This window comes from Athene noctua, chromosome 7, assembly GCF_965140245.1.
Source record: "Athene noctua chromosome 7, bAthNoc1.hap1.1, whole genome shotgun sequence".
NCBI classification, from domain to species: domain Eukaryota; kingdom Metazoa; phylum Chordata; class Aves; order Strigiformes; family Strigidae; genus Athene; species Athene noctua.
Window position 1 is genome coordinate 7,976,360 of NC_134043.1, and position 288,358 is coordinate 8,264,717.

General features: G+C 38.1%; 4 protein-coding genes across 18 annotated transcripts in view; 1 reads left to right on the forward strand and 3 right to left on the reverse strand.

The window, feature by feature from the left end:
* Window positions 1-15,311, reverse strand: part of CCNT2 (cyclin T2) — a 28,581-nt gene extending 13,270 nt beyond the window's left edge. For 3 of the 7 annotated variants that reach the window (XR_012633993.1, XM_074911514.1, XM_074911512.1), the window contains exons 1-5: window positions 15,037-15,246; window positions 14,146-14,227; window positions 6,118-6,246; window positions 4,972-5,032; window positions 3,818-3,880 (exon numbers count right to left, since the gene is read on the reverse strand). Coding sequence is in view for 4 of the 7 variants with exons in the window: in XM_074911514.1 (XP_074767615.1) it covers window positions 3,818-3,880; window positions 4,972-5,032; window positions 6,118-6,246; window positions 14,146-14,227; window positions 15,037-15,233 (532 nt within the window). In the remaining 3 variants the exon portion in view is untranslated. Of the gene's footprint in view, window positions 1-394; window positions 744-3,817; window positions 3,881-4,971; window positions 5,033-6,117; window positions 6,247-10,750; window positions 10,942-14,145; window positions 14,228-15,036 lie in introns of those variants that run through there. The other 4 variants (XM_074911518.1, XM_074911516.1, XM_074911511.1 and 1 more) reach the window with 3 other exon arrangements.
* A 4,148-nt stretch (window positions 15,312-19,459) lies between these two features.
* ACMSD (aminocarboxymuconate semialdehyde decarboxylase) lies at window positions 19,460-68,164 on the reverse strand. Of its 4 annotated transcripts, XM_074910353.1 has the most exons (13): window positions 68,079-68,164; window positions 66,858-66,929; window positions 65,967-66,127; window positions 62,766-62,822; window positions 41,277-41,321; window positions 36,014-36,110; window positions 33,339-33,388; window positions 31,814-32,050; window positions 30,172-30,265; window positions 28,464-28,559; window positions 27,835-28,007; window positions 24,221-24,432; window positions 20,397-20,495 (listed from the first exon to the last, which is right to left on the reverse strand). In XM_074910353.1, the coding sequence occupies exons 6-12, from the start codon at window positions 36,096-36,098 to the stop codon at window positions 24,259-24,261; spliced, it is 909 nt and encodes a 302-aa protein (XP_074766454.1). In that variant the 5' UTR covers window positions 36,099-36,110; window positions 41,277-41,321; window positions 62,766-62,822; window positions 65,967-66,127; window positions 66,858-66,929; window positions 68,079-68,164; the 3' UTR covers window positions 20,397-20,495; window positions 24,221-24,258. The 4 variants fall into 4 exon arrangements, with proteins under 4 accessions (XP_074766457.1, XP_074766453.1, XP_074766454.1 ...); XM_074910356.1 differs by lacking the exons at window positions 24,221-24,432; window positions 33,339-33,388 and adding an exon at window positions 19,460-20,174; XM_074910354.1 differs by lacking the exon at window positions 33,339-33,388.
* Window positions 68,165-68,170: 6 nt separating this feature from the next.
* Window positions 68,171-172,343, forward strand: TMEM163 (transmembrane protein 163). 2 transcript variants are annotated; one of them, XM_074910357.1, is made up of 8 exons: window positions 68,178-68,593; window positions 73,735-73,854; window positions 131,587-131,630; window positions 132,725-132,816; window positions 150,555-150,651; window positions 165,025-165,136; window positions 169,590-169,731; window positions 171,202-172,343. In XM_074910357.1, the coding sequence occupies exons 1-8, from the start codon at window positions 68,440-68,442 to the stop codon at window positions 171,260-171,262; spliced, it is 822 nt and encodes a 273-aa protein (XP_074766458.1). In that variant the 5' UTR covers window positions 68,178-68,439; the 3' UTR covers window positions 171,263-172,343. The 2 variants fall into 2 exon arrangements, with proteins under 2 accessions (XP_074766459.1, XP_074766458.1); XM_074910358.1 differs by lacking the exon at window positions 73,735-73,854 and having other exon boundaries at window positions 68,171-68,593.
* A 5,692-nt stretch (window positions 172,344-178,035) lies between these two features.
* Window positions 178,036-288,358, reverse strand: part of MGAT5 (alpha-1,6-mannosylglycoprotein 6-beta-N-acetylglucosaminyltransferase) — a 136,253-nt gene continuing 25,930 nt past the window's right edge. The window contains exons 2-18 of one of the 5 annotated variants that reach the window (XM_074910215.1): window positions 264,125-264,513; window positions 260,004-260,171; window positions 243,807-243,883; window positions 242,268-242,357; window positions 232,272-232,343; window positions 231,020-231,181; window positions 229,203-229,372; window positions 228,170-228,304; window positions 221,803-221,936; window positions 217,775-217,908; window positions 206,317-206,466; window positions 198,116-198,262; window positions 194,133-194,249; window positions 193,232-193,306; window positions 187,067-187,224; window positions 185,220-185,453; window positions 178,036-178,826 (exon numbers count right to left, since the gene is read on the reverse strand). In XM_074910215.1, the coding sequence (XP_074766316.1) occupies window positions 185,255-185,453; window positions 187,067-187,224; window positions 193,232-193,306; window positions 194,133-194,249; window positions 198,116-198,262; window positions 206,317-206,466; window positions 217,775-217,908; window positions 221,803-221,936; window positions 228,170-228,304; window positions 229,203-229,372; window positions 231,020-231,181; window positions 232,272-232,343; window positions 242,268-242,357; window positions 243,807-243,883; window positions 260,004-260,171; window positions 264,125-264,362 (2,226 nt within the window). In that variant the 5' untranslated portion in view covers window positions 264,363-264,513 and the 3' untranslated portion in view covers window positions 178,036-178,826; window positions 185,220-185,254. Of the gene's footprint in view, window positions 185,454-187,066; window positions 187,225-193,231; window positions 193,307-194,132; window positions 194,250-198,115; window positions 198,263-206,316; window positions 206,467-217,774; window positions 217,909-221,802; window positions 221,937-228,169; window positions 228,305-229,202; window positions 229,373-231,019; window positions 231,182-232,271; window positions 232,344-242,267; window positions 242,358-243,806; window positions 243,884-260,003; window positions 260,172-264,124; window positions 264,514-281,862; window positions 281,953-288,358 lie in introns of those variants that run through there. The other 4 variants (XM_074910213.1, XM_074910211.1, XM_074910212.1 and 1 more) reach the window with 4 other exon arrangements.

Genomic DNA, 288,358 nt, shown 5'->3' on the forward strand with positions numbered 1-288,358 from the left:
GAAGGGCTGGAGGAGGCCATGGTGTAGGCATTCAGGTCTGAGCAGTCCTGGTGGCTTTACTTTCTTGAAAGTACTTAAACACTGGGAACAGGCCTGTAACAGCCTGAGGTGAAAGTTCAGAACGTGAAGGCCGCCTGCAGCGGTGCTGGAGTGCAGCTGGTGTTTAAGATCTTTCCACACCACTTAGCACACTAAGATTTAAATTTTCCTCATGAGCATATAATCTGAAAAAGCCGATTCATTTTCATCTCCTCTTATGCTGACTTATGCTCAGGTCCTTACTAGCCTGATTTAACCAGTGGCACCTGTGCACACAGATACTATGGTATGTTTGAAGAATTCAACAGTGCAATTTCCACAAAAGATTAGTATAGATCATGGGTGTTCAAGATACCTGATAACCTGCAGAGTAGTGAGAACAGTCCTAGAAATCCTTGGAATCCAATCTTCAGTTCCAAAAGAAGGCTGTGTACCAACACAGAAAAAGGAATGACTGAAGACTTCCCAAGATGGAGATGAGGGTACAGATTTGGCCCCTTCAAGTTCCACCAGAAGCAGGCTGGGAACAGACTGATTTTGCACCAGAGTTTAAGAGGATCATGTCATGGTCTCGGCACTAGAGCAGTTTCACTGCTGAACTACTGTTCAAGCCAGTAAGGTAGTTTGACACCAGAACAGTTTTTGGTGTTGTTTTTTTGGATATATTTTTTTCTTTTTTCTTTTCTTCCCTCTTCAGTATCGGAGCATCCTTGGAATGGGCACTGAGGCTTGCTGACAGACTTTCAGAGATCCACTGCCTTCAGATTCCTTAGAGGACCTGTGGAATCCTAAGGAATGATCGTCCTCTCTCCTCTTCTCAGTCTCTTGACACTGAGGAAGAACGGTGCAGAAAAAAGACTGAGCCCACACCATTTTCCTTGTCTACTATACTGACCAAGCTGTAAAGATGGAACAATTTCATCAACCCATGAGTCTCTGAAAACCAGAAGGAATAATTAGATACTTTATGCCTGAACATCATGAGTTATTACGTATCCATCCAGTCACCCCTTATCTACAGTGATCTGTGTTGTCTAATACTACCTTCAGAAAGGCTTTCAATCTTAGAGAAGAAGAATTCAACTTTTTCTTTAGTTGTATGTTGAAGCAATTATGTTTATTTGTACCAATTCCTACTTACTAGTTCATCTTCTGTTTCCAGCAACTGATTCTGGTATGCCACTACAAGACTAGACAGTCTTCTGACAAAGGACTTGGCTGAATCTTTTGAGCATCACAACAGAACCTGGTTTGGTGGTTTTTTTTTGTTTGGTTGGTTTTTTTTTTTTCTTTTTTCCATTTTGTTTTTAAAGGGGACAGCTTACAGATTAATACAGGTAACAGTGACAGCATAAAGCACGTCACCCTTGATGCAAGACAACAAAAAGTGATATAGAGAATCAGCCATCCTCTTATCCACCTAAGTTTAGCCCGCAAAAGGGTATCTTCTTATCACAGGGTAATTCAGTGTACACGTACTAAGCCAAAACCTTAAGTACACCTGCAAACCTCAGCTACCTTTGTTGCCTGTCTTTTAATATTTAGTCAGCCACATTATATTCCTCCCTTCTGTTCCCAACCATACAGTTGGAGGTTTTAATCATAGCAGTCTTGAATAAGTTAATCACATTTAATAAAAACGTATCTCTGTCTTCTGAAATAGTGCTTTTTGTCCAAGACAACATGTTACCAGAACTGGATGAAGCAACCTTGCATTTCTTTAACTTCTCAGTCAATCCCTTTAGCACTAAAGGCTTAGCACTGACAAGTCATATATTTTGAAAGCTGCAGGACTTGATATCTAAGTGTTACACCTAGTCACATTAAAACAACACACTGTCCAATAAATAAACGTTAAGGGATGGAGAACTAAAATCATACCACCGCATCTTTGAAGATATATTGCTGTGCCCACAAGCCCATCTCTTTATTCACTCAATACAAGAGTAGTGTCCCACAGCACTTATTCTCTACTTGTTTGACACACATGCATGACTACAGATTTCATGCTCAATGTTTTTAATTTATGGATTAATTTGTCAGGATTTTTTTCTTAATATGAGGTACTTGAGTTTTGCGTTCACAGCCTATACCACCCCTAGGAGGGGCACAGGCCGACAAGAAATCCATTTGAATACACACATGCTAAGGAGCACATCTACTCCAGTGAGTAGGTTTTCAAGCATCAGATGTATTACATTCACTTTGCACCAGTCCCCGAGGAACATGGATCTTTAGCCCTCCCTGGAGTCTTCAGATTTCAAGACTTGGTATGATTTTAGAATGTGCTGACATTAAACATTACCTTTAAAATGTAATTTAAAAATTTGCATGTACCTTCAGTGTATGAATTCTGTCAGTACACAAAAGTAGCACACATCACACAAAGGAAAAAGCTGAACTGTCTTAGAGTGGTATCTACCCTGGACTAAAGGAAATTAAGTCTGTGTTAAGTATGCCCCTCTTGTGGGCTCAAGTCAAATACGCTCGCTAGTGTGGAAATCCTGATGTAGCTACAATGCTGCCTGCCACCCTCCCCACAGCCCCAGATACCGGGTGGAAGTGCAGGGGCTCACACAAAAGGGAAATACATGCTTGCATGTACATTGAGCAACAGCTACGAAAATCCAAAGCAAAACCCCACAGAGCTGCTGATGCAGACTATTGAGACTTTAGGTGCAATTAGACTTATGCACTGAGTCACAACCAGGCCTGGACAGAAAGCAAAGAATCATTATCTTATAGCAATAAAGCTACTTTATATGAAAATAAGTTACAGCACCAGTCCTACTCAGGATCCACCTCTGAAGACACTACACCAGTAAGCTACTTAAAAATGAGAGATAATTTTCCTTCAAAGAAAACAGATCTAGTTAATGTGGTTAAGTTGTATCAAACTTTATGTTTCATAGAGAAAAAAAAACCCTTTGAAGCACCTAACTTTGCATTTTTCACTGTAAAAACAGCTAATAACTAAAGACTGACAACCATGGTCTAAAAATTTCCAAATACTTTTTAATGAAGGAACACAATTACAGTGAAAAGCTTATTATAGGTGCTTTTACAGATTCCTAGTTTTTTCATCCTCCATAGATGAGAGGATTTTTTTTTTTGTCTCAAAGCTCCAAAAGGAAAACAATTTAAGAATTAAAGAAGGTGTGCCAAAATTCAACAAAAATATTAAAGAACAAAGCACGTTTCTATCCACAGTCATATTAATGAGCTGCATACAAGTTAGAGGATATGATTGTTTAACAAAATGTTTGGAGTTTTGTGCTACCATCCAAAACAAGTACACCCTGCTCCAGAAAAACAATTAGTCACATCTTGAAATATTTGCTTGTGATAGCAGACCTACTATGCACCCTCTTTATTCCTCAGTTCATTACCTAAAAAGATTTGCTAAGACAGAAAGCTAGCATTAGCCAACCAACACACAGACTAAACTTCACTTGGTAAAACTACTTCAGAGTGAAAACAATCAACCTAAAACAATACTGAGTAGTTGGGCTATTCATTTTTCACTACTAATTGCTTCTGTCATTTGAGAAAACATGGAACAGGCATTATTAAAATGAGAGCTAATAAGAAAACAAAAATTTACGAAGGACAGAGAATTGGGCTCTATCAAACTCTAAAGGTTGAGATCAAGCTTTTAGCAATTCGCTTTAAACAAACTGGATAACACGGTGAAGATCATATTAGACCAATAACATCATCTTCAAATTTTAGTAGAAAGGTAAAAAAGGACTTACAGAAGCAGTTAAAAGTCACTGACCTCTCACTAATTGCGTACATTTCACAACATCTGTGTGTGGATGTTCAATGGTAATCTCAAAACCTGAAGAGTTACGAATACATTTTAGAATTATACATTTGCATCTGTAAAATAAAAAAAAAACAAAACAAACCCCTTTTGTTTCCCCACAGACCTAAAATGCTTGTTAACCCTTGCACCGCAGATCAAGTAACACTATTTAACTGCCTTGTATTCTGTACCTTTTCATACTTTTGAGTGGTAGGTGGTATAGCCACTTCAAGATCAGTTAGTAAACCATTCCTTCAGTAATCTCAAGTCCTGCATATATGTATAACCTGGGAGGTTATTATATTTTTAAAGTTGAACATATCTGAACAGTTTTTAGTACATTAATAAGCCAGGAAAAGCTGTATTACAGACACACTGAAATACATGTGTGCGTGCACACTTTACTAATTTATTTCTGGAACTTAAACACATTGCATCTATGAAATAACAAATTAAGTCAATTTGTAGGTCAGTGACTTAAGAAACCTTTGTTTATGATGCTATTTTAAGAATTAGGTCACTTTTTTTTAAACAATATACTCAAAGTGGTATTTAAGAATATCTAAGTCAGTGTTCTCAGGCCTGCTCACTGTAACTGTCTGTATTATATTACTTTAAAGTCAGAAGAGTTTCTTACCAGAACATTCCATTTCAAATTTGGGGATTACTTGAATCCATTAAATGGTTACACTACAACTTGTGATGTTCAGAGGTAGTAACCCTGCTCAATTACATGTTCTTCTACTGAATGGCAAAATGGGGATGAGCACTTGGTATAAAGCTCTTTCCAGTTGCTTCAGAACACGTAGACAGCTAACCTAGTATAACATGTTACCTCATATGAAGAAATAGCAATGCTGTTACTATCTATTTGGAAGCATACACATTTTTCACCACCAAACTGTCTGAAACATCTATTTCACAAGTATAGATACGCCTTTTTTTCCTCTAAACTGACCACAACAGAACTGCCAAGATGAAATAAATTCAGAGGTCAAAAGTTGTACACAAAAAAAATCAGTAAAATTCTAGTGTACCAATAGCACATCAAAAATCCAGTTACTTGGGTCCCATTACTTCTTCACGGTAAGTTGACTTCACAGGAGATATTTAGAAAGACATACCTAAAGTTTGAAGCATTATTGTTTCAAGTATAACCAGCTCTTGGGCTTGCTGAAGGTATGCCTGAAACAAATAAGCAAACAGGTCAAGACAGAGCTATCTATTATCTCAAAATTTTAATTGTATGCTTCCTATTTGAATACTGATACTAGCAATGCAAGCAAAGACCACTACCCAAGCCAGTCAGAACTGATAATTCAGAACACTTTGCTGTAGTGGAAATACTTTCTTCTACCAGTATAAGTGCTACTGCAAATTCAGTTATGCCAATCTAACCATCTTTCACTAAGATTTACTTAGTCTGGTTCTCATTTAATCTATTCCAGCGAAGCATTTTTGTGAGAAGCTGCGGGATTGCCTTAAGAATTACAAAGGCTTGACAGTGCAAGTCAACTCACACATCTTTAGGCAGGTTATCCATTTTATAAGTACTTTAAAATACAGCTGGAGATACTCAGTTGGCCTGCATTAAGCTAGTTTAAGCTTGTGGGCTCTCTCTCTATATATCCCTCCATGCGTCATTCCCAGAACTGGGAGCATAGCAAAGGTGCTCAAGTAGTTTCATACGTCAGCTGAGGTCCAGCAGGGTATAACTAGCTCAGCCTGACCTTCAGGCTGAACAGCTCTGGTGCATTTCCACCATACCTCCTTCAATGTTTGGTTTCAGGAAGACTCATCTTAGGATATATTTACTATCAAGTGGAAACTGTACAAAGTTTGGCAAAAGCGGTGTATAGCAGAGGCAGCAGCTGACAACTGGATCGCATCCTTTAAAACAAAATTAGACAACTGTGCACAGGGAGCCTCTGGTTGAGAAAGATGAACACGGTGTCCTGAACAACTCTGTGCAAGCTGTGTAACTTAGGGAACCAGGCACAAAACTGCTTATTTAACATCTAGTCTAGTCTTCTACAATACATGTAGCACTCTTAAAAATAATGCAAGTTCAAGATGAAACAATCTCTTCAAGTTTCATAACACAATTGAGTCTTTAGTAAGTTATATTAAGCAGTACAAAAAACTTAAATGGTATAAAAACGAAAATTTTTTTTCTAGTTTGCAGACGGCAATAATCCAGTCAAGACAATGTAACAGATCATTAGATGAAGTGTCATCTGATTATCTTTAAAACCATGACTTCCACCTACATCACTCTTTGTATCCAGTTGTGGCTCTTGAGGATGAAGACAGGCATGTGCTACTTTAATAACATGTTCAAGTTTCCGTGGCTGTTCTTCCACTTTTGCAGCCAAAAACAATGCCGTAGGAGATATTATCTGAAGAAGAAAAACATATATGTATTTTTTAACTTTTTACAAGTAGGACTTGAATTTTCATGGAGTCTAAACTGGTAGTTCGAAAAGAAGTTGGATTTATTTGTGGGGTTTTGTGTTGGATTTTTTTTTTTTGAGCAGTTCTGAAATCATGCAAAGCAACAAAAATAACTAATCGTGTTTTATTTTATAACTGATGTAATACTCTCAGCAGCACAGGAAAGGCGTAGCATAAATGTTAAATTACATTTGTGAGTAAGATGTCCGAGGTCAAACTAATCCTAGTTTAACATAAAAAGAATAGATTTGATCCAGAAGCTTTAGTCACACAAGAACAGGCTGTTTCAAGTTAAATATACTTTGTGAGAAAGTTCATCCAATTTATTGCACAGTAGTGAGCCATTACACCATCTTTTCAGTAAAAGTCAAAACAGCTGATCCTAAGTTCTGCTAGCATTTGCTTCTCCTAAAAAGCAAGAAACTTTGCAGATAACTGTAAGGAAAACAGCTTGTTATATAAACATAGGTTGTATAAATAAAAGCTTACTTGTAGAAACTTTACTGTATACCCAGCAGTATCTGGTGAACAAAGCACAAGGATTCACAAAACAGCAGTTACATCAAGTGTTAGTAAAGATGACATATTATGTTTAAAGACGAAATTTTTAATTAAACTCTAGGTCTCACAAGCTGGCAGCAAAGCACCCATTGACAGTTCAGTATCACCCAGGAGCTGTCATGAAGCAAAGTTCTGGCGGCTAGTTGTCAGCTAGAATGACTGACGTATCCTGTGCAAGAACATGGCTAACCAGAATCAGGGTCCTCTTTGCATGCAAAAGTTGCCCATGTTAAACAGGAATTAGACAGTAGAAATCTTCATGTATGCACAAGCAGATTAAATTGTTTAAAATTAAACCAATATAAAGCATTTATTCAGAGATTGAAATAGCTGCTTGTTGAGTATTTAATTAATGCATGGTGCAAGCAGTGCAGGTATTGGATTTCTCATTCAATGCCCAAGCAGGACTAGACTGAGGACCAGCCACACTCCTCCCCTAAAGTCAGATCTGCCTTTTTTTTTTTTTTTGTCAGCAAGCAGCCCTTTGTTATGCCCAAATCATAGAATCACAGAATCATTCAGGTTGGAAAGGACCCATTGGATCATCAAGTGCAACCATCAGCCCAAGTCTACAAAGTTCTCCCCTACACCACTTCCCCCAACATCTCATCCAAACGACCCTTAAACACACCCAGGGATGGTGACTCCACCACCTCCCTAGGCAGCCTGTTCCACTGTCTGACCACTCTTTCCATGAAAAATTTTCTCCTAATATCCAGTCTAAACCTCGCTTGTTGGAGTTTAAAGCCGTTCCCCCTTGTTCTGTCACTAATCACCTGGGAGAAGAGACCAGCACCAACCTCTCTACAGTGTCCTTTCAGGTAGCTGTAGAGAGTGATGAGGTGAAATGAAACATTTGGTATAAAAAAAATAAAAATCATAATATATGAAAAACTGCAACTAACTAATTAGAATCAAACATTTAAGTGATTACCCATTACATTTCAGGAGCACTCAAATGTATGGAGGGAGTACTTTTTACCTCCTTAAATCGCTCTGAAATATCCACTTGGATCTTAAGTAAAATTTGCAAGTTGGCAGACTTGAGGAAAACTGACACCTCAGGAAGGGGATACCCTTTGATGCACAGAAATGTGCCATGAAGAAATCCAGTATTATAAAAAACCCAAACCATCCAAAACAAGTCACAGGGAGAAGATTCTTCCACAACAGAGACAAAAAAATTGCTTTATTTTTAAGAAGCTTGTAACTTAAGCTATACAAATGAATGAAATAAACGCCCTAAGTCAGGTGTTGCTGAACCAGGCCTTATTAACACTGTCATTTAAGACCTCTGATGATTTTTCGAGAAGTTCTTAATGCTTAAAGCAATGATTTGAAATTCTGGAAGAAATCCCCTTTGCTAAGGACATACTACCTGAAATATGTGTCTCAAGCGGGGAGATAAACTTTTAAACACTAGATGTAAAGAAAACACTTTCTAGAGTTCAGAAAGCTAGAGTATCAACAGCTTCAAAGTGCCAGATGTACAGTAGCACTCACACATATAGCCCAACATGTGTGCCAGGTAAAGATATTGTAGAGCAGACAAACTGTGCTCCTGCCCAGTCATGCGTGAACCCAGGCAAACCTCTCTTGTCTAACAGCTGTTTCATCCATAAAAGCTCTGTGGTAACCTCTCCCCAGTATGCTTAAAGATTTAAGGCAGGCATAACTGAGGAAGGTGTCTGAGGCTAGCACCTTCCACCCCACGCCCAGCCTAAGAAGAAGGATTACATTCTCAGACATAATCCCAAACTCCTGGGAAAAGTCAGATTGGCTGGCAGGGCTGAAAAGCCAGAGAAACATGAACTACAGAGAAGAAATTAAACTGGGAATTTTGAAGAATCAGAGTTATGACCAAACGAGTTTGACAAGACGACACTGGACAGAAACAAGGAAGTGTTAATGAGGACACCAGAGAGACTAGACTGGTTCGATTTTTTTTTTTTAACCTAGGAAAAAGGATAAAATGAGATAGACCATGGCAGACTGAAAACTAAGACTCGACATAGGGAAGTCACTAAGGAAGGAAAGTTAAGTCACGAACTATATGAAATAAAAAATTAGAATGGGTGATGGGAAGAAGCTTTAATAAAGTACAAGATCCTTTCCATCTCCTCAGGCTCACACAATTCCCCCCTCACTTTTAAAAAAAATTTAAACCAAACATATTCAGTCAGTAGCCTGCAGCAGTGCCTTACTGCTGGGCTGAAGTCTCACCATGCCCACCACACACTTACCCCCAAGTACCTGCATTCAGGCCTTAATTTTTCTAGCTTCGTGTACAAGTTTAATTCAGATATACCCTAACACAAGGTCTCTTTCTACACAGTTTATGGGTATGGTTATGCATAGATAGAATTTTTACAATTTACCTTTCTGAAAAATAAACTTCTAACAATTACCATGACTGAAAATATTTAGATTTCACATTCTTTGAACCAAGTCACCAATAACTGCACAATTAAACTCTCAGAAAATTCTCACTCACTATTATTCTGTGTTGGATTGCACATGAAGTTTTACTTCATTCCAAAAAACCACCTTCATAATCAGGCTGACATCAGAATATTTTCTGATTTACTGAAACAGATCAGTTCTGGCCAACAAATAGCTACACAATTCCTGATCTTCAAGACCTTACACAAAACACAATTATGGAGGCTGATTTAAGTCAAACTGATTAACTGACATTTAACTCCGGTTCATCAGAAATCTATGTACACCCCAATACCTGTTTCCTTAAAAAAAAGGAAGTCTTGGCTTCCAGCCAAAGAATTTCAGGTCTTTGTCTTGGTTCTCATTCCCAGTTTAAATTAGGTTGGTATTTTTGTCTCCCTTGGTATTTATTCAGGAAAATACAAACCAAAAAACCCCGAAATTTCAGACTTGGCATGCACAGAGTCTTCAGCAAAGATGACACACCCTGCTAAGTTACTCAAACGCTTTCATTCATTTCCAATTCTCAAAAATGACAGAAAAAGCAAAGTAGGACAAAAAAGCAAAATTAAAGACAGACTTGACAAAGCTGTAAGCTTCCTATATATAAATATCTTCATCTGACATAAAACAAAAAAATGAAGTTATCTACCATGCACCCAAAATATTAAGACTTTGAGAAATATCTTCAGAAGAACACACAAGTTATGAAATAGAAAACCCAAAACATAAGAGCCTTATTACGACAGTCTAAGAGCATTATACAGCGTTTTATTGGTAAACAGGGTACACGTCCTTCTCCACTTAAAAAGTACAAGACACATTGTAAAAACTGTTTCTACAATGCAGGCATTTGGTATAATCTCTGAATGCACCTGCAGCAAGCATGTAGTTTTCTGAGAACTCCCTCTCCCTTCTAAGGCCAACATTAGTATGTTTTTAGACTCAATACAAGTAGTTTAAGACATTACGTGGCCCCAGTCTATTACAGAGGCTTTTCAAGTGCCAAGAGACTTACAAGGGGTTTTTTATTATAAACAGGATCTCACATTGCGCAAAACCAGCAAATATGTTAAATTGCAAGACTAAGAAGCGAAGTGGTCCAAAACAGCCTTGCTAAATTTAGCTTGGTGTATATTATGCAAGTTTCAAGAACTGTGCACAATGGCAGAGCCAACTGTTTAATACTGCAATCTGGATGAGGCACAAGAGACAAAGGGAATCAGAAGGATGGGAAACAAAAAACCCCTCCATACAACTCACCTACCTTGCACTTCAGAGAAAAAATTCCTCCTGCAGCCTTCTTAGGCACTTTACCATAGTCCACTGCACATCACACAAAAAATCCCTTGACATCCAAGTATATTTTCAACTCGTGGTTTGGTATTCCACATGGCATTTCTAAGGATTATATTGTAAAGTCTAGCTACCATTTGGAACCCTTACCTCTCATTTCCAGCATACCAAGGATTTTTCGCCCCCATCTCTGTTCTTCAAATCACTGTGTGCTGAAGAATAAGCTTCTAGGAGAGGTATTTGCTATATAACAATATCAAACACGCTAAGTACTACAGAAACAGTATTTCCAGAAGAATTTTAACTTTCAAGATACTTGAAAGTATAACAGTCAGGTTAATATTTCCTATAAAAAAGCCAGTAAGCTCCCTCCCCACCCTCATATTAGCACTGACTAACTTTATAATCAGCAAACCAAAGTTAATGCCCTGATCAGCAGTAATGTAGAAAGAATAACTTGTACTACTGCTGAGGAGATTCATAGTAGTTCCTGAAGTGTCATTTGCATGGCTAGGGAAAATTAGTAGCCAGGGCATCCAATTCTGCTTACCAGACTTGGTAAAGCCAAGTTTCTACTCTATTACTGGGGCTCAACAAGCTTGCAAGGTCTTAACCTGCTTTGATTGCAACATCAAAACCCCAACACATTCTTCATTGCAACTACATGTATGTACTTTGTAGATAATTCATAGAAATTCAAAAGTGCCTTGCTAACCCACAGCAATTTCACAAAAATAGGGATATCTGTTCATTAGAGCAGTAAATGTTATACATTCAAAATGAACCAAGACTACATTAACTGGCACATGCCACCCCTGGGGCTCTACAGATTGAAGACACTGTTGTGAATTCTGTTCCCTATTCGCAGCTGATTCTCAAAATCTTGAAAGCCTGTAAAACTTTAGCAGAAACTTATATTGAGGAAAAAAAAACAGAATTAAGACAACAGCTATTCAGCAAATAAGCTTCCACTAGAAGTGTTTATTAACAATTTAGTGCATGTGACTTATATGTAAGACATACACATATACTTGTATAACCCAGCAATTATACATGACAATAAACATGCAAGTGTTTATTACTCGACCGAAAACATTAACCTACTAATCAAGCAACAAAACAAAGGCTACATTTTTCCAGCTGGAGATCATAAGGCATTCTGACTAATGGCCATCTAATTTTCTAGCCCCAGCCTTCAGATTCCTTCTTGCCATGGATAAACATCACTACATGCACACAACAAAGAAACATGTACCATATACTGTAGAAAATTTTACCTAGGTCTCAGCTTCAAGACTGCCAGTACCTTACTAAATTTCTAAAGGTTAGTTTCTTCTTGCAGTGGATGAATATTGTTACATTTCTCAGCTTGCCAAGTACTCTGGAGATTCGATATTAAGTATTTATTACAATCCTCAGCTTTTGCTTTCTCTACAGAGAACCTGCCAGATGGTTTGGGAGTATTTATAAGTGACTCACATTCTCTTTGAGACCACCCCCTTTACCCTACAGGAAAATAAGAGAATGCATTTGTCCTTCAGTACACGCACAGAGCTGCTGTCTGGTTTTACCCTCATTAACAACTACAGAAAGTAATTCAGCAGAAATCAGTATCACCGAGTGATAACTTTTATTTTAATACTATTACCCGAGAATTAATTTAACAATACACTTTCCCTCTCCTGTAATTGTTGCAGTTTCCATGACATTCTGCAGCTTACTTGTGAATTTTAAGGGGTAGTTTTCGTAACAAGGGCACTATATATCCAAATACTACTGTGCTTCCAGTTCCGAGTGACTGGCATTTTTTCGTGTCTGGTGAAAATGCAAACACAGCAGCTAAACCTTCTTGCTACCTAAATCTATCCGAGATTACCAGATGACAGTACAAACAGTAATCTAGCAGGTGACAGTGTATGACACAAGCCCGGCCACAGCAGCGCTACACAGAGTGACTTCTCTCCATCCCAAGCAGCTCTCCCTACTTATCAAGTCCACAAACCATCCACAGTCACAGAAGACTGCCGATTCCTCACCAGCTCCAGGTTACTGCTACACGGGCACTTATGCAGAGGGGAGAAAGGCAGAACAACTGTTTTACTGCCTTCACTTGACCTATTACAGAAACACTTTCAAAGGACATATTCCACCACAAAGCTTGCTAGAACTCAATTCTCATGTGTGCTATTCTTGCTCTAAGAATAGAAAACTGTTTTAGGAAGGTACACTTTGATTTATATGTATATCCATTCAATACACAGCTCTCTATCACTACATAAACAAAGCCTACATTATAGATTTCTTCTGGTTAAAGTGTTCCAGGCTTATGCACACTTAGTTCAGGTTGTACCTAAATCCTTAGATTTTATTACATGAAGACCTGTAACACCGCAGTTTTGCAACAAGCTTGCTGGAAGCTTGAATTTACCACAGATGTTGCACAAAAAAATAATTCAATACACTTCTGAAGTTTACCTATACCCCAAGATGTATTTCCTGCCAAATAAACACCAAATAAGACGTCCATTTGTTCAGTCAACAATTCAAGCCTTACAAAAGAGTTCACTAACACTGTAACCTACTTGTGTACATGTCCAAGTTTCAGACAGTGCAAAGCTTGCAAGATTCTACCCCTTGGTAGACCAAGGTCTGCTCTGGTCTAGATCATAACATCTGTCACAATCTCCATCTGTTTATTTTATCACGAAAAGCCAAGATCTGAGAAAACTCATCCTCTCCACTTAGTTATATATTATCATTATTAACTGTTCTTACAAAGTTAGTAAAAAATATTGATAAGTACTTCTTTTAAAGAAAACAAGAATACCTAGAATATTATGTTGTTATTTTTCTAACTATTGCATCCAGTACTGAACATAAAAAAAACCTAGAAATTTTCAAGTTGGTATCTCAAGTTCCATACTTGTTACACATTCCCTCAATTACAGGTGGTATTTTTTCTGAACTCAGTTCTTCATAACACATTCTGTATTCAAATTCAGCATATTCAGTTCATTAGTTAGAACAGGAGAGCTGGCATTTTCTCATCAGATTGCAGTATTTTTCTTGTCTAATATGACTTATTATGCTGCTTAAGACTAGACCAGTTAAATGAATTTACACAGTTTTTTGAGAACAGATACATAATCCATATGGATACACCCATAACCATATTATAATTGCCAGACACACCATGCTAGCACTATCACTGACTTAAAAAAAAGTGTTCCTACACATCAGCCTTTCAAACTACAGCACACAAGCACTAGCCAGATCTGAAACACCTAAACGCATTCTTCACACAGCTGAAATGTGTTTGCTAACGGTGCTTTTTATTTCTATGGCAGATGAGAAAATCGAATTGCCACCAGTTAAAACAACTCAAAGTTGAAAAGAAGTATCATTATTGCTTCTAAACCACCGACAAGAAACTAGAATTCCTACAAACAGACCAAACTTGACAATCCAGCAAAGGAATATAACACTTGCCAGTCAGACTGCCAAAATAATGGGCATGTTATTACCGCATATAAAATCATACTCACATTCCGATTAAATTTTGTGAAGGAATGATGCATATAAAACCTGTGCATGTAAACAATTGCGGTATTTATCGTAAGCTGAGATCTGGAAGATTAAATTAAGGAAACGCTGCATATTAAGAAAATTGTTTACAGGAACAGAAAGCGATGCACTTTTTACATCAATCACTGCTTTCAACATACTGTCTTCAGCTGAAAATTAATTAAGGACGTGACAGTTGGGCACTTAACAGATATTAACACGTATTTTCCCATCTGCTTCTCAGACAATGCGGGGATTCCTACACCAGACTAGCCACATCTCACCCATTGAATGAAAACTCCTCAGTGGGTGACATACACTGAAATACGGTCTCGAGTGCTTTTGTTTTCATCTAACTCAACTATTTCAGTCGGGTATTTGAGGGTTTAGTCTTACTCTGATCTCTCTTAAAAAAAAAGAAAATCGAATTAAAGAACAGCTGGCGAGGAGATGCCCGTTTCAAGCAAAACGATTCCGCAAGCAGCTGGGATCTACTTTAGAAGTGCCCGAGCCCGCAGCTACCGACACCACCGCGGCCGAAGGGCCAGGCCGGAGACCCGCGGCCCGGCCCTCTCCCACACGCCGCCAGATCACGACGCGAAGCGGGGGCTCGGCGAGGCCCCTCCTCCCATTCTGTGCCTCAGGGCCGCGGCTCCATCTCCCGAGAGCGCCGTGCCCCGGCTGCCGAGGCAGCGGGAAGAGTCCCGGGGAGGGCTCCCGCACGGCGGGGACGGAGGCGGAGTGGGGCGAGGGGGGGAAGCGGCGCTCCCGCCGCCCCACCACCGCCGGCCCAGGCGGCGGGTCCGGGCGCGGCCCGGCCCCTCGGCCCCCTCCCGCCGGGCCCCGCCACCCCCCAGGCCCCGCTCGGATACACGTTGAGGCGCTGGCCCATGTCTTGGATGAGGTTGGCCGCCTGCTGCCGGTACGAGAGCTCCTTGTCGGCCTCCACGCCGCAGCGCCGCGAGGGCGTGTTCTCCAGCTGCTCGCGGCTGAAGAACCAGCGCGACGCCGTCGAGGAGCCGCCGCCGCCCCGCGCCGAGGAGCCCGCGCCTGAGCCCGCTGCCGCCATGACACTTCCTCCCCCTCCCTCCGCGGCCCCGCCCGCCGGCGGCAGCGCCGCGCCCGGCCCCTCCCCCCCGCCCTCCATCGCGGCTCTCGCGAGAACCGGCGGCGCGGGCCCGCGGCCGCCCGCCCTCCTATAGGCCCTCAACCATAGAGTCTGGCGGCAGCGCAGCCAGAGCGGCCGCGGGGAAGGGGAGGGTCACGTGGCCTGCAGGGCACGTGACGTAGGACGTAACGACGGCGCCGCCTTCCGGAATACGGAAGTGACGGGCAGCGGCCGCTCGTCATTGGCTGGCCGCCGGCGCCGATTGGCTGATTGGTCAGCCCGCCCGTCGCGCCCCTCAGGGGGGCGGGATCCCGCCGGGACCGCGTTCGGGAAGGCGGGGAGGAGCGCTCGGAAGCGCCGGAGTGTGAAAAATAACGGCCGAACCGAGGGGATTTTTTTCAAATTTTTTTTTTTTTTTTTAGCTGCGAGGGGAGTTTCCCTCCGATCTGGGCGGCGGCTGTCCTGTGACCGGCGGAGCGCAGCGGTGCGGCAGAGGGGTGCAGCCTCTCGCTTCTCCCGAAGTTCTCCCCTTGGCAGGCGCCTCCCGCCGCTTCCCCCGGTCGGGGCTGCCTGTTGCAGTCGGGTAGTTTAGCAGTAATAAATGAGCAGTTTGGTGTAGCGCCGTTCAGTGTTTGCGCGTTTCTTCGAAAGACCAAGAGCCCGGATCTCTTCGGAAGAAGCGGCGCCCGGCAAGCCGCGGCGGCGTGTCAGACCCAGCGCCCAGGAGCGGTTCCTTCCGGAACTGGGGCGGGTGTGGGGAGCGTCCCCCACCGTAGAGTCTCCGGTTGCAGTCGGGTCCTCCCGGGCTGTTAGCGTTGAGGAGATGGACAGGCCGAGGCAAATACCCTCTTTCCCTTCTTAAAACTTATTTGCTTCGGTGGAGGCTCGCAGGGTGTTTCAACCTCAGTTATTTCAAGTGATCCCATTTATTGCCTCCGGCATAGCGCACAGCAGCACGAAGAGGGGGGCAGAAGCTGTCCTATGCAGGTGGGAGTATGCAGCCAGGGCGGAAGAAGATAATTTAAGGAGCTTTGAAAGATTCAAGAGTTAATCCTCCTGAAGATGCAGGCTATGCTGTGTGGTTTAGTTCTGAAATTGCCTAATGGTTCTTACGATTTAGCACCCCCTTCCTCCTTAAAATGGAGCGAATCTCAATCTCCCAGCATGAATGCCAGTGGTTATGTGACATCCGTTAACCTGAAGTATTTCAGAGAAAATTGAAGTTCTGCTCCCAAAAGAGTGACCCTTAAGTATCATCTGTAGGGGACAGCCATGGAGTTAGGATGACAAACTAGAGCCTGGCCTGTGGCGCCTGGCTGCGAGGGGGCCTCACATTGCCTGCGTGCCATGTACTACACAGAGAGCACGATCCACCCACGCTCAGCTGCCTTTCTGGTCCTTGTGGGTTTGGAAGGAGTTGTACAAGGGCGCTGGAATAAAAGAACATCTGTTTTAAGGGCTAAAATACTTGGAAATGCTAACTGTGTTGGAAAGAGTAAAGAACTGGGAATAGAGGGTGCAGAGAAAAGGTCCTTAGTCTATCTGAAGTCACTCGTTCTGCAAGAAAAATGTCCAGATTGTGCGGGGCATGCTGCACCTGTAATTCCCTGGTACTGGTAGTGGCAAACATCTAGGCAAAGCATTCTTAAGTGGCAGGAATACTTACGAAACACACAGTTACTGCATGAGTATTGCAGAGTGCAGGGTATATATGATAATCACACTGACGTAAGCAATAATAAACTTCCAGAGGTACTCTTTCTCAGGAATTTGGTGCTAGAAAGGCGGAATCAAAGCTGTCTGATGATACTTTGTGTCCTCCCAGGTTAACAGCCCCAGCAAGTTAATTACTCTCCAACACTGGGAGAAGATGTGTATGCTCACAGTGTATCGACAGGGGCCTGTCCGAACCTCTCCCATGTTATGCTTCAGCTACTTTTAAGAATTAAGATCACTTTCTGAACTTCTGGCCCATTCCTATTTCACTCTTAAATGATAATATACTACCAAACGTTACTTTTACATGGCTGTTGTTAAGCCTCCACTCATCCCCAGGTGAACTCAGGTGCCCAAGTAGTGACAGCCTACGCAGTAACGTGCTGGAATGAAACAGCTGAACCTCTGTCTCTTACTGCTTTGGGGTAAAGAAACACAGCATTCTACCTTCCCTTCAGGAAAATACATAGCCCTCCTAAATTTCCTTGCGTCTCAAGCACAGTCTACTCAGCAACTCCATTTAAATCTATTTTAACACCCGCTATAATGCAGCTTGCAGACAGTTCTCACTGGGCATTCACGTGCACAGGAGAGAAAGCTCAACTGCTTTACATATTCAGTTACAGATTTTCAGCAGTATCTTGAGATTACTGGATTCAGGGTTCAAATGGTATGAAGGTACTTGTCTTTACTAAAGTTCCAGTCATCATGGATCAAAATGAGAGCTCCAAGTGTTCTTCTTGTGTTTAGCATATGTCACTAGCACTCTACAGCAGTTTGGTTCACCTAAAATTACTAGTTACAACTAGTTCTTTTACAACTTCAGCGCAAATTTTCTACAAGCACTTAGAATTTTCTAACTGGACCCAAAAATACTAATGAGATGCACAGACATATAATGAAGCGTGGACAGGCAGACATGCATTGCTTGCCTTATCTTCCCAATTGTAAATCATCACTCAAATTTTGCATCTGCAGAGGAAATTTAACTATAAAGACTTCTGTTGTAATTAGGAGCTGATATTTGCCTTCATATTTTTGTCTTTAACAATCTCAAAGTGTAATGTTTTACCTCATTGTTTAAATCACTGTGTAAAACTCATGGAGTTTGGGTGTTCAACTTAGATTTTTTTATTCCTTCAATAACTGGCGGAAGAGTATTAAGAATGTTCTCGTCTGATTGTGTGATTAGGATTTTATATTGCTTTGTTAATGAAAAAAAGGATTATGTACAAAAATTTATATGTATCCCTGTCTTAAAGATCTTAACACATCAAGAATAAGTATCATTAAATAATGACGGTATATAATGAGTATGATTCTTGCAGGGTATGCACATTAATTAATTGCCATGCAGAGTGCTGCAATCACCCATTCAGTCACAGGTTAAGGTAATTAAATACTGTTCTTGCTATTGGAGAAGTTCCAGGCCTTGGTACCCAAAGATGCAACACTGCATTCTCACTAACTTGTGTCATTTGTAAAAAAACCTGAAGAATTAATCCAATTAAAATATATTGAAGGAATTACAATGTATTTTCCTCTTAAATCCATTTAAACATCTGTGAAGATCAAATATGCTGAAGGAAAAGAATATTATATCAGAATGCAGTTGCCTGCCTTCTGCTCTGAAATTTAATTAAAACAATCTGGTTGAAAAATTGTGCATTTAAGTAGCTCAATGCTTGCATGTAGATATTTAAATAAAAAAGGTCAACAGAAGTCTTGCGAACCTGAGGATGATAAATATTGTTAAAGCTATTTTATCTAGGTCCTCTTTTCCTCTTACATGAAAACCTGGTATTCCTGAGGCCTAAACCTGTGAGCTAATGTCTACTTCAGCTTCCAATGTCCAGCAGACTTCTATGGAATGTATTTGGAGAGCAACAGAGCACAGATCCAAATGCAATAGCTAGGAAAACATATAATTAACCTGCACAGACCACGGGTTTTTTTGTTTTGTTTTTTTGACACTGTAAAGGACAAAGCCTTGTTTGTGGTCGAACAGAGGCTGGTATCAGCAGGAACTGCTGCTGTTCAACATCCTTCAGGTTCAGCCTATGACAAAAGGACAGTTATGGACACAGCTACAGAAACAAATTCTGTCTAATACTATTTTTCCTGGAGTGTTCTAAGACTGAAGAGAAGCATGGTGAAACCACACGTAGCAAACGATCCCATGGGAATGGAGACGAGACTGTAAGGGCTCATCAGTATTTTTCAGACTAGTATAAAATCCTTCCAGGAGGAGGATGCCTGTGCATTGGACACCAGACAATCAGGATAAACCTATTTCAATCAATAGTCTATAAAGTAAACCATCTTTCCATTCCTATAGAGGGACAAAGCAGATAGAACATTCATATTTCAACACTTAGTATCCAACCTGACTTTAAGGAAGTATTTTTAAGGAACAGAACATTAAACCATACTGTTGCTAAACACTAGCATTTATTTTGACAGTGACAATGACGCACAAAGTATTACCCACACAAATACATTATTTCTCCACCTACAACCATATTGTCCAAATTGTTTCTGATTAATAAGTTTCCAGTGGTGTAGGCGGCAGCTAAAACGTACAAGTCCCCACACAGACCCTTTTCATCCTATCACAACATTTACAAAGCATCAGTGCATGTGCTTGCCGTGCTGAGCTGAAGTGTGGTAAAGGGAAATGTTGCCTTTTATTGGGCATCAACAAAATTCTGTTTAAATTCTGGTTTAAGATTCTTTTAAATTCTGTTTATTGGACATAATGAAGACTGAAATGTAATGCATAGAGGTCATAATTTTCTCAGTTCTTTCTTCCCGGGAATCAAGTTCTGATAACATGACATTGATTATTCTTCATCGATTCTTATCAGAACTGCAAAAGATTAAATCCTTCCTTTTTTTATGAAAGCAGGGATTTCAGAGTTTTTAAAAGACAATTTAAATCCTCAAACGCACAGAAATACCTGTGCATACTCATTTCCAGCACCCTTGCTTTTCTCTTGGAAATAACAGTAGACTGTAATATACCTGTCAAATTTTTCATCTGTGTCATTGCACATGGAAATAGAAATATCCCTAAGGATTCAGCGTTGCTTCTGAAGTTTTGTCTCTTTAATATCTTCATAATTATTCAAATTGTTTTCTTTTAAGACCCAGAAATTCCAGAGCATTTCCAGCCTTGAGTTTATCCTGTAAAAACAACACATATATGTATCTTTGTGTGTGCTTAACTCATATTTCACTTAAATGTTTTTAATGGTCCTTTCAAATGAACTGCTGCAAAGAGACTGAAGGGCCTCTTCCAGTCTTTGCAGAAATCAATGTACTACACTGATTTTTCAGTGCTTTATCTCAGGTCTAAAACCAGAGGATTAAAAAGGAGGGAAAAAACCCCAAATATAAAGATAATACCTTCAGTTTATTGTCAAAATCTTCCATTGAATCAATCAATTTTCCAGGTTCCAGTTCCCCCAGTGGAAAAGGGTAATCTGTTCCCAAAATAACTTTGTCCTGGTAATAAAAAAAAAAAAGTTATACATTTTGTAGTAATATTAAACAATATAGTTGCACGTGCTTTCAGGAATTTATAATAAACCACAGGAAATCACATGTATATATTGGAATGATTAATTACAAAAGTGAATATGAAGATCATCTTTGGGTTCCAACTTTCACTAGGAAAAAAACAAAGCTTGAAAACAACGACTCAGGAGTTTATAGTGTGAATTTAAGTTTGAAAAAAGTACAGGGTTCTTGTTAATCGTTTTTGTGGTGTCTAACCAAAGTTTGGTGTATTTTTATTCTGACACAGAAAGTTCAAAATGCAAATCCCACGCCCCTGGGAGTAAGTGTATATTGCTCAGAGAATACAACACAAATGGTAATTTCTTACTCAGACTGATTTTCTGTACTGTGGTGCTGGTTTGAACTGTAACAAAAAGGCATCTATTGTTCTCCTACACTACTCATACTGCTTCTGCAAGTAGGTTGCCTAAAATGCAGTGATTAATCTTGGTTAAGTGTTGCCGTAATTCAATGGCCAATAAAGGATACACAGAATTCTTCTGGTTTTGACTTACTTTTTGGTTTTTTTTTTTTTCATGCTCATTGCATGCTCTGCATTGTCGTGTGTAGTCCAAAATTAGTATGAGAATTTTTGACACATTTCATTAAGAATCTCAGGAAATCCCCACCAAACTCAGAGAAGATGCTTGGATTTGCATCCTTGAATTTGAAATTTTTGACTACACAGACACACACAGACACACAAACTTAAAATTATATATATGTGAAAAGAACATGTAATAAAAAATAAAAACCAATCAAAATTATCTTTTGTGTGATACTTTAAAAGCTGTAATAATAGCAATGTGATACTACTTAAAGCATGGTACAATGTAGAATTACCACAAACACTTAAATAAAGTAGTTAATTTAATTTAACTAGTATTCAGCTTCAGATAACAAAACCAAAATCTCATTTACAAAATTTCATATATTTTTGGAAATCTGTAATTTTTTAAAAATGTCATTGCCTTTAACTGGATTGGATATTAGCTGTGCATTTGAAACACATATCTGAGAATATGAGTGACATGATATGATTTGTTTCTGAAAGCAAGTCAGTGAAAAAAAATTCAATAAAAATCAGTATGCATCCTTCCTGTTGTCAGAGATGAAAAGAAATAGGCGGATCCTCAATAGGTCCGCATTGTTATAGGTTCATTTTCCACACTGGAATGATATTTCCCCATTTTATCTACCTTGGAGAGTGAATACCACCAACTCTCTGGATTTTATCAAAACTCTATTTTCCTTTAAGCTTCATATCCTGACATGAATATTTGAAAACCACACTTTTCATTAAAAATACATGTTTTGAAATGTCTCATGAATTTGGAGTCAAGCTCATGGTTTTGGGGCACTTGTTATAATATTTGAACTCAGTTACCAATACTGAAATAGGATGAAGAGAACACAATTCAGTTATTTTATGAAATGATTCGTTCTTATTTGCCAAATGCTGCTTTATTATTATTTTTTTACCTCCAGTAGATGTCACCCGAGAGTCTCTGAAAGAATCTATACAAAACATAGGAAATCCAAACAGAAGATAACACATTCTATTGTTCTGTCCTATATTGTTGTATTATTATTTATTATAGAAGTCTTGCCATAATATTACAATAGGGAAATTTACACCCTCCGTATGCTAAATCAAGTTCTGAGTGTAGATTAAACAAAATATATTTGGATGTGTGTGCTTTTAGGCAGCTAAATACATTCTTTTATTTATAATATTCAATCTGATACCAAGCCACTTTCTTCAGATACGAGAAAAAAATATATGCCATGTACAAAAACCACCCAAACCAATCAACATACTAGGTTTATATGAGAAAATGCATTTCTAAGCAAAGGAGAAGGAAACCCAGTAGTTGCCCAGCTGTTTAGTAGTCAAGGTTAAGTAAGCCAGGAAGGTTCATATAATACATTCTTGTTTACATCTCCTATATACCAAAGCAGAAAGAAATCCTACACCCCCACTGGAATAATATATATTATTTCAAATATATATTTCTTTTCCTCTAATTTAAAGTGTTTCACAGCTAATTATGTGATATATTCATTAGTAGTAAAACGAAGAGTTGTAAATTAGGAAGCAAAATTTAGAAGCAGCATTATTGCTCTGCTACTAGTGATATTAAGCTATTCATTTAAACTCCTTGAGCTTCAGTTTTGTATCCATCTATAAAAAGGGGATTGCAATACCTGTCTTTAGCAACCAGCCTCAGAGAAATCCTGTGAAGTCTCTGCAAATAAATAATACTCCTAGCGTAATATATGTATTATTATATTATTCCAAAGTATATCAACAAAGTCAGTTTTCCCTAGAGGACTTACAGTTCATTACCTTAATTAGTGCATCTCTCCTTTTAGAAAGGTAAATATGGCTAATGATTAACCTCAGTGGACCCTTCTACTCAACAGAACTTTTTTCACCATAATAGGGACCTGGATCTTAAAATGAATCTCAAAGAGCATCAAGCATGAGTTTATCCTCTTTTATTAGTAAAAGTTGTATTTGCCTTGAATCTCACCTTCTTTCCTACTGTCAGGATGCATCTCAAAACAAGGCCAGATTGCTACAGCCAGTTCAGCTCCAACTTCTGGCCAGAGGGTGTTTTACCCCTGGGAGATGGCTCCTGGGGAATCACCACGGGGAAGTTTTTGCAGAGATATACTGAATCATTTAATCCCCTGACAGCCCAGTTCTTCACTTTTTATAGCCAGCATCATTAGGGGTTTTGTGTTTATTTATATTCACTTCATGCTATCTCATCATGAGGGGAACGAAGGACTCAGAATTTTATAAGACTGCAAATTTGCTGTTCTCAGAAATGTGTATTTCTGCTTCTTTTAACTAGAATAGGCTCCAATTAACCTGCACCCAAAACTAAGGGATGAAGTTAAATGTACATGACTCATCACAGCTGTCACTGGATTTTAATATTCATAAGCTCAAAGCCAACACATTCCATTCTGATGCCAGGTCATGGCTGTTCCCTCAGGACCTGAAGCCATGCCTAAGCACATCTTTACACACGCTGATGCCCTTCCTGCACGGCTTTTAGCAATACTCTAGAGAGCTGTCCTATTTCAAACCTTCAGCTTATAAAGTTACAGTGTCATCCTCAAGACCCAATCACATTGTTTTTAGCACACCATTTATTCATCTTATATGTATTATTCTGCCAACACATGACTGCACTGAAAACACTGAGGTATTTGGTGGTTTTTTAAGCATTTGACTCATGGAATGGTATTATGTGAGAATATCAAATTTCAATAGAAAAAAAGGAGACTTTTTAATCTTCCTGGTTATAAAGTTGGAAAATGTGATGTGAATGTTTTTTTTCAAGGATAAGACGCATTTGCTGGGAAAAAGAGGAAGAAAATTTACTTTTTTTTTTTTCAAGTTCTGTTAAAAGTATTTAAGTTTTTGGGATCTGACTCATGACATTTCAGCACTGGGGTTCCACCTGATATCACATTGCTTGAGCTCACAATATTCAGAGGAGAATTAAACAAAATACCAACATCCTGTGTAGTAACTGGTCAAATTTACTGAGTTAAGAAACTATTTTCAGAAGTCTGTTGACAAAATAAACAAGACATCAGAATGGCTATTGCTGAGTGACTTTGAGATTATCGAGCTAGAATCCATAACCTACCTCTCCTCAAACAACTAAATTTCAGTTGCAAAGAATAATCATGATTCAGGGCCAGAGTCTGTGTCTTGCTTCTTTGGAAGAAAAGTAGAGAAGTTACAGTTCAAGTATGGTGCAAAGACAGCAGCATTCCCACAACAGCCACAGCTTAGAGCAGCCTTGAGATGTAAAGCTAACTTCTTACTCTGAGGCAGAACTGCTCCAAGACTTGCATTCTATACAAGTTAAAACAGAAAAAAAAATTGTCAGTAATAAACATCCTGTTGTACTTTCTGTCCTGCCTTGCTCTTGACATCTATAGCTCAGCTTAAAACCAGAACCAGTCCAGAAAAAAGAATCTGTGGGTCTCAGTCATGCCGAGTCACACAGCTTCTAATTCACCGAGGTCTTTCTAACAATGGCAAAACACGTCTCCCAACATTTTGAAATGGAAAAAAAAAAGAGAAACAAGCAAGTGATCTTGTCTCCTTGGCAATAAAAAAGGAGTCTGATCACCTAAACATGGCAATTTAAAATTCAAGAGTCAGACTTATCCCTGTTATATTATAACTGCATGTAGAACAAGAATATACTTAGGATGAACATGGTCTAGATTTGGGGAGGCTCTCAGAAAAGGTGACAATTGGAGGCAAGTGCTGAACTGTTACTCTGTCTTTGGGTATCTTGTAAAATGGAAGTGCACATCGCATCTGGTAAAATTTTTACATCTATTGTAAAAACTACTTAAAGCCACTTTATTACTGTAAGCTACAGTTAGATTCAAAAGGTAACACACAGTAAAACGTCCTGGACTGCTGACCACGATGTATTTAGAGGTTGGTAACAGCAATTAACAGAAATCAGTACTGGGTGGAGCCCTAGTATTTTGTTAGTAAGCTATCTGGTGCCTAAAACTTCATCCCTTATACAGAGACCTCTCCGTCAGTGTTCATTAGGCCTAGCACTGCCAAAAAAACCCCCCCTAGAACATGTCTGTATGTACAGAAAAAACTTGGCAAATGCCACCCAAATTAATACCCACTGATAAGAACTTTCCAATACTAACAGCTTATTAGCAGATCTTTTGACAAGTAAACTGACCTGTGTTTTATCTTACTTGTTTCTAATGGAACTAGGCTGCATGGTAGTTTCTTTACACATTTTACAGGGCTCCTGCCATAAATCTACTTTTCGTTCATGGTGGATTTAAGAAAGAAGTATTCTCTCTCCTCTCCTTAGAGCCATAGTGTTATTGTATGTGTACATATCTTTATATTTAAAAAAAACTTTCTATAGGTTTTTTTCAAGGTGTAGTTGTGCTGTCACATTGTTGAATTTTTCATGAATCTCAAATGCAGTTTTCCTAAAAGACATGAGTACTGTAAGGCTGCAGGCAGAAGTACTGTCTCAAAGCTAGAGATTTTCTGTGCACCACAGACTGAAAACCCATGGATTTCAAAGGTTTGAGACCAGGGCTCAGAGTACCATGATAAAGAAAGCAAAAGTTCTGCATTATTTTTGGCTGGCCTTGGCAAGTCACTTCTGTATCAGTTCTAGTACAGATTTATTGCAGTAACCTGTTCAGACTGTTAGAGATGAAAATGGGAAATCAGCAGTATCTTTTCTGTAGAGAGAAAGAAAACATTCAGCTTTGCTGTTTTTGTGAACCTGGTCATAGAAGAGGTCCTGATAACAGCAACAGCCTCACATGTGAAATGAGAAAAATACTATGTGAGCCTAGAAATTAATGCACAGGAAACAGGAATACAGTTGTTGAGACAAGAAAATCAATGTCAGAACTTGCACTTCTATTTTTGACATCTGGTAGGTATCTGCCTGCCAGCTGCACAAACTCCATGAGGTCCAGAGATCACAGAATTGTCTAGGTTGGAAAAGACCTTGAAGATCATCCAGTCCAACTATTGACCTAACACTGACAGTTCCCAACTACACCAGATCCTTCAGTGCTGTGTTGACCCTACTCTTAAACACCTCCAGGGATGGGGACTCCACCACCTCCCTGGCAGCCCATTCCAACATGTAACTACCCATTCTGGAAAGAAATGCTTCCTAATATCCAGTCTAAACCTTCCCTGGCACAAATGGAGACCATTCCTTCTTGTCCTGTCGCTTAGTACTAGTTTAAAGAGACTCATCCCCAGCTCTCTGCACCCTCCTTTCAGGGAGCTGTAGAAGGCGATGAGGTCTCCCCTCAGCCTCCTCTTCTCCAGACTAAATCCCCCCAGTTCCCTCAGCTGCCCCCCATACGACCTGTGCTCCAGATCCTGCACCAGCTCCGTTGCCCTTCTCTGGACACGCTCGAGTCATTCAATGGCCTTTTTGGAGTGAGGGGCCCAAAACTGAACACAGGAATCGAGGTGCTGGCTCACCAGTGCCGAGTACAGGGGTCAGATCCCTTCCCTGTCCCTGCTGGCCACGCTATTGCTGACACAAGCCAGGATGCCATTGGCCTTCTTGGCCACCTGGGCACACTGCTGGCTCCTGTTCAGCCGGCTGTCAATCCACATCCCAGGTCCTTGTCTGACTGGCAGCTCTCCAGCCACTCCTCCCCCAGCCTGTAGCGCTGCTGGGGGTTGTTGTGGCCCAAGGGCAGCCCCTGGCATTTGCCCTTATGGAAACTCCTCCAGCTGGCCTCAGCCCATGGCTCCAGCCTGTCCAGGTCTCTCTGCAGAGCCTCCCTACCCTCCAGCAGATCAACACTCCCGCCCAACTTGGTGTCATCTGCAAACTGACTGAGGGTGCACTCGATCACCTCATCTAGATGGTGTGGCCAAACAGGAGTGGCCCCAACACTCCAAACAGGAGTGGCCCCAACACCGAGCCTTGGGGGACACCACTTGTGACCGGCCACCAACTGGATTTAACTACATTCACCACCACTCTTTGGGCCCGGCCGTCCAGCCAGTTTTTTACCCAGCAAAGTGTGTGCCCATCCAAGCCATGACCAGCCAATTTTGCCACAAGAATGATGTGGGACAGAAACACAGATCTCTCGTTGATTTGTGGTGATCTATTGGAAGTTGGCATGAGTGATGCCATCTTCAACCCCTTCCCGAGCATATACTAGTGAGAAGGAGTTGTTTGAATGTTTTTGGATTTTTCTGTCCCATGCTGTACCCTATTTAAGCAGGTTGCTAAACTACAGAGATTCCTTCACTCTAACAATTTTAATATTTCTGCAAACCATTATGTTTAATGTACTCTCCAGGATCCTCACAAAAACTTTATTACTGACTTTTTTTTTGCCTATAACTTCCCAAGTGGAAATACAATTTGATTTTTTCAACTATACTGTTGAATTTGAAAATTAAGCCATTTGAAAACAAGGCTTCAAATGAAGCAGTCTTTGCTTGCAGTCCCATCCTGAACAACCTTACACAAGGAACGAGCCTCACTCAACTAAGGTTCACAGTGCCTGAGTTCCTGGATTAAAACCACCATTTCAATAACTCCATATAGTAAAAACATTATCAACGTGGCAGAAGCCCATCAGGTTCTGATTTTACTGGATGAATATGCTGTCTTCTTCCTACTTTTTTCTTCTCTTCCCCTTTTGCTATTTCATAAAGAATTAAATAAAGAATGACTTGCCTGCTTCTGGAAGCATTAACACTCACCTCTCCTATTACACTTGTTAGCAGCCTTAGTGCACCACGATCATGGACAAGAGAGTCTGTGTAAAATGAACCAAGGTATTTTCTTGGATCCACCTTATTATCCACTGCACACAAATCAGGGCGCATGTTGAATCCATGGGAGATTCGCCCCACTGTGTATGGAAAAGCTCCACCTGCAAGAAAATTTTAGTAACAGAAGCTGAAAATATGAAGGAGGAAAAAAAGCCACATTATCAACAGATATCTGCAAGTTTTACTGTCAGCTATTTGACAGAAACTGCTCTGCACCAGCAATTTTTTATTCCTTCCCCTTCATTAGCTTCTTTCCCCACCATTTTCCCCAGTTCTTACTACTGCGATGCCCAGATTCCTCCTGCTGCTTCCTTAACCCTTTCCCCAAACCATCTCCTGTCTCCCCTTCCTCCTCATTTCCCTTAAAGGCTATTGTAACAGTTCAAACGCTGGCTGAAACAGGCTAGAGAGTGTTCATACAAGCAGCCAATCTGATAGATTAGGGTAACAGTACTCAGCTGGTGGCAGGCTTAAAGTGGTGACCCTATTAGCTGGCATAGCAGAAAATACAGTTGTACCACGCTGAACTAAAGAGTTTCACGTGGTGTATTACTCACCTCCATGTGCAAAGCAAACTTTCAGCTTAGGAAATTTTTCAAAAATTCCTCCCATAATCATGGAGCAAATGGCTATGGTTGTTTCTGCAGGCATGCCTAAGAACAAAAAAGAAATCCTATTGTATGACAGCTTTATTTTTTATTTTCCAATTTGAATTTTAAATGTTATCTTCATTTTCTTCAATTAGCCTTGAGCCTACTGAAACAATAATAGTTACAGAGCAGCTGCCAAAGGTTCCACATTATTTCAATTAGAGGAACATGGAACTGAACATTAATTAACTGAAATGAGGACACAGAACTAGAAGCTGAGATCTGAATTCTAAGCCTGGTTTTTATCCTACACCACTAGGACAGCTGACAGGCAGGTTGGGTATGTCCTGAGCTGCACAGTACAGGCCTGATTCCAGAGTTATCCTAGCTCAAAGACAAGTCTGGGATGTGCCAGGTTCTCTTCTCACCTATGCTTCTGGGTTTGTTTTGTGTGGAAAGTGGGGCAGATATGTTGGTGGATATTCCAACACAGATTTGGGGCTTAGTTATGACATCGTGCCAGTTCCTACAGTTTAGAAATAACCTGTCTCTCTCTTTGCCACTGGGTAACTTGGATGCCCAGTGTTAGGAACATAACAGCAATTTAGGTTCCTATACCAGGCCTCAGTTTCTGAGCACACCTAACAAACATAGTTAGAATATCAGGCCATTCAGGTGCCTAAATTCAGACATCCAGCTTGAAATTACGAACTGAGTTCCTTTCATCTATGGAGGAAACAATATCTTCCCAGCTCAAAAGGTCGTCCTTCATTAATGTTTTACCATACACTCAGATGCAAAGCCTTATTAGGCTTAGTAGGAAAATCTTTTAATTATACTTTGTTAAGTAAATGCAATAATTTTAGTCCCTTTTTAAAAATGTGTTGTTGAGCTGGCTCTGATTAAGCTTAATTGATATTGCTTTAAGATAATGCACTGGTGATTGGGACACTAAGATTTTCCAGTATATATTGCAGAATGTCTATTTTATGTATATTGTGTATGTTTTTCAGATCATCTCTATTGGAGGCAGTGCAAAACCATGCAAAACAAAACAATGTAAAACAGAATAAGTGAGGGTGGAATGAGGTCTGAACATCTCTAGGAAGCAGTATAGCCTACCTCCTGTTATTCAATGTTGTTCTGATTTACCTAGCAGGTAGGGAAATAAACAAAAACTAGATAATTCACTATGTCTACAGGGAGCTTTCAAAGCACATGTTGTTTCAACTACAGTTGATGTGAACTTAGATTTATTTCCTCTCTGATCAACCTATTTCTAGGAAATAATCCAAGAAATTCTAGGAAGTAATGTTTGGTTTTGCCGACTCCTTCATTTACTTGCATTATTTTTGAGAAGCTCTATTTCAGAGACAATTCACTTTTCCCTAGACATCTGCTCTTTGTATTTAGGACAAAAGAGAATACTAGATTCTGTTGCTAGTCTGAATAATTTTAGGTATTTAAAAGTTAGACAAATGAAACAAGCTTAAAAACAAATGACTGCTGAATTTATACAACAGATTTAATTGTAGTACTTGATTTAAAAAAAAAAAAAAGATTGATAGAAAAATCATGTAGTTTTTCTCTGTACTAGTACCTTTGCAACAATCTTCTTGGCAAAGTCCAGTGACAGTTCATAAATCTGGATTATGCAAAGTAAATACACGCTCACCTATTAGCCAGGGAAACCAGTATTTGGACATCCTTCCATCTATCTGCATGTCCCAGGGATGCACAAAGAGACAGCAATTCAATTGTTCAGCAGCCTGCAGCAAAAATAAAAAAATCTAAATCTTGACTAATCATACCAAAATGCATCTCGGTTCTTAGCCATGCTTTAAAGATTACCTGCAAAACTGTACTAATAATGAAAAAAGGTCCAGAAGTAAGAACAACAAGCAACAGTTGGTTATATTTATGCCTTTGGACCATATCCTGAAGTCCTCATTCAGTTTCAAAGTTCTTTTTGAGACTACAGGATTGGAAACACTGACGATAACATCTTTTTAGTAAGCCAAGTGTTCCTCAGATTCATGTGGTATAAACCTGCTTTTTTAGCTGTGTTTGTCAGCCATCCTGCAGAATAAAACTTGGTTCAAACTAGAATTCTTTTGGTTTCATTATACATATGAGGATGAATTCTTGTAATGTTTTATAGAACCATTTTAGGATGGTTTTGCAGAATTGTTCCAGCTGCATTAAGGAATTTTCATTGCTGTTGCACTACATTTGTCCCCTTTGGCCTTCTGCTGGTCTTAAAATATAAGTTAAAACTATTCCTAATCCCCCCTAAGAGTTTGAAATCTAGCTGTATTCTGATCAATAATCCACCTCCACTCAAGTATATTAATTTTTCTAAAACTACTGATATCTTTGGAAAGGGAAACAAGAACAATATAGGATGCTCATTCTGACTGTGTAATTTAATTATGTGCTTAAATTTAAATATATAGTCAAGTCATTCATATGCTTAACCAGAATTTAACAGCCTCATTTTGTCAGATGTATTTCTGGACCTCATCTTGTTGCTAAGGAGATTATCACACATTTGAAAAATTTGGGTTTATTTACCCATACATGCATAAATAAAGCTGCAACTTTTGGATTGTAGGGAGTAATTGCCATCTACATTTGTAACTAAAAATAGCAATTCAATAACTGGCTTGCTAGATTGATAAAGTTCATTATGAAATATGGCTTAATTTCACAATCTTTATTATCCAGGGATGTTTCTAGAAGTGATAGACGTTACTTCCTACACATAAACTGAAGAATGTACAGTATAAGAGAGAGAGACCAGTACAACAGAGGGATCTCAGTATGAGAGAGATGTCGAGTTACTGGAGAGAGTCCAAAGATGATGAAGGGACTGGAGCATCTCTCCAATAAGGCAACACTGAGAGAGCTGGGACTGTTTTGCCCCAAGAAATGAAGGTTCAGCAGGGATCTCATCAATGTATATAAAGACCTGAAGGGAGGGTGTAAAGAAGATGGAGCCAGGCTCCTTTTTGTGGTGCCCTGTGAGACGACCAGAGACAATGGGCACAAACTGAAACACAGGAAGTTCCCTCTGAACACCAGGAAACACTTAAAGTATGTTTCAGAATGTTTTATATTGTATTATTGTCATTATATCTTATAATGAATTATTGTGTATAATTAAAGCTGAATCTCTCTGATCAGTAAGCGGATTAAAAGGCTCAATTGTTTTAATGTATCTATAAATTTAGTTGATGACTATGTCTCAAGATATTTTTTAGACAGAACTCCATATCAGAGAATTCCCCAAAATAAGGAAAGAAACATTTACTCACGGCATAAATATCATACAATTCTGGTGCATTCAGGTCCCACTCATTGACATGAGATCCTATTTGTACTCCTGGAAATCCAAGTTCATTCACACAGCGATGCATTTCCTTCACAGCCAGGTCTGGAGCTTGCAAAGGTAATGTACCCAAGCCGATAAACCTCTTGGGGTACTTTTTTACTGTAGCAGCTAAGTCATTATTTAATATCTGGGCTAGATCTAAAGTATCCTGAGGTTTGGCCTGGTAAGATATTAAGCAGAATAGTATATTAAAATATAGTTCTCAAATGTTATCACCTTTGGAGGATATTGGATAAATGTCACTGCAAACAATTCAGAGAGACGGTTTGAATCTAAAATTTATTTTACAGTTCTGAATAACTGGAAACCAGTAGGGCTAAATTCTGCCTCGCTTTAAAACCTCTGGGTGAAGTTCTGCTTCTTATCTTGAATATTTTATGCACTGCAGTTGCCTTTACTGCTCAGGATGAGTGTAATAAAGCCTAGGTTGTTGATGCACTGAAGTATCTGGTCTTTTGTGTAAACCAGTCCCCTGGTTTTGTTTACCCCAATGCAAAAACCTAGGCATGTAATTTTTAAACATAGCAATGAATATTTAGTCTCTTATTACTGGAGTTGAAAATAAGTAATGTGAAATGATTGACCATAAGAATTCTATGGAGAAAACTTTAGCAAACCTCTCTAACATTTAGAAGGAGGTAACAGTCATAATTCTAATAACGGAACTGCAATATCCATACAATCAGTTTTTCCCCTAACACACAGTTAATGAAAAATATTTCCATAAATGCCAGAATAAAATGTTAAAGATATGTCACCCATCAAGAAATTCTGGAGATCAGTGGTACTTATATGTGGGCTTAACACCATGATTTTTAATGTAGCATATCTGTTTCCATGTAACAACTCAACTTGTACACACAGTTAAATAGTCAAATTGAGAGTGTATTTAGAACAGCTTTTTGCTATTATTTATCCTCTTAGACTTTTTATTTCTTTGATGCATTCAAGATCACCAGGCAGGGAACATGTCAATTTAAATTTGATACTGAATTTTAAGATTCAAAGCATTTGAGTCCCATGCCACATTTAAAAGAAAGTGGGACAAGACCACAAAGATATCTTTTACTTCTTTTAATGAGAAAATATTGATTGATGTCTAGCTTTCATGGAATGTGTACATATATGCCTACCTACTAACCATGGATACATGCTGTGTAAATTCTCTCTGTTCCCAGCTACCCCTGTAAGGTCCCCAGAAGAAATTCTGTTGTGTCTCATTCTTTCTTACTGAGTGTACTCCAGAGTAGAGCTTTGCCAGGACACCCTCCTGGCTCTTCTCATACCTGGACTATTTTTTTGTCTTTTGTTTTTTTTGCAGTGTAACAATTCCCCATTTACTTCAATGCTCTAGTGACTACTTCAATCACCTAATTTATAGGAGGACACATTTATTTTTTTAAAATTTTGTAACATATGAGCTATAAAATATGCCAGTAGGAACCTACCCAGTAGCTGAACATTACAGGGACTGTGGAAAGAACTTGGACTGTGACTCCTAAGTAAGAAAAAGCAGTTATTAATGTTTCCCTTTTTTGTGTAAAATGTTAAAAATAAAAAAGCACTTTTGTTTGAAAGGTAGAAGGTAAAAGCGTTAATGGTAAGAAAGACTGATTTAACAGTAACAGGCATAGAATTTTTTTTTGCTAATTAAGGATCATGGTAACATATCTTGTAGCATATGAGTTTATTAGGATTGGAATATTTTTGCTAAGTAGAAAGAAAACTAACACTTTTCATACTCAGATTATTTGTGAACCTAAGTATTTTGATTTTAAAAGTATTTGGTATGCACATGTACAATTAATTAAAATACCCATTTAATGTTACTCTCATATAAATTAATGTCATGCTAAACCAATGGAATACAGTATCTTAAGTTTACTTTTGGGTCATGTTTATCATATATATTTCATAAAGAAAGATGTAAATTAGCTCAAAGGTAAACAACGTTATGTTAACAATGGTTGTTAAACAATGTTTTCCTCAGTGTTCCCCAAAGCTATATTGTGTTAGGTTTCACTCATCCCATGGCTGAACTACTGAGGTTGTAAGTATAAGAAAATCTGTCTGTTTTAAAAAATAACTTTGACATTAGCAATAAAGAGAATTAAGTCCATGCTGTTCGGTTTCTGTTCAAACACAGATCTCTACCATAACTTTGTATGTGACAGGTTACAGGAATGAACACAACAAACACAGGAGATTAACAACAGAAGAAACAATAAACATTAATTAGGACTTCACTAAATAGTTACGCGCAAAACTATTTAAAAAAAAAATTTTAGATCTGGTTGTAATATTTACGCACATAATTTGTCATGCTTTAAAAAAATGTAACTCGATTGTTAGTAATGAAACTATTAATGCAAAAGATAGCAGAAAAAACCCTAGGAGAATTTCTTCTAAAATGAAGACCTTGCCAAAGCACTTGAATGTTTAACAAAATTATTTATCCTCCTTCTCAGTATTTTAAATAGGAAACAGGAGGGGAACCTAACTCAGGCATCTCTCTTACAAGATCTGATTAATATTATGTACATCAGCAATGGTTTGAGGTTAAGGATTACATCTACAAAACTATGTATATACCAAAGTAGAGCCTAAGCTGTATTATCCACCAATATGCTACTGGTCTCCTGATTAGTAGGTTTGAGAACATTTACCATGTTTTCCACAATAAGCATTGTATCTGGTTTCTATCCATTTTTACACTTCTGAGCAAATTTAACATAAACCTTAAAGGTAGCTGAACATTCTTAGACACTAGCTTTAGGAAGAAGGAGAATCAGCACAGAAAAACCTCTATACCCTCTTCAGAGGGTTTTACAGAGCAGAAAATAATAAGAAAGGTAGTTAGAATTAACTGAAAGATTTTCTTCAACAAAACAGTGAAGATTTGTATCACAGAACTGTGATGTTAATTATCTTTACAGCTTCTTTTATTGAATTAGCTTGATAGATTGTTTTACTGAGTGGATCAAAACACAGGTTTGTATATCAAATAGACCTAGGACATATGAGAACTAATTTAGTCTCACATTGGCTACCATTTCTTATTACTAGCAAGATCTCTTGGGCATTGCACAAACAAAGCCTTTCAACCACCAAACTGTAAGTTATCTCTCTGAGTTAATAATGCCTTACAGTGACTGGTAGTTTTGTTCAGCTGGGAGACTCCTTGCATCTTTGTTTCAAAACTATGCCATATTTAGAGGTTAAATTTTTGGGTATAATCTATTGCAGCCTGTGTTACAGAAAACAGTCTTTGAACTAAGTAGCTACAGCTTTGTAAACTGAGAAAGAGTAAATGTAGCCCATAGTCTTTATCATTAGGTGAACAGTAGGAATGAAAAACACTAAAACCCTTTTTTTTACACTTAATTGGGTGATGCCTGTATCTCTGGACTGTTGTAATAAAAGGGGACATTTTTATGGCACAAGTCACCAGATGGTGCTGTAACACACAATTTTAGATTTTTTTTTTTAACCAAGTGAGCAATGTTTAGTTTGTGGAGAAATACTGTGGTGTTGAATTTATGATACATTTTCTGGAGAGCTGTTGCAAAAATTTGAAAAAAAATTGCTCCTGTGTTTTTTCTTTGTCTATAGCAAACAGATGGGGCAGAACTGTTTTGTAAAAATTTCCCATTGGTGTTGAGGGAAATATCTGAAAGGGGAAGATGCCCAAAGGCTATTTATGATCCACACTGTGGTTGAACGATGTGGTAATCCCCAAAATCCCTGAGCTAACTCTGGGACCGATTCCAGCCTAGTCAAGGCATCAGAGAGGTTGCAAAGACGTTCAAGTATTCCCATTAAATGTCTGATGGTTGGAGTCTGAAATACTGCTTCTCCAGAGTCAAAATGATGTAGCTAAAAATGATCTAAATTGTGTTTACATAAATTGCATGCCAGCCCTTGAGTTCCCAAATTGGCCTACGTTATGTGTTGCATAAGGAGAATGACCCAAAGTATCTCCTAACATGCCATCCCGTGAGAGAAGAAAACAAAAACCATAAAGATGCTACTTGATGATTTAGAGGACTTTCAGATACACTAACAGATAGGTTGCTGTTATTCTAAATGAGCCACGATGATTTTAATTCCTTTATGGAGGTACCTGATAGGTCCATCTCTCTAATCCGTACTTCTGGATCCCAGCAGTTCTCTTGAATAACTCTAAAAACCTTTCCATCCTTCATCATCTTTGCCTGTCCCTGTGAAATGACATTTTTATATATTATAAATGTGACAAAGTAGTACATGCTAATTTATAGTCACTTGAGTATATTGTGCTCCCCACAGAAATTCAGTGACAGAATTTTTTTTTTTTTTAGGTATTTTTAATCAAAGACAATTTTAAAATAGTCATGAATAAAATAGTCATTTATAGTTCAGATTTATTTCTTCATAATTAAAAAATGCTTTCTTTTGCAATGTATATCATTCTGTATTTGTTTGGGAAAGATATCAGGTATCTTAATCCAAGTTTATCCTCAAACCAAATTTTGACCTCAAAACAATGCTCTAATTAAATATGTGCTAAATTTTCCCCTTGGGTATGTGTGTGTTCTTTTAAAGTCAATAGCATCCCAATGATTCCAGTAACTACAGAAATAATTGTGCAACTCTGTTAATTTCAGTCCAGTTGTTTCTTATCACCAGTGATACAGAGACAAAAGGAGACCTATTATGTTGTCTTCAGATTACATTTTCTTCATTGGGGAAAAAAAAATTATTGAAGAATTTGTATTGGGGGAAAAAAAACCCAAACAAAACTTAAACACAGTATAAAACCATTATCTGAATTAGTGTAATACCTTCCCCCTATGCCACCAATTGCCAGACTTACAAAGTTCAAAATATTATCAAGGTAATGATATTTAATACTGTTCCTTTAACTATGAACATGGAAACTTCCTTTTTAAACTTAATTTTTGTTTCATTTGAGAATTATCCAAAGAGGTTGACTAGGCTCAGTGTCATCACATTAAGCAAAGTAAATTATCTGTTACAGTTGTAGGTATGCACATGCTTCTGTGGACTTGTAAAGACAGACAAAACAGTCTTTCTGTTGGCTTACGCTTGCACAGATTGATGAGATACAATTCACCAATACTTGCAAGGCCTGAGTATTTCTTGGTTGCTTGAAGCTACTATAGGGATAAATGGAAATGGATGAAAGTCAGAAGACCCACACGAGCCTGTGTATTTGGGATGGGTAAGCGCAGTCATGCAGCAGATGTACTGGTCAGAGAACACACTGCATCTGCAGTTGAAAATTGAAAACCACATGAGGAAACACAGCAGCTATTCCTTCACCTTCACAGTAAACAGAAGCTAAGCGCAGGGCAGTCTTCTGTCCCCTCTGGAAAGGGAATTCTCTGTTTTCAAATGCCACTTTATTTTTCCTTGCAAAACTGGTCTATTTAGGATCCTGTCTATTTTTCTAAATAAAAATTCCTGTTAAATTAGAATAGGCACTGTTAGTATGCTAAAACAGAAACAACTAATAAAATTTCACTACTTCTCACAGGCTGGGTTTCTGTCTCCTTCTTCTGAGAAGTCAGACTGTTCTTAACCTTGAATTTGTTATTAACTTCATACATCATTCACAAATATATTGCCCTAATGAATATTTTAAAGCTCTTTTCAACAAATCTAACTCTGCTGCCTTGGCAAACTGTCAAGTTACTTGTTAGCTGTATCACAGGTTGTGAAAATTACTTGAAATATTACAGTCAGTAATGACAACTACATAGTCCTGATCCTCCAGTAAAATTGATTTTCCAACCTGACAGAAAGGTTTACTCTAGCCATACACTCTAATACATTAAAAAAAGATCAGCACATTGCTGCAGATTGCCTAATAAACAGAAAAATATTTGGGGTGTGAGTAGAGAAGAAGACAAGAGTAGAACTGAGCATTGCATCACAGATTAAATAGATCATGTGAAGTTTACTGGATTACCACTGGGAGTATTTCTGTGAACACAGGTGACTTAATTCTCTCCTCAAACCCAGCTCAGGCATAGCAGCTGACCTGCTCATATATATTTTCTTCTGCTAACACTGAAAACAATATTGGAGAGATTGTACTTTTATTAGCAATTTGACAGTGCTCATACTTAAATGCTGAGACAAACCTGCATCAGGGTTTGCAATGTAAGAAAGGTTTCTAATAAGCCACGTACTGTTCGCATTGAAGAATTAGTTGAACAGTTTGCTATTTTCATTTGCATTTACTGATTCTTTTTGAATACGCTACAGGTCAAGGCTGAGCTCACAGCATTGTATGGAGGCAACAACAAACTTGATTATGCAGGAAAGCAAAATATGATCATCTGAATAGATTTGTGCTTGTCCGTGTAAGGATAGAAAGATCTGGTCCAGCAACACTGTGACTGGCAAGTGAGTCATATTGCTATAGTCTCTAGACACTGCCACTAATCTGCACCTGGTATTTTTAAAATGAGAAATTACTTAGACACCTCAACTGGGAAACAATTCTCAGAGTTTTTTGCAGTATAAGAATGAAACGTAGATCAGGAAAAAAATTTCAGGCTCTAAAGCTGGATGCAGTGCTGAAAATACCATAAAAGATGAGATTTTTATTTCAAGGTGAACACAATTTCCTAAGGGCACAGCTGAAGAATTCTATTCTATTCTATTCTATTCTATTCTATTCTATTCTATTCTATTCCTATTTCTATTCATTATCTGATATTTAAGGCTTTAATTCATTTATGTGGAAATAAAGAGAGATTTAAGAATTAAGTCCAGCAGGCTGATTTGGTTCAGCAAGCTGTATTTAAAATTATTCCATAACTACTCAGTCACATACCAAATTATATTTCTTTAAAAATGCATGCAATTATTTTCTTCCAGTTTGACCCTGATGTTTTTTCATGGAGTGATATGAAATGCTTTTGCTTTTTTAAATTTTAAGAGTTACCTTCCCCAGCTATATTTTAGCTATATTTTATTTTGCCATGCACTTTTTTCATGCAACATTTTCAGACAGAAGCAGGCTAGACAGAATTCTCTGCAGAGCGCATAAGGCTATTATTGTCTTGCCACAAAGTTCCTTTGCAAACTATTTTTAGAAAGGAATTGTAGCATCAGACCTGTAACAAACAGCTAAGCTGCTAAAAATATCTCCAACAATTCTCTCCTTCCTGCACCTACCGCATATCTCAGAAGCTGTGCCATCCACACTTTGGTCGTGCAGGTGGCTTGTTCTCCCCTCCTATGCCTGCTCAGACTCAGATCTGAAATTTCAGCATATTTGTTTGCTCCTCATGCTCAGTCCCAACCTTCATATTCTCGTCCTTTTTCATAAACGGTTGTTAGGCATTTGACAGCATAGCCTTGCATGTTATAGAATGACAATAGTATGTATGTCATTAGGTTGCAATGGACAGTGTTGTACCCATTTATCAGCTTTTTTCAGTTAATAGAAGTATATATACAATCACAAAGAAGTATGATTTTGCAAAGTGACAAGGGGATGAGGGAATGTCTACTTCCACTGAAATTAACAGGCATTATATATTTAAATACTTCGGTTACCTGGAAGATGCAAGTCTTACTTCTCTAAAGACAATAAAAGTTGAATCTCTACAGAGAATGAATGAATTAGCCATCATAAAAAGAACCAATGAAGAAGATTGGGTACTATTTTCTTTATAAAGTTACCACCCTGAAAATGTTAAGTACTAAATCTTTCTATCATTTACCTGTCTAGTTTTCAGCATAGAATTCCTATGTTGAGATGGTGTCTGAATTTCAGAAGATGGAGACAGATTAACTCTTGGAAAACACTGTGCATACGCCTGCCATTACAGAACATAGCTGGGTTTAGCCAGTTATTTGCACTGTTCACATGCTTTAGGTGGGTCATGTGCTGACACTCTTTGTTCAGCTATTCATGCTTTTAATTTTGCATCTTTTGTCTTGCAGCTTACTATATTCACAATGTTCTTTCTGCTCTTATCTACCCAACCTCTGTTGTCTTTACATTTTTTCCTTAATTATCGGGCTAACACCTTGCACTGCTTTTACCCTTTCCGTATCTATACAACTCACAACATTCCTCTGGTAGGCAATTACAGATGAAGTTTTTCAAGTTAGGACAGGTACGTATGAAGTGAGGTGGAAAGTGAACTGAGGTCTCCTGAAACCTTTTTTTAAAGCCATCTTTCTACTCTTCCTCCTTCCAGAGACCAATGCCATTTGCAGCGACAGGATCTCCAAATGATTCCTAGGAGTGGGGAGCTGAGAGGTCACAGGAGGAAGCTGGCTTCCTGAGACAGCATATGAAATGGCCAGGGATATCTGACTGCAGTTATTATATGGTAACATCTTTAAAACTAGCTGGAACAAGTAACCTACATAGTAACATATAAAGAGAATTATTTTGCCATATCAGCCTTCCCTCTCTTAGGTCTTGTGCCTTCCTGTAAAAAAAGCACTAATACTGGTAATTTTTAATGCCCTTATCAAAAGGTAAACTGCAACATTTTGATCTTGCTTTCAGAAGTTTTACACCACTGTGAATGTCACTAAAATTACTGCTGATTTGCTCTACTCTGAGTGAGATCAGAACTAAACCTTTGAAGAAACCAGTTCTGTCCCTATCAGGGTAAATACATGTATTCTGCTCACTTCAGTACCAGCAAAATGGATTCTGAATGTCAGCATGAACTCATGGCACATGGAGGCATGTTGTTGCAGTTGTACTAATATAGCTCAGAAGTGTCAAAAAAAAGTGTTTTTGCAATATTTGAGTGGACGGTGATAAAAAGGTGAAGTAAAATCTGACCCAGTCTGCCTTTTACTTGCCAATAAACCTCACACTCCTACTTTTCAACATAATGGTCTCCAAATCTATGGATTGTCCTTATGGTTCTGCTACTTGTTCTCAGAAATTATTCTTTTCCTTTCATTCAGATGTGAAGACATTTTCACATCTGAGTTCTCTAACTTTTATTAAAATAACAGTTTCTTTTGGTTTTGCTTCTCATACAGATGACTGCATTTAACTAAAAAAAAATCTACATGTAATCTGCTTTAGGTTGGCCTATCTTATTGAAATGAATTCCTTAGAGCTATCCATTCAAAGTCTTAAAATGAGATGATGATGAAAAACAAATACTGCTTCATATTTGTCATGAATCTGAGTTTCATCTCTCAAGCAAAAAGTTCTACTGAGGTATATTAGGACTTGGAGTGATATTACTTCATAGAAGATAGACCTCTAGAGAAATCTGTATCAAAGACATAGCCAATCTTATTGCCACTTTGCTTTTTAATAGATTTACTGTGGGTTTGTATTCCAGATAACGACACAAGATCAGCTTAGGACACCAAACAGCCCAAACCTTGCAGTGATGATCCAGCTGTACCCATCCACCATATCCGTATCTCTGTGAAAGAAACAAGAAAAAGCCAGCGATAGTTACTCCTCTGCAAAATAATAAAAATCTCCATTCTTACAATCCAGCAGTACCTCATTCAGGAGAAACACTTACACATATGCTCAGCTTTGAGCATATGAGTTGCCCCATGAACTTCAGCAGAAGTGCAGAAGTTTACTGGACTGGGCTAATAGTGTTTGTAGATCTGAACTTTTAGCTCCCAGTTCAGCAACATTTTTAAGTCCTACAACTGATTTCAAAGTACTTGCAGTTGCTTACTATATTGAGGTTCTAACTGATTTTGACACAGATTTTAACATAGAAAAAAATATATCAAGCACTTGGCAGTATGAAATTTGGGCTGACAATTTTCCAAACTGTGATCAGTTAATCATTAGCACAAAGATGTATTGATTCCACTTTTCAGCTTTCATGATTCAGCAGCAGGGCTGAAGGTCAGTCTCTTGTTTATTAATATTTAAACAGCCAAGGGAAGCTAAAAAGGAGAAGCTTAGAAGCTCATTGATTCTTCCAGAGAGATTCAAAATTGTTTATGCAAAAACCCCAAAACCCACAAAAGATGCTGATTTCCTTTTACTTTCATAAATTATCAGATTAGAAATAAATGAAATCTTAAAATATCATAATAGACTGAAAACAGTGCTCAGAATTCCCATTTTGCTGTAAACAAACATTTCAAAGGAAACTGAGCAAAAGCAGGCATTTCTTTCACTGAAGTATAAACAATCTGAATACACTCCTGAATTTCCTGTGGTAAGAAATCATTACTTAATGACACTGTGAACTTTCCTAATGTAGGCATGCAGAGCCAAGCCTCCTGACTTCAGCCAATCAGAGATGCTAATGACGGAGGTAGCTATGTATATTCTATTTACATTTATAAATTTATAGGTTTATATATATGAATATTTAAATTTAGGAAAAATTTACGAATGACACCTAATGAGAATTTTAAGTTTTCACTAGTTCCATGCTAACTGCAGTTGTAAGCTGTGCAGAAAATGAGTACCTTAAGGGTACTTCAATAGAGAAGCTCACTGTTTCTGAACTTAGTTTCTTCTTTCTTCCCCTCAGTTACTATTTGGAGGTATTGACAGTGCTTTCTATGAATGTCTACGACATTCATTTCTATGAATTTTTATACTTTTTATGGGTTCCTAAGCTCTTAAGTATCTTGACAATAGAATTTTCTAGGTTCAAGGTTTAGTATTTATAAGACCAGAAAAAAGAAAACAAAGTTTAGCACTATGTGTGCGTGTTGGGATTCTCATTGGTTTTCCATGCAGGAGATGTAGAGAACTATGTTAATGGCTTGAATTTTCAGAGGACTCTAGGGAATTCTGAGAGTTGTTTTTTATTCTGGGTCCATTAACAAACCATTGAATCACTCAATCTTTAGAACAGAGGAAACAAAAACTAGCAGGTGGAAATTAACTTTTAAAAAATTGGTATTTACCTCTTTATCACTGTTTAAATAAATGCAACACTGGCCTACAGAGTCTAACAGTAGTAAATTCAGACTTGATGTATGGCTGTGAACATCAGAAGATTTTTAGGGTGATTTTTATCTCAGTGAATTTATTGCCCTTTTAAAGTATATACAGACAAAAAAAAAAAATCTTTGGAAATCATGTAAAATCAGAATGAAGGGATTTTATAGATGTTTTTATAGGGATGTTGCACAAACAAGGACAAAACAATCTGAAACAAGCAAGAGTAATCTGTCTTTGTAGCCTGGACATTTAAACTATCCATTTAAAACAGACATAATTGTTCTAAAAAATATGTCATCTCATCTATATTATTGAGTGTATAAGTATTTCTCATTGTGGAGCTCTTATTACAAACAGGAAGTTCAAACAGATATTTAAAAAGACCTTCCTAGGTAAATGAGGAAACAAACATTCTTCTCCAGGAGGTTTTGTGTGTAATGGTGCTATTTTTCAGTACTAATGAAGAAATAATCCTATGTATGTTCTTAATGCCAGGTTTTCTCATTACTTTTTCCTAATATGCTGTTTACATTTTCCGGCTGCTCTCTGGCTAATATTGAACTGATACTTGACTCTCTTGTTTAAAAACACAGAAACACAGAGCTAATACATATGAAACACTTACCTGAGAACTTGCTATCATCAATCTCAAAATAATTAAGTGAAAGAAATGTACAGTGTAAACCAGAGTTTCAGTTAGTGTGTCAGATGCCCAAGAGCATGGCTGAAATAATGGTATTCTTTTGTTGTCAAGCACAGGCACAATGAAATCAAATGGTTCCATACTACTGTCAGACACAGGGATTGTTCATTCAAACTACAACCAACACAGAATTACAATAAGGAAAGAAGAAACAATACAGGTCTTCTCTTTTCTACTCTGATTTTGTATCATGAATGGAAACATTAAAGAGTTATAAAAAATAGCTATCCTGGAAATCCAAACACAATTTTTAATTGCAAATAATTTAATATATATGTGTGTATAAACTATATATAAATATAGTTTCATGTGATCATTTTCAGTACTCTTTGTGGCATTGGAGATGTGATCCCTTATAAGTCAAAAAGTGATCAGACATCTCTATATTGAATTGTGATTTTAATTATTTAGGAAATAAATCTAAAACCTAATTCAGAATGAGGTGACTACCTGGATTTTGATAATCTGAAATAAGAAAAGGATTAGATTTATTACATGAAAACCTAAATGACACTTTCCATTCTCAAATACTTTTTAAAAGACCATGAAAATTATTACAAGAATAAATTCGTCATTGAAAAATAATAATAATACCATGCAAAGATTCAGAGTTGACTTATAGTTTCAGTGTTCTGACAGCTGAGATTCTGGGTTTTTATTACAATATACTACCTTCTTTCCAGTAACTGAAAAAATAACAGATATTAGTAAAATCATCATCATCATCAATTAACTGTACTTCGAGTGACCACACTCGAAGTTAATGATTTTCATGCCTGTGGGTATATAATGTGAATTACTTTTCTCTTAAGTAACATTAATCTTGTCTAATATTTGCTTATTTCTCTTATTTAAAACAACAGTGAATACCATTTGGGAACCTGACAGCTCTGGTTTTATCAAGACAGTGGAATTTACACCTCATCATCTGACAATTTTAGGTCTCACAAAAAAACAAGCAAAAATATAACTGCTTCAGACTAAATAAAGAGTGGGGAACAGAGCCCAGTTTTCCATCCCTTTCTTATTGGGACTCTTGATCTGAAAAATAATGCAATACAAGTATCATATACCTGAAAAAAAAACCCAAATTAGACAAAAATCTAGAAATATTTATAACAGAACCCTTCATTCATTGTTCTTTCAAACATTACATTGGTAGAAATGGTTGCTGATAACAAGGCACTGAATAGCTAAACTCTTATTACCTTTTTTAGGTCAGGCCATTCCTTAGGTAGAATGTGGCTATGAATATCAATTTTCATTTCTGAAGTATCACAGGAGAGATACTCCTTCAATGAAAGTGTTTTCTGTGTAATTGCTACTGTCCTGCCTGTCCCTGGTTCAGCAGGTTATTAACTTTGGCTGCTGTTCAGATCCACCTGCTGCCTTATCAGGAGAGCTTGGTACAGTGGCCAACCAGGCAGCCCAAATCCCAGAGGAGTGTCTCTCTAAAAAAACAAAGGCTTGTAGCAGAAAGTCCCTGTTAATGCATAAACTACAGCTGACTGAGGGCAAAGGGAAAATGTATGCTTATATTGGCACTATGAAGGGATTTATTTTACACAGAATCTAAAATGAAAGCTTATTTACAGTAGAAAATAATTCAGTAAAATTGAATTAAAATAAATGTATTAAACATGATGACTTGAATGTCCTCCTTTCTCCGTCTTAGACTCTGAAATAATTTGTAGAGAGCATATAATATACTCTTGGTAGACAGGCATACCTTCTCATCTACTCTCTTCTCTTTCCCTTGTATTTTCTTTAAAGTTACACACACACACAAAAAAAAAATCACAGAAATACCAAATTGTTGCCAAATCTATGCTCTGCACTTTATTTGCCCCTTTTGATTATTGGTTCACTTAGGATATTTACACATGCTACTGCATACTGGTGCTTACAGCCTCTTAAGTTGACTCAAGATCTGGCAGGAGAATGGTTCCGATTACCATAGTAATTAATGCTAGTGGAGTTCATCAGCTAATACAGCAAAGAGTGCCTGCATCCTAAGTTAAGCTTAACTGGAGCTAGCTCAGATTTTCTGTGAAAATACTCAATTTAGTATTACACTTCTTTCCTCAAGATACCCTTGTCTTTAATTTGTGTTGTATTTTTCTCTGTAATTTCTTTCCTCTATAGTTTTATTTCAATGTCTGCTACTCACATGGTGTCTTCTTGCAAAAACTGGTTAACTATTTCATAATTAATTTGTTTCTAGTGAAAAACACTGATTTTTTCAAAACTAAATGCCATTATGAATCTTGCAACTTGAAATCAAGCAACTTGAAAAACAAGTGGCCCATTGTGTTTCATCCTTCTTTTGACTTGGTAATTTTGTTTGGACTTAATAAAAAAAAAAAAAAAAAGGAGGACTCTTGTATTTCCCTGCTTGTTCACTCATTAAGCAAGTCTGCTTCTGAATTGGTGAGTTAACCTTCTTAGAGATATTCTTCAAGTCAGCTCCTTGTGACTGGGTTGGTTGTTGCTTGATGCTGTGGTTCTCTGCAATGTGAGATCACTGAAGACTGAATGTTCAAAAGAAATAGGAAGCAGCAGCTTTGGAAAGTATTCCCTAAATAAAGCAGGACAACCATTAATTCACTTTAACAGATAAAAATATGGGATTGAAAATATAAATTATTTCTATCTCAAAATCAAAACCAATCTCTTCATCACCAATCTGCTAGGTTAAGCAGCAAATTTGCTGTCTTGCTCCCAAATGTGACAGCTACGTTATATGGATCTAGCACTACAGTGTTAGCCTGTTGGCAAGCAATGTTCCTGCATATACAACCACAGAGATAAGAAAGAAGTATTGATTCAGCTGTGGATACTGCATCACGAATCCTATGAATCCACAGACACAAGGCAGAGTTAAAGTGAGTCTTCCAACAAACACGTCTGGAAGACAATTCCCTATTTAAGCATAGAAAGCAGACATCCTAGTGAAGGAGAGGGGCAGGAAGATATTTGTGTATCTGAATAGTGTGACACCTAGTTTCTTCTCTTAAGTCCCCATTGCTGCAGGCTACCATGCAGAGATCACAGCATTTCTTCAACACTGTGTTTTACTTTTCTCAGCTCTAAAAAAAGATTAGTTAGTTGCTGCTCCCAAGACACAGCTTAGCTTGCAAATAGTGCAGTACTCCCACATCGCATTTAACAAAATACCTCATTTGGAAACCATACCAGTCAAAGGCAAAATTTGTATCCATTTCACTTGATCAAAGCGACAGTAAGACATCTGTCTATATCTGATATGATCCATTGGACCACCAGCAGAAAGACTGTCAGCGGCTACAAACAAAAGCATCTTCAGCTACTCAGGCACTCAACCTACTGCATGGGTCTGAAAAACACGACACCTCCACCGATGTCCTGGACAATCTGCCTGATCATAACAGTGAGTGACTTATGCCTCTCAGTCTCTATGCTGAGTTTGTTTTCCCATGGCAACACGATGGCTTTTAGCATGGCCCTTGCTATCTGTCTCCATATGGCTGTGAATTTCTGGAGTGTGACACAGAGGTGCAGGAATTGCTGACAGGAGACAGGAAACCTGCAGCTGTGTCAGATGGCCCTACATGGACAAAACTGAGCTTAAATTCACTGTGCTCTGTCAGGCAGGAAGTCATGACCAGATGGAAATTTTCACATGCATGATGTCTGGGGCAACAGAAACTTATCTTTTACCATTTGTGGGCCCATATAAGACCTGAACTGTAGCCATTCTTGGGCTACCCACAAATAATTTACATCCTAGACCACTTGGATGAGGCCACAAAGCTGGTCAGAAAAAAAAGGAAGAGAGCAGTCAATGAATGTACTTGGAACATCTGCTAAAATGCATACAGACTTCTTCCCAGCCAAAAGTAGCTTCCTGCATCCTTTAAGATGGGACATGCATTAAGATGGCATGCCCCACCTGCCTCAGTACACTTATGCATGGCATACATGTCTTTAAGATCACAGGCAGAAAAACATGCTTTTATTATGGCCATTAAAAACCAAACTGCATTCTTGATTTTGACCAACTTCCCTTATTATTTTGTGCATGATCTGATTTCTGTCTGTGTGGTTTTAGACTGGGAAACATGATGAACAACTCCTTCAGGACAATTTAGGTACACGCTATTCAGGCCAAGGCTGATTTCAGATATGCAGACACAAGTCCAGCAGAACTACAGGGTTTTATTTCACTATAGGGACAAGCACTAAAGTGAAAGCAGTGTTAGATGTAGAGCATTAAATGCTCTTTTCCAAAGCTCTTTAGCTGCTTTTCTGAAGCAATTACAGAATCTGAGATTTGGAGTCTTCAGGCTGGAACGTCAGGGTCCAATTCTGGCCTTTGTTTATCAGGGAGAAAGTATTGCCTTTTATCAGTGGGAAAACCATAAAGAGCATTCTTCAAAAGAGCATGCATCAACAAACATTGGAAAACTGCAGACAGCTCTGCCACATCCATGCTATCAAGGCAGCCCATTTTCAAGTAGGATGAACAACAGAAACAGAGAGGCAAATTCAGGATGCTGATGTTAGAAAGGGCTAAAATACTTGTGCCAATTTTTAAACCTTCAGTTTTGCATGTTATTCTCTGGCACCTGCTCTTTAAATTGCACATTTGTTTGTGCAAATTGGCTATTTTTACACATGTGCACAGCTTTGGAAAAACAAGTGGAAAAGTCTTTGTGCTCTGTAGCTAAGATGAAGTACTTAAAGAATATGTGCCTTTCCAAATGAAATAAATGTTGAGCAGCGCACTTATATTGGTTGCTTAGCAACAGGTTGTCCTTTGGCTGTGCTGGCGACTGCACTGGTCCTTTGAGACTGCCATTACAGACCTTCTTGGAAATGTCACATTTGGAAAGGATGCAAAGTCAGTAATTCTTTTTTTTTGGTGTGGTATCAAATAATTAAACCGCTCCTATTAAATTAGCCTAATCACAGAACTTAATCCTCTTCTGGGACTCCAGAGAACACAGACTTTAGTGGAAGTGATATGGTTTCCCATCTACAGGGAATAACAATGGCTATGATTTCCCTTCCAATGAGGAATAATGTTATGCAGTTCCTATGTAGCACTTTCTGTACGTAGATCTCAACTGCTTAACAGTGGATGCTATTTTTGACAGAAGACATTAGTATACCTAGCGTAGCTACACGAGAAGGACATGTCCTGCTACAGTTACACCAGTAAAGTCCTTAATGAAGATGTATCCTTAAGAGTGGGTGGAAGTATGATTCCCTGTTCTTAAATGCCATGTACCAAACAGTCCAGTGTGACTGTCTAAAGTTCTGATGACTTGCATAGCTAGCTGGATTGCAATGTCTGCATTTCATTTAGACACATTTACAGAACGCAGTAGAAAAGGTACATACATCTCCAATCTAGAGCCGACTAAATCAGCTCAAGATGGCAGCAGTGCCAGTGTATTCATCATTAAATACTGAAGACAACTAGATTTTTCATTTTGTTATTCAAATGCCTTTGCAGAAGCAAACAACTGAAAGAGCCTCTGTTTAGACAAACATCAGAGCTGATGCTGGTCTGTATCTGAGGCAGCTTAGCCTTGTGGAGAAGTTGGGATTTTTAGCTCAGATGTGATGCTGTACTGATGCATGTCTGATGCTTCCAAGACTTAAGCTATTAAATTTGTGTAGTGAAGCTTCATGGTTGTACAAGCGCAGGATGTAGGCCACACCAGGTGGTCTCTCTATTAGACCTACCGCAGCCACCACAGTTGTGTCACTAAAATTGATAGTGTAAAGGTGGCCAAGATTGCTGACGCCTTTGGCAGCACACTGCACTGCTTTGTGACTACTACCTAGCAAGAGTTCTGATGAATCACACAGCGGTGAAAGCAAACAACATGTCCTATGCCAAATTCCTGACCATTGCTGTGTTCTCTGCTGTGTAAGTGAAGCCGTAATAAATTCTCATTTATTTTCAGGTTTCTAGAAATTATTACATTGTTGAAACTCAACTCTAAATCAAAACAAAAATATATGGCTATCTTTCAAATAATATAATTATTTTCTTAATACACTAAAACTTCAATTCTGCAATTTACAATGCATTTATCTTGCACAGAAATGTTCTATCAAAAAAGATAATTAAATAGATATTTTCCAAAATACGACTGCAAGTAAAATAGATTTTTTTTTTCCATGTGTAGACACAAACAAATAAAAAAGACTCTATTTAAGCATGTATCAGGCCAAGTGTCACTCTCATGCAGTGGGAGCAACCAGACAGATACCAGTAGCATAAACGTGGGCCAGAAAGAACAGATGGAATGAAGCTTACAGATACTGATATTAAAAAGTCATCATTTTCAAGTTAATGCCCCATGGTAACATCTGAGATTGTTGTAATTATTTAGAAGGTTGGTGTCTAAATAAATAAATAGTAACTGTTGCCAAATGCTGTCTTAACTTTTTTTCCTGTGTGCTAGATACTCAAATCCCCACCTTTCTCTCCTTGCAGAGGCCTATCTGTGCCACTGTTTGGGTTATCTGATTATTTTGGGGATAAGAATGGTCTTCACAGAGCTTTTATTGCTTCAGAAAGGAAGCCAAGGAACCAACAGAAAAAATTAGTATCTGAATTTGTTCAGCTGCTTCAACAAATTCCTACACCTTCCTCTAGAACTCTGCAGAAGTGTGTTTATACCTCCTCCACATTACTAGGACTGGGCTAATGAAACAGGCTTATTCCTGGTCCTCAAGGCCTACTTGAGCATGAAGTTTTATGTTCTATCATTTCAGAGTAGCTGTCAATCCGTCACCAAAGAGATCTGCAAGGGACTAAGATGAAACCCTGGCTCCGAGTAGGTGTTGTGCAGATTGTTAGCCATAGCTTTAGACAGATGATGCATTTACTGAGTTTCTGAGAGGCAGGAATATTGAATATTGATACCTGTAGATTACAGCAGTGAGTGCCAAAGCAAAGACCTTTCCAACTATGCAGATGTTTATGATGCAAATGTTTAGGGTTTAGCACTGCAGCTGCATTTATTCATTCATCTGGAGGCGGGAGTTTGGCAGAGGAATGTTTCCACAGAGGATTACTAGAGGCTGCTTTCACTTGCTGAGTTCAGATATAAATATTTTTCTGTCTTTAAGTTTCAGGATTTGTTTTTCCACATACATTAATTCTAACATAGGATTTATGCTTCAAAGCTGTTTCTTTTGAAATCCACAAGATATGAGAATTATGGACCAGAGTGAGAATACAGTTCAGATTATCACAGGAATTAAGAAAGATACAAATATTGAAGCTTTCACTCATTCCCCTTCTTCCACAGACACCATACCAGCAATCAAAGCAAACTGATTAATAATGATTAGCACCTTAATGCAAACTTTTCACAGAAAATGCTGTCAGTTAGAAGAAACACCAGCTGTTGCTGGGGGATGATAAGGAGATAGTCACAATACTCATACTCTCCCACTGGTGTCCCCGAGTGAAGACTAGCACTATGGAGGATCACATGATGGTTGGCATTACTTCAAGCAAATCTAATATGAATACTGCTGGAAGTATTGCTGTGTTATCTGGTCTCAAGTAAATTTAGAGTTGAATCAGAAGGTGATGCTAAGGTCAGACTACATTTCTGTAACACAGAAGAGGCCATACTGCTGCTCCACAGGCTCAGAAATGTTACTCAGTAAAGGTTTGCAGAATATCCTATTAGCAGTTCATTGTATTAAGGTAACTTAATGAGTAACTACTCAACACAAAAAAAAAGGGTATTACTAGGTAAAACCAGCTCTCCTAGCAATTTGATTGAAAAGTGATATCCAAACTGAAAAATTCTGACTAGTAAGTGTTAACCAGAAAGCAAAGTTGGTGCCTATTTTCTTTGCAAATTATCTGATAATTTCTTTACTCTTCAGCTAAGGTGATGAGTGCTTAGATTTTGATATGTGAATATATACAACGGGATTACAGAATCACAGAATCATTTAGGTTGGGAAGGACCTTTAAGATCATCAAGTCCAACCGTTAACCTAACACTGCTAAGTCTACCACTAAACCATGACCTTGAGTGCCACATCTATACATCTTTTAAAAACTTCCAGGGATGGTGATTCAACCACTTCCCTGGACAGCCTGTTCCAGTGCTTGAAAACAATTTCAGTGAAGAAATTTTTCCTAATATCCAATCTATCACTAATCTTCTATCTGAAAGTTGTGCCCCATCTTTACTAGATGTAGCTCTCAACTCATCAGATGAATCTCAACAGATGAATTTTTTTTTTTTTTACACTTCAAAGTCTTAAAAATAAAAGCATGGTACAAATAATAACTCGGTCCAAATGAAAGCTCCGTTCCAAAATACAAAATCAAATTAGTAATCTTTCAAAATTCTGTATGAATTTCAATCTGCTCTTACTAACAAATAATTTAGAAATATGCAGTAAGACATTTACGTAACAGGTAAATAAGCATAGTTACATGGTTGACGTGCCCACTTATTTCAAGTTCTAGTACGACAGTGGCTAGGACTTGGATGACTTTAGTAAACCAACCATGCCAAGCAACATAAGACTCTGTATTAATAACACAAAACACTTCTAGAAATAATGCTTCAGCTAAAAGACAAGTTTTGCAAATCCTGGTTACTCTTACAAATAACTATTATCCCAAAGCCAAATCCATCATTGACTAGAAAACTCCATTAATTTGGTGGGCTTACACCATGATTGAATTCAGTCACCCAGGTCTGACCATTTTATTTTAGCCTGTGAGTTCCACAAGTGAAATAGAAAAGAATATTATTTGTTGTATTGGCTTTTCTCCTTTAGAGGGGTACTCATTAACAATTTTACCACAGCTTTTAAGAAAGATTTTTTGTTTCCCCAATAAGACACCTTCAGTTTGCCTTTCCTAGGGAGAGTTCCGTTCTAAATGGAAACATGTGCTTTGATTCATGTTCACTAATAAATATTTAAATCCACGCTTAACTTTAAAACACAGTATTGGAATTGGTAGCATTACTAATGGTAATCACTGCATTCATACCTGAGCGTTCACCTCAGTCCTGCTTATATTTACATGCAACAAACTCTAGTAACAATTATATGCACACAAAGAGAGCACAGAAAGAATGGCTTCAAGATTTTACCAAAAACATTGTGGAGTGAGTCCAGACCACTAACTCAGGGACTCCACTGAAGAGTCATTCTGGCTCCATATGCTCCAGCAAGCATAAAAGCTCCACCAAGTTACAGTCTTAAAGCGTGTGTCTTCAAAAATGATTCAGTAAATTTATACTATGGTCACAGCTAAACAATCATGTTACCATTTAAAAAAACAAACTTATTTTCCTGCAGACACCTGTGCACTTCGATTTACAATTTGTGCCATACACAATCCAGAAAAAAGACTTAATCCAATGCAACTATTGATGTATGAAGAACCAACATCTCAACTTGAATTCTTTTCTCAGCTATCATACTTCGCTTCCTCTTGGGAAAAGGCAGCTACTGTCTTTCTCTTTTTTAAGTCCAACATTTGGAACTTAACAATGTCCTCTCAGGATGGACAACCTTCTTCACAATTACTAAAAAATGATCCATGGCTTCCTGGTTGTGTTTAAGCATGCTTTACTAATTTGCTTGCTTTTTTTCCCTTTATTTTCTGAAAAAGATTAAGAAATTTGCACTTTTTTGGTCACAGCTACAGCCAGGACTGTACAGCAGATACATCAAAACATATGTTCACTTCTGAGTTTGATGGTCATAAACAAAGCCACTTCCTAAGTAAGATGTATTTTCCCCTTCAGGACATTGTCACTCATCTCAACTCAGTATTTCACATTAACTTTTTAATGATCTAAAATATTGCAGATGTTTTAGAAGTACTCTGTTATAATTAATGATTTTGAAGCCAATAGATGGCCCACTGAAGTCACCAGGAAATTCAGTAATTTCAGAAGGGATCTCTCAAGCAATAGTTCAAAAAGTAGTTTTGAGCCACTGGAAAGACAGAGTAATTTAAATGAGAAATTACAGGTAAACTTTGTCCAGAGTTCAGTAATTAAATGCAAGGGCATTTAGAGTGCTGGTTTTGGATTATGTCTGATTGCCTATGTCAGTACGGTGCCTCAAAAAACAGCTGCGTTATAAATCATAAATTTGTTAATAATGTTTATGCAGCTCACTGTGAATACTACAGGTTGTGATTTGTAGTGCATTAAGTGGAGCACCACACAGTGATTGCAATATATACACAGAGCACTTATTGATTGAAACAGATTTTGCCTGCGGTAAGTGACGCAAGCTTGTGCTGTCTGATTTTGTGGCCGATGCTGCAATGTCAAAGTACAACTGGACTGAACTGCTGCTAAGTACGGTGGATTCATAATGAATGTTTGACACATTCATATAATTCATTGGATGGTGAATGGGTCTCTTAAAATTCCTTTGTCTCTATTAATACAGCATTTTTAGGAACAGAAAAAAATACACTCTTCCAAATATCCATTTTTCTAATATGCTTGCTCATCTCCACTGTATATTCTTAAACAACTGGATATATTAAAATCTCCTGGTGACTTGGAGCATTACCATTTGAATCGCAGTGTAGTATATATACTTCAAATACTAGGGTTTGTACGTTGATTTTCAGGAAATGCTCACCACTTACCAAATAATAAAGGAAGTCCTTGTCACTAACCTTTTTCATATGAAAATCTGCTAATTAATAATAAGATTTGATACCATTTGTGAAGCTCTCAAGTGTTGGATCCTAATAATGGAATACATGTGCTTACAAAAATTAACCCGTAATACAATTAACAATACTTAATTTCTAATGTTACTAATCAACTAAAACCTACATTCAGTCTCTTAATCTCAAGTGACAAAAACAAACCAGTTACTCCAATTCAGTGAAACTATATCCTAGTCTATACTTGCAGTTTGTAGGTTATGCACAGTTATTGACTTTTAAAATTAGTCTGTTCTATGTGATTCTCTGTAGTTCACTCAAAATCTCAGAATTTGTTTCATTCTCACCTGCATTACTTGATGCATACTGCCTCTTTCAGACACTCACCACCTTGCTAGCGAGCTGGCCAGGAAATAGCAAAGGAGGGCTACCACAGCAAGATGGACCCTCTGCTATGTTCCCATGGAGACGTTGTATTTAATTCTTTTATTGGTTTGGGGGAGTGTGTGTGTGTGTTTGGTTTTGGTTGTTTTTTTTTTTTTTTCTTACCCCATAACATAAAAACCATGTATATTGCAAGTATATTTTGCCCTTTGGGAACCAGAAATAATAATGTTCAGACATCAATGTCTGGATGCCTACAGCTGGGTCCAGTGGAATCACAAGTATATCAAGACCTGTGCTGCCTGGAATGAGACAGGATCTCCTACTGAGCCAGGTGCCAAGTATTTGTTCCTGCCTTCTCCTTCCTTCACAGCCTGGCTGTTAGTCACTGACTAGAAGTACAGATACCACAGGATGCTACTGTAACTCCAAACGTATGCATCCCCCCCCCCCCCCCCCCCAGCTGGTGGTGTCTCCCTCTGTTCATAGCAAAAAACTGGAGAAGAGGAAGAGCAAAGGCCCCAGGTAAATGCAAGATCTTGCAAGAGTAGAGTATGAGCCTGAATTGGTTGGAATAAGTAAATGGTCCCATACCTCAGCATGACAAGAGGTGGCAGACATTGCCACCAGCACTAATTTGTGTTACAATTTCCATCATACAGCAACCTAATGCTGAGCACATTCTGGCCTCTGCAACATGAGCTGGGGGATTAAGAAAGGAGAGATTAGTGTTGGGAAAAAGATAGATGCCTGTCCAAAATTTTCTGATGCCCACTATACTGATCTAGGCTTCCAAAAAGCTTAATAGCATTATGGTAGAAGGCAAATATCGTGACATTTTTTTATATCAGTGTTACAGAAGGGTTGAATTCTATTGACCATCATAGGCAAATACAAAGCATCAACACTTCTATGTCAAAAAAATCATATATTGCATTATCTACAACCATGCGCCGAATAGGACAATTAAAATTATAGTTTTTTAAAGCTCAGGGGTAAGTAAAATAAAGTTTTAAATAGAAAACAGGAACAGTTTAATAGCCTGAGTTTATGGCAATGTTTTTGATAAGCTTTTACAAGTGGCATTGGTATGTCCTCTTCACAAAAGTCTGATTCAGAAACAACCTTAAGCAAAAGTTTAACTATTTTTCTAGTATGTGTTTGACCACCATGAGAATTTAAAAGACCTGTTCAATACTCAGCTAATATTTACATGTTTTCTTGGCCTTGGATGCTTTTCCATCATTTGCCCATGTTAATGGAACTGGTTCATCCAGCTTGTATTCTACACCTCTTCTCACAGTTATTATATTAGATTACCCCTTTCCAGCCTGGAGCCTCTTACATTCTACATAAAGAATCAAGAAAAAAGGCAGCTCACAATATGGAATGCTGGGAAGTATATCCTAGATAACATGTATCTGATGAGCAATTTGATGAGCCCTCTTTTGTGAATACTATCTCTAGTTCTGGAAGACAAGTTTTAAACGAAGGACCATCTCTTGTCTTTTCCCCCAGAATACAGATTTAAAATTAATATCTATCTACCTACACACAACAGCACTCATATAAAAAATACCAAGCTTGGCATGAAAAATCTGTGCCTTCCTGTCACTACATTACTCTCCCTCCATGGTTCCTCTTTTGCTCCACCTCTGGTTTTGATATCTGCACCTGTTTCATTTCCTTCCTCTTCACTCCCCAGATCAATAGTGTTGCTTCTTTCCTCCTCACATGCCAAATCCTTGCCATTGCTTTCTTGCTGCTGGGACTGCTGATTTCTTTAGTCACCACAAATCTTGGGATTAAAGCAAAAATCCCACTGATCAGTTCTTTTGAAGGTATTAGACCTTTGCTCCAGATCAGATGGTGCTTCACTGGTCAGGAATTCAAATTCTAGAAACTTCACTCTTGAGTACCATATAATTTTGTAAGGGATTGCTAATAGTTCATTTCATCTGGGTGGAAGAAATAACAGCATATCTATATTTAAACTTGGAGTGATAAATTATTCTGATAATCTATCCTGAATTAGCCACCAAATAAAAAAATACTCATATGGTGCTCTGCATTTTAAAGCAATCTTCAGCACTGCAGCTTTACTTAGGACATTTTCTATCACTTCAGTTGAAACCATATAGCCAGAAAGGAAGCAATTTGCAGCACTGAAGTCATTCTTTAAATGTTAAATGTAGAAAAGGTTGGAAGAGTTTTATTCTAAAAGACACATTGCAGACAATATCAGATATTGTTGCCATGGTTGACTTCCTTTATTGCTTTGAGTAAATCCATATTTGATGCATTAAGGATGGATTGGGTTACTGTTAGGTAGAAGTAGGTCAAGTGATTTTACGATAAAGCCACAGTTCTTTCACTCTTGCATAGAGTAAGAGCAAGCACAGTAGATGATTTCTTATTTTTTAAATGTTTAGCATGTGCAATTATAGTTATGCTCATAAATTAACTTGCAGTTAATGCATAATGCCATCTAGTGGAAAAATCAACAAGTATAGATGCAACAAGTCTGTCTAGGTATCTCATGCCATATGAATCTAATTAGTGTTGCAACCACTTGACAGTTTTAATACTGAATTAAATTTAAATCAAAAGAACTATAACTTAATTTTTAAAGATCTTCACAAAATTTGAGTATCTTCCAAACATATTTTATCCTCAAAGATATGCAAAACAATCTCAGTGAACTTGTATTTATGATTGTAGGATATGAAACAGATCTTGGAATGCTCTTAATTTTCTTTCCTAATTAGATTTTATTTAGAATTGAATTTTTTGGTCAAGAGAATTACACACACTTCAAGCAGATAAAGGAGACAACACAAACAAGTTTACTGCTACATCAGCCAGAACAACTTGAAGAGTTTCAGAATTAATGATCTTCATCTTTATAACTGTGAGGTCACTCTTTTATGCCCATGGATAAAAAAAGGAAACAGTGAAAAAAGAGCCTAAAAATCAGTTATATAAGGTAAAGGAAACAAGCTTGTAACAAAATTTAGAATAGAATAAAGGGGCTAAAGAGTCCACCTCTATCAGGTAAGTAATATACTTCATTAACAGCTGTGAAATCAACAGGAAAATAATAATCCAAGAGGACTAAGTCATCAGAATTTTATCCTTCATAAGAGCATAGCACTTGCCATTTATTGGTGAATTAACCCGCTCTTAGGCCTGAATTAGCACTGTCTCTAAGCCTCTGCACGTTTTGTGTCAGCCTATTTTGATATTACTTAATTTATCGTTTACTAGGTAAAACCTTACAGTTACATACCCCCTAATGTTTATATTGGTCGAATCATACAGGTGTGCACCTGAAGGACCCTACGGAGATCATTTAGTTCAACTCTCTTCTCTGAGAAGGACTATAAGCACCACTATACCTGGTCAGCTTTTTTACTGTGGCTTTTTTGCTAGCTGAATTTAGAAATCCTTCAAGGGGGCAGATTCCACCACCTCTCTCAGTAACCTCTTCTGGTGCTGCACTAACATCACAGTGAAGAATATTTTCCTAATGTCCTGTCTGAACCTCTAAAGACACAAGTTTGTGACCACTGGCTCCAGCTATCCATTCTTATGATGCTGCTTATTTTTCCTCTTCAGTTTTTAAAAGGGAAAAAGAACAAGCAATTCTATTGAAGAAGTAAACCAGATTTTCTACAGAAGAATAATGGAAAAAAAAGTATCTCATGGTCATGAACTGACTGTTTGTGTCACAATTCTCATTCACCATGCAAAGCTCAAATAAATGAGCCAAGATAGTGCTGATGCAAAGCAAAGTTGGGGAAGTGTAAGTTAAGAGCCAAGAAGCAAAAGGCCAGATCTATTTCATAAGTAAACAACTATACTCAAGCACTAATACCCTCTGACAAGTATTGCCTGATGGAAAAAGTGCTTCTGACTGCTCTAAGAGCAGAAAACTGGGCTCCTCTTGTGCATGAAATGTGTGGTGGGCCTGTAAGAATATTTTGGCTGGAACAGACACAGCGAGGCCTTTATCTCCCTCACATGTTTGTGCTATAAATATTAGCCTACTTATCAAAAGTCCAGTTAATTAAAAACAACATCACCTTACCCCCTTGCATCTTTATCTCACCTTCATCTGAACACCTGCTGACATGGATGGCATGGGGTATGGATGTGGACAAGGCACAGATGCTCTACTACAATTCTAGACTTGAACTACCAAAACCCATAACCAAGCTCTGACAACAGCTGCTTCAGTTCTAGCAGTTCAGATCATTGACTGATAACAACCACCATGAGCAACACAGAAGAACATATATCTGCCTGAAATGCCAGGCAGAACTGTTGAGCCTCATACGCTGAGCAGGGACGCCAGGTAAATGCACTCCTGAGCAGGACTGCCCTACAGCCTTTTCCTGAATTTCCTGTACTTACAGCATACTGCCACCCTTAAGTGTCTGTTCAGGAGCCCCACCTACTAAATTCAGCTTGCCAGCCCAATCTATGATTCACCAACCAGCAGGGCAAGGTACAGTGCTGGTACACAGCATTATCAAGACAGCAATTAAATATTTCTTTGTAAGCAATGAGTTGAGTCTCAAAGAAAGAATTACTTGTGTAGAACTTACTGAAGTGAAACTGAGGTGATTCTGGGAACTGAAATAAAAATCCAAGTTGAGTGCTCTTGCTTTTTTTCTGACCGCTGCAGAATTTCAAACTTTACAGAAAGAAATTATTTTCCTTGTGACACAAAAAAAAATCCTATCTGACCCAAATACAACTCATAGTTGAAGCAACCTGAAAATTTTATGATGCATCTCCTGCTAACAAATTATACATGGAGATCCTAAATATGACAAAACCCAGACATATGAAATGAAGGCACTTTGGCACAAAGAGAAGACAAAGTCTATAGATAGTTTTTTTAACTAAACCAACAGGTAAAAAAAGCAGGCACTTTTGGACACATTAATCCTTCCTCAAGTCATGAAGACTGTACACCTAGCTACACTTTCTGAGCTTGTTAATTGGAAATGAACTGCATCAGTTGGTTTAATAAAAAATACTACTTCTTTTTACAGATCTTGCCTCAGTTTGCTTAAATTTCTAAGTACAACTACACCTGATTTGTATAGTCCAGTGACAACTGTGATAGTCAACGGATAACATAAAACAAATCCCAGTATATAAACTTTATCAGTAAAATAAAACCTCTTAAAATACACATTTTTTAATAAAACAATGTTAAAATTAAGTAAAACTTCTGTGGCTATTGAAGCATCCCTGCACCCCAATATTGCAAATATGTGTAGTCTTGATGGTACAGAGAAAGCTGTCTGCACTACTATGTGATTTTCTGTCCCTTGATTACTTTTAGGCACTATCAACAGCTTTAGAGAAAATCTGAAAGAGGCAGAAATTGAATTTTATCATAATCTGATTAAATTACATGACTGACATCTCCCTCTTCCTTTTTGGTTACAGGACAATTTTATTGCAGCAGAGGTTCAAAATTTCACTGACATAAACATCAATTGCCTTTAATTTTCCATTTTACTGGTTGCTTCAAAAGACATTCTTAGGTGAAGTGTGTTTAACACTCTTCATTCTACAGAGAAAAGTGCTTCTTCAGTTTCCTAAAGATGCTCTTTTTCATTGTAAAATTAGTAAATGCTAATAGCCACGCACAACTCTCTATCACTGCTAAATGTAATATAAATGTTTTAGTAGGCTTATTAACCAACTACCCTCTGCATCTTATACAAATCCAGATCAGACAGTATTCACTATGGATAGATAAATGTCAATGTTCACAGCGTATTTCATCGTGCTACATCAAATAGAGATGTGTTGCTTTTGCTACTGCTGCACACAGAGAAAGCTTTAGCTGTAATACAGTAGAAACTTCTGGGTTTGAATTCCACAAAAAAAATGGCTCCCATTTCTTCTTACAAGAAGACTACAATGAAATACAAGATTTACTCTCTTAAATTTACAAAAGGGATTGTCCCTGTCTCCTATTTTTTCCCATTGCCCACTGAAATTTTTACCTAAGAGGATAAGAAGCAATGAATATATCATGAGAATAAAGGATGCAGAAACCTATGAAAACTGCTCTATATGTTGTTGACATTATTTTTGCCTAACCCATTATTTTTGCCTCTTCCAAAAACTAGTATCTGGAGAATTTAATGATTTTACCTACAGCATCTCCCATTAAAATGAAGTATTCAAAGCCAAATTGCATGCCAGGAAAATAATTCTATTTCCTCCAGCAAAAAAAGCAGAAGCAAACCCAAACAATCTAAAAACATTAAGTGGGTAACAGATTCCACTATGTCCACCAGAACCTATAAGAGTTAAATTATATAAAGGGTCAAATATCTTCTTGAGCAGATGTAAAAAAAACCCCACCAAACTGGCACACTATGGAATGAGTATAGTTTCCTGGTTATGAAGAATATGTTTTGTAAAATATTCATTTTGGCTGCGGCTATCATTCTTTTTTCAAACACTTTCTATAATCATCCTAGCTAAATACTCAAGTGGGAATGTGCAGAACCCTAGTTACAATTCACTTGGCATAAGGGTAAAATACTCTTTTCCAACTCACTAAACAATGTGGATTAGCTATTCCAAACAACACATAAATATTAACATATCATACAGTTTACCAAACAACTCGCAGCAAAAGTGAGCTGTGGAGTACTTACTTACCAGTAGTGTAGAAGCAATATAAACATTATTGCTATAGATTAGTGAAAAGGTTATTCTCTCTAATACTTATTCATGGTCTTTTGATAAAAGATAAACATACAGCAAGATTAAAAAAAAAGAAATTACTCTTTTGCTGATGACACTAATTGCCAAGGAATAAGATATTAACCAAATCACAAATTAGAGTTTAAAATACCGGAAGAGAAAATAGATGTGAGTTGGATGCTATAAAACCTATTAAATTTATTTTCTGACTAGTCCCTTTTTTCATTAAAGCCTTACCTTCAAGGCAGTGATTATGACTTTTAAATTTTTTTTTAATGTGTAAGGTTAAATTTATAAACTATAAATATTTCATAAATGCAAAAGTCTAACCTGAGTAGGAAACAAATGTCTATCTACCTTTGTATACAGCCTTCTTCACAAAACTTAGGTCTGACATGGTGGGAAAAGGCTTTGGTAGACAGCTGCATCAGGAGAAATGGGCACTGGCTCAGCAATAGGAAAAGTGATCCAATCTGTATATAATATAAAGAATGTTTTGTGATTTTTGTAGTTCATTCATCTCATGGTTAATCATATAAACTTAATGGAAAACTGGTTATAATTTTTGCAAAGATATGGGAGAAAACATGAAGTTATGCAAATACATTGGAAGCATCTAGTCATTAAGATGCTTTTTGATAGGAATTATCATCAAGTCATTGGATAAGTTTATCATAAAATTATATTGACTTTTGCTTCCTAGGAATTTCCTAGCTTTCTTTTTTTGTTTTCTTTGATGCATGTATTAAACCTCAGCTGCTTAACTAATGCCATCTATTAGGCTATGGTTAGAGTCTCACTGGAAGAAACAAGACCTTTGCACAGAGCTTGGGAAGGCAGCAGGGGAAGCAGAAAAAAAAAAAAGAAAAAAAAGAGGAAGATTAATATTTAAATAGCAGGTTGCTACCTTTTTAAAATTCAATTAATTTTCCCTTCTATTCATCTTTAATATTTGTGAGTATAATTAATGAAATAAAGCCACTGTCAAATAAGTCAGTTTTACAGTTACATAAAAACTGGAAACAAAATGTCTTCTGTGATATAAAGAAATAACATTGGAATAGAAGCCTGTAGTCTTGCACGGCTGCATAATGTTTCTCTGAACAAAATAGTAAGTTGAGTTTTTGTGGGTAAATCTTTACTTCCCCATATTTACTTAGCAATTTAACCGAAATTAAAAACAGGTTTTTAAATAGTTTCAAGATGGAAAATGCTCACTGTGAAGAATCTTTTTCAAGATCTTCTCCTCACTTCAGGATGACAAATTTTGCATTCTGTGTTTTTATTCTTCCTTTGTTATCACAATGGAATTTATTAATGCTTGTGGCTCTTGCTAGCTTTGGCATTTTTTGCAAATATGATGCTCCAACAACATCATATAAAGGAAGAGTAGGTGCTTACGTGAGGTGTCATCAATTACTTACCAAGGTCACCACATGCCGTATTCTCTGGGAATCATATTATAGACACTCTTTCATGGCCTGAAGGAAAAGATACTGAATTATCATATGCTTTTTTCAAAATAACATTCTGATTATTTTTGACCCAAGTTAATATTCAGTCTAAAAATGCCAAGAAGAGAGATGATTTCAATTTAAACTCTATTGAATCCAGTGCAAGAGAAAAACAGTATATGACCTACATACATTGGATAATAATTTAAGCATGCTCTGCAGTTTAAAAATTAATGTAGCATTGTTGTATTAACATCATCATTATTGTTTTATTTTAAATTAATAGGATGACTAATACTAGGCCAAGAGATATCTAGACCAAGTTAAAAGAACCTGGTGTATAATTTCTCATCCTGTTGACCACTGAACACACTGTGGGACTACAGGTTATCTACAAAACAACAGCAAAATACCTATCTGCCTCCACCTACGTGTCATCAAGTAAACCAGTAAACAAGAAGAAAAGAAAGTTAAAAAACATCCTACAAAATGTAGCCTAATTTGTATTTGTTTGTAAAAGAAAACTATGGGAGCCAATATTGCACAAGATGGTCAAGGGACTATTTAAAGAAAAGATTAGGTTCATGAAAAAAGGCTGTGAAATACAGAATCTAGAGGTTTCCATCACTAAAGACACTTGTTTAATCAATTAATTTCAGCAGAGGACATGTGTCTAAATGTCAAGGAACAATCTGAAGTATCTTACCATCTCATCCACACCACAGGCACAAAATGGTAGCTGTAGTGCAAACCATCAGAGCATTTAAACAGCATAAACACTTATTCGAAGGTGTTGCCTTTAGGAATATCAGGATAAATCAGTCTCAGACTTCAGTCCTAGAGGAGTAACACTGAAGATTATCTATAGAGATGGCCTTTACAGAACTGATGTCTGCCTGTCCATTTAGAATTGGACTGGTACTTGGTTTTGTTTCAGCTGTCTCCTGTAAAACTGCATGGGGATGCCATTACCTCCTGCTGTAACTCCATAAAAGGCATACTGATGAAAGTAAGAAGTGAGCATTTTCTTTTGAGTATCAGGCATGAGATGTCAACACATGAAACTAATAAACCATCATCCTGGCTTACACTAGCACTCCCTGATACTGCAATACAATGCCAGTGACAAATAAAATATTCTGATACCAGAAAGACACTTATGTGTATAGAATGCATACAAAAAGCAACCCTGCAAATAAAATGGTGAATGGTGACAATCATTAGCTTACTCTTATGCCTTTAAACATACTAAAAAATAATCACTGGCCAACTGACCAACTGTTTCCACATATGAAGAGTGCTCTTAAATTAAGTGTAGCACTTAAGATAATGGTCAATATGGAACACTGACTAGTTAACATCAACGAAAACAAGGAAACTTCCTTCTCAGGAGTCTCTGAGTACACCACTGTGTTCTGCTAATTCAGGTGACAACATTCCAGTCAACAGCACTAAAAAGAAAAGGAAAAACAGAAAGTCCAGAATAGATGGCTGCTCTCATTTTTAGAATGACAAATGAACATGTAACGCGAACATATCCAACTTTGTTTACAATGAAAACTGATTTATTTCAACTCCACATAGACTGAAGAGGAATAAAAAATATTCTGCAATCATATAGTGACCAGTATCTCACCGACAGACCAGGACCTGTTTTACCATTGACACCCACTGGTTTTACTTTGACTCTACATGATGCAACAGCACTGCATTCTTTCTGCCTTTTTGCACCATGCTACTCTCTCATCCTGTAACAGTTGCTCACGGTAGTACGGCAATAATGTTTCAGTGAAACAAGGGCACTGTAATTTAGGAAAGCTGGCCAATTTAGTGGTAAGAGATTGCTTATTCCCACAGGAAAATGCCTACCTTGTAAAAGAATAAACAATGGACCTAATCCAATTTTTGGCAAATATAATTGAAGTTCTTTCTCTGACATTGCTTAGAGTTAGAGTGAGTCTGGAGGAAGAATCTCATATCTAATATTTTTCATTTATTCAATAGAAGGGAGGAAGAAGGGAAGAAAGAAAGAAAAGAAAAACCACAGCAAAACCAGACCACAGACAATTCAGATGAAGAAAAACAAGAGTTCATTGTTGTTGGTTGCTGTGGTGCTAGATACTTCCACACTGTTTAGAATACCTTTCTCTGGAAGTCAAAATATTATGGAAATTACAAGCTATTCCAGCTGGAAACAAAGTTCCGAGAGTGTTTATTAATCTTGCAGCAGGTACAGAATGGCATCAGTCTATTTAGAATGAACACAGAGATGTGGTTCTTTTTTTTTTTTTTCAGATTGATTTTGGCTTCCCCTTATTCATATCCATCTAAGGGAGGTTTTAGGGGCCAAGAAATAAAATCACGAAATAATATAGCTATTAGGGTCAGGTCTTTTTCTCTTCATTGACTTTGTTGTCTACAGGCTTCCTACACAAGAAGTCCAACAGGGCTGGAAAATAGGATCCATGTCTGTAAAACCCTAGCCATACATCTTTATCCAGTGAAATAGACTTTGAGAGAAAGAGGTGTCATGAGAAATATGAGGCAATGCTGGAAAGCAGCTTCCAGTTGTTATGATATGGCAATCCTTCTGCTTCTAACTTAGGAGCTAGCTTATATAAATAATGGTCTGATCTGAAAGGCCCTTCATTGTGGATCTGCTTAATGTTTTGAATTTGCATTTGCTAAATGCAGAGTATATCTCTTCTCATGAGGCCATGTTTGAAAGCACTGAAGACAGTCATTTAAAAGAAACTGTAATACTCTTTGCAAGCCTCATATTCTTTGCTGTAGCCTGAACACTACAGCATTTCTACAAATAGAGACAGCTGCAGCCCCTGACAGACACAGTTTTATATAAGAACAGCAACTGAGATCAACTTAAAAAAAACAAGGAACATATTAAAAGTTTAAAACTTGTGTTTTGTTTTCCTAGTTCATGTTTTTCTCCAAATTATTTGGAAACCTACCCCTTTCACCTCATTTTAAAGAAATGGAGTTAGGAATCTCCAGGAACTTTCCTCTTGGGTTATTTCTGGAAGTTATAAAAATACCAAAATAGCTTTGATACACTTACAGAAAGGAGGTAGTGTCCAATAAGTCACTAGTTAATTTTTCATATATTCAAGGAATAAGAAATTTCCTACTGGAATGGATTAGATATGGACTTACCTCCCTAGAAGAGGAAGGATCCTGCAATAATTGCATTAGGGAGAGTTCTATTCATTGCAACAATTTCGAGGGACTCCTCATGACTTATACCGGATGCACTCTGCATGGGAGCGTGTCTCCACAAACTGACTCACCAAGGGTTTCTGTATCCCTCCCAGGCCCTGAAAAGTGATTTGGTCGCAATCTCTTATTTCTGACCAGGTTACAAAACCGGTTCTACTCATTTAAGGATTCTCACTTTAAAAACACATGTTAAGTCATAGAGAGATATGAAAATGTATTATTTATGGCAAGTAACAAAAGGTAAGTCTTTTCTACTTTTCATTCATCTCTCACATGCATGCACGTACAGATCATCTCTCATATCTCGCAGGTAAACTGATACCTTATAATCTGAGTTTATAAGATAAAAAGCTTAATAAACAGCCCATAAATAAAATAACCATATTTGTTTTAAGGAGTTACTAGTTTTCAACCCCTCCCAACTCAGTCCAAACTCAAAACCCAACACTTTCCTCAAAAGAACTCGTGTTAGCTTATGCACCAGAACCTCTTTTAACATCAAAAAGGCAATTTGTAATTTAGTATCCATCACATAAGGGAAAAAAAAATATATTCAGCATTGCTTAAAGTCATATTAATGCTGATCCAACTAGAAGACCAAGAGCTCTGGGATCATAAAGCAGGCTAAGATAGCTAAGGGTAAAGATGAAATTTAGGTGAGAGGCACGAAGACTTCAAAAACATTTAATACAGTACGGCAGACTATACACAAAGAAATCATAAGATTAGATAAAAAGCAAACACCAATCATCACACAACAGCCATCTCCATTCTACAAGGTTGCTAGAATGCCAATCGGTTTGTAAAACCGTCTGTTATGTCACTTACCTTAACATTTGCTTGTATTTACTTTTTCACATAATGCTTTGAAATACAGCTGAAAAGATTTTGAAGATTAGCCTACATCGAAAAGAAGCATTTTTAAAAATTAAGACATTTTGGTAGTAATGTGTCACTAACCATTACCAAATCGCTATTACTAAATTACTGCAAAACTTTTTTTAAGGCTGACATCCGCAAGATTCAGTCAATTTATAAAACCATGTCCCTATGCTAGCATAAATATTAATTTTCTGCTGACTTTTCTATATACCCCAAATCTGCTAATTTCTTAAAAGAGAAAGGCAATCTGGTTTTCATATAATTTAAATGTGGATTATATCCATACGTATCAGCTGAGGACCCGGGCTGCAATGTCTAATTGTCTTCTGATATTATCCTAGACTCAAAACACAATGCAGTTTCAAAATTTATCTGCATGCTAGTAAGCATGCAACTGGGAGACTGTGCTAACACAGAAAATGCTTTTGTTTATTTGCACTTCTCTTCGAAGTCATTAGAAAGCAGTGGAGAAGAAGAAGGCAGCTCTGGCACAGATCAGTAAAATTTTCCATCTTTTTTTTACATTTCTGTTCTCCTAAGGTTTTAGTTTTTCCCCTATGTTCTGCAGCCCTAGGAACAGAAGGTGAGCGAATCAAGAACGGCCTTGAATGCCAGCAAGTCTCCAGCTCTAATCCCATGCTTCAGCATGAGACTGCTGTATGTTTTAGGACAGTTTTTAGGGTAATATTGGTAAAACCAACTGTCAGTGTAACCAGTCAGTGCTGGGAGGTCCGAGAGGTGCGTTTGTGTGGTGTTTCGGCCCTGATCCTGAAGGAGGGCTATGGCGGATGGGGAATGAGGAAATCCCCCAGCGGAGTGCTGGCTCTTCACCTGTGCGAGGGGAGGCGAAGCAGACGGGGACTTGTTCCACCGGGCCAGCACCCGCAGCCCTCGGGAGCGGCGTGAGGCGTTCGCCTCTCGCTCTGCTGCGGAAGGGCTCCGCGTTTGGGCGGTCACTGGACAACTCTTGCCCCTGAGAGCCGGAGGCAGAGCCCGCCACGGTGAGGGCAGGCTGACGCGTCTGCGGCTGCCCTCGGCCGGCCCCAGGGACGCACCTTAAACCCAAGGTCCTGCCGCCCCTCCCGCGGGTGCCTGGGGGCTCTCGGGGCCGGGGAGCCCGAGGGCGACTCAGCAGAGCCCTTCCCGCCGCCCCTCCGGCCCCCTCACCGGCCGCTCCGCACGGGGGCGAGCTGCCGCCCGGCTCCCGCTGCCGCCCCCGCCCCGCCGCGGAGCCGGACGCCGCTCCCGCCGCCGCCCGGGGTGCTCCCCGGGGCGGGGAGGGGAAGGGCAGCGCGGGGAGGCGGCACCGCTCTCCCACCTGCCCCCCCCGCCTCCGCCGCCGGCGAGGTGAGTGATGAGGCGGCCGCGGGGAGCAGCCGGAGGAGTTTGTTTGCTGCCTGTCCCCGTCTCCCTGATGCTCTGAGCCGGAGTCTCCTCCTCCCCCCGGGCTCGCACCCGGGCTGGATGCTCCGCTCGCTCCTCGCTTCGCTGCCACAGTCGCCAGCTGCTTCCCGCCGCCCCGCAAGAAATGGAGCCGTCCGCTGCCCCCCTGGACACCACTCCGGACCCCGCCATCGTGCAGCCCCCCGGGGCCAGCCCGCCGGTGCCCCCCCGGGAGCAGCAGCAGGAGCAGCTGCGGATCGGGGAGAGCGGGCAGTTCAGCGAGGGGCTGGAGGACAGAGGTGAGCACCCGCCCGTCTCTCACCCCGCGCCCGCCGCCCTCCTCCTCTGTGGCGTGCCCCATCACCTGCCCGCCGTCCCGAGGCGCCTAACACCCACCCCCGACACCTTGTCCCTGCGGCACCCTCCCGCCTCGCTCCCCCGGGGCCGTGCCCTCCTCCTCACGCCGCCACAGCGGCCCTTCCCGCCCCCTCATCGCCAGCCCCACATCGGCTCCTTGCCCTCCCGGCTGCCCGCATCAGCCGCTCGCCGCCGCGCTCCTCAGCGCCCCGGTCTCCCCCGACCCCCTTGCGCTTCCCTCGCTCCCCCGAGCCCGGCCGCAGCCCCGGCCTCCCCCGGTGTGAGGGCCTGCAGGCCCCGGCCCCGCTCCCGCCCTACCCCGGCTCCGCGCCCCCGGCCGCCTCCCCTCAGCCCGCCGCTGGCACTCGCTTAACGTTCCCTTCCCCCCCCGCCGCCTCCCCGCACCGCCCTCGAAGCTTTTCCCCTTTTTAGTTCTCTTGCGAGCACCCCGCGACAGCTTCAAAATATTTTTATAAACTCTATTCGTGGCTGTTCCCACCTCGCCCGAAAACTTGCCTGCCTGATGGGGGAGCGGGTGCCAGCGGGCGGCGGCGGCACATGGCGCCGCTCCCGCTCCACAGGCGAGGGGGAGAGCCCGGGCCGAGGGGCGCAGGTGGCGGCGGGGCCGGCGGCTCCCGGGGGGCCGGCAGTGCCAGGCACTGCCGGAGGTTTTCTCGCCGCTGAGGAGAGGGAGGCTGCTGAGGTTACCTGCCGGCGGGGCTTGTGGCAGCCGCCTTCCGAGCAGGGGTACAACGGGGCGTTTCTGTGGTGGTCCCAGGCTGGGTGGCCGAGTCAGGGCGCTTACCCTGCTCCTGGTCCCCCTTCCCCTACCGTAGAACGCACTTCTGCGTAACTCGTTTTTTATTATTTGCCTAAATATCTGACCAGGGTTGGAAAGCTGTCTGCTTCTAAACCGCGTTACTCTTTAATGCGAAGCACACCTATTTCGGGCATCTGTTAATGCTGTGTGAGGCACTCGCTGACCTGCTGCCCATAAAGGCAGCTGCCATTTTAACCCTCCCCATTGCCCTGGCCTCCACAATGCCTCCAGGCTCCTCTTCCACACAGTTTGTCTCCATTTTTTATTTCATGTATAGGCTTTTCTTAGCCTCTCTGTTGCCATTTCTACCTTTCTCTTCTTGCTTCAGCATCTCAGTCCCTTTTGTGTCCTCCCACCCTACACATAACCCCTGTATGGTCTGTTCTTTCCCCAACTTTCCAAACGCCTCTGCCTGCTCACAAATCCTAGACACAAAGTAGAGAAGGGGAAGAGCAGTCACCATCTTCCTTGACATGTTTCAGTCATGTTGGGGCAGGGGACAGCCCTTTTTCCAGGGGTACCCTCGCTGTCACCACCAATGACAGAGGACAGACATTGTGACTGAGGGCAGTTTGAGGCTTTAGTTCTGTTTTCAATAACAGGAATCACGAATTTTGATTATGGTTCAAACATGGAAGTTTGATTACAGACATTTTTAATTTGTGCCCAGTATGACAGAGCGAAAGATCAAAGGTAGCCCTTTTGGCACTAAGGGTAATTCCAAAAAGAGTATCTGTTGTAACCTTATCTCTTTCTAGGAGGGAGATGTGACTAAAGCTGCTGATTTTATTCTTTTTTCTGCCTTCACACTCTTTCTATGGCCCTTGCAATAGCTTTCTTTTAGCCTTTCCTACAGTCACTGATTCCATCTACCAGGATATTTCCAGTCATTGTAGAGGAAAATCTGGTATGCTTTTTACAGGTTGTCCCCGTTGAAATTGTTACAGTCTGTCCTTTTAGATTGTACTTTTTCTTATGATCCTTTCCAATGAATCATAGCAGATCCAGTTATAGAGATGATACTTCCATGTTTGCTAAAAATAAAACCTAACCCTAAATTTTGGAACAAGATATTTGCTCCTTAAGAACCAGATCCAAAATCAGTGATAATTTTGTGGATGAGGTCCTTAAATTAACATCTTAGGTGAACAATTTTTCTATTAGCCTTATCTCTTCTACAAATTCTAACTTGACATTTTAAAATGATCCCTTAGCCAAATAGAAAAGTACTTCTGGTAAGTCAGCATATGGTAAAGAATATCCTAGAATCACTTCACAAATATGCCAAGCTTGTGTTCTGCAACTGTTAGGCAGGTTTTTTCTCCTTCTGATTTTTTTATGGGAAGAAAATCTGTTAATGTATGAAGGTACTGAAAGATAAAGTAAAAATCCAGTGCATTTAGCCAGCTCATCCTATTTCCTTTACCTTAAGGATATCTATGTGTTAAATAAATTAATAGCAATCAAATTACTCAGTATGTTAATTTCAGGGCGGAGGAATTTTATTGGTAGATACTGGCTTTTTATTTTTGTAGCAATGCAGGTCATAACTGAAAGATTATCTTTCAGTCTCCTGTGGATGCTTAAAGCTTGTTTTCTTATAGTCAGTGGAAAAAAATATGGAGGTTTACCTTGTGAATTGTGTTGTTGCGTGTAAATTAATGAGCTGTTGTTGCTTCTAAATAATTTTCATGCTATGGGCTTGGTAGTCATGTGAATGAGTTTGTATTTTTGTGTGCTGTCCCCTAGGACACTGGTAAGAATATATGATCATTCTCAGGGATGAACACTGTAAATCCAGAAAATTTATTTGAATTATTTTAGGAAGGAAGGGATCACATCTCTGACAGCTAGAATATGCCAGCCATTTTGAGAGAGAGAGAGAGAAAGACACACACACGGCAGGAGTGGTTCAGTTTTAGAAGGACTGCCGTCTCTGTCATACTGGACACGTGTTTGACATGTGAATAGTAATCAGTGCTGCATTAGCTGTGGGGCTTATTATTAATTTCTCAGTTTAATTAGGATATATGATTTGTAAGTATCAGCTATGTATGTTGGACTTCCCAGGTAATAGTGAGCTGTAGCCATGAGTTGCAGGATGTTGTTATAGAAAGAAGCAGGTGAGGATGTCAGTCATTCTGATCTATGTTTATTTGAAGTTTGAAATATTGAGAAACAAAATTTTCTGAGAAAATCTACTTTGCTTTACATTCCAACACAATTTGGGCTGTAATTTAAAATCCTTCGTGTGGGGAGGGGACAGGAGGGGCAAACACACACAACATGAGAAGATGTGTTTTCTCTATGGTTATATTAGTAGAAATCTCTCCTATATTGCAAGATGTACTTTTGAATTACCTCATATCAGACAGCAATTAAACTGTGCATCATAATATGTAGTGGCAGAAGATAGGCCAAACATTGGAAAAAAAAAAATTCTTCACACAAATGAAATTGGGCTATATGAGAAATAGCTATGCAGTACTGTCAGGAAAATGCTCAAACCTTTCAGAGCTGTCATCTGCTAGTTTTCAGATACTAAACAGACAAAGAACACACATAATAAGAATCACCTCATTTCAATATGGGGCCTAGTATTTCTTCAGCCTGCAAGTTTGCAAATTCTTTTCCATTCATAAAGAGGGGAGTGTGTAGCACAAAGTTGAGGTAATATTTTAAATTTTCTTAAAACACAGTACAAGCATGAAATTCTCACAGTGGCTTTTTGAACTACCATAAAGAAACTCTCTCTGCTTTATTGTAATTGAGGTGAAAAAAGCATAAAGAATTTTTCAAGGCAGTGTGAATCCCACCAATTACGCTAGGATTAAAACCAGTAATTTTGACAGACTTCAGCTGGCAGAATAAAATCTGGTGGCTCTAATTGTTACCACCCCTGGATGCCTGCCCCTGTGCTGACACATTGCTGCCCCTGAGGCAGAGATGTCTGATTCACTTCTGAATTGATTCCAAAACCACTGCAGTTTTCAGCCAGTATATTATAGTCAGTTGAAATTAATACGTGTTAACATTAATAAACTTGGTTAAACAGGGTGTGGATTCAGGAGTATACTGATACCCAGAGCAGGTGCCCCTGCCTTGAAAGCAGCAATAGCCATCGGAAGGAAAACTGGGGAAGGTGAGGTAACAGCTTCAGCTGTTATGTTTTAATCTGCTGCTGAGGCTGCCAGAGCCCCTGTTCTCAACCCTTTGTCTAAGATACTGAAGTAGCTGATGGCCAGCTACTGAAAGGTTGTGCTGTTAAACGAGTGCCCCAGTTCATTGCATTCAGTGCAAGCAAGTCCCTCTGAAAAGTGTTCATCATCTAAGAGGAACCATCCACATTTTCTAGAGTAATTTATTAAGAAAAATCTCTCCAGTTAAGCAGATTTGAGCTGGAACTTGCTGGTGAAAAAGAATGTATGTTTCAAATTAGATGAACGTACTAAGCACAAAAGAATCTGGATACAGAAGGCAAATATGTTAAAATCTGAATACATTTTAAAAGTGGCTTAAGACTCAGACTAGAGAATGAAAACCAAAGCATGTTGTTATTTCCTTTATTTTTTCAACCTGAATTATTGTCTGTGATTTAAGATGAGTGGACAAAAGACTTTCACAAATTGAAAGCATCGAAAAAGAAAGCAATCCCATTCGCTTGTGTTCAACAGACTTCTATCCTGATTGCAATAAGGACAGTTCTAGAGGGGGATGTGTTCTTGCCTCACATGAAAGACATTATGCTTCAGGAGTTTTTTTCAGCTGTTGCTAGCTTTGATTCTAAAGTATGCCTGCTTCTGCTTCGATGCTCAATATGTGCAGTATATTCCTGTGCATTGGCAGGTTGTTTCACAGAGACTGGTGAGCACGAGTTTTTCTCCTGTTAATTATGTTCAGCATCCTGAAGTTCTGAAATGAGTTTTGATCGGAGTGAGTACAGGTCTGAGTTCTTTCTTGTGTGCAGAAAATATAAGTGATGTGAATTTCAGTAACTGCCCTACTATTGCAGTGCTCTTTTAAGTGACTGATGTGTGGGTCTCTCTATGTGAAATCAAAACAACTTGTGTGTGCTCTCCTTGCTTACTCATGTTTCTGGTGGCTTCATTTACTTAACCTTAATAATGTGAGCAGGATTTGATTCTGTGTTGATTCTACATGTAATATAGAATGTAAATATGTGATCTAGGTCTGAACTAACACAGCTGTGTTTTTAAAAGGAGCAATGTATTGTTCATACCCTCTTTGCTTATTGCTTATCAGGTTTACTAGAAAGCAGTACAAGGCTAAAACCTCATGAAGCTCAAAGCTACAGAAAGAAGGCATTGTGGGTTTCCTGGGTCTCCATTATTGTCACACTGGCTCTTGCAGTGGCTGCTTTCAGTGAGTATTGGGAATATTTTAAATCTTCACACTTCTCTTCCTTTTTACTTTTCTTTTGGGCTCTCAATTTCTCTCTTTGTGGAAGCTTTCTCATGTTTTTTCTTCACAACTGCTAAAGCGGTTTCTCTCTAGACTGCCTGTGTCTGCATGGTGCTTATAAATTAGTAAAACTGTTAGTTTTTTTCTGCAGAGGATAGGGTTGTTGAAGGTCGGAGGAAGAAACAGGAGATGTTGATTCCTGCTAGCATTTATGCATATGGAACTGTTCATTTTACGGAATAGTGTAAAAATCATTATGCAGTGGATTGCCTTTAACCGAAGAGGTCAGATATGACAAGTCTTAATCCACCTGGGATTTGTAGTGGGAAGGCTATAATAAAGAATAGTGAGTTGTAAGGGAGAAATATATAATTTATCTGTATTACACTGACAGATACCCTAACACAATGCTAATCTGGAGCAGAAATACCAGTTTATTTTTAAGCCAGTGTTTAAGTTCCAAGACATTTGTCTAGTTTACCTTTACACAAAGAATTTGAAAAAAAACCCCAAACCACTAGTATATGGAAAAAATGAAATATATTTCTTTAATTTCAGAACAGGAAAAAAGGCTACCTTGTGTAAATAAAGATATATTTTAGTTCAATGCAAACTTGTAAAATACCAGCTTCCTATCTTGGTCAATCAACACTGCGTTATTGTAAGGACAAAAAGAAATGTGAAATCTGGAACAAAATATTTGCAATGGCACATTCCCTGTTTAAAAGAAAGAAAAACCAGAAGTGACTGGATTTACGTGTTTATATAAACAAAAGGAAAGCTCTGTCTAGGAAACAAAGCATCTAACATGTCTCAAAACATCATTCTTCAGTTTGATAAAGACAGACTTGCTTTTTTTTTTTTTTTTGAAGCTGCAGCAGCATGTGTTTTATTATTCTAATCTGCAGTGTACGACCTGCTGCTGGAAGTTGGTGTCAGCTCCCAGGAGAGATTATTAGAATCTGACCAAATGGTCTCTGAAAACTCAACATACATTACTTGGAGTGATTTATATAGAAACACAGGTATAATAACTTGATTCAAAAAAGAGAAAAGAGGAGGAACATTTAAAAGCAGAATCTAACACTGTGAAGAATTTGAATGTTAACAAGAAGGCAGGACATCTGAGTTTCTATTTTGTTCTGCTTCATAAAAATGCATAGTCTGTCTTTGCTACTGAGGCAACATGAAAGTAAGTCTATGATATAGAATAATTTTGTTACCTATTAACAATATAATTTTAGGGAATATTGAGAAAGGGCTTCATTTTATTTTACCAGAGTTGCAAGACATAAATATAAAATAGATAACTAAATCATTCCATTTCTTTTAAAAGGGTCTTTTAAAAAACTTTTGAAGTTTAGTAAGGTTATTTGAAAGCTTTTATTTTCTGTTTTCCTTATTTGTGGCACTATGGCAGTATTTAGAAACCCTACCACAAAGCCAGCAGAGAAGGTAGTCCCTGCATGGATCTGCTGTGACTGCATACTCAGCTGGTGTGGCTGGGCATTGAACTACTGTTGAACTAGTAGTTAACTAGCTGTATGTCTTTGCAATGTATCTTTCGTCGTGGTTTGAAGGGGCTAAATTTACGAAGAATAGAAGAGGGAGCAGCACATATATACGTTTTAAATATGTTTAATAGACTGGTGATGGTTAACTTACATGCCACTACATCATTGCCAGGGCTTTTCATATGCTTGATATTAAAACTTTTTAATCTTTGCGGAAAATATATTCTTCTAGAACCACTTTGCTCCCACATGCAATTTCAGGAGTTCTGTTCAGTTTATCATTTCATATTGGCTGCTCTCTTCATTTATACTGTCCTTTTAGCAGGTTCCTCTAGCCAATCCATGAGTTGGGAGACATGCCAGGTGGCCAGAGTTTGCTACCTGCTTGATGTAAATGACTAGTTGTCACTTTGGGGTGTCTGACACTGCCAATTCTTTCCAAACACCTACTATTTAAAGCATCCTGTTTCTGTTTTACCTGTTGTCTGTAATGGTAAAGTGTTAGCAATACAGCCCTGATGTTCACTTTCAGTGAAAAATGGGGACCTGCTGTGTTAATTGGCAGGCTACACTGACTGTATTGTCACTACTCTTTCTGATTCTCCTATAAGTTCTTCCTGTAAAATTCTGTTTTATTCTCTTATGTGCTTCAAAATACTTTTTTGCAAGTGTATCTTATGGTGCTGCTTTTGCAGTACCAGTACCATACAGTAAAGATACTAGGTCAGGGAACATTATTAGGTAATTGTAGTTGAAGAAATGAAGGACATGGAGGGTAAGAAAAATACTAAGGGGAGTGATACCCATGTGCATGGTCTGTGTGGAGAGTGGGGAAGTGATTCAGGAGCCTCCTTTTCTAGCCAAGTGTTTGTAACTAGACTTCCTTTCCTTTTTTTGTGGTCTGCACCCTGCCTTCAGTGCTGCAGCTTGATCACCATCTTTAATTTCAAGACTAGTCTATTTGCTTCCGAAGCTATATTTTTCCACTATTGGAGAAAGGTAGAATGGTTTATCTTGACTGGTATGAGATGTTTTCTTTCAGTGGGATTATGATGATGCCACAGCTAAACTTTCACTTGGTAATATTGAAAGATTGATAAATTTTACATTCATCTGAATACATAGTTTCCTTATTAGGTAATAAGCTATGGCACATAAGATGTGAGATCATTGATCTGAACTCTTTGTGTTAGGCTTACTATTAAAAAGAACCTGTGTACAGTGTATTATAAAAGTGTATAAATTCAAATTATGGTATACCTATAGACCTGTCTTATATTTGCTACACAACAGGTGTATTCTCTCCGGGATGGGTTGTTTTGTGGCCTGAAATACTGGAATGCAGAAGATGAAATGCTGACATATACATCAAAACGTGTTTGGTCTCTTTAGGCTTGGAAATCTAGACTAGGCTGTGCTGGATATGGAGCAGGCTGGCTGTTTAAGGGAAAATGAAATAGTCATCTTTCATTCACTAATACTGAGAAGTAGCACTTAGACCATAAAATCAGCTTTTTCATTTAGCTGAAAGAAGAGATCTCTTACTATCAGGTACTTAATATACTGAATTTTACTACAGAAGTGCTGTACTTGTAAAAGACCATTTGGAAGCTTTGACTGCTGTCTCTAAGTACGGCTCCTGCACTCTGTGGTAATGGTTGTGGTCTCATTGGCTTTGGATGCTGTTGAAGGTGTGGCTTTCCAGCATATACTTGCACAAGGCTTCAGTAAAATCTTTATAGACTTAAATTTGTAAGATCCTTGAGGTCAGTGGAGCCCTATGGTATCGTCTTTAGTGACTGAAAGTTACGCTTGCTTAGAATCAGCTATGCATATTCTGACATTTGTGGTTTTGTGCAATACTTTTATGGTCGGATACTGAGAAATGTCTAAGGAATAAGTTCATTTCGCTTTTCATTTTGATGCTGTCTGAAATATGTATGCTTGTAGAGTTCCTGCAAAGATTGGATTTACATTTTTAGATACATATAGTCATAAAATGAGACTGGGCATAATAGAAATTTCTAAAATGAACAGTAATTTATTTCTCAGCATCCCAAGTAAGTACTGGAATAATAATTTTAATATTTGTTTCTGTTTTACAGTAATACAAGAAAAGAATGATAACATAATATGAATATCTTTTTTGCAGTATATATGTGTAGTATAAGGCTGTAGTCTAAATAATTTCATAATAAGAATTGTAACTTTTCTGTAGCTGCAGTATTGTCGGTTCATGCGGAGGCTAGTTTCAGAATCACAATAGAGGCTGAGGGACTACTACAGTGGAATGGAACGCTGGTGTTTTGAAACCCATTATTCTTAGTTTTTTGTTTATGTTACTGAAAAAAATTTTTGAAAAAGATACAAATACAGCTTTTGCCGTTGTAGTTTAATTTCTGCTCAAGCAGCTAATCTCTGATACTATTGTCAAAGCAGAAAACAAACTCATTCTATCTGGTATTTCTTGCCCAGTGTAGACTTGTGATTCACAGTACGTAGTTTGTTCATTCATCTTCCTGATTTGATTAGCTAAAATTGTTTCACAATGAATGGAGTAGTCATATCAATATATCCAAACAATGTATAGACCAAATTCTGCACGAAAAGCTCTCTTTGTAGTCAGAGATTGAGTAAAGATTTAGAATGTATGCCTTTGTAAATGTAAGCTTTGTAAAGGGCTTTCATGAGGCAGCCGTCGAGATGGAACTTGCGGGCAGCCTGTCCCAGTGTGGTCAGAGCATGCCTGAATGGACCCTGAATGCTAATGCATCACGGGAAGAGTTGGCGCTGGGCTATGTGCAGAATGATGGGGAAATAGCAGGCAGATCTCATGGTTGCTTTAGAAATAACTCCTTGTAGATGAGCCCAGATGTATTTAAGAGTTTAGCCTTATAGAAATAACTGAAAACTTGAGTGCAACCAACAGGTGCATGATTTGAGGTCCTATCCTGATAAGTGTTTAGTTTGATGTAATAAATAAGCACTGTTATTTTGAGAAGGTGAATTTTACTCACTAAAAGAAAGACACTGAGGTGCTGGAGTGTGTCTAAAGAAGAGCTATGAGGCCGATGAAGGGTCTAGAACATAAGCCTTCTGAGGAGCAGCTTGAGGGAACTGGGGGTGTTTAGTCTGGAGAAAAGGAGGCTGAGGGGAGACCTCATCACCCTTCACAACTGCCTGAAAGGAGGGTGTAGCGAGGTGGGTGTTGGTCTCTTCTCCCAAGTAACAAGTGATAGGATGAGAGGAAATGGCCTCAAGTTGCACCAGAGGAGGTTTAGATTGTATATTAGGAAAAATTTCTTCACCAAAAGTGTTGTCAAGCACTGGAACAGGCTGCCCAGGGAAGTGGTTGAGTCACCACCCCTGGAGGTATTTAAAAGATGTTTAGGTGTGGCACTCAGGGACATGGTGGAATGGTGGGCTTGGCAGTGCTGGGTTGATGGTTGGACTTGATCTTAAAGGTCTTTTCCAACCTAAACAATTCTATGATTCTGTTAATCTGTATAGAATCTGAGATGGAAACTTGGTAGATACAATACTCCCACTTGCAGAATTGTATAGGATTAGCTGTTGGCCCATGGGTAACATATTGCAAGTAAATGCAAAGGAACTGATTTTGTATACCAAATAATCTGTATTTCAAAATTAATTACTGAAAATTGATCTATTAAAGTGAGCTTCCACATTCTGGGATTAGAGAGGCATTTTGTTTGAAATGCATGGTCCATACACTTAGAAATTTCAGGGTAGAGTTTGCTTTCAGATTAAAGCTTTATCCCAGTTCAAACTCTCTAACAGACAGATTCAAATGCCAACAAACCTTAGAAAGTGTGGATGCAGGTCCACTTTCTTCATTGGAATGACTACATTGAGCCGTAAAACCTCATTTTGCTTAGCTGAGCTGTAGGACATGACTGTTGATTTTCCTCCCCTAGTAAGTTACTCTGGTGCACTGCAAATGGAGTTATGTGGGACAAACATTGAGCAGTCTAAGGTGTTATCCTCTGTATGCTTGGATGTGGATGTATTGATGTAATCTGTCACTCCTCATCTAAGGCATACTACTTAGACAACTGAGTTGGAGACTGACTATATTAATTTATTGATGAATATATCATTTTCCCACGACCCATTCTTATTCTTGCTTGGGAAATTAAATATATGCAGGCTTTCCCTTGTGTTTGAGCAATACTTAGTATAGTGTGGGCACAGCCGTGTATAATAATGATACTAATAAAGAGTATAGGTGAAGGTTCATGGTTCTGAGGCTCTTTAGTTTGGATATCCAATTCAACATTCTTTAAAGGTCACTGAATTTCAGACACATGATGGGCATTCAGAACTCAGGCCTGGTTTAGAATATCTCAGCTGGGTACCTAAACAGAGTTCTCTAGGATCACTGACCACATGAAAAGTCTTAGTCCTTGTGTTTTCTCTTCCAGGAGCTAAACAGAATTATATTTCTCACTCCTAAAGACCTGAGAGTTTTTTGTTTGTGTTTTTTTTTTTTTGTTTTTTGTTTGTTTTTGTTGTTTTTTTCAGTAGAGCACATTACATTTAAAGTCACAATACCATGCAGACCCTTAAAACCAAGTAAAGGCTAAATCTAGAACTGTTGTGTGATAGTATGCAGATCCCTCGTTTTGCATATTTCTCAGGGCATTTAATTACATCAGTTACAAAAAGACAGATGCTTCAGGACTGTAGTCTCACAGAAGTGTTAATGAAATATAGAACTTTAAGTCCCAAGGTAGAGTCCTGATATTGGCGACACTTGTGCAATCCTATCATCCTCGTTACAGCTGCATCACTACAGTCAAAACCAGAGTGTGGTCCTAACCAGGTTATACATTAAGATCTAAAGGACGAAAAAAATCCATTGTCTGTGTAGCATTGGCAAAAGATATCCTTTTGTATAGGTCAGTCTGTACTTAGTAACAGCAAAATGCAATTTTCATTCACTGAAAATGAAATGGGAGGCCAGTAAGGGCCTGTCTATTTTTAGGCATACAAAAAAGTGACTTTCTTGGGAGGAGAAAATAGCATATGGATGTCAAGTTCAAGACTGATAGCTGTTGAACAGAAGTATAGGTCTAAAATCTGCAGTGCTTCACACATCATGAAATCTTCTCCTTAGTTGGCAGGCAAAATGATGATAGCAGTCTGTGAAATCTAGAACAGGCTATATAATGATCTCTGTCTATGTATTTGAACAGTAAACAATTAAAAAAATTGTTGCTGTGGTGGAAGTTTATTAAAACAGCTGAGTTTGTGTTTAGATGCTAACCTTTAAAACATAGAATATTTTTGCTTAGAAAATTGCAATTTAATCATTCCTTGTGCTAAGTACTGGTTTCTTTCTCATGAGAAAAGATCATCGCAAAGAATTTTGAAATTAAACCAGGCTGATACTGAGGAAAAACTAGCACTGTAATGTAATTTCATGAAGAGTGGGGAACATGCAAATATGTTAAGTCTAGGCTATTTAATGTAAAAATCATAATCACAGTTCTTCCTATTGTTTTATATTTCCTTCTGAGATTACGTGGGTTTTTTTTTCAGAAGTCTGAAATAAATCTGTGTGATATCTAGACCAGTAAGAACAGTAATGTCTTTAAAGAATTAACTTCTATATTATGTAATTTATATTATGTAAAATATATGTAATATACATATTCTAATAGCCATGATATTTATTTTGTAGTAGGAGATGTTAGAGACTCAAAATTTGGTCTTCAATTTTGCTATCATATCTCAGCTAGGCAGCTTTGTGTTTGATGATTCAGAGGTTCAAACTATGAGAATACAGTTGTGTAGGAAGGTACAATGTACTGATAAGTAAGGTAAATAACTAGGCAGTGTTAAGTAATTGGGCTGGTGTCATGGATCCTACTCATATCCCTGAGAGAATTACACTGTGCCATTAGAGATAGATGTAGGTAGAGGGTGAATTTTGTGTATGGAAAAGAAGAAGTGAATGCTTTATGGGGAGAGTTTTAGGCATACCACTTGGCCATAAGTGGCTGGTGTGGGAATGATGTGCCCTACAGCCATCCCTAGCCTGTAGTGATTTGAAAAAATGTGTATTTTGGCTAAAAGCAGACAAAAATGGTTAGAAAAGGAACGTATTTTAGGTTTGTTGCATGTGATTGGTATTAACTGTTGTCCATAAAAACCTGTTTGACTCCTTCTGTATAAAATCAGATTTAAATGACCCTCTAATACAAGTTTCAATTGCTGCTCTTGCTTTATTTGGTATATCACATACGTAAGTGGTTATACATCTGCCCTTTGAAGGAATGTTACTGCAGTCTTAAAAGTCAAATGTATTTTCAATCAATTGCTGTAGTAGTTCGACAAAATAGTGCCTCAGCTGTTGCAGGCCTACCTCTTGTGCAAAGACATGAATGTTAACAGATTTCTTTATGAATGCCCGATATAGCAGTAGAATTTGATTTTCATAGATCATGAGATATTTTCTTGGCTCTCCCTATTTAAAAAATGCGTTTCTTTGCTTATTGGCAATGATGAACTTGTAATTTTCTGTATCTGGCACTGAAAATCAAGATTAATGAAAGAAAATAGATGTTTAATATTCATTGTACAGTTATCACTTTATTTGAAGTCTGTGAGGTTGTAAAGCACTACTGAATTAAAACAAACTTCTTGGGCAGCAGTGCAAGTGATGAAAATCAGAACACAACTTTCTTCTGCCAGAAATTTTTTAATATACACGTGTTTTAACTTAGTAGACAACAAAATGTAAACTTGTTATTTAAAAATTAAAACAGGTGCATTTATAACTTTTGCTTTACTTGGGAGGTTGATAGTGCTTGGTGTTTACTTGTTGGCACTTACTCTCTGTGATTTTTCAGTAACAGTGCTTGAGTTCCTTCCACTGAAAGTTGAAGCTTGTTAGATGTTAATACTTTTTCAGTACAGAATTTTATTTGCAATAACTCATCTTGTTTCGGTATGCCTGAACTGTAGAAGGACTTAATAACAGTGAAATAATCACAGAAATAATATCTGCTTCTTTACAGTGCAATATAGCTCCCAGCAGATCTGTACCATATTGCAGCAGAACATACTGTTGGTTGGCTGACACACATGATTCCCTGGTGCCAACTCTGGCGAAGCAGTGGTAGCACTAGGTGAGAAATGGGAGCATCTGCGAGACACTGGGTATATACAGGGTTGTGGTGGAGAAAATCTATTATAACAGAGGGTGATGTTGTTTGAATAGGTTGCAGTGCTAATTTTGAGGTTAATAACCCAGTGTTAACTGAAGGACGTTTTTGTTTCTGAAAATACCACCAGCAAGAGCATAAGCTTATGTCCTGGATATTCCTGGATATTCCTAGCTACATGCTACATGCTATGACACTTTGAGAAAAGGCAAGTTAATACTGATCTTGTGAAAAATTCAGTTTGATAAATTAATGTAATATTTCATTTGAAAAAATGTTATTAGGTGATAAACTGTTGTGGAACCTCATTATGCTCTGTTAAACTGCTGTGCTTGTCTACTGTAGTGGTGTGCATTTCTGGTGCCCTGTAAAATGATGCGTGTGTGTGGTTTGATCAAGCTGTTATTGTGCTTTACTGAAGATATTACACGAATAATGGTCTTAAATAAAAATAAGTAAAAATACTGTAGAGCTGTAGAGTTGGGTTGTTTGCTGGTGGGTTTTTTGTTGTGGTTTTTTTTGGTTTTTTTTTTTTTTTTTTTTTCATTGAGGGGATGGTACTCGGATGATAAGGATGTACAGTTGTTCTGATATCTATTGTGCATTCATAGATTTTGATATCCTGCCAAGCAACTGTATTGTCAGTTGGTCAAGTCTTTCAGGTTGAAAGACTGGAAAACTTTGATACATCGTATTAAAAAGTTAGTACAAACTGGTCAAATTAATTTTGTTCAAATAAGGGTTATCCTAAGTCTTTGGTAAAGACTGAAACCAAAAGTCTGGAGATTGGGGAAGGCAAGATAGCTTTTAATAGACACTAATCTTTATTTGCAAACCAGACTTCTCCAGAAAAACCATAAAGATCTCATGTATGACCCATTACTGTTCTTTTTTTTTTTCCTCTGGATATGCAGAAAAAGGGACAGATAAGCTTAGCTTCAAAGTTAGAAGTAGCAGATTAGTCAGTGCTTAGTCAAAGAAGAGTGACCAGAAATAACCAGCTGGTATTTTTGCTAGACAGAAAAACTGCAGAGGAAGGGGGATAGTCTGACAAATACCATAAAAATAGTCAGACAGGAGGCATCTGTCTTCCAGGAACTGCTGCAGAATAAGTGGCTTTTGGTACTTGCACTTGCGAACTCTGCCTTTCTGGAGAGATCTCTGGGCCATTTTCATGCTAGGTGTGATGCTGAGAATATGAGTAAGATTTACTGCAGAACAGGATCCTCGGCTGAATCCTAAATGAAGATTTCTCATCAGATATGAAGACTGTTTATCTTCTATTAAAGATTATACATCAAGGAACTGTTAAGTATAATGTATCTTTTCAGTGTATCTAAGGTGAAGAAAATATACCTTTAAGTGCATTGTCCTTAGATAACATTTTTTAATGAAACATTTCAATGACCAAAGAATGACAATATTTCCCTGGGCTCTGAAAAGAAGAGTCTCAAATTTTAGACGAAAGATACATTATCGTTCAGCAGGAGATTTAATAGAATGGAAATGCAGCCTGCAGTGTCAGTTAGGATGTGTAGCTGAGAGAAATAGAAGTAGCTCCACGCATTCCCATTCTGGTAGGCCTCATAGACAAGTTAAGATATACTTGAAATGCTGAAGTCCGAATTAGAAACGAATTCCTTAGAAACAGTATTTTGTTGAAACCATATAACTTGCTTTACCTTGATCGAAAGAATGATTTGTGATCCTTTCATGGTAAGAATGGTCTTTCAATGCAACAAATGGCTTCAGATAATTAATAACAGATTTGTGATGTTGGGAACCGTTAAATTCGCGTTTAGTGTGAATTGACCTAATCTTAGAAAAATGTTTCTAATGGTTCCATGGGAAACACAGGGCAGAGCCAAGTAACCAGCATCAGACCCAGCCGTTGTGGCAGTGACAAAACTGATAGTGATTGCAGTGGTGACAGATCGCTTCCTAACTATGTGGCTAAAGAGTTACAAGAAAACTGCTAAACAGCCCAGGAAAAAGTAAGACAGCCTGTACTAGCATTGTTTTATGTTGATCAATTTGTGTGTGTCTAAGTGCATGCCGCTAGGGATATAGAAAGGCAGATGAAAGGCATCAGTCTTAGCTTGTTGTTCTGTAAGACAGCGAATGAGGGCTGTACGTATGCCTGGAGGATTATTGTCTACCTCCCAACTTGATAGGCGTCACTATTCACTGACTTCCTGCTGCAGCTAACATAGATCAGACTATAATGTCTAACTGTGTGTAACTAATAGTACCCAAAAGAGCCAATTCGTTTGCTCATCTTTGGCACATTAGAAACTAATAATAAACTGTGCCTCCTTTTTATTTATCATGGCTTGATGTTTCTGTGTGTAATTAGACGTAACAAGAAGAGGAGAGATTGCTTAACAATGAAATAACATGAAAAAATAGGTCAGCAAATTAATTTGTACAGGTTAGTTAAGGAGGTAAAATTCGTAGTCATGTGCCTTTTACTATGTGAGTTCTGATTTTGGGAAACCCATAGTTACTGCTTGTGCATGTGTAAAAAAAAAACCCAACCCAAAACCCACAAAACCTCCCAAAACCAAAACAAAAAAACCCAACCCCCAAACAAAACCCAACACATCTGATACTGAGATGTGGGCAGCAAAATGATCCAATTTTGTTATGTTGAATCCTGATGAACACAAGCAAATCCTGCTCAAAGGGATTTCCTGTTACTCTCCCACTAGGAGATGCTCATTGGGTTATCGTGTGTGCGTTTCCCTGCTGAGAAGCATCTGGTGGATGAAAACAAGACTTGGATTTAAGGAATAATGTTGTATGTAATGTTTAATGGCGTATGGAATCTTTAGGCTTGAAATCTCCTAAGTACACTGAAAGTAATTTATAGGGACAGATCTTCAGTTGGAGTACATAGATTTGTTGACTTCCATGGGTTTATTTCAGTTTGAAACAGATAAACATCTGGCCCTAAAGCTTATGGCAAATGGTAGGATGGACTTACACTAGATGAGGTGTTTTCAGACTTATATCTCATTTTAGCATTTTCTTGGGTTTTCAGTAGTAACTTGTGTTTTGTCTTTAATTTTTGTGAGATAATATTTGCTTAAGGCAGCCTGTTAAAACTTTCACAAACATTTTTAAATGCTGAGGAAAAAAGGTGAATTAACGCTAGCTCAGATCCTGCTGGGTTCACAGAGACTGGGCCAAGAATTTTCTCCAGGGACTATTTTAATCTTGGTCATAGCCCAAGCTTTCTTTGTAGCCTTGGGAAAATGGTTTTACTGTGTAAGCTTGTTCTTCATCTGCACACATCAGGTTTTGGTACATGAAAAAGTAACTGAATTTTCTGCCAAAAAATTGGAGTGTTTTGCTCTATAGTAGTTGACACATTTATGTGTATCCTAAGTCTTCCATAGTGACAACATGCTCTGAATTTTGTATGTATGCTTCTAGGCAGGTGTTGCAGGCTGCTGCTTCTCAGTACTAGACCTCCTGATTTGTGGGATAATTTTCAACATTGGTTGTGGTTTACCTTATGAAAACTATTTCGAAGTCACCAAATTTTTAATGCTGTAGTACTTGTGATTGGGTGTGTTTAAGATGTATTTGACTTTGTTGTCTGGGCAGTAGTACTTTTACAGTTGAGCAATGTGCTTTAGGTTGGTGGGTTTTGAGGAATGTGGCATTATTCTTGTTTGTATTTTGGTGATGCAGTTGGCCTGCTTGCTGCTGAACTGGAACAGAGTAAAGGTCCTCATAGACAGTTAAGAGGACAGGATTGTACATTTATATAGGGTGGTGGCAGTTGGTGGAATAGCTTCACATTGTGAAATGCCTCTCAAGGTTCATCAAGCGTAGTTAGTACTTAGGGACTTGGACCTCTTTCTTTTTCCTGTTTTGTTTTTTTTTTTTTTTTTCTCCCTTTGGTAGATGGTAGAGAAAGGTAAATGCTACTGACATTTGTTTTTCAGTGCTGTGTTTCTTCTGTTTCTTTGAGTAACCATTTTCATTGGTCAGAGGTGTTGGAGAGAACTTTTTACAACTTAAAACTGCTGTCAAATGAGTACCATTGAGAAAGGAAAGAAGACAGAAGAATAGGAAATAACATGCCTTGAGTTCCAAGTGCATGAAGTTTTTAAGATCAAGGAAGAGATCCTTATGGGGGTTGGCAGTTTAAAAAATTTTGAAGTCTCTTTGAGCAGCAGGTAAGATGGTTTTAACCATTGACAGTTGTCAAGAACACATTAGTGAGGCCTTGAATTTGAAGAAAGAACCTATTTTTTTAGCTGTATGTTTGACCCAATGTTCAGTGTAACTTTTCAAGTCAGCACAAGTCTGATGTTATTTTTTGAAGGGCTGCGCTAGGTTTGTTGCGCGTACTTTTACTTTTTTTGGAAAAAACTGAGACTGAGGTTTTGAAAACAGGAGGTTTTTGTAATAAAGCTCAGCACTCCACAGTTCAAAAGCAAGGTTTTAAAGCTGCATCAAAAGTGCAGTTGGATTCCATGAGGTTACCAAATGTTTTCTCCTTTATTCTTTTCTTCACTTTTTTTTTTTTTTTTTGCCAGGAGTTGAACAGGCGTTTGGGGTTTGGCTGGCTCAGGTGTGGCCTTCTAAAACTAAGTAAGTTACTTCTTTCACAGAATATGTAGACAGATTGGTCACTGCATTTATTACTCTTTAAGAATCTGCTGATAATTTGTAACTGAGCTGTGAATATTTTTCAGGGCATGATACAAGGAAGTGAAATGAGACTCTAATGGGTCAGAGTAGCTAAAGCATGTATGTCCCTGAAGATTGCTATGGTGTTGGAGGATGTCCCCCTAACCCTTGTAGCCAAAAAACTAAGCAAGAATCCATTTATGAAGGTTAAGGAACCTACCAATGTGAGCGTTGATACTGTCAACCAGAATGTGTCCCTGATGGTTTTCTTAGGTGGCTGAAAGTTTGTATCCACCTGCTTTAGGATGGGGAAGACAGTCTTGCCGTATTGTCTTAGAACCATAATAAACAATTTTCTTCATATAATGTTTTACTTAATAGCTCCTCCTATTATGCTCAGCGTTCACTGTGAAATAAATGCCGTTTTGCAGTGACTGTTAGGCACACTCGAGTTTAGTGGAGTTGGTGATTTGTTGCTCTTGCTGCGTACTGTATACATTTTGTGCATAGGTTTCCTGCTGCAATGCAGTTCTGAGCAGAATAAAACCTTGCTAAATTTTGCTCCCAAAAAGCAAGCCAAAATAATATGCAAAATTCTATAGTACAGGAAAAAAGGTTTGCAAAATATGGTCTGATTTAAAACAAAAGAAAAAAGGGATCCCAAATACTGTGTTAAGTTTGTTTAAAAACTGAGAGGCAGTGCTAAACACTGATGACATCCATTTTTCATGATCAAATGCACATCACTGGAGTGTATGAGGTACATGTTTCTGTGATGATATATTCTGTTTTGAGCTTTTTATACTTGTAATTTCAATGCCTGGCATGGAGAGGAACTTTAGGTAGATGATTTGAGGAGGAGTTACAAAAGAATTGTTAGTACAGCCTTGTATGGCTGTTGTGGTTTAAATCCAGCTGGCAGCCAAACACCATGCAGCCGCTCACTCACCCTCCCCAGCCCAGGGGATAGGGCGACGGTTGGGTACAGGGAGGCTCATAGATTGAGATAAAAACAGTTGACTAATTGCAATAGAATAAAACAATAACAGTAATAGAAAGTGCAAACAGGTAATGCATAATGTGATTGCTCACCACCTGCCGACTGATACCCAGCCTGTTCCCAGCTAGCGATCCCAAAATACCAGGATCCTGCAGTCACAACCCTGGAAGCGAGAGAGAACCTCCCCCTTCCCAGCTGTCCCTTCTGTATATACTGAGCATGATGTTACATGACAGGGGATACTGCATCGGCCAGTTTGGGTCTAGTGCTCTAGCTCTGCTCCTTCCTGGCCTCTTGTGCACCTGAGCACAGGCAGGACATGGGGATTTGGAAAGTCCTTGATCTCTTTGCACAACTGAAAACATCAGTGTATTATCAGCATTCTTCTCATACCAAATCCCCTACTGGAAACCACAGCACTATTCTACCTACTAAGAAGAAAAATTAACTCTATCCCAAAACCAGGACAGTGGCGTAGTCATCATTGGAGGATTTGGATGGGAATTAGGGAAGACATGCAGAGGAGTTCTTAGGGGTAGAAGATTACATGCTGACAGTGAATCTGCTGCGTCTACAGGTCAGTTTTGAGAAGGTTTTGATGTCTTGTGTGTCACAAGTCCTGGTTGTCAAGTCTTTGAAACAGACTTTGTTTACAGAGCTGCTTTCAGTCCCAGTGTCCTCACTGTTGTCATGTGCATTGGCAAGGCTTCCATGGAATGAGGAAAAGCCAAAGGCTTGGCTAATCATCGTATGGGTAGATGACTTGAGTGCTTTTAAAGATGGGAGTTTTTTCCTTTTTGCTTTCCCCTTGGGTAGTCTTGGTTTTACTGTGGCATTACATAGAGGTGAGCATAATCAGCCTTTCTTTTCATGGCAGTCTTAAAAAATGTAGGTGGACCTAAGGATTTCCAAGACTTTTGCAAAATTCAGGAAAGCAGACATGCTACCACTTGGAAAGAAGGGATAGAATCTGGTGCTGACAATGCTAAACACCTATGCAAATGGACTCTTAAGTGAATCATACAGCACTTGGCAGCACACCACTTTACAAACAAAAGGTGATATTCAGTGAAAGAAACTGCAGGACTAATAAATAGGTTTGGAAATTTAATGTGAATGTATAAACATAAGCATGCAGATACTGTGATTTAAAGCAAGAGCACAAACTATGTGGTGTCTTGCCTCATACTGTGCAATGAGGAATTACATTGTGTGTATGCAGTGTTTCTAAAAATGTATTCTCAGTTTCAGATGAAGTAAGCTCCCAAGAGAGTTGGGGCAACTAAGGGACAAGGATTATAAAACCAGGCTTGCACTCTTGGGCACTACAGTCAATTCCCTTGATGCTTGGCACAGTGAGCAAGGTTGCTTATGGCAGATAATGATAGAAAACTGATTTAATTCAGAAGGAGAGTGTCCCAGGCTGTCAGTTTTTGAAACACTCAGAAATCTTTGGAGAAAAGGCACTTTTGAAGGTAAAGAATTGCTGATGTTCGTGGTGTTCAGCTATGTCTTTTTTTTTTTTTTCCCCCCCTAGAATTTCTCATGCAAGTATAAATAGGTTATTCATCAAAAGTAGAGGACACATGAAGACCTGACCTTTGCTTGTAATGAATCTATTTAACTATCATCCAAGCGATACATTTCACAGTTAACTGTAGTTTAAGAAGTGATATTGCTACCTGTGCTTTGGAGGGAGTTTCACAGTTACACAGCAGTTTTATTCTGAAAAGCAGCAGATTTGATCTTCAGTTTGAATGGGTCCATCTCTGGGGTCCAATTAGGAATGAATGCAAATGGTGTGCTTTTCCTTTCCTGGTGGCCTAGGCTACACATTTGCAGTGAGCTGGAGCTGCAAAAAGTATTAGTTATTACATGGTGCAAGAATGCCTTTTAGTCTTGGAACATTTACAATCTGTTTTCTACGTTCTAACTTCTTGTAAGTGTATGTAATGATTTCACTAGAAGGTTAGGTAGGATGCAGGGAAATTAATAAAATATATCCCATTAATGATGATGTGTGGCTTTCCTACTTACGGTGATGTATTTGCCTTGTTTTCACTTGCGTAACTTTAATCAGAATTGATTTTTGTATTCATGTGCTATGATATGTGTCTTGTGATACTGAAAAAATTAAGATAAGGGAAGTCAACATCCTGGGTCAGCAGAAGATGTTGATAAAGGGGTTCTGTTTGGGAGATAGTTGGTATTCATTATCTTCACAGCAATCAATAGAAATCCTTTCACATAGGGTGAGGTCAATAGCTGGAAAGATTTGACTTTGCAAAAAAGGCACTAAATGCAAAGAATAAATATATATAAAATAGCTAGTTAGGTTATATTTTCCAATTCACTGTTACATATGTGCCACAAAATGAAATTAAACCAGTAAGCGTGCAGGGTAAACCAAGCACTGTGCTCTTAGCACTGTAGTGGTTTGAAAACAGCAGACTTATGAACCTAAGAATCAGTCCACTTCAAAACCATTCCCATTATGCAGGTACTTCCAGTGAGCACTTGTACATGCTTTAGAGCTGGGATTTCACTGAAGCAATCAAGCTCTCTAAATCTTGCTGCTGTGGTTTAAGAAGTTATCAGTAAACTGTCCTCAAACATCTCCTCTGTCCCCTTGCCTGTAGGTACTGTCCCTACAACAGAGTTAGCAGAACAGAGTATTAATTTATTACCTGTGCTTCATTTACTACCTTGTAAAGGCCAGATTTTAATGTAAATTAATTCTTTTAGTTTAGGCAAATGATAGGCTTTAGAAAATCTGAATTCCCCTTCTAGTTCTGGTGTTTGTAGGTTGCTTAATTTTTCTGTTACCACATTGCACTTGGATTTTGGGGGCTGCACTCAGTTCTTGTTATTCTAATTTAAGATGAAGAATTAGAAATTAAACAGAAATTAGATTTTTCAATGACTAATGTAATCATTAATTTTGTTTTAATTGAGATTATACACATCATATTCATAAGCCTTAGATCATGATCTTAGGCTTTGAGATTCTCAGGAAAGAATGTCTTTTTCTAAGTGTTGGTATGGTGTAGAATACAGTACAGAATTCCACCAGTTTTAGGGAAAAATGACAGTGCTAGGATAGTTACAGAAATCAGAAATACAGAGAAGAAGGTACCTAAGGACCTTGAAGGAGGTTTTAATGTAGTTGTGTATGGTGGTGTTGAATTTTCTCCTCTTAGCTTCATCTATTTAAAAAAAAAAAAAAAAAATCAGAATTCTAATATTGTATTTTTAGATCATCTTCAGTCCTCCTACTGAGGTTATGTGGGATGGGATCAAAACTTCATACTTCCATGTCACCCATAGGTATAACACTAAAATTTGAGGTGGGGATGAGAACCCTGGCCCCAGTGAAGCTTTTGTAGGACTTTCCCTCTTTCTTCAATAGGTCCAGAACTTCATTTACCACCAGTATTAAGAATTCTGAGGAGTATTTCTTTTTCCCCATTAAAAACATTCCACTTGGCTTTAAGGCCTTTTTGGATTGTTTTCTGCCTTTGGTTGCTATAATGAAATCTGTAACTTGAATATAATTTTCTGTTTGTGAATAATTTGTTAATTTTCCTGTGTTCAGATTAAGTGCTGGTGTTCAACTCAAAATGGAAGAACAACCTAACCCTTCATGTTCCACGATTATATTTAACAGTGCTTTATTTCTCTGTTGCCTCATCTGTTCCCATTCTTATTTTAGGACAAATCTAATGGCTACTTAGAAAAACATTGCTTTTTTTGCTTCTTGCTCTCTGGAAGGACAAAAGGTTAGAGCAAAGAAGGATTGTATATTAGTACAGGAGTAATTCTGTTGTGTTATAGTATCTGTAAGCAATGGTTTTAAAAAAACTGAAAAAACAAATTCAGACTCTGAAATTGGAGTGAATTAATGTGTTTTATAATGGGCTATGATTTTTATGGAATATCCAAAAATGAAATTTATATTTTTTTTTCATGGTAGTGCTAATGATACAGAGTGGAATGCTGTCTGTGAGGTGTGGGAACTGATGAGAAAATGTTGAGAGAAACACCCATTGATTTTAGGTTCTGTGATTTTTTTTTTTTTAAGTGCAGTTTTATGTCTATTTTAAAAGGCTTATAATCTTTGATGTATAATGGTGTTCATTGAGAACCAGAGGAGAAGCAGTAGTCACTGTTGAAAATGTAGCTATTCAGCTTTTAATTTTTTTTTTACATATAGAATAACAAAACCAGGCTCTTTTTTGTACACAGTAAGATTGACTTTCTTACCTATAGGAAGAAGCATCATGTTTCAATTCTGTGTTGTACACTGGCATGCTTTGCTTTCTAGGCCAAGTTTTTACACCCTCTGTTGCCTTTTTCCAGTAGTAGATGGAAATAATAATGTTTTATTTCTGTTTCAGAAAGAGTGACTTACTAAACCCCATTAGCACTGCCCAGTAAGAAAAGTGCTTCAGATCACAGGCTAAGGGAGAAGGCTACATTGCTGTACAGCTCATTTTATCTTTACTCCTGCTCCCATCACTACAGCCATTCAAGCAAATTGCTGTTAAATAGTGTAAGGTGTTGTGGATCAGTGCCCATAAAATGCTGGAAGAAGAGACTAGCATAACCTAAACTGCAGTTACTATTCAGCTGACATCTCTGAAATGTTGACTTTCTCTGAGGACTGCTTGTTCTGGGCAGGGGGACTGTGCAGAGAATTAAGCAGGTGGTTTGTTTTGCTGTGTATGCCTTAGTGTGTGGTACACAGCTTTCCCTATCACTTAAAATAATCTTCTTTTCCTGAAAAATGAAAGTTAAGGCTGGTGTTTTCAAAGGACTCCATCCTGGAAAAAGTATGCCAGCCTGGAATTCAACTTCTTTTTATTAAACTAATCATATTATTCTGATTAAAAAGCATGAGGTCTGTTTGTCTTCAGTACTTGTTAATAACTTTTGAAGCTTTAATTATTGTTTTGTGGTAGTAGAAAATCTGACAAGATGCAAGCATTTTTATATTATTATTATTATTATTTATTCTATTTTCCTTATGAGAATAGCTTCCTCAGAGTACAGTAACTTTATGAGTTTAAATAGCTACACAAAGGAAATTGCAGTCCTTTGGTTATAGCATTTACTAGTATATAGTTTTATTTACAGTATTTAGATACTGGGCATATCCTTGATGCTCCCCAGATCCATTTACATAAGCTGTTTGAAAATCTGAACCCAAACCCACTGCTGGATACTGTTTTCAGTGGCTAACAGCAATGTAGAGGTGTGGCAAGCCTGATTTCCTTCCTACTCCCTACAGAGACAAACTTTTGCCTAATTGACAGATGGAAAGATGACAAAAGTTTGGTCATTGACAGTTATTAATCTCAGTTTTTCATTCACCTTGTTGGCAGGAGCTACTGTACTCTGTATTTCATGTAGCTATGATCCTGAATTACACTTAAAATCTCACACGTCGTGTCTGCCTCTAGTGCCATGCCCACTTCCATAGATATTGGTGAAGGATCCAGAACATCATGTTACTTCTGTGAAATGATGATTAAATCTGAGCTGGTTTAGAAAATAACAGTGATTCATAACACTGCACATAGCGAATGTTCAATTTTGAGATTAGTAAAAATAGCAGGGGTAGCTGCTTTGAACAACTGTCAAGTTTGTGCGTCCAAAATTAATTGACAATTTCTTTTCTTTCTTCCCTGATTTGCTTGAATTATAGGAAGGCAGAATTTAGCTTTAAGGGATGGTGTGAAAGCAACAGAAGCTGGAGACATGAATTCCTTATGCCTTTCCACTCTTATCTATCAGATGAAACCCTTTTTTAAATCAGAAAAGTATCTTAGCATTTTTTAAATGGGAAGGTAGATGATTTATCCAGCAGATTAAGAATATTAAGCAACTTCCTCTCTTCTGTCCTCACTGTACAAGTAATATGTGGTATTTCTGATATTTCATGTTTTGAGTGTTTTGCTGAGGTAGTTCATATGGTTAATTGCCTTTAGCTGGAGTTAGGGCAGCCTAAGTGGTGAACTTCAAAGCAGCTGACATTTGTTTGAACGTTTTCCAGGCCCTAACGCCTGAATAGCTTGTCATCTTAAAAAAATTAAATTACGTTTTCCAGAAGTACTTGAGAAAGTAATTGTTTTGTAATTGAGGTTTAAAATTGAAAACAAAAGGTTGGAGAAGTAATCTTTCTGAAAAAGAATGATACCCGAAATGCTCTTTGTTGAGTGAGAGACTGGCAGTCCTAAGACAGACAGCAATTGTGTTTGCCTGTACTTCAGCCTCTGGAGGAATGGACAAGTAGTGTGTTTCTGCTCTTCTGTCCTAGCTGGAGAAAATGAGAAAACAGATGCAGTTCAGATTCTAGTTTTCTGTTGTGGTTATTCTTAAGGGAAGATGAATACAAATTCAGAATCAGGTCTGGGTAGACATGGTAGGTGGTTGGGGTACAAAAATCAATGGATAATTTGTCCTGTCTGATCATTGGTGTTTTGTTTTTTTTTTTTTTTTTTTTTTTTCCCCCTGTGGGTATATACCTTCTGAAAAATAGGGAAAAATCTTTATCTTCTGAAGAAATAGCCTTTAGAATAAAAATTCCATTAAAATTAAATTATACACTTAATAATTTAAGATACTAATTTTAAAGTGATAAAACTTAAAAAGAGCTGCATATTGCCTTTCTCTTCTACTTCCCTCCCTTTTTCCCTATCCCTGTCTTTTTGGGTTTGTTTGTTTGTTTTTTTTTAAAGTGCCCATTTGTTCTGGATATCAAACTGCTTTTTTCAAGTGCTCAAACAGCACATTTTAAACCATTCTGATCACTGAACACTATACTTTTTGTTACATTTTAATAATTTTTAGGTGAAAGTCTGCTGTCTAGGTTATATATCAGCGATTATTGACTTCAGGGGCAGGTACTTGTTCTTAGGCTGTTACCTGGCTTTAAATAAGATAACATTGGTAAGGTAAATAAGATAACCTTGATAACCTTGCCATGTGGTTTCAAGGGCATTTTAACCAGGTCCTCTTTGTTTCTGTGGTTTCCCTGGACCTAACTCTGCTGTTTGGTTTTTTTGATCATGTCTCAAAACTACAGATTAAGATACCAAATCTGTACCGTGTTGCAGCATTTTATGGTTTTGGTTTATTATTTATCACTAGCAACTAAATGCCTGTGAATTGGATCATATTTACTGTTCTGTGCCACTGGAAAGTAGCACTGAAGAAGAATCGTTTGGATACTGATTTCAGAGGCCTAATTTTGACTTAGTATCTCATATCACCTCTCTGAATATTCTCCCATGCATTACATGGTGTTTTTCTTAAACTGTTTAAGATGAATTTTTATAGAAATGTAGCAACCTTTTTCCATGCCTTCTTCATTTTAAGGGAAGTTTGTCTGAATATTTTCAAAATCATATTTATGTGTATTAATTCCAAAGGACTCATAGGCCAAGACACTGGTCTTCTGTCAAGTTTCTTGTTTTCGAGTCTAACCCAGTAAGTGCTGGGGATTCTCAAGTCAGTATTTCAAAACAGTGGAGTTTAACATTGTGTTTGTTATGGTGTGTCCTGTGTTAACAGGAAGTTTTTGAAACTTACGGTCAGGTTTTGAAGTTTATAAGGTTTTGAAGTTTGAGTCAATGCTCAGTAAGCATTCAGAATTTCAGTAGGAAGCCTGTGAGTGTTAATGAAAATATTGTTTAGTAACTGTGGGGCATGTTTTTGCAGCAAATATCTCTGAGAAATGCAAAACGTGAGTTGAAGCATTTTTTGATAGAATCAAAGATGAAAAGCTGGTTGTGTAGCTGAAGTATATTAATGAATTACTAAAAAGTATTTATGTATAGTCAACATCTTACTTGCACTCTGGTTTGGGCATGTGTTGATTTTCCAGGTGTAACAATACTACAGTTATCAAAAAGTAAAGGATGGTAATAGTTGTCATGGGTACTTCCAATAATTATAATTGAGTTCACTGAGTAGAAGTCCTAAATGTGCATTGGTTTTTGAAAAGAGGCAAAATAGCAAAATTATTTCCAGTGAAATATTTATTTTATTAGTGCAAGGGTTCAGAAAGAATCTTATACATTTCCATCTCTGCTTTGAAGCAATCTACTGGGGGAAATTGTAATTTTAAAAATTACACTGACTTAAATTTATACCAACTCAAAACACCAAGTTATTTTAACGAGCTGTGTGCTGTATAAATGAATAGATTAGAGCTATGTTTGTGTCAGAACCTGAAGGTGCTACCACTGTGGAGTTCTATACCATCAGCTTTTGCACGTCACATGTCAGCTGGGCAAGACGCATTGCTATTGAAACAGCAAGACTATCAAAGGAAGTGCCTTTGAGGTCTCTGATCTATTTAATCTGATAATTAAATGGTAATTATGCAATGAACCATTTATGTGAAAAGGTCTGGTTAAGGCAGTGTTGGAAATGAAGACTTATCTAGAAATAGACTTCTTTGGGAGTACTGTGTACTTGATCCCTAAAACTGTGTGAATCAGCAAAAAGATGTTCATGGATCTAGAATAAGAAAGACCACTGAAAGAAATTATGTAGAAATTTCCAAAGTGAAATGAAACTCCATGAGAGGATTGTAGAGAAACTTAACCGCCATGCTGTTGTCACTGGTTCAAATGTCTGGCATTGGACTTTCCGCTAGAAAATTTGTTAAAAATTAGTTAAAGTTAAAAAAGAGAAAATGTTTTTTGAGCTAAATCAACAGCCTGCTGTGGAGTTCCATACCAAGCAAAGCAGTCTTTCCTACAGAAATATTGGACTTAGAGGATCTAATGTTCAAGGGCTGAAAGCCCTCCTTAATGATAAATGTTTTATAGTCTTGATACTGTGTGGATACTGTGTAAAATCTATATATCCAAATATAGACTCTATTTCCCTTACTGTAATATGAGCATATTATCCTCTGTAATGAGTTCTGTCTGTTTTGTCTCCCAGATGCAGTGCTTTTACTGGATAATTTTGTTAGCCCAAGTTTTTCATATGCTTGTTTCCTAATACTGTCTTTTTATCATTATATATACGTAGTATTTTAAGACCAATTAAATACTTGTACCTGAAGGGAATTGTTGGACTGTGTGCTTTGCAGCACATAGTGACTTCACAGCATGAGCTTTTCTGGTTCTGATTTTGCAAGTTGAAAACATTTGGAGGAACTTGAAAATCTCACTTGTATTTTTGGTAGCTAATATTTTGCCTAAGGGGAACAGTTCCTTCCAACTTATGCAGTGATTATTTCCTATCCTGGAATAGTGCCTTCTGATGTCTTAGCATTTGGAAGTACAAGTGATACTTGATATAAATTATTCAGTGTTCTTGAAATATCATTTATAACATAATACAGTAATGTCTTACTGGTGGCTGCAAGATATACTTGTCCTGTAGGCTTTCTTTGTGCAGACCTGGACTAAAAGTACTGAAGAGAGCAATGAAACAGCAAATGGCATGGGAAGTGGTGCTTCCTTGCTGCTCACCTACCTTGTAGCAATTCTCTGGTTTCCTGGTGATTTTTGTCCCGTTGGACATTCATCATTCACTCCTCTTATTCAAATAGTGGCCTTTCTCTCAGCTGGGTGGCTGTGTATAAGCCATGGCAGTTGAACTGATCACCTTGCCCTCAAAGCAAAAGGTTCCAAGCTTCATTGTTTTATTTCAGTTTACAAGCAAATGCATTTCAGTTCCTTGACGTGTATTTGCTCATGCAGGGATTACTATACATGCACAAAAAGAAGGTGTTTGACTCATTTTGTGTATCTTTAAGGAGTTTTACTGTAGTTTAATCTCAAGGGTCTGTTAGGACAACACTGGTTTTGCAGACATGTCTTCAGCAAACCCCAGAAATTATTAAGTGACAATACCTAAATTTCTTTTTTTCTAGAATAGTGAAAAAAGAAACATGTAAGTTGATCAGTGTGTGCACCATTTCTGAAGTAATTATTAGGTTGTGGATTTAGATGCCTGATATAGATCCATCTGGCATGAGAACCTGAGTCTACTTAGTATTTGCTCTTCTAATGTATTTAAATCCTTAAAAATCTGATGGAGTTCCATAGGCAGCCCTTAGATTTTCAGTATACCATTTAAGTATCACAACCATTGGACATTTTTTGATAGCTGGGCTTTGTATGTTTGCTCATGGGATAGTAACAGGTTAATGCATGTATATTGAGTTGCCCTGTTATCATTAGCGGGCTCTGCAGAGGAACACAAAAGCCACAAGTACAAAACATAAGTACATCAATGGAATAATTTTTGTGAGGCTCATTTAACCCTATTTAATATTAGAGGGATCACTTATAAGAGGTTATGGGATATTTCATTTATGGCTTGCTGCTTTGACTGTTGGAAGAAGCTTTCTGCTTTAAAAAATGTTTAAAGCCAACCAATAATTGGGCATCATCCTTTGCTCACACTCAAGTGACAGAATATAGCAGAGAATATTGTAGGGCTTCTTGAACTGCATGCAACACAGCTAACTGGAATTAGGACACCGCAAATATGGTAGCCTAGAGCATGTTCTCTCTTTTGCTATCCATCCCAAGTTCAACATCCTTGTGATATTTGTGAGTGCCCTGGCGTAAATAAAAGTCACTGTAGGACTTGCTAATGTACACTGTCTAGTAATGTCTCCAAAAAGCAGAGAATGGAAATGTCATCCCCTAGTAGAAGATGGCTGTTGTAGGATCCACTGCCCTTTCTCTCTCCTGGTAAAGATTTTCTTTTGCATCAGGGTTAGTCCCTGGGAACCATGTAGTACATACTTCATTTGTTCGGATTCGTCAGTGATATCACACAAAATGGCATGTCATTGTCTGGTTGACAGACTTCATGCTGTTGCTTATTAGAAGCTCCTTTCTAGCTTTTTATTTAGCCGTTTACCCTAGCAGTATTTTAAATAGTGCATTTTTAATGTGCCACACCTGAGCAATCAATATAATTAAAATGCATTTATATGCATTATATTAAAATGAGTGAATAGTAGGAAAAGCTATTGAATGATTTATTCTGAAGATGCAGAGCATGGATATGAGAACATTGTTCCTTCCATTGTTCCATAAAACTCACATTCTAACCATTAAGTCTAATGGACAATAAGAAATCCCAGAATTTGCAGTTGTTGCTAGTAATCTTTCTTAATGAATGTAAGGGGTTTTAGACCTTAGTTATGTAAAGACTGTTTTCAGATAGGAAGATTCTGAATTATTCATGTTGCACTCATGCATCAACACGTATATGGGTCCCTTGAGAAATCAGTGCTGTGTATTCCACTGTTTGTTATTTTTGGTTTTGTTTTGTCAACGGTTTGTGGGGAGATTGGCAATTAGTAAACCAGCATAACTGAAAACTGCTTTCATAGTGCTAGACATGGAAAAGATAAGTAATTTGACCTGTTGGAAAGGCTTACATTTAAAATGTATTTGGATTTTTTTTTTAGCTTTTTTTTTTTAGCTCCCTGCTAAATTAGTTGTTATCTTTTAAATAAAGTCAGCTGTAATAGGCTTACAGATCCACTGAAATACGTTTCTGCAGACTCTGCACATCATGGCTGTTGCTATGCAAAGCAATGTTGTCTCAAACACAGAAGATCCCAAAGATTCTTCATGATACATTGTACTTACAGTTTTTATTTATTAAAGTATGGCCTCTCTCCCAACCATTGCAAATAACTCTATGAAGAGAGCATATAAATACAAAGGCTTTTCAATAGTTTGCATGCATAATGACATACAGTAATACAATGATTGCCTGATTTGACGTGTGTAGGGAGCTGTAGTGTATCTGGAGAGCACTGCTGTTTGACTGGAAATGCTCTCTGCCCTGGAGTTTTCCATGTGTCTTGTGACCCACAAAGGAATTTTTCATTTGAGGACATCCAGGTAATTATTTAGGCAATAGTGACTTTTGGGTGTCTTCCTGCAGTGGCACTCAATTTGAATGCTGGTTGCAGGGACAAACTACTCAATTAACAGAGGTTAAATCAAATAAGGATCAAAGCGTTTTATTGATTTATTAATGACATGTAATTAACTGGCAATCCATAAATTGTATGTTAAGGATCAGTATCAGCAGTGCAATGGATAAACCACAATATTAGACACAAAATATTTATATGCAACAGCAAATTTCTAAATACTATTTTATAACTAACGCTAGTCGCCCCAAGGTTATATGTGCGCCCCCATCCCCTCGTTACAGAAATAAAGGGTTATGAGAACAGGTCTTCTCTGGGCATGTGCTGGGCCTGTTGCATACCCCTCCATTCAGAGATGTGGCTGTTCTTACTTTAGGTATCCGCTAACCCACATCCTTGGGCACCCTGCAGGGTCCCTACCTGTGGTACCCCATTCTGTCAATCCACAGTTTAGAGTGACAGCTCCTCACAGGGTCTGACAAGGAGGCTACTCTCTAGCTCCTAGGCAGAGGTTGTAATGCTGGTGGGGTGAGTTCTGGTAGTGCCAGACCTGGTTTTGATTACTGCTGTTTCTACCACTGCTTCCTTGCTGTTAATAAAAATGTCTGTGTTTCTTTGTTTCAAAAGTATCTTCATGCTTCCCCTTATGACAAGTTCTTTAGCAAAATCAGTTTTGGGCAGACACTTTGTAGACTTTTGAGTTTCATACACTTTGTAGACTTTTTGAGTGTTTAATTCACTTGTTGTTTTTACTCGCACCTATACCTTGACAGCTGTTCTTAAGGCCATTTTGCCAAGGGTGGGCCAGGCAGGCACTTCTGCAAATGCTTAATATACTTGATGTCCTGAAACTATGAAGCAGTTAAAGCCTGAGGACTCCTCCTGTTTAAAACTATGCCTGACCTTTTCCTCAACACCTGTTTATTCTACATAGCCCAAGAGAGCGTTGTAGTATCTAAAGTTGCCATACCATCAGAACTGAAATGAATCTATCCAGATTTAGTAATGGGTTCCTTCATGCCTTTATGTACCCACCCATTAAAAGCCTTTTGCTGAAGAAAATTGGATCCCTGTGCACCTATTCCATATGCCTTGTCTCAGCAGCTTTGTGTCCTTTATTTCTATCTACCTTCTCACCAAGCTGATCCTGTAGTGATGACTTGAATCCTGACATTTTGTTCTCTCAGACAAGGGATGCTGTAGGTTCATCCCCTTTCGAGTAAGCATTTCAAAGACAGACGGATGTTTCTTACACTCTCTGTTATGAATTCATAAAGGCAGGCCAAAACTTACTGAGCTGATTTGGCCCTTACAGGGCTATTTACATTTTACATCTTGTATCATACTCTTTGAAGTCACAGAATCAGGCAGTAGCAGAACTAGAAGTGGGACGCCAGAGATCAGACTGCCAACTCCTGGCTTAAGTAATAGTCAGACTCTTTGCCTTCTTTCTCTGGAATTCCTACCTACTCCTGCTTAAGTTTTTCTGAAGTTCAAGCTGTGATAAGTATTGAAGTTACGGTGATAATTGATGTTATATATGCATACATGTTTCTTTGCTTTTAAGTCTCTAGGCAGTTTTTTCCTTTCAGTAATAGCTTGAAGTTTAATAGGTTTCATGTGGATATCTGTATGATGAGTGACCTGCAAAAATATGATTGTAGAAAAGGAATTGTTCCTGAGCTTTAGTTCTTTGTGTTGAGGAGTAAGAATTGCAGCCTTCAGCATTTCTGGAAACCCTGGGAGGTGTAAGCGTTGGCATAGCTAAAAGCTGAGTAATTCACTCAGCAAACAGTGAACAGTCTGCAGAGTGGTGGGTTTTTTTTTGTTTTTTTTTCCCTCTGAGCTCTGCCAATGTATGTTATGGAAAAATGGCTAAATGAGGAAACTCATGAAAACATTTCCTCAATTCACACCTCCCACTCAACTGACAGTTCAAAAACTGAGTCAGAAGGGCTAAGAATTGCTCAAAAGTACTGTTGGAATTTGGCATGGACTTTGGAGCCAGGATTTCATCTTCAGTATCTAGTACAGTACCTACTGCTGTCGTCAGCTGCCATAAGTCTTGACCAGGAAAGATTCTTCACTGAAGAGTAATGGTTCCAAGTCAATTATTTTTTCTCGCCTCTTATTCAGATTTTTGATATTGGGAATCCTTTGAGGCTCTGTTTTGGCAGAGGAGTAGCAAACGGCTGTTGTGTTAAATTTAATTTCCTGTGCTTGTTACATATTTTAATAGATTGTGTTTAATTGTACTGTCCATGGCTGTAGTTCTCTAAATAATTGAAATACTAATGGATTGCCCCTGTGAGCACTAGGAGGCAGTTTTATTCTGAGGTTCAGGTGTTGTAGGCTGATGTCTGTATCACCCCATTCTGTGCAATAAGATGCAGCCACTACCGCTTGTCAAATTCACAATTTCAGCAGCTGAAAATCAGACATAGGAGATTCTGAACTCTGAACCAAGCCAGACAGCTTTGGCTTACTGTAAAACAGGGTTCAAAAATGCTTATGGCTCATCTTAAGAATAGTTGTTTATTATGACAGCTGTCAGTCCTGTAATTCATCAGTCTGGTAGATCATAAAGGAAATGTTTATAAAAAGCGAGAAGAGAAGAATACAGGTCATCAGATTCAGATGGTGATCATGAAAATTGGGTATAGTGGAGGAAAGAAAGGGGACCTTATTCAGAACAGATTTGGTGGTTGGTTTTTTGGCTAGTTAACAGATAAATCCAAGATTTAGTGGAGTATGTTCTTAATGTATCAGGAGTGGAAGGGAGGGATTGGGGAAAATTGAAGTTTCAGAGTAAGCAGCAATATTATATCTATATTACTTATTTACATTTCTTTATTTGAATTTGTTTAAATTTGGATCCCATTTAACATAAATGGAATTCAGTGCACGTGCTAGAGCTTGAATTGAAATTGATTCCTGATTGAAATCTGTTCAGCCAAGTTGTGTTATCTTCAGGATGGCTTTAGACAGGAGGTTGATAATTGCATAGAGGTTTGGATGTGACTCCTCAATAGGAGTTGGAAAAGCTAAGTTTCTGGGCACTTGGCGTGTGCAGAGGTATTTTCGGCAGCAAAACAGATATTACACTATACCAGAGCAGTAAAAGTTTTGTACTCATGCGGAAATTTTACTCTGGGCTTTTGTGAGTGTTTTTAACATAAAATCTGATCTGTATGAATGTATGTGGCTTCTCTTTTTGCTGGGATAAGCAGAACTGGCATCACGTAAGTGTAGAATTTAATTCTAAACTTTCTACAACTTAACTTTGATTTGAACAACCTCTTACTGTATATTGCCGTTTTAAATCTTGTTTTTGGGAAGGACTGACTATAATTACAGAGTCATTCTAAAAGCACTTGAACGTCCAATATTTTTGAGGGAGATTGTAATGAGTCTTTCAAAAAAACTCTACTTATAAGTTGAGTATTTATATAATTTTCTAAAATATATTATTTCTGTAGATTGTAGTGGCATGATTGATGTCGTTAAGTGCATCTGTTTTGCCTCCAAATAGATACAAATTATTTTTATTGTTAACATTAATATTTGTGTTTCAAGGCCTGCATTAGTAATAGGAAGTTTGATGCGGAAAATTAAGAAGTCTGTTCCAGGCCTGCTTATTATAGATATGAAACTGTACCTGTTGTTTTATTCTAGTTATTTTAAAAATAGAAATCAGACTTTTTTTTCTGTATACATATTGAATTTGATGCAAGGCCTTTTAGATTGCATTGCAGACCACAGGAAAGAGCTACAAAAATGCCAATGCTTCTGCTCTTTAAGTTTTAATGCCAGCAGTCTTTGTGTGTTACTACTAAGGAACTCAAAATTTTGTTGCAGTTTTCTACCAATAAAAATGTAACTATTATATATAGGTACACGCTAGATGCAGCCCTTTATGCTGTCCAGAAGTGAGTCTGAAGCATCACTACGTTTGTTCTCTCAGTGAACAGATATAAGGGGAGCCAATTTTGGCAGCAAATGCATATACCAGAGCATTCGAATTAAAGATGGTTCTTATAATGGTAATGCAGAGATTAGTGATGTATTCTCCTCTTCGATCTTAGCTGTGCTGAGAGAGAAGAATAGCTGAACCCTTAGTTGCACATTCATTAATGTGGAACATTGTTTTGGTTAAATGTACTGTTCAGATGGTTTTGTTTTGAACATCCCTTTCCCTGTTCATTTTGTTTGCTCTGGGAGTTCTGTGACAATGACAGTATGCTGAGCACTTCTGTATCATCCACAGAACACCACCATATTTATTCATGGACCTTTCATTTATATGCCACAAACAGTGTAACAATTTCATATTATGTAGTATAATTTATCTTTTTCTGAACAAAATGTGTTTGCTTTCCTTGGGAGGCATTAGGTGAGTTGGACAACATTGTGTTACTGTCCTGCTTTCAGATCATATGCATGAGAACATGATTAGATAAACACGAAATAATTTACTGAAGAAAGAGCAATTGCCAATTTCTGAAGTTGGGCCACCAGATGTGCATTTAGTATATGTGGAGATGATTATTTTTCCTTTCTTGAAGACTGACTTCCTTACCCTTTGGTGCATGTGAAGAGTATCTGCTCAGAAATCTTAATGGGCTACAGTGAGAATAATCTACTAAAATATCTTTATAGCCATGAAGTTTGTGACAATAATAAAATATCCCTTAGATTTCTAAATTCTATTACAAGGACTGACGTGCTGAATAACATATATGACTCTTCGGTGATAGGTTTGAAAACAGAAAATTTTAAAACCAAGACTTTGAAATAAAACATATTTTGACAGTCATTACTTACTTGATAATTAAAAGAACATAAGTCTGGAATTTTTATTTCATTATTTTAACTTCAAAACTTAGGTGCCTTACTTCTTGTTGTCATAAGAGAAAGCAGTCCCTCGAGGAAGTATAGGCAGTGCTTTGAGCACATTTAATCCAGGTGTTTCTAAAGTGCTCTGAGAAAGTCTTCTTTACTGGTATACCATCAGCTCTTACTGAACAGTTCATATGGGTTTTTTTCTTTCCTTACTTTTTTTCCAAAAAGTATTGTTATCTCAGCAGGAGAATGCTATATACAATTGCTACAGGATATTTACCTGTAATAGTAATATTTTCCTTCTTGAGTGTACTCAACCTACAGGAACTCAAGAAAGACATCAGCACATTACACCAGAAGTATAGCATAAGAAGTATTTATGAATCTATTATAGATAAAGATTTTTACCTTTTCTTTAAATCACCAAGAGGTAGATGCTTTTTTGACATATAGACATATACACAACATTTCTGTGGTTTTTTGTTTGTTTGGGGTTTTTTTTCCAAATTTCTGATATATACTCAACACCCAAGTTCTGCAACTGCATAAATGAAGCTGGACTTTATCTGAATAGTTCTCTTGACTTCAGAGACCAAAGTTCACATCCGGGAAGTATTTGGAGGCTAATGAACTTAGATGATGTCTTCTTTAGGATTTTTGTGGCTCTAGAGTTGCTAACAGGATGCTTCCATGCTGCTGGAACTTAAACACACTTGGCTGGGTTTGCTTCTGTCAAATGTGCTGCAAATGCTTGACTCAGCAGCAAACAAGACTGCGGTCTGCAGCTGCCAGCATTGATCCATCGTTTTTCTGGCTGCTGGATAGTTGGCTGAGGTATTGTTTAGCTTATCTTAGTTGCATCAAGTCATGTGACTGCACATTGCTGCTCAGATTTTGGGTGTAGGAGATCCTGGAACAGAACAGGCGTTGCTATGCCTTGGAAATAATGGAGAAGGATATGGCAGCAGCAAGTCAGAGCAGTCAAGGACAGCAGCAGCCAAAACTCTGTGCCATATTTTGGTTGGCTGGGAGGAAGTGAAGGAGTAAAGCTCTGCTACTGCTAGGATAAGTCTGACAGCTTTCTCTTCCTGTTTCATCCTTTCTGGTTACAGATGTCTAATTTGTGAACTGAGTAGCAGTTTGGGAGAGATTTACTGGTTATAGATGCAATTGCTGTAGCATTTGGTGGACATGTAGTAACTCAGAACCCAGAACTAGACAGTTTTTGTGTCAGCTGGTCACATGAGTATCAGGCAGCTGTGGTTTAACTTTGTGAAGGAAAGTGAAGGACTGTAAAAGAAAGTCTGTAAAGCGTGGATAGTTATAACTGAAAGGCAGAAAAAAGAAGGCTTCTTCATGCACACACTGTCTGATAGTGCTTGTTTATTACCACATGTTCAGCTCTAATGGAAGCAGCAGTTCAGCATTTCTTGTTTAGCCCATTTTACCAGTATATTGAGTTATCTTAATACCTTTATTTATGTGGTATTGCAAAAAGCAGCAGTGTATAGAAACTCATGCCCTCCAAATCCTGAAAACTGTGATAACGTTCTAACCTTGCCCAAGTATATCCGAATCCTCAAATTTGAATTAATCCGTCACAGAAGGTTTTGATCATAAGCAAATGGTAAGGTGTGCTGCTTTGTGTCACTAACGTTGTGTAAGAAGTGATTCTCAAATACGTATTATGTACCAGGACTTAAGCTGTTCTGGGAGAATGAATCATGTTTGCATCATATGAATATATTATTAATAAACCACATGTTAATACTTTTTAGATCTGGCAGAAAGGGCTGCATGTTTCAGAAGCACCATCATACAGCTCAAAGTAAGACTGCCACAAAGAGTATTTCATTACTAAGGAAGCTGCAAATATTTCTTGATTGAATTTGCTGTCAGAAGAAACTGAGGAATTAATGAGTTCTTCATAGGGAGATTTACAAGGGAAGATTCGCACCCAAGGAAGAATTTCTGTTTGGAAAGAGACTGCTTGGAAAACTTGCTTTGTCTAAGAATTGGTACTTGGTCGTTATAAGTGCAAAAATCCCTCCTGTGTCTGTCTTCAGCTCTGCTAGTAGAATGGAAAAGAAGGAAATTCCCATAGCTAGTAAATGACACATAGCTATTAAGTATCACATTTTTTGTGCCTGTTTCCAAATCTGTCAAGTAGTTGCTTAAACATGCTTTTTAGTAAAATAATCTTATTTTGAAGTCCTATCTGGTGTTGGATGATTTTGAAGTATAATAGACCTTGGATACTCTGTTGCCCAGGAGCAGTTAATACAAACCAGGTTGTTATACCTGGAATGTCAAGGTTGAAGGATCCCCAAGCATCTGTAGGCTATTCCCATAGTGCGCTCTGTATAGCGTGCCAGGTTTCTCAGAGGTCTCTTTTTGTGGTTTCTTCTTTTTTTTTTCTTTTCTGTGTATTTTTTCATATGCTGAAATCCTACTGAGGATAATTAGCGAATAATCCTCTGAAAGATTATCTAATTAATGGGAAATTGGAGTCATACAACTTGGCTCTGGAGATCAAAGGAACCTATGTGTCTGCGTGCAACAATGGCCCTGTGTTATCTTTCCTTAAAGTATTGCAGGGATGTAAAGTGATAGGTCAGGAAGGCTCCAAATCTTTTAATAATTAACCTATAATCTGCTAAAATGATGAGAGTGAGCTACTTATGAGTGTTTGGGTAATCTTACCAGTTCAAATGAGATATTAAACATGTCTGAAGTTGCCAACTTCTATGTGAGTTTACCAGATCAGAACTACTACTTGATAATTATTTATTGATGACATTCATAAGGATCCTTTTTTTTTAATGCATATTAAGACTAAATGACTTATCTATCGCTATCACCTTTTAAAGCAGCACACCGTCTCGTACGCCAGCAAAGGCCATACTTGCAAGCTTGCTAGTTTCAGTTATAATTAAATTAATCAGAAGAAATGATAATATTGTGATTCCAGTGACAATAATTAACAGGCTTATATAGAATAAGTGTCCTAGCAGAGTAAATTTAAATATGCTTTCCCACCAGCAGCTCCAGCCCTGCACATGCCTTCTTTTGTAACTTGCACATTAGCAGTAGGTACAGGTTTTCAGATGTAAATTAGATAATCCTCATTAGATGAAAATTGGGCTTTGCAATACAGTTTTAGAATAACCCCATGCCCTTTTCCCCTCAATCCAAATCATAATATGGCATAGATAGAGACTGCCACACTATTCAAACAGTAGGCAAGGGCTAAATCTGATGCAGAGGCACATCCTCTTTATTCCAGAAGGAGCAAGTGTTGATTGAACACATTTGCTGAACATCCCTTGAGCCATGCAGCTCTGTTTATAGTACTTGCCTTTGCTCTAGAGGGAACTGATTAACTCTATTTAAATGCTACAGCGGCCACGAAAAGTGAGCCTAAAAGAAAAATGAGAAGATGAAATATCTATCTCTCTGCCTGTCTGTAAAGAAAATACAGGGAGTGATTAAAGATGAGTCTGATCTGATTTAATGCATTTCCTTATAGGTCATTAACAGCATTGCCATGTATGTGCAAACAAAAATACCCTGCTCCCCAGTGTCATTTTATTCTGGAATATCTGTATGTAAGTAATAGAAAATATACATAAATGTTCTGAGATGTTAGTACAAGTTCCATATTCTCTGTATGGAAAGAAGGGCACAGGGTAGGGAGCTCACAAAAGAGGTTGATTTCCATTGTTGGCAAAGAACTGAAAGATGTGGATTTATTAGGACAGTCGAAACACATTGTCTCTAATGTTAACAGTGTCTGGTACATGCACTTCCAATCCTATGAGCTACATTTAGTCCTAAATAAACTAATACTTGTTTTTTACCAATGTGGATGGAAATTATCAGCTCTGTCTGCAGAGAGAGAGGTCTACCCCCTAGAAGATGACCCTATTAAAACAACCAATCAGTATCAAAAGCAGTGATGTAAAGTGATAGGAACTGGGTGCCGGTTTGACATTATAATACCTACATGAGTGTCTTCATAGGCCTTTGCAGTGGAAAAGTACTGGTTTTTTTAAAAGGCTGATTATTCTTTTTTCTCTGTATTTGTTCTAAAATGTCTTTAATAAAATAGAAAACTAGGAAGATCTAATATATTGCTAGGTTTATCTCAAATACTTCTATTAATGTAGAATTGAAAATAAAGGAATTGCTGTTACAGGTTTACATGTATGTGATAACAGAAGCTGCACCTTGCCTATAAGTGTTCTTACTGATTCTCAAGTGCAGAATGCCCTGAGAGAAAGCATGGCATCATGTTTGTGTTTTGAAACTGAGCTAGAGACAGGTGGGAGTGTTGTTATCCTAAGAAAATTTTCAATATTTATGAATAATATCCCAAAAGAATTAAAAATTAAAATATCAAAAAATATTAATTGGGAATCTGCAAAATGTTCACTTAGAATATTAAAACATTTAAAAAAAATCTTTTATTTGAGCTAGCTTAAGTTTCTACATGGAAAATAAGTTATTGTGGAGGTCTCATTTTCCAACACACCTGTGTTTTTCATGACAGAAAATGTCATGAAAGGACAGAAAATGTCCTTTCCTGTACTCAAGATACAGAGCCTTACTGTATGGCTTTTCATAAAAAATATTAACATGATGCTGGGTTGAGGTGTTGAAATTTTACAGTGTTCAGTGAGTAACAGTGACTGATCTGTATAATATTTCTTCCTCTAATAAAACTGAGAAGAGGAATACTGCCTCCATTACACAAACAATAGCTGCATGAGATATATGAAAGATTTATGTTCATTTATACAATATTTAAACTAAGAGCACTTCACAGCATGGGGAGATGTTAGTGTTGTCATGGCAACTGCTGAAGATGTGTTATAAATGGACAAAGCTGAAGTCTTAGGCTTGCCCAAGCTGAAGCCAACTCAGTGTCTATTGTTTTGAACCTGCAACCTAGCCAGCTGAATGTTGCTTCTCTTGTTTTGCTTTGGCAGCATATATTGTTGCTAAAGGAAAAGGAGTAGCTGGCTTTTAGTGGTTGAGTTTGAAGACTTTGTTTAAACTTATGTACAATTCCCTTTCCTTGTTAGAAGCATTTTCTGATGATGACACAAGGCTGGGACCTGAGGAAGTATCTGCTGGTGATGGATGTTGACAAGTGTGACTTTTCTTTCTTGCTCTTCCATGTTTTAGGCCAGCTCTTACTTCTTCCAGCTTATCCCACAGACTATCTCAGCATTAGCACTATTCTGCATTTCTACAAATGTAGTACATTGCCACACCTATCAGCTCAGTTTGGTTTACTTTCCCTCCTGCCAGTGTGTGTGTGTATATGTGCCTACATACACATGGAAAACACACGGAAGCATATTTTGCTTTGTTGTGATAAACTAGTCCTTTTGCTTTTTTGGAAGATAGGTACTAATGATTAGTTTGCATTTGTTTTGATTTGATGTTAATTATGCTTTGTTGTACTTCATTGCAGATTCTTCTTAGTAATGTGTAGGGGCTGAGGGATTACTTTATTCATACCAGTTGGTTTTACTGTGTTTTTCATTACTTGAGCAGCTTTGGGGATGCTGCTTATTCTGCAGTGGTTTCAAAAAGCAAAGGAAAAATAAGAATACATGCTTGTATAAGTTTTATGTTCTAATAATGTAGTTATACGTCACAAGAACACATGACACTAAACTCTATAATGAAGAGAGGACCTACATCTTTTAAGTAACATCAAAGGTATATAATTAGTTGACCAAATTTTTTAGGAAATTAGCTCATCTTCTCTGCAGGACTTGCTCTGAAGACATTGTTTTATAACATGTTTAATAACCTATACAAGTCTGTGTAATAACATTATACAGGTTTTTCTTTGCTGTTCGTAGATATTTTTATTCAGCCAACGTTTCTGTCTGGTTGTAAAATGTAATTATATATTGTTCTTCAAGCTATGTTAGTGTTTCTTTAAGGAAGAAAGGATATTTTCATTATCCTTGCTGCAGTAAACTTTTAGGTGGACTCTTAAGTATTTCTTTTGAAGTTTGAGGATGAACCAGTACCTTATGTCCTTTAATTTGACAGGGTTTTTTTTTCCTATGGATCAGATTAACTTCTTGGAGTTAATTTTATAAGGAATTGAAAATTTTCCCAAGTTCTTGTGGAAAAACTACTGAAACATTAGTATTCAGACATGGAGCTTAAGTAACATTGAAAGAGCATAAGTGCTTTCATTTTGCTAGGATAGATCAGTTTCAAAAATAAGACACATTCTTGAAGATCTAGGTCTAGAGATTTGTAGTGAACTACCTTCAAGAGCGAATTGGGCCACTGATTTACTTTTGGTAGGTTTTAAGGCATTTTTAGTAAAGGTTAAAAATACACTTATGTATGTGTACATACTTCTTACATGGAAAATAAATAACAACAAAATAATATTTCTAAACAAATTGTAGATCTGGTCCAGTGTATACTAACATCAGTTGAAGTAATTCCATTGATTTTGTTGGGCACTAGATAAGACCTGAGTTTAATGACAAACTCAATATTAAACCAAGCTAGACTATAACAGGTATATAACTATACTTACGTTTAATGATTGTTTTTCATTTCTCTGCTTGTTTATTAAGTGGTAAAGCTATGTCAATCTTTTTCAAACCCCAGGAACCACATACAAGTACTGTGAGGCATTGCAAGTCAACAAGGTTTTGTAAATATCATGGTATGGAAGAGGGAGTCTAATCATGGAGAGTGATTAGCCTTTGTCATTGTCAGTGGGTTTGCTTTGAAAAGAACCTAGAAGAGGTGGTGGGGTGGTATTTTATTTTTCAGAAAAACCCAAACAGCCTGTCTCGTTTTACACAGAAATAAAAATTTTTCTTACCAACCGTCATATAAAGGTAATTAAATATTTGAGGTTCTTTGTTGAAATCTGTAGTTTTGCATTGAGATTTTTTTCAGTACAAAGTATGGTTTTTTGGTATGGAACTGTGTAGATTGAAAGTGGTGCAGAGAGGAAACAGATGTTGTACAGCCACTGCAGGTCAGCTGCGAGACAGAAATTAAAAAAAAATTAACACCAGTAAAATGGCTTTTCTGTGAGTTTATCTGAACATCATACAGTGTTAAAGGCCTAGATGTGGTGTGTCTGTCAGATCCAAAATTGCAAATAATCAAAGTTACAGTAAATATTTAACCTTTCCATAAGATAGACAAATTGGAATTGGAACGTGAATTCAGACTCCTGTCCAAATTTGACAGGCTAATTGCATCAATAAATGATGAAGACTGTGTAATTTGGATAGGTGGAAACTGAATTATAGAGAGAAACTGGATTGGCATGTTTGGCAAATTTAAATTAGTTTTAAATAGCTAATTTTACCAAGTATTTATAAAATTGTTTCGATTAGTTTCATGCATATATTCTTCCAGTTGTCTCAGTGAACTTTTCTCTTTAGGACTGCTTTCCATGTTACCTGTTGTGAAATTAATCATCTAGTCTGTGTTCAGTACTAGAGTTTCCAAATGTGAACACTTTTTTTTTACAATTTCTTTTACAGTAGAATTTAAGAATTCATTGATTCCACTTATGTCACTATAAAGCTGCAAACTTTTAATACATCATTTATTAAAAATCATCAAAGATATGGAACAAATAATTACTGTTGCATGTTGTTCCATGACATAGAATAATAGCAGAAACAATGAGAAAATTGTTTCCACTGAGTAATGTATGGCATCAACGAAAATAATTCTTAATTTTAAGTTTTTGCCATCATATTTACTTACTAAATCCTGATAAGCACAGTTTACTCCTTGATTGTATTTGCTGTTGAGAAAACACCACATTTTCAAGAAAAGCAATGATTTGTCAGAAGTACTTAACAATTTATTAATGAAATGGCTTATTTTGAACCCTAGTTTACCAGCACGCATATCTCAATAAGTCATTATCTATTAAGGCTCTTGAAAATATTTTAAATTAAGTTAATGATAATGAAAATGTTCTATAAATTCAAGTCAGTTGTTATCAGATCTCTGTACAGAAATGACCAATGGGGTCCCAATCTTGGGTTGGTGCTGTATCGTTGTGAATGGGCCAGTCCACCATAGAGAAGGTAACCTTGGCCAGTGTGGATGCAAGCCCTAGTCGTGGGGAGGATGAGGTACTTGAGCTAGTAATGGTCACCATTAGTCAAAAGTACAAGAACAAGTGAACACAGGTATTGCTTCCAGTCTAGAAATTAGAAGAATATTGAAAGCCATGCCAGTGTACACATTTGCTCATAATTCCGATTGTAAGATTTGAAACATGTTGATGTGTTTAAACTGAAGCACATCTCCTATTGTGAAATCAAGTACAATCAGTATTGGTTTTATTGTATAGCCGTCTGTCATTTTGCTTCTGTTATGGCTTATGACAAAAGCAAATTCCAAACAAGTTTTTTGTACAAAAGAGCAGATGCTTTTGTTATATAGTCCTGGGAAGACCATGCATGTGAAGAAATCAAATGGAAAAAAGTAAATAAATGAAGGCTTTAGAGTTTATGATTTAGGCTTTTGATCGTTTTCTCCCTCCAGATTTTTCCTGTTGCAATTGAGATCACTTGTGGGTTTTTGATTACATCAGTTTGGAATGTCTGTAGCAAATGTGCTGTCATTCGAAGAGGTAATTTGTATGCAGGACCTTTGGATAACAAGGCTGAGAGAGTTTTACCCTGGGATCCCTTTTGGATCTTTTTTTACAGTCTTGTGGCTGATAACTCAATGTATGGTGTACTATGTGCCACAGCAAAGGAAATGAGCTTGTTGAAGTCTACCTGGTGACTAATCATGAACCGTGACTCTTCTTTTTCTGTCATGTATTTATAAAAGATGCATAGGAGGCCAGAAATAAAAAAATACTTTATTTGAAAATATGAGCCTATAAATATGTGTATAGCAGAAAGATTACCTTCTGTGTCATAAGGGCTTTCTAGCACATAAGAGATTTTATTTGCTGTAACTTATTGTAAATCCATTTTACAAATATTATTAGGGCTAACTGTCTATACTATACCTGTAGAGAATGATGAACTCCTTTCGTGTACAAAGATACACTGAGTGCTGGAGAAGAAATTTCAGAATTGTTCTAAAGCCCTTTCAAGACCTTATGTATGTACTGTGACTAACCTCAAGTTTTCCATCTGAAGCAGCTGTGTCATTACTACATCCTACCCCAGAGAAGCCTCAGCTTTAGCTCTGAATTAATCTTTTCTCCCTGGCCATTTCTTTCAATCACTCTTTCTTTATTTTGTTCTTTGGTAGAATGAAGAACTGTATGGCAGGATATTTTTTTTAAAGTTAGCATGCAAAAGGAAGTTACGTTATTAAGATATTTGAGAAGCAGTTACAAATTCTCATTTGAAGAAAGGATATTGTCTTTCTAGCATTTCAAAAATATGTTTGAAAAATAGTGTTTTCAGTTGTAAGTGTTCTTTTATCCAGCAGTATCACTGAACAAGTTAATCTCAATATTTCCATGGGAAGTTTTAGAGTTCTTTACCACCCTCTATTCTAAATGGGAAATCAGTAGTTTTAGGCTGAGTGTTACACAGTCAATTATATGAAGGTTAGATAATCGAGTAGTATAAATAAATAAGCTTATCTGAAGAACATGATGTAAATTTACACAGTCTGAGATTCTGGACTCTTATCTCCTATGTATGCAATTAAATTATGAAATATACTGTGAGGTGAATTTATAGTACTTCAGAACTCACAGTAATTTCCTTTGCACAGTCAATAAAAAGTAGCTTGCTCTTTCCACTTTCCAAAAGCAATCTACTTTTCTCATATGGTATTATTTAATATAGTAATATAGTCTACTTGTTTGAATGTTGCAATATCTTCTGAATTGAGAGTTGACCTGCTTGGGTGTAGACGGAGAATATTTGTTAGACTGTTCCTGTAACACAGCTACAAAGATGTGCAAATTCTATACATCTACACATTAACTTCAGATAATCTTCATTAGTTTTACACTGCTAATTTTGTTCTTGATTTTCTTTTAAAGTGGCTGAATAAACTTGCTGCAATTTCTTTTCTGTTTGCTGTGAAGCATACTTAACATCGTAATGTGGCTCTGACCACTATGCAGCTGGAAAGAAAAGATGACTAAGAGCAATACAGGGAAAACAATGCAATAATTTGTAAATTTAAAAGGGTGTCTTACCTGGGAAGGGAGGCTGAGAGGTCACTGAAAGTAGTGAATAAGTTAACATAATCAGAGCTGTAATTGAATATGAAATACCTATTTTGGCTTGGAAGGCTTTGCTAAAGGAACATCTTTTCTTCATCAGGCAGCAGGCAACTGAAATCACTAGGGACAGTGGTGTTTGCGTCATTGAGGGAATCAGGCTGATGCCTCCTGGTGCATCAGGCCAAGAAAGTTCAAAGCCTGCCTTCACCAGGTAAGGAAAGCAGTCAGTTCGGCACAGTGGGAATAGGGAGAAAGACATCTCTGGCCAATGTGAAATGCTACACTGGTGTTACAGTTCTTAGCCATTGCAAAACCTACCAGTTCTAGTAAGTTAATCTCAGATTCAAGGATCAGGATTGGTGACTACAAATTCAGTTTCTGCTTTTGTAAATAAGCAAGTATTCTCAACAGGATTTACAAATGAAAATAATTTATGCATGGAGCCAGAGAATGACTAGATACTAGCTGATCTCTAAAAGCAGAGCAGATGAGAATCTAAGAATGATAAAAATATGTGGTTTGTTTGTTTTTTTTACTTTCAGTGATGTTGTGGTTTGAGGGCAGAGGGCAACTGACCACCATTTATCCACTCTCTCACTCCTTCCCCCTCAGGAATGGGAAGGAGAAAAATACAACAAAAGGCTTGGAAATGGAGATAAGGATAGGGAGGTTTGACTCATCCATTATGGTCACAGGTAAAAGACAGATTTATTAGGGGTAGGAAAAAAAAAAAAGAATATCAATTTAATTCAAACACTAACACCACCACTTGACAGAGGAGGACAGTGAGAAGCATTATCACATCTTAAAAGTACCTTTCCCCCACCCCTCCCTTTTGCCTGGGCTCAGATTTGCTGCTGATTTCTCTACCTCCTTCCCCCACAGTGGCACATGGGGCAAGGGATGCGGTTATGGTCAGTCCCACTGCTCCTTCCTCCCCAGGGGGAGGACTCCTGGCACTCTTTCCCTGCTCCCATTCTGGGTTCCTCTCTCACGGCAGACAGTCCTCCACGAACTTCTCCAACATGAGTCCTTCCCATGGGCTGCAGCTCTTCCTGAGCTGCTCCAGCGTGGGTTCCTCCTGCGTGTGGTAATCCTCCCAGAGCTGAACTACAACAGTGTGGACCTCCCTCAAAGTCTCAGCCTTCTGACACAGTCCCCTGCTCTGGTGTGGGGTCCCTCATGGGCTGCAGGTTGGCATCTGTTCCTCTGGTGACCCCCATGGGTGCAGTGGGACAACCTGCCCTCTCACCACAGGCTGCAGGGGGGTGTCTGCTCCAGTGCACCTTCCCCGCCTTTCTCCTCCTTTCTTCCACTGATAGCTCAGTGTTTGCATAGGTGTCTCCTTCAAAACTCCTCCTCACAACTCCCAGTCCTCCTTCCACATTCTCCTTCTTAAATACATTATCACAGAGGTGCAGCCACTATCACTAATTGGCTCGGCCTTGGTGCAAAGGTGGGTCTGACTTGGAGCTGGGGGAGAAGCTTCTCACAGGGGGCCACCACTGAGTCCCCCTCTACCAAAAATCCCCACTATATATGAACCCAGCACAAATAATCTAATCTGAAGTAATGTTTTTTTAAAATGTCACTGCCAACAAAAATTTTTAAAACTGTTGATGTCATGATTGTAGAAGACACGTTAACCCTTTTAAAGTTAGCTTCATTTTCAGATGTGCTACCATCAGAAAACTTGGATTTTCAGAGACTATGCTTATTATTTTAGAAAATTAAGTCAGGATATTTTAGATGACTCCAAAGATTGCTGGTGCTTAGAGTCTTCCACTGAAAAGTCATCTGATTGCAAATCTGGTACATGTCAGCTCTGCTTTTTAAGCATGCTCTATATGTAAATGTAGAAATTTTCTTCTTAGTTTTGAAGCTAATAATAAAAAATGGAAAAGAGCAACAGCAAAAGCCCTTTGTATGTTAAACGAAGAGGTGTATGCTGCTTGACATAAAGGGTTTTGTCCTGGGAATATGTTTTAATACTTTTCAAGAGCTTGCTCCTGAGTAGTTGTGCATGGAACACAAAAAAAGAATTGATGTAGTTGGAATTTTATTGACATGATTACAGTTGTAAATAGCAATGTACAACTTTGTAGTATTCTCCTGTCTTGTCACATTTTTTCTCATGTTACCTGGACTATTTTTTGTCTAAATGAATTAAGCTCATCACATAGAGACCAGATTGGAAGTTTTCTGTTACTTTGATCAGAATTAGCAGTAGACATGTCAAGCCAATTACTCTGAAATTGGACAGATGCAAAGTAGTGTGGTATGTCAATCATTTACTGTTTTTTCTTCTAGTTTTAGAACTCTGCATCCTTCAGGGAAGCTGTTACAGTCTTCCTGGTCTTGTGAATTCCTGGGTAGGATTTCCTACTGCTCCCTGTTCTCAAGACTGTGCAACTGGAAGAAAACTGTAACAGTTTTAAAATATTTTTGTTAGAAAATCAGCATTACATGTTTCCAAGAAGGTTTATTTAGAATTATTGCATTAAACAGCTACTACCAAAGTTTAATTAGAAACCACAGAAAAAAGGAAATTTTTTAAATTGTAATTTTTACCTAATGACTTAGAGCCTACAGCTAACTTAATATATTGGGTTTGTTCTTGAGTTGTATACTAAGCCTGACTACAGTGCTATTTTGTGTGTACAGTGTGTGTCATCCTTGCTAGCAGAGCATCTCCGTATTACAACTCTGAAGTAGGATTGATGGCAGGCTTCTTTATGGTGGCCCTTAGGAATAGGTTGTTAAGATTAGCACGTTGTCTGAGGAAGAGATTTGTCTGAAGGGCTTTTGGTTCCTTCCTGCAGTTAAATTCAGCAGAGAGCTATCAGACAGTTGCTCCTCTCCCTGGAAGGCTTGTTTATATTTCAGCCAAGAAAGCTAAAAAAGTTAACACAGAGGATTTATTTTTATTTTTTTTTTTTCCTTCCTGACTTGATTTATTTAGCAGAATTTTCTATATTAACAACTCTTATATTTAAATTTGTATAAGAAGGGTGAATTTGGTGGTCTGTGTTAAAGGAGCATTAATAATCCAGTTCAGACTTCTTTACATTCCAGCAGCCATAAGAGAAGTAAAGCAAGAGTCTGCTATCTTTTAGTTGTTGAGCTGAAATCCTGCTAACAAAACAAGTAAAAATATCCTTTAATTAAAAAAGCATGGGCAAAGAAGGTCCAGCAAAGAAAGAATCTTCTGGACTTGCACACTTCAAAGTATATTTAGGAATAGGAAGGAGTAAAATTTGATGGATGGACCACTCAGTGAATAAGGAATTGACTGGATGGTCGCATTCAAGGAGTTGTGATTGAAACCTTGATGTCCAAGTGGAGAGCAGTGACGAGTGATGTTCCTCAGGGGTCGGTGTTGGGACCGGCGCTGTTTAACATCTTTGTTGGTGACACGTACAGTGGGATTGAGGCACCCTCAGCAAGTTTGCTGATGACACCGAGCTGTGTGGTGCGGTTGACACGCTGGAGGGAAGGGATGTGCCATCCAGAGGGACCTGGACAGGCTGGAGAGGTGGGACCGTGCAAACCTCATGGAGTTCAACAAGGGCAAGGGCAAGGTCCTGCCCATGGGTCGGGGCAATCCCCAGCACAAATACAGGCTGGGCCATGAGGGGATTGAGAGCAGCCCTGAGGAGAAGGATTTGGGGGTATTAATGAATGGAAAACTGACTGTGAGCCAGCAATGTGCACTCACAGCCCAGAAAGCAAACTGTGTCCTGGGCTGCATCAAGAGCAGTGTGGGCAGCAGGGCGAGGGAGGGAATTCTCCCTCTCTTCTCCACTCTCATGAGACCCCCCCCTACAGTGCTGTGTCCAGCTCTGGGGGCACCAACAGAAGAAGGACATGGACCTGCTCTAGCAAGTTCAGAGGAGGCCACGAAGATGCTCAGGGGGCTGGAGCACCCCCCTGTGAGGACAGGCTGAGAGAGTTGGGGGTGTTCAGCCTGGAGAAGAGAAGGCTCTGGGGAGACTTTATAGTGGCCTTCCAGTACTTAAAGGGGGCTACAGGAAAGGGGAGGAGGGACTCTTTATCAGGGATTGTAGGGATAGGATGAGGGTAACAGTTTTAAACTGAGAGAGGGTAGATTTAAGTTAGATATAAGGAAGAAATTCTTCCCTGTGAGGGTGGTGAGACACTGGAGCAGGTTTCCCAGAGAAGCTGTGGCTGCCCCCTCCCTGGCAGTGTCCAAGGCCAGGTTGGACGGGGCTTTGAGCAACCTGGGCTAGAGCAACCTTCCCCCCCCCCCATGGCAGGGGGTTGGGACTAGATGACCTTTAAGGTCTCTTCCAACCTAAACCATTCTGTTATTATATAAAATAATTATACATGAATGAACCAACGTGCCTTCCATTGAAGACAATGCTAAAATAAAAACTAAGAGTGGATAGCTTTTGTACAATAAGAGCTGTAGGGAGTGCCTGTCTTAAAGTGTTATGCTTGTATGGCTTCCTGCCTTCTCTTTTGGGCTTCTTTAAGAAAAAATGGCCTTCATTAAGAAGCAGTCAGCATACATCGTTTCCTCTGTGCTTATAGAACCCAAATAAATGGCTTTGTACATATTAGGTCCTAGTTTCATAATTTATTTTGTGAACAAACCTCTTTTGTTCCTCAGAGCCCTGCTGATTTGGGTGAAAGTCAGTATGTTCATCAGTTTGCTTACACACAGTGAATAGCAATACATAAGCTTGCAATTTCCTCCCTTTATCAATGCATTTTGCTTGCGGTTACCTGGACTATTTATTGTGCAAAGAAAATAATCTTCCCTAATAGTGATAAGAGTGTAAATTAAACGTCACTTTGATCTGAACCCATGATACAGTATACTGAAATAGGTAATAGCATCTCCCATTGGTCTAACTGAATGAATGACAAGGTAACATTGTCAGTCATCTCTTGCTTTCCAGTTATCTGGCCTTAGAAATGACTTTATAAGTGTAAGAATCTAGGTGATATAAACTGCCACAAACTATATGACAATACAGTAAATGGAAATAAACTTTGATAGAACAGTACTGAAATAAAATACTTGCTGGTAGTTGTTTGGGCATTTTTTAAGGTTTATTAGCAAAATTGACCACTAAAATTTATTGTTTAAATTGTGAGTTACCCCAGTTTGCCTTCAGTTCCAAAAGAAGTTTTATTTTATTTCAGTGTAAGTCTTCCTTGTTTGAATTTTAGTGCCTTGTCAGATAGGCTACATACAGGAATTCTTGAGCATACAGACCAGTAAAGGAACTGCAAGTGAGTTTATATTTTTAAAACTGCAGATTCTTAAGAGGGAATACCCCTTTGAGAGTTTTATAAGTTTAAGATGTTAAATGGCAGGAATTGAACTCTTTACTTGTTAAAACTGAAGATTAAATGGAAGGATTTAATGGGGTATGGAATAGCTTATTTCCTGTGTAGTAGTGCATAGAGACATGCTCTGTGCCTAACATTCACCTCTGAGAACAGACTTTCAGGCTCCTGCATACTGAAATGGGCAATATGTCTATAGTTGAAGTCTGATTTGATATCCTCTCTCACAGTCTGTTGAGGTATCTAAAAGTTTTTACACCAAAAAGCAACTTTAGATGGGAATTTTGGGTTTTTTTAAATGTGTCTGTAAAGCCAGGTTTTAAAGTTTCTCTACTAATATAGTGAGGTGTCTGGGATGGTTTGCACCCTTAATCTCACTCTTTAAAAAGAAAATCTCTGTAATATTGTGCTGTATTCTGGCAGCCTGCTTAATTGTATTTGACAACTTGTTTTGGTTCTGAAGCAGCTCAGTAGCCATCTAATTAAAATGGGGGGTACTGCGATATATGTCTTGTCTCTGAAATTGATAGGGATGATGAAAAAAGCTGTGAAGATAACTAATTATTTTTCAACAACCAAAGATTTTCAGTTCAACTCTTACCTTTTTTATATTTCTAAGGTCGTTAAAATGCTCGGAGAACAAACATTTAATATGAGACTAAATGTCATGAGTGTGAATTTTTTCTGGTCTTGTCTTCACACACCATGTTCCATTTTTTGTATATTCAGGAAAGCCATGCACAGAGAAATGAATATAAGCCTCCAGTTTTCTTTCTTTTTTTTTTTTTTTTTTTTTTTTTTATTATGATAAGGAAAATCTGCCAATCTTTGCATTATCACGTTTCTCTTCTGTTGTTCCCACTGACAATAGAGGGTCTCAGTTGTGCCATTAGTCATTAGCTAGTGTAGGATTTGGTGAGGAAGGTATCAGTCCCTGGGTACAGAACAGTTGGTTCCAGAGAAACAGCCTCCTGTATTGCCGTGTGGTATGTGTCATCTGTGTCGGGTTGTGCTCTGTGCCCTTGGGCTTCCAGGTTGGAGAGGCTGTTCCTTGTCCCAGGATCCACTGAACCAGGGTCAGGTGTGGATGGGCTCCAGCCAAGCTAGCAGTCTTAGATTTCTACATCACAGATGTGTATGTGCAGAGAATTTATTCTAATTCTGTTTATCCTCCTCAAGAACAGTATTTCAGGCTTAACCACCTGTTAGTGGAGGGAGGAACTAGACAAAAATACCAAGGAAAGTGCCAAGCAAATAGCTTATTTTACCTTCATTCCTTCTGACAGATTTTCTGTTGCATTTGTGTGATTTTTTTTTTTTTTTTTTTTTGCAAAAAAAATAGAACACAGATAAGTTGTTACTTTTTTTGGAAACAATTTCTAGTGTATCAGCCTGTCTGGATGTTCTCATCTACTTGAGTTTGAACATAGTTTTTAGTAGCTCTTCCTCATAATTATTTTGGGTGTCTTCATTATTGGGTGTCCAACTGACAGTTTTGTGTGGACTCATTTTTCTGTGTTCCAAATTCAGAACTTTTCAAAGGTGTCTAAAACAAAGGATGCTTAAAACAGTCACCTTTGCATTCATGGGTCTCGCTGCCATAGTGCTCTAGAGGTTTCAGCAGGACAAAAATGAGTGTGTAATAACCCATTGATGGGGATGCACTAGTCACATCAGTTTCAATAATTACAATTACATTATACTAGTGCAAGTTAAAGGGCAATACAAAATTATTTTCAATATGTTTTTTCAGCACTTGATACACTTTTGAAGAACTGCTGTATTTCTGTATAAAAGGAAGTCGTCTTTGATTTTCAAAAGTCTGTTGAAATAGTTCTAGTATAAAAATAAAATATCTTACAACTGTTAAGCTGTGGGAATGCCATAGAGATCAGGCAAATAATTTCTAATTAGGTTACCATTTTCAGTAACGTTTGCATTTCTAGAAGTTAAGGCAGTGCTTTGAGAATGTGAAATATCATAAAAGGCAGATCATATTACTAAACAGTTTATTCAAATAGCTGAGAAATTCATGGTGCCTGCTGTCACTCTTTGCAGAATTACTAGATGGTTCCATATGGTAAAATGATTTTCCCTATGTGTAACATCCTGAAGTGTGGAAGTACTTTTGTCCTATTTTATATTTTATAGATAAGAATCCTTAAAAAGGGAATGTTTAAGGGTTTTGTCAAAAATTACTTAGTAAAACAGTATGCTGTGTGAGTCCATGCCAACCACTCGAACCTAGCAGCCTTTTCAAACAATTATACTCTCTCTTGAGAGTCCGGTTGTTCTTGCTGTTAAATTTATTGTGGATCTCTGATCTGCAAATACGTCCTAAGATCCTTGATCCAGTTCTGTTTCTTTAGTTGTGAAATAGGGAGACTACCATAATTGGTTCTGTTTATTTTTTGAGGTTATTGTAAATACATGTTTATAATGATCTCAAAAATATAACTCTTTCCACACGCATACTGAATGAAGAAGTTAAAATCCATCAAATAAAATAGGTTCTAATTTGTTTGAAGAACTTTCTATGGTAAATACACTGGGCTTCTTAAAATTTTACTGAAATTCTAGGAAAAAAGGACCTCTGATCAAAAATTTGTATATTGAAGTTCACATGCAACTCCAGAGAAAATATTATCTGGCAGGTCTATATTTGTCTATAACTAGAAGAATTGCCTGTGTTCTATTGTGTATAGCAGATACTAAGAAAAGGTTCTTAGAGTTAATGTGGAAGAGCAAGTATTTAGCCAGCGCTTTTGTGGACTGGTTCTAAATGCTTACCATGGCTAAAATGTGTTTCTCTTCTCCAAATTTAAAGAATACCAGGAAGAATCCAACTTGAGTTAAACCACAGATAGATTTTTTTTTTTTCTTATCTTATTTAAGAACTGTATTTAAGATATGAGATAGCTGAAATACTTCTAGAAAAAAATAGAATAGCTGGCAAAGCTATCTAAATCCTCTTTTGATCTAAATCCTCCATGCTGCACTTCAGTCAGGCAATTTATATGGAGCAGAGGTTATACTGTAGTATGGTTCCAGGTATTTAAAGCTGTGTTATGTTTGTCTGCTGCTGTGAAGATTTCAAACCTGAAATATCAACCAGTGAAATACTGTTTGTATGAACCATAAGGCCTGTGGCTTGAATCTTTGTAGCATGCAGAGAAGTAGGTTTTATGATTTTGGACATTAAAAGTACTTTTAAACTGGACTTGCTTGTGTTTTTTTAACAGCAGCATTGATGGTTTATTTTAATCCTACTGATGCATGATAATACCACAACTGTTGAAAACACAATTCACAATCAAGTGGAGTTTGACAAGTAGCATAAACAAAAGGGGGGGGGGGGGGGGGGGGGGGGGAGATGCTGAATCTGGAGGTTTGGCATTTGGACTTTTGTGATATATTTCATTTAGTCTAAATTTGGCAAACTTCAAGTTAAGCATCTTTTTAAAGTTAAACCACTTGGCTTCTTTACCGTAATGGAGACAAATAACCTTGTCCAGGGTGGGGAGGATGCAATTCTTACTGGTTATGTTCTTTTAAATGTGGTTATGTTCTAAATAATAGCTAATTAACAACAATTTTTTCATACAGACACCAACACATAGCACAGCCCTCAATATTCATACATTTATTGTTGGTTGTGCTGAGGTTAGCCTGAATTCTTGCATGTAAATTCTGTGTTAATACAGCTGAGCTGTAGCTTGCACATGATATCATTCATTATTTATCTTTTTGAAAGGATCTCTCCATCTTTCCAATGTGACTACAGGAGAGGAACTTACCAGAACCTGAGAATAATGGCAGTATTTCAGCTCTTTTATTAACAATTCAAAACCTTCTATGACTGATAAAAATGTTTAGCTGATGTTCAAGCTGTTAGGGGTTTGGAAATACATGTATAAAATATGAGTTCTCTGCATCTCTGTAAAACTTTCAGCAACTCATTTAAGTCTGATAAGCCTTTACAAACCTTCTCCTTAGTTTTCTGGCTTATTCTGTTAATGTAGGTATAACCTACTTTAAAGCAACTGGCCAAACTCTTTATTCTCTAAATTCTTTATGCTCTTTAGTATCAGAATACTTCTCCGCTAACTTTGCCTCCAGTCAGTAAAACAAGATGGGTGAAATTTTGCCTTTGGAGAGTCTCCTAGGTCATTAAATCTGGATAACCTTCATTTGGATACAGTGAGTTACAGATCTTGGCCACAGGGCTTTAGGAACAGCTGTTGAGTGTGTGTGATATCACTCAACATTTCTGGTGATTAGTGGCTTTTTTAGTCAAAGTGCCACTCATTCCTTCTCCCTGGCAAGGGCCAAACTGCTTCCTTTGGTTTTGGAAGCTAGTTTATGACTCAAAATTTACAAAGCCTGTAGACTGTAGGTATAAGCTGCAAAAGCTTCCCTGGTAAACGTGCAGTTCTGGGCATTTGCAACATTCTAGACCATTTCAGTTGTTATATTTGGAGTTGAGGCATTAATAATACATAATTTCATTAAAAGATAGTGCGCTCTAATGTTAGTGCACTGACTTATTTTGTAATTCAAGTGGCCCCATTTGAAATATAACAGTTCAAACTATGCATCTGTGTATTCAGTTGCAGAGAGTTTGCTCCATGTACCTGGAAAGAAAAGTAGTATGTTTCTTACAGACCTTCAAGTTTTATTATTCCTATTTTTAAATGCAAAGGTATGCATTTAGTATCCTGCTAAAGCTCAACTGGAGCTGTAACATATGGTCCCTCTTTTAGTTCCTGCCCCCTGCAAAGCCAAAACTAAGCAAAAATACTACTCCTCCTTTTCTCTGATTTGCATTCTTTCTTTGAGATGATCTTGTTTGAAAACAGAAGGTTGGCACCTGTGAAAGGAAGCACGGGAGTGTGTGAAGCAGTGGGGTGCTGGACACGAGGGGTCCTGCTTTTTCTCATATTCATCTCTAGCTATGCTGAAGAGCGACATACAAAATTGACTGCTTGGTATGTTTGGCTGACCATATTTTAGTGTTGTACTCACTGAGGGGTGGCAGTGGAGGCTTGTTGTATATAGAAGATATTTCAGCAGCTGTTAAAAGAGAGCCCAAACATTATTTTTTTTCCCAAATCAGGAACAGATTTACCCTTGGTGTGTGTGTGTGTGTATGTGTCTATGATTCAGTGTCTGCCTGGTTTTTTTTATATTACTGGTATGCTCTTGGGGACTGTCTACTGTGCATTGTAGAGAAAGCTGGTTCACTGTTTTCTCCGCATGGATAATTTTTTCATAATTTGATAAATTAAACCTTGTTTTCTGTAGTAGGTTTGTTTCATAGTTCAGGATTGTGCAGTCTTGCTCAATTGCTCAGTCTGTTTTCATCTGTGGGACATGTCAATGGAGGCATGGGTGCTTTTTCTGTAGTAAATGGAAAGATGAAAACAAATTAAATGGAAGTGAATCAGGTGACTAAGTAAGCCTTAGGACTGGACTGTTTTGCTGTTCTTTGAGTTTGCTACTATTGAGGAGCACCATGGTATAATGAATTATCAGTCTGGGGAAACTACGTCTGTGCTGCCTGCGTGAAAGCCAATAAAGTGAATATTTAACCCCTAAAATGGAAGTTATCTTTTACCATGAGGTACTAATGCAGCCACCAGACAAATACAATCAGAAAACGTGTAAACAAAGGGAATTAAGGGAGAGCTGATATTCAATATTTTGCAAGAAACACAAAAAATTGGTTTTAAAAAAATTCTGAAATTGAAACTTTGAAAAATGGTTTAATATAGAAAATCCTGAATTCAGAGATTGTGATGATGATGATGATGATAATGATAATAATAGTGGGTTTTTGCTAACATGTCAGAAAACTGGAAGGATTTGTTTGGTTTAAACTCAAAGGAAAACTTGCACAAAGCTCTGAAATTCTACTGTTTCTGTAATAACAAATTAGGAAAATCTTCAGCTGATATACACTGTTGTAGTTCACTGAAATAAATGAAATTATGGAAGTTTGCAGTTGCTAAAGATTTGACCGTTGCAATAGATAAAAACAAAGACAAAAAAAATTTAACTGAGTAATAGACAGACATTCCTGGAAAGCTTTACTGCTACCAGTAGCAGAATTTGTTACCAGACCGAATCTGCAAAGATTTTTAGGATTTTTTTTGTTTTGTTATAGAAAAAGTAAATTGTTATTAAATAGTAGATAGTCACTTGTTTATGTAAAGGATCTCAGTCCTTTAAAATAATGAAGGAAAAAGTAAAGCTGATTAATAATTTTGGTGGGATTGACTTTCTTTTTGTAGGGAGGGAGTGATAAATCCTAGGTTCCTTAGCTTTGTTGCTTTTGTACACATTTAGGAGCCAGAAGTTCCATCCCTGCCTGTAGTCCTGTGGATTTACTGAGTCTTTACTAAGTCTTGTTCACGGAATCACATCCCACAGCTGAGTCTTCCCCAAGGACAGAAGTCTCCTAGTACCCTGCTGCCGTTCAGTCTGCACAGAGTCACTATGACACCTTGCAGGCAGGTGGAAAAATGAACCCTCTTAGGGACTTGACAAATAGGTCATAAATTCTAATGAGATCAAGATCCAGCTTTAATATACATTAACTTAAGCTTCCACTTGGTAGATGCATACATAACAGTATAATGAAATAGGGGTCTTTATCATGTTGATGCAATTATAAACTGGGAAAATGAGCTGAAGATTTTGTATAGATAAACTGTTTGCCAATGACTTTGGAATAGAAATATGGGTGTAGGAACATGACACTGATGGATAGCACTGGATCTGCCCTTGTAGATTAGATGTCTGGCAGACTTTGTGTTTGAGATTGGATGTTTAGCAACCATTTGTAGCTACTGTGCTGATTGCAGAAAATTTGGACATGTACATAAAAATCCTTAGATATTGCTCTACTAGAATTTTGAAGAGGGGAGAAGGTGCCTGGGGAAATATATGTGTACATGTGTTGGTCCTGGTCAGTGAAGTATTTTACAAGTTTTAATGGTATCAGTCATGTCTGTTCTTTGCCTTCAGTTGTGATGGATTTTTAGAAAGTATTCTTCATTTGGTTTTCTCTGCTTGGAATAGATGTATTTTGAAATATCTATTGTAACATTAGTTTCTGATGTTTTACCAACACTAGGCAATGAAAACAGACTGCATTTCAGTTTCACTTCTGACTCAGTGCAACTTCCAGTTCCTTTTGCTTGTGATTCTGTACAACCTCCAAGATATGCATGGTAATATATACAAAATAAACCCAACACTTTCAGTGATGTTCAAATTGCCTACCTGATTCCTGCTAAGTGCAAGTCATGTGCTTTGAAGCCATGATATTTTATGTGCTGACATCCAGGTGTGTCTTTCAAATAGACTGATTTCAAAGCAAACATGATGGAGTGATTGTCCTGTCAAGAGAAGCTTCCTAAAAATAGTTTTCAGCCCTCTGAGTAGGTAAGAGGAGATTTTTATGACAGATGGAGGAGCTGTTTGCATGTACCTTCTCATTTGTAGCCAGACTCATCCCAAAGATTTCTGTTCGGGAGAACTGGAGGCAGAGTTAATTTTCTGTCCTATTTCTTGTCTCCTATGTTTGTTCAAAAAGGTACGAGGGTGCTCTCCCAATACAGACAAGGAAATGAGAGGCCCAGAGTCACTGTGGGTTCCCGGCTCTCCAGAAACACATTTTAGATGGCTTAAACCTGGCAGAAGCTGGTGGGAGACTAGATGGCTGAAGAGTTAAATAGGAATGATTTTGTAGGGTTAGGGACCTAGTCATATGATTTTTCTGAGGCACATGGAAACGGATAAAACCCTTTTTTTTGTTGAGGGTAGAATGTGTGGGAAATGAGGTATTTTTCTTTATTTGGAATCACTTTGGAAATAGTGAAGGAATTACAGCAAAATCTGACCTATAGGTTGGCAGACTTCACAAATTGCTCTTGCTGTGCAGGTGGAGGCAGTGGTGGATTTGTGGCTTACAGTGCTGGCTCTATTTTTAGTTTCTGACTGCTTGCAAGTTCCGTTTACAAATGTCAGGAAAATGCATTAGGATTATCTGCTTTATTGTAGAGGTAATAAAATGTTGTCCAATTTAGCCAATAAAATAGCTAAAAGCAGGCTCCCACTGTCATGGCAGTGTAGCTGCTAAATGTATACAGAGGCTCCACAGGATTTTCAAGCTGCCTGCTCTGTTCTTTTCTCATTGCTTGTTACCCACCATTGTACTGATTCAATATGAAAGTTAGGAATCTGGTTGGGTTTTTTTTTTTGGTTGTTTTTTTTTTTTTTTTTTTTACATCAGAGTCTCATCTGGGAATAATGGAAAAATGTGGAAGGCGAGTGTTCAGCAAAAGCTCTATGATCCGTTTCTGCAGTGCTGTACACTGCTCCTGGAGCACAGCAGTGATACCAGAGGCATAAAGACCACTGGTTATTTCTTTGCCCAAGGGTCTCAAGTTCGAGGATGCTAAGAAGTTCTAAAAGTCCTTTCAGCTTCAGTGCCTAGAATGGGAGCCAGCTGATGTCTTTAGAAGTTGTGGTCAGTCTGTGACAACCTGTATTGGTTGACACCCTGTAAGCCAATATTACAGTGGCTTTCTCTGTCATAGAGCCTAGACTCATAGACAACCATCCCATTTAAGCTAGGTGACTTATTGTTGAGCTTTATGACTGTGCTTGTCAGCTAGAAGTATTAATGTGCTTAGGTCGGGGCTGAAGGTACTTTAACATTGTTATCTGACTCTGAAAGAAAGACAAATGTGTTGTTTTTCAAATTAAAAAAACAGTATCTAAATAAATAATATAAAAATCTACCTTTCCAGTGCTTAAATGGTCATTACTACTTTCATTATGACCTTTTGCCACTAAAAGATAATATTGAAACGTACTAGTTCTTGGGTAGTCTTTTTTCCAGTTGTATTCACTAGTTTAAGCAGACTTGCAACACTGTTAGTTAATACTTGTTTTTCATTACTGTTTTAGATAGCTCAGGCCAAACAGATTGTGTGTTAGTGCTGTGGATATTCACTGTGGTAGAATACATGAAAATAAAGACAGTTCTCATGCTGAAGACCTTATGCTTTAAAGACACCAAATACGTTCCCTAAAGCTTTCTTAAGGTGTGGCTATCTGCTGTATGCCCTTCATCACCCATAGAAATTATGTATTCATTTTAAAGGGAGCCATAGAGTTAATTTGTTTTAAGTCTGTATTAGAGTGGGGAAAAAAGTTGTCAATTTCGTAAAAACTGAGGAGCTAATTCCACTGAAGTGGCAGGCTAGAAATAGGAGTAAAAGTGTGGTTTTGAACTGCATCATATGAAAGCAGTAACAACAGGAACATTGCGGTAACGACAGGAACATTGCAAGCTTGCATATACCTGTGAATGCCCATATGCTTTGGATGTGACTTCTGCAGTTCTTGAAACTGTATGCCTCTAAGGAGTCATACAATGAAAATTTGATAGGCAATATATTATTATGCAATGAAGTGTTCAAATTTGCAGATGGATCACTGCAAGCTAGTGTCAGCTTGTCAAGTGTAGCTCTTGCCTGGCAGGTCTGACCAAGAAATAGAGCCTCTTTTTTCGCCTAGGAGATGAAGTGTGGGAAATCATGATTTAACAATGAGAGGGAGATATAAATCCATGCTGTTTCAGTACTCTTCAGCTTTGAGAAAATGGGAATATGGTAATGAACTTGATGACTTTTCTTTGTGTTTTGGCCAACTGTAGTGATAAAGTCCAAGTATTTGTGATATCTGGTATGGCTGTGGCCACAGCTAGGTCTTAGATTAATAAGAAAAGGGTTATTTTTTCTAAGATTTTAATTTCTGTTTATCCAGATCAGTGCCACAGAACTGCAGCTTGCTGTTACTGAAAAGAACAGTCAAATCATAGTGGCTCTGTTCTGCCAAGCTGTTCTAATGAATACGGGAATACTGAAAATTAGATACTGTGTTTGTCAACCTAAGATTGACAAAGTCATTGATGAGTCTGGGTTTTTTTAGGTCAAATATTTTTATTTTGACAGAAATATATTTTTCTTAGTAAGCTAGCTGATACATGTTCATGAAAATTAATCCATAGTAAAATTAATCCTTTTAGGCTTTATTCCAAGCCTTCTTAATATTGGAACTAGAGTGCTATGCGTTTTATTCAGGGAGCAGAGGTTTGGTTAGTTCTCACTTGCCAGTCTGCAAAACACAGCAAGAAGGCTAGAGCTGCTCGGTGCTTGAGAGCTTGTTGTAGCTGTAGTGATGGCTTCTGTCGCTTTCTGTTTCTTCCCTGATACTCCTTTGGACTGCTGAAAGGTATTTTTTGTCTTACACACTACCTCCTAGAATTGGGAACTGCAAGATGATAGAATTAGGATGCATGGAGTATAATGATAAAAATGATGTTTTTCTTTCTAGACGATAGCCCATTTTTAAAGTCTTGTTTATTTTTTGGAGGCAGTATGCAGTCAAAATCGGAGCTGGTCAAAATTTTTCCTGCTAATGTTTTTTTGATTGGAAATCCCTGATGGAATTTGAAGTATTTCTTGGGGTTGTGTGAATTACCCTTAGGCTTTTTGTCAGAAAGATGTCAGTCAAGAAGTCTGGATGGGCCTGCATAGTTTCTGTCATCCAATTCAGGTGGAATTTTCTTGGGGGTAAGGAGCACTTTGAGACATGTAAAGTTTTCCAAGAGTTTGAAATTGTGGTTTCAATATATTTTTACTCAAAACTGCATCTGAAATGCAGCATGTTTCATGAACAGACTGTTTCTGAATGTTACGCTAAGGTCTGCCCTATTACAGTTTTGGAAGAAAGAAAAGCATCTTGTCCTAAGCACTTCCTGCAGCACATGGCCTTTCTTGCAGATCTTTTTAAAGTGTTGATCAGATTGTTCTAGTGGGAACCAGGTGTAACTAAGACCATATGTTGAAACTAGTTTTGTAGCTCTCAAACAAGAGAAGAAGAAAGGATACAAAAAATATTGCAAGTGATTCTAAATAATATTTTCTTTCTTTCAGCTGTCTCCGTAATGAGATACAGTGCATCATCATTTGGATTTGCCGTAAGTAGAGATACAATTTAAATATTCTGTACCATTTTTTAATGCGCTTTTTTGAACATGAAATACTGCATATTTTCTTATTTTAAGTTCATGGCAAGGTGTACAAAGTCAATGACGGATTAGAAAAAATACTGTTGAAGTCATACCTTGGAAAGGATAGTAAAGATACTTTCATTGTACTTTTTTCAGTTTCTGACTGAAACTGATGGATATTATCCACCAGGTGTCTCAGCTTAATCAGGTCTGTTGTTGAACTTGAGCCAAATTCTGATTTCCTTTGAACTTTGTGTGACCCTTTTCCCTACTGAAGTCTATGGTAAAACTCCTATTGACTTTGGGATGACAGCTTTCCTCTGTAGGAATTCGCCATGACTTTACTGATCAGTGGCAGAACAAAAAATTCCTAACAACAAGCAAAATGACTCATTTCAAATAATTTGGCTTTTGCTTTCAAATTTGAAGGTTAGATTGACTCTGTAGAAAGTTTGATTTAAGGATGAAAGTTCTTACAAGTGGGACAAGCCTGGTTTTTAGTGTTACCTGACATCATGTCTTCATTAACAGGAAATACAAACATGGCAGTTTTGCTGATGATACAGAATAACATGGAATCTGGATACAATGGGATTTTGAAAAGAAGTTAATACTTGTTTGGTTTGAAACAAAACCTTCTATTGCAGAAACTTAGTGGCTTTACAGGAAAAAGGAATGCTTGAGAGGCACTTACAAACACTTTTTTTTTTTTAGAGTCTTTGCATAAGGCTCATGTTAGTATTTTAACTCTTGTGGTACCACAGTGGCAGATTGTGGTGGTTTTGTTTTTTTTTTTTTTTTTCCTTAACTTCTCTTCAGGTGATGGATTACAAATAAAGTTTTAAATCCCTTGACTGACTTCCTGAGCTCTGAAGTGTATCATTGTGCAATAATATATGGCAAAAATGTGAAGATCAATTTAATAAATGTAAATCCTGCTTTCATTAAAGTGATTTATTTGAAGCTGCTTTGTGCCTGTGCAGCAGGATAGTAAATGCATTACTGTTAGTAGAGGGCACATTTAATGGCCCACAAAACAATTGACTCTGTATTTCTTTCAGTTTGATGCTACCCTGGATGTTTTGTCATCAGCGATAGTTTTGTGGCGTTACAGCAACGCAGCTGCTGTGCATTCTGCACACAGGGAGTACATGTAAGTATGCTTAATTACTTTTGGCTGTGGTAGAGGCCTGCAGAGCTTTTGCTGTCAAGCTGTGATGCTACAGATTCCAGAGCTTTGACAAAAAACATTTTGTCATGTCAGCAAGAATTCTTTCCTCCTGCCAACTTCCTGTTTGGTCCCAAACATGCAGCCTTTCCTTAGGAAAACCTCCCGGTGATTGGGATTTCCAGTTTCTTTTTAGCCAAGATAGTAATTGTTAGGACTTTGTGATTTTTTTCTTTTTTTGTTGTTTCCTTGCAGCATCTTATCAAATGAACTGTATTTGCAATCTGTAGTGGATTAGTAATTTTTTTTTCATCTTACTCCATTATTCTTGGAGTAAGTTTTTAAAATTGCTGCTTGTGTAGTATTTGTGCTTCCCTTAAAATTGATGCTTGTATTATATTTGTGCTTCCCTTAACAAGATGGGAATATGAGTCCCTTCTCTTTGAATGTAAATCACTCAACTGCTAGTGATATTATTAGAAACTGAGATTACAGAACATCGGATAATATTGAGCCTGTATTAGTGATATGATAGTGCACGCTGACACAGTTTATTATAACTGCTGTACAAAGAGAGAGATAGGCATGCCCTTTTTATTACAGAACTATTGCTCTTTTGGAAAGTAAGTATAGCAATACTTGCATGTCTTCTTTAAGGAAAAAAATACATGCTTGCAAAGCAAGCGTATTTGATGCTTGCTATATAGATCCATTGGGAAAAAAGTTTAATTTTCAATGCAGTATTGATCACAGTGGAAATTATATATATTCTGCATCAGCGTGCATTGTGCGGCATTTCTATTGGCAATGCATGTGGTAGCTGAGAAGGTCAGATGGAGTTGTTGCTCAAGAGTTGCTCCAGCTAGTGACTAAAAAAGGCTTTAACCTCCTACTCAAAAATTGGGTGCATCTAGGCGAAGAATTGCAGTACATTGATCTGCTTTGGTTTTGTTCTGTGGTACCATTGCTAGCAGTATCCCATCTGGCTTGTTTGAAGACAGTTCAACTATTTTCTGGCATGGCCTCCAATTTTACAATAGAGGGGAAGAAGATAGTATTTGTTCTGAAACAACTCAAGAAGAGAAGCCTGATGAAACAGAGCTTTTACATAACGGGTAGGATCAAGTAAAAAAAAAAAAAAAGCAAGCCACACGGAGGGCACTATAACTTGTCTTCATAGTCCTTTCTGAAAACTAAGAAAACAGTAAGCAGTATTTTTACATGCATTAACTCAGGCTCATGCAACAGCTTGCCAGTGCTGTGAGTTTCTTTCTGGCAGGGCTCCATACATAACAGTTTGGAATAAAAGGCCATAGAAGATTGATGTGGCATTGATTCATAAAAATAAATCCAGAAATATGAGATTAAAATTAGTCTTCTTGCACAAATTTGGAGATCTTAACAGACATTTCCAGAGTATCTTGCTTTTGTGGGCGTCCACAGAGATTCCTGTCAACATTCAATTAACATATTTTTGAAATCTCCTTCTGTTAAGCTTTTGCAAGTGAACCTTGTAAAGTATTTTATAGAAAAAATAAATCCCAATATAAAAGAAGAATCAACATATCCCTATGGCTAAGCCAGTAAAGTGAACAAGCAAAGTAGCAAACACATTTTCCTGGTTTTTATGCTCATTTTTAATTTGCTTTCATATAATCTCTTTGCTTTATATAAGGCTGAATTAAGTCAATGAATTACTTGCCATACCCTTTGGTTGAAGACAGATAAAGTTAAAGGATGAGATCAGTGCTAAGTGAAAGAATGTTACCATACGCTGGAAGTATGAATCACTGGATAGGCAGTCTGCTTTATCCCTTCATTTCTAGACAGGAGAATCATCATAGTACCAGTAAGCGCAGAGATGGTTGTGTCTCTTAAGGCAATTCTTACTGTGTTACATTTTTGAGGGAGGCACACTTCTAATTTCCTGTTGTGCTTAATCAATATCTTGCTTGAAAGACTGCATGTAATTATTTTCCCTGTACATTGGGAGAATGTTGCATGACTCCTTCTGGTTGCTTGCTTGCCTTGTAAATAATCTTTGTATTGTGTGTGCCTATAACTACACCTGCTCTTTCACAGTCCTTGTTTTCTGTGTGCCAGTGCCTCAGTGGGGAAGTCTGCTCTCAGACTCCTGGACAGTTTGGTGCAAATTCATACAGGTGCTTAGGTCATTATTCCTGTGCATTATTCCTGTTTCTGTATGCCTGCCTATGCTTTGTCTTACTGCAGGAGCCTGTGCAAAACTCTGGGTTTCTGCAAAAGCATTACAACTGTTTACCAGAGTAAGATGTGCCCGCATGACTTCAGTTTAGTTCATTATTTATAGGCATGTCTTTTATTAATTTAAATATTACATTTGTCTGTGTATCCTAACATATCTGAAAATAACCTGAGCTCCTTGACAAAAGCCAGGTGGAATTGCCAATTAATTATGTTTTGCAAATTTATAAAACTTCCTGTTTCATAAACTTGACAGCAACAGATTGATCTAAAAATCTGTTGAAATCAGTGGAAAGCTTCTCACGGAAGGGCAACATTATTTCCAATCCTAACTGTTGGACATCACTGTGACAGAACATAGAGAAAGAAAAACAAAGCTCCAGAAAAAGACACAGAGAATACAGCCTGACTCATGATGTGCTATGAATTAAATACTTAGAATAAAATGCTAAGATGTAAAGGAACTGTGTAATCTTACTTAACATGTAGCCATATGGAAGTTAGAGATGCAACATTTCATGGGCTGGTACTCAGAATGAACAGTACAAAACTGCTTGCTGTGCCAAGTTCTGCTAAGATGAACCAATGCATTTCCGTGCTGCTGAAACTATCAGGAAAATTTGTCCTGCTGAGTTTAACTCAGATTATTTGGTTTCATTTGTATTAGATCGTTTGATTTCTCTCATTTTCTGGGGCAAGATGAGAAGGAACTTTTTCAGTGTTCATGTGACCAAAATGATAAATGTGTGTCTTTATTGATTCTCATGGTCGCTCACATGTAGTAACTGCAAAATATATTTTAACTTATATCTGCAGTTTGCCCTTTTTAAAATTTCTTTGACATTGATGGACTGAAAAGCTGGCAGGCTTTTCAAGTCTTTTATTGATGAGAATTTTTCTTAAGTCATCATGAAAAGATATATCTGGTTATGTTCATGGTATGTCTTAAATATGATGAAATTTTTATTTTTAAATATACCAAGTGGCTTTGAAAATATAATGAATGTTCACCAAGATCAGCTATAAACCGCTGTAAGGTTGTAGGCCATATGAGACACTGATTCTGCCTAACTGGCTCATTAATGAAAGAGTATGTAGGAGTGGGATGAATATTTGATGTATTTGTTACTGGTACTTTTGGAATAGTTTCACATTTCACCATCTTTCTGTTTTGGCAGTCAAATAAAAGAGGGGAAAAAGAGGCTAATGCATTTTAATATTTTTTAGAAGAGGGATAGAAAGATTTGTAGATCTTGAGGCAATGCAAGAATTGGAAAGAACTACAGATATCTGGGAAGAAACTCAGAGTACATAGTTCATGAGTGCTTGATTTTTCTCAGTGTGATCTGCTGGTTTGCAGATCATTATGAGTAAGGTTTCCTATTTAATCTGACACTGGTTTAAGAAAGATGTTGACAGACTGCTGGAGGTGCTGAACAAATCATCAACAAAGCAATGATGAAGAAATCCAAGAAAGACAAGAGTGCTGAAATAACTTGAGAAATAATTTGGAATCTCAACAAAAGATGAAAATTTACAACCAAAATAAAATTCTTGCCATTTCCTGTTTTAATTCATAAGAGGAGAAACTAAGAGGAAGGAATATACTCTGATGTAGCTGATAAACCAGAGATTGTAAAAAAAAAAATATAGTAGACCCACTACCTATGCATTTTGGGCCAGGTACAGCTTATTCATGGTAAGAGTTTTTTGCAGTGCTATGCTGTAGAACAGCTGAGGTTGGCAGGCACCTCTGGAGGTCATCAGTCCAACCCCATCCTCGAAGCAGGGTCGATTAGAGCAGGTTGTTAATTTAAAAGTCTGAATCCAGTCTTCTGTTTTGTGATTTGAACACTGAATGATCACTGCAGCATTCAAGATGCCCAAAGAAATCTAAATCATCCCCCTTCGTGCTCTCCATAACCAGTGTACAAATATTCTTGAATGGTCTGCCCTTCAGTAAATCTTTAGCAACATAATAGCTTATTAGGCTGCTGAAGCAAATCTGAATTCTGTTGAAAGAAGAAATTTATTGAAATTGGTGTGGAAACAGTGGTTTTTCATGTGCATAAATAAACCTGGTAAATAGCAGTAGAAGTAATTTCTTAATAGAAGACTGAAGCGTTAGAGACCTGGAAATGTCTCATGAGAGGTTGAACTAGTAACTAGCTATACAGCCAAAGGACAGCTCTTTGATCTGTTAAATTCAGGAATTTGAACTGGAGTGCTGGAAATGTATGTGAGGAGAAAGTGAGGAATACCATTAAAAAAGGGAAGGATCCAGAAAACAGAATAACAAACTTCAGGCACAGAGCCTGGTGAAAAAGCTGTAAAAGATGGAACTTTTTATATGTAGCTGGTTGGAAAGATGTCAAAACAATGAACAAAGGAAACATAATCTCTTGTTTGATTTGCTCTGCTCAGGAAAACAGGACTTAGCTCACAGTAAGTTAATAGAGTTAGTTGGCAGCATGCTCAGGTCAAATGGAGTAAATGGAGTAATGCAACTTCCTAAGCTATAACGCAATATCCCTCTCGTTACATTACAGAGGTTACAGTCTTGCATTTCTGTACAATGCAGCACAAGACTGAGTATCTGCTTATGCCCATAGAATCCCTTTCTCCTTGGATTTTTTTTTTTGGCTGCTGGGTTTTGTTTGAGCTTGTATGTTCAGTACTGCAAAAACCAACTCTGTATAGCATATTTAACATAGTAATTCTTGACAGTTGCAGCTGGTGTTTATTATATATTATTTTGTTGATGGTACCAAGTTAAATTCTGTGTTTCCCAAGAACCAGTCTGTCAACATCTTTCCTAACCCAGTGCCAGAGCAGAAAGGAAACCTTACTCATAATGAGCATTCTGGATTATGCCAGGAGCAGAATGCTCATTCTTTCCTTTTTTTTTTCCTTTTTTTGTATTGCATATGTCAGACTCCAGCTATTCTTTCCTTTATTACTGTAATAAGAAAATTAGATTGTATCATAGGCAAATAATTTCTAATAAACTCATGGTGCTCTATGTTGCCATGACATAATACATAATGAATGCAGATATGGCTTTTTTTTTTTCCCCTCATATTGGTGAAGCTGTAGTCCAAGACATTGGCTGTATTATTAAAATAACAAGAATTAGATGATCTACTGTGTGGCAGACAAGGCTGCAGGTATCTGTCATATCTCCACCTTCTGCTGAGAAAGCGTTTTGCCAGGAGAAAATAGTCATTGCTTTACTCAGTGGGGAAGCGTATGATTCTGGAGTGCTCTTCCTTTGTGGGTAAGATGACACTTTACCTGGAACAGAAGGTGGCTTCAGTTACCTCTGCTCATGTATTTATTTTTCGTATCTTTTATCACCTTATGCTAGGTTTAAAAACAATGGATCAAGAATTGGGAAGGTCTTGCAGTATTTGCAGCTTTGCAGTTAAACTTTATCTAAAAACTTCACTATGTGTCTGTAATTTAATTTTCATCTCGATACACTATAACTCAGTTGTGGCAGCTGGATTTTTGATACTGTCAGAATGCTGAAGCCATTGGCTAAGTGAAAAATGCCAGCCCTGAGGATTTGATTCTGAATAGGTTCTTAAATTATGGGGAAGATGAACTGGTATTCTCATATAATTTGACATCCAGAAGAGTACAATTTAAGAGCTTAATCCAAGAATTTCTAATTTAGTTTGAGCTAAAAGCAATCTCTAAGAAAGATATTTGACTGCTCCTTAGGGATGAATAAATAGGAAACGTGACTCAGAATGCTGGATGCAACAATTAGAAAATCTCTTCTATCCTTCACTACCCTACCCCTATGTTTAATTAAACTCAGTGTTAAAGATGTACATCTTAATTCTAATCTGTGTGTATATATATAGCGTCAGTTTAGAAGTGCTCAGCATTGTTGTGACTTTCTTCTGTCTAATGAAAGAAGAACCCAGTGGTGGTTCACTGTGCTTTTCAGTTGTTGGACAAGTAGGAATCTACTATGTGGATTATCTGTATATATGGATTAGATGTTATGCAGGGATGTGGAAAGAAAGAAGGAAGGAAATAAGGATATTCTGACCCTTTCCTAGAACTTCATGCACTAGGGGTGAAACAGAATCACAGAATCACCTAGGTTGGAAAAGACCCTGAAGATCATCAAGGCCAACCTAACACTGCCTGTTCTCAACTATACCATATCCCTAAAACAGTTATGTAACAGTATGACATGGGGAATTAGGATATCTAAATCTTGCGTTCAGTTTTTGATTGTAAGTAGCCTCTTCAGGTAAACAGGGCAGTGCAGCAAATAGGCATATTAGTGTTTCAAATACTGCCACGAATTGGAGGGTGTTTATCAAGCAGAAGGATGCAGATTGGAACAGTCTTTCTTTTATAACCTTACACCTCCTTAGGCACGTGACCTTTGGAGAAGCCTAGGCAAGTGATTAGAAACCTTTACCAGTTGCTTAGTTACCTTCTTTCTGGAATTTAGACTTAAGTAAACGCAATAATAAAATCAGCTGTACAACTCTGTGTATGGTAAGTAGACACCCACTCTGAACTGAATATACCCGAAGAAGAAACTGTCCTTTGCTGTGGTGTTGCCTTTGTCAGCGTGGGTATCTTATGGGTAAATATTCTGTTGACACCTTGTTCTCCCACTCTCTACTTTCTGGTGCAATTAATTTTTGAAAGACGGGGGAAATCAGTAAAGTACATGGTATCCTTCTTCAGTTGCTAGGGAAAAGTGCTGTATGGTTTCATGAAATGACACCTTACTGCTTTGCACTACATTATCTCTTTGAATTGTAAATCTACTTTTGCTCTTATCATCTCTTGTCCAGTTGCTTATGATCTAGTCCAGGGCACTCCAGAGGCTCCAGTGATTTTTGCATTGAGGGTGATCATTGGAATTGGCCTTTATTACTGCCCTGTGCAGATTCTGTAAAGAGCCATCACCACCTCCTGCAGAGCCACATCTGCTGGTAAAGGAAGTGGGTACGTCTTTGTGGCTGGAGGGCAAATGTGGGGAGTTAGTGGCCAATGAGTTTGTATAAAAACTTCTTTCTTACTGAGAAAATGTGATGACAGGTAAGACCCTAAGACAGAGTGACCTCTCCTTCAATCTGTTGTAACCCTTTTTTCCTCTCTTGCTTATGTTCAGATGACAATACTTGAGAATATTTACCCCAGTTTGGTCATGGGGAGCATTATGTAAGTTATATTCGATATACGTGTATTACATTTAGGCATGCAGTATGGGGACTGTGGTGTATCCTACTCTTGCACCCAAAGTTTCAAAGAGTCAGAAACCACCTTTTATGGGAGGAAATGGCTGTCAAACTGCCAGGTTAGGTCTGGCTTTTCTTTCTTTTCCACCAATTCAAATAAGAGAGCATACTGATCTGTGTGGTCGCAGAGTATATTTTCTCTTGGTTCATAGAATTAAAACAACCTAATTTTCAGTATTAGTACTGAATGTGCAGATTGGCTCTGCTGAACTGGTTAGCCCGACCAAATGAGCACTGTCTTATTTAGATAGTGTTGAATGAAAATAATTCTCTCAATTCAGATCCAACATATCAGTCACATTGAAAAAACTGTGGATAATTTTGTCTATGCCATACATACGAAAGAGACTTGAAGCACAGATGGCAAAATCCACACCTACCCACAGTTCAGGGCAAACCTCTGTGGCTGGAGGAAAAACTCTTTTGTGATGAGTGAATGGAATAGCTAAGTGATCTGGAAAAATGTCAAATGTATGGAGATAGCCTACAAACTACAAATAGCTAAGAACCTACCTCTTCAGCTCTTGTTTAGTTCTCAGCTACCATGAGTTGGTCCTCACATAGCACATGCATGACTCTCCTACCCAGTGGAGCACAGCACAGAGTTTGCAAAATAAGTGTTTACCTATGCTTGGATATCTGCTTTATCGGAGGAGAAATATAGTTTCATTTTAACCATACTGAAAATTTCTGAACTGTTCATTGTTCTGAAATATTTAGCCGAAATACTGCGTCCAGGTACATCGCTAGATCCAAGTTTTAGAGGTGCTTTATTAGGCTGACTTATTAAATGATATCATTTCTCCATAAATCCATTATCCCATATTCAGGCAAAAGTGAAGCAATCCTAAACTTTGCTCTTATCCAGGCAGAAATGCATGTATACATACATTTATGCATGCACACACACAAAATCCTCACACATAGAATTTATATTAAATATGAAATAGCAAATGTATATATTTATACATTCTAAAATCTGTTTCTAAAAGTGTGGCATCTGTAGACTTGGCAAAGATTTTACTGGCTAGATCCAAAGTCTATTTAATTTATGAAAGCCTTTTCTTTTACTTCACTGGTACTTGATTAGGCAGTATTTGTGTATATTGCCTAGTATTTACACCTAGATATATATTATAAAACCAGGGATAAGGTGTTGTTCTGTACTGGAATTTGATAATCACCATTAAAATGAATATTACAGAGCTTCTCAAAAGGCTTTAATTTCCAGCTTCAGGGGAAGGACAGAATCTCTGATCACCTGCACGAGGCTAAGAGCAGTGATCAACTCTCCACAAGCCAGGAGAATGGTTATAAGGTACCATAAATGCAACTGTACAGTCTGTGCAGACCAGGAACTAGAAAACAGGTCATAAGAGTTTTAAAAATCTCTGAGATGTAGAAGTGTCTGTTAGCTTTTATGGGCAGATATTTAATACCTGAAGAATCACATTATTTATCAAACTGTTATCCTGGTTCAGGTCCATGATTTTAAAGTACGTAAATACCCTGTTCTGCAGTGACTAGTTGAGCTCATGAAAATAAGAAAATTTTTAGAAGGCCTGTAACATTTTCAATATGAAATGTCTCCCTAGCATAGCTAATCTGAGTCTCACATATGAACAGCATTTCCCCTCTGTGCTCTTTAAGAAGAGGTTAGACCATGTGATAACAGTATATTTTTTAATGTAGTAATTGAGAAATCAGCTTTTAATGATAATTTGTACTATTACTTGAATTCTTTCTATTTTGTAATCTGGTTTGGTGGTGGGTTTTTTTATGGTGAGAAAAAGGAGTAGCTGTAATGATGCTGATCTGGATTCTGGCAGTTGGAGGTGGATTATGGAACATGTGTGATGAGCAGCAAGCCCACTTCGTTCCTTTTAAAGTGCCTCTTAAAGTGACTCTATTCCCTCTTCACCCAGCAATAGGCGGGCGTGTAAATACTCTGAACAGCTGTGGTTCTGTACAGTTTAATGTCCAAGCCCTCCTCAGTAACAAAACCTGGTAATAGATAAGCTACATCGCACACATAAACAAGCAATCTAAGCGTCTAATTGGGCACAAAGAAGCTTAAGATTAGCAGCAGAGCATGGCAAAGCATCAGGAATCTCAAGACTGAGACTGATACTGTATCTTTTGCCTGTGTATTACAGTAATGTGCCACAGTGGCTAGTAATTGTTCTTTTTAGAGTAAGCCCTTTAATGGGTTTAAGAGGCAGATTTTAGAGTTTTCACAGTTCTGGATGTCACCCCAGTGAAAAATGTGGCTAGAATTATCTTAGCAATATTGCAGAATGGGTAGCAAGGAACAAATGTTAGTGAACATCTGCATTATAATTTTAATGCCCCCTTTTAAAATAACAGGCAGCAGAGTAGTGCTTGTGGCAGGCACAGTGTGCAGTAGACTGTACAGACCCCTTCCTGCTGTAGAGGTACGGTACCCAGCTATAAAGATTTTGCCATCACCTGTCCCTGCTGTGTCTGGGGTGGGTATTGTTGCACAGGCAGACATTCCCTAGCATGGCTGCTTAGGCCTCTCCCCTGCTTCTTTATGTACTCTTCCTTGGGGACAGGAATGGTTCTTGCTCAATTCTTCCTGTTCCTCACTTGTGTGACAGCAGACTAGGATGTGTAGATAGCAAACAGAGGCTGCTGTGGAGTAGAAGGTATCTGTGAGGAGAAGAAAAGCTGTGGGTCTTGAAAGGACGTGGATTGCAGTTGAGATTGAGGGAAGAGAAATCAACGAGAGGCCCGCATCTGCAACCAGCACAAACACATTCAGCCCCTTCTCTCTGAAACATCCCCTGACTTTTTCGTTTTCCATATTCTTTGTCCACTGACTTAGTTCTGAGTCCTCTTCCATGCTCCACTTCATCCCTGTTGGTCAGAACCCACTGGTTTTCCACCAGAAAATCATTTGCTGGTGACCAAAAATCGAGTTTTTTTCCTCCCAAGTTCTCACCCTTTGAGTATCAGTATTCAATTTTGCCTACACTTGAGAAGTCTTGTGCTGGATGTGACTGGAATTTTATACTTGGCTACTGTAATCAGACTATAACAGCTGCCATAATACAAATATTAAATGAAAGTAGGCCTAGCTTTGTTTAAACAGGCTGACTACCTGTCATCTAGAAGAAACATGGTGCAGATTATTGCAAGCTCCAAGTTACTAATGAAGGATCATTCACAGAATGTAATTTGTATTTGGTTATGGGATGAAAGAATGAAAACAGTACAGGTAACGCAAAGAGGTACAAAGGGGTTCCTGTCATGTGGCTAGACACAGGACATAATTGAGAAAAATATATAGAGAGATACAGAATTAGAAAGTGAATGAACACTGTATGCTCAGAAATATTTTCCAAACTCCTGAGACAGCAAAAACCTCTTTGGCAATTGCCTTGCATGATGTGCCATGTGACTTCCACCAAACGATTCCATATGTGATATTCACTCTGTCACCCACTAATACTAAAATCCTTTCAAATCATAGGGAAACAGGAACTAGCACGTTTATAGGTTTTATTAAATTAATTACTATTATAATTTAAATTTTTTCATAAACTCCAGAGGTTTCATTAGTGGGTTTATTCAGAGATTAAATCCTGTATCCATCATAAAACTGATTTGCTCAGCTTTGCTGAAAAAGCTCACATTACTCCTGGGCTTAAAGCTCATACTGCTTTTATTGGCCTGCAGCTAATTTTAATGCTAAGTTACAGTTCCTTGCAAAGTAATAGTTTTAACACTACCTCTTCACTCCAGCGGTGAAAACAGCCTGTAGAGATTTTAGCATTTCCTTTTCTGTGGGTTATTAGGAGCCATTAGTGCTGAAAGATCTTGACAGAGCCTGCAGAGATAAAAGATTTTGTGAATAAAAATTCATAGGATCATAGGATAATTCAGGTTCGAAGGAACCTCAGGAGGTCTCTAGCCCAGGCCCTTATTCAAAGCGGAGTTAGTTGTGAGATCAGAGTAGGTTACTCAGAACTTTATCCAGCTGGGTCTTGAAAACTTCCAAGGATGGAGGCTCCGCAACCTCTCTGGGCAAACTATTCCACTATTCTCATGGTGGAAAACTCATTTCTCTTCGAAAAATATATCACGGTAAGGTTCTTAACAACCAAGAAAATGCAGGATTAAAATAGAGTAGTTGGCTCTTGGAAAGTATCAGGATTGTATGTAGGATTTAAGAGTATTATCTTGTATTTATAGTATCGTAGCTGTCAGAGAATTGGGTGAGGAACCGAAGCTTGTTTTGATAGCAGCTTTGCAAATGTGAGAATATAGTTTCTACCTAAAGAATATTAATACAAATGCTAGTGGTTCGTAATGTCTTTTCTCACGGTTCTCTTTGTCACGTTTATCTCTTTAGCTCTGCTGAAATTATTAAAATATTTTCCATGAATAAGGTAAGCAATATTTTCAATGAATAAGGTAAGTAATCTTGATATAGGAAAGAAATTTTTTACGGTGAGAGCAACTGATCACTTGAACAACCTCCCCAGGCATGCGGTAGAGTTCCCATCGGGGAGACTGTGAAGATGCAATTGGACAGGGTACTAGATAATCTCATTTTGGATCTCTTTCCCATGAAAGGTTGGACCAGATGATTTTTTTGAGGTCTGTTCCAACCTGGGTTGTTCTGTGGTTCTGTGATGTTCTTTACACTGGTAAAAGTAATAAAAACCATAATGACCCATGTAATCAAAAAAGATCAAGTAATCTGAAAAAGCAGTGAATAGAAAAGGTGGCAGAATAGCACAGTATTTGACAAGAAAGTTATGCTTTTAATATTGCATTTTAGGTGTATCAGATGTTAACAAAACTGGGAAGTAATTAGACTGCTACTGACAATCTACCCACGTGGTGTCATCACATTTCAGGGACTATTTTAATGAACATGAAGTGTGGTGGTAAAATAGGTTCCAGGATGCAGCAGACATACTACCAAGTACATGAGACCCCCTTCCCTCTCCACTGCCCCAAAACAACTGTCTCTGTGAGCTGCCAAGAGCAGGGTAACACATTTTTTGCAGATTGTATTCATCTGCACCACTAGTATTTTCTGAATCCTTAATTCTGTTGCACCAGCTTTGCTGCATATGAGAGCAGACTGACTTGAGAGGTGTAATTACCAAGAGCTTCATTACAAACCCTTGTTGGTACTGTGTCACTGTATTCCATTTGCCAGAAAGACAGCAGGATGATAATTAAGAAGAGAAGCCTCTTGCAGTGGCTATTTTAGAGCAGTCAACTGATATGAGGATAATTCTCTTATCAATCACCCTTGTGTAGCTTACCCCAGATCCTTTTGAGGTAGTATATAGCAGAGCTTGTCACTGGGGGTGTATTTGTCACTTCATCTATTTATTTTTTACAAAATGTTATGAAACAGGTATCTGAGAGTCTAAATCTGCAGTCTTTAGGCTGACTGCTGCTTACATGGAAGAGCAGTCCCTTTGGCTGGAATGGGTCAACTCAGGTACAGAGCAGTCAGTGTGGCAAGAGACATGCTAAAGGTAAAATTACTTTATTACATTGAAGATTAATTACCACAGAGATCTGGGTGAGATTAGCCTTTAGTTCCATGGTGGAAATATTACAAACTTTTAGTCTTATCACTACCTGTAGGGAATTGTAACAAATAATTACAAATGTAGGACAGAATTAAGGATAAATCCCTAAATTAGAAGGCTGTTTTGCTGTGTCTGCTAGATGCAAATGAATTGAATAGTTGGATTTTTTTCTTATTAGGAAATTAATTTTTGTGATAAAAAGAGGGATAAAAAATGGAAACTTACTAGTAGCAGCTTGAAAATTGATAGTTTGTGGAGATGGAACCATCTGAATCTCAGTGCTTCTCAAAGCTACTTGCTTAAAAGCCGTTAACTTATGTAAAGTAACAAATTTTTGATTAAGGGAAAGACTGTCAGGTGCTTACAGTGATAGATATCCTCTTCTGGTTTCCTTATGAGTTGTGAGAATTTGTCATCAAAATGAAGAATTTTGTCTATTAGAGCTCTGTACAGGGAATGTGTTATGGAGAAGATGAGGTGGCAGCTGTATGTCATGTAATACAGTGTATGTATAGTGACTGTATGTCATGTAATACACTGATCTTATTTTGATGGGTGTGAGTGCAAATAAGGATGGGTGTAATGCAAAATTGGTATTTATAGGGTTGTATAAATGTAAATGGCTTGTATGTGGGCTATAGTACTGCCTTCAGAAGGATGTCTTTTGGAAATTGTCAGTTTGTAGCACACCCAGAACAAAGCTTAAAATTGAAGGTGTGAGTTTAGTTTTTAGAATTTAGACATAATCATGTTTCTGAATTCCACTAGAAGTGAGCTAGCAGTAACTGATGCTCAAATGCTGTATAAAGTCTTTGGCAATTTTCAAAGTCCAAATAATTTCATTTTCAATGCCTGAGGTTGCAGTAGAACTGATTTAATGGTATGTTCCATCTGTGACAAAGTTATATTGAAAAGTTGACAAAATTGATTATTTCATTTTTTAATACAATGAATTATACTTTATATTATCTTATGGATTTTCAAATAGAAATACTCTATCAAAAGCACATCAAGAAGTATCTCTGGCATATTATAATCTGCTGCTAAGACCTACAGCAAACTAGAGAAGACTTGGTGGTTTTAAAATCATAATACTATGTTCTCTTTACCAATAATGATACAGTTTTAATTACTCTTACATACCAAGTGCCATTGGTCTAAGAAAAAAACCTTTGGAGGTTTGAGCTATAGTTGACCTAAAAGTTGATTACTTCTTGAATACCAGAGAGATGCCCTCACCTTGTCCTTTCTGAATTAGTCTATAATTCCTTAAACTGTACTGCATTCTGAAAGATCCCAGAAAACTTATTGTTTCTGAAAATCAAATCATGCTTTTTCATTATGTTTCAAAATGTTTTGACTAAATTGTCTCTGTTAGTCTTTCTTTTTAGAAACAATATATTACATGGAACTGAGGGAATTTTCAGAATCGTGCATTCTTCATTAGACCTTTTCTGTTGCCTGTCAGACATGTAGTCATCAATTATTTTGTGTTATAGATCAATTATATCTCTAATGATGTAGTTAATATGTAGTGGGAAGCTCTTATACTAACTCACATAGAAATGGCTTTAAAATAAGTATATGATCTCCAGTGGTTGCTGGAGGTGTAAGTAAGCAGTACTGCTGTTCATCATGAGTGTTACCGGACAGAGAGTACTCTTGTGTCTTAGCAAGAAGATACCAATATTCTGGAATATGAGGGCATTAGGTGGACCACTAGTTTACTCCAGAGTGTCTGAATTGCTGACAGTGATCATTGGGGACCTGGAGATTGAGGAGCATCTATTAAACTATGGTGATTCAAGCCAGGAGGATCTGTAAAATCTTCACCAGGTTATCAGTCAAACCTCACTTCTGTATAACTCATCTCATTAATTTTTATGGGTACTTCTGAGTTGACGTGAACCTGTTTAGAAATAGCAGTTGGCTCATCTAATTTAATTGAATGTTATTAATGAAATTACATTTGCCAACAACCTTGGCACTAACGCCCTTCGTGTGCAGTTGGAAACACTATTTAGTTGCAAAGCAGTTGAGTAATTGTTAGCAGATGGAAGTTAGCAGGCTTGTATTAAAGTTTTCACTGTCTAATGGCTTGAAAATAAAGCAAGCTTACAATAACCAATTACAATTTGTTTATTATGTACTACAGTTAAAATTTCAGCTCAGTTTTTGGAGGTTTCTTATTTTGTATGTTTGTAGTCGAATTTTGCATGATTTGCAGTCTAGATAGAAATTATTTTTCTAGCAAATGAGATTGAAAGAAGACACTATGGAGTATTTTGTTCTAGTGGTTTTGCAGGTAAATTGATACACTCAAGAAGACAAGAAACATGTATTTTTGCACTTAAAGTACTCTGCCATTACTCATTAATTTTGCATGGCTGTGGATTCCAAAAGGCAGCATATAAAGGAGAAGATAGGCTTGCTAAATATGATGACTGAATGCTGATTCAAACCTCAGACTGCATTTCTGTCTGCTATTAATACCCTTGTCACTGTTATTAACATCTTCCTTTTTTCTTTCTATTTTTAGCTCTTTCTGGTTAAGTAGGTGTATGGAAATTCTTTTGACACAGTAAAACTTATTTGGGGAATAAGAGAAGCAGCTCAAGGTTGCTGAAGTCTTTACTTATCAGCTGGCGTAGGCAAAGATGCAAAATATTTGCTGTTAGGCTTGAGTGGTTGGAGAATTTACAGAAAGAAGCCCAAACTTTCCAACATATGTGAGAACTGCATCCAGCCAGTGGTCAGGGCAAGTTCTGGTTCCCTGGACACAGTAGACTTGTGCAAGGCTCCTGTCAGGTCCTTAGGGAATGTTTGCCTGTCTTCCTCAGATCTGTTCAGGGAACAGGCGGTATGCTGAGGGAAGGTGGTGATGCTTCCTGGTCTTCTTGCCATACTCTTGGTGTGCAACAATACGTATCAGCACAAGGAAGTTTAATCTATTGTTCCCAACTCGCATATTTGTGGCTATGTTGGCTGAAGCCTGCTGGGAATGATAGAAAAGCTTTTCTTTCAGTGTTGCTTTCAGATTAAATGTCAGCATATTCTTGCATGAAGCATATGTATCTTATGTCAACCTGTCACTGGCTCAGCAAATGGCCTTAGGCAAGTCAGCCAACTTTTGTGGACCAGTTTTGTGTTCAAGTTACCTGATGTCTGCATTTGTTACAGGTAAATGAGAAAACTTTTAGTATATGTTTCTGTACCTCATCTAAAAAAATAAAATCATTACAACAGAATCTATTTTGAAGGATTGTGCAGTATAAGCTTCTTTGGTTATGGCAGTGCTAAATAGTACAGAAGTTATACATAAAGGTGGTACTGAAAAGTTTTGAATTTGGCAAAAGTAGGTTAAGAGACTCTGTGATGATCCCTTCAGAGTGAAACTGAAAATCTCTGAAAAGAATCTATTGAAGAATGGGGATCTGCTTGCAAATGTGCAATAGAAAATGGAAAGCCCCCTAATTTTCAGTTTTACTCATTTTTTTTGGCAGATGAGCTTTCCTCCCATCTGTATTACCATTTAATGATCCCCTCTCGCTGCAGGATTGCAGAGAATCCATCCTGTGAGCTTCTTTCTCTCACAGATGATGGGCCAGATTTTTGGTTTTGTGTTTGAGTCTAGGGGAAGGACTAGTGTAATCAGACTGTCACAAGCCTTTTCTGCCTACTTTTTACAACAGGTTTTTAGCAAGAATGAAGACTGTGTTGCAGTTTACTCCAGAGGAGTTAAACATCTCTCTTAAATTGGTGTGGCAGAGTTTTATCTACCTGAGATGAGTATGTCATTGAGCATACCACTCTGTTGCTAGGGAAGATGCTGCATGTTGTCTGTGCACCACTGTAGAAGGGCAGCCCCTTTACTGAGGACTTGTCTGTAGGATTATGTGGATTGTCCACAGTGTGATTTTAGTGCCTGTGTCCTATAAAAAACTTAATTATTCTCAATTATTCTCTGTTACTTTATCTTCTCTTCATTAACCCATTTATTTGCTTTTTTATAAGACTGGGTGGACAGCTCTGCAGAGCAGGAATAGAGAGTCTAATTCTGCACAGCACCTAATCTGATCAGACTGATATTCATCTAGGTATTGAGACACCTTGGACAGCCTAGGAAGTGATGCACGTAACCTGCAGATTTTTTTGTAGTATCTGCACTTAAAATATTTTTTTCTTGGAGATTAGGGGAGGAAACATATGTTTCAGGTTCTGTTATGTTACTGACCAGATTTATCAAAGATCTGTCCTGGTTTGGTAAAGAGAATGAAGTTCCCTTGATTATTTTTAATGTGAGATCCTAGCAAAACAAACAAGCAAAGAGAAATAGACCTCTGGAGTACTCTATGATAAATAATCAAGAGTAGGAGACACATGTCTGTCTGTCTCACTCTGAAACATCATCTGGTCTGCCCTGTCTTCTCACATCTAATCCAGTATTTAATAAATGGAGAGGAATTGGACATTTCTTTTCATTCTCTTCTTTAATTTGTCTCTATCTTTAGCCCCTTAAGATGCTGTTTTATTAATATTCCGTTGTGTGTTATCCTTCAGCAGTGGGAGAGTTGACAACTCCAAATATGTTCTTAACATTTACTTTTTTCTTTTTTCTTTTTTTTTTTTTCCCCCCCCCCAGAGCTTGTGTTATCTTGGGTGTCATATTCCTCCTGTCATCTATATGTATTGTGATCAAAGCCATCCACGATCTTGCGAAGAAGGTGCTTCCAGAAGTGGTAAGGTGATTCATGTTCTTTAAAATGTTCTCTTTATTCCATACACTGCCTGTGAGAATGAGAAAGACCAGTGTCTCCTTTCAACAAGCCCCGTTGAACTCAGTGAAGCTGTAGCAGGTGCATTGTCTGCCTGGCTGCACGTACTGTTCCTAGTCTTCAAGCAGTATTTTGTCCTTATGTGATGGAGTCTAATCTTTGTGAGTTTTTATAGGCTTGATCCCATCTCTTCTCCATGGTTACCTTTATGGGCCAAATCTTTCTCAGCATAATCACTAATAGCTTTTATACGGGACTGCAGGATTTCACTTACAGAGAGGAGGTCTCTCTGGGCATAATGAAAGTAGTAGAATTTATCAGGAGAATGTTTCCACAGTTTACTACTCCAATGGCTTCAGTATTTATTTTTAGTGTGGAAAAAATGTATTTTTGGATTGTATTTTTTTGTTTTCCAGCTCTTGCCTCCAATTCCAGAGCCATGTACGAGTAGCAGGAATGAAACAGGTGAGGGGAGCATGCTGGGTGAAAGAGCTGGCTTTTTGACTGGCTCACCATGGAGTGTCACAAAGGGCTTTTTTCCCGCTCTCCGCTTTCTTTTGGTTATGAAAGCCAGCCCCTACCTGGCCTATAGAGCAGCTCTCCCCAGCGGCCTTTCTCTCAGCTCTGCTCTGTCCTGTCCTGCTTGCTTCTTTTCAGTACTGGTTATTAACTTCCCTGAGCTCTGCTCATCCAAACCAGCTACTCACTGGGAGAGCCATTTGGTAATGGTTCCACTCCCAGAAGATTCTTCCTAATGTGCTCAAACAAAATGAGGCTTCAGTTCAGTTATTGTATATAGAACCTGACTTGGACCTTTTGCATTTGGCCTTCATAAAGTTTGGTCTATTTGTAAATGTGTGCAGACTTTTGCATCAGGGCTTCACCCTGTCAAGTAGCATTCTCAGCACATCGCTAGAGAGAAACCTAAACTCCTCACTTTCAACCAGGAGATGGAGGCAGAGCTGGAAAAAAAAGCCAAAATGAAATCAGCATGTTACCACTGTTAGCAGTACAGATGACCCAGTGGGTCCTGTGCTCTTGTGGAAACTTCCAAGAAGCTGGGCAACTACAGAAACTTTTCAGTAGTTTAGCAAAATTTGGGCAAAGATGACTAGTGTAGCAAAAACATGTGAACTAATGCATTACTGAATTGCAGCCAGGTGTGTTGTTTGACCGCAGGTGATTCATGTTCTCTTTGCATTTTGCTTTTTCTCTTTTCCAGTCTTCATAATTTACTGCCTCTTTGGCTCTGCCAGAATAACAAGACGTGTAGTTGTTCACCAGCCTGGTTCTGTCGAAATGATCTAGGTTAACTTAAACACGTTTAATAGTCAGTTCTTAAACTCAACCAAAACATTGTGACAGAACCAGGTTAGGTAGTGAACATAGATGCCATTGTGCCAGTAAGGCTGAAGGAGATCCTGATCAGGGTGAAGGGAGACCCTGCAGTGATGGCCAGCTAAAGGACAGCCTCTTAACTAAATACCCAAACAGTGCATCTGGCTACAGTCTTGACTCCATAGTTAGTGAGAAAATACATAGTCTTGACTCTGTGAAGTGGAAGTAAAGTAAGAAGGGAGGCTGCAAGAATAATTAAAACACCCATCTGGTGAATTTGTGGTAGTGTAGGTCAGGTTAATTTGGATGTCTCAGTCTGCTTCATTGTGGGCAAATGCCCTAATAATTCAGCAGTAGGGAAAAAAGTTTAAAAATTGTGTCATCTTATCTCACTCTTCCATCATTACAGGTACTGTCTACAGGTGAGGGCTCTGTCTCTTACACGGGGATAAATGTCTCCTGTTTGCAGCATCAAAGTTATTTACAACTTGTAGACATGTTGTACTTCCTAATGTTTAATTTTTGAAACGCATTTACAGCAGGAAAGAAATATGAAATCAGAGTGACAGAAAGGTATCCCCAAAGAGAAGATCCCATTGCATTTCATGTGTCCTGTAATAATAATTTGTGCAGATCCATTTTGTCACAGACTGTCTTGGATTCAGACTGTGGTGTGCTAACACTGCATCAAGTAGGTAAAAGTTAGGGTGGATACTGCTTACATTTGACATGGTATCAGGATAAATAAATAATTTTGTTTCTGTGACATCAGGCTGACTATTGTCACTCATTTAGGCACTCAAATACTATCAACAGTTTGAAAGATGTATCTGGCAGGACATGGACTGGCTGGCTAGTGGCAGGGTAGAAGCCTCATGTACACACGTAAAGGATTTTCATACCTTGCAATTCTGCCTGGAAAGTAGGTTAGAACAAGGGATGAAAAACGATGGTGCTTCTGTTCTGTGTCTCTTAAATGACGTGGCAAGGATTCTCATTTCAAAGTCTTTCAGTACATCTCACTGTGGGAAACTGATTCAGTAAGGGTTGTGTGACAGGTGAAATATCTCTGTGTAGACTAAGAATAACACTGAAAAATGGGGAGACAGAGAGAACAGCATTACTGCTGCAGGCTGGTGAGGTATTGTACCTAGGAGTTGCTACATTAAAAATAGTTGGGGTAAAGGATGTTATTTAATAGAGGCCTTTTCAGTTGCTCCAGCTGTGTCTGAATCTGATGCTGATTTTCTGTTTGCGTAATGCTCCCTTAGCTGTTCTGTGTCTCAGCGGAAATAGTCCTTTTTCCCAGTTGTTTGGGTCTTTGCTGATCGAGTATGTTCTCAGCTATTCTGCAGCTGCCCAGGCGATATCATTAACATCTTTGCAGAGTGGAAATCTGCTCAAATTAAATCAGTAAGGTCAAGAAACTTCTGCCTCTACTCTTTTATCTAGGGTGCTGTCTCCTACTCTTCGGACCACCAATGAACTAATTGTTAATGATACTAATTTATGTAATATTTTGCCATGTAATTTAGCTATAATGTGTGGACATATATGGAAAAATAATAGAACAGTGTTTTCTGCTAATGGCTTTTTGCACAGAAGTAACCAGTTCTGCATCAAAAAAGTGACCTGAAATATTTTCTGATGGTGATTTCTGTATTACTGGGATTTCATATTGCGTTGCTACTCTGATGCCAGGGAAGTATCCTCATGGTGTGAGCAAGAACAGAACATTAAGACCAAGGAAAGATAGTGTAACTCCACTGGTGTCCCAAACTGGTATAAAACTAGGGTGAAGAGCTGTGCACTAGATTAAGAGGATATATGCGTCAACATAAGTTTCACATGTGAGTCGTAGTTGCATGATTCTTTTTGTACAGTTTACGTCTTTATTAGTCTTTCTTGAAGCAAAGGTCATTGAAGATGTGGGTACTTTTCAAAGTGTCTTGTGAAATTTTAGATGTGTGACTTCAATTTTAGGGGAGAGAATGTATCTAAAACCCAACTAGAAAGTGTTACTGTGTTCAGATGCTGAACACAGAGCTAGTATTGTCTATTCCAAAGACAGAAATGGTTTAGAATGCATTGCTCTACGGTTCATGGGGGATCAAGATTAATGTAATGTTAGTGCAGAGCAGCATGACTGGCTGCATCGTTCTCAGAAATATACAGTCTCTATTTACATCTTAATTTGTGGGAAACTTTGACAGTGTTGAAAATTGGGAGCGGTTATAATTTCTCTGAGTTAATTTTAATTTGTATAAGTTTTGGAGAAAATAGTACGATATGGACAAGTTAAGAAATGAAACAGAACAAGCAATTCTGTATCTGCTTGCTAATTGTAAGGTGGTATGATTAAAATCCTAAAAGCATAGTCAGTCACTTCTGAATAATTCTGGACCAATTATACAAAGTTCATTGTATTTCTTGTTGCATATAAATATATCCATTATATGCAACAAGAAATACAATGAACTTTGTATAATTCTTAATATGCATGTAGCAAGAAAGGGGTTTTCTTGGGAAGAATTAACGAGATCTTTAATGTAGAGATTTTGTTGTCCTTGAAGTAGATCTCAGAGTTGTTTTCATGAAATTACTACCAATAAGAAAGGATATAAAATTCACATGACTAAGAATTAATTTGAAATGCTTTTTCAAATGTTTTGAATGCAGATTTTCCTTTACTTATGTGGACATTTAGAAACAGGAGGTTTCAGTATTGTCGTAATTTCATATGATGATTTCAGCCACAGGTCTGATGATCCTCACCAGGATTTGGAGAACCAAAAGGAGAATGACAGGTTTACACATTAATGGCACTTCCAGCTCCACTGCCCCATCCTGTAAAGGGCTTAAATGTCCACGGTTTCTTGTTAGACTACAGAGAGATGCTGCTTAATTTACAGAACAGGAGCTCAGGTTTAGCTCAGTCAGGCACTTTTCAGTCACCTACTTGAATTCTCTTTTATTCCATGCCGAATGTAATTTTGCTGAAACACTGTGACTGACATCACTCCTGATCTGCACTGGCATAGAAGAGAGGAGTTAGAGCTCCTGAGTTCCTGTATTTCTTATTACTGCTTCTGTCTTTCTTTTCTGCTTTTTGTTTGGTTTACCTCTTTCTATGTGTTAAGTAAAAATAAATAATAGGTAGTGTATGTCACTACACATGCTTTCAGCACAGGGAATATTTTTTTGTAATTCTTTTGAATGCTTCGAAACCTTGGGAAATGGAAGGGTATTTCTCCTTTTGGTTCCCTTGCTTGATATGCCAAGGATTGTAGTTAACTTCGAAATAGCCTATAAGGCAGGATATGGATGACTAGGTAGATTAATGGGTTTAAAATATGGCTAAGTTAATGATAAGTGATGTCTGGAATTTTGACTCCTGGTAGCGTGTGTGTTTTCTATATGCAACAGCAACCGTGGCTGTACTGGGTTATGACCTTTGGTTATCACTGACTTTCTTCATACCTTTCTTTTTAGTTTTATCTCCATTTTTAGATGAGGAAGCCTGAAAATCCAACAGGATTCAAGGCATAGGGGTCACCAGGTATATGTTCATTTTTGCAAATTACTATTGAGCACTGAATTGATATTTTTACAGAACTTTCAACTGTAGATTCCATCTCCTGCAGTTAACAGTAAGTTCAGAAACTGTCATTTTTAGATAAATTTAGGGTTTTCCCTGTGCACAGTACTTCATATTAATTATAATGTAAAAAGAAGCCTGCCCTGAAAAATGACATTCTGTGTCAGGAGAGTTGGCCAGTGAACTAATTATACACTTACTATATAATTCTGTATTTGTATTAACTATAGACTTCTTACTATCATGGGGAAAAGTTTCTTTTCAAGTAATTGAGATACATATTAATCCTCGGGGTTCAAAATACCCTTGTGCTAGCATTTTCAGTCTTCCTGATGTAGGGCAGTCTTTTCCAACAGCTGATCCATAGAACTGTATCGCTTACTGTGTTTTTAAATTAATTAACTCATGAAGTCGTGAATTACAGGGTTGATGATAAGGTAGATGGAGGAGAAATACTGCAACTGAAGGGAGCTGTTTGTCCCAAAAGTCTGGAAACTGCCCATACTGAATATATGCAGTGACAAGCATAATGGATTTTTTTCCTCCCACATCTCTTTTAAGCTACAGATATTACATTTTCTGATGCTCACTGAAAGTACATGGGTCTCTGATTTTTGGACCAAGGAGTAAATGATGAGAATAAAGCTTTCATGTCCCTTCCAGAGAGAATCTGTCTGTCATGTAAATTTAACTTGAGTTTGCAGAGATGCTTAATTTTCCTTTGGATGCAAATTTGTGTGGGGGTGTGTATATAGACACAGCTTCTGCATGCATCAACACATATGTGCAAATCACTTTATCAGGCTGTGACCTCCATTCTCATTTGCCTGAAAATATTTTTAATTAAAACTTGCTTATTTTATGAATTTAGAGATGTGATGACATTTTCCACTTCTCTTGGAACATGTTGGTTTTGAAGGAAATCTTACTGTTTCTCTCTTACTTTTATCATATATCTAGGATGCTTAGATATTTGAGTAAGATTTCCTGTAAAAAGCAGGCGTACATGTGCTGTAGAGCCCTTACAGTGCCCCCAGCCCTTCCCAGAATTTTTAAGTGGCACGGTCTTTGATTTTCTATGCATGTGCTGTACAGTGGATTTGTCCAAACGCTATGCATCTGTTTGCAATGAGGAGTAGCTGTGAACATTTTATTGTACACCTGGAAAACTTGAAAAAATATGGAAAGATCACAAAATCTAAAGAAAATGATTTTTTTTTACAGGGAAGAGAGATGTGCCATTAATGTGTGGGAACCTTACTGCTACAAATCCCACTTCTTTCTGATTTCTTCTCCTATTTTTTTATATAGCTGTGAATTTCTTTGTGAATCTTTATTCTTTGAGGGTTTGCTTCAGCGTGACATGCTGCAGTTGTTATTTCAGTTTCATATTCTTGACCCCTAAGGAAATATTTTTCATTGATCAGATCTTTCTCCTTTTTATTTTTTTCCCCTCTCCCCTTGCTTCTCATTTCTTTGTTCCTAATGCACTTGCTGGAAGTGTTAGAAGAAGTAGGCCAGCTGCTCTTCTTTCTTGGGTGTCTGGAATTAAGACTGCTGATAATTTTAGCTGTTGTTCAATACACCTGACTTACAAATCTAATCAGTATTAGACATTTGGAATAGAAAACCTTAATTCCATTTACCCTCCCACTTAATTTTAAATTAATATTTCTTAAATCATGTAATTTGCGGGTTTTTTTCTACAATGTTGAGTGTTAAACCTAAAATAGAATCAGTTCTTGTTGGCTCAGAAATGATTTACTATATTTTCCCCCGAGCTATCAGATGCAGAATATTTCCCCTATTGTTACTTGCAGCATTTGTTCTCCAACCTATGTTAGCCATAATAAGATAATTCCCACTAGGAAAAGGAATTACCATTCCTTTATTGAAGTTTCAGAGCACCATATCCACAGCCAGTGCTGACCCTGAGGATTTGGTTACATTTCATTACAAATTACGAGGAATAGTGATATTGTATATTGTTGATGACATCATTTTTGGATTTCTGTGTAAATTTTAGTGATTTTTAAAAAAATGTTTTGTTAATATATAGGGAAAGGAGTTTAAAACTCAGATTAAGCATAGGTTTCAAGCACTGTTTTGTGTTCGCATTTGCTAGTGTTAATACTTGTCATGTCCCTGATAAAAATCCTTTTTCATTTGCCCTTTTACCTTCTTTGTGTCGATTACTATATATTCTTGGCTATAAATACAATTTAAGTGTAAATGGTGTATTTTATTTTGACTATTGCCACAAAGAATTTGCAAAACTTTTCTTGTTTATTAAAGAAGGCTAAAAAAACCCCAACCCAGCCACACTGAGAATGACTGTTTTAATTTCACCTGGGGTTGTAAATCAATATCCATTTACTATTCAGTTACTGCTTGCATATCCCTAGGTAATAGTATAACACATGTAATGTCAATGCAGTTTGGCATTTGTCCTCATTAGTATGGCAAAGGACACTTTTTTGCAAGAGTAAGCAAGCATCATGCCATATTTCTGACATTTTCTGCAGAACAAAGAAGGAAAAATATAATCAGTTTGTTTACAGAAGATACGCAGCATATCTGATGTGGCGCCTCCAACGCTTTTCTAAATGAAATCACTTGAAAGATTAGGCCGTGTGTAATTCTAGCATATATTATTGATTACAGTTGAAATGGGGAGCTAGGGGTCGCACAGTATAGCTTTATGAGTTCTAATTTATTTACTAATTTAATCATTTATAACAAATACATCATAAATATATTTAACAATGTCAACAGTTGAATGATAGGTCAATAGCAATAGAACAAATAATACATGTGTCTGTCTATACATAATATATGTCCTCATACATACTTACCTGTACATTTCTAATCTCTCATATATATATATATATATAAAATTTATTGCTTACCATTTCAAATCAGGGTACCATATACATTAATTATACATTAGAATCCTCTTTTATAATTGTTCCTTATTACGTATGGTTTGGTGTTTGGCCTCAAACAATTAATTTAACCCTAAAATACATGTGCTTCTTACAGGTTGGTGGGAATGTTGTGGATACTTGAACTAGCTAGTAAGGCAGGGTTAGGAAAAACATGTCAACTACACTTCAGTCTTTGCTCAAGTGATTGGTGGAAAGTCTTGTTTTCAGAATTTACCACACAGTGATAAGATGAAAGCTGGCAACTGCTAGCCACTTGGTAGGTTATGTGAAGTGTCTTGCTGGTCTCAATCCCCTGCTAACTGGAGAAATGGCAGTCATACCAGAGAGACACTTCCGAGGGTGGACAAATAGCATTTTAAATTATGTTTTATAGCTGTTTGATGCTAAAAAAATGTGGATGAAAATGGGAAGCACAAGTGATCTTAGAGTTTCAAGCAGAATCTTTGCAGGAGTCCTGAGATCACCTAAGATAGTTCACAGCCCCTTGGTTCCCAGCCCTGGTGCCCCCATCATGGCATTCAGCACACCCTGTCTTTGCTATCTATCTCTTGAAGAATTGTTCTGCGCTGTGGAATTGCTTTGTCACAGTGCTTCAGCACCAAATATACAAGTTTAAACATTCCCAAGATTTTTTTGGGGAGAGACTAATAATAGATCTTTATATCTCCATGTGAAGAGACTGTCTCCTACTTGAGTCAGACACTGGCTGTCAGTTTGTTTTCTGACAGTGAAGTGCAATTAAAACTCTTGTCCCTTTTGAAGTTAGCTGGTGAGAGAGACCCTCTGGCTTCCCAGAAGCTCCCTCTAGACGGATTACATAAACTATTTATTACTTTGGAGAAAGCGTGATAGAGATTTGGACTTTTTTTTACAGTGTTTGTATTAGAAACATCTCCATTCCTACCTATATAAAGAGAATTCTTCAGGAGGAGAGGGAGGGGGAAACCAGTCCTTTATGATTAAGTAACGTGCTACACAGAGTGGCTTTTAGTGATCCAGACCCAGATGATGCAAGAGCTGCTGAGGGACTTGGAGGAGTGGGAGGCAGTGGGAAGCGTGTGGAGATGGGGATGGGGATCAGGGTGGTAGCAGGCCCTGATGGGCGCTGGGGAGGACAGTGACCGGTCACCTGGACTGAAGAAGAGTCATTGTCGGGACCTGTGAGGCAGATGGTGAGTTGCTGAGGTGGGCAAAATTAATATTTAACGACACAAACTCAGCTCAGTTTGGGCTAGCCACGACATCACTTCTGTCAGCAACCTCTGTAGCATTCCAGAAACACATCCCTACCTCCTCAGGTGAGATGAGCAAGGCTCAGCAGAGAAGAGGTGCAACACCATGAGACACTGGTTTCACTGGGAAGGGGAAAAGTGGCATGGAGAAGATGGTATCAGTAATTCCCAGCTCCTGCAGGAGTTGGGAAGTGGTTCAGCCTTTGGCCAGTACCCAGAGGAAGCTAAAAAGAGGGCAGAAGAGTGGAAAGAAATGTGCAGCTGCTGTAGGGCAGGAGAAGCTTGTTTTGAGGTCATGCTGGCATGAGCTATCAAGGAGGGCCGGAGAGGAGGATTGTATGTTGATTTTAGTCATAATATTGTATGTGTTGTGACCACTGGGGAGGAACACTGAACATGCCTTCTTCCTCCCATACTGATGAATCAACGCAGTGCACTTCAGGGGAAGTGAGAATGTGTTTACATCCCAGAAGTGGAAGTGACAGGACTGTAAAGGAGAGGGGGTGGAGGGGAGTTGGTGGAAGTAATATATGAAATCAGGGCAAAGTTTTAGGGTCAGAATTAGTGAGATGCATTCTAGGAAAAGATTAGGATCACAAATAAGCCGAAATCTCCACCTAATAAGCCAAGCTCTGAAGCATCCCCTGTGGCTTTTTTTTTTTTTTTTTTTTTAGCTCTACAGTTGATTCAGAAAGAGATCAAAGTCACATCATCATCAACAACAAATTTTCCTTAAGCCATAAGTTTACTACTGCTTTTGGTGAAATCCTTGAAAGCGGGGACAGAACTCTTGTCACATTTTGAAGACCCATCTTTTCAGCTGTGCTGGTGGAGACAGTGCATTTGGACAAAATGTAGGAAAGCTGCCTGCTGACCTCTATTATTCCTTTTCTAGGGCCAAACAAAGAGCATCCTAGGAAAGCTTTCTTTTGGGAAACTGTCATAGCATAAAATCTTGCATAAAATAAATTTTAAATAGGAACATTATAGCTGTTAGAGTGCTGTGTAATGAGGTGGCAGTCCAGGATGGGCACCTTGCTTTACGTACAGTGCTGTTTTATACATGAAGCCATCTAATAAGATATATGCATCCTTTAATTATGGTCTCATGTACAGTGTAGTAGTAATGAGGGAATATGATGAAAAGAAATGGAAACGGAAAGAGCTTTTATTTACCATGCTGAGAAGCCTTTATCATATGGAAATGATCAGGATTTAAATTTTTATCATCTGTCACAATTTGCTGCTTGCTTTAATTAAAATAACACCAAGGATGTGTACAGTGAGTCTGGTTAGATGTGCTTCGTGCTCTTAATGACTGTCAGATGGGAAGGCAAGAGGTACCGAGAGGGCAGGGCTGCGGGAAGATCCGGAGGGAGATGGTGCCAGATGGCCAGGCTTATTTTATTAATTTAGATCTCCATTATGGCTTCTCTTTTCTTCATTTCTCCAAAGGATGAGTTAGTTTAATGGGAATCATTTCACAGCCACAGTATGACGTGTTTAACTCTTCGGAGCCCGTAGCACTGCAGCTAAGTGTGTGTCCATGGTGTGTCTGTCGGCCAGCTGCCCCTGCAGCCCCAGCTCCAGCCCAGGTGCTTGGCCCACAGCAGCCCTCCCTCAGGGAATTTGTTGAACCCCTCTTAGCAGGCGCTTCCTTCCACCATGTCCTGACCTGTAGTGTACCAGTGCAGCCAGCTGCTCTCCTCAGCTGGTCCCAGCTGCTGATCCTTGCAGTGAAGTAGTGCCAAGGCAGTGTTTTGGGCTGTTTCTCTCCTGTTGTGGCTTTGGCACTTATGTGGGCTTGATCTCTTAACGCCTGTAAAACCTTCTCGTTAGTGGCAGGTAGCCTCACTCTTCTTCTTCAAACTCTTGGGTGCCTGGACACCCAGAAAGCGTAGCAAAGTACTGAGGAAAGGCAGTTTAATAGATTTTTTTTTTTTTTTTTTTTTTTTCGGTTTTGTCTTCATGCACCGTGCGCTGAGTTGCTGCGGTATCTGCCGCCTCCCCGTGGCTGTTGCGAAAAGCTGCACACAACTGGAGAGTGATTTGGGATATGATTTAGTTTTAGGGGTTTAGAGCTGAAAAAAAGGAATATCATCTTCTGAAAAGCTGTTTGGCACAGTCTAAAGCACGAAACTACCGAGATGTTTACATTAGGAGCAGGGTTTTTTAATTTCTTCCCTTTCTGTGTCCACTGTGATAACAAAGGAGCTTTGATTTGTCAGGTCTGTGTCACCAGGGGTTATTAGGTTAGTATTAGCAACAAAATGAGTTGTCTTCTGTTATTCAATGAAAAAAAGCACTAAACTTATGAAGATTGTTCTAGTTCCTGAATTCTCTATAAGAAGTCTGTTCATTAATTCACTTTATGAGTTGATTCAGAAATCTGTATCACATGTAAGTCATTCTTGTATTCTAGTAAAGCAGCTAGACTAATTTTGATCACAGCTGTATAGCTGAAAGAAATGGCAAGGTGCATTTCCACATACCTTGAGTTTAGTGACACATCCAGGAAAAAAACCCGAATTCACCCCAAAAATCTATGGTGCATGCCATGACAAGAAGAAAACCAACCAGCTCAAAATAACGTGCCACGCAGAGGATAAAACTTTGCACAAGAAATAAAGCATAGCATTTTCAAGATTCTGAATTAATAATTGGACTTTTGAACCTCTACATCAATAATTTTCAAAATGTTTTGGATTGGTATTCATAGTTTTTTTCCAGACTATGTGAATTTGTAATTGTTTGCAGGTCCATCCCCAAGAATTTCATAGGTGCAGGAAAACTGCATTTTGTCAGCCCAAGGCTGACAGTAACATAACTTTTGATAGCAAAGTAATTTATGCTGTCACCTCCCCTGAGTCTACACCATTCAGTCCTGTGCTAATGGCAAAGCTTGTGCTTTGCTGAGGATGAAGACGAAGACAGGAGTTAGGGATGCCTGGGAGCCATCAGCACATTTTTGCAGGGTCTGTGGGGTGATGATGAAAGAAGACAACTCGTGTAGTCATTGAACATTGGTAAGTGAGATGCAACAGAAACACTGTGAAACTGCTGATTATTCCACTGAGCACCCACCTGACACATGTTACTTGTGAAAATCCAGGGCCTGTGCACAGCTGAGAGCACGTCAGGTTGGTGCATCCCTTTGCATTGCTCTTTTCATCCGCCTCTTGCTCACCATTTAGTGAGTGAGGGGCCTCCATGCTCTTGAGGACATCACAAGCAGGTTGGTTTGCCACGCTTACTGTTACAAATGATTAAAGTTAAAAAACAAAGTCGCACATCTATGGGAAGCTCATGTTTTGTGTGATAGCATGGGAATGGCACTTGGGCTGCTAACTTGGCAGGTTGGGATAGAGATAAATAGGTTGATGGAGCATATCATTCTGCTTTAGATTATTCTGAAGTCTTATACAGATGCTGTATATTAAATATTAGGTAAAATATCTAATAAAATATTAGATGGGGTTAGACTAAAATCTTAAGACCAATCAGAATTTGTCAGGCTATCAAAATTAAGTTTTTGGGCATGCACAAAATTTAGAGGCGTGAACTGTCAAGTAACTCAAATTTTGAGTGTTTTTTGCAAAGCTTATCCAGACTTTTGGACCCTTTTTGTTATTTCAGATCTTCTGAAAGTTTACAATTTTCCTTGCTAGCCTGACAGCAATTAAATATTCCCAGTCCTTCCTTAGTCCTTCCCTAGCACTCCAAAATTGCCTAGGTATTTTCCAGTCGCTTTGTTAGAATAATTTTACAAATGCTTATTATCCTACCCCAATGCTTGAGTTCTGTGTCCTCACTGTGTCTATATTACTCTCTTTCCCTCAGTGCCATTTGTCTTAATATTCAGTATTGTACCAGGGCTAGAGAGAATGAGCTCATGGCTGAAGTAGACCTTGGAAAATGATATGACATAAAAAATAGTATAAAAATACATTGGATGATTTATTTAGGGATGTCAGTACATTATACCAGTAATCTAATTCCCAGTATCTTCCTAAGCAGCTTTCAAAACCATTTTTTGATTTCTTTGGGTTTTGAATTGCTGCTAAAATAATGAAAATGGATGGAGCTGATGATGAATCATCATGACAGTGTTTACCAGCAACAGGGACTATTGCCAGAGTGTTTTAATCAGTAACACGGTCCCAGTGGCACTGGCCCACTTAGACCTGCAGATTAAAAAAACCCCAAACACCAACACCCACCCACCCCCCACCCCAACTTACTATTTCCTTCATTTGTACTGATGTTGCAACAGCTGAAATGAAAGCTTCTATTAAGAGTAATAAATTAATCTGTTTCAAAGCTCTGTGGTTACACGGCAGGCAAGCATGCTAAGAGCTCGCTTGGGTTTTTCTGCACAGCCCCTGGGCTGATGTACCTCAGCAGGGAGAAGGAGCCTCCCTGTAGGCACTTTGATGCAGTGCTGGAGTTTCAGTGCCCAGGAGTGTTTCCTCCCACCCCAACCAAACACAGAATAGTCAGCAGAAAGTGGTAGGTGCCTCCAGATGACCTTTTAGAGAATGTGTGTTAAATAGTAATTAGTTACTCGTATTTGCCCTACATAGACACACAGCTTTTTGTTGAGGGAGCCTACAGAGCCTGTGTTACACATTCCAATTAAGCAATGTGGATATTTTTGTAGCTGTGAAATGCAAGTCCATGGAAAGTTTGTTTTTTAAGAAAGAGCTAAACCTGACTGCACATCAGTATTAAAACTCTTAGGATGTAGCTTGAACCAGACTTTACTGTAGAAGAAGGAAACCAGACAAAACCAAAGCAAGCAACAATCAGAAACAATATTAAATGCTTATTTCTCACATGAAAAATCAGCAAAGGTCTGGTAAGTGAAATTCTGCTCTCAAGCCTTTATCCTGCATGCCGGGACTTCATTACTGATTGCATTAGACACTGGATTGCTAGGCAGTCTGCAGCCAGCCCTGCAGGTATAAAACCTGATTCTGAGGAGTTTGGGTCAATTCAAAATTTGTTGCTTTGAACTGTTATTAATTATACTTGCAAAGACAATTACAACAGTATAAGCAAAATAAGCACCAGCTGTTGTGAACGTCGTAACTCTGGAAATTTTTTCTCAGGTTGTGTACTTTAGTGGCACCAATAATTGCACAATAACTAGTACTGTTTGTCATTTAGTATATGGGGCATGACCAGAAGATATACTAATGTCTGACATCTTTTCTTTCAGGATGACTTTCTGTATAGTGTCTCTGTTTTAAGTGGAATCCTTTGCACTGTCTTGGCAGTAATCAAATTTATGCTGGGAAAGGTCCTTACAAGCAGAGCACTGATAACCGATGGTGAGTGTGAAGTTAATCCTCCTGGTTTTATACTTTTCCAGGGAATGTTGTAGACATAGACAGGATATGAGTGACCCCCACACGAGGGCAACCGTGAAAGAGTATGGAAATAAGAGGGTCACTGGAAAATGGAAGAAAAACCCTGAACACTAGAACAGTCTGTGGTACCATTAGCCTCTTTTATACATACCTCAGCTGAAATGGGTGTGTCTGGTGGAAGTCAAAGAGTTAATGTGTGTGTGGATAGTAAGCAATAATAGAGAATTAGAGGTAGCGCATATAATAAATTAGGTGAGTGTCAGTCAGAGGTTACTACAGAGTGGGGATATGGCACCAATTTATATAGTGTTGGTTAAGTCACATCTGTCCTCACTGCCTATGCCTGGTAAACAATTTCATCTCTACAGCAAGCCCGTTGCAGAAAATGCCTCCCTGCCTTGAGCAGGAATCGCTTCCATCACTCATACGTACTCCCTGTAGATGTAATTTGCCACTGTAGTGCATTTCCTGCCACTCAGTAATGCTGGGGGAGCATCGCCTGTGTAAAACAAAGCCTTTGCCTGCCTGCTGCCCTCCTCTGGCCCCGCCGGAGCTTGGCATAAGGCGAATCTCCCCTCTGTATCCTCAGAAGACCTCACTGCCATTGCTCTGCTGGCTCAGGTGTGTAGCACCTGGCTGTTGCTGAGTTTAAAGGTATGTTTAAAGAGATGCGCCTCTTACTGACAAGACTCAAGCTTGCGAATCTCCAGAAAGCCACGGGGATCTACTCTGCAAACAAGCGAGGCCACAGCAATGGCAGAGACTTCACAGTGCCCTACAAATCTCTACCAGTTTTTATCTGCAAGCACAGGACAGTTTGAAATACTCTGTAAACATACACGGTAGGGTGTTAATGATTCATGGCTTGTGGTACATAAATTATTTTAATCAGCTAAAGATTTCACTTGAAGGAAATTGAATTTTCACCTTACTCTAGGGATACATACAATTGCTTTTTTAAAGTAACTTAAACATACTCAAAATTTTTTTTTGGTGATGTGTGATAACACATATTATGAGTATTTATATTTTATATCATCCCACTTAAATAAATACTTCATGAGTATTTATATTTGAAATACAAAATAAGCAAAAAATGAATCAAAACAGCAGTGCGGGGGTTACAACTAAGCTACTGCCTCCTTGCATTTGTGATTCTCTCCCAACAGACCATGCTGTTCATTGATCTTATTAACTATTAGCTCTGCCACTCTAGCCATTTTGGGGGAAAAAAAAAAAAAATAATTAACCTGCAAAAAGGATTCTGGAAAGGGACCTGGGAACTACGGACCAGTGAGTCTGATTTCCTTCGCTGTCAGAGTGTAAGTGGGCCATGTTGACCGTTTCAGAACTGTGTCTAGGCAGGCAAAGGATTAACCCTCCCTTTAAAAAAATGTAGTTTGCTTTTGAAACAAGTTTTTTTCAGACAAAATATTAGCTGAAAAATTCTTGAATAACGAACTCTGAATTGGTCTCCTGTATGGCACAGAAATCTCTTTCCCCATAATTACATCCTTGTGCTAATTATATTGCTTCTGAGCTGGAGATTGCTTGTTCTTTGATTAAAAAAATGAGGGAATAAAGTATACAATTACCTATAAAGTATACAATTATCTCTCTTTTCTCTCCTTCAGAACTACTTTAGAAAATGTAGGAGGCTGATCTTACCGTGTGTGGTTAAATATCTTCTTTTGCAGGATGTATTTACATATATACTTGATTTATTAACAATCAGGAGGAGACAGTGTGATTCAGCAGCTGAGACAGATTTAGCCCTCCCTTGCATATCTTTTTTTAGTGTTTTCTGTTTCCTGCTAATTTACCTCCTGCATTCACTGGCTATAGACCAATAAACTGTTTTGAGTAACAAGAGCATCCATTTTTCTTCCTGAAAAATAAGTTTATTTTCAAAACAGCAAATTCTCTTTCATACATGTCAACCTCTATTAGCAATTTTTTTTAAAGAATAATTTTGATTTAGAGTAGGGCTTGACAACAATAACTCTTCAAAGCCTAAATGTATGAATCATCGCGAGGCAAAACATTATTTGTACAATTTGTTTATAGCAAAAGCCCACGGTCTTTTGGATAATAAACCCAGCCATTTCCTATCTTGAATTTTGTAACATCTTGGAGGACAAATGCAGATATGTGACAGTTAGGTGATGTCAGCCTTTCTGTCAACTTTCCTGTAGGTTTTAGATACCTGTTTCCTTCCCAGATTCAGCCACCTGTTTTCTCCTGTGCTAGCCTTATGCACGTGGTGTCTGGATTAATACCTGCAGCCATTACGTGATTTCCTGCCCCACTGGCAAAGAAAGGTTTGACTGAATGACAGTCAGGAAAAGAAAACTATTTCCTTTCTAAGTAGCTTTTAGATCATTTGGAACCATCAGCCAATAATGACAAGAAAATGTATTGTCCCTGGTTTTGCATTTTCATGCCAGTGGATTCTGACTTTGGCAGGAGCAGGGGAAGTAACACTGGTTTAAATTGATAACTAATTAATTTATATTTACTATTCTTTATATGTACACACACACAATATATGTATTTCATTGACATATATTACCAGTATAAGTTATATTGCCTGGGAATTAAAAAAAAAAAATGATCAGGATTCTTCTAGACTAGAGTGTGGACAGAGTAATAGTGTCTATATTAGTTTAACTATACCGGTATAATTAATCCAATAATCAGGCATTTACATGCAATGCCTCTGATGGCAATGGTAGAATGCACTGCCACAGTCCAAAAAAACCCCTCAGCTCCCTTTTCTTTGCAGGACTGGAAGCCTGAAACCTTTGTATGCCTCTTTCTGCCACAGACTTGCTTCCCTGACAGGGTTTGCTTTGCATTTAAGTACTTACTGACAGGGATCTGGTGAATCTTAATCAAAATATCAGTGGTGTATACAAGTATTTCCGCTGTAGGGATACCTAGGAAAGGTCAAGATTTAGCTCCATCTTCCAGAAAGTCTTAACATGGTTTAGGTAAGGACTGGATGTGAGAGGTCTGGATCAAAGGAGATGTTCAGGAATAAGTGTCAGGTATGTGGTTGTTGGCAGTCATGGGGGATTAGAAAAAACTGGCTAAGTTCTATAAGCAGCAGCTGAATAGAGTTGATTCACCAATATAGAATGTTTCAAGTTTGATTTTTTTATTTGTTAAATAATATATATATCTACCAAATGAATGCCTTATCAGTGACATTTTTTTTTGTGTAGAACAACAGTGATGTCTTTTGGGTTATTGAGGGGGAAAAAAAAAAATCCAAAAAAGGAATCTGGGGAAAAATATGAACACAAGGAATGACTTAAACTCAAAAAAAGACCAATCAAATGAGTTGAAGGAAAAATGGCATTAATTATTCCAAAAGCTCCAATGGGAGAATTTTGAAGGGAGAATCTTGGAGGCAGAGAGAAAGGATTTTAAAAAGAAAGAGGAATCTAAAAGGATGTTCATTAAAATTATGAATAATAGATAGGAAGGTCCTGTGATGTATCTAAGGCATAAATGGAAAATCCTCCTAGGATTATCCTGGATGTCTTTCCTAATGCATTGAGCAGTGTATGCAGCTCTAAGTGCCAAGTACGTGTAAATAAATATATGGAATGGCGTAAAAAGCTTCAAGAGAAGGTCCGAAATGTTACTGTGCAAAACCATTTTCCTTTTCATGAGCTCCTTGGGTTTACTGGACTTCAGTTTGCTCCTTTCAGAGAAAGTGAGAGCCTTTGGGTACCCTATGAAATGGCCTTTGAAGTTCTGACCAGGGGTATTTGCACATGCAGCAACGGTACGTGTGTTATGAAGAGGTTCTGTGGAAGGTAACTGGGCTGCAGCAGTCCCAGCCAGGGCCACAGCCAGCCAGCCACTCTTTCACAGTGCAAAGATACTTCGTTCTTGACAATAAATTACAAGAGAGATAAGTGCAGGTCCTATATTTTGAAGGCATATTGCTGCTTGGAAAATTAGCATCAAGATGTGAAAGCCCTGTGAACTAAACAGCAGCTAGAGTTGGGTTTGGAACTGAGCAGAGACCGAAAATTGGGAGGGACCAAATCAAGACACACAGTACCGGGAAATTAATGTGAAGTTATTTATACCAGACACAACAACTGACAGAGGTCTTAAAACACACTGGTCAGACACCAACTATTGTATTAGATTTGTTGAAAAGAAGCATGACAAAGAGCTCTGGCTAACTGTGTGTGAACAAATTGCACCACCTCCTCCTTCATGCACAGCAGTAGCCCACAGGTGCCACTGCATAAGGTCCGTGCTCCTCTCTGGGGGCACTGGTATGGTAACACCTTGTCTCCCTACAGGTTATCTCTTCTTAGGTGAGATGGTTAAAGCAAATTCCTTAAGATTTGGGTCTTCCTTTCTTTTTTTTTTTTTTTTCCCTTCCTAGGTTTCAACTCCCTTGTAGGTGGAATAATGGGATTTTCCATCCTTCTTAGCGCCGAAGTTTTTAAACACAATTCTTCTGTCTGGTTTCTGGATGGCAGTATAGGAGTTTTAATTGGACTTACAATATCTGCCTATGGAATCAAGTGAGTACCTCCTGCTAGCAGGTATTGCAGTATGTACAGCAGATGGGCTGTCTGTTTAATGCAGTAAGCCATAGCTCTTAAAGGCTTATATAACTCCAGTCAAATCAGTCACTGGTATTTATTAGATGAGCTGCCAATACTGGAACAGAGTGTGTGGAAAGGGATAAAAGCTTGTGTGTCTCACATCAGTTGGGAAGAAGCCAGGACTTAAAAAGAAATCTGAATAATTTTTAGAAGACTTTCGTATACCTGAATTTGGAAGTACGGGCCTTGAAATATTTGAAAAATAACCACAAATCCTGGATAAAAATAACTCCATGCTGCTTTGATGGAACATTTCTAAGTACTGTGTTTTTCCAGAGAAGGTATAGGTTAAAGCTGAGGTGCCCACGTTTAAAGAATGACCTGGATAGTGATTTCCATCCTAGCCCTACCCTATAGCAACTTCTGAACTGGAGGTTAGCCAGTCGTGTTTCAATTGTTGTTTCTATTGAATTTTAAGATACTTTCTTGATTCATGACACCAGAAATAGAATAAAATCAAATAAAGCTCTGCTCATGCACTTGGCTGCTGCCATGATTTCCTTGAGCTGCATGGAATTGAAGAGTTTTGCATTTTATTGCACTTTTTACCATGATAGAAAGGGGCAGATGTAGCATCTTAGTTAACTGGAATCGTGCCTGTTGAGAAGCAGACCTTGGCCAGGCTGCAGTAAGCCATCATCTGGAAGCTGTGTGGTTTTGTTTTTTGTTGGTTTTTTTTTTTAAACTTGGAAAATTAAATTAACATTTTCATGGGGAATATCATTCTTGGAAAAATAACTATAATCACTATTTCCATTATAAAACTAGCTGTTCTGGAAAACTGTAGAAATAAATCCATACAAAAATATTTATTTAAACATACCAAATGGTGTCAGAAACATTTTGTACAGCCAGTGACACTCATGCTACATAGATGCCCTCGGTCTGCTCGACAGTGCACTCAGCCATTGTGTCACCAAGACACAATGAAGGCTAACAAAGAATAAAACTAAATTCTGTTTTGGCAACCACCTGATTTTACAGTTTGTGAAACTACTGCAATTCTCCTCTACAGTTGGGTACCTTCTTCCAGCAGCAGTCTGGTGTGGAACAGGGTGCTACAACTGTTTCTTTTCCACTAATCCCTCCATGGCTTCTCCAGCCAAGAGCTACGGCTGCTGCGCATTCAGTTTCTCAGTGCAGCTGTATGTCCAAGCTTCCTAAAGGAGAGCCCCTCTCCACACAGTTTGTTTTACGCTCCCTTTTGGGCAGAATTGATTCTGGGGCAGAACTAATTCTGATCAGGAGAAAGCAAGATAAGGCAGTTACTACATGTGAGTTCTTTGTTATTTATAAAATAAATCAGTATTTGTAAGTAAATAGAACACCCCAGTCCCAGGGCTTTCCTGTGTCTCTGCATCACCCCTCCCGTGCTTTCCTCTGCAGGTTGCTTATCGATATGATACCCCGTGTAAGGCAAACGCGCCATTATGAGATGTTTGAGTGAAGATCACCCCCTCTCCTCTGTCAGGACTGTAAAACTACAGCATCGTACATTTTGGCAAGTGGTGCCAATGGTATTTTACTAAATATGCAGTTTGTTTCCCGTGGTCTGTTTTTGTTGAAGTTTGTTTTAATGGGAAATCTCTCTGTAAAACTGGCATATGTGCACACTGCTTGCAATTCAGCGAAACAGCGGCATTGTTTGTTTTTTATTTTTTCAAGTATGCTATTGATTCCTGTGACAATAGAAAACATGCAGTTTGCAGTTTTAACCCAGCTGCCATGTCGTATATTCCAGAGTGAAAGTGTTCTTAATGGTGTGATAAGCCTGTGGGTAAAGAAGTGCCATTTTCAGATCTCTTTTTTTTTTTTTTTTTCTCCTGGCCTGTATTTTCCCAAACACATGCTGTAACAGAAGTGCAATCCTTGCTAACCTCTTTGGCTAACAGAGTATCCTGTGTAGAGTCTGGACACCAAGAGCTGTGTTGCTTAAAACACTTAAGTAGCTACTTCCTCCCCCCTCCCTTCAAATAGATGCACAGAAAGAGCAGGTACAGACTTTCTGTGATCAGAGAGATACTTCATTTTAATCCTAAATTACCTGAAACTATACCTCTTCAATTCAAATTCTATTTTTTCTTAACAAGACACTGTTCATAGCTTTGCATGGACCAAACAAGCACACACAGTATTACTGTACAGACCAAAGCCCAGAAGTTGTGCAAGGAAGAGGAGCTGTTTGAGGAATGGGATTCTCATCTTCTGTTATACTGTATGCAGATGTACCAGCGTGTGTGACTTTGTGGTTGCTCTGTAGTCTTGACGATGGCACAGCAGTGGCTCAATCTGGTGGTGAGATGATACAGATCTATTAGATTTAGATTGTCCTGTAAAGTGTTGCTCACCTTCCATCACACATCTTATAGGTTACTTAATAGCAGGTTAAATTATCAAAGAATCTTGATGTATAATCAATAAAACTGGTATCTATTTTATACAGTATCTGTAAGGAACATTTGAAAACTATTTCCAGAATGTATCATAGAACAAAGTCTTCCTGTATAGCAGCCTATTAAACTGGATTCTCTGGCTATATCCATTTTCTCTTTATTTTATATATTCCAGGTTGGTTTTCACAACACAGAACCAGTATTGTTGCTTCTGTTTATCACAGGTGGATAAAAAGTAGACAGGCTGCTGTCGAGTTTGAAATAGGAGCACGGTAAGTAGCCAAGTAGCCAGAAATGCCCGTTTCTAGCTACACAACAATAGACTACATAAACTAGAGTAGCTGTACAATTAGACTGTTTGGTGATTGATGGGACAGTAGGGACACTGATTTGTTTACTGGTGCCATGTGATGCTAAAACTCTGTTTCCCATCATATGTCGCTTAGCAGGTTCTCAGCCAGATCTTTAAGGATCTTTAGTAAAAGCCAACTCCAAATGTAGGAAGAGACCACGCGAAGGTTTCACTCACCTGACAGTGCCCATATGAGGTGCACGATATTGGAAAGATGACGCTTTGTTCTGCTTGAAGCAGAAAATTCTAGCTTTAGTCAGGCATCTCCAGCATCAGAATCATAGAACCAGAGCCTGAACTCTGCAATATTAGACATTTTGTGGTTTTGTTAGTTTTATTAGTACTGCTTACCTTCTTCCATCTCTCCAGGGGCTTTATTACTTCTCCAGTCCCACTGGTAGTTGTTAGAATGACGCTTGGGAACTACTAAAAGTGCTGCTTCACAGGGCCATGCACTCCAGCAGCCGGTTTGTTGCAGAGGCCAGCACCAACGGCTTCAGAAGGTGAGCAAGAAGGTGTAACTGGCTGTGGCAAGATACTCAACTCCTGGTGTAACCTTTGCAATACAGAAGTCTTAGACCATTGAAAGTATGTAGGACATTCAGACCAACACCCGGCTCAAACATTAAATAATGCTGTTAAAATGCTGAGTGTAAATAGGAGCACAGGACTACGCAGATGTGTTCATGCATGAAGCAAGGTCAAACACTTGAGTAAATGAAGTTTCACACTTTCTGGAACGCCGGAATGCTCCTAGAGGATGTTTGTAAGTACAGACTCCAGCTTCATAGCCATTGAAAAGATGTGGTTAAACAAGTTAATCATAATCTTTCTTATCAGATTAGTTTAAAGCCATTGCAGAAACTTTTCAGTTACCTCAGGTGCTTCAAAGCATTTCTGATTTTTAGCAGGTAAATACAAGAAAATAACTGAAATAACTTGTATACTTAAAAGGAAAAAGACCAGGAAATAACGATACTCAGAAATGTAAGCAAATACATGCTGACAAAGCCAGCTAGCATCAGGGAGACTTTGTATGGTACCTGACAATGGAAGAGAAAATAACTGCTCATCCAGTTTACTGAGATACTCTGCTCTAGCCAGCTGCCCTCAAAGGTAACAGTTTCTATATTTGTTTTCTTTATTAAATGTCTGTGCTAGTTGGTTTTTCTAACTGTGAGATAACAAGTGTGCTTCCAACTCAGCTGAGTGAAGGTGGACTTCTCAAAAACTGAAATAGCTTAAAAGCCCTTGACTAATCACCTGAAACTTGGCACTGGCCAGCATCTTATTTTGCTTGGTGATCACAGGCCTCAGCAACTTGGCAGCAGTGCCAAATCCTCTTTGTCACGCACAGGACACGAGGAAGGAGCTTCGGTGTTGGTAGAAGGAGCAGCACTGGCCAGTGCAGAGACTGCAAACTGACACTGAAGTCTGGCCAAACTCAGAATTGCAGATTAATCCCTGAAAGTGACTACAAATTGAAGCAGGTGCTTTGAATTTGACCATATTGTTGAGCAGAGAAGGAAGCTGTCAGAAACTCTCACAGTAAGGATTACAGCAGCTGCAGCCTTGAATCCCAAGCCGTGCCCCGCATGCAGCAGGTAGGCATGAGGTGTATTTTAATAACAGAAAATGGTAATGATCTACTCCTGGCTAAAAGCCAGATTTTTTGAACCCAGATTGTGAGCAAGAAATCACCAGACTAACATCCTCCCTCACCAATTTAGTCCCGTTTCACTTCTAGCAGTAATAGGTAAGCCTTAAATAAGCGTTGTCCAACCGTGGTGGAAAAATGGAGCCTCAAAAGAAGCTCCTTGCTGCAAATGATGTTCCAGAACTGGACCTGAAGCAAAGACCCAGACAAGAAGCTCCTCAGATGTGGGCAAATTCAGCTCCAGGTGTACCTGCATCGGGGAAGGTACCACAGTGTTCCTCACTGCTAATGATACCGTTGCACTGCTGCACTCCCAGCTGCCTCGGAAAAAGTGTAGACACTCCTGGAATCCCTTTTTGGGGGCCGGTGCCAGGTCCTAAGACAAGTACTAAGCCTTAATAACACACAAGGCAGAAATTGTTCCCAGCCTGGCAATGCATTGTTCGTAGACAGTCAAATTTATACTCCAGAAATGAATTCACTATCCATTTCCTTTTGAAGCCACTGAGGATGGAGTATTAAAGAGAGGGCCGTGCTAGCAGCAAGCTGCCTCTGCGGCAACAGAGAACAGGAAGCACTGAAGCTACTTGACCAGAGATTACCCCCAGGGTACATCGACTTGTGTAGATGCTTCAGCTGGAGTTTGCACGTAGGGAAGTGTTTTGCTGTGTTCGCAGCACCTGTAATTTCTCACCACTCCTCCTGGCTGCTGCTGGTCTGTGTGAGGGGAGCTGCCAGCAAGTGGTGCTGTGACAAAGCACATCACCAGCCTGGGGCTGCTCACGGAGGAACAGGAACGGCACAGGAGTAGCGCACAAAAACACATTCCTGCGGCCTGGCGTGTGGGTCCAGGTTACGCAATTGCAGACCGTAATTAAATCAAATAGCAGACACCCCCGGGATATTCCCCCTCTCCTGTTCCTCCCACGTTTGGGAGCTGCTGTTTTCTTTTCAGCCACAATACTGGTATTTGAGGCAGCACCAAGTGGTTCGTGGGTGTTACCCCTCTCGTGGATCAGTGACCCCCTGGGCTCAGCGCAGGGGCTGCCACAGGCATGGAGGGAGGCTGAAAGTACATTTTACCTAAAGCCTGCACAAAGGGTGCTCTTCTAAGTTAGCTTGGCAAGCAATGAGGAAATGGCCCATTTTGTCTGCTGTTGCCACCAACCCTGGTATTCCGAGCTCAACACCACCTGCCTTCCAGGACCGTCACCCAGAGCAGGGAGTGGAGTAAAGGCAAAGCCTAGTCTAAAATGGGCAGGTGACCAGAAATACCAACCTCCTTTGACTGGGGCAAACCCAGCAAGCAGAATCCAAGCCTGTAGCGTGGCCTTGGGCAAATCACATTGATTCTGCCCTCCTCTGGAGCTGGGGAGGAAATTAAAGCAGAGAGGGGTCTCTAGTGATTGAGCAGCTGCCACTTCAAAGCTTCATCACACAGATTACTTACACTGCAAGCAACGGTTGGTACTTGCTGAAACACCATGGTACATTTTCTGTAAAGGTGGTATTTCTGTTTCAGCGGTTGTGTCCAGCACTCTTTTGCTTTGAAGCTTCCCCCCTCACAAACGTGTTGACAGACGTGCTGGAGGCAGATGCCGAGGTCCTGCAGCGAGGCTCCTGGGAGGAGAGTGCTCTGAGCCAAGGGGCCACGAGACAAAGCAGGACATACAGTGAGCCTGAACAGCTGGAGTCTGTTCGGTGCAAACAATAATTGTTTTTTTGGCAACAGATTCACTACCAGGAGTTCAGTTAAATAGAGTCTCCATAATCAGTAAAATAATACAATGTGCAAGTCCCGAAAAGGATAAACATAAACATGACAGTAAAGGGCTGCTCCCTCTCTTGCACGCTGAGGAGGTGCCAGGGTGAGGTGAGGCTTCTGAGAGCGGCACAAAGTCCTGGCAAAATGTTTCCATCCGTGGACGCTCTACCAGATGGAGTTTGAAACCAGTCTAAGTGTGGGAGACTTGAAGTGTTCCGTATTTAAGCTCCCCCAATGATCTTTCCAATACAGCTGCATGGCGTATTTTTTTATTCCAAGTTCCAGTGTTCACACATTTTTTTTCCATTATGTGACTGCAACACAGCCCACAGCTGACTCTAGCTGCTCACCATTTTACAGATGTCTCCTTATGTCAAAGCAGAGCCATAATTAGGGGAATGAAACAGGAAGGAAAACGTTTCCAAAAATAACCAGAACAAGGGACTGACTGAGCAGTGTTCTCCACTAATTAATTTTGATGTTAGGAAACATTTGGGAATTGTGCTATGTTGAATAGCAACAGGGATCCAACAAAATTTGCACCCATTTTGAGATGAAGTATGCCAAGGGAATACCCATAAAAAGGGGTGAAGAGTGAAGGATATTCATGTACTTCACCTCACTGAAACAGTAATAAACAGCTCTTGCAGAAGCACCGCCAGCGCTGCGCAGCAGAAAACCATCACATGTAGCCCCCATGCACTGAACTCCCCATTTCTGGCAGTGAATTGACTGCAGCTGGATATCCAGACCCAGGTCCCAAACCTTCCACCTGGCATTTCACCTCCTCACTTTTATTTATTTAATTTTTATTTATGCTATGTGTCATTAATTGGGACAGGGCAAATAAAGGATCCCAAGTTGACACCAACTTCCATACTATTCTGATTTTACATTACACTCAAGTTACATGTGATGACATATAAAGAAAAAAAAAATATGAAAAACTTGGAAAAAGATATTGTGAGGAACTCAGCAGCTGCTTTTCTCCAGGGTAGTTTTAAAAAGCACATTAGCAGCTATGTTACAAAGGGATGTTTTTAGAACTGATAAAAAGAGCTGGTCTTTTAGTTTTTTTTTTGGTTGGGTGGGTTTTTTAGTATTCATTTTACTACTCCATACTGCTCCCCCACCAATTGTTCTATTCCTGTTGGACATCTCCACCAAAACCTCTCACCTTTGCTAGCAGAACCTGACAACAGAGGACCCTTCCCCTCAGTCTCCGCTGGACTAGCAAAAAAGGAGGTGGGCACACAGAGCCTTGCAGCAGAACAGGCACAACTGAAATAAACTCAACCGTTCCCTTGTAAGAAGTTTCACTCTGTAGCTGTTGATATTGTACAGCTTTTCTGATATAGGTGTTTACAGCCTCCAAGGTGATTTAATGTGGCACCTGTAAGTGCCCTGAGCGCACTCTCTGCTGCCCTGAGATGCCAGGTCCTGACTTTCAGACAATTCTGGCACCCCGGGGGGCCCCTGCAGCCCCTGCTGCTGGCAGCTCCGGGGACCCCGACCCAGCCTGGGAGCGAGGCTGACTGAAGTAACACGGGCGCATAGTCCAGCGTTTCATGCATGATCCCTGGTTCCATATGTGAGTATTTCGTAAGCCAGCCGAGCTCTTCACCTTTAAACTTGGATCTTGAAAGACAACACTCTCTAAAGCTGTTGTCTTACCACAACGTAGCTTTTGGTTTTGAACTTGAGTCTTGTATATCCATGTGCCATTGTGCCATCCCACAGTCCTTGCGTGCTGGAACCTTCCAGGAAACCAAGACTTCCTAACTATCCTCCTCCAGCAAAACTGCTGTCCTAAAAGGAGGCTTGACTTTATCCATTACCCGACTGGTTTAAAACAGAACAAAACAAACAGATAATTACTTGCCTGTTGTTCTTACAGCCAAGCGGTGGGTAGATGGGACTGTTCATGCTGTGACTTACCTCTGCAGAGGTGGGTCAGCAGCAGAAGTGCCAAGATAAGCCACACAAATGCAGTTTTGTCTAAATGGCAGCTCATGAACTTCCCATTTAAGCACAAAGCAATCATAAATCCAAATCACACAAGAAAAAGGTTTATTGAAAAATAAAGTTCTCCCTAGATTTTTTCTACAACAGTGAAAACAAAGCATTTTTCTATGCCATTAAAGTACAGACATTTACTTTTCTAAAAAAAAAAAAAAAAAAAAAATTAAATTAAAAAAATCCCATCCTATTGAACCCCAGTAACTTGACAGTATCTGAACCACTGTGTTCTGTTCTTTCTGAATCAAACTGCTTGAACGTAATATAGTGGAACACAACCATTTAAATAAAGCAAAGGATCAACCTTCTAAGAGAGAATTCAAACCAAACACATACAGTACCAGCCTGACCCTGAAGTTCTCATGTACATAGAAAAACTCTCATTGACTCCAAATTATTATCTGCAAAAAGCAGCAGTTTTTTATTTTTACAGATGTCAGTAGGTTTTTTTCCAATTTACAGCACTACAGGGATTATTTAGACTTTGACCCCCTTCACCCATGGAGAGAGGCTCCCCCAGGGAATGATCCAGACCAGAAACCAAAGACCTGCCCCCCAGTGCCCTCTGGAGGGCTCCCCGCAGCCACCAGCCTAGCAAGCTCAGGGGGATCCACTTCGAGTTCAAATTAGCTTTGCAAATATTCCTTTCTAGTTTTCTTTTTAGCTCTCTTAGAATCTTCAGGGTAACTCTTCTCATAAAATTTACTCTTTTTGCCTTTGGTAAAAACTGCCATTTCCTCCTCCTCTGCTGTATTCCTTTGTGAAAACCAAATAACCCCATGACTTCTTTAAGATGGTTTTCACTGTCACTGTACTGCCACAGACCTGTTAATGAACATAACAAATTAGTTCTGGGGATAACCCTATTAAAATTAGCTGCCCTCAGACAGCAATTTAACATGATTACCTATTTGATACTTCAAACTACTTTGCAGCTGCTGGAGTCCGCGGCAGGCCGCGCCGCATGCTCGCTGCGGAGTGCCTGCCCTGCTCCAGGAAACGCCGCAGCGTTACTTACACGCTCTCCTGAAAGCCAAGGCTTGTGCTGGCTCCTGCAGGGCTGAGCCTCTGCGGTGTGCCCGGCCCTGGGCGCAGCAGCACAGGCCCGGGGCTGGGATTTGCAAGCAGGGGCCAGCGCAGCGCAGTACTGATGTATTTTCCTGCACAGAGCAGCAGCCGCGTGTTAGCGTCGCTGTGAAGCGTGAGGAGAGCAGCTCTGAGTGGCTGCAGGTCGGCGAGCTCTCCCCCACCGTGACAAATTCTGTTCCCATGCAGAGCCCACCTCAGGTACACGGCACCTGCGCCAGCCTTCCCAGGGCGGAGGAGGCGATTGGGCCCTTGATTACAACTGAATTTTTTCAAAGCAGTTTCTGCATGTGGAAGGTGGACTTACTACGTTTTTTATCAAAACTTTGAGGACCTGATTTTATTTATCCAATAAACAGGTGGCTTAGTGCTGTTGAGAGAGGTCTGCTGAATTAAAACATGCTACTATGTTCATAATTACGTGACTACGTAAAGGATTACACCTACAAAAGCAAGACTTTGGCAATGGTTGCACTTCGTTATTTTTCCCTGGGAGAAAGAACATGAACGATGCCTCATCTGAGGCGTTCTGGGGTTCAGCCTCTGGTATTTTCAACACATTCCTACAGTAAACATCTTACACTTGATACACAGAGTTTGCTCTTTACACATTCCATTTAAATATAATATTCGAAAATGACAAACTAATTTAAAAAAAAACCTATAGAGCTGCTTGAAAATACAAAGATGAGATTTAAGTCACTGCCCATAAAACAATATGTTTTGATGTTACATTTACAGCAATATTACTAAAGCATATCTCAATGAAACCGTATCTGCCCCCGGCCTTTTCAACCTGAACGAAAGCATACATCTGTCAGTGCAGTATTCTCCTCAACTCTGCAGCGGTCCCTAGAAAGATGGGACCAAAGGAGAACGAATGGCAAATGGAAAGAGATTGCCAGTCAGAAGCTTGAAGGCATAGCAGCTGTGGGACAAACATCACAAACAGCCATGCCTAAATGTTAGCACCCCTGGAAAAAAGACCGTGAAACTGGAAACTGATAACTAACAGTCTCTTTAAAAAAAACAAGCAACAAAACTACAAACCCCCCTGCCCCTCCAACTCCAAACTGTAGCTCTTTAACCAAGTTTTCAACTGATACTTTAACATCAACTTAGTCCAAGATGATATATGCTGTAACAGCAAGAAAACTGGCTGCTGCTACATGTATGATGCAACCTGAAAGTGTTTGGTCTTTATCTTGTAAGATAGAGTGCTTTATATTTATAAAAAAGGGAGAGCTGCTTTTTTAATTTGAAGAAAAATTAATGGAGGAGTTCTGAAGCCAGTGGGAGTCATGAAGTTAATTAGACTTGGATGAGATTGTAACCAGCCTGATTCATCCCATTTAATTTATTTTACTAGCAAAATCTGGTCCTGAAATGCACTATGAGCAAAATACATACCTGAGAAAGCAATTTGGATTTTGTTTATATGAAAAGTGCTGCAAACTTGTAAATCATCTTTGTAATTTAGACGGGCCACTCATTCTTGAGAGGGGAGGGCATGTCTTTCGTATCGAGGATAAATCAAGGACCTTGACTAGGATTTTAAAGAATAATAGTACGACATGAGTAAGTGAGGAGAGAAGATGTTGGCTAACAACCTGATTTGCAGCTGCCATCATCAGAAACTCTGAGCACGTCTGAATGCTGTCAGTGAGTGAGTCACAGAAGCTAGTACATGTATGTGGAGCAGAGCTGAGCGGGGCAGTTGCATAGTCCTGGCTGTCTGCAACCCCATTCTGTGATCTCCCACCGAAACCTGATCAGCAGCTATTTTGCAAAATGTTCTTCTTGCAGAAAAGTAGTAGCATTAAAAACACCTGCAATAAGCTGAATATCCAGAGTTCCCTTTCCCCACTGAGAGTCATAAATGCAGGTGTCATAAAAGGACTGTATTCTCCTGGTAGCACCAGGAACCACCCCGTGCACCTCCACGTACAGACAGATGTCTTTATCCGAGAAACCAACGTCTCACAGACTGTAATGGGGATCTTCAATTTTCCTGCTGATCAAATCAGATGTGGCTGTTTCTAGAGGTTTCCTGCTAGCATTGTCTCCTTGGGGAATATAACGGCTTTTGTTTGCTCTCTGGTCATTGAGCAGACATCCCATCCCAGCAGGAGCTCTCATCTCATGTCAAATTACAGATATTCAGTAAAGGGCATTCTGCTTACAGAAGCAACGTTTTGCAAGAATTATTAAAGTTATAGTATCTTTTATCTTATTAACCCTTACCTTATAGTTCTACAACAGATTTCTCCACTACTTAACAACATTCAAAATTCGTATCGCTAAGTTGTATAGTCATCAAGCACTATTTTTACCTGTAATTAGTGTTCCATTATACTTGTTCAGACAGTGTCCATATTCCAAACACTCATCCAAACCCCAAAGAAAGTAAAAAAAGGCACATAAACATTAAATATTTGTAGGAGAAACATAATCTGATATAAACAAGCAAACACACAGCTGCAACTATAAATTACAAAAAGAAACATAGAAACTAAGCAAAAAATGCAAAAAGCAACTCTATTTATACATGTGCAAATCAACTTGCATATATGAAATAAATGAGGTTTTTATTGGCATTTTTAAACAGTGTGTATTTAGCAACTTTACCTTTCAAAGGCAAGCCTTTTATGTTAATTTTAATAAATATGTAAATGCTTCTCTCAAGTTTCCTAATCTCGTAGGAACAAGATTTTTGAAAAAAACTAGGTCACATACAAAAATACAAAATTTTAAAACAAAGAATGTCTTGATATGAGAGATATGTTTAAAAGCCTGTAAAATGTTTTTTATATTCAACTTTAGACTTTTTTTTTTCCCATCAACTGCTGATCAATATATTCAAATGCAAGTCATGCAAAAACCTGATTTCTGAGTAATGGAAGCTGCAAGCTTTACTGTCAGACTAAAATACAGTAGCACAGTCCCATCTCTAATATCCTTGTTTAAGTGCAAGAATTGGACTACACCTTTATTCTTTAATTAGGAAGGAAAATAGGTATGGGACTTGGACAGAAGGCTGCCCTCTGTCCTGAAATGTGGAGATATATATCTCATACATTTTAGTAAATCATTCAAAATTTTAAATAGTCCCTCATGGATTTGCCTGAGTGCTTACCTGCGGAAGGATTCACTTATTTATCAACGCATGAACAAACACTGCGGTGTGATGGGGGAGTGCTGGATTGGGTTTAGTGAGTAACGTGTACAAAGTTTATGCACTTACAGTTCTCATGTGATCGTCTCCTTTTACAGAAATTTAGACTGAAGCTGTATTTCACAGAAGTAATATTTCTTCTTAAAGAGAGTTTAAACTTAATAAGAGGCCTATCAAATTATAGGTCTTGATTCTTTTTTCTTTAAGACTGAGTCTTCTCTATAGATTCCAGTGGAAATAGGATCAGACCCAACCGATTCCGAAGCCAATGTAGATGTCCTGTCCCTGGCTGAAATGCAAGTGGCATTGGTGTTTGCTGTTTCATTTTTGCCAGTACGCAGTAATTCAGTTCAGTAGACTAGAAACAGTGCTACAGCATGAAAAAAACAGAGCTTATAATTGACTCTCCCTGCTGTGGTAAAGGCAAACTTAGCACTGAGCAAAGCACTAGACCAGAAAATCTTATAATAACAAATACCAAAGCCCTCCCATCTTTAAAGGTTTAGAGGCAAAATAAAATGCAGTATGCCCTGCAGACCATACAGTGGGGGGGGGAAACAAGCAAATATGTATTTACAGCAAGGAATTACACTACAGCAAAAACTACGTGTTTTGCATTCTTTAAGTGCACACATACAGATCTTTGTTTCCAATGTAATTCTGTGATATGTCATTCCAAACTAAATTCCTGCCTGAAGAACCTCAGGCTGAACTGGTAAAGACAAATTCTGCTGTTGCCTTTACTTTTGGCACCAGGCAGAAGCATATATACTTTGATACGCAGGATCTTCCAGTTGCACAAATATGCACAGGTATGTGGGGATTATTTTATATAAATACAAAATGAATTGTTGTGCCTGCTCAGACCCATTTCCAATCCTCCTCCCCCAGCTTTTCCAGGGTATTCAAACTATGGCAAACTACATTTGTGCTGAATGAAGCAAATGCTGAGCTATGGTTACAGTAAGGTTTTCATACTAGCTTGTGTTTGTTTTCTTTTCATACAAAATTTTGCCTCCCATTATAGAACCCAGCTGCTCTGTTGCTGGAAAATTACTCTAAACTACAGCATATTTTATCATCGTACTGGTGGCCCCACTGTTCAACAGCTCCCACACACCCTTTTTGGATACTCAACAATCTCTCAGGATGAAGCTCCCGTGTAGTCCCCAGCAATGGCACGGAGTGTTACAGGAGTGCTGAGGCAGGAAATGAAAAACTTGAAAAAGTGAATTCACTGCTTTTAAATTGAAACTGTAAATGTATTCTGTTCTGTTCTCTGGTCTTGAGAATTTATTCATGACGAAACAGCATTTCCCTTGCTTGGTCTTTGGTAGGTCAAGAGAACATCAATATTCACACACAGATAATGAATGCCAGTTACGAGAAGAATCTGAACCAACCAGATATTCCCAAGAAAGGAAAATTTAAAGCATCTGTGCTTTTCACTATTACCTGGTAACGTTTGTTAATCTTTATGAAAAAATGCTTCATGTTGATTTGAGGTTTTTTTCCCAGTATGGTCAGAGCACATCTGAATTGTAAACCTGCAGACTATGACCGCTTTCAAAATATACTGCAGATTTGTTTCTCACTAATCTTCGCATATCATTTTCTTTCTTACAAGTGGTGCTATCAAGCATGCCACCTTCTGCTGAAAATAACAAAAATTACCTCTATAAAAAGAAGGCGGTTTAGAAGATTTAACTTGCTGCTCTAAAAAAATCAAGTTTGATTGGAATTTCAAACTCCTGAATTGTTTTACTCTGAATTTGTAACTGGTGTGCCTGCTAGAAAATAAAAAAAACACCACCCCCCCAAACAGAAAAACAATCAAAAACCCACAAGATTGATCGATGCTTTTCTTAGCAGTTGTTTGTCTCCTCTTACTCGTTCTTCTGAAAAAAATTCTTTTAAAAAACCTAACTAGTTATGAAGACATTTTACATTTCTACCGTACGATAATTATAGTTAGCTTAGTTTAACCTTTCTATGTCATTCAGCAACACTTTAACTACTGGAAGCCGTAGCAAACTGAGGCTCTAACGATAATATTGCTCCAATGATGCTGAATACTTTTTGCTTCACACAGTATTTCTAGTAGACAGACTACAACAGAAGCATGGGCAAATTCCAAGGATTACTCTCTAAATGGGACCAGTAAACTGTGACAAGTCCATTCCAAAAATGGCAGTATGTTTTTGTAGCTTTTCCACACTGAAGAATGCCACAACCCTTAGTCAGTTGTCGAGTCACCAACATGTGTCACACGCTGGCAAGTGCCTATTTGCTCATTCATGATACTCTGTTTAGACTGCTCCGATGCAGCGGCTGTGATGCAGACAATACCATGTTGTATACAAAGATTTTTAAAAAACAAAAGAAAACAAAAAGAACTGGGCCCAGATAACCCAATAACAGGGTACAGAGCTATCTTGTGATTCCGAGTTCTTGTGAAGTAAACCACTTTATAGCCAGTCAAGCTAAAGCAGTACTCAGAACAGTGCACCCAGAATAAAATGTTAGTCCTCCCTCCCCTGTACCCCTTCCCTCAAGCACACTTTTTTCAATTTTCTATTGGAATGAAGTTGAGATCCTTTAGCTAAGCATGATGAGGGATGACCTAACTCATTAAAAAAAAAATAGAAAACACTTCACCCAAACAACAGAAAAAAAAAGAAGTTTGATGGGTCTGGGAATTTTCTACAAACTATTCTGTGCAGTCATCTTCAAATCACTGAAGAGCATGAAACTCATTTCTCTTTGCAAACAGATGAAGGAATCTGAAGAGTTACACTGCAAATGTTCTTATAGGAAAAAAAGATCAGTTAGCTGTTTGTTATGAATCCCTCCTCTCTTAGTAGATAATTCTGCCCAGCAATGATAGCTCTGCCTGCAGCGAAAAACCTGGACAAAAGTGCAGGAAGTAATAAGTAGCTCCTCTCAAAACTACTTACATTTTGTCCTCAACTCAAAAGAAGCTCTGCTGCTGCTATAGGCAGTCTTTACAAAGTGCAACCTGCCCCTTAATATAGTCTCTGCAGGGGCAGATTCTTCTGTGGGTTGGGTGGGATCCGGCACAGCTGAACAGTAAGAGGTCACCTTGGAAAACACAGTGCTTCCTTCTTCCATCGAAAGAGGGGACCAGAATATCATTTGCAGACTCCATGGTGAGACATTCGATATTATGCCTAAAAAGCAAAGCACATAATCTAAATCACAGTGGAGTTTCCAGGAGTTTGGTACAGTTTTCATCCTTCCCCGCTAAAAATAAAATGAAATGCTATATTGCATCTTAAATCAAGTACATTTAGAATTGCAGATTTCCAGAACATAACTCATTTTGCCTGCACAGATTCTCTCTGCAGAGGGCAGTGCAGCCTTTTCAGCTTTAATTCGCTTCCTAAAGATTAATGAAAGATGTTAAAAAGGGAAAAAAATGCTTTTGACGGTTCCCCACAGCGTAATATTTAAATACGCTGTGGATTTCTAGCAACACAAAACAAAGAACCTGAAATCAGGAGATACTCTGATGGATTCCAGCAGGGCTGTCCCCCAGGCCAGGCCCAACGTGCCGGGCAGTGTGGGACCCGCTGCTCGGAGGAAGCAGCTCGCGCTAGCTTGCTGGAAAAAGATAAATTCCACTTGCCATTTTCTGACCACAAAGCTTAAGCACGAGGGTATAGCAATTCCAGCACAGACTTGTTTTTCACTTATTCCTAGCTTTCAGCATTTAACAGCTTTTTTTTTTTTTTTTTTTTTTTTTCCTCCCACAGAATTATAATTTTGTCTAGACAGCTAGAAAAGAAGCCTGACACAGTTTTTATACAAGCTGCTTCTGAAGTCCACTGGAAATTACAACTTTTCAGAAAACTACAAAAATACAAACCTTCTACAATTAAATTTAGCAAAAAGTGGGGATAGAAAGCCTAGAAAGCAGTTTCCCTAGCAGCCATTTGTTGGAGGCCAGTTTTGAGTGCTTTGTTTTCATTCTGAAAGGAACACAGACATATTCCCAAAGAGAGAGCACCTAAAAGCAACATTAATTTCCTTAATGCACAGCTGGTAAGCTTTATAAATTGGAACTACTACCTCTAATGCACAAGGGTTCACAACTCTTTACCTAGGACAATACCAACAAAAGGTTTGCAGAAACAGTAATTGCTAATTGCCAACGACTACAGATGGTTCAGTCTGGTTGTGACCAAAGAGGGAGCTCAATAAATAAAAGCAACACTTTCTAAGAGCTATTTTTAAAAATTATGTGATAGAAATCACATGATATGTACAGATCGCCATTTACTGCAGCAAAAATGCATTTCATTTCTGACCCAGCTGACTGAGCACAGTTAGGATTAGCTTTAAGAGTCACTCAAGTTCACTAACTCTGGGGATATGGCAAAAGCTATGGAACGGTGCATCTGCTCAGCTCAGCCAGGGCTGTGAAGGGTCCATCTAAACACAATCACAGTCCTGGCATCGCCAGCCCTCCAGCACAAGCATCTTTGTGCAGCGCCAGCAACCCAAAGTGCCCAAGCAAAGGAGGAGATGGAGGGGGAAGAAAGAGATGTAAATTTTGGCCTTGGAGCTGTACTCCTCATTGCAAAAGCACATGTTACACGGAACAGCACTCTCAGCGCAGCAGAAACTTATCCCATCCGCTGCTACAAAGGATGACAGCTACACTCACAGCTGGCAGTGAGACAGCGCTTCTCACGGAGTTCATACACTAATCTGCATGTGTGGCAAAACCTCATGCAATAAAAAGACACTAAATAATATGTTTGTGCTTTTAAATACTTACCTAAGCAGAGCTTTGTCCTTGTTAAGATGCTGGAAGAAGGAAGGCTCACAGATGAGCTGGCTTTCCTGACAGACTTGTTTACAGGATTTTCCAGGTTCAGCAATTTTTACTTGAAGGGCACTTAATGGGGGCCACATCACCTGCCCGTGACAGAAATCCTGCAGTGACAAATCACATTTTATTATGATGCATCCAGTCCCTTGACAGCAATTTTCCCCATTAGTAAAATAAGTGGTTACTATCACCCAAACACTCATTTTGCAGCAAATTTCAGTTGTATTAAAATCAATAATCTAAGCATATTTAAAAAGAATTTTTTTTTAGCATGAGGGAATTATCACCTTCAAATGAAATGTGGTAGCATCATTCTTCCCAAACTAGCTTTTCCCCTACCTTACCTTTTTTAATTTATCATAAGCAACTCTAGTTAAGTCTCTCTACTTCCACACACCCAACCCATTTTGGCTTTCTCAGTGACTCCTGTTTCACTAACTCAGTGTTAGCAGAACTATTTTTGTAACAGCACAAATATCAGGAGGAAGTTTTGGTAGGAGAAGAATCCCAGAGGCCAGTTACCCTGTAGGCAAGAAATGTCTCACGAGGCCCATGTGGAGAACCACGTGGAAAGGACCGGGGGACTGGCAGCGTTATGGAGTGAGCTGAACTCATAAAAGACTGAAGATTTCTATAAAGCAACCAGATTCAAAGAGTTTGTTTGCTCTTCTTGGTTGAACTGCTAGTAAAAGTGCTCTCCCAACACTGAAGAAAATCGGCCATAAATAATGCATGTAGTCAAGTGTCACCGCAGCAGAAAGAGGGAAGGAAGAAATGATATCTGAACACACCTGCTAGCAAAAACTATTCAAAGATGAGTTCTTATAGCCTTGACATTTAAAATGAAAAAAAGCATAGAGAAAATTGTAATCACTGGTTTTATATAACATTCCATGATATTCAGCCATTATTTTAACATTTGGCAACTCTCATCAAAAGGTGATCAAAAACTGTGGGCCCAGTCCATCATGGTTGCTTTCACCTGACAAAACTAATACTTGTTTGAACAGGTCCCACACCGTGACCCAAAGATTAGAAAGGCTGAACTACTTGAAATTTTAATGAAGCTAAGCTATAAATCATTTACGAGTTCTCAACAGCAGTTTGGTTTTTAATCTGTTTAGATTTCCTCTGCTGGAGGAGGAAGATCTCATACTCCCAGGTCTAGCTATGAATTTAATATTATACAGTCATGAATCACAGAATATCCCGAGTTGGAAGGGACCCACGAAGATCGCAGAGTCCAACTCCTGACTCCACACTGGGCAATCTAAAAGCTAAACCATACATCTAAGAGTGCTGTCCCAATGCTTCTTGAACACTGCCAGGCTTGGGGCCATGACCACTTCCCTGAGGAGCTGTGTCCAGTGCTTGGCCACACTCTCAGCAAAGAACTTTTTCCCAAGATCTATTCCGAACTTCCCCTGATGCAGCTCTAAGCCATTCCCCTGTGCCATATGCGAAAACCCCAAGTAATGTTAGAGCATATTTATGGCAGAATATTAACAGGATCTAAAAAAAAAGGTTAGTTACAGATAGTTGGAGGAACGTTTTAATGAGGTAGTTTCAAAAAGGTAATTTTGCTATTTGGACTTAAGCACCTTGCTTATTTTGTCCTTTTATAAATCAATATTTAAAATACTAGATGCAGGAGTAAATCTACATAGGTTCAAAATTCAGTCCAATACTGTAATATATACTAATGTAATATACACAGCATAATACTGTAACATTGGATTGGATTCACAGCTAGTGCATGCATAAGACAAAAGTTTTTCCAAGACACTGAATCACTTGTGAGGCTTTACCATTTGCTGGGGGCTTGTGCTTTTAACATCTCCTAGCTGAAAATTGTTCACAAAACCTGGGAACAACCTCCCATTTCCAGTCCATAACTTGGCTGGAAGCCTTCCTCACCTTATGGCACCTCAAAGCATGTCTCAGAGCGCATCACCTTCACAGGTACCAGCATGCAGGGCTGTGTTTGTTTGCTGTCTCTGGCTAATTTTCCTATCAACCACCAAAAGCAACCTAAATTTGGTATCTTCACCCCAGTCTAGCTTGCCCCACAACACTACAAGGCATAAGGATAAAATAAAGAAGCTACGTGGAACAGAAGGTCAAGCTTCACCAGAGACAGTGTTTATGTCTGTTTTACCTGTCACCACTATTTCAAGGTTGAGACAGGCCTAGCCCTGCAGTCAAAGGAGGTGTCCTCCTCCCTCTGGCTCTTCTTACTCTCGGATGAATGTCCTCACTCCACTCTCTTTGCCAGGCTCTGGCGCTCAGCTGACCCTCTGCTGAGCCAAGTCAGTGTGCTAACCTAGGAGAGCCTTGCCAAAAACATTTTCTGCTGGGTTACCAAGTACTCTGCTTGACCACATCTTTCAAAGTCAGCATGTCTGTTCCATCAGCCCAGCCTGCCTCATCCAACAGCTCCCAGGTTTGCAACAGGGAATCCTGCAGCTGCTTTGTCTGCAGTCGCCTGGCTGCTCCTTTGATGGCAGTGCCAACTGAAGCAGTCCCACCCTTTGGTTCCCACCCTGTGCTGCCGCTCTGCAGAGCTGACACAACTGTTTGCGCAGCCACAGAGCAAAAAGAATTAAGGGGTGGATTCAGCAGATGGTACAGATGCACCTGACAGCCACACTGGGCTGCTGGCAGGGGCAGAGCACTGGCAGGAGGGAGCAGCTTGGAGTGAAAGCTGTTTGAATCCAGCTGAAGGTGGCACTGCTAAATGTGAAACCACAGCTCAGCTCACAGTAGTTCTCTTCAGCCCTTGAAGACCTTCAGCCCAGCTTCTGGATCTGCAGATTCAGGGAATTGACTAAACCTTTCCTGTGAACACTGTCCTCCCTCTTGATCCTGAGCCAAGACCCCAAAAGGGAAACTCCTGACATCTCCTTTAAATCCTGCAGTTTCACTGTCCCGTTGAGTGACTTGCTGGTGAGTGTATCTGGCCCCATCCTCTTCACATTCAAACATCCCCTGAAGACCACACTCTCATGGTTAATGCCCCCACAACCTCTGAACCAGATCAACTCCATGCATCACTGATCCTGTTCCAAGCTTCTGCTGCTTTCTCTGTTCTGCCTCCCACCACAAAATCTTCCAAGTAAGGTCTCAAACTTCAATGCCTCTGTGCAAACACACATAGCATAGGGAGTAAACAGAAGGTAGGGACGTGCACACACCTGCAGGGCTGCGATCTTACTGGTATCACAGAGATATGGTGGGATGGCTCCTACGGCTGGAGTGTTGGAATGGAAGGATACAGGCTCTTTAGGAAGGACAGGCAGGGGAGACAAGGAGTGGGGGTCTCTCTATCAGCGACCAGCTGGAGTGCATGGAGCTCTGCCTGGGGATGGATGTGGAGCTGAGAGTTTATGGGTCAGGATTAAAGGGAGGGCAGAGATAGGAGATGTTATAGTGGGGGTTTGCTACAGGCCACACAACCAGGAAGACCAAGTGGATGAGGCCATCCACAGACAGACAGGAGCAGCCTCACATTCACAAGCCCTGGGCTTCATGGGGGACTTCAATCATCCCAGTATATGCTGTAGGGACAGCACAGCAGGGCATAAGCAGTCCAGGAAGTTCCTGAGGAGATGCATACGTGGGTCCTGAGGGAAGTGGTGGATGAAGTGCCCAAGCCACTATCCATCATATCTGAGAAGTCGTGGCAGTCCAGTGAAGCTCTTGCTGACAGGAAAAGGGGAAACATAACCCCCATTTTTAAAAAGAGAAAAAAGAAAGACGCAGGGAACAGCAGGCCAGTCAGTCTCACCTCTGTGCCCGACAAGACCATGGAGCGGATCCTCCTGGAAACTATGCTGGGGCACATGGAAATAAGGAGCTGATTGGTGACAGCCAGCATGGCTTCACTTAGGGAAAATCCTGCCTGACAAATCTGGTGGCCGCCTACAATGGGGTTACAGTGCTGGTGGATAAGGGAATAGCAACAGACATCATCTACCTGGACTTGTGCAAAGCATGTGACACTGTCCCATATGACATCCTTGTCTTTAAACTGGAGAGACTTGGATTTGATGGATGGACCACTCAGGGGATAAGGATTTGGCTCCAACATCTTTGTTGGTGACATGGACAGTGGGATCGAGGCACCCTCAGCAAGTTTGCTGATGACACCGAGCTGTGTGGTGCTGTCGACACGCTGGAGGGAAGGGATGAGCCATCCAGAGGGACCTGGACAGGCTGGAGAGGTGGGACTGTGCAAACCTCATGGAGTTCAACAAGGGCAAGGGCAAAGTCCTGCCCATGGGTCGGGGCAATCCCCAGCACAGATACAGGCTGGGCCATGAGGGGATTGAGAGCAGCCCTGAGGAGAAGGACTTGGGGGTGTTAGTGGATGGAAAACTGACTGTGAGCCAGCAATGTGCACTCACAGCCCAGAAAGCCAGCCGTGTCCTGGGCTGCACCCAGAGCAGTGTGGGGAGCAGGGTGAGGGAGGGAGGGGATTCTCCCCCTCTGCTCCGCTCTCGTGAGACCCCCCCTGCAGTGCTGTGTCCAGCTCTGGGGGCACCAACAGAAGAAGGACATGGACCTGCTCGAGCGGGTTCAGAGGAGGCCATGAAGATGCTCAGGGGGCTGGAGCACCCCCTGTGAGGACAGGCTGAGAGAGTTGGGGGTGTTCAGCCTGGAGAAGAGAAGGCTCCAGGGAGACCTTGTAGTGGCCTTCCAGTACTTCAGGGGGGCTACAGGAAAGCTGGGGAGGGACTCTGCATCAGGGACTATAGGGATAGGACAAAGGGTAATGCTATTAAACCAAAATAAGGTAGGTTTAGATTAGATCTGAGGAGGAAATTCTTCCCTGTGAGGGTGGTGAGGCCCTGGCACAGGTTTCCCAGAGCAGCTGTGGCTGCCCCCTCCCTGGCAGTGTTCAAGGCCAGGTTGGACGGGGCTTTGGGCAATCTGGGCTAGTGGAAGGTGGCCCTGCCCATGGCAGGGGGGTGGGACTGGATGAGTTTTAAAGCCCCTTCCAACCCAAACTGTTCTATGATTCTATGGTTTCACTTCATTTGACATGTTAATCAGGCTCAGTGCTAATAATCACAATTGAGCATCCTGGGGGCTGTGAAGCAATACTGGCTTTTGACAATTAGTCAAAGCAATGAACAAAATTCCAGTGCTCTATTTATTTCCCAGAAGCACACAGTACAGGTCGGGGCATAGCCCTTGGGGAAGGTCCAGAGGGGAGAGACAGGTTTGCCCCACAGATGCTATGTCGAGATTGTCTCTTTTTCTCTCCCTTACACTGAGCTCCATTTCTTCCTGTACTGACAAAAGCTCTCAATTATAGCTAACTCAGGCAGAAGAATGAAAAGAAGCAGAGATACTTTTACAGGCTATGTCATCAATACAGCAGCAAAAAGCTTAAAGTGTTTATTGCCAAGAAACTGGAAATAACTATTATGTTAACTACACATCCGACCTGAAGTTGTGTTATTCTTTATTACTGTCTTTAATAGTGTCTGCTTTCAGAAATACAAGTACAGGAGCATGCCCAGTGCTTTTGATAGGAATCCTGGCATTGAAGTGGCATATCAGAGATAGGTTATTCCTATCTGTCTTCTGCAGCAGCCAAAGCAAAAGGCAGAGCTGGCCACTGCAAGAGATCTGGCCTTGGGCAGAAGTCCAAGCAGACATACTGTTTCTAGAAATCAGAATCCCATGTAAATCTCTGTAGTTTATTACTCCAATTCAATATCTTCTGCTGCTCTCAGCTGGCAATAATGCATGGAGACCAAAAGTTCTTTAAGTGACTGGTTTCCAAACAATTTAAGCCTTTATTGATTGAAATTAAATACTTGAGAAATCTGCTCAGCAGCTTTAGCCTAAGTGCAATTCTACCACAAAAGTATTGATGTTTACGTGATACTTCATGATCCAAAGATTTCTTTAACTGTGTACACAGTTAAAGAAGTCACATATACACTGAAAAATTACTTTGCCTTTCTGCTTTGATATAACACCAAGGAGTGCACAGCTATTGTTGCTACCTGAACAGCAACAACACCGAGAAGCTTTGAAATGGAGAGAGTCCTCCTTCTCCAACATAAAACAGAAGTCATCCACAATAAAAGTTCATACCTGTCTTTCAATAAACGCATTCATCCTCTGAAGCATTCCCTCGCATGTAAATTCATAGGGCAAATAAGGGTCAATCTGTGGAAACATAATGTGTTAGAGGGGTTTTTTGTTTAAATGAACTTTGTGGTGTGCTGTGTGGTAGCAGCTTGTATTCCAAATCCTACATTATAGCTTAAGTAGCAACAATAAATGCAAATAAACTCATTAACAAATCACAATTTCACAAAGTCATCAGCAGTTTAAGCTGACTTTTGCTCCTTTGTAAAAGGCAGTGAAAGTTGCTCAGTGATTATCTTTAAGGAAACTCGGGGAATACTGTGAAGTAAGAGATACAAAACTAGCCTGAGACCCTCTGGGATTCAAGAGCTCATGTTATAACTTAGTTTCAATTCTGGAGTTGAAGTGAGAAAGAAAACATTATGACAAATAAGAATGGGATACCTCTGAAAATTACTGCAAACTTTTTTTTTCGCCCTCTTGAAGTGTCCTCATTACAATTCCACACTGTAAGTGCACAAGCACTTCAGTGGCAGTTACATCAAGGCTACAGAAATCAGTCAAGAGTTGAGCATATATTTGGACAGGCCACAATGCTCCAAGAATCAACAAGGAAACTTCCTCACTGAATACACGAAAAATACAGACTACTGTATAATTTACATATGAAATGCACATTTCTATATAAATTCACCCATGCTCATTTTTTTCAGGTAAAAGCCTGGCATATCCAGTGCTAAAACATGATAATCAGATCCCACAGCTATGTGATAACAAATTTCTTTCCAATATCCTACTGAAGTGCAGCACACTGTTTTAATTTCACTAACATTAGGAAGCACTCTACATGTAGTACACAGTACATCCTCAAGTGTTGATGACAAACTGAGGACACGTTTCTTACCTTTTGATTTAAAATTGATTTCACAGCTTTCTCAACTTCAGAAAGATCATTGATGTCGACAGTCCAGACATGGGGCTTCCCAATGTAAACTTCAGCATAGGGATGCTGAGATGTCAACTGAAAGGAAGAAAAGATATTGGTAAAAATCAGTGTGTCAAGATATCCTTCCCTCTCACTCTCTTCATCAGACTTTGGATGAAATGCACTAGGATAATACAAGAACTCAGCTAGAATCTGTCAGTGTCATTCCTTATGAGTTATCTTTCAGATTTTCTGTGCTTAAATTTAGAGAGTGAATTTAGTTGGAAAACTGAAGACCAGATAGTAACGCAGATCACAAGTAACATTTGTGCACCTCTGATTTGTGGCTTTGATCTTCATAATGACCCACATCCCAGAAGATCCGATGCTTACTGAAATTACTTTTACAACGTGACCTTGCTTCCCCACAGCTCATTGACAGAGCAGCCCTGCGTTTTCACAACCCGTAATTGCTACCAGTCCTGGTTAGACCTGCATGACTGGCTTCAAGAGATGTCATCCTTGCCCTGTCTCACCTTCAGATAATGTTCTCACCCTATCTCTACTTCAGATTTCAAACATTTCCAAGCTTCTGTGAGTAGTAGTGAATAAAAAAATCATTTTTATCAGGATGAATTCTGACTCTCTCTGATGACAGTACAAGAGTAATTTGACCTCAGTAAGACTGTTAACTGATATTTTGCTCTCCACCTTTGTCAGAAAACAAATTCAACAAACACCCAAGTAGATAACTAAGAAAAGTTATATTAGAGATTGCTTTCAGAACTAGCAGGATGGTACTAAAAGTAATTTTTGTGACAGGCTGCACAGGAATGAGAACATGCAAATGAACACACTGAGAGGAAGCAAAAGATGCAGGAGAAAGGGGAGTGTTTCACACTGGCCTCAGAAGACAACTGCTTCTGAAATAAATACAAACACCCCCCCACCCCACACCCCTGGACAGATTATTCATAGACAATTTTTATACAGCTGCCCCTTTATGCATCATACAAAGAAAAATCTAGAGAGTGCAAAAGATGTGAAGTAGGAAACTCTCTGTTGGAGAGAACCTTCTCCTGCGCTAGGCACACGTCGTACATGATCTCTTCCTCAAGTGAATGCAGGAAGCTACTTTTAAAAATTTCACCTATTGCATTTTGCTTGTGGACAAGAGAAGCCAGTCTTATAGGTGGATGTGGGATCAGCTCGCATCATTCCGTGCTCCGAGAGGCTCACGGACTGGCTGCAAGCCTGCAGCTGCCGGGTCGGTAACTCAGGATGCTTCTGCGCACGGACAGCTTCTGCAGCTGCCACATTCACCTGCAGCCCGCTGCACTGTGCTGCCACTGGCATATTTTAAATTCCTCCAAAAAGTCCAAACATATTCTAACCTTTTTTTCAATAGTACTTCTACAGCCACTAAAACTGCATGTACTTAAAAATGTGGTTACCAAGGCTGAGTTCCCAGGGCACTTATGTCTCGACTTCAGATGGCAGAAGCTACCTTCTTACTGCTTTCAGTAACAACAAAAAACCTTCTATTGCACCTTCAAAAATATGAACACAAACCAGTGTTTTAAATTCCACAAAGCTTTAGGAATTATGCCTTAGACCGCTCCTCCACCATCTCAGACAGACAGAATAAAGCCAGCAACATTAAAGCCAGATCTGGTCTGGAAGCCAAACAACTGAACTTCTCAGACCAGTAGCTGTTTTAAGCATTAAGAGTAACTAACAACATATTTTTATTGCACAAGTTATTCTACATCTATACTCTCAAAAAACATTAAGACTATTTCCTAATACTGAAATGCTTTAATTAGCTGAGGCTTAATGTCTTAGATATTCAGGACATACTCCCTCTGTCTATAATTAAAATCTGTAAGAATTCTTATAAATAGATTTGGAATTAATTTCTAATTTCAGGTCCTTTTTTTTTTCCTTCCTCTGCTTCATAAAAGCAGAAACCACACCCACCAAGTACCCATTTCAATTACATCTAGCATACAATGTTTTCTTTCTTTTGGTGGAAAGCACATAATGGAGCAGAAATACTGGTACAAATACTGGTACAAAACAAGCTGCTTGAAGGAATTTCCGCCCCCCCGGGCTCCCCCCCCGCCCCACCGTAAAATCATGTCCCAAGACAAAACTGCTGATGTTGAAAAATGAAAATTATCATTTCCAGTTTTTGTACAGAGTCTTCACTACAGGACCCCATCTTGGTGGTAGAGGGGAAACAATTAACTCCCCTCCCAATAAATTCTCCTCAGAACAAGAGAGAAGCAGTGACTTGCCATCGTTACTTTACAAAAGTACTAAACACAGACTTTATCTTCAAATTGGTCTATGGATAGCCAATTTGCACAACTAGACAAGTTTTTTTTTGTTCTCCTTCAACAGTTGAAAAAAACTGAGAAGGATTTAAGGACTTTCTTAATCCCAAAGAACCAGCACATGGATTACTGCCAATCGGATCTAAATGCAGTTGTGAAAACCAGTTAGAGAAAAGATTACTCTTAGGATAGGTCAGCAGAGCATGTGAACAGCAATATTCACGATGAATGTTCATTATATTATTTTGTACTGAAGCAGTCTATAGGGATTATTTTCTTGTGCAAGTCAGGTGCACAGCATTTCTGTTAGTGCCAACACATGCCAGCGGGATTTAGCACAGCACTCCAAGCACCAGAATTCCTACTAAAGAGTTAAGTGGGTCCAGATTGTTTACTGAGCCTGACCAGTTATAGCCTCGGCACAGAACAACTGGAAATGAGACAAACAGTCGAACAACCCACAGAAAAGCTTTGAAAGGTGCCAAGCCCAAGGAGAGAGTTTAAACAGACTTTTTTCCCCTTACTGCTATCTCCTTTGTCAGCAAGCTGTGAGAAGGGGCGAGTTTGAGCTCTTGCCCTGTACAAGCTGAATGCACAACCAGCTGAAAAGCACTTACAGTCCTGGATCATAAAATCGTAAGGAATTTACGTTCACTGTTTAAAATGGGAAACTGTCTTTTGCTCATCAAATAGCTGGCGCTGCTCAGGATGCAATTTATGTAAGCCCAAACATAACTTGAATTGGGAAATATGGCTGTGCAAAGTTCTCATCATCTAAGTGTTACTAGAGTGCTTTTCCTTTAGATAAGTACGTAAAGAAAATAGGTATATACAAACCCATGAACACACAAGCAAAAGTGCTAATGTCAAGATGGCTACATAACCGTTAAATGCTTGCAAGTGGTATAGGCTGAATTCTACCTACACTGAAAAAGAAAAATATTCCAAAGTGAGTGCCAGGATGAGGGGCTAGTTTACTTAGTTGCATTTTTCTCTTACTAGAGTCTAAACACTCTGGCTGTTTTGAAAGCCTGAGGTTTGGTTTTCCTGTTCACTTAGACAGTCAGTTCTCCAAATGTCGCCAAGTGTTTAACCACAAACACAGTGGGCTGTGACCATTAATACTTTAGCTGCTCAACAGTGCCTTGAGCAGGTCTTTTCTGGAGAAAAAAAAATAAATCTCAAAACACATACAACAACCCACAAACGGCATTTTTATAATTTACTTAAACACCTATTTACTTCCTGCACAGCACAGAGTAATGTTTGTTTCTTCAACAAAATAAAACCGCTTTCAAATGACACGTCATGTATCAGATGACATGATCTGTTCCTGGGCAGAACACCAGGTTTTCAAGTGAAACTTCAGTTTATGATCTAGCAGTAAGAATTAACAGAATATACATCTAGGCAAACCTAGATGTAAAGCTTAACAGTATGTTAATAAAAACTTTTGATGATCCTATAAAAAATGACTGACAATCCCATCAATGGCTAAAATGACAGTTGCATTCCTTTTGCAATAGACTGTGAACATTTATGCTATTTTTCCTATATTGTGTTACTTAAACGAAATCCACAGTAATTTTCAATGCAGAAATTGCCAAGATTGATAAAGCTTACCTCTCGGAGTGTAGGTTTGCCTTTGAAAAACTCTGTGTTTTTGCTACTTTTTGGTGGGTTAAATCTTAAATTTAGAAAAGCACATCCATTAGCAATAGCCTCTAAAGGAGCCGGCCCTTCATATGGAAATCCAAGACCAACGAACAGCTGAAAAATAGAAAACGAGAACTATCTTAATTTTTGTTCTTTACAAAAGCTGAAAGCTAAGAGCTAACTTAAAATAAATAATAACGCATTCTAAATGTACCAGCCTAAAAAAACCAAACACTAATGTTAAGAAGAAAACTGGAGAAATTCAGCAGCTCAGCCCTTCCTACCCAAGCAGTAATAGAATGTGCTGTAAAACACAATTTGACAATCATCTTCTGTAATGACCTGAGGTGATTTTTCACAGAGCTGAGGCAACAACAGACCCTTTCAGTTACTTTTTTTTGGGGAAAAAAAAAAAAAAAAAAGTCATTTGGTGGTTTGACTGGTGTTGAAATGAAACTGCTTGGGCTCTCTTGCAGGTACAGGTTTTACTGCAGCAACCTCACGTAACAGCTACCCTACTGTTTTCCTTCTCTTCCACATCAATTAACCTGCTGGTTTTGCCAATATGGACATGCTCCTGGCAAACTGATTAAGTCTTCTAATTGAAACAGTAGATGGCAGCAAACATCAGTTGAAGACACTGCCTAGGCAGCAAGAGCTTGCACAGTATTAAGAGGGTTCAACGCCTCCAAGGTAAATTGAAGGAGGAAAAATGCCTCACAAAGCTATTCTTACATTGGCCGAGACTACAGGTGCTCTAGAAAAGGCAGTGCTTTTCTCCAATGTAAAGAAATGTAATATTTTTTCCGAGCTGTCTGCCTTTTATCTGGATCTTGACCCCTTTCCTGGCCCAACATAATTAAAACCCCTGAATTAAATATAGAATTTTTCATCTTTATTTGAACGTCTGTGTGTAACGTCAGCACTGTTGCATGACTTAACATGTGTGTGTGTGTGTGTATATATATATATATAACTACTGCTTTTTTCAAGAAAATAAAGAGCAATTTTCATAACTATTAGGATCATGTATTCAGGACATACATATTCAAAGAGGTCAAATTATACTATTCTGCATTAAATTTTCTGCAACATGGAAGTGAATCCTAGTAACAAAAGATTCAAAACTGAAGGCCCTTTCTAGAAGCTGATCTTAACACTGATGCAGTACTGTGCACAGGCAGTGCAGCATCCATCCTCTCTGACCCATAGCAACAACAGTATAAAATCTGAGTTGGACCATTTTAAAAAGAAACTTAACACTTCTCAGCATAGTTGAGGACGTATAATCTTCAGTGCACAGAGCTGAATATTGTTATTTCAGTTTTCAATTTATAGGTTAAAAAAGTCACCTACTTGCAAAAAGTTTCTCTGCTATCTTGCAGATTTAAATCTTACAGAAAACTCTTCAGTGGCTGATAAAAAACAAGATCTGGAAGACTATCTCTACTAAAGCTAGATTACCTAAATTTAAGTTTTATATATGGCAAAAGATATATTACCTTTCAGTCAGAAAAAATACATACTAAATCTCATCTCAAAAGAGGCTTAATTTAAAGAAAAGTAATCTCTTGAAAATAATGAATTACGGACATGAAAACATTTCATGCAATCTGCACACATAATGTTACTTATTTAAACTACTCCTTAGTTCAGGCAGAAAACCAGCTGAGAACCGGCAATTAAAACCATCTGAAGTATCAATTCTCCTATGATTCTGTGTTTGTCTGTTATGTAGAGAATGCTGGTTTGTTTGCTTCATTTTTCACTTTTTTAATAAACTGCTGCTGTGCACTGCTGAACAGTTCTGAGTCTGACTGGTCCGTTTATTTAGGAGGAAGCTCCATGGGGAAAGAAACATGGTTTTATGTTTTGACAGCACAGAGCACACTGTCAACATTTAATCTATAATAAATAGCTTACCACCTGTTTCGCATCCATTTTCCAACCTTACCTCTAAGCAGCACCACACCTTTGAAGAAAGAAAGAAGTATGTGTCTGATGGCTGGAACAGTGCACATTTGTGGGCTACCTGCTGACCCACAGTGGCAGCCTGGCTCACAGCAGGCCACAGACCCCCCAGCAACTTTTTTCAACCCTCCCTAAATCTTTTATCGCTCTCCATCACACTGTTATCAGGTCAGTAGAAATTCCCAAACTGAATCTAGACCCTGCTCCTGAAAACTGCCCTTTATTAACATTCCTAGTTAGGGAGCTAGTGGTTTTGTATGGTATAAAGAGCAAAAGTGAGGAATATCTTAATTGCCTGAAGAAAGTCGCCTTCATTACAATTTAAAAAGCAAGCATTGGAGAACACAGATAATTTCTCTAACTCATTCTTATGATGCTCTAATTTGCTAATCCTTTGAATTACATGCAGCTTGTTATTTCCAGAAAGGCTAAAACAATCTGTCAAGGTATTTCCTAAAAGTATGCAACAAATACTGCAAGCCACTAATTGAAAAAGAAGTGAAAAAAAAAAAAAAAGAAAATAACAGGCAACAATTTTCAGGTACCAGTGAAGCAAGCATCCATCCTTAGTAGAGTTGAGGTTGTGTGGAAGACAAAGCTCTCTCCTACAAAGAGTAAAGATTTAGACCAGACTGTTTCCACTACGTTGTGGTATAAATGCACGCTGTTGCCTCCACCACGTAAGGAGCTGACCGTGACTTTCAGGGTATTCTCTTACCAGATGCTATGTCTGGTAACACAGAGGTGGTGGTGGAGGTGCACCTTCACCCTATGGCTGAAGATCTATAATGCAAAACTTCAAATTTCACAATGTTGGTAACATAACTGTGGGTATACATGGTTCAAAAATGTTAGCCCTGATCTTGCTTTGTTAGCTGCAGCAGAATTGCTATGCAGAGTAGAATTCCTTTATGCTTTACTGGTTGATTAGCGCTTGAAACCATTTCATTTTCTGCATGTGAGCATTTTTCTCCCCTTTCAAATGTTTTTGAAACCCACAACTATTATTTTTCATACAGTGCTTTAAGTGGGCACGTTGCCACAGTAGGCTCTGTATACTAACACCCTATATAACGAGGTGATTGCCAGGAGGAGTTTACAGTATAAAAGTCTATCTAAAGGAGATAACAGCAAATAAATTATCACTGTAATATCAGTGTGGTTTTTTTCTAAAACTATTTCCTTGTTTGCAGTGTCTGCTACCCAGGTGTGTCTGTGCCTATAGGTCTGTACAAATCCCCTTTTTTGATTTGTATCTGCAATCTCACTTGCCCAACATGAGTAAAGAAGGTGTTGAAACTCTTAACCAGGAATCCTTTGGGTTTTGTAAGAAAGGCTCCTCGGGAACCTTTTCTGCATTTGCAGTGAATCAAACCCCCGGTTTGGAATTTCAGACTTTTGGGTTGGCCACCCAGCATCAGACCAACCAAGACACCATTCTTTTCTGATCATAATATAAGCAGTCCTTCCATGGTGTAGCAGTCATAAAGTAGTGGAGACCTCTCTGACATGAAAAGTGCTTCACAACCACTCCCTTAAAAAAGCAGTGTGTTTTTGTTTTATTTTTTGGAAACAACTGACTTTCAGTTGACACTATGCAATTTATTTATGGAGTTTATGGTGCCAGATCAGATTATTATTAAAATGAGTACTTGAACAAACAGTCTTTCTAAATTATAACCAGAAGTATAAAATAAGGAGTGAATGTTTTACTTCACTGACTGTATGTCTGTCTAGGTGAATATTTAAGAGAAAAATTTCATATTCCAGAGACTAAATAGTTCCATAAACAGAAGTGTTTATCTTCTCCTCTCCCCTTTCTAACATTACTGCACTTTATCTAAATTATTCTGTTGGGTTGGTAGGTTTATCGCTCCTTACCGAACTTATATATTCTCTTCTGAACCACAGAAAGAGAAGTGTAGCAAAGGCTGTTGTTAACTATCTTGATGTATTTTTCTCATGAATATAAAATACTTTCTGGAAAAGTCAATCCTTTTGTGATTGAAACAACTTTAGAACAGAATCACTAGTTAAGTGAGGGAACTGGGGGTGTTTAGTCTGGAGAAGAGGAGGCTGAGGGGAGACCTCATCGCCCTCTACAGCTACCTGAAAGGAGGGTGCAGAGAGCTGGGGATGAGCCTCTTTAACCAAGTAACAAGTGATAGGACAAGAGGGAATGGCCTCAAGTTACGCCAGGGAACGTTTAGACTAGATATAAGGAAGCATTTCTTTCCAGAAGGGGTTGTTTGGCGTTGGAATGGACTGCCCAGGGAGGTGGTGGAGTCCCCATCCCTGGAGGGGTTTAAGAGTCGGGTCGACTTAGCGCTGAGGGATCTGATGTAGTGGGGACCTGTCAGTGTTAGGTCAATGGTTGGACTGGATGATCTTCAAGGTCTTTTCAAACCTAGACAATTCTGTGATTCTGTGTCTTTTCAGCAGATTTTGTGAACTGTGTGGAAGTAAAAAATATATTACTTCATAAAATGTCATATTAAAAAAAGTTTGTTTTCCTATTTCTGCTTATCTAACACTGCAACAGGATTTTTCATAAACTGTCTAAAGAGGGTGTAGCTCCCACTTTTATTAATCAACGTTCCGAGATTGTAAATTGCACTTAGTAAAAGAACTTGGATTACCTCAAAAATTCACAGTGACTTGAAGTAAAAAGTTGTATCCCAAACTTTCTCAAAAGGAGAAACATTTCTCAAGAATTCAGTACTGGTTCTTCCAAGAGAGTCTGGTCCAACTCCTGCAGCTGCCCACTTGGCAAGAAGCCACGTAAATTGGTGGGATGGCTGCCAGCTCGCCTACCCTATTTTCCTCCGACGTGATGAATGGCTTTACATCTCCTCATTAGGAACTGTTGACATGTCTCGTTTTTGTCATGCACTACACAGCTGAACTAGCCATGATGAATCTCAAACAGCAGCCTCCTGCTTGGAAAACGCACTTATTCTGAAATGCGTTGCTTTATAATACACACCAGAATGAAATGGCAGCTGCATGCTTTTGAGAATACTGTGTCCTATACCAACTACTGCAGAGAGACCACATACATTTTGGGAATGCAAAGCTCAGATCAAGAATCATGACTGAGCCGTCACCAATTGATATTTTGCTGTCTAAGGGCAAAATGAAGCAGTGCAGCATAAACTGACACTTCTGAGTACACTAAACTGTGTTAAATTATTATTTAGGTCTGATTTTCTGAAAACTAGATCATTTCTCAGTTGACTTTACAAAAACTTGCTAATACAATGTTGAATTCACAAACAATGAAAGACAATCCCTTGCCTTTGGGTTTGACAACATATGTTTCGTAAAAGAAAAATCTGAAAGTTTCTGGAAGCTTAAAGACAAAGTTTGTTGCTTGGAGACAGCAAACAGCAGGCCTAGATGGTTCAAATGAGCATTGTACCCACAGATGTTACCACCCCTGAGTTACAGCTCCAATTATTCACATACTTTCAGCACACTGATTGTCTAGTGACAAAACCCCATAACTAAATTCATTATGGGGGTCTGGTCACGTTGCCTAGCAATTAAAGTGATTATGATTAAAAAGTGTCCTTGAGTATCACTGGATGCATGTGCACACATACACAAGGCTCCTTAGTGCACAAAGCTCCTATTCAAGTCAGCTTGATTTTTGTGGAAAACCTGCACTTATTTTAGCAATTCAATCCATGATCCATTTGATACAAACACAATTGACCCACACACAGAGTGAGCGGACGGCCCGTAGAGACAGTTGAGTGGTGTTTTATGGTAACCTATGTTAAAGTATTGTCTTTTAAAAGGTATCAAAATCTGAAACTCTGAAGGTACAGGCAACAGGAAGACTTAGAGCAAGTATGTCTGTTGATGAACACAGACAGCCATATGCTAAGGCAGAACTGCCAGTGTACCTGTGAGATACTAAACATCAGCTAGCAAAAAAACCCCCCAAATACCCAAAAAACAACCCCAAAATCCATCTCCAACTGAAAAAGGACAACCTAGATGGTAAATCTCAGTTTCCACTTTCAATCTCAGGATGCTGCTTTTTTACCTTTTCTGTTGAACTAGATATATTGGAACAAGTATTAGACAGGAATAATAACTGAAATTCATGATGCAGTGAGCCATATTTCATTTCATTTTGTTGCAACATCAGAAATACATTGCACTCCCATTTGCCTAACAATAAGAAGTATTAGGAGAAGCAGATGGACTCTTAACTGCTTATCATCAGGTCAAAGTTTTGTTAGCCTGGCTGCAATCATGAATAAATAATTTCCTTAGAAGGAAGACAGCTTTTGTCATTTGCAACTCTGCTAACAAAAGCTCAGAAAAGCCATATGAAAATACTGTTTGTAGACTTTAAAAAAAAATAGTTTATTGGAAGACTGTATAAAAAAAAAAATGTGATAAGAACACTGGCTTCTTGATAAAGGCTTTTCCCCAACATTAGGAAGAACAAAACCCAAGTCAATGCAGAACAATAGTATAGAAAATCATGAAAATCTAAAATGCTTGTAGGACTCTGAAAACAGTACAGTGTAGATCCCTGTTTTTCACAAAAATACGACCTGCGAAAAATAAGCAACTTGCTGATCTTAGGAGCAGTACACAATCACAAGATAGTATCTTCCATCTGGTATTGCAGTTACTAGTCAAAAACTGAGTGAAACTACCCTGACTACTTCCTGTGTTGCAAAACCCACATAACTACACTGTGCTGCTGCTTAATATGTACGTATCAACTTGAATTTGTCCTAAATTGAATGTGTTCTTACATTGGATCTTAGGGCACAGCAAATATAACCAATAACAACTAGATGAGCTATCTACTTAATATTGAAAAGCAAGATTTTAAGTATAATACACATAAAATGGCTGAGAATGAGTAAGTCTTCCTCGAATTCTAACTTAACTATTACTGTGAATTGCACTTCGTAAATTATAAGGACTTCAGTAAATCCATAGGAAGACCATTAGCTTATTTTACTATTCTGGGGAATAGAACACATTTTCTTTTCAGAAAGAAGTCACTGTTTGTGCTTAGGGTTATTCTTCCCCCATTAGTACTACGATTAAGACAGTGATTTCATACTCCACACATGCAAAAACTGTGTAATCTCAATATTATCTATGACGAAAGTAAATGCTGACTTTTTAATCTGCAACATTATGTGTATCTGTATGCATCAAGTACATACACACTGTGGTTGCCTTTAAAAAGTCATAATTTGCCAACAGCTGTCACACAGAGATGTCAAATTACCATCATTTTCCCAAATATTTCAAAAAGGAGATCTCTGCAGTCGTGTGGGAAGACTGGGAGGTGCTTGGTTTTTTCTTTTCTTTTTTTAATAGATTCTTCTGTAGAAATGCACAGCAAGAAACTATCAACAATGGGTAGTAAGTGGTGCAGTTCCACACGTTTTGCTAATTTTAAACACACAAACCACTTCTTTCACCAACTGAAAGTTAAACATCCTATTTAAATGTAATCTACTAAAGTGTTTTAATGAACCACAAAGATTATTGGAATGGTACAGAAAACCCTGCCAAGCATTCTAACTATGGGGACAAAAGTTGATTTATTTCAAGGTATATACTGTCCCTTATCTTGAGCTCCCTTGACTATGGGGCCACAGGCAAAGCACACCACAAAAAGCACACTCGCTCGTTCTCTCTGCACAGCTGATACAGAGGAAAGAACTGAATGGTGAATGAAGTACTTGCTTTTCTTCTTTTCTCCCCCAGAGAGTAGAGTTGCTCTAGGTTAAAGTCACTGGTAGGGCAGAGCAAGCGTGAGTACTGTACAGCTTTCAGGTATTCCCTAACTTTCACATCAGGGATGTCAAACAAAGTACATTCTCAGTTGATAAATCTCCTTGAGCAAAATATCACGTTTAAGAAAACGAAAAATGCATTTCTTCATGTTTCTCAAGCTCGTTGTTAAATGTGTCTGTGACCGTAGGTTGTCATCCCAATTTTCTAATAATAGCTGTCAATCCACAAAACATGGACATGATGATAACCGTATTCTTAGGACACAGAAGACAATTTAAGCTCCTTTACATTTGATCATTTATTTTTCCAGTGCTTTTAAATTAGGAGCTCATTTGTAGGCGGTGAAATGCACGCACTTCAGATACCGTCTATCTGTAGCTATTTTTGCCACTACTCCCTCTTGACAAACTTACTTTGGTTTCTCTCAGTAGAAACTGCAGATCCCGCCCACTGAGTATACCATGGTTTTTTACGTAGCCAGGAATATAAATGGTGCTTGTTCCATGAACAGTTCCGTGGACTTCCATGTAGGTGTGGATGATGTCCAGATAAGCCTTCTTATCCTGTAACGGCAACAATAAAATATTTTCAGTCTTTACAACATTTCAATCAGTAGTGTTCAAAGTTGTTTTATCTCCTGTACCACAAAAGCCAGAAAGAGAAGTCCACTAATTCTTCTATGATTTCTATAATACTTCAGCTTTCATTACATTATTAGTTTTGTTTTCTACTATACTGGAAGAAAACTGCAGCTTTTTATTCATAGTATAGGTATAAATAAATCAACACCAAGGTCCTATTAATTTCAAATTGGACAAAAACCAGGTCACCATCAGATAGCTGTAAACTCAGCATGCCTAAACAATGTGTGGTCTAAAAAACCTGAAAAACTCATTCTGAAATATCAAATTTTCACTGTTTTTTGTCAGAAATGCAAAATAATTAGTTGTTGTTTATCAGCTTTATGAAGAAAAGGGTGAATCTCACCTTAGTAAGACACACTCTTTGCAACTGAATAATTGAATACAAATCTTTATCTAAATACCTAGTATCTGAGTCCTGTGACATACCTATAAATATTGCACTTACCTAAAGTTTTAAAGGCATTTTGGAAAAGACCTTCAGAAGAGTAATGGCTTTAGGGTTGAATTTAAAAAAAAAAAATACACCCTCCTAGTTTACAAACAAGAATTATTTTAATTTTCAATACCATATGTTTTATGAGTTTTAAAGACTACTAGCATTCCAAAAGCAATTAGCTGTAGACTGTATTTACAGCCACTATGCAGCACAGATCAGAGACACTTTCCCTCAATATTTGCACATAGTCTTAGTAATAGCTCTGAAATCAGGCAACAAGTTTCTGTACTTCTTGGCAGCAAGAGAGTTTTTAAGAATTCTACTTTCACTCACTATTTTGTCATGTAAATTCTGTACACTGTTCTTCCACAGCCCTGTGTGAAAGCTGGCCAAGAATTTTAGTGAAGTTCATTCAAAGGGCAAGTAGACTGCTGAAAATCCCGTCTTTTCAAATCTTGGAGGAGCAATAAGGTATCAAGCCTAGGTGAATGAACACTATCACTTCTTAAAACTCCCTTGCTAAATTGATTGTTGGTATAGATTCGAACACACAGGGTATTTAATGTCATATAACAACTGGCTTCTAGCTTTAACTTGCTCTGTTGGTGATACTGTTTGTGATGAAGTAAATTGCCTGATTCACTATTAAATCACCCTGTTCTGGTAGCTATGCCAAGGCTGCACATGTCAGACAATGTCCTGGGCTAAGTATTACATAAAACAGCCACCAAACGGAGACAACTGTGCTTTCTTGCTTGATGAGGCTGCTGGTGGTGTTAATTAACACAAATTATTTACAAAACTAAAAGCTTGCTCCATTTTTTATTTTTCCTTTCATTTCAAATTTGAATTACTCAGAAAGAAATGTTCCTCCCATTATTTGTAAAGTAGCATAATTAGAAACTGTTGAGAAGATCATATACTTTGTTAAGAGAAAACCCACTGCAGAAATTTTCTTTGCAAATGTGCAGGAAAAAAATAAATGGAGTAGCCTGGTCTTGTTTCCAGAATACAGCAGTGGTCTCTTGCTAGAGGCTTACCTTAATCCTGCCTGCCTGGCTTTTAGAACAAATAGAGCCTAGGAGTTAGGCTTTAGTGTTTTCAATGGGAAGAGAAAGCAATGAAGCACAGGTCCTACTGACATGATCTGCCTATAGTAAGAACACCAAAGCACTTGCCTCAGATTTTATCGGCACACGTCACACACATTGATGACATGAATGCACTCTAACTCAACAAAAATATGAGAAGCAAGCAGCTAGAAAGAACAAAACCAGGATTACCTAAAATTGCACTCACTTATTTTAACAATTTCCACAATAAATTTTTAAAGATGAATGTAAAATAGACCAAAAGAAATGTAGGATTTTCACAAGTCTCCTGTTTATATGCAATGCCAATAAAAACCTAGTGGGATTTTAGAGAAGCATCTGTGAAGCTCATTGCTAAAATTCTGCTGGAAACACTCTAATACATACAATGAATAGATGTCGAATTTATCCCAAAGTATTCCCCAAGTCATCTTGTTAATAACTGAATCCTCCTGCTATATCCATGTGCTGTCCTCTATACAAATACCAGCACTTGATTGCTATAAAACAGGGAAAACAAGAATTTTAAAAGAAGTCTGCTAAGGTAGGATGAAAAGAATAGGCTCCCATGCTCCATTTACAGTAGTTCTTTTGTGGGGCAGAGGGAGAGTTTTCTTAAACTCTTCAAGTTACAAAAATATCTAATAAATATTACTAATAAATTCAAACTGAGCAGACATACAAATTTATACTTAAAATTAATATATAACCAATCAATACAATTTAGGAAGAGAAAGCAAAAGCAATAATAAAATCAGCATGTTTTAAGCCTCCCTGCAAGCGCAAACAAAGCATTAAATTAACTATCCATAACTTTAACTGGGAACATTACTTAAGCATATGACTGACTTCTTTCCTGATTCAGAGTCTAAAACCATAAATAAAACATTTAATATCCCAAACAGTATCAATTTTTCCATGCATAACATGTAGAAAATGGTGGACTTTTAAATGATGTCGCTGGGTTTCCATCTCCACAAGACAGGGTAACTACTGTAGACTGCACTATAGAGTCTATAGAAATGATTTTTCCTCACAAAGGAAACCTTATAGATAGATATGCATAAGGGAACAATATGTTAAAAAAAATATATCTATGAATTAGTTTTCAAACCAAAAGAGTCAAAATATGGAAAAACAACACACACAATCTGAGAAAAATCTTTCATCCCCCAAAGGGCAAGCTTCTTTCTTTTAATCAAATGAAATTTTTAAAGAACTGGAACAGAGAGCTGCATCTTCCCTTTATTCTCTGTACATAAAACAACTGGGTTTAATTTTTCCAAAAGTCTTTCTTTCTGAAGAGCAAACAAAATTAAGCCCAACCAAAAACTCAGAAAGCACAATCCACAAAACAATCACTTCTTTATTCCCTTATTCACTCTGAGTCAAAAGCAACTGCTTTCATAATAATCTATAAGGTTCCATAAAAATACCATTAGCACCTTATACCTTACACAAGTCTCACTAACACTTGTCTCCTTTTGCATTTAAGCAGTCCTGAACTTCTACGTTCCTTGCAGAAAAGTGTTATTTTGGATCATAAAAGTATATATTGATAGAAGCCACTTCACAAAAATAATCAGGACACATAATTCAATTCTAAACATTAAAAACGTTGGAGGAGAAAATGAGAGAGTGTAAACATGGCATTTATAAATAGAAAGGCTAGAAGTAAATGAATCGAGAAATGTGATTTGCAAACAAAATATCAGCATTCCTTCAACTGTTAATCCACTTCCTGAGTTTGCTTGCTTGGGTGTAGATACAAATATTCTTTTATCTTAGAGCATTTGACAGTAAACTTCAGATTTTTACTTTCTCCAAAATTAATTCAAAGAGAAAAGATCACAGGCTGCTGGCTAGTAATGCAAAATCAACATTCTCTGCAGTCTGTATCAGACCGCGCTATGCACCCATGTCTGCTGTCCATACTGCAAATCTAGAATTTCAGTGTGAAAGATAACACCAAAAAAAAAGCAAATTATTTCTCCTCACCATCAAAAAGGAAGAGTAACAGTGAGTAGCAGTCATACACACCTTTTCTGAAACATTTTTTTAGCATCTAAAACCAAACGTTTCATTCAGAAAAGTACTTTTTTTGATCACTGACTGCAGAACTGTTATTACTGCTCATCAATTATTTCCAGCATTTCTCATCAAAGAAATCAAATGACAACTGTCTGGTAAGTCTGTCCCTAGGACAATGTTGACAAGAAGACACAGTCTGTAGGGCTGAAATTGTAAGTTTGGTGAGTGAAAAAATTAAGTATAAAAGCTACAAAAATATGTGATAGAAACACAATGCATTAAGAACTAAACTCTGCTTTTAGTTTTCTTGATACAGTAGATGGTGGTAATTAACAACTCTGCTTTACCATCAGTTTGTCAGTTGGAAGTAATCACGGTATTTTGCAATTTTAGACCATTCAAGTATCCTCACAGAACACCAGCAATTCAACGCTGAATGGAACCAAGCACCACATGCAGAACTACAGGCTGACTACATTACAGAAGGCTGGGTTCTGAGCCCTGAACTGGTTTATGGGTTGAAAGTTCAAATTGCAAAATATATGTAAAACAGCCCATATATCCAGTCTCACTTTCTTACATTGAAAGTGTCAGAAGACAACAGCTTTATAAAGCTTGATAAATGTAACTCAGAAAAGTAAGTACTGGGATAGATTTCTGTGTATATCCTAAATGCATACCATTAAGTCTAGCAGTCCTAATATTTGGGTGCTTATTTGCCAGTGTCAAGTCCAAGGTAAGTTAAAATCCAGTGTATATGCAATGTATGCCAATTGAGATTGTGACACAAAGATAAGATTGGAAAAACTTTCTTTTTGAGAGCTATCATACTCTCAAAGACTTTTCAAGACGAATAATGAAAATCCTGTCTCCTGGGGAACTCTAAGAGAGAACAAATACTGAAAAATGTAATGTACGACAATATTAAGAGTAAAATAGATAGTCTTTAACAGTTTTACAATGGTAAATCACAAAGAGTAGATGTCTCTTGGAGCTCAAATATGGAACTTTCAAACTGCTAGACACAGAGTACTTGGTGCAGAGTATAGAATTTATAAATGGATCTGGAAAGGATTCAGTGATTCATGACTAGCAAGTGTGAATTCTACACTGAACAAATCATCTGAAACTTAAAATGAAGTGTTAACTATATAATCACATAAACCCCACAAAATTACAACAGTCAACAAAATTACAGTAGTCAATTCTTTATGTAGAAGAAAATCCTCTCTCACCAAACTTGTGGTGTTCTCTGAAGAAGTCAACCAGCACGAAGAAACTCTTCAAAAGTTCCTAAAGGAACTAAATCTCTTTGGGAGAGAAGGAAATCGGCCTTATGAATGAATGGTCAGCAGGTGAAAGAGAACAGAGAAGTGACAAAGTGTGCACTCAAAACATACTATTCAGAGTAGCAAAACTGAAACCAGTTTCAAAATGTTGCAGAAAAACACCACAACACTGAACACGTGGTGGTGTAAAGCTTTTGACAAAGTCCCCTCAGTAGTCTAAGGGATGGACTGACTAGGAAATAAAATAGCTGATAAATTCAGTATAAATAAAGTGATGCACACTGGTGAAAACCAGTCCTAGCTTCATGTATGGACCTGAGCTAACCAATGTCACTCAAGAATGAAGACTTTGCACTCTGATAACACATGATTACAGTCCATGAAAAAACTCAGTCCAATGTTCAGCAGCAGTCAGAGCACCCACCAGCCAAATAAATGATAGGAATTATTTGGAAAGGAATAGAGAAATAAAGAGAATATAATGGAACTGTTCTATAACAACACATTCTCTCCCTCCTCTCAAACACTGTTGTGCTTCTGGTCCCTTTTCTCAAAAAGAAGCCAAGAACACTGGATGTGGTTCTGGGAGGGGTAAGAAGGACCCAAGTTACAGAACATTTTCATCATGACATACTGAAATCTGTAACAACTTCATTATTGATTCTTCAGTTGGGAAAAGACAACTTGGCAGAATATGAGAGAGGTTTACAAAACCATAATTTGGCATAAAGAACATGGAGAGTGACAGTCTATTCATGATGTCCTCATGCAAAGGAAGGCAAACAAAGGTAGTAGGAGGCAGGTTTAGAAAAATCCAAAAGTTAATGAATCCTCCTGCAACAGGTCAGAGATTTGAGGGACTCCATGACAGAGAATGTTGTGGAGGCAAAAAAGTTTACATAGGTTCATGATCAGACAAGTGAAGCCATCTCTTACTGAAATCTCAAAAGGGTGGCAACAGTCAGTTTATCAATAGACAAATTCAGAAAATACCCTGAGCTGAAAAAAGCTGGAAAGAGAGAGAATACGCAAGGGAAGTACTATGTAACTTTGCCATGCTTTTGCTCTTCCCCCAATGTCCATTTATGGCTTCTGTGCTAGGCACCTATCCCATGTATCTAAAAATCACACATTGGAACACATATATATTTACACCTATGTAATCTCTGCACAAAGAATTAATGAAACATCTCAGTAAAGACTTGGGTCCTTCAAGATCTGCCAGCAATCCTGCTTATTCTGTCACTATCATCTTTACCTATTTCATTCATCATTTCTTGTAGTTCTTCATCCATGAATTTTTCTCCCTTTTTTCCTCCACTGAGGTTTTTGAAAGATTTGACAGTTTCATTGTCATGTAATGTGCACTAACACCTAACCAGGAATTTCCTGTCCTTTGAATAGAAAATTCCAGAACTAACAATGAGACATACTTGTGCACTGTAACTGCTAAAGCAAAAAAGTACAGGGATACAGAAGAAAATAGGAAGTGAGACCACAGGAAGAAAAGGGTGTGTTGGTTTTGTGATACACAAATACTAGTAGATGACTGCATTAACTGGTATTCTAAGATCTCACTAATTCATTCTGCAGTTGGAGAGTTCTGCAAAAAGAGTAGCTGATCACTGACCTGTCTGAAAGGTAAAAATTAATGGAAAATATTTTTTTCTTTCTTTCTTTCTTCATAATAATTGAAATTCTGATTGTCATAATAAATGCTGAAGAATGTGTACATTCATGTATACTTATTTACTGCACCTATAGGTGCTCATTTGCTTTGACCTGCTTGGGTTTTTTTGATCCGTACTTCTTTCAGAAGCAAATGGTGAATTTCAGAAATGTTGCTGAATTTAAGTGTCTGGTTCATTTCAATTTGTTATGTGGCATAAAGCAGAAGAGTGCTCCTGGTGACAGCAACTAGGGTGAGTTCTGATTGACAGATAAGCCCATAGTGCAGTTGCAAATTTGGAGGAAGACAAAATAAAAACACCATGGGAGAAGTTTGTGAGTACGCTGATCATGCGGGTAAGAAAAGATGAGAAGGATTTTTTTTCTCCCTTTCCTTATGTTTCTTACAGCTTAAAAAAAAAAAACGAAAGGAAATGTTCAGCCAAAGCACGTTCCTAAATATGAAGCACAAAAACCAATCAGAAGAAAGGGAAAAGGCAACACTGCCAGCAGCAAGACACTGATCTCTGCACATAACGTAACTATTCCTAGAAGTATAAATTTTCCTCTCTGACTTCTCATTTTCTTACTCCCACTTCATGCAAGAGGGCATATGATGGGGAAATTACATACGCCACACGGAGCTATAAAGGGGAAACGTTAGTAAGAACAGACTTGGTTTTGTATTTTCCCATCTTTGATGCTTCAAAACTTGTTATGCAGACATTAAGAAGAATGTCCATCAAGTGACATTAGTAACAAACTCACACATTATTTTGCCTTTAAAATGTAAATATTTTTAACACAACTCCAATATGCGACAATAAAATCTACAAAAGCAGTCATCATACAGTTGTTATGCATTGATGGTGATTTTCTTATACAAGCAAAATTCTTGACTTCTGTCACAGAACCCCACAAAGCCAGAAATATTAATAGTGTAAAACAAATCCTGACTCTTCTCCTTCTAGGATAGAGGGTAGAAGTATTGGAATAGTATGACAGGAAGTTGCAGAAAGAAGAACAAAGAAAAGACTTAGGATAGAAACAGGAGCTAAGATGACATGAAAGGCTTCAAACATTCCCTTTTAATTGAAGTTCTGTAATTAAAGCCAATTTTGATAATGCAGAGCATTATGGGTTTCACCCACATTTTATTCATTCCTTCTTTTTCACTTAGGCAGAGACAGGACTCTCTTTACTCCTTAGTACTGCCAGAAATCCCAGACAAAAACACAAACCTTTGATTACAGCAAACACAAATGAAACTTGGCAAATGTTGCCCTTGATAGCTTACCTCTAAGGTTAACCTTTAGAAATGTGGCAAAAGCCCTTAGAACCTCCTATTTGTAATCCTCAACCCACTTAAGACTGATTGAGTTATCAGAGGGAAGTAAAGAAGATCTCTCAGTCTCTTCAGCTTACATCCTTCCTGACCTCCAGACAGACATACCCACGCTTGCCCACAGCAATACGGGATGAGTGCCACTGGTCTCAGGCCACAGGCTGACATTTTTTTCTGTATCCAGCAGAGCTGACAGAAGTTATCACTGCATTCCTCCCCCTGTTACTCATCATGTTCATACCAGAGTTTAGCCCCACTGAATGATGTGGGAAGGCAGAATGTTGTCTGTAAGCAATCCCTAATTCTCTAGCTACAGTAGCCTGGTTAGTGTACACAGTTTAAGAGCAGGTGGTCTGAGCTAGCCTCAACAACTCTGCCCAGCCATGCAGCAGAGCTGGGAATATGGGGATTTCTAGCAAGGATGAAATGACAAGTAATTTGGCTTTTTTTTTTTTCTTTTTCCCCCACAGGCCTAGCCAGACACAGAAAAGGACCCATGTCCACAGCTATATAAAACCATGATGGCAGTTAGCTATTCTAGTCCCACCTCAAGGGAAAAAAGGTCCTGTGCATACCTCAGTTCCACATCATCCTACTTGGTTTAAAATTAAACAATGTATTTGCAACTGCTATTCCCCAAAAGTACCTCAGTCTGGGGACTGGAACACTCTCTTCTCCACACTGTGCTTCTCTAATGACTGATCAGACCTAGCAGTGAGTGTATTCTGTGGAGATTACACTTTCCGTTAATTGGCCACGTTCAATATAAAGAAAAGGAGCAGGATAAACAGATTAGTCTGGTTCCGTACAAGCCATGATGGCAGATGAAAAGAGCATTCAAGAGGAAAAATGAAGGAAACATGAAATAAGCAAATTACACAGACACAAGATTAGTTCAGGCTTTCTGTTGATCACAAGAATTGGATTTTATCACTCCAGATAAGACATCCCACACTGCCACCGATTCAAAGCCTATCTGTGGTGATCGCACTTTATGTGCCAGTGCACATGGGCATGACTGCAGTTACAATCTCCAACCTACAGTTTTAACGTGCTTGATGTTACAAGCATAAAGTAAGGATCTTAATATGGCCAGGTATTAAGTCATACACTTTGGAAGAAACAAGATAGTCAGTACTGATAGAAACTGGGCAGTGACTTGAAAAGCAGCAGTTCTAAAAACTGACACAAGGGTCTTGGTTGAGAAGTTGTCTAAACATGAGTTCCTAATGCTGAAAAGGGGATATGCCTAGCAATGCCTATATATAGTATTTCTTTTTGATTTGGTGCTAGTACGGCCCACGTGCCCTTTGCTAACATTCCCATTTCAAGAGGAATGTGAATAATCTTAAAAAGGTTCAGAGAAAACAGACATGTGAGAACACTTAAGGATTAGAAAGCACAAAGCTCTCAGTGGTTCAGCACAGACAGGCATTTCAGGAGATGACTATGCGTTGCTTTGATCTCAACCCATATATTCCTACAGGGAAACAACAGAAACATTGTCAGTGCAGCAGACAAAGTTGTTAACTGCTACTAAGACTGGAAATTACCATTTGGAAATCTGTACCGGAAATAATGCCAAGTCTTAAGGTAGAAGACAACTGTCAAGGATTTTACCAGAGGAAATAGTGGGGTTTCCATCGTGTGCTATTTAAAAATCAAGATTGGATATTCTTTTCCAAAAAGCCATGTTTTTGTCTTAATCAGCCTATGAGTATCCTGTGTGTCATACAGAATCTCAGACTAGGCAATCACAAATCTCCCCTCTGGGCATATAAACTATTAATACATATTACTGAACTCATGCAGACTGAATAAACTGAGAAAAACATGTCAGTGAAAAAAACCCTGGTGACTAAGCAACTATCTTGTTCCTTAAATCCAACTAGTATTCAACAGGTTGTTCTGCTGATATGTACTACAAATCAGGTCAGGAAGTATAGATGATTATTACATTCAACTGTTCCTGAGAGACCGATAATGAGATCAGGAACTAAAAGTACAAGAGCCTCAGCCAGAAAAGACTCAAATGAAAGGATCCCAGCTCTGCTCAGACAGCATAGGAGACTGCAGATGGGGGCATACTAAGTTGTTCTATACCATAAGTCAAACTGAATAACTGTCACAGTGTTTACTACCATGCAAAGCAAAATTTCATTTCAAGACACAGATTACATGGCTCAGTCCAATAACCCCAAATATAAACCTGAGAGATGACAATAGAATATGCACAGCTAATATACACGTATTTCTCAGCGTAATAGTTAAGAAGCATCCAGTTATGCATTTGTGCTACCACTGGCAACACACTTCCATTTTTCTTAAGTTTTTGTTTTGTTTTCTCTCACAGATGGACCATTTACTCGTAGCTATCATTTTCAAGAATTTATTCTGTATAATCACAGTTATCAGACTAAATGTTGCTTCTGTGGTTCAGAAAACTCTGCAAGACTAATATTCTCATGCCAATGAAAAGGAAAGAAAAAGCAAGACACGGGTGCTCTCACACTGCCATACTGTTTTGTCCTATGTATGGCACAGCATGTACTGATCAGTTCCTTTTCAGAGAACAAGAGGCTTAGAATAAGGTCTTTTTAGGGAGGAGAGAAGGCATACAGAGTATATAGGCACACAGAGCTAGAGGTAACATGGAAGAAATCCAGTGATTAGTGAGTAATTGCTTTTCTCTGAAAACTGCATGAGACACACACTCCCAGGTGTGGCAGTCTGGAAGGAGCTTCAGAAAAGGACAGCAGACAAAAAGCGGAGACCACTGTGAGCTTAACAACACTAGTATAACTTGGTGAAAATATGACCGAACCCTGGGGGTATTATTCTGCAGCTCCTGTCCACAGATGGGAGACAATGCAGTAACTGCATTATTTATGAAAAAAACCTCTGATATTATTACAGGGAGATGAGATTGAACACTTCTGGGGTCTTTAGTGAAATACAGTTTCCAGTTCAAAATGCAGCACATTTTGGTGGTAAATATAAGAAAAGAAATAATTGAAAGACACATTTGCTTATGACAGATTAAAGTTCAGAAAGCCTCTGACACATTCAATTTCCCATTACTTTTAACAGCTTCTGCATTTTACAAAATTATTGTGATATCAAAGCTATAAAATTTTTTTATTCTATCAGAAAGGTGTACATAAACATCAAAGGATCCACATCAATCTAGATGGAAATTTTCTTATCAGAAAGACTTCAAAATGTTCCAATTTCATTACTTAAATGTTTATTTTCAGAAAAAGAACTTAATAGATTTAGAGAGAATGGATACTTTTAAATTTAGAGTTATACTTTATTATACTGATCAAAATAAACTTGCTCAAATATATGAGTATGGAAAACTCACCTTCCAGAAATTATCTACTTTGCCATAAACGAGAGATTGGTTCTGCCTTTTGATGTCATTAATGTGTTTAATGTCACTGGAATTCAGATGCTGCTCTACCACAAATCCAAGGAAGCTGTTATCTGGAGTGTGAGCTGTAAGAAACAGAGCATATTTAAAACGTTTTAAAGTATCAGTTAATGTTACAAAAGCATAAATGTTGTCAGAAAAGTAGGTAAAAGGAGCATATTATTCAACAGATCACTTCCTTCACATTCATATTAAGAGATACATTTGCTTGCTTTATTATTGAGAATAGTTCTTATTAATTTTAACTCCTGATGCATACATCCACTAAAATAAGCAGTTACTTTCTGGATCGTTTCTGACAATAAAAATTTGGTAGCTGGACCGATGTCAATGATGATGACTTTTTGTGTGCTGAGATTTATTATTAGAGATACGAGAACCAGAAGAAATCCAGCTTGACAATATCAGAGCTGTAATACCAACAATTTGAAAAAATTTTGTATATGTGCTTGTTAACAAAACTCAGTGTTGCTCAATGTCATAAATGAATTTCAGTAGAATTCTTAGGTTCACCTCCTATATTGGAAGAGCTAACACCAACCATCCAACTCACTGCATATTATGTATTCGTGCTAATTATTAGCCTACAAAGTCACACTATGCAGATTAGAATATGAATTTCATTGCCTAATTCACTCAGACATATCTATCATAAAATACTGAAAGGTGACAACTGAAGTTGGCAAAATTGTTGTCAATCCAGCACCCAGACAAAAAAAGTGCATGCAAAGGATATGCAATTTACTTAGTTTTCTGTATTATTTTCAGTCTCTGTTGGACTTTTTCCAGCACTGACATTGAGTAATACTAGCTACAGTTCTCCTCCTACAAAGACACAGACTTACAGGCTCATTAAAACTAAGATTTTTTTTTTTTCCCTTTGTTTTTTTTTCTTTCCCTTTTTTGTAGACAGGGTGTTTAATTCCAGGGATGGACTTCAACATTCAACACTTCAGATAAAAATCCATCTCTATTATACAAAAATTACTCCCATGTGTGGGATTTTTGTGCCTCTCTAAAAGCATCATAGCCTTACAAGTTTACACAGAAATAGGCTGCAATAAACACTAGGATCTCCTCCATAAAACTGTTGAAATTCTGGCACACAATTTCTTACTAAGCACATTTTGCAAAGTTAAAAGAAACACCAAACAAACAAAAAAAGACAATGCCTCAGGCACTTACAATACATGCAATGCTAAACCTATAGTCAGTGTTATAAAAAAAAAAAAAATCAAATTCTATTGCAATTATGAGGTTTTGCTTTTTGATTCCTGAAAATTAGCCAAGTGGATAATGCAGTAGAACAGAGAAACCATAGAGTGTATGCTTCCCTCTACCATTACATTTAGTCTTTCAAATGACAATTACTCTTTTTCACAAAAAATGCCTCAGCAACAGCTAGGCACTCACTTAGACCCAAGGACTTTTTAGAATTTAGCATAGCAAATGGCACATAGCAAATATGCCTGAAAAGGGGCATTTTTCCATCCTTTCATATTTTTGGATGAGAGACTGTATTCAAAGGAGAGGCAAAGGAGTACACACTCAAAAGAAAAATAAACCTTTGTTAAAGTTAGCACTTAGAACTAATGAAATTCAGTGCCTCAAACATCACTGACAGGAAGCACTCAGATAGATCTTTAAGCAAGATCATGCAGTTTTAAAAGTACCAGTCCTGATATTACACATAAAAGATTTTAAATAAAAAACATAAAAAAAAAAAGGGGGGGGGGAGGGAACACTCATGCTTCTGGAAAGCTCAGAGTATTTGGTAATATGCCACAGGTTTGAATATGGCTTTATTGTTGCTTGGTAATAATTTTCTGCCCTCATAATCAGAGTTCTCAAAACATAATAAGAGTCTGGGGATCTTGGGAAGCTGTCCAGGGTTCCAATCTGTCATAAAACCTTTACTGATGATCTGTCATAAAACCTTTACTGATGTGTAACATGCACTTCTAATGAAAACCCTATAAAGATGGTGCTACCTCTGCAGCAGAGAACAAAAAACAAAAATAAACTTCAGATATCACAAAACATGCTGACTCTTCTGCACCTAGTACAAAAAGCAGCAAAATTCTTGAATAATCTATAGCACTGGAATCACTCATGCCTCACAATGAGTTTGCCTGCAATCTATTTACCACTTCTCCTGCAAAGGAAAACCCACTGTCATTTCCAGTAGCAAAGACTGGAAATGGTTATTTATTGAAATTTCAATATTGTCAGGCTCTTCTGAAAATTCATTATGATTTGCTCCAAACAAGAGACTGTATTAGTAGTCTATACTGCCACAACAGAGATCATCTTGATATTTACTTTCTTCTGCATTTCAAGAAGTGGATTGAGGAGCGCACACACAGAGCACACAGCTGTACCACAAGTATTTGTGCAACTATTTTCCTCAAGTATATCATCACCCTTGGTGCTATCTTGAACAGGTCCTCACATACAAATTTCCCAACAGCTGGACTACTTAACTACAGCATGATTGAGCTTTCAGCTCCTTTTCCATTTAGGACACAAAACAATAAATATTGGCAAATCATGTGGATATGGAACAAGCTCTGCTTACTAATGTCCAAAAAGAAACTTTGCAATTACTTCCAAGTCACATTTCCCCACCACACGTTTTGTTACTTGCTTTGAAACAACTGTGAATGCAGTCTTTTACCTTCTGAACAACCTTCACTTATATTTCTCTGGAAAAACTTGCACAGCAAATGTTGACAGACAAAATATGCCTCTCTCAAGAATTTTACAGGGCAACTGAAATCAAAAGCCTGTCAACCAGACAGCAGCATGTATAATTCTGCAATGAAAAGCAGAGAAGTTTGAAAGACTTGACTATGAAGTCTGAGAGAGAACAGTGCATGTCCTGGCCTGAGTCTCAGACAGGGATCACCACCAAAATCTGGAGGTCGGGCTGGTTAAAGCCAAGTGTTTCTTTACAGACTTCGGCTGAGAAGCTGCTGCACACAACCGCGTGCACTTTCCTCTTTCCTAAGCCTGGCTTACCCTCAAGCTAAGTGCACCTTTCACCAATAGTAAACCTTTCAGCATCTTTCAGAGATAACGAAATACTACTACAACACACAAGAGAAAGATCCTTTGATTCTGGAACTTAGCACCATAAAGTTAAAGACTAGGGCTAGAGCAGGTCACAGTAATCATTTAATCTGATTAAATTTATAGAGAATTTATATTTTTGTGTGTTCTGTTTATTTTTTAGGATTTTTTTTTTTAAGATATTTAGCAATACTGAAAACTACCACTGGTTTTTAAATAGCTTTATACACTGCTGGAAAATAAATATGAATCAGTTCACTTCAGGATGGATGCTCACAACATGAAAACAAGCTAGGTGAAAATTTTGATAAATTCACGAAGAAGTAGAGACAAAAAATTATTTTTGATGAGTGTTAGTTTATTAATCTTGACTGCAAAGAAACCACAAAGGCACTGTGCTGCTCAGTTGTTGAGGGAAAAAAGCAGAGATACAATGACATAGTTAACATAGTTACCAACTTCAGTTTAACGTGATGAAATGCAAGAGTGCAGTTTATAAAAATGCAATCCTCAAAAACCTATCGCTCCATAGCAGGATTTGAGAAAGCAAAACTAACAAAAGTAAACTCACTGGCACTTGAACTTGAAAAGTCAATCACCACTTTCCACAGGTACCCTGAGAATAAAGTTCCCTACCGTTATTTATATTGATATTGTTATTTTGATAATACGTTAATTATTATTTGATGTAAGTTGATATTGATGGATGGAAGCCCAATAGAGCTTTTGCATAGTCTACAGACACTTACTGACACTCAGGATTCTGCCCATTTGGCTGCTGCATTTTATTATAACATGAATTTGTCTTTTATAATACAAAAATTCCTCTCAATGACAACATTTCTTTTTTAAAGCTCCAAATTATTTATAAACACAGCGATACTTACGGAACATGGTATAAAACTGCTGTGGGTTAAGGTTCCACTTTCCCCATGGTGTCTTGTGGCCTTTAGACTGGGCATAGTGGGCATGGTTAAACTCTGGTTCAGTTCCAAAGGAATCCAGAACTCTTAGCATACACCTAAAAGAAAAAAAAATAATTACTGTAGGTACACATGCACGTGTACATATAAGCACGTATGTGTATATATACATAGTTATGATAATCAAGATGAGTGTTTTAGTTTTGTTTGCAACTGTGGATGATTTATGAACTGAAGGTACATTTCAAACATTTCTGTTCATATTACATTCAAAAGACATTACAATCAGCAAATTCAAGGATATATCAGACATTCAAATAGCAACCTTTGAGCTTATTTTGGGTTTCTTTGTTCTTACAGAATGAAGTTATGCTTTAATATCCAAGCAGAGCTTACATTCCTGAGGCTCTGAAGTCAAATTTAGGCAGAAGAAGAGGGGATTCTTCATCTGTTTTCTAATGTTCTCATCCATTACCACAAAATCAAATGCAACAGCCAAGGGCCCTGTGCCAAGAAGATCAGAGCAGAATAGTACTCTGTCTTCAGACAATTGTATTTAGTCTCCAGGTTCTGACTTTTGGGTCAATTAAATCTACTGGAGAAGCACTGAAGACAGTTAATTTGCTGAACACTTGCAGACCATTTATTTGTTTATGAAACATTTTGTCACAGACATTTAAAGGAACAATATAAAAGTCAAATGTCTGCAACAACCAGCCTACAACTAAGAGAAACCTTGGCATTGGATTACAAAGGGTTTGGGATGAGAGAATCACATTCACTCCTTTATTTAAATCCTATTATAATTTGCTGGAAAAAAATTACTTCATTTACGGGTGGGTCCTTTCAAGAAAGGTCCCATAGTACATGAAAGGCAGAAAAAAAATCTCAGTACGAAGAAGGCAGCATACATTCTAGCATAGAGATTCTACAAGCTGTGTTTCCTAAACACAGCCTGCCAAACCTTTGCTATGGCTTGGACAGGATCATCATACTGACCATTGGCTCCACCGCAAAAGAACCGGATTATATGGCTCCAAAGCTGCTGACCCTACCATTCTTCAGTCCTCCACAAACAAAATTTTCAGAAAAGAAGGAGGGTGTGTTTCTACATCATGTGCCACTATGTTATGAAGACATCAACTCTTATATTGTATCACTGGGCTTGTATGTGCTGAAGAAGAGATACAACCTCATGAGTGGCAGAGAAGGGAAGTAGTTGCAAAAGTACTATTAAAACAGGCTATATTTCTCAGTCTTCAACATTTCCTATGCTCCAAGCCCACATATATTCTGTTCAGTAAAGCACCAGGATTTTGGCTCTAAAATGTGAAAGAATTTAGCACCCAAAAGGTGAAAGAACCAACCATTTTTGAGTTTTAAAAGATGACAAAATTTAGTCCCCAAAATACATTTAAATATTTCTTATATGTTGCTCCTTTCTCTAAAGTATCCATTAAATTGGGAAACAGAAAAAAAACCACAACAAACTCAGCAACTTTTAAACTCTCATATAAAATGCCAAATCAATGTATTTGAAAGTACAAATAGAGCAAATTTTTTTTTTAATCTTCAGAGATCTTTCAAGCAAAAAGAAAGTCAAAATATACAACATATTATGATTCACCAAACAACAAAGCTGACAGATCAGTTTCTGTGCAGTGTTTTATGTCAACTGTTCTCAATGAAAATATTTTACAACAGTGGCAATTATCTCCACATCATACAAAATACTCCAGCAGGACCAAAACAACTTCTGCACTGATGAATCATTCAGTAATAAAAGCCCTCTTATTTCTTGGCAGGCCTTAAAACAAAATTCTTATCAAAAATACAGCTTTTGGCCAGGTACTTCAGTACAGGGGAATGAAAAATGGGTGAAAGCTACTGAAAAACTGCAGCATTATTAGAGTTTGTCAAATTATATATGTAAGGAGGACTACATCACATGTGATCATCTCAAAGTGCTTTGTTTCCTCTCTTTTTCCCGTATTCAGATAAAACGTATGTAGCACCAATTGTTCATAGGGATTTGTGTAACTATGTTCAATACACACAGGGTCTCTGAAGCAGGACAGGACATGTGATGCAATGGAAACTAAGCTAAACCAGAAATCAGATAAAATAAAAAATATTTATGATTTGGGCATAAAGTAAGTTGGAAGAGAGAAAGAGATCACAGCAGAAAGTGCAAGTGTTTGCAAAAATGGTAAGAGAGATCAAAGGTTCAATTAGTGAATCTAATCCCTGAAATGCAGCAGGAAAAACCTGGTAAAGATTTAAAATTCAGAAATTAATGTAATTAATGCCAGCTATGCTGAACTGATATTTTAAAGGTATGTAGGAATGCCTTAACTGTCTGCCCGAGTACTATGTTCTCCATAGTTTGTTTCATTTCGTGTTTTAAATCTCTTTCAGTTGAACTATTTCAGAATAAAAAGTTTGATTTGGCATACAATGTTTTAGCATTTCTAAAGTGAAATATTTAACTTTAAAATTGGAAAAATGGTATTTTTTTTAAATCAGGGATATATTTTAAATAAAAATGTTAATTTAGTGTGATTTTAACTTCAGTTTTTCACTCTGTTCCCCCTTCCTTCCTAAAATGTCACCAAGCTTTAGCAGCGAAGTTGCATGCCTTGGAATTGGTGTCAGACTGATGAGTCTGTTCACCAACTAATTAAAAAAGGATTGGTGGGTAGCAAACTGCTTATAGAAACATCCATATTAAAGTCTTCTTTCTTTTGGCATATTAGAAGTGACAATTTTGGGTCTTAGAAAAAAAGTTAAACAAAAGTAACCCAAGGTTATCACCATTTTTAAAGTGAGTGTTCTTCCATATATATTGGGCATATGCACAATCTTAAGTGGGCTGTCTTAGAAGAAGTATTTATATATATTTACTCATATCCTTCTCCCACCTGAGGTTATAATTCTTCTCTGCTTATATATACTTCATCTTTGTGTAAGCAAGCAATGCTGACCAGCAGCACCCATCTGCTTATATATACTTCATCTTGTGTAAGCAAGCAATGCTGACCAGCAGCACCCATCCCTGTCAGCAACTAGTGCTTGTGCCAGCATAAACTGTTAAATAAAGGGTATGTATAGGCCAGTGGCTGCAGACATCTTCCTGGGAGGAAACTGGTCAAAACCCAACCAGTTCTGGCTTGGAAGGTCTGTAGGTATGCTGAACTCAGACACAGCAACTTGCCAGCACAGATACATGGACTCCACACTGTTTTGGCTTACGTCCAACCAGCTCAGATCATGAGCATCTCATACCTGCCGATGCAAATCCTTGCAGACACACATATGAACTTCCAGGCCACTAAGTACTTGCATTTAAAATGTAAAAACTTAGTCAGAAAATAACCCTCTTAAGACAGATGTATTCTAGAGAACATGTAAAAAGCAGGAATGTTGCTCATTTTTCAGGATAGCTGTCATGTTAATTTCAAGAATACAGCCAGTTGGATTTTTGGCATATGGGAATGAGTCATTGCTAGAGAGACTGTAGAAGAATGAAAAAAATACCAGATTCTTATGTGCTGTACGGAGGATGCATGTGCTAAGAAAGGCAATGAGCTGCACTCCTCAAACTATATTAAGCTACTAGTTTTTATGTTGCTTCATTGCACATAAACTGCATTCAAATATCCAGACTTCAGAACTGAAAAAATACAGCATATATCCAGGCATTCTTCTGCTTGAAAATCAGGTGCACCCAAAAATGAGATCTGTTTTTCTATATTCATGCTATTTACAGCACCAATTATACCACAGATAAAGCATGTACTACCAAGAGTCATTGACGCCACGGATCTCAGATGCACAAAAGAGTTTTTCAGTTGTTCAGAAATAGTCACCCCACAGAGCAGCAGGGTCATTCTTTTGAGGTAGCGGTTCTAGAAACCTGATTTCTATTACCAAAAATTTCCTCAGGGCTCAAGTTCACTCACAAAGATTATATATGGCATTCCTATCAAGAGACTGTTCTGAAGGCAGAGGCTTCTTCTACCACTCTATCTGAAGTGAATAAACAAGTTTTAATTTCTTTGTGTCTGGTCTGCATAAACCAGAGTGAGCTGGCCCACACATGTCTGCTGAAAAAACTATACGGCACAAAGCAAAACACTTCTCTCAAGACAAATAATTATTCCTACTGACATTAAATACAACAGAGAAAGCAAAGTTTGCAAAGAACAAGGGCTATAAAGCAACTTTGTGATACTGTTTATTTACTGGAATGAATTAAACAAAAACATAAATATGCTTTTATACTGGACTTCTCTTAGTTTTAACTTAAAAGTATTTTGATGACAAAATTCATGAGGTAACTCATGATGCTGAGAGAAAAAAAATAACTGTAAGAGGATCCCCAAATAGGAGATAGTATGCATGGAGTTAGGAATTAATTCTTCCGTTCTAATCAATTCTGATAGTCTCTGCTAGACTCTGGGCCCCATTTTGTACACTAAACTTGGGAAACAGTATCAAGTAATTAGAGAGATTCCCAACAAATTCAAGAAATTTGATGAAAGGTCTACAAAACCTGAATTACAAGTAATGATCCAAAACCCCTAATTTATTTTGAAGAAAAGCAAATTGGAGGAAAAGCAGTATATACAATATTCTAAAGGCTGGCAGAGATGGGAAGGAAGCAATTTATTCCCAAGAACCATATTAGAATAAGCAGTAATGGGTAGTTTGTGAGAAATCAGGCCAAGAAAAGCACTAAAGAAAAGCTGAATAATATAAAACAATGGCTGGGGAATCTTCTGTAGTCTTCAGTTAAAGATTAGGCAAAAATCTCTCAAGAAGTACAAATACATCTGATCTACTTTTTAGGAAGACTATGGACTAGGTGAGGTCTCCTTCCGTCCCATGAAATCCGATATTGTAGAAGACAGGCATTAAGTAATATCTTTCTTCTTCAAAAGCCTAAAAAACCCTCCTATACTACCTAAGGTATTTATTTAGAGTTAAATTTAATTCTACTCTCCTAAACCAGAAAAAGTCAGTCATTATCACAAATTAGGAATCAATGAAAAACAGATTGACAGCTTAAGATTTAATGATTCATTAAATAAGGAAGCAAAACTGAAAAGCTAATCTAATAATCTCAATGTCATGATGTATTTCCATATCTTTGTTACAGAATATACCAAATAAGAAATTGAAAAGGGAAGATACATTTTAATTTTATAAGTACGGTTTTATATCCTGACCACAATACTGTATGTGATCAGTTAGTGGCAATTACATTTGGCAGACAGACAACCAACTGTAGCTCACTGTAAAATGGGATTATGTTTATTAGCAGGCTCCTAAAAAAACAGAATATCCGTTTACTCCTCTGCTTCAAAAAAGAGATTAAGAGTAATCTAATCTGCAACGCTGATCACAATACTCCCATTTAAAATTACACTGAAAAGTTCCAATGCTCTAGAAAATCCTGTGGTTGAGAAAAAACAATTTTTCTGCCTGCAGTGAACACCTTTCAATATGTTCCTTTAAGTAGGATTTACTGGACTTTACGGATCATGAAATACAGCTAATTCAATTAGGAATAGAAAAATCAAAGTCAGTAATTTGGATTTGGTTTTATTTCATGCTGATATGTATTTGAACAACGCATGGAAGGCTTGCTGATTTAAAGTTATTGACAAAAAAAAAGTGGTTCTAGAACTGCAGACACTAAGAAGGCTGTACAAAGCAGTATCTTGTGACCACCATCTTCCATTTCTAATGGAAAGATGTTTGTAGATTACAGAAGCAACAACAACTACAGTTCATTCTTTACTTTTATCCCTGAAGACAACTTTTTGCCCAGCATCTTAAGGGATGAACAGAAAAAATTTGCATTGCAGTTGTTGGGCAATATAGTTAGAATAGATAATTCTCCACAATGATCAATCCAGCATGGCTGTGAACACTGACAAGCAAAACATACTTTTGACATTCCAACTAAACAACAAAATCCAGTCATCTCTCTGTTCGTCTACTAATTTACAGAACAAAAGGGAGGGGGGGGTGTAAAGAAGGGAGGGAAAGAAAGGCAAAGATGATGACACAACAAGATAATATAATTAATTAAGATCAAAAATGCCTGAATCCAAGAATCCCAAACTTGCTGTGGGGATAAAGATAGTAAGCAACAAACAGGTAACAGCCCCTTTATTCCTAAGAGTTAAAGACAGAGAACATTTTCACTTTCATATAAATACAAATTCATGTGAATGTACTCACCTCAGTACTTTTGACATGTGTTAATCAACAAAAGCTCTTTAACAAAGCACTGAAGAGGTCAAATACGTGTTATACTTACTGGTAATGTACCCAGGATGGACCAAGGGTTTTCTTAAACTGAGTGAGTCCCACAATGTCAATGTAAATGAGTTCTACAACTTTATCCCCCTGGGTAGGGCAGCCAGATCTGTTACCTACAACCTTCTTCATAATCCTAAACAAAGAAAGAAGGAATATGGAAAAGTATTACTTTCCAAAACCTTGAATAAATACTGTAATACTATTTATACCAATAATTCCCCTTTCCAAAAAAGCTTTACTCTTATCTTTTCCAAATCAGAAACCATATATGAACATTCAAATGCTAAAGATGCTCAGCATTTATTAAAGAAATGTTTATACAGCAGTAAAGCACTGATTTTCACTAAAAATCTCATCTAAACAAGAGAGTAATATGGTTGGAATGCTTAAAAATTGCATACTTTAAAAATTATTTGAAATAATTTCTGCCTTCTATTGACAGCTTCATAGTATAAGAGCTCTCTACAAAATGATGCTGTCATGTTTGTTATAAAAAACACGAAAGCTACAGAAAAAGTGTATGTGCTCAAGCTTAAAACAGATGTTTTATGCCTAATGCTGAACTAGTGTGCAGAACAAGACAAAGATGAGTGAGGTAGCAATTTGACCTAACATAAGCAATTAACTACATCAAAAGTAGTGTGTTTAAAGAATTTAAACCTTTATTTTAAAGTGAGATACTGAGTGAAGAATAGCAGAAACTGAAGAAGAGGACACAGAATTACACTAGTCTGTATCATTTCCCATTGCAGCTGGTTAAAGCACCTGGAATGTTAAAGAATAAGCTGCTTAGTTTCAATTTTACAACATTCATTTATGAAGTCTCAGGAGCCTGAAGCTACAACGAAAACACATTATCCTTTCCCTAGCACATATACTTAGCTCATGAAAATAATCTTATCATCTGTTTAGTGAATTATCACTTTCATTTTATGCTTCAAGAAATTATACACTGTTAATAGAAGCTTCAAGAGTTGACAATTCTTTTTTTTTTTTGTATTCCAGTTTCAAAGTGAAAGTAATCTCCTTACTCCTTGAGCTCTGCCAGTGAAGCTGAAATCCTGATGTCATGGCCCAGTAAGTAGAGAGATGTAATTAAATCACTCCACTGAACTAATTCACCAAGTGGGCCACCGCTAAATGCATTTTCTGCAATCTTGAATCCAGATTCTTTTGTCAAAAGCCCCAGATGAACAAGAATCTGGAAAGGAAAGTCATATGTTAGAGTTATCAACATTATACATGCAAATATTATACCTCACAGCATTTCTTCTATTAAATTCCAACTATGGCCAAAAAAAAAAAAAAAAAATCAACCAAAAAAATCCAATACTCCCACCACAATAATTTTGTAATGAATCTCTAGAACAGTAATTATAAGAATATTACTGCATTTTTTTGCACTACTATCTGCCACCAGATCAGTAATTCTGCACAGAAACTGTTGTAGCTCACATTAACTTATTTAGATTGAATAACCACTTATATTCTCAAGTAGGATGAACTTGGTTATGCAAGACAGTATGGTTAAGGGAGGGTACACTGTTGTGAACAAGCCATTAAGAACTTGGAAAGACTGCATAAGAGTAAGAGGATGCTTTCTGAACCTCTCCTCTCCACTGCCACCAGAGGAGATTTTTTTCTGTAGCTCCTTGAAATCTGTGCTTGGCTTTCTACAAAGCACAGAAGTTGAGTTCCAAACACTTCACTACATACTGGATTGTTATTTGAGTGTGGGTACATACAATGCCAAGTACAAAACCTCCCAAACACCAAAACCTTTTCACCCACTCTATAAAGAAACAACATTCAAAACCCCATTTTTTTCTAATCTCTTGCAGCTCCCAGAACTAAACTGGACATACTAAAATGAAATCATCATATGTTTTACAGGGCAATCCCGAAGGACTTTCAAAAGCAAAGAATAAGCACTAGAGCATCCCATCAAAACTGCAGGACAGTACTGCTTCGGTTTATTTTTGAGTTTACGTATTCTCAGATTTTAGATTTCTGTAATAAGGAGGGTTGCTTGAAAGAGAAGAGTTGCTCCTTGACAGCAGGTGAGCCTACTCAAGGACTGTAGCATGTGACAAACACTTCAGCCCCAACATGGAGCCTAGACCTCATGCAAGGATTGAGAACCCCAAGCAAGGAGCTGAGCTGCAGCCATCTGGGCTTAAGAGAGTAGAAACATGACCGTGCATAGCCTGCTGTCACTCAGAGCTGGCTCCAGCCACTCCAGCCAGAACAAGGCAGGAAGGAAAACCCCTTGCTGTGTTTCCAACTTTCAGCTTTATCTGAACTAGTTGAGGTAAGGGGGGGGGGAAATCAAACAAATAAAAAGAGAACTATTTGTTTCAGAAACTCACGTTTTTTTAAATTGAACTCATTATAGGAGGTCTAAACTGATCAAATACAAAATCGTGGTCAACTTTAAGTTTACTCAAATCCAAAGCAGAAATATACCATTTAAAGTCTCAATTTTGGACAAATATGTACAATTATTTTCTGTAACTATGTAAAAAACACTGCAGTGTCATCAGCTTGCAGTAAATTCAGTTCCTCCCTTCAGAAACTTCTACATAGTCTCTATTTTATCCAGGTTTAACAGGTTAGAAAACTTAACAAAAGATTGACTCATCTAAGTTATGTAAACTACTTGTAAAGCAAATATCCATTGTAACAGTAATTTCAAACAGCTAAATACTTCTTGAAAAGAGGGCACAAGTATAAACACGAGCCTTTTAGACATATTTTGTATTTCTACTCTGAAGTTAATTCTGGAATAAGAAGCTTAAAAGAGCCTATATGACTGCAAGTGGCAAGATTGGAAAATGTTTTCATTTACCTTTTTTCGTTTTCTCTTCTCTAAATTTTGTTTTTCTGCAAGTGATTTAATTGCTTCAATCCAGGTATCAGCCATTCGTCTGATGCGTAACATCATCCACCTGAATTCCTCGTGTCTTGACATCATTTTGTAGAGATTATCAAAGTTGATACGAATTTCAGCCTTCAATTAAAGCATTAAACACACACACACCCCCCCCAAACATTAGTTATTCTTCAAATAGTCCACTTTCCGGAAGTGAAAAAAATTATTGCATAGGAACTCTGTGCTTTACATTCATCATTAAAAAAGATGCACTCCTAACATTAAAGTTGAGATTTTAGTTCAAGTATTTTAAATACCTTTAAACAGAAATTTCTAGAGTCACATAAATTACTGTTATGTTTATTAGTAGTATTTGATAGCCCCAGACTATGTTTGCAATGTTTCACAATGTACTTATTTCTGCAATATAAGATTTGATTCTGTTTATGTGCTTCAAAATGAGGTTTAAGTATCTCTAAAACACAATATAAAACCAGAACCGTATGCTGAAGGTTCACATATATATCATGAATCTTCCAAATATAAGGAAGTTCCCTATTATACCATGAAGGAAGAAACATGACTAGAGTATAAATTTTAAAGGAAATATTCACTCTAAAGCTAGACTGATCTAAGAACAATTGGTTTTACAAAATGAGACAGCCTATATCTAAATAATGTAAGCAATGTTCATATACGACCCAGCAATTATCTTAAAATACCTAAGCGCTACATAATTAGGCTATAACAGTTCAGAAACAACTCTGCATGCCATAGAGTTTTTAAAGGAAAAAAATTAAGAGTAATCAAAATGTTACTACAAAACTGAAATGTATATAAGCCTCTTCTGTTAAGGCATTTTTATATATAAGTCCCAGATTTACGGGACAATAAAACGAGACAATTTCACATACGGTCACTTAACACTGGTGAACAGTCTATGGATTTGTAATTTTTCTCAGTATCTGTGTACAATATTTCATAAATTTAATCGCAAAAATATTTTTAATGGAAATCTACCATCAAGACTGCAGCGCGAGACAATGACTGGAGAAAATACATGATGAGCTACATGTATACAGTCAAGGATGTTTCCCTTCAGTTTTGAGGAGCTGAGGAATAAAAATGGTAAATTCTAGTCCTATTAGCATTTATGTTGCACAGGATTCCAGGATCTTTTGCATGAATCACAATTACTGAATTATTTCTCATGTTTTAACGCTCTTACCACCGTTTTTTGATCAGTTTCTTCATTAGGATTTTTTGCTCTCCAAGGTAAACGAGGACACCAATTTTCAACCTGTAAAACAGCCACATGAAAATAAATTATTCTATTCTACTTTCAGCTTGTCTACCAAAATCTCTCACTACCTTTATATTATACCTTTCTATGGCTTAAATAAGGCATCAGCTGATTAGTAAGTCACTGCTAGGTAAAACAGCTTTGTGCAAGAAAAGCTTAAGAAGACTTTTTGCAATTCAATACAATTTTAACCTTGCAAATTTGCAACCAAAAGTCACACTTAGATATTCATTAATGATAATGAATACAGAAGATAAAACCTTTTCAAGACAGAGGTCAGCTGTTAAATGCTCTAAATACAGTTTCTCTGAGTGTGGGACTACATATTCTAGAACATTTCCCATCTCCATAGAATATCTTTATAGAAAGGTAAAGCCTAATAAAACCCAAGGTTCAAACTTTTACTTTGTGGCAATCTAGACAAACTGTTGAAAGAAGAATAAAACCAAACCCACCCTATTTGAAGGGTATAAGTAACTTAATTATAACATAAGTAACAAGATCCACAAATACTAGCAACTGTAATTCTTAGAGAAACAATCAGTGCAAATGTAATGCTTCTATTATTGTCTACTAGGAAAAAAATAAGTACAATAGGTAGTAGGTTTGGGAAGAAACAATAAATGGATGGATGCATGTCACTGAAAGCTCCTGTGCTCTCCCTAGGGATCTTGCTTGTCCAGCAGAATCTTTATTATTCATATGCCTTAAGAAATTAGACCATTAGCTTTGAGGAAGAAGGAATCTCACTGTTGGAGGCAAATCCTTGAAAACAGAAACGTAACGGTGCTGTGAAAAGAGAGAAATGCAAAAATTTATAGGCCAGCTAATATACCACATCGCTACTGATTAAGTTCACAACTCCCAGAGAATTAGAAGTCAGAGTTGCTCTTATGGTTCCTCCAGTCACAGACCTGTCAAAACACAATTTTAGCTTAATCATACTGCAGTAAACCTGAAGCATTAGAGATTAAAAGCTTAAGATCACACCATATGATTGCCTAGAAGACCAATCACTCGAAAATGAATTAACAGACATCATAACCTCATTAAAGAGAAGAAATGTATCAAGCTGAGATTCCTCAAATTATATAAAAACATTCACTTGAATGCTATAACTGAATCTATCCAATGTATTTTAGATAATTTTTGAAAGCAGTGATTTGATCAGCCTCATTTGAAAACATCAGATTCTTCAGTGGTCTCCCACTCTGAAAACATACTAGAGATTGTAGCAATTAACAATTCTAACTTTTACTAATGTAAGTTGTGGAATTACTGGTAGAAAAGAGTTGCAAGCTCCATATTACAAATCACACACAGTCCCAATCTCCCTCTTTTTAACATAGTACAAATGATTTTGAATTATTCCTAGCAATAAAACTGATCTAAATTAAGATATGACATTTCAAGGACTACTGTACGTGCCCCTTTTCTAGCTTCGTGTATTTCACATTGCACCATCAGGCATCCTAAAGGAATTGAAGATTTTTCAGAGCTGCCAAGGACAGTTAGCTGCATGCCTCACTGACTTAAAAACAAATATAGATCTTTTGTGCTTTTAGAAATATTCCCTCTAGTGTACCTTAAATTACAATAATTCTAATCACAAATAAACATTTAAGAAGTAGACTCAAAGCAGTATTAGTGTACACAGTTGGTCTAGCACTCATATTCCTTATTGACATTCAGTCAATTCCTCTTTTCTATGGAAAGACCAACTTAACTCACCGGAGGATTTTTAAACACATACTCTTCAAAGTATGCCAGTTGTTTTGTTATTTTCAGGACTGATAAATGCATTGGGAAGAACGCATAGGCATTTTCTTATAGAAAAAGGAAAGAATTCTGCTCATTTTTATGAGGCAATGGCTCACAAAAAGCTGTTAGATGGGAGGATAGTAATTAATTAAAGCACCAAAAAAGCAAAGATGAAGCAAACGAGTCTGACACACCATGGGAAGAGGAAATAAGAAAAAGCCTTATTAATGTATTGACACAAGTAATATTGACACAAAGAAAAGTAGGGGTGGAGAGGCAAAATACTGTCTGACAAACCAGCCAAACTAGGACTACTTTAATAGTGAATTCCAGATATTGGGCAAAAATTATCAGGGGCATATATTATGATAGCAAATCCAGCCAAAATGCTAATATAAATTCTGTTGTTCAGACCATGAGTTAATTTTGAAGATAATTAATCAAGTGGAATTAGTAAGCCATGGTTCCATGAGAAACTGAGAGGAAAATCAGAGTATGATCAGAGTGATGGCAGAGAGCAGAATGCACAAACACTCATCACTGAAGTGCGTGCACCAGAAGACAATTTTAGACTATAGTAGGTATTATCAGGTAGATACGGAATGAAGAAAGAAGTGAAAAACTACAGCAGGAAAGTCTACACAAGTCATAACATCTGTATGTAAAGGCAGTATTCAAGAAATATCACACTTCCAACAAAACCGTGGTTTTCAGAAGAAACAGATATTTCTCTCCATCTCTGGTTCTGGCTTCCCTGTTCAGTGAGAGCAACAGATGATCAACAGTCTCTATACGCTTTGGTGAAAGGGAGAGGGGTTTCAACCTATGCAACTAGACAAGATATCCAAGATTTCAGAGACAGCCTTTGTAGGACTATTGGAAAAGGAAGCTATAGCATTTACAGGCTTCTACAACAGAATTAAAAAGCCTGCTAATTTGATGTTACTTATACATGATATCTAGCAGGCTAAGTTCAATTGCTACTTTCCTCAAAGACCACAGCAATTGCATTTTTATATGTACTTCAAGTAAAAAGCTTACAGTTATCTGTGGTTTTGCATTGCATTATGTAAAATTAAGGTCTACAGCAGTACAAAGCCTCAGTAAAGACTGCTTAAAAATCTGTGAAGAAATGGTACTCAATGTTTTGCGTCAGAATTAAAAGCAACAGTTTGCACTAACCCAGAAGAGTAGCAAAATGAGCTTTGTGGTCCTCTCTATTTAACCCCATATAATGATACACAGTTGTGCAGGATACTACTACTGATGCAAATAATTTGACTAATCATACTGCTGGTCTTTTTCACTTCCTACTCTTTCCTTTGCTCTTTCATTACTTAGCCTTCCTCTCTTGCCCAGTATATCACTATTCAACTAAAATTGAGCACTTCCTTTCCAGAACCTGCAATCTCTCACTTTTCAGTCTCGAATCATTTCTAATTGTAGCTCTTGAAAGGACCTACAGTTTCATGAGAACTTCAGATGACACAGAAAGTGAGTGGGTGGGGGTTTTTGTTTGTCTTTTAAAGAACTAAGTATTGCCACTTCAGCTAAACGCTTCAGGGTTTTTCATAGAGAACACCACAAGGTTGCTTATAACTGAACATGAAACTTAAGTAGAAGAGTAATTTCCCTGATTGCCTTGCATGACCCAAATATAGCCCACAACAGCTTAGCTGTGTTCATCATTTCTGAACAAGTCCTGCAGCTGTTCTTCTCAGATTCAGACTATAAGCCACTGCCATAGGAATTTCTTCTAAACAAAGGTGGGTGCTATAGTTATTAAAAAATGCAGGAAGACTCTCAAGAAATTATCTTCTTCCCACCAAATACCGGTGGAAACTTAATCCATTTTTCTCAGACTTACTAATGTAAAATAAGTACGTCTGGTTTTATTTAAAGCGAGTACTAACTTCCAGCTACAGATGTGGGAGAACGCAAGGTAAGGAATGTCTAAAACTGGTCAAATTGTCTTGAGTGGAGCCCTTCAATCTCTTTTGTCTTGTGTGACAAATGAGCACCAACAGTGATGCAAGCTCTGTGAAAACACCTGGTGCCTGGAACGTGCTTTCCTCCCCTTACTCAGAAATTACCTAAAGAAAGCCTAATGGCTTTCACTGAAATTACCAGGGACAAGACAGAGAGAGAGAGAGAGCAGGGAATGTGAGGTAAAGAATTAGGGACTTCGTTTTACAACATACTTTCTGGAAGCTCCTAACACAGAACAGGATGACAGGGAGAGGGGGGAAAACCTGCTTTGGTTGATAACTCAAAAAAGTTTGCTGAAGATGCAACAACATTAAAGCATAACTTACCCGAGGACAAGAATATTTGTGATTAAATAACATGTACAGTGGGGAAAAAAAAAAGTGTGAGTTTATACACACATTTGTATGTATAGATGTGTATGTACACAATTATAAACAGGAAGATGATATAGCATGTGCTAAGGCTGCAGCATGCAGTTACAAATCTGGTATTGTTCAATGCATATGCACCTTTTCTCTGTCATTGGCAGTGATGACAGAAAGGATTATGATATCACTAAAGTGAGTCTAGATGAAATCTCCATCAGAATAAACAAATACTTCAGCTTTGTATTTGTTTAGGTACAGAATATCCACAAGCAACCAGCCCTAAGTTTGCACAAGGGGAAGGAGAGCAGCAGTGTTTGTTTGGATCCTGCTCTTCAACTTGTTTATGTGTTTCATTTGATAATTTAAGAAAAAACACAGTTGTCTCTGAAGAAGGAACTAGGACTCCTCTTCCCCCTTTTCAGGACAACTTTTCTCTTGCTGGGTTAGCATCAGGTCTTACTCTAGCTTATTCTCTCCATAGTAATCAACTGTTAGTTACACTGTCATGCACATGATTTAATAGGAAGGATGTGGTATCAGACTACAGATTAGCAGTTAAAGACGACTGTTGGGAAGCAGCAATTGCAGATTTGAAGACTGACTGGTTTTTGGATGAGTGATATAAATGCAAAGCTATTATGCCGAACACACTATACTTTTCTTTGTACTTGCATATTTCTGAATAAGACCAGTCGTGCCTCCTGTACCTAATGTTGAATTCAGTGTCAATTAAATGCATTAGGTCACCTTTGATCACGCTCAAGAAACTAGGTCCACCTGAGAAGTCAAGTGTTCCCTACTTGGTTTTGAATTATAGTAGGCACAGTACTATCTAGAGTATACATAGCTATCTCCATAAGGTGAACAGCATTATTGTTCAGCATACTTCTATCCGCAGTGAAGTGCTGCTGTTAAGTATCTTATGTCAGTCCCAGAGTGGGAAATAAAAACAAACAGTGCTGCAATATCTTGTGAAAGAAGGTGCATCTTTAGATTTATTAGGCAGTATGAAGGCAGGCAGAGAAGAGAACTAATAATGTTCACTTACAAAATCCATTTGAGAATTTGATGTGAGAGAACTGCTCCCATTGGGAAGGTGACTTTCTCAAGTCCTCTAGAAGCTGTAATACCTATATTTTGTTTAGCATTTCCTCAGTGATAGGTAGTCATTTTGAAGGTGCTACAAAATCTGCAGTGTGCAAGAAGATTGCCTATCTGTTTACTGAAATGGAGGAGCGTACAGGTAACTTTGCTTTTGGAAACATCCAAATCCAATCTCAAACATTGTGTGCCAGGTACTTCAGTCCCAGTGATACTGCAATACAAAGTTTTGTACATAACCATCCACCACCAAATGGTCTTTTATCTAACTTCAGTAACGTGCACTAAATTTGATTCCTCTCTTACACTGGCACTGACACCTTTTCCAACAAGACAGAGAGAGACTAATCCCAATTTAAAGTGTCGCAAGCAGAAACAATAACTGAGCCCCAACTGCCCAAACCCAGGCCAATACACTAATGGATGATTTGGGGACAAAGTGCTGACTACCAGCATTTCAATTTCTTAGGGACACATGTAAGATAAATAAAAAGTTTGAGCTTTTGCTGATTTACATTTCAGACAACAGTAATTTTTTTGTCAATTTTTTTAGTAATTGCGTAGAATTCAAAGCAGCTGGTTTGTTCATGTTACACTGAAGAAATGCAAATCATTAACTCACCTCAATGTCAGAAATTAGCTTACACACACAGCAGAAGTTGTGGAAAGGGGACTTCCACACAGATGTGAGCAAATTGCAGTAAACTAGCAAAACCACAAGGATTTGAGGAACCTGTATAATTATGATTCCCAGGGGTTTTCACTAAAACATGCCTCAGACTACAGCTTGCATTCTGGAGACAAACCCACATTCAAAATCACCTTTAGTTTGTTTTTTTTCTGCTTTAGCCCTCAAAGCAAAAGTAATGCTGTAAAGAAAAATAGCCCTACAACCAAACCATACATTCTGTTGCCATCAAGTCTGAAAGACTGAAAACAAAAATTCTCTCTAGTGGTATGCTAGCACACACGCAAAAGCTACAGGAGTCTCAAAGACTGGTCTTTGAAACAGTTTTAGTCTTTTGAAGCACTTCCAACACGGGTACCAAAAATTACACTTGCACCTGAAAGGCGAGCTGGAGATCCAAAGCCTGGGATTTTAGTTAAGATCTGCCCAGCTCCAGCAGGTAAGCATCAATGACCCCTGGGTGGTGGTAACTTCCAGCACAGCTACTGGCTGACCAGTTGGCACAGCAGCAGTCTCACTCCTGTGTGGCAGGCAGTCCTCTCAGAGAAACCACATATCTAGATAAAGAAAAGGATCAATAAAACCCCTCAGCTTTTTTTTTTTCTTTTTGCTAAGCTGGGAAACTGTGTGAAAAAATTTGTTTTCTAGAAGATATTTACGAAATCTTCATTCTTCAGCTGCAAACTGACAGTTTGCAGTGAAATATATTTTTGTACTATCTAGAAATTCATCTTTTCACATTTCTTTCCAGAGGCAATGCCATCCGTGAAAATTCTAACTGTGCCAGTGACATTACAGTGTTAATCAACTGGCTTTTTCATAAACAATGCTAAGATTAAAAGGAAGTAACGCCTCTCAATGGACAAGTTTGTATTGTGGTTAAAATGAAACAAGTCCCAACTATCCAGAAACCTTAGAGTTAGCTTAACTTGCTTTTTAATTTTTGCTACTTTTAACCCCTGTCTTGCTCTGTTACTCAAGAGAACTTAAGTTTGGTTTTGCTATTCAGGCCATTTGTGTTTCCTCTAGTGTTCAAAGGCTCCAGCACAATTAGTGTTATGAGGACTGCACAGTTGCATATCATCCAGTGCCTGCAGCAAAACAGCAAGACAGAAGTGCAGAAACTCTTGCAGCTTTATCTGCAAGTCTGTACAGGGGACAGCTTTAAATAAAAAACATAAGCCTGAATGTACTGGATTGCTTCTTGCTTTCCTGCTGCTGCTACACTTGCCCGTCATTCTGCTCAAGCAGCCAAGACACAAGAAAAGAAGTGGAGAAGAGCTGTTCAGCTAGCTGTTATGTTCCTGTAGGAGTGCCATCCAAAGCAAACCAGGGGAGGCAGAACTGCTAATACTTGCACTTGTGCAGGCTCTTCAGAAGAGAAGACTTGGGGCACCCTGGATTTTGACTGTGCTGTTTCTATTTTGCAGACAGACATGGTGGAAACATTAACAAGAGTATATAACAGATATCCAAAGACCAGGTTTTATTCCAAGCTTTGTTTCTAAACCTTTGCATAAACTATGGGCAAGTTACTTTGTGTCTCTGTGGTTCTGACCCATATTGCACACTGAAATGGAGTATTTCAGGCTCCTTTGTTTACAGGTTTAAAATTGTATTACAAAGAACGCTAAGATAAGCACAACATAATACCCTAACTGAATTGCTTCACAAGTAAAAAGTTGATCCCAAAAGAGTATGAAAGAGCACAGGCAGTTGTCACACTAGATTGCAGAGGCAATTTTAAGAGCAAAAGTAGACATATGCACAATTTGATGCATATTGTGTCTTTTCAAACTGAGGTTGTGCATAATTTGAACCATATATTACCTTTTCAAACAGAGCATGTGTACACAACCATCTTACTGCTCTACTGTAACCTTAAAGTAAAAAGGAAAAATCTTAACAGTAATAACCTTCCAGTACCCTAATGCATTTTAATATTTTAAATCAGCAGTTTTGACTTGAGAGCTCTGTAGACACATTTATCATTCAGCTGTGCGACCATACTATAAACTGTCAACTCTTCATCACTGTCCACTCTGACAAATTACTCTCGCAACAGCATTTCCAAGTTATCCTCAGCAGCCAACACACCTCATAAATCCACATCATTGTAGTGTTATTAGAATTTCATTTCATGCTTGCATTCGCAAACATTTAAGCTTTCATACTCTGCTGCTGGGCATTAATCGTGGAATTAATCATAGGATTAAGAATGCCAAATTTAAACTCAAGGTTAATAACATGCTCACCCAATATTAGTTTTACATTCTGTCATGGGAAAACACTTTAAAAAAAAAAAAAGTAGAAGACCTTTGAAGTTACCAAATATACACATAGACAAATTGCACTGTTGTTCCATCATGAAATGAGAAGTTGCCCAAATTCAATATTGCTGCTTAAACAAAAATTTCAAATCCCTAGACCGTTGATAAAACAACCATTTGGCCTCTGTAAATCTGCTTGCGTTGTGCCATGAGGATGAGCTGAAAGATCAGTTATGAAAAAACTAACAACATCAACTGAGTTTTCAAAACTGATGATCAGTGAAGATTGTCACAGAAAATACTGTGATTTAACAGAAATACAAAATAATAAATGTCATTTAAGTATATTAGATTCTCACATTCAGTTGACACATATCTTCATTTTTAAGATATATCTCCGTTAAAAACATGAAGCACCTGCTGGCTGACAGAATATCAATGTGCAAATGCAGCTCCACTAATGCTAAAACATAACCTTTTAGCAGAAACTTAGATCAACTGCAGATGATTATGAAACCATATCTCTAGCTTCTATGATAAATAACAGGATAAATAATATAGTCATCATGTATCTTTTCCTTCCCCAGTTTTACAGCCCATAAATACATCAACAATTGGTACTAGCAATGGAATGAGTCAAATTTGTGATTCAACTCAGCCTTTTTTATCTCTTCAGATAAATGTTTTGGATATGCATTTAACTATTACTGCTGCTTCAAGCAATGCCCCCAATAGTTCAATGACAGTCAACTGAGTAAATTAACAGAAACTGCTTTTGTTACAACAGAGTTACATATATAATAGACTTACAGTTTTAAACTCAGATATGTAATTTAAAAACCCAGCCCCACCACCCCTAATCCTGCAGAAACTATAAAATTAGTAGTAGTTTGTAATTCTGCAAGTACGTTGGCTCTTGCAGTTCTTTACAAGCAGTAAGCCACCAGATATCAATATTACTTCCAAGATCAGCTGCCGAAAGTTATCAAAATTTTACTAGTAAGAAAGAAAAAGTCAAGTGATCAGATACACTTGACTGCTACTTGCACACACACTACAAGCCAGTAATAGAGCTCATAATAATTGACAAAATTCATTCTTGGAAAACAAGTGTTACTCTGGAAACAGGAAGTCTGTAGAATAAATACCAGGGCCAGCACCTTACTCGGCTGTGTACAAAACTGAGCCTTTGGTTCTGACAGGTAACAAAAGCTTTAGCCAATATATCTGTAACTTCGCTCAAAACCATGACTCTCAGTGGTTTTTTTGTTTTCTGCTAACAGACTCCACAATTCATGAACAGTCTCCAAGCAGGAAGTGGCCATGATGCTTAGGAAGATGTACCATCTAGTTTCAGTTTCCGAATTTTACATCCCAAATACCTCCCCTAAAATGCGTCCCACTACTACCTCAGGATCTTCATAGAAATCAACAGAAAAAGGCAAGGATCAGACCTGAGCTTCAGATTTCAGTTTAACAGGATACCTGGCGTGGACTCCCTGGAGAGTGTTGCTGCTTATATCACTTCAGCTATAAACATTAGAATTCTCCAGGCTAGAAACCCCTGGAGGACTTATGAATAATAGCAACACATTTCATAATAAATCCGGTTTAATAGCTTTTTCCTCTTTATAGAATTTTTCTGAAGAACGTTACGATTTTTTTTGAAAAAAGTTTGCAAACAGTTACCAAAAATATGGAGGCACTGTGATGTTCCTGTTCTGCAGATTAAAAGATTACTGACCTCACTGAGGTAAATAAAAAAGGAGCATGTGGACCCATCTACACCATAACTTGCGTAACAGGGATCCGATCGCCACATATCTTTCATCCACTGTAACAGAACAAAAACACAGTCTGTTAGTTTTAAGTACCATGTAATAACTCCATACTATTTCATACTAAACTCAGGAATAACAGGGGAAAGCTGCAAACGACTATATTCAACCACATAAAAATCACAAATAACAGGAAAGGAATTTTATTAGTATTTTGCAGCATACAGCATCTCTGCCTTCAGCTACGGTGAGGAAGTAACTACATACCAGACGTGAGCACAGTTTACACAAACTGGTAGCCAGGCAAGCAGAGACAAATATCAAAAGGAGACTGTAATCAGGATCCAGACATAGGGTGTGGCTAGAGTTGACTACATTGCCCCCCTGTGTTACACATCCCCTGGAATTTAACAGATCATTTCAGTTACCAAGATTGAAATCTGCCTGTTTCTGCCAAGAATCTGCCATTTCTGAAGAAGTAGTTAATTTAAATTTTTATTTTAATATTCAAATAATGTACTACATAGTCACTATGCAGCCAGTTGCTCAGAATAGATCAAAACACAGAGATTTAAAATTTACAGATTATTATTGTTTTAATACTATTGTCTAAGAATTTTATTTAGAGAAAAGTAATAATTTCATGTATACTTTGGTAGTTATTTGTTTCCACTTTCAGAAATTAACTGTAATATTTGATAATGATATTCAAGTGTCCAGCAATTTTACTTTTGTCCCCTACTACTAAAATAATATTCTTACATTTGAAATGTATCTTGAGAAAAAAACACCAAAACCCTCCATTGTCTGCAAACCTGTTGGGGTTTTGTTTTGGTTTGTTTGTTTTTAGTTTTGTTGTTGTTGTTGGCTGAGGGGTTTTTTTTGTTGTTTTCCCTTTCCAACCTAAGTCTGATGGCTTTCAATATTTGGCCTTTCAAACTGCATTATTAGTAAAATATAGGGTTTATGCAGAATCAGCTGTGACCCCCAAAGTTCTGGTGGCACATTTAGTGCAGTGCCTAGGTTGTGAGCAGAAGAGGCAGAATGCTTTTAACAGAAAAGGGGAAGGGAGGAACTGGACAGAGCTATTGGCAAAGAGGGGAAAGAAGTATAAACCACTGTCTTGCTGAAACAGAGGAAGGGCTGCAGTGAGGTAGAATCCCAGTTCTGGGCTAAGGGAACGTCAGATGACTCATAATGGGGAAGAAAACAGAGCTTTTCAAAAAGGAGAAGCAAATTTCTGAATAAGAGAAGCATTTTATTAAATAATATAGCATTTTAATATAATATGGCATTTTATTCCTGTCTTAATAGGATGACATTCTATTTGTCTGCAGCAGTAGTATTAAAGACTTGAGGTAAGCAATGCTGTAGTGACACTCCTAAATATCCTCTTTTTTGACCCAGTTGTTCTTGTTTTATGCCACTGCCCGAGTTGTGACCTATAGCAACATACAATGTTTTTAATAGAACACACATAATAAGATTAAAAACAGTTCACTTACCTTTATTTTCCCTTCACAGTGAGGAAAACCATCCATAGGAGGCAATTCACACTGTTCTTGGGCTCCATTAATGAGATCTAAAGAGAAACATAGACCATAACTGAATTTCATTTTACAGTTCTGACAGATAACCTAATGAATCCTTCCTTTTATTTTCATGAATCCACAATCCAAACTGACTGGAGAGGTACTGTGCAATATGTGTTATAACATTAAAACTCAATGTGCTCTTTTTTGACTACAGAAGAAAATTGTTGCATAGAATTCAACTCTGACTTGAAGTAAAAGTGCTGAATTAGAAAAACTGGTCTATGAAGACTTAAGATAATCCATTCTGAGAATAATATAAAGTAAAATATCTTCCTAATCAACTAATCAGTGCTTAAAAGTACTAAATTGCAACAATTTGCTTCCAATGTCAAACATTTCTAAGTTATATATTGCTCTTAAACATAGAAACTAGTTTTTCGAGTTCTGTTATCACTTTATCAAATACCCCGATCTGGCATCAGATAATATGACCCAATTAATATTAATAAATGCTGCAATATAATTTTACAACTGAGTAGCACTATATCACATCTCATGAGAAACATTTCCTATGGTCTCCCAAGAATTTTTTTCTTTTTTGCCTATTTTAATATTTTATCACTCTGGATTGTTGCAACACACTGAAGAGTGTAATACAGAGCAACACTTCTAGCCCATGAGCCAAGGAAAAAGGGGCAGGTTTAAAGGACGTTACCACATCAATTCCAGGATGGGATTTTCTTCTAAGAATTTAGAAGAACCCTCTAACACAGACCTTTAAGGCAAGAAAAACGATTAACGTGATATAGCGAATCTTGCCAAAGGCAGCGAATGATAAGGTTTTCAATTTAGGTAGTTCATCCCAGAGTTATCTAAATTACACCTGCATCATTTCTGGCTTTTCCCACGGGCATGAATCAAGATCATTAAAGCCAGCCATCCATCAGCCTAGGAACACTTCATGCTATGGCAGTTGCACTGCACGACTTCACCCAGAATATGCTAATTAGAGATTTCAGAAGAAAAAAGGCTGCTGCATTAGAATAGAGTAGTGACAAGATCAGTGGATAAAAGTTAGAATGTTGTATTATATACAAAAAACACCTCCTGATTTATCTGAATATTTTCCATTTTTTCTCAAATATCTTTTAAAGATAACTTGAAAAGTGAGTGAAGTATTGCAAAATGGAGCGGATGGGAAAGAAGAATCATGCCAGGAAGACGACACTTATTTGGCAGTCTCTGCAACAGCAGCAGCAATTTGACAACCTGAGCTGTACTGTCAATGACAATAACACTGAAGCAAAGTAGTTTTTAAGATGACTTTGTAATTTCAAATCAATAAGCACTTTAAAAATATTCTCCCTATCTTCTTATCCTTATAGGATTCTTGCAGACTAGACCACTGACATCTACAGCTCTGATTTCTGCTCCAAGAACACACAGAGCATGCATACAGATATCAACAAATTAAGTTATATTCTAAATTCAGCCAGTACAGCTAGATAACAATAGGACTTTTTGCTTTACTACAGTTCAGGGATCAGACCTTCCACTTGAATCACACTGAAATCAGTGCTTTGAGATCAAACAGTAACAAAGCTACCTTAAACTAAAAAAAGGCATAGTTAAAATTATATCAATTTTCAGTAATCAATATAACGCCATTAGAAGAGCTTCATGGTCTAAACTGTGAGGGTTTTTTTCCCTTCAAACTCATAAGTTTGAACACAAAATAAGTAAAGAGATTTTCAAAAGGCATGTCAAATTCAGATCTTCCTAGAACATAAAAGACATCTGAAATCTATTACATAACACCATAGGTGCAATTCAACCACAGGGGAAGTTCAACTTTCAGCATCATAACAAACTTAGGGTTGAAAATTCAGAATGTCTGGGCAATTCTATCCAGTCAAATGAGTCTTCCTATCAATTTCAGTTGTATTTGGACAAATTATACTTGTCACGCTCAAAGGTTTTCTCGCTTCCCCCCAGAGCTACTATATATAGAACCAACCAACTGTAATTACCAGTTTTCAGAAAGGAAAGAGATATATATTAAACCCTTAAAGAGAAGGTATTATTAATGATATTCAACATGCATTTCCACATACCTTTTCCTCTGCAACAGTGCTTTCTTAAGAGATACAGTTCCTCAGTTACTACCCACTGAACACGCCAGCTCTACCATTCACTTGACTCTTGGTTGGATCACTAATATGAAATTGGTTAAAAATAGTTCTTGCCCAAAAGTATTACTTGAAACCAGAAACTTTGATCAGCACTACAGAGGAAGCGAAGTAGAGGTGGGAATGACAGTCCCCTGGGGACTGCAGCTGCAGGAGGTGCCAGTGGCACAGCCTAGCAAAGACACTTAAGAAAGTGTAACATACAGCCTTTGCACTGCTTGCTCTGGGCTAAATGATCTTCCTCTGTGAGACAGTCATTCCTCCTTGAACTTAATGTGACTCCTCCGGTTCCTTATTCCTCAAAAGTTCTCAAAAGCTTCTATTCTGCTCTTCCTGTTCATTGGAAGGTATAGCTTGCCATCATGAAGGATCCACCAAAATTAATCATTTAAAATAAAATAAAAAGTCTTCTATCTCAAGCTATGTTATCACATGATGGCTTTCCACTTCAGAAAGTCAGCAGTCAAGCAAACCTTCTCTTCTTCTGAAGTCCTTTTAAGTACAGGGTAATACATGAGCACAAAATGTAACTCTTATTTTACAACACAAATACCTAGTGTGCTAGATGTACGACTTATACCAATTGCATTTTAATGAGTATCTTGTGACCTGTCAAAAAAAGGAAGGATGGAGAAAAAAAACCCCAACAAAATACAGAGAACGACCTCATTATTGGTAGATACACAACTGTAGTCTAGATACCTGTTTGCTTTTGCCATATGTAAACACATTTTCTGCATGCAAGTGTGTTTTTGTAGATGGGCAGTGATCTTTGCTAGTGTTCGCTGTTCACAAGGTTTTACAGGGCTCCTGTATTTGCAAGATCTACTTGCAAGAATAAAAACTGCCATCTTCCAACAGTCACATACTGCACCAGCCACACACTTCAACAGCTCAAAGCAGCTGTTTCAGTACTACGTACAGACACTTTCCAAGCAGAAAGCCAACCCTCCCAGCTCTCCCTGTCCCTGCCCATTCGAAGAAGTAAAAAGCAAAAGGCAGACATTTATGTCAGCACAAGGTACAGATTTTCTCAGGCTACTGGTCTCTCCTGCGGTCAGCTGCACTAGGGCTTTTCCAGAGCAGTCCCACTCTTGATTTTCCACTGGGATGATTTACATACAAACAGCATACTGATCTCTCCAGGATAATCTATATGTATAGGGAACACAGAACACTAACGCCCACCATGATCACCTCTAACCACGTTGAAATGCTTGGTGAAGCATTAATGTCTAGTAGTATTTCCAAGAGTACCCAACATCTTCCACCCTCCTTGCCAGCAATAGTAAACACTCCTAGGATTCACCTTCCTCAAAAACATTAACATCATTTTTCCACCATTACAGACTCTGCAAATGCTTCACATGCTCACCAGCTCCCCACTCCATTTCCCCCCTCAGCCTTACCATGGATCTATCCCAAACATCTGTATCAACTTCCACTCCCTTCATTCACAACTACTTATCAGGTAATAGCATAGCAAAGGCAATTCTATAAAGCTTAAATACAAACTGTCCCATGAAAGAATTTACATGAAGTATTATCCAGAGTCAAACCAAGTGTAACAATATATGCATATAAGAGGAAATGAATGTGAAAGAACAGAAGAAGCAATAAGGAAAAGCTCTGTTTCATCCGAGTACCCCCTAGACAAGCAATCTTCCCTTTGTGCCTGCAAATAGGAAGTTAGCTGATGTAATCAGACTGGAAACCCATCTTCACCAAGGAGGTAAGTCCAAAGCAACACAGTGCCTGCAGAAATGGGAAAGTCAGTATGGGAACATACTGGTTTCTGCACATAAGCCTGAGAATTAAATGCAAAAGTCTGAATTCACTTGTGAATAATTTTGATGGTTCCAGTGAACTACTTGCACTGAAGCTGAACCCCTTCCTGGCCATAGTCAGTGGGAGTTCTAGGTTGAGAAACATCTCTTCCAATTTTTTTCTTCCTTAATGATCAGAACCTGTATGAAGAATTACATTTGTGCTCCTCTAGCTGCTCACTAGTCATGGAGGGTGTGCTGAAGCCTATTGGTAGCAGCTAGTAGCCTGTGGGAAACAAAAATGCTCCCTCCCCCATCCTTACTAAACTAGCTGTTCTGAACTAGTTATAAATAGAAAACATCAGTGTAAAATATCTAAAGTCAAGTTATCTGCAAGCAGCTTCTTTAAATACAAATTCATAGCTACAAATTAACAGTCCAGCCTGCCCTCATCAAACCTTGCTGCACAGCTGGACCAGCAGAAGCAGCGATGGTAGGACAGTATTCCCTAGTGTGTCTCCAGCTCAGTGTGGGCCCATACTGCCAAAATTAGCTCACTCCTTTTTCATTTATATGCTTCGATATTCCATGCTAACTAGGAGCTGGCTGTTTTTAAAGAGGAATCCAGAGGGGAACAAATCTTGCACATCACATGGACAGTCAGGACCAACGTCAACACTTTACACTTTCGAATGGATCACAAGGACAAGGGAGATGAAGCAAGTGGAACCCTGGGGATGCTGACTGTACTGGTTTTGGCTGGGACAGAGTAAATTTTCTTCATAGTAGCTAGCAGAGGACTAAGTTTTGGATTTGTGCTGAAAACAGCATTGATAACAGAGATGTTTTCATTACTGCTGAGCAGTGCTTACACAGCATCAAGGCCTCTTCTGCTTCTCACACCACCCACCAGCAAGGAAGCTGGGAGTGTACAGGAAGCTCGGAGAGGACAGAGCTGGGACAGCTGACCCTGGGATATCCCAGACCACAGGACATCGTGCTCAGCATATAAATCTAGGGCAATGTCCTGGTTCAGCTAGGATAGGGTTAAGTTTCCCAGCAGAGAGGGGGAAGGGATCTCCAGCTGGGTTATTCATACCATGCTGACATCAGGTCTGGCAGGGCAGCATGGGACATCTTCTCCTTTGTGGCTTTGGTCATGGGGAGCACACGAGCGAGCTGTCTGTATCCACTGCGGTATTTCTCTGTATATCTTTTGTCTTGTTTACTGTTATTACTGTTTATTGTTGTTATCATTGCTACCGTTGTTGTTCAGATTGTTTATTACACTGTTGTATTAAATTTCTTCTTTTAACCTGGGGTTTGTGCCCTACTTGTGTCTGAGGGTGGGGGAGGGACAACGGCAACATGGTCTCTGGTCCCAGCAGGGCCTAAACCACCACAGGGAAGGAGGAGGAAGTGGGGAGGACGTTTGGAGCGATAGTGTTTGTCTTCCCAAGTCACCGTTATGTGAGATGGAGCCTGGCTTTCCTGGAGATGGCTGAACACCTGCCTGCTGATGGGAAGTGGTGAATTAATTCCTTGGTTTGCTTTGCTTGTGTGCATGGCTTTTGCTTTACTTATTAAACTGCCTTTATCTCAACCTACAAGTTTTCCCAAGTTTTACTCTTCCAGGTCCCTCCCAGGTGGGATGGGGGGGAGAGTGAGTGAGCAGCTATGTGTTGCTTAGTTACTGGCTGGTGTTAAACCATGACACTGATCTATATACCAGGGTCTTCCAAACCACAGAAAGCAAGTATTAAAATACAATTCATTTTGAAGATGTTGAAAAAACCTAAATCCCAGTATTTTATGAAGATTCTTATTAAAAAGGTCTGGATAGAGTTATTATGCTGTTACCAAATTCATGTTAGATAGTTCCTTCTTGAAGGGGAAAAATACATTACTAAGCCAGACATTAAAGATAGTTTTGTTGGAAAACAGCATTTGAGAAACCACAAGGATTTTTATCCTTAATTAGGATTTATTTAATTTAAAATGCAAGTTCTGAGTTCTCTTTTCCCAGCCAAAACTTAGAACTTACAGCCAAAAAAGTTAGAAATACAGCAACTGTCAAGTCAGTACAAAGCAACAGTAGTTAATGCACACACTTTTTTCTTTTAAGCTTTGTGTGAGCCATGATATTAATTTCTATTCCAGACACCTGTTTTTGAAGTCATACACAGCTTATCTCCTCTTGACTGCTGTTGTGCAAAGACATAATTATTAAACATTTATCTCATATCATCTTAAATTAAAAGTCAATTCACTGACAAATTGAAAATATGAATGTGAACATCTTATAAACCTAAGAGCACATAGATGTTACAGATTATCCTGGAAAAATTAGAAAATATTGATAAAACACCAATCAACTCTACATTTAAAAGAACTCTTCAGATACAGTGCTCTGTTTGTGAGGTCATGGGTTATTCAATACGTAACTAACAAACTCCATCCCCATGTTTAGAAAGGAACCATATGTTCACTTCGCAAATGCCTGTGGCTGTTCAAAGATACACAGCTCTGCATCAAGAGATCGTTACTGCACAGCAGGTGCTGAACCTGTGAACAATCATCAGTTATTTCAGTGCAAAGTCTAGCACATTAGCATGAATGACTTGGCAGATTTAAGCTAAGCCACCTAACCTTGCACTGGAAAAGATACTTCTTCCTTGTCCCTCTGTAAGAGCAACTATATCATCTAAAATCCCATGCCTTTGACACCACTCTCTTTAAACCCCAGTTCACAGCTACTGGTCTGAATTGTCTCTTGCAATTAAGCTTCATGTCCCCAGGTTTTGTTTGTTTTAGTGAAGCTCTACAACATTCAAGAAAGAATTCTGTGATTTAAAACACAATCTATGATAGGGAATTGATTTTTTTTTGTTTGCTTCCTTGTTACTCTTTAACAAAACAGTAAAAATAAGCAATAGTGAGTGCTACATACATATTTTGTCCCTTTCCTACATTGCACATCCCTCAAATAATGTGCTTTGTAACAGGCTAAAAAAATTCTGCTTCAATTTTTATCCAGCAGACAGTTAGGCAGTCTAGAAATAAACCACTAAGCCAGTAAACTGAATAACAGTTATAATTAGCTACTCAACAGTGACTGTTGTTTGATAGGTATTCTATTTGTCATAAGATTTAAAATAGCAATATTGGTTAAAACAAATGAAAAAGCCACAATACTGCTGAAATTGCAAACTGTGACTCCAGCAGCCTATCTAGTCTGGTAAGGGCCAACTCTTCATTTTTCAGAGAATGGAAATGTCTTAAAATTTAACATGACAAAACTTTATATACTTTGGAACCTTGAGGCTAAAACTCAGATTTTTTTTCAGACTAGTGCAAAAAAGCTTATTTGAATATCTTTTCATGATATATAGCACAGGTAATAGCTCAACTCAAAAGTGTTTCCCATCAGGAAAGCTCATAAAATCAGAAACGTCCTTAGTATGAAAAGGACAGAGCAATCACATCTGATCATGTCTATTCACCAATTTAATCTCTATTTGTTCTCTTTCTGGTTTTGATCATTAATATATTCTTACTTTACTTCATGGAACCCTTCTCTAGTTTCTATTTCAGTTCTGAAATCTGGTATCTATGCTTAGACACAACACTGTAGTTAGGACTGGTTGGCTTGTGTAAGGTCTCCTTTCCCTTCTCCCACTAATTAACACATTCTCAATTTAATTCATATTTTTCAGCTCCAGCTGGTAAGATTTCTTTAAAGAGAGAATTTGCAGTGTCAACATATCAACACTATCAACATATTCAATGAAATGAGCTAAAGGTTTCAAGATTTTAAATGCAGAGCACAAAATGCTTTCTACTAACATTTTAGAAACTTCAGTAGCAAAGCATTGGCATGATTTAAAGAAAAAAAGAAAAACTTTTCTACTACTAGTCCATCCTCTCACCAGCTGTGCTGCTGTGTTCCATTAACGCTACTGTAATCAATGCAGTGTTGGGAGAATTCAAGTAGTAGTCAAGTGGTTAATCAAAATGCAGCCCAGGGGACCACTAACAGACCCCTTCAGCATTACTAATACAGCTTAGCACTGCAGCAGAAAATATTCACGTGTGGTCTTCTGCACAGTCATTGCACTGTGCTGCAATAGTGAGGCTTGAAAACACACAATTCTCCCCAGCATTGTGCTACTGCCTTTGTGAGAGGCAAATGGATAGCAAAATGGGGAAAACTGCTTGGTATTATATACAGTGTGGAAAAAGAATACAGTGATGAAGGCACAATAATATGAGTCAAAGCAAAGCATCACCCTCAGAAATTCATAATCTTGGCTGTTAGAACCAGTGCAGCCTCCATCCTATTACATCTGGTACACACAGACGTTCTGTGGGGACAAGTTTGTTTACAGAACCTTGTACATATTATGTTAGCTGAAGAAAAGCCTGCTGTAGTCCTCTTAAGACAGGAGGACAGATTCAGAAATTCAGAATAATACACCATATCTTAGCTTTTTTTTTAACCTAGTCTCTGCAAGTACAGAACTATGGGGTGAACTGTGGCTGCAGACTGCTAAAACTAATGATGCTGTCATGTGTGTAACAAAGTTCACTGGAAAGAGAGCCATGGAAAGAAATCAACTGATCAGGAAGTTACCTGAGTCTTCCTCCCCACCTAAAAGGCTTCACTGTGCCAATCCCAAGTCTTTAGGAAGGAGGACACGAAAATATCATGACAAAGGTCATTCTCACCATAGTAAGATTAAATAAAAAGTCTGCTTGCAGCATTGCCAAATCTGACTTGTCAGGCTGCCTTGCTACATATTCAAAAAGAATGCCAGCTATCTGACAGGCATCCAAGCCATCATGTCTTAAATGACAAGTAAATACTGAAGTCTGCATCCTAATGAGTGACTTTAAAGATGTTAACAGTAAAGTTGTTAAAAGATAACTCAACAGTCAATACGGCAGAACAAGTTAATGCATAAGGCAGAAAAGCTATGGAAACTTTCAACAGATACACCAAAAATACTCTCCCTCAGTGAGCAGTGCTACATACAGCAACCTGACTTAACCATCTTAGTCTTAGAAAGAGTTCTGCAAGTACCATCTATGTACAAGAAGGGTGTGGAGGAGGATTTGACATGAACCTTCACTTGCTCATTTTTATGGGATCAAAGAGACACAATTAAAACCTTCAGAAGTGACACTTTTCAAGGCAAAAGAACATTTTGTAAACAACCAGTCTGGCACAGTTTTCAGTGCAGTTATACTATCTGAGGTGTTAGATGCTAACACTTTATCAAAAATCTAGCTTTTCACTGAACAAGCACAGTGGAGTGATGACAATGGCCTCAGAGCATCTTGGTCCTTGCTTTAAATTAACAGTTTTATTTTTAAAAAATCATTTTGCAACATGCATATTTGGAATTAATACCACTATTATTTAGCAGTGGTTTAAAGTCTGAGGAATTGAAACAGTTTTAGCTTGCTCAGATCAAGTTTTTCCCATAGCTGCCAGAACACAGCAAGAGTTCACAATTCAGTAAAAAAACCACCCCAAAACAAAGCCGAAACCAAAAACCAACCCACAACACACAAACCCCAAAGACCCTGCTTACAAAAAAAAAAAAGAAAAATCACATGAAGAAAACAGAGGACTGATTCCTTGATCATGTTTGTGCATGCAGATTGCCCTATCCAATGAAATATGCTTACTGCAATACTGTCCCACAAAAATCAAGGATTTCTTTCATAGTTATCTCAGAAAAGCACAGCTGTTAAAAGCCAAGTTGCGTAAACCAAACCGATCTTGTGCCCGTCACACGGAAACAAGGATTCATCTATAACAGAAGCAGCCATGTAGACAAGCTCTGCTTGAAAGTGCCACGGTTTCATATTTCCCCATTTCTCTTTAATTATCTCCAAACCAGCAACTTTAATTATCTTCAAAACAGCAAGTTTACCTGGGGTGTTGCTTGTGGCAGTAGCTCAAAGCTTCCTGTCCTAAAGGCTGACAAAAACTCTTTACCTGCTAGGCACCCACGGTTTAGATTAATACTTTCTTGTGCGTATGGGAATACATTACTTCCCACAAATGCAGAAAGGATGGCTACCAAATATCTTAAAAGCTTTTCAGATACAACTTGGACAAATAAAGACAGAGGAGAGAGAGAAGAAAAGAGGACTTTATTGCTTCTGAAACCAATCAGCTGAAGCCTTGTAAGTATCTTTATTATTAATTCACACTTTGCATAAACAAAATGGAGATTCTGAAAAAGCATTTGAAAATTGTATCAAAACAACCAGATTGTTTAATGTTTTTGAGGAGAGAAGAAGGAAAGTATGCTTATGATTTTACACATGGATCTAAAGAGGGGGGGAAAAAAAACCCAGTAACACCTAACCTCCCACTCAAACTACCCAAGGTGCTCCATGGCTTTGCTTTTTAACATCATCTATGCAGCTTCACCCTCTAGTAGATGTTCTACCTTCTGCTCCTTTGAGATTAGGATTAAAGATATTTATAATACTAAGAGCTCACGCCCTATTATTGTTTCACACAGAGAAGAGAACCTGTTTGCTCTTGGGCTTCCCTCTATAAAAGTTCTGCAAAACTAACTTCAGAGGAAGAAACCAGGTGCAGTGCCACGCTACAAACATGAAACCTAAACACACCAAGGATATGAATACACAGTACAGTCTACATATAAATTAACAATGCCAGTTGTCTGAGAGTCTGAAAAGGCAGAGAGATTTCTGGTCTCTAAATGGGAACTCAAAAATTAATCGAATAGAATTCTGAGTCCATCTACTTCAGAGACAGCTGAGTTACAGTCCTTGCTAAATCCTCAACATTTCCTGCTACCAACTGTTATCACCTTCTTATTATGAACGAGCATAATCCAGATGGATTTTCTTCAGATCCTTTTATCTGCCAAAAACTCTACACACACCACAGAGCACTATTTTCCATTGCAGATTTCGCCACTGCCGTCTCAGTTCTACTCCACACTTGACAGCAGAGGTGGAACAATTTAAAAAAAATTCTCCATGTCTCGCCAAATAAGGAGCATAACTGTTGAAGAGACCTTTGTAAGTGATGAATAACTTTATTTCCAAACAGCCCTTAAATTTTAAACAGACTCATATTCTTAGATGTTTGCACATCTGGCCAAAGTACAATTATAAATCTTAGTCAAAGAATATGTTCTACTTATGCTTGGAGATCTCCAACTACCAGCATATCTCAGGTTTCAGTATGGTAATGAAGAGTCTACTCACTGGAAGAAAAAGTCATGGGCTCTGTACCAAGTAATATGAAGTAATCATATAAATTGCTTATTCAGGCTACAGTGGTCAAAGCACAGGCTAAAAATGTATCAAAACTGTTTTTAGGAAGACACAAAAATTTCTGTTAGGCTGTTACAAGGCATAAATAGCCATGATGACTACTGTTTGGCCAGAGATTATTCAATTTTTGGCTGTATTAATATACCTAAAACAAAGATAGGTATTTTTTCCAAACTGATAAACAGTTTGATTATTTCCCATGCTAATGCCTCCTTTATCCTTTGCTGACAGGCTCTTTCAGAGAAGATATTGCTCATTCCTTCATGAAGTAATTTATAATGGATTATTTTAGCATAATACTTCAGGTTATAACACCTCCTGGTCCAACACTTACCTGGACCTCTCCAAACTTTGTGGCTCACATTGCCTAATGCTTTCCACAGTCAAGAGTACATTCTGGTTTCTTGAACACTGCTTTTTTTCCTAAATAAATCTTTGCTAGCCAGGTACTTCCCTAATATCTTTTCAAGATGCTATCACTTATTCACCAGGAAAATCTACAGAAGATGCTAATAAAAGTTTTAGAAGACATTTGGTAGGCCTTCAAATGACATCGTGGCTAGAAACAGTGGTTACAGTTGTGTTAAAAGAAGCTACAAAATTCATTATTATTAGGTCTTTTCTCATCCGTCCGGTTCAGAGGAAATTTTTCATCTGCTTTTACACCTGTAAGGCTGCAAAGACTGTGTATTCCTTTATTAACGCTGTCATCCAGTTACAGGCAACTGCTGCCCACTAGCACAAAGCAAATCTGTTCCTCAGGGGAACATGAGCTACTCAAATTTATTTGCCCAGGCAGCTGCAATGACCACCTTTAAACTCTAGAAGAGTATTAAAAATATCAAAAAGAACACAGATTTTTTTTTTTTTCTTCATTGGATTCCATGTTGCAATGTCAAGAGACTTGAGGTGACTGAAGGGTGGTTTTAGCTCAGATGTAGTGCATTAGAAGAAGTAACCTTGCAAGTTGATTAGTTATAAATAAGAACTTTCCTGGACCAACAGACATTTTGCCATCAAGATGTATACTGGGCAAAAATTAAATACCCTCTGCCCTCAGTTCATTGAGAAATGTCAGCATCTTAAATTGATTTTTCAACCACTTTGCAACTGACAACCATTTCTCAACATACATTCTCTTTACTGTTACCTGGATTACTTACATAGTCACATTCAAACTCCTATCTCAGCTAAGCTAAAAACAATGTATATACACATCCACATATTCTAATACTATAAATATTCATTTTTTTACATTATTCTAGTTGTCTATACAGAAGAGGCAGACAGGTGTCCTTAATCTCACCGAAAAGAATTTTGTGATCCATAAATCTGAATCATGGTCACATACCAGTTGTGTTTATTAAAGTCAGATAAAACCATAACCTGGACTGATTTCAGTAACTTGACCCTGGAACTAAACCAGGATTCTTGCATTATCACGATCCTCTCCCTGTAGCATATGGATACTATTCTTAGGGCTGCTTTCTGAATACAGCAACATACCTAATCAGAAGAATTCTACTTGCAGATAGGCTTTGGGAGAAGACATGTTGACTCATCATCATTTCTGTTCTTCCTAGTTTTCAGATAAGAGTGTACTATTTTTTTTTTCCACAAAAATGTTCCTAATACTTAAAACACACAACGAAGAAAAGCTCATAGCACTCTGAGATTGACAAGTCTAGCTTGCCATGGTAGTTAGTTTTCAATTATAATAAAAATATTATGTCTTTCTCTTGAGTTTGTGTCCAGTCATAATCAGCAATGGGGACAAGTATTTACAGTACAATCACCTTCCTGTTATTCTATTATGTCTCTATTATCATTTGTATCTACTCAGGTAGTATAAAACACACAGTACACTTTACACAAGGTCAGTGAAGACAAAATGCAGATTTCAGGATGATTATTGACTCTACTATCTACTACCAAGGTGTACAAGCAGTGTCAATAGATGCTAAGGTGCATCTTGATCCCATATGAAGCTTCATTTATTTCAGGAACGCTTTCCATAGGTAAAGGGACATGGTTATACAGATTATAGAATCAGGCCTCAGTGTGCTGTGACAGCTCAATCCAAAAATAATAAATGCATGAAGTAGCTCCACTGGAAACAGGACTCTTCTAGGGAAGCCTGATAATGACACCACACTGTTACACTGATGAATGAGGCTATAAAATGCCTAATTTACTTCAGAGTTTTAAGCAGCAACTCCAAGGCAAAAAAAGATTTGCAAAAAAATAAACTCAAGAAGTCTTTAAAAAAACATTACTAAAAATATTAAACATGATGTTGTTAGGATGTTCTATAAATACTAAGGTGGTCCAGACAGAAAAAGTGAAATTACTAACAATAGCTAACATGAATTTGTCTACAGTCAGCATTAAAATATTACAGCTGATAAAGAGAAAAACAGTAATCCTAACATGTTTGTTTTCTGCAATCACTTCATAGCATAAGAGCTGAATAAACTATTATAAAGAAAATAATGGAAGTATCATGTGTTTGTAAACATACATGATTCAACTCCAGCAAAATGACAAACTGTTGGGTAACAAAATGTCTTCTCTACAAAAATTTTCAGATTACCTCAATTGCTCTAGCACAATAAAATAGAATGCTGTTGAAATATTACAAACAAAACCAATGCTGTAGCTGGTATTGTAATCACAATGTTTACTCACCTAGCTTATTTTCCAAACAACTCCTTCCTAACAGAAAAGATATTTATATTATGCTTTTACTGGAATTATATGGCTTCCAGAGTTTGCCACTGTCAGTAAACTGCTATGAAGACAGAAGTAGAAACAAGTTTTTCATTTCTATTTGGCTGCCTCTGATCAGATGAATTTCCACTGGCTGCTTTAAACGGAAGAACAGTAGCACTTCAACATAAGGATTAGCTTCAAGGTCTATTCTACCCATCGGTACCCTGGAGATACCCAACAGTAACATTATCCGAGCAGGCACCAGAACAATACATTAATCAAACCTTAAGAAACCGTTTCCTAAAGGTTTTTCTGTTGTTGCTGTTTAATACAGTTGCTTCAGATATTTTAAACAGTGTACCAAGAGTCAAAGGTAAAAAAACTGAAGCTCTAACAAGACAAACCGTTTTTTGCCACAGAGCAAGCCTCAGGCAGCAAAAAGCTATGTAAACACTGCAGACTCAAAACTCCTACCAAGCTCCTTAAATGTTGCTCGTGAGAACAAAAATTGTAAATCCAGCAAACTCCAGGAATAACAAACAAAACTCAGCTCACCCTAAGAACTGATGGGATGTTTCCTGGTCAGGTAAGAACAATGATCCTTTACCTATAAATTTATAAGCAACCACATGAGTATGCTTCTTCTAATTATCTGCAAATCTATTGAAATAAGAGCATCATGTCTCTCTCTTGTCAGCTACAAAAAAAAGAAAATATACAAGCACGTTTTTCATTTTATATATAGCCCAGAAACTGTAACAATATTGTACTAGCACACTCTGTCAAAGGAGAAGCTCTTCCAGTGAAGATCTTGTGTTGTACCCCTTGTGGTAGTAACACAGTTCACCCAATTAGTAGTCTGCAGGTGCTACACCTCCTTCAGTTACTTGTATCTAATCTGCCTTCAGACTAACCAAGACAAGAGACACGGGGGTAAAAAAAAGGGACCACAAGGCAAGCAGCAGTAAACCACACCTGCCAAGGGCTGTTGTAAATGCTTATAAACATATTTTTACTATGTGGCAAGAGAGACATAAAGGTCTGCCTCACCAAGAGATAATATGCTTTCAACATCCTGGTACAGGCAAATACAGCTGGGACAGAGCAGCTGATAGCAACTCTGCTGGTGTACTGTACTCGGGTAATCCCAAGTACATCCGCTCTCCCAGACTTCCTTTCAGTGGCATTACCCTAGCCAACACCTGCTTCTCTGTTTTGACAAATTTAAGAGGGTAACACCCTCACAACAGAAATATTTAATTTTACAGGAAACCCAAGTACAAGCAGAACACAGCTATCAACCTAATTTACTGAGATGCCCTAACTCTTCTGCTCTGCTCCCTTGTGGGGACTGCAAATATCATTAGCAGGGCAGACTCAGACCTTCCTATAGGACAGCCAGTACCTGTTTAGACTTGGCGGCAGAGCAAAACGCAGGGCAACAGACTAGGCACTATAAACAAGATTTATTCAGTGCACCAACCACATTCACAGCTGGGAACACTAAAGGAACCCAGATGTGCAGGTAAAGAGGCCAGCAAGGCATTCTACCACTACAGGATGACTCAAATGCTTTGAGAAGTTGTAAGGGTAGCAAACAGTCCATTCAGTGAAGACAAAATTTAGGACTTCAAATGATGTTTTAAAACATACATTTATTTATGCTGAGGGTACCAGGTAGGTCATCTCTCTGTGTGTGTCAAATCATAAAAGCTATTTAGCAGAGTAGGGAAGGACATTTTAAAATCATATCCATTAACAAACATAAATGTTTTCTTTCAGTTAATAACCAATGAAGTGCATATGGTAGAATGCAGAGCAGATTCATACCAACCCAAGTAATTAGGCTTAGAGACAAAACACCTGCCCAGTTCCATGATTCTAAAGTGCAACCATTTAAACTATGAAACATCTACTATGAACAAGGTAGACTATACCCCTTTGGTGACAACTTGATTTTCTTCAACGTGTTCAAGTTACCATAGGAGAAAATCTTCCTCTGAGCTTGTAAAAGACCACTGGACTTAAGACTGCCATTGATACAAGCTAGACTTCAAATTTTGTTTCCTAAGACATACCAAATATCTAACACTGAAACATCATGTTAGGGCCAAGAGAGAAAAATACAGATTAAACAGCCCATAAATATTTTAAACAACTACTATACCCACCTGCTACATTAAGCTTTTCAACTGCTCCTAAGCTGGGAGCAGGAGTGGTAGTATTGTTGGTAGAGTTTGCTCCTGTTCCATTAAGTACAAGATTTTCCACCTTGGACTCCAGCTTCCCAATGCGCTGCAAGATATTATCCAACAAGACAGCAAGTGTCTTTTTCAAATCTACAAATGAAAATGGAAAGTTAAATTACTTAATAATGCAACACACACTGTCAGACAGAATCAAAAATAGATACAAGAATGAGAGTGGAATATATATAGGCACTTTCTCAGCACAAATATTTTCATTAGCACTTCTATACACTAACGTTATCTAATTTGTTCAGCCTCAGATACAAGTTTCCCTGGACATGGAATCTGTCTTCCTGTATATTTTACAAAGCACATGGCAACTCACATACATATCCTATATTCAAGGTGAAGTGTACACCTTTATGAGTACACACATGAGAACCAAAAAAAAAAAAAAAAGCATGCTTTGTAATAGGTCAGGTAATAGGAAACTGCTTGAAGAATAATGGATCTAAAGTTAAAACTATATTCAAGTACTATCAGAGCAACACTCTGTTAGATGCTCAGTCACCTGGAAACAAAAATCTCTTTCCCAAAAGGGAAAGCTTTGAGTTAGTACAAAAACCTTCTCCTGCATCTCATTTGGTATGCCAAACAGTGCACAACTGCATTGGCAAAAAATGTTAAATTCAACCTTTCTGTCATGTACACAAAACACCACAAATCACCTGTTTCTTTCCTTCAGTCTGTTGGTGATTGCCTCTACCTATCTATTTGGTCTGACACAGCACTTCCTTCACATGGAAGGTGACAAACAATAACAGGAGTTTGCATATCAAATGACAATCTGGAAAGAGTTCTCTGGTATTTTTTCTTTCCCTTTCCTTTTGTTCAGATTTCTTGAAGTAGCATAGACAGTTAGGCAAGCTAAAAGAACTGTGGGCAAGAACGGAAAAATAGACCACTATCAGTCTAAACTGTGTAATTATAGTGGCAACAAGCCAAAGAACATGAAAGAAAGTATTGTTCTTTGTTCATTTACCCTTGTCTCAGGATTAAAGAATTTGGTATGATGAATTTGCATTATTTTCCCATTTAATTACACAAAATAATTACATGTGCATATGTATAATACATTTTCTGCTTTCCCCAACTTTAGAATCAAATAACTTTTTGATCTCTAATAGAAAATTTCTCCATATATCTGAAGAGATTGCTCTGCCCCTACATCAGCTGTATTTTTGCCACACTTTGTGCTGCCTTTATTTTTTTCCATGACTAGCCCAATTCTGGTGCAAATGAGAGAGTAAATAAGAAAGGGCTATTATTTTAGAAAGCTTATAATTATTTTTTCCAAATAAAAGGAGAGTTGTATTTATTCCATGGAGCCATAAAGTAGATCTTTTTCTTTATAGCTATGTTTTCCATTGTCCTTTAAAGATCAGAAGATGGAATCTTTAGCACTAATGATCTGGACTACTTTAAAAGGGGTAAAAACTGTATAGTGTGCTGAAGAAGGAAAGACTGGAGCAGGGACATGAACAAAACCACGGTAAGAAGGAGGAAAAAAATACAGGAAAAAAAAAAGTAGTAAAAGAAAATAAAATTCAGGAAACAACGAGGAAGAAACATAGCATAAAGGCATACACAGATCACAAAGAAAAAAAATGGATAAAAATTGTAACCTTTTAATACTGATACCAAAACATATGAGAGACTTACCAGAACAAAAAAGCAATCAGAGACTAGTTTGCGAAGGGGAGGGCAGAAGCACAGATTCATAATAATTTTTGTAAGAGAACTGTTTACTGCTATAAAAATCTAACACTCACTATGTATATTTGGACTGCAACTTTTGAAAGGAATATGTTTGATCCACCTACCTGACAGGTGAATATATGGTAGAAAGAAAAAGTGAGAAAATGAACAAGCTGTGCAATCACATTTAAGGAATCACTGAAAATCTTTTGGCTGGGTAAAAGCAGCCAAATCAAGCAAACTTAAAACTTATTATTGAACCTGGAAATCATGACTGTGCTTGCTAATAGCAATCAGAGGATAAAATGAAAAGAAATAAGTAGGTTAAATATCAAGGGTGTTGATTTTCATAGAACAGTGAACCAACTTCTACCCATTATCATTAGACATTAATGTGTTTATTCCTGAGCAGCTAAGCTGATCATTTGCTATCAACAAATCATTTGGTATGCCAAACAGGACAAACTAACCTACTTATTAAGTAATTATCTTACTCAGTTTCATAAAGTATTATTTAATATGGTGTTATTCACTTACCATAGCACCTTGCTTAATATTATAAATACATTACTATTAATTTTGCATCATTCCAAACTCCTTAACTGAAAACACCTGTCCAAACTTGTCTTTAAACTTAAAATTCTTCTCAGCCATGAAACTTGAAATTTCTACACAAAACTTAGCTTTACCTTCACAGAAGCATTACAAAGTTATATCACCCCCTTTCAAATGGAGTTTAACTTCTAGGGAACTTGATCACTGCTTGGTGGCAATCAACTTAATCCTCAGTGGGATTTGGAACAGGAAATGAAGGCCACAGGCAACAAGCTGCAGGGGGAATTTAGCCTGAGGATATCCTGTGCCCTCAGACCTAACTAGGGCATGTATTAATGCAGTTACCCTTCAGTTTCTGGAGACATATTGTTTAGGAGTTTTGTTTACTTGGGTTTTTTTCTTCTTTAATTCACCTACCATCAAGCACCCTTACAAGATGATGAGACACTGATCATGGCTACACAGCAGACAGGGTTTTGGTTTAAGCCTACGCACACAATGCTCTAGGGACCTCTACTTGCTTGATGGTCTTCAATCTAAATATTGGTCTAGTACCACTCTGTTTAACTTGTGTTGCTTTGTAAGATTACAATACCAGTATAGTTCAACATGCAGTCACTAATCAGAAGAAATTATAGAATAAGGATGGCTTGTTATTTAAGCAAAGTGATATAATTGTTAGCTATGTTTGGGATGATAATCTCAGGCTTACAGGCAAGCACATTCACACAGTCAAAAATTTGGGTTTTTTAAAGGAAGAAAAAGAAAAATAGAAACAAGACATGGAGACAACCTCCTCGGAGGGTATTTTCATAATGTGCACCAAAAAGTAAAGTGTATTAAGAGAAAACTAGAGAAAAAGATGCAGGTATTATCTGTTGCATCCTAGCCTTTATTCTGTCTAAACCTACACAAAAAATCTATCCACTTTCTTCAGAACTGAATATTAAGGCAACTATAAAAGGAAACAAATCTAGATGACTATTTAGCCATTAACCTTCCAGCTATTCACTTTCAGGCTAAGTAGGAAAGAAGGTGAGTTTAAAAAATGCTAAATAAGTAAGGTGTATGATGTGTTCTTATCATACTGAAAAGGGGACACACCTAACCTAAAATTGGATTATATTTTTATTTTCATAATATTTTCTGGTAATATGCTTTGTTCTTTTCTGCATGGTTTGTCACACACATGCACACAAACTTACCTCTCATGTTGCACAAAATGGAAGAGAGTAAGCATTAAAACTTACTGCTGAACAAAGCCCTGAAACTCACAAAAAGAGTTCTCTACCCTGAGGCAATGATATGTTTAAGCTTAATTTAATCTTATACCAGATAAATAAACTTAAATGTTAAGTAAATTGACTGAATAAAGAACTGAAATCGGAAAGAGGAAGAAATAAACATAGCAGGTCTCCAGTTTATCAGAAGGCAAATTCTTCCATGAGGAATTTCTTAGATCACTGACACACAAACACAAAAGCTTCCTATTTCTCTAAAAAAAGCAAAAAAGTTTTTTTAAATTAAGTTCTAACAAATAACCTGAGGCATACTAGATATAACTACTAGACAGATGTAGTAAAAATTAGCAGACAACTTATTTTCCAAGTGACTGGAAATGTAAAATTTGTCCCATTTCATACTTACAAGTGATGATTGTTTTCTCCATCTGTGCAGAAAATCCACAGCACAAAGTATTGTCAATTGAGCAACATCATGAAGTAAAATGTTTGGACAATTTAGAAAAAAACCTTAATCAGTTTATCATGTAATCTAAAGCACACACTTACCGTACGCTGTCACTGTCCCAACATAAGGCCCATCAACCACATTTTTATTTTCTTCGGCTAATGCTTTGATGTATCTTTTGCTGAGATCCAAAATTTGCTCACGCAGGACTGAACTGCTTTCGTGTTGCGTTTGCTGCTGAATAGTAAAATGCAGAAGCATCATTCCCCAAATGAAACCAAAAGTCACCAGAAAAAAGCCAAGTTTCTGAGAGGACAGCTTCCATGGAGAGAATGCCATGATTCCCAACAGCTTCACGCAGTTACTGCAAAGGTTCCTAAAGCATGAAGCCAAACAGCAAGTTCATGGTCCAGGTATATAAATATCACAGAGCAGGACTCAGTCTTATTCCAACTCCTTGGTCAACGTATATCCGTATTTCAGTTCCATCCTGTTGCAAGAGGAAAGAAAAGCAGCATAATTACCAAAATATATTAAAAGTTTTTACTAGGTCTTCACTCTAACTGGTACTAAACAGGAGTAGACAATATGCTGTCTTTGTGAATGTTTAATTTGTATGTATCAACATTGTACTGTACTAGACAGAGCACAAAGAAGCTGAGAAAAGCCCTGGAAAGAGAACAAAGAGGGAGCGATGCGCCTGAGCAGGTGTAGAACACCTCTCAGTATCTGGATCAAATTCAATGCTTGAAGAAATTTCTAAGTTGAATTTCAAGGTAAGGCTGCTTTAACGTATTGTGTGTGTGTATACAAAACTTTGTGATGTTGCCAGTGCAGCAATCTAAGACATTTCTCAACATAATTCAGTTCTCAGAAGACAAGTAATTTTAGCTGGCAGTGACACTGCTCAGAGTTCCTGGCAAGAGCTACGGCATATGGCTAGATAGGTGATCAGGAAATCAGACTCCCTCAGGGGTAAAGAGGAAAAAAGAAATCTACATTATTTAAGCCAATACACTCTCCTGTCTTACAATGCAAGCAGTCCGAAGGTTGAAATAATCTCCTCTTGCTACTGTGTGGCCTCTACCGTGCAGTAACTCCTTATTCATAAAACATAGTCCGATGTGTCTGCTCTTTGCAATTAAATTCAAAACACATACTTCTGAATGCTATAACATGTCTTTTGTATATAAAATTAATATTCTTAGAGCTTTTCACACACTAGGGAAAAGTAAGACACAGTAGGACCATTTTTTCATGGTAAACTCAAAGATAAAACCTGGCATAAACAATCCAAAGGCAAGAAAAGCTCTGTGATGAGGGCTAGAAGAAGGGTCCTTAGCATAAAACCCAGCAAGGAGAAAGGTAATTAAAAGGTAATTAAGTGTAACCTATCATGTTAAAACACAGATTTGGTAAAATGTTATCCTTTTAACTTCATAATGCTCCCAGACAGGATTAGGGAACATAATGTTCCCTTCCATTCTGCACTTGCACAGATAATGCAGATGTTACTCTGTTTTAATAGGATAATTACACAGATGCCTGCTAGCGGTGCTCCCTGTTTGTTAAAATTCCCTTTAGATCTTCTGCTTTCAGTTGAACCAGCAGTTCTGCAGAGGGACAGAAATACCTTTGGATCATTTATTCTCCGACAATGTCTTATGTGTGCATTTAGCATTATTGATTATTATTGATTGCAGAAGTGAATGTGCATTACATAGTAAACTAAAAGCAGACAAGGCAGCGACTGTACCATGCATTTACATCGCTAAAAGAACAAATTTACAGCCATCTTCTGCTTGAGAAGGAACGGTGCAGAAAAATGAATTGCAAGTACAGTAAAAAAGATGATAAAGCCCTTGAGTTGACTTTATCCACACTTAAAATATCTCAATAAAAAAAATGAATGGTCTCAACAGAGAAAATGAAGGACTCTGTTTAATGCTGCTCTCCATAAACATAAGTTAATTTTCCAAGAAATGGCAGAGGGAAGTTTCACTTCTTTCGGTTAATTTAACCATGGCCTTGGGACACCCTTGGGCTGACTAAAATGTAGAGATTGTTATCTCATTAAAAACTGAGTGGTTTACTATTCTCTTGCAGTATCTGGTGTGATATAGAAAATTCCACAGTTTAAAACAACATCACAATTTTAAAAAGAAATCTGAACTAGTCAAGATTAACTCTCCCAATGACTTAATTTCAAGCAAGAATTGACAGCATCCTCTAAAGCAATAACATCTGTTGTTACAAAAGTCAATATTTCTTCCTCAATTATCTGTTGTTTGTGAAGTGGAAGACACTGAATAAGAAAGTAAACCTATTATCACCAAGTTTTAACAGACAAATGTAAAGTATTTTATGACTAGTTGTTTAGGAAAAAAACCTCACAGAACATAATTAACATTAAAACCAGCAATAAAATAATGAAAGCATTTCACATTATTCTGTTTAAAGTTCTAGAACAGAAACAAGGATGATTACAAAAACCAGTGTATGTCTAACCTATGAGAATGATCTACTTAAATACAGATATTGACTTTTCTATTTTGTTTATCAACAGAAAAAAAAGCCTTGAATCCACTCAAACATTGTAAGATAGACAGGAAATGTTAAGTTTTGCCATAAGAAAGGATTAAAATGAATTGACAGATGGAAGAATGACCCCCATTATTTCAAGTGCTGAAAGAAAAAAAAACAAACCACAAACCACAACCTCCAAACACCACAACCCAGCCCTATTTCTACTGCCATTTAAGCAACTCCAGAGGATAGCAACTTGATGAATGCTCAACAACATGTATTTATCTAATTAACTTTACAGCACTGCTGGTAGCCATGGACGTTTGGAAAGGGCACAAGAGAAAAATCTTTCCCTCCCACCACTTCTATGGCCAGATGCACACCTGCACCAACTTCAGTATATATTTAATCCCAGATTTGACAGATGTCAACGACTGCTACACAACAATTCCATGGTTAATACTTACCACATACCTATAACAACTCATTATTTGGTATCTAAGTGGACAATGGTCAGAAGATATCAAGGCGTTATGAGGAACGCATGAAGACAGCAGCACAGAAACATCTCAGTGGTATTTCTGTTTTGACAGGAAATTAATAAATGAAGTGAGCAACAGTTGAAGCAAAAAAGATACATTTGTCTACTGTAATCACTTGTGGAGTTTAATAGTGGCTGCTGACTAGTTATCTCTCTGCCCATACCAAGTACACCAATCCCAAACTTAAGGTGGTAGAATATTTCCCTTATTCTCCCCCTTGCCTTATCAATGTTCTCAAAGGAGCTGATCCTGTTAACTATTAAGTCCTTTTCCTAGTCTCCAAAAGGCACAATGGGAGTCATATCTAAAGAGGATACGGAAACATATATTTGTATGTGCCTCTAAAGGATGACAGTTTTTTGGGTTTTTTTTATATAAGCTTTGGAAAAAGGTGGTCTCACTCTAAGACAACTCTTGAAATAATTCCAGCACCGCTCTGGAAACTTGATATGTCGTAGTTGTGAAGTTGTTTGTGAAACCGTTAGGAAGATAATCCCTCCTGATTTACTGAGAGTAGCTAATGTACCAAAACTAAATGCCAAGTGTGAAAAACAGGGTGAAAGTGAAAAGACATACAAGACAAGAAAACCTTTAATAAAGAACAGCTTTTTTATGTTCTTCCTTAAATTCAACTCTAACCAGCCAAAATCTCACTGTAACTGAACCAACACACTGGTGGTTTGTTTTGTGGTTTTCTGGGCTTTTTTGGTTTTTATACGCAGACCAGTCACACCCTTTGTATACCACAATTTAAAACAGAACTGCATCTACCCTTAGCAAAAATGATTAGCATATTTCTTTGAAAAGTGGCTAATGTTACATCCATTTACATAGGCACAAGAATTTTAAAAGTCTTAGTGTCTTAGTACTTTTAGTACTTCTAACAGCTTCATTAAAAACACATTTTTTGTTCTATATTTAATGAAATCCTGCTCAACAGCTGGTCAGTTCACTAGCTGCAGAGGATAACATTACAATGACGATGTCATCACAACAAAAAACCCTTCACGCTATTGAGAATCGTATCAGGAAGGTACCCCAACACTAAATTGATCTGTACATCAGCGATGCAAACTTCTCAGCATTTTAAGCCTTTACTGCTAGATTTTTGTTTGGATTGGGGTTTTTTTTGGTGTTGGTTTTTTTTTAAAATGCTTTGTGAACAGATTTTGGTGACAATTATCTACAAGAGATTAAGCAAAGTCTCTTTGTAAGTATGTACATATACAAAGCTTGATGCTCTCTGTCCAGTCTGTACCTATTTAAGAAGTGGTACTTCCTCAGGGTAAACTTGGAACAGCACTATCCTCAGGATAGTCAGGATTTGACTGTTTATCAGCTAATGCCCTATTCATCACTAGCTCCACAGTGACAAAACCATAACTGGCTGGAGCCAAAGCAGAAGCTGTTGCACCCATAAAAGTAGCAGTAGATTGAGTAGTATTTAATTATTAGCTTGTTAGGAACTCAAACATAAGTAAACTTATACAGTATGACTGGTAAACATTGTATATGTATTTCTGTACCAAGTGGCTTGGTAAAAATATTACCTGTTTTAAAAATATTACCTGTAAAAAGTATTACCTGTGCTAGGAACAGCCTTCAGGCCTTATGCCAGCTGCGTTCCTATGCCAAAGTACAAGGCCCAAATTTTGGCCTCTCATGCTTGTGAAATTAGGAGAACTTGCTGTGTGAGCTAGAGCTGGGTACCAGGTGCCTCTTGTTATGGCATACAGCTTCAATAGGAGATAAGAACAAAGACCTTGAAAATACAGGCACAGGCCCATAAAGCAGAAGCCCCAGAACTGTAAGCAAATCAGTGATGGTCAATTATTAGTCACTGATGAAGTACACCTTGAGCTTTGGGGGGAGAAAAAAAGCGCTTTTCTTTCAATAGCAGCAAAAGCTGAAAAAGAGTAAGAAGCCTGCTAAGCAGCAAGAAAAGGCACCTGTGACAGCCTCAAGCATCTCCATCAAGGACTATAGCTATCAGTGCTAAATACATGGCACATACTGTTTTCACACAATTAATTTGTAATGACTTGTTACAGACTTACTGCTTTGAATAGGCAGTGGTAATGTCTAGGAATGTGTAAGAACTAGCCATTAGCAATGCGTATTGTTAATGAGCACCCATCTAGTGAAGTTCTGTTATAAAGTTTAAAGCCAGTTTAAAACTGTTTTGCTTATCAGCCTTGTAAACCCTTCAGTCCCAGCAATCTCTCACTCTCTTCTTACATATATATCCACACACAAGCAACGCATATTCTGTTGCAACATTCGCTGCCATGCCTGGCCTCACACAATTTGCTGTTGCATCAAAATCAGCTAAAAGAGTGTTCTTAAAAACCCACACATCAGGATCCTAATGCAAATACTGATGCATTTTCCAGATTGTTTTCTGAAGAGAGAATGCTGCACTTGTTTGCAACTGATTCTGTAGAACAACTTGTTAGAGACCAACAGAGGACAAACATCAAGATGTGAATTTCCTCTGCACTTACGAGGGGTGTGTTAACCTAAAACCTAATGCTAATTCAAATGTCCATCCAGTGGGCTGCCAACACACCAGAGCTAGAGCCAGAAAACACAGTGGTGAGCAAAAACACCTGCCATATCCCAGCACTTCACTGCTAAGGGATGCCAGGAGTCATGCTTCATGCAGAAGCTGATGTAATGGATCTTAAAAAGGATAGGCAATCCTCTAAAACCTCCTTTCTAGGAGTAATGAGTCCAAACTGGGACTGCTAGGTTTTAATAGTTTAAACTGGACATACTTCAACACAGACATAAACTAGAATTCCAGGCTGATGTTAACCACTGTCTCCTACTGCAGCTGCATGGCCTCAACAGATGTGCACTATACCCCAACTGAATGCAACTTAATGGATTTCCCAGTGCTGCAGTTCTTTATTCCTGCAGGAATATCTCGGCAGTGTCCCACCCCAGCTGGCCCATCTGCATTCTGAAATAGTGTAATCCATGCCAAAGATACCCTCTCCTCTTATACTTGTTGCAAGACACTGGCTTTCTTTAGTCCTTTTGAAGGCTAAGACCACCTTTCCTTCTTTCAAAATACAGCATTAACAGCAGGATAAGCTACAGCTTACTAAATACAGTCAAGTGAAATCAAAGAACAGTCATATGCTGTGTTGGCAGTGTCACGTCCCGCTCAGATGAGGGAGACAAGTGACTCAGATTCGCAAATCCCCAATGAAGTAGACAACAAGTCTCCAAGTCCAAGCATTTATTAACTACCCACAATGTACTAACTGTCTCATGTCTCACAGGTAGAAGATAAGAAAGGATAAACTAGATAAGAGAATAAAAAAGAAGCCTGATTTCTGTGAGAATACTTGCATTTCAACATGATGTGTGATCATACCATGTCCAGAATCTTCATGCTGCGTACACTTTGACTCCAGTACTGACGTGGCAATTAAATAATCAATAAACTTAGGGAATATGGTCTACTAGCACAAAACCATCCAAACATCTGAAGAAAACTCAGGGCCCTCAGTTGTCACAGAGTTCAGAAGCAGTTTAGCTTCTGTTTAGTCACTGACCATGTCAAATGCATAAAGCGGAGGGTGGACAGTAGGATACTCCATGCCTGCCTTGGGTGAGAAGGGCTCTATCCTGCCCTCCTGGCCTGACTGGGTCATAGCAAAGAAGAAAAAAACTACTGCCTTGCAACCCTCTGAGAACTTACTTTCTTCCAAGAGACAAATTCAGCAATATAACATTTTACGAGATTTCACAAGAAACTAAAGATCACACATTAACCCGAAACAGCAACCTGGTGACTACTCTGGAGAGAGGCAAAATATGATCAGATCAAAGTTAATTTATAACTAAGCCCGGAAGACTCCACTGATTTCAACAAGTAATCAGTAAACAATTTATTTCACTGGTTCAAGTCATAAATTTTAATGCATCTCAAAATATTTTTGCTGATCTTAAAATAAACTTCCATCATTCAGTTGTGATCTGTCCTATAAAAGATTCATGATAGTATGTTCTAGAAGCAGCAGAAATATGACAGCAAAGCCCACATTCACAAGTCTAGGTGAGGCTTCCAACTGGTTGAATGTGTACACATTCCCTACATACCTCACAGGCAATCTCCATTCCCAGCACCTCGGGAAGAAGAGGTAGCTGAAAAATCATGCAACTATACCATTCGCATCTGGTAACAGATGTTTATACACCCTTTTGCTAACTGCACATTTTATAATTTAAGTTCCTTAGTATATAAAATAAATGCATAAAACCATTTCCTTAGCTGAATTATGGAGTCTTAGTTTTGCTCTTCCTTCTGCTCTTCAACTTTATTTTCAGCAACGCTTCTGCCAACCCATTCTTTTCTTCTAGCTGACAGATGTCACTACGTCTTCTCTCTCACCACCCATCTACAGTTGAAATGGCAACATGTACTGTGCCTGAAGTGGCAATTTGGGATGCAATCCCATGAAGTGAGAAAAGCAGAACAACACTGGGTCACAACAGTAGAAGCAGGACAGATGGACTGAGGGAGAGCAAGAGTATAAATACTCTGCGTTTGGGTTGTTTTAGGTTGGGGGGGTGCATGTTTGCTTTTGTGCATGTGCATATAGTAGAATTTGGCAGGAGGTGGTGGGATGAAAGTTGAAGGAGAGAAAAGCAGCCTTTGATAAGATGCCATAAAAACAAGTAAATTTTAATCCTGAGCAAGCAGCTTGCCTTCACTTTCAAAAATAAAATTTCCCCACTTAGAAACAGTTTGGGTGGCAACCCCACCATAATTTCCCCATGTGGGTCTGTGGCTTCATGGAACACTCCGAAATGTTTCCAGTTTTCTACCTAGCACATAATTTTCTGTAGTTTAGTCCTACAGAAATAAAATCATCAGATGTTCTTCTTTTTCTGTTTGCTTACCCTGATATTTCAGGGAAGAAAGAATAAGAAAGGGAGGAAGGTTTACGCAGAAGACAAAGAAAAAAAAAAAAAGATTACAGGAGAATCCATAAGGAAAAAATCCAGATGAACTGAAATCCTTACAGTTCAAATACAGTTTATCAATTAAAAACACTCCAGGCAATGCATTTAAGGCCATAATCACAAACTAAACTGATCTTCTTTTAATAAAGTGCTTAGAAACCAAAAAACTGAATGAATTTTTGGACTAGTAATATGACTTCCCTGAACTTCAGAAAACCAGAAATATTCCTGACTTTGAACAAACAAAAGAAATTTACATTCTTAGAGCCATTTACAGGCAAAGTATAGGGTATATTAATAATCTTCATCTTGTGGCTGCATTAAAACAAAATACCCAAAGTAGCATTTTCTCACTGAAAAAAATTATTTGAGGATGTCAGCCTGCTGATTTATCAAGAGATTAGGAAACAGTTGGGTTTTTTTAGTTTGCAAGTAACTTACAGAGACCGAGAGCCCCGGTCACCATGTACAACCTCCCTAAAAACAGTGAAAAAAGTATGCATGAGTTATGCTTTCATGCCCTCAAGAGTCCCCTGTAACTCAACAAACAAATCTTTAAGTTACTTCATTAATTTTAATGGATTTTAAAAATAGGACTCATGGCTAATAAGTTTTATCATATTTCTAGTGTGGATACAAATACATACCACCTTCTCTTTCCCTCCTTGCAACTACCCTCAGTCAAAGGCTAATATATGACATCCTCTTATGTCATTCTCAATTTTACATTTGGCATTTGTCCTCTGAAAGGCGTAAATATGGCACCTGCTCAGAAGCATGGTCTCATACTGTTCAGAACACCTGGAAGTTCTCCAAAGTTATGAGCAAAATATTCCTGGTTCTTACACAGCAGTCCCATGTGCACAACTTTGCTTCTGGTAATTCTCTCTCCTCTCTTTGGGACACAGTGTAGCTGTGGCAGCAAGAGTTACAAGCGTTGCTAAGAATTTATTAAAATTTTATTTTAAAAAATTTAAAAAACTTTCAATAAAAATTTTTTAAAACTTTATAAATTAATAAAATTAACTTCAGCTTATAATCAAAGCAACCAAATTACTTAGTACTTCAAGAAAAAAATTTATTATATAGAAGTTGGATCCGTTAGCTCATTTCTTGCATCAAGCAGATACTCCAGGCTCCAGTCTCACCCACCGCTATTAACCACAAATCAGCCTGTTACATCACATCTTGTAGTCTGTCCAAGAGAAAAAACAAGTAACTCTCAACAGCAGCTCTGTCCAACCCAGAGGAAAGTCAAAAAGTTCTTTGTATTCAGCAAGAAAGCTCTCATCGATGTGGATGCCCAACTATCACCCCTTGTCAATTTGATGGTCAACACACTAAACATAGTCTGGCAATTGTGCTGGACCCCAGATAAACAGCTGAAAATAAAGTACAAGATTTAAGGAAAGATCCCAACATGTTTGTGCTCATCTTACTAAAAAAGTTTTTCAAAAATACAAGACAAAAAATACAAGTACATCTGTGTAAGAAAATTAACTTTCTTGAATTTCTTATCATTTGCTGGGGATGGTGGATAATCAAAACAAAAAGAAATTAAATTCCCATTAAACTGGGTTTAAATAAATCGTTGCTACAGGATTCTACATTCGAACTTTTCTGTAAAGGACAAATACCAACAGAAAAAGATATAAGTGTCAAGTTAAAATAGAAAAAGTAGAAAGAGATTACTATGTGCACACAACTAAGCAACTATATATCAGATCACAGGGAGGAAAAAAAACAACTAAGCTGAACATTAAATAAGTCTTCGGAAATATTTATTTCTCGTTGCTTTAGAACGTCTTGAACCTGGGTCAAAGTATAACATTTCTTCCAACGGATTTGTTCTTGGCAAGCATTTTGAGCACATTCCAGCTTATGTGGCTAGACAAATGGCTGAAAATACAAGCTGCATCTCCAAAGCACAAAATTTAATAGAATTAAAATTTCAGCACAATCACCTGTTTGGAAGCAACAGTGCTGCTGATTATTCCATTGCTCTAGTTTCTGCATTTAAGTCCTTCTCTTTATTATTGAAAAGGATGAAATTGCAATTTGTCTCATAACTAATTTTAAATTTAGTAGGACGGCAAAATATTTTAACCTATTTCCTGCATCACTTGTATATGCTCTGTTGATCAATAGCGATATTTATCACCAGATGATACCACCACAGATTAGAAGAGCACTTCCATTCAAATGAAAGCTGTCAACGTTTCTTATTTCTCTTTCTAAGTAGCAATAATTTGTCACAGAGATCAGCCTTGCATAGTATAAAAAAAGACAATCTATCCCATCCTAACTGATGACTATAATTACTGGGTCAGCAACAGCTCCAAAGCTACACAACTCACTTGTTTGTTAAACTATAATAACCTCTTATCACAAACATAGCACTCCCACTGTCAAAATGTTTAAAGGAACATACATGTAGTTCTGTGCATGTCCAATAAAGCCCAGTTAGAAACTTTAAAGTGCTGTCACACAAGACAGAACTTTAAAGCAATAATAGGGCTTGAAAGTAATGCTTTTTCTCCAAAAGCACAGGACCAGCTGCCTTAATGGAAGGGAGCTGCTGAGCAACTGTCAAGAGGAACCATTAGACAAAAGTTTCGATACTTAAGCCGTTCTGATCCAGCCAGCCATAAGCAAATAGTAATAATGTAAGTCTTCACATAAAACCTCTTTGCACATGATTCTCATAATGCTGCTATGAATTTTAAAGCTTTACTATGACATATATCAAACAACTTGGCCACAACCATGACAGCATTTTCAAAGGAGATCCAGTACCATGCCAAGCATGACCACATTCTAACCTGCCACCTATTATATTATAACCACTGTGCTGCTGGAAGACCATCAGCTTTCTAACTATCTGCAACATCTAATTAACTATACAAACTTCCTTTGCAAATGTATGAGCTGTACTTAGTATACTGTAGGGCAAAACTTCTGAACTATTTTGAGTGGGTGGAAAACAGCCTCCCCTCTTTCGCCATCCCTAGACAGCTGTAGAACAGCTTGTACTGGCCAACTCAGGCATAGCTCTGTTTCAGCTGTAGCCCTTACAAAGCTCAATGGGAAAAAAAAGTGCAGAAAACAACCAGCATAGGCAGCAGAAGGAAAGTGAAGCAGTAATACCACCTTGTAGTTTTTCTCTAGACTACTGCTAGGCAGGGAGAGGTGAGAGGGCAACCCCCCAAAATTCAGGTAATAATATGAATAAGTCCTAGCAAGCAATTAAGGTTTCTGAGCTGATGTTCTCCACAATATAGTACTACAGGATGGATGCAAAACCCCAGAATTTCTCTTCATTGCTTATACCCCATCATTAACAACAATGTCCCTCTTTTTAGCCTCACTACTCCCAACTTTTCAAGTTCTCTAGATAGCTATAATCAACTATTACTTAAGAAAGCTATTTAATCTGTTGCTTCTGGTCCACAGTACAGTAATGGTTTGGGTAATGAACTTTCTTTAATGCCTCAATGCTTTTCATAAATCATCCAAATTACTGGAAAGGCATCCTTTCCAAAGCCTGTTTTGTTGAAGCTATTGCCAATATTCTCATTCAAGGTGTGGTATAGCTTCATTTTCAGTGCTGAAAACAAACCTTTATTGTTCCTGCAGTTCAGTTCCAAAGTAAATGTAAATGTTAACATTTTGGCAAATTTAATTATTTACAATATCAAATGCTTGAGTGGTCACGAAGTTCTTCCTTCTCAAAGGTTCTACTTAGAATTTACCCAAGAAAGTTATCCTTAAATAAACCTGGAAATTAAGCCTGTCTTTAATAGACATAAAAATCACACCTTCAGTTTCAAAATCTCTATTTATGTTAGCAAGTAGCATAGCTGAACAGGAGTGGATCTGCAAAACAAAACGATAGGTTTTGACGACTTGACATTCACACCATAGGCATGTCAGCTCAGGGGTGTGAGTGCCAGTACTGGGAGGACAGCACTGTGGATTGTATCTAGTCTGGTTTTAACGCTTAAATACCAACAGTCCAACAGTTTGAGGACATTACTTGCATTCCTAGAATATTTTCATTAAAGATTAATTCTGCTTGTGATCCCAAGAGTACTCCACTATATAAACCAAAGTGTTACTATCAGGGTTATCAATCACTTAAAAAAAGCATGTCTCCTTAAAACCTATGTTTGAAAACATGCCAAACTACTCTGAACTACCAAGGTCATTCACACCATAGATGCTCATCACAGAAACTGGCAAGGAAATAAACTCATAAATCAACTATCTACAGTTATTCTATCAAGTAACATAGCACAATTTGTAACATTAATGGCCTGAAAGGTATATAAAAACCCCTAACCCTTTCTTTACATGTATTTTAGCTATAGACCAGCATACAATTTACTAAGAACACACTTGAAACTAGAGTTCAGTTTATGTCTGAATGAGTGTTTCTTTCAAAAAGGGTTTCTTTAATTCCTGCAGCATGGTAACATGCTGAGGCTGCCCATACCATATATGATCCATTTTACAGCCATCTAACCATCTCAACAAAATGCAAATACTTCAAAGAAGAGTAGCAATTTAGTTTTCAAAATTTTATTTTTTCAAAACCTCCTTTGATTCCATGTCTTTCCTTACTGCACTAGCAAGGGCCTTCTGAGCCAACTACTAATTTAGAGAAAGCTTGCAGAAATTTCACCATCAGTTTGACTGAAATGCCAATGGGAATTGGAAGTTATGAGGGACAAAACTGGATGATTGAAAGAACTTTGTTACATTGAGAAATTAGACTAGAAAAAACAGAGGCAGAAATTTTGTATTCACACATTGTAGGTGTAACAGATTACAGATAAATAATACCATCAACTGGGAAACAAAGCTCAGGTCTTCATTTTCGTTATGAACAAGAATTTGCAAATGTAATCAGCATTTCATTGATGCAGCAATCAATGCAATTGCAGAATAGCAGACATGAGAAGAAAGTTGGAGAGACAACAATATTTAGCAAGAAAGAGGAAAACCATCTTGAAAATCTGAGGTGGGGGGAAATTACTATAAAAAATACTACTGGTTAAGAATCTGAGAGGTGAGGTAGGGAGGAGAAAAACAAATGCCCTGAGTGAGGAGATGAGGTAACAAAACATTTCAGTGAAATCTAAGAGAGAGTAAACAAAATGCATGTTAAGCAGACAAAAAGGTACTAGAAAGAGCAGCCTGATAGACAAGGGCTAAACAAACTGAATGGCTGAATATGCTGGGTCATGCAAGACCAAGGAAACAGATCAAAAAACATTAACTAGTACTAAAATCAGCATTATGAGTGATATGCCAACAGACACAAACGAGATTGCAAGCGTAACTGGTAATGCATAACTAATATGTTTCCATATACAAATAGGCCTGTAACTATTGATAGTGGAAACTGCTTGTCAAGAGTTGTCAGTATTTCCTGATAAGACTTACAGACTTAAACTGGTAAAGTTTTCACCTTGAGCAAGGAATATGTAATTTTTTGTTCATGAGAAAGCCACAAACTGTGATTAGAACTTCCTATTTCAAGACCTTCCTTAAATAAATCATCCGAGATAACGGGAAACTCCTTCATAACTCATTATTACTGTTAGTCTTATCAATATACTGACTTCATAAAAAAGTTAAATTCTCACAGGGTCAGATCTCTATGCCATTTATCTTCCAAACACTTGCACTGATTTACATAATAAGGATCTGGCCCTCAGCATGTAAGTAAGATCTGTTCCACTACACATATATACATTCACAAGTATAGTAATTTCTGCAGCTCTCAGTAGTTGGTAGGGACAAAACCATAACACTATCTTTGCATAAGACATTATGGGTCTGTGTTAAGGTTGCTGCACAGTCAGTAAGAATATGCTGGAGACAACAGGCAATAAAACCACAGACACTGCAAGAACATAGCCAAGATTTACATGCAGGATTATGAAAATATTTGGTATAAATTCTATATTAAGCATTCACAGCTCAGGAACTCCCAAGGTCTAGGGTCACATTAATTAAGTAAATAGGCAAACATTACCCTTCTACATGTGGTCAGTGTCCATTCAGAGTTCCTTTAAACTTACATTCTTCAAAACTGTAAGCAGTACTTCCAAATGTTCTGAAACAGCCAACCTCTTCAGTGCATTTTACACAGTCACGTAGGCAGAGATACTCAGAAACACTGTACACTCACATATGTAACCACAGGTGACAGAAGAGACAGAACTAACCATCCTTTACAGTCTTTGGCACTTCCATTAGGTTCTCAATTTTATTTTGAGAATAAATCCCCTCAATGGTCTGACAATGCATAATTAATTACATTTGCTGATACCAAGTTTAGGTTACTAGTCAAGTGTTCTCACAATAAATATTGCACAAGAGTGTCAAGAGGGTTTTTTGGATACTGTTAAATCTGAAGATAGCCAAAAAAGAACATGCTTGAAAACCCACCCTTGTCCACAGTTGTGGTTTAGGAAGTACAGAGTAAGTGAAGTTTTCTACAGAACAAGTCAGCTGCCTGCTCTGTTTCCGTTACTAGCACAACACTATCTTCCAGCCCATGTACTACTTTCAAAGTTTGTATGCATTCACTTTATCAGGCTTTCAAATTCTACTTTGCTAACAACAAAATCTGCTTTCTGAAGGTTAGTAAACATACTTCATCACAAGCAGCAAAGCTTTCATATCTCGTACTGGGAATCATCCATACAGTTATGTTTTAACAGGTGGCTGCGTAGTGAGTGTCAAGCAAAGAAACACACACTTGCATAACATCCTTTCTGCATTTTTATATAAGCACAAACCAAGAAGCACATACTGCTAGAGAACAGAATGGTTTTGGTGCATATCAGATTTTTTCAGATTTCTTTATCAAGTATGATTTAAATATCTCATCCGTTCCCTCTTCCCCTTTGCTTATATGTCATCTAAACTTCAAACGCCAAATCCAACAAAAAAACAAGCCACTAAATATTTGTTTTATAGATGCAACACGTTTTGCGAGTTTGGCTGAAAGCATGAGGTTCCAATTTGTCAGGTCTGCTACTTGTGAAGCCTCAACCAGAGCTCTGCTTTGGCTTGCAAAGGAGTCAATGCTAAGCACTGAGAAGCAAACCCCATCTTGTCATGCCATTATCTTCATCAATAAACTGAAGTAGATAGAGGACTATGAAAGAAAGAAAGTTTCTAAGAGCTGGACCAAGAGAAAAGATACCAACCAAATAACTGTGTCATTAAACAAAGGCTTTTTCCAACAGACACAGTCAATGCTTTCAGCTGGCTTGCTACCTGCCCAGTACTCAGCGCACTGGCTGCAGTAGCTTGTTGTGGTTTGTGACTGCAAACCAGAGGTCAATGAAGTTATGAAGGTACGTCTTGTTAGGCACTAATACAGGTAGAAGTTTCACTTGCAATAGTTGCCTCAGTTAATGACAAAGCAACTGACTGCATGCCAAATAAATGCTTTTGTATCCAGTTCTCAGTCTAGATACTGTAAAAATCCAAAATGTCTATTACTCGCCTCGCTCAGTTTGCAGTGCAGTGGAAAAATCTGGACTGGCAAGTCTGATTGGTCTCTATTTCCCAGGACTAGGAAGAAGACCATACATGTTAGATTTAAACTGCAAAAGAACCCAGCAGTCCTCAAAAACCCCCTTGAAACTCCACTCAGGTTCTGCAGCCAAGGAGAAAACCCAGAAAAATCTCCCTCAGCTAGATTTTGTGGTGAGAGTGGGGCAGAGCGTTCTTCCTTCCTTCATTTTATGAACCTTTAAGTAACATGGTGCCACTGCTGACCCGCATATACAACCTGCATTTTCCTATCACACCCCCATGCCCTCTCACTATCTCCTCCCTGCTGGTCCACAAGGAGGAAACCCTCCAACTGCTGGACCACCCTCCCCACATCACCACCTTCCCGCAGCAGTGAGTGCCACAAAAGGGACTGGGAAGCATGTAAAGCATTAAAGGCAAACGTTACAAATAGCATTGTTAGAAACATTTGTCCCCAATGCCTTGAACCCTCCTCCAAACAATTTCCTCTAAGTACCAGTTTGTATAGAGTACCCCTTAAAATATTTTATACTACAAAAGGCACTGTGCCTCCACCATATTATGGCCTAGTTCCTTGATATTTTCCTATTCAAACAGGATGAAAACTCATTTTTTGAAAACTTTTTCTGCATGGTAATGAAAGTAGTTGACATCTTAGTCTTTTGAGGGGATAGGGAGAATTATTACTTGATTTTTTTTCCACTTTCAAAACAAAGGACAAAATTTGATATATCACCAGTCTCTAAAAAGAATAATGGTAATACTCATTATTTACCTTTTGAGTATTATAATGTACCAGATGTAAAAGTTCATAGAAAACCACTTAATTCTCCACTGAAGGCCAACCATCTCTGAGGCAATTCTTAACAATCAGCCAGGAACACTTTCATCACTTTAGAATAAGAAGTTTAGTGAGGAAAAAAGCATTAAGTGTACTTTTGACAAACAATAGTCCTATCTATATGTGGATGTAGAGATTTAAAAAAAAAAGTGCTTTCGAAAGATACAGAAGAAAACCACCTTTAAGGCTGCACTTAATGAAAAGGTAACCTGGTAGATTGGTGTTTTTCCCCACTTCAGTCGACATTTCAGTCTTTTTAGGGGATAGGGAGAAGGGAAGAGGAGTTTGAAGGACAAAGTAGGAACCAACAATAACAAAGATTAACATTGGCAGTGGGTGAAGGATAAATGCCTATAAAGTTTCATGAGAAAAACTGAAGTGACATTGCAAACACTGCAAGCAATAAACATCAGGGAGATTAAAAACACAGACCAGCAAGCCTTAGAGGAGTGTCAGTGAAACCACTAACAAAAAATCTCCCCACACTACAGTCAACTCCACGAAACCCGTTTTCAAAGAACAAGAAGAGATAGTTTTTCCCTTTCAAAAAGAGAAAGGCGCCAAGACATCCCACAATTTTTATTTAAGAACTTTGTGAGAATTCATTTTTAAGCTTAGCGTTGCATAACTGCAAAAAAAAAATCATCCACTGAGTTAAAATTATTTTAAATAAAAATATATTCCCTAACATTTCCTATTCTTCCTTCTCCACTGATTTTTTTTCTTTTTAATTTCAATATGGCAAGAAAGTTTCAGAAGATCAGGTTTGGAAAGATTATTAAATACTTGCTATGTAATTCTTCAAGAAAAGCAGTTAAACAGGACTGGCTAAAACGAAACAAAACCAAACCCCAAACAAAAAAAAAAAGCTAAATTAGGCAAGGAACAAAAGAAGCAAGCCCTAGGTTTTGACAGATTGAATAATCTTACGTACCACTTACAACAAAAACAGAATTAAAAGAAACTAAAGGAATAATAAAATTTGTAAGAAGGTAGGACTGGTTAAAAATTCCAGTGAAACAGATAATCCATTCATCTCCCTCTGACCTAAGATTCCAGTTAAAGCAGAAGGAGAGAGAAACTAGCTTGTCTAAGAGTATTGTTAAAGGCTAAACAGTTAAGAGGTTTTGAGTCAACATATAAGATGAAAGGACACAGCACAAAACTCAAGTAACACATATATACAATAAAAGATACACAAATAAAATGTGATTCCTGTGAATCACAAAACCTCCACAACCCTGGCTACATTTTTCACAAACCAAGTTGCAATTCTTGTATTTATTTTTCTGTCTGGAAAGTTAAATTTCAAGTACCTAAATGTATCAAACTGCACCATACAGCATAGCCTCTAGAACAACAAAAGTAAAAAGAAAGAAAAAGAAATTACCACCATTGCTATCTCCTAGACAAGTGGCTGGATTTCAATGGAGTACACAGAGAACATGTCATATCATAGACACAGGATTTTTAGTTAGACCTACCCCCACCGGACTAGTATTTGTGTTATAGTAAATCCTATGCATGGATTAGGAGACTTTGCCTTGTCATACGACAGTACCAAGGACAAAGATATGTCTTGTACCCAGCAGCCGAGCCGTGCAAAAACAGATGATAAGAATGAGCAGCTGGACTGGAAACACAAAGAAACAAAGCTTAGGAAGCTGTGCTGACGAGACCGGGAGTCTCATTTTCTTTTTTTTCCCCCACCATATCCATCACATATAGATCTAACGATCTCTTCACTGTGTGACAAGTGAAGTAGTTTTGCTGAGATTAAAGGGAGAATTCCTACCTGTGTTAGAGAAAGCAAAAAGATGCTTTTTACAGTTTTTATCTGATAGAAAAGTCTAATGTGGGCAGCACATAGCCCAGGTGGAGGTGGAGACCCTCACTGCTGAACAGGATGGGGAGACTGTGAAAGTAAAGACGATTGTGTTTCAGTGGGGAGAACAGGAGTGGAAGGAAGGATGGGTAAGGGGAACACAGTCAAACTAGTATGTATGTACAGGAAAAGACAGAACTTAAGAGAGCTGTCAGTACAGCAAGGCCACACTTGTGAAAGCCAAAGAAAAATCATGTTACACTAAATTGAGATTAGAAAGGGGGGAGGGGTGTTTGCCAGTTAAAACAACTCTGTTATATGACAGGATGAAAATATTTCACAAAGTATGTCAAAACTCTGCAAGACCCTGGCTTGGTGGGGTTTTTTTTGTTGGTTTTTTTTTTTTTTTTATGTCCTCACATTCAGAATTTGGAAGGAGAGGCTGGTACTATGGCTAGGAAGGACCGGGAAAGGAGATGGAAAGGATTTCAAGAACATGAAGTTTGATTTATTAGCTTAATGGAGGCTTACTGTGCACTATAGGAATTACATGCAAGAATATGTCATTGCAAAAAACTACTCATTTATAGTTTTCATTATTAAATAAAAAAGCTATGTTACTATCTATATTTAATCACTATGGCTATTAAGGAACAAGAACAAATTCTGAATCTCTGCCAACATCAACATTTTCCTTTACTACAGAAGTGTGCCTTAAATGGAAGTAACACACAAAGAAAAATAAGGGTGTTTTTGTCAGTCATGCCAGATGACTGTCAATAAAAAATGCTCAGAATTAGATAACAGATTCTAAAATATTTTTTCTTCTAAGTTTCAAAGAATAGACGTCTCAGACGTGTAACTACAGAACTGCTTTTTTTAAAGGGTTCTTTTTTCATTTATCATTAAGAACTTTTAAAGGACAAAAGGCCCTTTTCCTTTTAAGGTATTAAATAGGTTAAAGAATCCCACAGAAATCCATCACGTTATGCAAAGTACTGTCCTTGAAAGTTGTTGTTGTTGTTTCTCCCCTTTAGTCCACAACATTAGGATTTCTTATAATTAACTGAGAACTAAGGCAAACCCTAAAAAAAATTCCCTTTATTTATGGCAACTGTCAACAGAATAGCAAAAATCAAGACTTTTAAAGAAATCTCCATAAAGATGCAAAGAGGCATCTAAGAGATTTATGAACACGCCCAAATACACAACTCCCACTGCACTTAATGAGACACTCCTGAGTGCTCCTGTAGGTGTCTGAACACCTTCTACAAAGCAGACTCTAAGGGTACGTCTGAGCATACTTTGCACCTGTAGTCCTCATCAACGTCAACTTGGTATTGTGGGCTTTTGGCACCTCTAAAAAAGCCTACACATTTAAGTCACTTCTGATTATCTCCATCTGTGTGCATTTATTCTTGTATAAAAGTATCTCATCTCTGTTTATAGTTTAAATCACAAGCCTGGACCTCGGGATCACACATGGAGACAGGAATACTAACAGCAATTTATAAAAGAGTAGGAGTGAAGTCTGAATTTTTCAATGCTAGCTTTTTCTTTCCCCCCCCCCCCCGCCTCCTTCTTAATGTGCTAAAAGGAAAAAAAATAAAATCAAAATACGAACAACTTCTTTAGGATTTGGTATATTATACTTGCTACATTTGGAAAGTCAAATTTAACCACAGCTGTAACTCAAGAATTCATACAAAAACTTCGCTTGAGATCTGAGAACTATTATTGAAAGTGATCTTTCCAACTACTTCTCGTGATTTGCTTAAACACTATAAACTGAAAGTACCCACATTTTAAACTTTACATATTCCAATTATTCTCATAACAAGAAATCATAGTTTATTGCTCTGCTTTTTATATTGTATCAGTCTTCTACCTGAATTCAGGATATTTTATAGTCATACATTTTACATTTGTAAGGTATGAATATAAATGCATTAATAATATATTCTATATATATGAATATAAATTAAATAAAAAATAGTTCTAATACAGACTCACATCCCAAATGAATGAAGAAGAATCTGAGGAGAAAGGAAACATATATGTGATGAAAGTCACAGGAAGTCATTTTCCATCACTTGTCTTTTGAGAGGGCAGTCAAAAGCTGTTTAATTTGGGTATTCAGGAAAACTTGATCAGTTCAAGGACTAACTATTCCCATAAAAAGTGTATATATTTAGTAAATTCTTTCTTGGCATCATCTTCAGAACATTCACATTAACAGATGGAATAAAAATGTGGCTCATAGGCAGGACAGACTGACCTTTTAGGACAGACTCATTTAACCTACAGGCAGATGGGACAGGGTACTTTAGCAACACTGCAAATTTCACCAGTGAGTTCAATAAAAAATTATCTGGGTTAGTCACTCAAACCTGAAGACCTAACAGTGTTATAACTTCCTCAAGTCCTGCAGACTCTTAATAAACTTAATGAAATATATATATTACAGCCAGGACATCTTCACCAAAAAGCTAGTAAGCTGCACCTGCAGGAGAATTTGTTTCTATTTCTACAGTGAAATTGTTGAGAAACATGGTCTTCTTGAAAACAGGACAAGACTGATAAAGATCCTGCAGGGGCTACACCAGGCAGAGGTTGCTGTTGCAGTTGTTTTCTTCAAACTTATTTGCATTGCACAGCTGATGCCACAAAGTGACAATGACAGCCCGGAGGGGTCTGACACAGGTGGCAGTCAAGGTAAAAAGAAAATTAGAAGACAAACTTTAAAAAAAGTTTTACCCTTTGCAAACTGAAGCAGAATTACTTAACAGTAGAAGCAGGTTGAAAGGGTTATCACTGGATCACTGAAAGTGTTGTCAAGCACTGGAACAGGCTGCCCAGGGAAGCAGTTGAGTCACCACACCAGGAGGTATTTAAAAGATGTGTAGATGTGGCTCTTAGGGCCATGGTTTAGTGGTGGACTTGGTCATGTTAGGTTAATTGTTGGACTCAAGGGTCTTAAGGATCTTTTCCAACCTAAGTGATTCTATGATTTTCCTGGCAAGTTCTCCAGCACGGCTATATGTCTGAGGGCTGGATGTGTGTTACATGGAGCCTCCACAGGAACTGTACCAAGATTAGCTTTCTTAAAGATGTGAGAGATTTAGAAGTGAAGAGATGATCTGGCTACCTGCATGTTAGGTGAAGGAGGCTACTTTAATTTGAAGAAGCTGCAAGAGCTCCCAATTACTTCAGGAGGACACAGTGCTACCCACACTGGTTAGATGCGAATTCTAGCCTGTGTGCTCATAGTACTAGCTACACTCCGGGTAAGTAATTGCAAAATACTATTATCCCTTACCGCCATCAGTCCTGATAAATACAGCAGTCACAGACTTACAGGTTAGCATGAGGAGTCAGAGCTCATGGGTGCTTTCTGTTATGCTCCAACCAACACACGCTGTGACCACAGTAGGCCACTCTTACTCCTCTGGTTTGTGAAACCAGCAGACTGGCTACCCTTAACTCACTAATACGAAAGCTATCTTCAACTACTTCAGTGCACTCTATCACAAGATAGAAAAACAAAACTAGAAAGCTACCCAGAAGTGTAAAATGTTATTTTGAAGGTACACAGATTTATTACTGGATTACTTACAAAGAATTATGTATACACACAGTTGATTTCTGTAGCATGACAAATTAATCTGTTCTATTTCCAATAATTCATTTGATCTCGAATAAGGAATTATTAATGCTGGGTGTTCAGGGACAGGAAGAAAGAAAAAGTATAGCTGGTACCAAATAACAGACACAGTACAAAATAGTTAGAAGCTGGTCTACAGAAAAGTATTATACCATTTAAAAAAAACAAAAACCAGTATCATCATAGCTTGCAGCAATTTAAGAAGGAATAATTTCCATCATTCAGAAATCCATCTTAATGATGCTACTCAACTTAAAAAAAAGTGTATTTGTTTACAGTACTGAGAAAATAAAGACTACTATAAAAATCATCTCCACTCATGCGTTTTTGTTCCTTTTTTTGTTAAGTAACGAAAACAGTAGACAGTTTCATTTAGGAAAATAAAACATAATCCATTGAGTGATTACATTGATAACACTTAAGAACAACCCACCCCTGAATGCACTTCAGTCTTTTTGTAAATGATCATTAGCAATGTACTACTTCGCAGCAGGAGAAGAAAAAGTTTGACCCAAAAGCAGCATCTCTCTACTTACATTTATGTTTTCAGCATTATGCCTGATTTCCCCATCACCCTTTAACTCCTACTGCAATGTCTGCTAATGACCCATTGTTACAGACGTGCAAAATGACTGAGCAAGTCTTTAAATTTCTTTTGGTTTGCCTTTTTTTTTTTTTTTTTTTTTCCAAAATAAAATTGGAAAGAAAATAAACTAAGTCTTTTCAATTTCTTTAAAACTCATTCATTTGGCTGAACATGGACAATGTGAACATGGACATGTGTTTCTCACCACAAAAATGTGCTTGTTTTCAAACACCTGTTAAGTGGCAATTTACATAAAAGCAAGATCATTTTTGACAGAATAGGATTTCTTATCTAGTTTTTAAAATGGCAGTTGGCCTTTCTCTTTCCTTGCCCCTTTTAAGTATTATTGCCATAGTCTACTGATACACTGAGCCACTTAAGAATCATTACATAAATCCCATGCAACAAACATTCATTACATCTACTTTAAGATTTAATATTAAAATATAACAAGAGCTTTTAGTTGTATTCTGATTTTAGATTTAGATCACATGTTTTTCTCCACTGCTGTAAAGTTTTTATTTGGCTTTCTAAGGAATTAATTTAATTATTTTTGAAGTAAATCCATCAAACAGTTTACACAAATACTACAAGGTTTGTGATAGTACTCGACTCAGACATGCTGGCACATATTTGAAATACACAAAAAGGACTTTGAGGACTGGTGTTCTTTATGATAGCTTTTATATCCAAATTTTCTGAAAAAATTATCTTAAAGCATCTTGTCTTGTCATGGGATACCATCAAGAAGAGTCTGGCCCTGGTTTTTTACACCCTCCAATCTGAGATTTATAAACATCAGTAAGATTCCCCCAAAGCTTCCCTCTCCAGGCTGAACAGTCCCAGCTCCCTCAGCCTCTCCCCCCATGCCAGATGCTCCCTTAACAGGTATAATCCCTCCAGTCAAAAGTTAAATAGGTAAGGCGGCTCATTTGACAGACTTGAAAACCACTCAAACCTTAACACTTCAAACCAGCCACAGCATCCAAAAGGGTGTACATGAACATGGATATTCTAGAAGTACCCATAAATATCATGGAAGCAATTCAGTTAATATTCCTGCTAGCATGGCATCATCTGTGAAAAACCAAATACTATTCTTAATATTGAAATGGTACTTAAATGCTCAATAACATGAGATGCTAAGCATAAAATGACTCATGGTTTGAAGAAAATTCACAGTTTCCACTGTGCTGTTAACTGTGAAGGTGTTTTAAAAAACTATAGGTATTTGCTACCCACACTTAGCTGAAGAATTATAGTTACTACCATAAGCCTACATTCACCCATCTTATAAATCTGAATTTCAAGTAAGTGAAGCATTTTTAACACAATTGTAAATACAAAGAACAGCATAAATATTAGTCTATAGGTGACTGGACTCAGTAACACCAGCAGCAGCCAATGTGAACCCAAGCGAGAATATACACGTTGGAGACAGTCCAAGGTACCACACTGGTATATTGTACAGACTTTTAAAGTCTTACTAAAACTTCAAAGAATAAATTAGTAAGTTTCATGCTTCAAATACCTATCCCAAGCATCTTATTTGGTTTACGCACAGTTGGCTTTTACTAACAACCTATACAAATAAAGAATTTTGGAGCCAATACCACAATTCTTGCAACCATTTACTAGAAACAGCCATTAAAATCTTGCAAAATTTTTTTTTTTTTTTTTTGCAAGCAACAAGCATCCCTTCATCAGCACAATTTCTACCAAGTGTCAGATGCAAGTAAATGTATTTTGGCCACAAACCTTGGCTGCATTTAGCCTAGTAAATGACACAAGTCTTTTGAAATTGCTTTTAA

Excerpts from the sequence above, each read along its gene's own strand:
- TMEM163 (XM_074910357.1), top strand. The coding sequence starts at position 68,440 with ATGGAGCCGTCCGCTGCCCCCCTGGACACCACTCCGGACCCCGCCATC. Across the intron at positions 68,594-73,734 it reads CGAGGGGCTGGAGGACAGAG|GTTTACTAGAAAGCAGTACA; the intron begins GTGAGCACCCGC and ends ATTGCTTATCAG. Across the intron at positions 150,652-165,024 it reads AGAAGGTGCTTCCAGAAGTG|GATGACTTTCTGTATAGTGT; the intron begins GTAAGGTGATTC and ends CTTTTCTTTCAG.
- ACMSD (XM_074910352.1), bottom strand. The coding sequence starts at position 44,794 with ATGAAAATTGATATTCATAGCCACATTCTACCTAAGGAATGGCCTGAC. Across the intron at positions 28,560-30,171 it reads CTGGTTTCCCTGGCTAATAG|GCATGCCTGCAGAAACAACC; the intron begins GTGAGCGTGTAT and ends TTTTGTTCTTAG. Across the intron at positions 20,175-20,396 it reads ATTTTGACAATAAACTGAAG|GATAAACTCAAGGCTGGAAA; the intron begins GTATTATCTTTA and ends TTGTTTTTACAG.